The sequence below is a fragment of the Ceratotherium simum genome, chromosome 3 (assembly GCF_057802395.1).
Source record: "Ceratotherium simum simum isolate JZ-2026a chromosome 3, ASM5780239v1, whole genome shotgun sequence".
Taxonomy (NCBI): Eukaryota; Metazoa; Chordata; class Mammalia; order Perissodactyla; family Rhinocerotidae; genus Ceratotherium; species Ceratotherium simum.
Genome location: NC_141902.1, coordinates 5,350,439 through 5,625,189, shown reverse-complemented (window position 1 = coordinate 5,625,189; position 274,751 = coordinate 5,350,439). Strand labels below are relative to the sequence as shown.

At 37.1% G+C, this 274,751-nt stretch overlaps 2 long non-coding RNA genes and 1 other non-coding gene across 7 annotated transcripts; 1 reads left to right on the top strand and 2 right to left on the bottom strand.

The window, feature by feature from the left end:
- Nucleotides 1-63,298: 63,298 nt before the first annotated feature.
- LOC147917401 (U6 spliceosomal RNA) lies at nucleotides 63,299-63,401 on the bottom strand. The gene has a single exon (XR_015551845.1). It is a non-coding gene; the product is annotated as a U6 spliceosomal RNA (small nuclear RNA).
- A 19,930-nt stretch (nucleotides 63,402-83,331) lies between these two features.
- LOC147917400 (uncharacterized) lies at nucleotides 83,332-87,519 on the bottom strand. Its single transcript, XR_015551695.1, has 3 exons — nucleotides 87,192-87,519; nucleotides 86,336-86,642; nucleotides 83,332-83,698 (listed from the first exon to the last, which is right to left on the bottom strand). It is a non-coding gene; the product is annotated as an uncharacterized LOC147917400 (long non-coding RNA).
- Nucleotides 87,520-97,819: 10,300 nt separating this feature from the next.
- Nucleotides 97,820-223,670, top strand: LOC147917399 (uncharacterized). 5 transcript variants are annotated; one of them, XR_015549575.1, is made up of 8 exons: nucleotides 97,823-97,873; nucleotides 177,281-177,320; nucleotides 183,304-183,441; nucleotides 183,552-183,727; nucleotides 185,396-185,569; nucleotides 187,686-187,826; nucleotides 188,582-188,655; nucleotides 223,081-223,670. It is a non-coding gene; the product is annotated as an uncharacterized LOC147917399 (long non-coding RNA). The 5 variants fall into 5 exon arrangements; XR_015549578.1 differs by lacking the exon at nucleotides 97,823-97,873 and adding an exon at nucleotides 176,026-177,157 and having other exon boundaries at nucleotides 183,571-183,727; XR_015549574.1 differs by lacking the exon at nucleotides 97,823-97,873 and adding an exon at nucleotides 176,026-177,157.
- Nucleotides 223,671-274,751: the final 51,081 nt, after the last annotated feature.

Here is a 274,751-nt window from a genome sequence, read left to right as displayed (position 1 = left end):
GTGCTTCTAAAATTTCTAGTGTGCTTTTACTGGAGGAAAGTAGGTTTTGACAAGAGTTCTTTTAGTTTGCACACCCTCCTCAATTCTTGACTATTCATGTGCACCATTTACTTTAATGTACAAGCAGGTTTCATGGTTTAGCAGGAGCAGTGGTGGGAATAGTTGGTTGTAGGATAGACGTCTTCCGCACCCCCTGGTCAACAACAAAATCACTACTAATTTAGGGAGAAAATGTTTGCAAAGAAGCTTTCACAGAACTTGTCTCTAGAAAGGTAGAATTACATTTACATCAATGCTGGACTATTGACAAAGTGCTGGTGATCCATGAAGATTGAGAAGGAAAAAGGGTTTTATTTTTTTAAAGAAAGTGGCTAAGATTTCCCCAGTGTATTTTTTTTTTTTTTTTTTTTTAAGGTGAGGAAGATGGGCCCTGAGCTAACACCTGTTGCGAAACTTCCTCTTCTTGCTTGAGGAACACTGGCCCTGAGCTAACACCTGTTGCCAACCTTCCTCTTTTTGCTTGAGGATGATTGGCCCTGAGCTAACATCTGTGCCCATCTTCGTCTATTTTGTGTGTGAGTTGCCACCACAACATGGCTTGATAAGTGGTGTAGGTCTGTGCCTGGGATCTGAACCCTTGAACCTGGGCTACTGAAGCAGAGTGCACTGAACCTAACCCCCATGCTAGTGGGCCAACCCCTCACCAGTGCTTTTATGCAATGGGTCGAGGTGGAGGAAGCTATAGAGAACAAAACGCACACAACAAACAATTTTTGTTTATTGTAAAAATAATGGTAAAGAGTTAGAGTGTGAAAACAAAACTGAGAGTTTATTAGTAAATATTTATTCAGTAACCACTATGGGAAAGGCACTGTGCTGAGCACTGCAGGGCATACAAAAATGACCATGACTGCTGATCCTTGCCTGCCAGGAGGTTCAGCCACTGGGTGGAGGACTATGACAGATATGTACAACTGTAGTGCACATGATAAGGGGTTAAAGGTTTCCATGACAAAGGTAGAAATAAAAGGTTAAAAGGTTCAGGAAAAGAGAGAACATCTGGTTGAGTATGTGTTTGAGGCTTAAGGGCCCTGTTGAGATTAGTGAAATGGGATTTCTGCTGAGTCTAGGGATGGATGACATTTAAATCTGCAGAAGTGGGCAGAGGTGCAGAGGCAGGAAAGCGCAGTTGAGGAGATGGCCGATAACCCTGCGTCAGTGAATGCTGGCAGCCTTTGGGGAGAAATGGCTGATGAAGCTAGAAAGTATGGGAAAGGTTACAGACATTTCTTATTTATGTCTTTCTTTTCTCTTATTTTTTTAAATCTGAATCTTTCCTCCTATCTTATCTTCTTTTTTCTTGTACTTACAGAGAAAAATCTGTCCTCCAAACAATCATTTTAATTGTAAGGTCATTAAATGTGTTTTAAGTGTCCAAGCGTCTGTTATATGTGATTTTCAAAAGTCACTGAAATGAAATAGTACTCACAAGTCTCTACTGTAACAAGTCTTAGAGGATGAAAAAAGAGAAAAAAGAATAAATGTGAGGCTTTAAGTATGTGGATGTGAGACCAGGTGGTTCTCCATAGCAGCATTTCCCCCAGGCATGCAGTTTTGATGTGTTACCTTTTAACTTCTAGTGGATTAACGATAAAACCTGCGAGTTGACACAGATCAGTAATTAGATTTTTCCCAGTGTCTTTATTTTAAGGAAGAAAGGAGGCTACTCGCTGTCTTGAGTTGCTTTATTTTTGGCTCACCTTATAGTTGTTCAGCTTTGAGACATTTCATGTTTGGATTAGGCATGCCTTTGGGCAAATTTGATTTTTATCAAAGTAATTTCAGACCGTGCTGCATTCACAAAGTTAGAAGTATAAAAGCTCGTTTCTGATCACCTTTAATAGGATAATATTGGTGCTTTCGTTAATTTTTAAAAGTAGGCTCTTGGATAACATAATTATTATTGTTCTGTCATAGATTAGTTATGTTCAAGTGCTTGCTAGTTAGAATTATAAAAAGCCATAAGTGATTGGAATTGTCAAAGCTTGGTTAATTTTTGTGGTTACTAGTAAACCTCTTTTCAAGTCCAGATTATGTTTACTTTACATGTGAGTTTAATTTCTTAATTTTAAAATGATTATGAAAATACTAGATTAGATGAATTTTGTTGATGGCATATGTTTTTTTAAACACATTTTTTTGCATGAAAATAAATTGTCAATGTGTTTCTAATTCTCAGTTTCCAAAATCAATCATCTGCCTTAATTGTGTTCTGTTCATTTATATTAATTGTAAAATAGCATGCTGGAAATTGTTTTATTCGTTCCATTCATAGCCAGGACAGGATGCTGTTGCATGTCAATATGCTCTTAAATTTAAAGTTCCTCCAAACTCAAAAGAGCAATTATAATTTTGTATAATTTTAATATACTTATTTTGTGGCTCTTATTACTAAAATGAGACTTTGCTTTTATAATATTAATAAATTTATTAAATTTTTATTTAGTGATTTCTTTTAGCTCTTCTTAGGGTACTCAAAAAGTGTTTCTCTTTTTGTTACTGTATTTACTAGTTAGGTTAGATTTTACAATATTTGGTTTAAACTTGAAATAAGAACTTTGACTTGTAATCCACATTTTCCTTTTTTTGGTTCAGTGAAGAAATTCTTAAATTATTAAGATGTCACTTCACAATCATGTTGAAACAGAAAATTTTTCATGAATTGTTCATTGTGATTATTAAGCCTGATAATGTCTTTACAAAAAGATGTCCCTGCCCAAATGACTGTTACTGACATAGGTAATGTGAAGTGCACTCAGCCCGTCTCCAGGCGAGGACTGAACAGGGTATGCCTTGAAATTACCTGAAAAATAATTTAATGGCTAATGTACTTGTCTATACCAAGAAATAGACTCACCCGTCTACAGTATCTGTCTTGGGGGGGCGGTCAATGGGATGTCTCTTTAATAAAAGTGTAAAAAAAAAACTATTTTGTCCCCTCGGATGAAATGATCTCCTCTCTTTGACAAAAATAAAATGGAAGTTCCCTGCAAGACGAGTCAACCAATCTTTCACAATTAATACTCCTGCCTAAAAAATGGAAGCAATTCATCGTGATTGGGTTCCTAAATTACATTCCTTTTTCTTGCCAGACTTTACATCTGTTTCTAAGGATGGAGAAGTGCTCAGGTTTAGTGTATGTAGTTGCTAAACTATATACTCAAAGATATCAGTAGCCTCTTTTTTTGTTCCTATGCTGAAACTGGAGTGCTTAAAATTTATTAAAAATGACTTAAATTTAAAAATTAAGCATAAAAAGGGATGGTTGGAGATCTGGGCAGGTACCCAGTCCATAGATAAGGAATAACATTTTCTGTTGGCAGAATTTTCTTATTCCATTAACACTCTTGGGTGATTCAGTTCCCTGAGGCTATCTTAAGGATGTACTTTGTGGAAAGACTGGCATTCTTAGAATTTCAACCACACAGTGTAACTGGTGTTGATGGAAAATTACACAAAACAGCAGTCCTGTTCTATATGGCTAAGCTTTGGTAGACAAATATTTTGTGAGTTTCAAGCAATACCAGTCATTAGTATGTACTATCACTGGTATAGGAAATAGCTAAATATAGCTGAATATAGCTGAGTGTTTTTTTTTTTTTTTTGTGAGGAGGACCAGCCCTGAGCTAAAATTCAATGCCAATCCTCCTTTTTTGCTGAGGAAGACTGGCCCCGGGCTAACATCTGTGCCCACCTTCCTCTACTTTATATGGAACGCCACCACAGCATGGCTTAACAAGCGGTGCGTCGGTGCACACCTGGGATCCGAACCAGCGAACCCTGGGCCCCCCCAGCGGAGCGTGCACACTTAACAGCTTGTGCCACGGGGCCGGCCCCTAGCTGTGTATTTTTGACAGAACATAATGGGAAAAATAAATTTTAGGGTGCTTTATTTTCTCCTGATTGATTTAAATTCAAAGATATAGCTCTCTTGTCTGTATCAACATTCCACTGAATACAAAGATTGTTCAGCAGAAGTGCACATGACCAGCATGTCTAGCATTCCCTGCTCAGTTGAGAAAATCATGATGCAGAGAGTTGAACAGACTTTTGCCCCTAATTTGTACCTTTGGCTTTTGCCAAATTCTTATTCCTAAGAATTTTCAGGGCCTATGGGATAAAGTTGCATTTAATATTCCTATTTGATATAGATGTTCTAACTGTGACAATAATTTCTAATTGAAAGAATCCACTGTACATGTACTATGGGGCAAATATATTGTTAAATCTTATCACAAAGATTCTAGAAGCATTTTGTTTGGACTTAAAAATCTCCATCAAATGGACTCAGTGACCTTACCAACTGGTTTAGACATTTCATGAAGTGAGTCTTCATTGCACTTCTAAATAAGGGTGGTTTGAAGAATTTATCTAATTTCGCACATACGGTAACTACCTTTCTCCACTTTTCATTCAGAGAATACTTTTTTATTTATAAGTGAAAAATATAATAAAGAAGTGATGAGATTTTAGAACTCATCATATCATGAATTCTTTAATTTACTATGTCATTGTTTACTGAAAATAATTTAAGTTGAATCCTTTATCATTTGCCTTCTGGTTGAGTACACTCTGGCCTTTCACTCTAGCTTTTAAAGATGGTGTTTTATTTTTAATATTGCATAGTGTCTAGCACAGGGCACCGTATATAAAATAAATACTGTTGAATAGAATTAGTGTGAAGGAATCATGTTCAGCTGAAGCTTTTGTTACTCTTTTGATAGCAGATACATTTAGAGGAGAACAATGGGCTCAGTTTGGATCATCATACTTGGCTATTCCAGCAAAATTTCCAATACTGCCATTCGGCCTCTTATTTGAAGTTAACAGCTGAAGGTACTTCATCCCAGAGTACATATTGTCTCCAATGTGGGAGATCATCTAGTATTTTATGCAAAAAGAAAGGAATGCATGCTTTGGACATATGATGTTCTGGGCTGCACTGGTGTTTCTGTCATATTAGCATAGGAACAAGTCCAGGGAGTAGTCTGATAACATAGCAAATCACCAAAAGCCTATTTTTAATGGGTGCATTGATTTAGAAATTGCAGCTAAAATGACTTACATGTGGTTAGATAATTATCCTGCTAGTATCCTGTTTACTAGCCTGTGTAGAGCATGGATCTCTTGGATATTATAGCAATTTTCAATATGGAATATGACAAGACTAAATAGTAATGCTTTAAACAAAGATAGGACTTGGTGTCTGAGCACTTACAATACTTAGTGTGGCAAATAATGTCTTTGCTTTATCCTATTTAATAAGGCTTTCAAATTTGGTGTATCTTCCACATCACTGTTAGAAGAGTTTTCATGATATTTTCTCTCTCTCTCTCCCCCTTCTCTCTTTCTCTCTCTCTTTCTGCTTTTTTTCTTGGTAGTTTAGGAAACTCGGCTTAAAAATAATAAATAACAAAATCATTTAGCTTATTAAAATATGGGGAAAGGGAACTTGTCAATTTTAATTTCAATGACTGCTAAATCAATAATAAAAAAACACTGAAATTAGAGGAGAAAGTTATTTAAATTATGAGCCTACTTCTTTCCTGAACAAGATGAGCCCTCTAAATATGGTAATTGGTTGTGTCAGTGTTTTTTAACTTCAAAAAAGTAACTTTTTGCTCCTTTATTTCCATGCTGTATATTTGTTGTGGGTACTGAATATTGTCATGAACTCAAAAGTAGATTTATAAAGAAAAATCTGTTCCAGATAATAGTCAGCCAATTGAATTCTGTCCTATTAGTACAGTGGGAAGAACAGGATTATATTTGTTTGGTCTTTCACATAAAAATGCTTTGTTTCTTCAAGCACTGTAGAGGCAATGAGATTCAGCTTTTGCAGACAGGTGGCTTAACCACAATGCCCAGCTGAAAAGAGCTTTCTCAGGCTGCTGTCAAGACTTGCAGCCAATATAAATGCGTTACAGCCAGATATAAACGCAGCCCATGCATTAAAAAAATATTAAAACACTTAATGGCCAAGCTTATAGATGGTACTCGAGTTTTATTCAGGCTCTGGTATCTGAAAGTCTCTTATGACTTTTCTATTTCCTTTTGCTTCAGGACATTGAAATAAGCCTGACTCAGAGACAAGATATGCATATTTATACGTGCTTTATAAGAACAACTTACCTTGAAAAAAATGCAGAATAACTTGGAGAGGACTGAATTATGCTTACTTTTCAAATTCCCAATAGTCCTTTATTTTCTGAACAGTGATTTAAAGTCCTTGTGAGAGAAGAGCTTTCGAAAGGGGTACTTATTAATGTGCTCAATATATTTATTTATGACCAAATATATTTTAAAAACAGCGTGTGTCCTAGATTTGGAAAATGTTGTTAGGCTTTTTTAGTGTCATTTTACTTCCTTTGGAAGACTTATATACTCAGTAAATATTTTAATTTTGACTGGCGAAAAAGGAGGAAAGATGAAAAAAGGAAGCCCACTAAAGCATTTCTAGTGTACAGTTGTTTATTCAGAATTCTCTTTACCAGAGCCTCAAATAGCATTTCTGCAAATCACACATGCAGTGATAATTGATTTTTATAATGATGAGTTGCAGTTATTGTTATGTATTGAAAAGCCTCTGAATCATTAAAGAAACATTATGATTAGATTAGTTTTAGTGTTAACTGTTTAACATTCTGTCTCTTTTCAGGGTACAGTGTATCATTCACAGAGATGCCTTTCAAATTTGCTCATGCCTGGGAAAGCTGGGCAGGGCTGGATAAATATCCCTTATGTTAGCCTATGCCGGATTGAAAGATACCCTCTTCTCTCTCTCTCTAATGGCTTCATCTGTGTCATAATAGTTTAGAAACATGGATCTAGCTAGTAGCTGAGACCATCTTGGTCATGTCTAGTTTTGGGAAACCAGGTTGTTGGCCCAGTTTGGACTATCCTCTGTGTTGCTCTCCCTATGCAGCTGCCTCCTTGCCTCTTTCCTTCCCCAATGCATCTTTCACAACTTTAGAGAGAATATTTCTGAAATATACTTTCATTCATGCCACACTTCTGCTCATGAACCTGCCATGTGTTCCTCCTCTGTGCTCCCCCCGCCATTTCAGTCTCTTTTCTGGCTGGCATCCACATTTAGGGTGGTGGTCAACGGAGCACAGAAAAGAGTGCGTCAAGGAGAAAAAGACTGAGATGGGAAAAGAGAACATGAAACAATTAAAAGAGATAAATTTGGATTCTTGGACCCTCAGGACAAATGATTTGCAATTTAGTTATTTTGTATCATGCTGCAGCTTGGAAATATTGTTTTAAGATTCTCAAGAGGGGGCCAGCCCCATGGCTTAGCGGTTACGTGCGCGCGCTCTGCTACTGGCGGCCCGGGTTCAGATCAGAAGCGGGCCCTCACCGACGCACTGCTTCTCCAGCCATGCTGAGGCCGCGTCCCACATACAGCAACTAGAAGGATGTGCAGCTATGACATACAACTGTCTACTGGGGCTTTGGGGAAAAAAAGGAGGAGGATTGGCAGTGGATGTTAGCTCAGAGCTGGTCTTCCTCAGCAAAAAGAAGGATTAGCATGAATGTTAGCTCAGGGCTGACCTTCCTCACAAAAAAAAAAAAAAAAAAAAAGAAGAAATAGTGGGTAGTAGAAAGACACAAAATGCAGCAGACATACAGAGCACCTACCATGTGCTGCTCACTGTTCTAGCTGCTTGGGACACATCAGTGAATAAAACAAAGAGCTCTGCTTGGAGCACACGTCCTAGAGGAGTGGGACAGTAAGCAATCAACATCTTAGCTGAGCAACACAGCATACGGGAGTGCTGTGGAGAGAAGGAAAGGGAGAGCAGGAGAAGGGCTGGGAGCACAGGGTGTGGGGTGGATAATGTGCTCTTGCGAGACGGACGGAGAAGCCACTGCCTTGGTTCTGGCAACTTTCCAGTTAGCAGCTCCAGCTCGGGTGAATCCTGCCCAAACAGGCATGTTTATAGGGCTTGGCTTTTGTGACATGTAGCTATCCTTCAAAGAGTCTGCTTTGTTATTTGAACTAGTTTCAATCTGTTTCTATTCTGTACAACTTGGATGAAAACATTCTTATATGTTAACTTTTGGACACTTATCCACTTATTTTTGTGGGATAATTTCCTTAAGTTGATTATTGGATTAGTGAGTATGCACATTCAAATTTCTCAGGTACCTTTCAGGTGAGTTTGTGTTTTAGTTTCCTAACTCCCAGTAATATTGAGGGAGAGGATAAATATCCATGTGGCATATTGCCAAACACGTAGGATATCAAACAGGGTCTGGTCAGGGGCCAGAAACTATGCCATCACTGGAGCAGGGGAAATCTGATACAAAGAACTTTTTGTAAGATGAAAGGTGGTTAACTATTAAAAAGGATAAAAGAGAACACCAAAATCTACAGAGGAGGCATCTGTAGAGAAAGGTTACTACCCCGAGAGCTAAGGGAAAAGTCAGCAAGGAAGAAACTGAGCGGAAGGTTCTGCAGGGCTGAGAGTCAGACCTCTGTAAGAGACGGTGTGGTTGCCACAGGACCACACTGTTCGTCGCTGGGCTGATGAAGGAGCTTGATGGGGACATCTTGCCTTGAAAACTTGAGAGCCACCGCTTTTGTGGTGACTCCTGCTATCGGGGGCCCACTGCTGAACTGCCAGGAGTGCCCCAGCTGCTGGGACCCCTGCACGTCCCTTCTTCCTTCTCCAGCCTGGCAGTGTCCCTCCAGGACTCTGGAAGGGCTGTCCTAACAGTGAGCCAGCTGGCAAAGGAGAAGAAGAGTCTGCAGGGAAAACAAGGTGGGTGTGGAGTTGAGAGGCACTATGTTAATACCTGCAAATGTGAGCAGTGTGTTCTTTAAATCCATAAACAGAACAGTTTTGATAAAATAAGGCAAAAAATAATGGATCTTTTTCCTTTTCTCTGTATAAAATAGTGTATTTGAGTACAATGCTATTTGATCTGAAGCATTTTGAGCATGAGAAAAGTTTCTAATATTTTAAAAATTCCATCTTAGGGCTATAATTCTGTACCACTATGTGCAAAGTGATGGAATGGTTTGTTTCATCGTTCAGTTTTACCAACCAGGTGAAGACTAGATAGTGCTTGAGTCCAGAGAGAATTTTATTGATTTAAGTTTAATACTATGTATTAATCTTGCTGTGAACAGCTGTTCCTACTCATCAGATTCCCTATATCCTGCTCACAATTATTTTCCATGTATAACCCGCAAGCTTTTTCAAATGCATTTGTCTCATGGGAATCCAAAAGCTCTAGAAACATTTTTTAGTGTGTATTTCAGTGGTTGCAATTTCAAGGTGCAGTAGCACGTGGTGAGACCATCACAATTCGTCTGCTGTCTCTTAGGGAAGTAGTAAATTGTCCGATGAACTAGATATTTTTCTGTATTTATTTCTCTTCTTTTTTTTCCATATTGTGTCTGCTCAACAAATTATACTAACATAAAGAAAGAAAATTATTCTAAAATGATATTTTAACTACAAGTGCTATTTATATAAAATTGTCATCACGGCTGAATTTTTTATGAGTAAAAGCCATCCTCTTCTTCACATGCCGTATTACACAGCCTGAGGTCAAACTCCCATTATGTCTCACTTAGACTAGTAGGCTAGCCTACTAAGTTGTCTCCTGGACTCCATTCTTACCTGCTCCACATCTGTCCTCCATACTTTTTTTTTTTTTTTTTTGCTGAGGAAGACTGGCCCTGGGCTAACATCCGTGCCCATCTTCCTCTACTTTATATGGGATGCCGCCACAGCATATCTTGCCAAGCGGTGAGTCGGTGAGCACCCGGGATCTGAACCGGTGAAGCCCGGGCCACTGCAGCGGAGCGCACGCACTTAACCGCTTGCGCAACCAGGCTGGCCCCTGTCCTCCATACTTTTATCTGTGAGGTCTTTCCAAAAGACCTGATCTTGTTCCATATCAGCTTTCAAAAGCCTCCAATTGCTCTGCAGTGACTAAGTGCGTCTGCAAGGCAAAGCCACATTTCTAACTGCTCACCCCCTTTTTCTCTGTACCTCCGTTTCCTGAGCCACTGGCTATTTTGCACGAGTGCATGCTGTTTTGTGCCTAGTAGGTTTCTACTCATTCTTCCAGACCCAGATTAAGGGTTGCCATGAAGATGTCTCTGATACTTGGGAAGAGTTGTTTAATCTTTGCCACCAGTGTTTTATTGCAGCATTCATTCAGACATTTCAAATAATTGAGCACCTACTATGTTCAAGAGAAGAGAATAGAGAGTAATGGGGTAAAAGTTGGGCAATTTTAGGTAGGATGATTGACTTCTCTGAAGTAATGTTGAGCAGAGAGCTGAATGAACTGATGGATTGAGCCAAGTGGCTCTTTGGGAAAAGAGCATTTCAGGCATAGGGGTACAGTAAGTGCAAAGGCCCTGAGACAGGGATGTGCTTTGGTATAGAAAGAATAACATGGAGGATGATGGGCAGAAGAGAGAGCAGGGGGAGAGTGGTGGACACAAGGTTGGGTACTGAGTGGGAGTGAGGGCAGATCACATAAGGCCTTATAGGCCATGGCAAGGATTTGGGGTGTTCTTCTGAGTGAAATGGGAGGGGAAATATTGTATAAGAGCATACAGGGTAAGTCCCCCTCTCCAATGTGCTTTCACAGTAGGGAATAAATTAATTCTTTAGAACATGGGAACATGACATTTTCTAATTAAAATTATTTTCACTTTTGCAGCAAAACCTGACGTGCAACAATGGGTTAACCTGCTACTTTGCCTTTTGTGTGTAGGAGACATATTTAGGTGAAAGGAAATGATGGTTCTTAGAAAAATCAGTTTCTTCTTATCAAATCTCTGAAAATGAAACATGTTCACAAATTTTGCAATTCCTTGGAAAAGAGCCTTCTAGTCAGTAGTGGTTTTTGATCATGTATTAACCCATATTGCAAATCAAACTGTTGAATGGCCCATTTTTTTTCAATCGCTTTGTGTCTGAATACATGGACTGTATCTGTAATTTAAATTACTCTTTAAAAATTCAAGTAAAATCTTGGTAGAGGCAACAAAAATAGAAAAACAGAAGTATACAATTGTTTTCAGTATGGAAAATACTTTTTTTAAAAATGAGATAAGATCTTTATTATTTTATAGAATGAATTAATGTGTAATATGCATAACTTTTGCAATTTAAGGGGAATTCTAACATTAACATAAATACATGGGATATAATATATCTGGAATTTTAACTGACTTTTAAAAATAAAGTAGATATTTTAAAGTCATGGACATACTTAGGATTATCAAAGTCTATGTTAGAAATTATATGTGACAGTCAGGGAGGTGGGAATCTCAATAGTGCTACAGTTTATCTAATCAAGGTTGGTATAGTTATGTCATTCATTTTTGATATGAATTTCAGAAGTTCAATACCGAAGCTGTGAGACTGAATGGAGTCCCTGAAGAGATACATCAACTTCTTTTTAACACCTGAGGCTGTTGCATGACTAACAATGTTAACCTGCCTCACAAACTGATGAATAAAAAATTCAATTTCAACCACATTAAAACAACAACAAAAAGTTTCAACTACATAAAACTGTCCCAAAGAGATGTGAAGTGCATTAGAATCCAATGGGAGCACAGATTTTCGTTCATACTCATATTTCTACTCCCAACAATCTTACACTCAGTGCAAGACGGTGATGATGAAGTGGGTCTCCCTGTACGCTTAAAAGCAACCACACCAGAAAAGGAGGGAGAGGATGAACCAGAACGAACGTTTCTCAGAAAGTATCTTAAAGAGATGCCCTTCCCTACCGTTATCATATATTAGATGTACATTATTCAGTTTTGGATATTTGGTGATTTGTCAAAAAATGGAATATTTCTTTTCTGTGAAAGTCTCATGTGCACTCTCTAATGCTTCCATTTTCCCCAGAATTTCCTTTAAGTTCCAGAAGATATTAAATATAAAGCTCGACTTCAAAAAAAGTTGCTGAATTAGTGTCCCCTTCATCTGCAAGTTAGACAAAGCCCGCATAATCCAACAAATAGACACCATTTCACTGACAGTCCTTTTCAGGTGTTCTTTGGTATGTATGTGCTTGTGTGTATATTTTCAAACAACCAAAGAACTTCGTATTAAAGAAATAAGAATGATTTGTGTAATGTGACGTAGCCCATCCACATAGAGTAAAAACTTCTGAATAAAGAATAGGGCAGTGAATTTGGCCAGAGAGGACATGACCAGGGGGATCAAGGCCTGTGCTCAGCACACTCTGATATGGCCCAGCTACCTCGTCAAGCTTTGTACGGGGAGTCCCAGGGTTCCAGATCCTTAGTGTCCCAGCTGTCAAAATATCCCCGGGCAAGCCAGCCTGCCTAAATGCCTTTGTTGTGATGTATTCTGATTCTAGTGTGCTACCCTTGGTTTTGGCCTCAAAGTGCCTGGAGAGTCTCAGGAAGAACTTGGGAACAGAAATCACTTTGCTGGGGTGGGGTGAGGGTGTGGGGAGGTGGGGATGAATAGGGCCGGTCTGGTAATTTTTTATCCCGGGGGGCCTATTTTTTCCATGTCCATTTAGTCCCTAATTCCCATCATTATAGGCAAGGAAGACAGAAGATTCAGAAAAATAAAAAATAATGCACAAACAGGTTGTCTAGCAAAGAGGTAGTGAAAGTCAGGATCTGGGGACCAGGAATGGGAAATTCTTGAAAAAGGAAATTCAGATAGTCTTGTAAGAGAACTAGTAAGAAGACACAGGAATAGGATTAATTAAAGAAAGAGAGATAGACAGAAATACTGAAAAAGAAATAGAGAAGGTAGGTGAACAGATATCCCATTTATCTTCACATTAAGTAAAGCTTCCATGGCCATTTTCCACAATTCATTAATGTGATGAATCATTTTCTAACAGAAAAATTTGCCTGTGGTGTTAGAGCCCGTAGCACGGGGAAGGTTCAGACTTGCCTCTGCTGTGTTTTCTGAGCCCCCGTGGCTCCTCTCACCTGGCGTGGGCCTTTGGAGATGTTCTTGGAACTGCGTTTCTCCTGCTCATCAACCCAGCGGGCCTTGGAGGTTATTAACAGCAGCGTACTTTCGACTTCCTGAGCCGAAGCCCAGGGGTATCCACTTGTGCAGAGAAACACAGACGGGGAGATGGCAGCATTCCTGCCTCCTTCCCGGAAAGAAGTCATTCCTGTTAATTAAATGAGGAGTTTGAAAGGTGCTTGGAGAATTGTTTGTAGCTCTCCTGCGGACAGAGTTTTCTTTGTCATGTCTTTGGAAGTCAAGGCTCTAGTTCAAGCTTTTCCTTTGTGAATTAGAATTTGAATTCTTTTCATTAAGGGATATTAAATCTTTGCAGTCAAATCGCTAACTATAAATAAAAGTCATCGATCTCAAATGTAGATTGAACTATCTCCCCCTCTACTCCTTTAATTATAGCTCTGGGGAAATGGTTTGGAGACTCAAAGTGGTGAAATACATCAGAGTCAGAAGCCCAACTTCTATCTGCATTTTTAACTGCCCTTTGGGTGATCTATCCTTTGTTATCTGCTACAAACACTGGGGCTTGAAAGTGGCACCAGCCGTCAGCGAGGGTCCCGACTCCGGCCAGCGCTCCTTCAGTCTGTGTGTTGCTGCGGCATTGCTGGCTGGTTTACCGTGCGCTGTCATTTTGCATGTTAAGGAGCTGGAAGGGCGGCTCTGAGATACCGAAGTAAGTCTTACACCATGGGAAAAGTGGGAAATAATGCGAAAGAGCTTGAATTTTGGAGCCCAAGCCGGGTTCGAATTTCTGCCTGGCCTCTTTCTAGTTGTGTGACCCTAGGAAGGTCACTTATTTCTTCAACCCTAGATAAAAAGGTGAGAACTTTGTACACTGCTTGTGTCGTTGAGACATTGCCAGGCACCTGCTAGGCAATTGATAAATAATAGCTATTTTATTATTCAGGCATTGATTAATAAAATATTGTCACTTTGAATCTTTCTTAGAATTGGAGTCATCTAAAGTTCATACACTTCTCCATTCTCGGCTCAGGTACTGAAGGATTCAGGCACTTGGGAAAGATAGTTTTACTCTGTCTTCAAATTATTGGCATGTGAGTTTTCAGACAGAAGGCATTAAGTTGCATTTGAGCACTCATTGTCTCCAAGGTCATCTTCTCATCACGACCCCCGAACCCCGCCCTGTCCCTTTTATCCACTTTTTACTGGGGAGAACTGCATATTGTTGCACCTGGCTTTTCTCTGCACTGTTGCAGGTGTTGCCTGAAAGGTTGCTGACTTGTTTTTCTTCACCCTCTACCCCAAAACTCAATACAAACATGGATGTGCACCTCCCGTCCTCACTCACACAGTAGACTGACAGCTTCTCTCCATCATAGTCTCTTTTTAACTGAGCTCTCCTTTGCCTTTAAAGTCCTTAAGTTAAACTCGTTCTCCCGTGGTCATTGTCACCTGCATTGTTATAAATAGTAATTGTACAATGTCACTTAAGATTACCTTTTTATTAACTTCTCATTTTTCCAGCTATTTTGTAGCTTGGATCCTGCCAGAGACCTTTAAATGTGTCAGGTTTCTTTTCATCTGAATATTTAAAATATATTAAACAAAAATTTCAGACAGAAATATACTGAAGATCCTTCACCTAACAGTCGTTTGTTTCTGATGTTGCAATCATGTAACATGCTTGTAGTAAGTACTAAATGTGTAAATAAAGATGCCTGTTTCTGCAGTGGTCTAAGAAACAGAATGAAATTAATAAGAAAACCAATTCTGGTTGTTGACCAGACTTGAGAAAGGGTGTATATAAAGCAGGGGTTAGCCAACTATAGCCCGTTGGCCAAATTGGGCCACTGTTTCTGTACGGCTTGTGACCTAGGAATGGCTTTTCCATTTTTTAATGGTTGAAAAAAACATCAAAAGAAGAATAATATTTCATGATACATGAAAATGAAGTAAAACTCAAATTTCAGTGTCCTAAATCAAGTTTTATTGGCACACAGCAGCTCTCATTTGTTGACACTTGGTCTGTGGTTGCTTCTAGGCAAGACCAGGAGAGCTGCATAGCTGTGACAGAGATCGTCTGGGCTGCAAAGCCTGAAATATTTACTCCCCAGCCGTTTACAGAAAAAGCTTGCCGACCTCTGGTCTATAGCGTTCCCTGTAGGGAATGTCATTTATCTAGTTTATGATCTGTGTTATAATTCCTAAGTATTTGAGCTTCTTCTGTGTTATTAAATGATTTGCCTAAGATCACAATATTAGTAGCAGAGCTTGGGTTTCACATATCTTTTCAACAAGACCAACATTTCAAACTTAACTTAATGAAAAAAAAAATTAAAGAATGTTCATGTTGGAAGAAAAACCTGTGTTTTTAAAATATACAATAATTTTTCTCTTTTATTTATTCAATAGGATTTATTTAGATCAAGGGGATTTTCCAAGTAATTTATAAGGACCTTGTCCCTGGATTATTTACAATATAACAGGTTAGGGAGTAAGTACATTCAGGAAACAGCTGGTGAAATACAGAGTACGTCTATGATATTGAGCTACAGAGTTTGTACACACGTGCACAGTGAATGCAGCGAGAGGCAAAGTATCACGAAAGGCAGTTAACCCGGGAAAGAGTTAAAGAGTAGTATTTTTCTTCTAAATTTTGTGACATGTGATTTTAAATTTTGTCATAAAGATTCAAAGTGAAATATGAAACATAAAATGGAAACTGTTAGATAAACTAGAATAAATCAGTTTTATGTCTTGTATTTTGTACTAATTTCTGAACAAATGATATTCAATAAATGGTAGTTGTCATTATTATTGATATTTTTCAGTGAAAAACAGATGGATTAAAAATTCTGTAGTTAGAAAAAGAATATTTGAAGAGTAAACGACTGACTAATTTTATAATAATATATATATGGAGATACATAGATGCATAGATAGATAGCAACCTTTGATCATCTTACAATCAAGCATTGATTATCTTCTTTTGGCTTAAACTTAATCTGATGTGGTATAAAAAACTGTACTGTGATTTAGCAACAAACACTCAAAATCCTTTTCATTAAGGATAATTTCAAACATATACAAAGGAAAGGGAGTACGATGAGCACTTTATGTAGCCGTCATCCAGCATCAACAATTATAATCTAACGGCCAACCTGTTTCATTTTTAAAAAGCCCCCACCCAGTACTGGATTATTTTAAATCAAGTACCTGTAAATAGTGTCTGTATGTATCTCTAAAAGGTAGCTACTTAAAAAAATAGGAACATGATCACATCTAAAAAATAATATGAAGTCAGGATCCAAATACTGTTAACGACATGCATTTGGAATTATTTGCTATGTCTCTTAAATCTATAATTTCCCTGTCCCTCTTTTCCCCCATGCGATATTTGTTGAAGAAACCAAGGTATTTGCCCTGTAGAGTTTCCCACATTGTTAATTTTTGCTGATTGCACCACACTGGTGTCATTTAAAATACCCTTCTGTCTTCTGTATTTAATATAAAGAATATTCGGAAATAGAGGGTTGGTCAAATACACGTTCGATTTTAGGACAAGAACACCTCAAAGGAGGATCCATCAGGAGGCAGGTGAATATTCTGCATGTTTCTCTTTTTTGATTTAGGGGCCTTGATGATCATTGCCTAGATCCATTGTTTCATTGGGGTGACATCATAATTCTGTCATTCCTTCTTCATTTATTAGTTGAAAACTTCTGTGAAGAGAAACTTCCCCTCATCAACTATTTGGTTACCTCAAGTATAGTTTGTATAGGAAAATATTATAAATGTGATTCTTTCACCCGGTATTCTCTAAAAGTGTCCCGGCAAATATATATATATTTATATTTAGTGAACTCGTTGATTTAAACATAATATGAGGCTTCAATCAATTGCAATTACTCTTGTTATTGTTGCTCAAAACGTTCCATCTTTGCCTAGTGGGAGTTTAGCTATAAAATTTTAAACATATTTTTAAAAAGTTCCCTTCGTATACGTCATGAGAGTTTCTACGTGTGATTTTATTTAGAGTTTAATTTAAACAGTTTTAGTGCTTTATCTTTATACCTTCAGCGCTTGTTTGTATTCAGCTAAGGGTTAAACCTTTCAACTTGAGTTCTGCGCCAGAGACGGCCATCGAGCTTCTCCCAAGGGCAGCCCTCCTCGAGTCCCGGCATCAGCTCTCCTGGATGAGGCTCCTTGCTTGTCTCTGCCCCTCACCATTTTCTTCTTATTTAATGTAGCTTGAAGGAGTTTTCTGCAACTGAAAAGGCCTGACACAAACAGCAATGTTCCTGCCAAGAAACACTAGATTGAAAATAAAACCACCTGGTTCTTGTTCTGACTCCGGGGCTAAGTTACAATTTGTCGAATTGGTCTAGATCAGTATTTTCCCCAATAATATCCCTCAAAACAGTAATTCTGTGGGATTCTCTATAAAGGTGTATCTTACTCAAATAAATTTGGGACATACTGCCTATAATTTTCCTGTCTTGGAGTGTCACTAGGCCTGTTATCATAAAAGGCTCTGAGAATTTTACATGAAAGAAATCGATTTAATTTGGTCTAACTGCGCCGTTTCCTAAATCTACCTGGCTACAAAGTCATTAACACTACTATCCTGTGTCTCTAGAGTCCCCAGGAGCACTCTGTGGGAAACACTGGGATAACTAATGTCTAGGTCCCTCTTAATTCTGAAAGTTGAATTGTCATAACAAAATGCACCAGAAATCAGTCATCTTCTCTTCCATGTGGAATGTACTTTCCCTCTTGTGTCTTCCTCTGCTCAGTCATTGGAGCTGACTTCATCTCATCCCAATGGGGAAAAATTTTCCTGGATCCCAGACTTAGATTGAGTGTGAATTTTGGTGGCAATCATTTTCTAAAGAGGCCTAGAATAAAGTAGGGCTGGCTTTGTCAAAGTAGACAAAAGGAAACTCTTAGGAAGATTATTGGTGCGTTGGAGTATGAGATAACTCAGAAAACCAAGAGTTTGAAGTCATCCAAAATAGAGATTAAAACCTAAACCAGAACAGTCATAGTGGAAATAGAAAATGGAAGAATGAAGCTACTCCTTATCAACTGGGAGGATTTTGACCACATTACACACATTTAGCATGACCAAGGCTTTTGGTTTATGGACCTGAGAACCATCTGGGACTAGCTCTGCCACTAACTGGGTCACCTTCAGTAAATCATATGGGCCATAGTTTCTTTATGTGCAAAACGGGAGTGTTTCCCTAGATGGTCCTGCAGTTCTCCTGTTCTAAGTCAGTGATCCCTGTGAAACGTGTTTAAAAGCTTCTGCGTTTTGCATACTGTTGGTGTATGGAGAAGGAGAGTGAAAAAGACTTTCCTTCTTTTTACTGTATTTGTACTCCTGTGAGTCAATTTAGCTTAAAATATGGGGCTGGAATTTTCCCGAAGATATTGGTAATGTGCCTGGCGGAAATACCATGAAATTGGGAAAGGAGTTTAGAATTAAAGGAAAGATATAAGTGGAGTTCTAAAAATCATTTTTTTCTCTCCAATATGCATGGACAAACAATTTGAGGCAATTATTAGCACCAGAGTAATACAGCAAATATTCTGAATGTAAATAATTTTGATTATTTGTGTAGATTGTTAAAAAGAGAAAGCACGAGAATAGGCCGTGCAGGGAAGGAACCTGGGCTCTGGGACAAGGAGAGCATTTGAGATAGCCTTCTGCCTGTGAAAAAGACATATAGGCAGGCTGGGACATCGTTTCAGACTTTTATTTTCAATTCCCAGTATGTTCTTCTCTTAATCTTTTTCTTTTTAATTACATTCTCATTTTATCCAAGCCAACAGCTTCAGAATTACTACTGTGGTTTTCGTTTCATGCAGTCGGTTTGCAAATAGAGCATGTCTGGGTTCCTCTGTGGCAAAGAGAATTTAAAAAAGTTAACTTTGATGCTGTGATAAAAACGTCTGTAAACACAGCAAAACTTAGCCATGGTTCCACACAACGTGGCTTTGTTAAGCTATCTGATCATGACTCTGACCAAAGTGTAGCTTTAAAGCTCCTTAAAATTATTTATTAGCCCGAAGCAGTCAAGGGTAAATGCCGTTAAAGTATACTTCTAGTGAAGAACTAGATTCTCTAGTGAACTTGAGGACACAAAAGCAGTCCAGCTATTCAATGGTACTAAACAGAGCGACCAATGTTTTATTTCTCACCTCAGGCCTGCAAAACTATTGCATAAAACAGTCATGAGCAGTGTCCACTTTTAATATGGTATTTGCAATTCAGATGTTTTTCTCCTTCAATTTTCGTCTGCAGTTGCAAACTCCATATCCCCCTCTTGCTGGTCGTGTCCTCGGGGCTTTGTTCTGCCAAATTTTTGGCTCACCACTTTCCACGGTAATTTTAGAACCCGGTTCACTTTGTGTCACCACAGGTTATAAATGAAAATGGAAACAATTTGCTGTTAAGAAATCTTTCTGAAACAAAATGTAAATAACATATTGAAACAAACTAAGGCTATTTTAAAAGAGCAGTGCAATATAATTACAGGGGTTGTATTACAATAAATTTCTTTTTTCTTTTTTTCTTTTTTTTTTGGTGAAGAAGACCAGCCCTGAGCTAACATCCGATGCCAATCTTTCTCTCTCTTTTTTTTTTTTTTGCTGAGGAAGATTGGCCTGGGCTAACATCTGTGCCCACCTTCCTCTACTTTATGTGGGATGCTGCCATAGCACGGCTTGACAAGCAGTGTCTCAGTGCACACCTGGGATCCGAACCTGCGAACCCCAGGCCATGGAAGCGGAGCGCACGCACTTAACTGCTGCGCCACCGGGCTGGCCCCCAATTTCTTTTTTTTTGATAGTCTCCCTCTCTGCATCAGAGGATATCTTTCTGTATTTAAATTAAAACACTTTCCCTTAGGAACTTTTTATTTATTTCTATTTTTCCCTGTCAGTTAGCTTCAAGCTTCTGGTGTGGTGGGAGTGGGGAGGGGGTCTTGGAGTTATTCCTGTGGGTCTGCAAATCCACTGGTATCCAAACCTTATACTTAAGGTTTAATATGCTTGTATTTTTCTAGCTTCTTAAAGTGGGAACTTAGATCATTGATCTTAAGCTTCCCTCCTTTCAAATATAAAAAGCTATATTTAAATTAATAAAAAAATTTAAAGCTATAAATTTACCTTTAAAACACCAGTTTTGCTGCATCCCATACATTTTTATATATTGTGCTCCTATTATTCAGTTAAAAATGTTTTCTAATTTTCCTGGTGATTTCTTCTTTGACCTAAGATGTTGCTTAATTTACAAATATTTGGAGATTTTTAGATATTTTTATTGATTTAAATTTAGTTACTCTGTTGTCAGAGAACATATTCTGTATAATTTTAACATCTAAAATTCATTAAGAATTTATGATATAATATGGTCTATCATGGTGACCATTATATGTGTACTTGAAAAGAGTGTGTTCTGCAGGCATTGGATATAATTTTCTATACATGTCAATTAGGCCAAATTGGTTGATAGAGTTGTTCAAATCTTCTATATCTTTGCTAGCCTTTTGTTATGCTATTCTATATCCTTGAAGCTAGCCTTTTTAGATGTGCTTTTTATCAGGGGTTATAAGAAAAATGAAATATGATTATAGTAGATTTATATTCCTGTTTAATTTTATTTTACTTAGTCTTTGATAAAACTTTGTGGCAACCTATTTATAAGGCAAGCCCTTTCTTTTCATGGAGGGCAGATGGTATATGAAATACAATATCCTGTAATTCAAGGGACATTGGCTTGAAAATCAGAAGTCCAGGTTATTGTCCTAGCTGTGCTACAAAATCCTTCCTACTGCTTTTCATTTTCAGTGAACTTTTCTTTTGGGGGAGGTATGGGTCAGAGAATCTTACCAATGACTTTTATTTTTGCCTACAGTTTCATTTTAGAGCAATATTTATTAGTTCCAAAAATATTTGTTCATCTTCAACTATTTCCAGGTACTGTTGCAGATGCTTGGATAGATTTACTTATGAAACAGGTCAAATTCCTGTACTTTTGGGCTTTCATTCTCATGAGGGGAAACAGTATATATAATAAATAAGTAAATTATGTAGTATGTTAGAAAGTGCTAAATGCTATGGGAAACATAGAGAAAGGTAACAGAGATCAGGGTGATGGTTTTGAGAGTACCACTGACAAATTGGCATGTGGCACAGACTTGAAGGGAATGAGATAGTTAGCCAATTGGATATCTGGGGAAAGAGCCCTTTAGGAAGAGAGGACAGTCATGGCAAAGGTCCTCAGACCAGAGCATGCCTGGCGTATATGGAGGACAGTAAGGAGGCACTGTTGCTAGATTAGGGTGAACAAGGAAGAGAGCAGTAAGAGATGAGGTCTGGGGGGGTGGGGCAGGTCATAGAGGCCTGTTTGGGACATTTTAAGGACTTCTTTTTTAATTCCAATTGAAATGGCTTTTATGCAGAGGAGTGTCACAATTTGATTTTCATTTTAAAAGGATCTTTGCAGATGTGTTGATAATAGACCATAGGAGGACAAAGAAACAGAAAGATATGTTGGAGGCTATTGCAGTAATGCCGCTGAAAACCTGATTTGGTTCAGACTGAACAGAGGTCATTGGATGATTGAATAGAGGTGATTGGAAATGGTCAGATACTGAATATATATTTTGAATATATCACCAACAGAATTTGCTTATTTATTGTATATGGGGTGTGAAAAAAGGAGATGATTCAAGAATTTTGTGAAGTTTGATAGTTCTAGAAACTGGAAGGACAGAATTAGTATCCAGTGCAATGGGGAAGTGTGCATTTCTTTTGGAGGGAGGTGGGGAAGATCAGATATCCACATTTGGAAATGTTGAGTTTGAAATGATGCGTAGATATCAAGTAGGCCTTTGACTATGTGAATCTGGAGTTTGCCTGCGAGTCTGGACTGGAGATATAAAGTTGGATGTTATAAGCATATATACCACTGTTAGATGGAGAAGGGCAGAAGACCAAGGAGGAATTCTTGGGGAATTTCAAATTTATCGGGTCTGGGAGAACAGGGGAAACTAGCAGAGAACACTGAATAGAAGTGACAGGAAAAGTAGGAAGAAAACCAAAAGAGTGAGATATACTGGAAACCAGTAAAGAAAGCGTATCAAAAGAAGAGCATCTGCTCAAGCCTGAGCCTCTACTAGTAGATTGAGAGAGGTAAAGGCTGGCCAGTGGCTTTAGCAACATGGAGGCCGGGTGACTTTGGGCAACAGCAGCTTTTGGTGCGTGTGTGGCGGGGGCGGGGGCGGGGACGGGGGAGGTGGGAAATCTTATGAGGAGAGTTTTGCTGCAAAGGGAGATTTAGAAATGGGACAGACCCTGGTAGGAAAGTGTAGCAGTAGGATCTTTTCTTTTAAGGTAGGAGAAACTAGAAGCAATCGTAAGATCTGTACCTGTTATTTATGTTTACTTATTATTTGGTCATGCCTGCTTCATTTCCCAAACAAACAAAACTGGTAAAACAAAATAAAAAAGGGAGGGATTCAGTAATTTTACCTCTTTATAAAACCTTGAAATTTATGCTCCCTAGGAAATAGAGTAGGCATCATCCTGTATTTTAGAAGAGGAACAAGCATAGTTATTATTTGTCCAAGTAGACTGAATAACTCACAATGTAATGGCTTGGAGGCTGGTTATTTTACTGTGAGACATATACACCATGGAGCCCTATGCCTGCTTTGTGAATCATTTTTTTTGTTGCTGACATTAGAAGTACATAACTTTGGTATCTGTTTTGCCTGCCTGCTCCCAAAACCTGATTTAAAGCTATATTTCTTGTTGCAGTTAAAACAGCATGATGATATATTGGTTAAATTGCTTTTTCATTTATAAAACGAGTTCTGAAATGTTACCTGTCTACAAGCAGACATACAGTAGCCTTTTCCTGCTCTTATCTTTGTAATTTATTCTTAAGATGATGCTTTATCAAAATGAAAGTTACTTTTGAAATCTTGTAGTCTTTTTTCCCCAGTGTTCTTGAGACATAACTGGTATACAGAACGTACAAGTTTAAGGTATAGAGCATAATGACTTGATTGACATATCATCTGAAAGGATTACCACAATAAGTTTAGTTAACATCCATCATCTCATACGGATACCAACAAAAGAGAAAAAAAAAATCTTCTCCTGTGAGGAGAACTCTTAGGATCTACTCTCTTAACGGTTTTCCTGTATATCATATAGCAGTGTTAGCTATAGTCACCATGCTGTACCTCACATCCCCAGGACTTATTTATCTCCTAACTGGAAGTGTGTACCTTTTGACCCCCTTCCTCCAATTCCCCCAGCCCTTACCCCCTACCTCTGGAACCACAAATCTGGTCTCTTTTTCTAAGTTTGGTTTTTTCTCTTTCCTTCCTTCCTTCCTTCCTTCCTTCCTTCCTTCCTTCCTTCCTTCCTTCCTTCCTTCCTTCCTTCCTTCCTTCCTTCCTTCCTTCCTTTCTTCCCTCCCTCCCTCCCTCCCTCCTTCCTTCCTCCCTCCTTCCTTCCTTTTCTTTCTCTCTTTCTCTTCTCTCACTCTCTTTCTCTCTTTCAATGCCACATGTAAGTGAGATCATACAGTATTTATCTTTTTCTGCCTGACTTATTTCACTTAGTATAATGCCCTCAGGGTCCATCCATGTTGTCACAAATGGCAAGATTTTCTTCTTATGGCTGAATAATATTCCATTGTGTATATATGAATATATCACATTTTCTTTATCCATTCATTTGTCAATGGACACTTAGGCTGTTTCCATGTCTTGGCTATTGTAAAAAATGCTGCAATGAACTTGGGGTTGCAGATATCTCATCAACATAGTGTTTTCATTTCCTTTGGTTATATTCCCAGCAGTGGAATTGCTAGATCCTTAGGTAGCTCATTTTTTAATTCTTTGAGGAACATTTATACTATTTTTCCATAGTTGCTGCACCAATTCACAATCCCTCCAACAGTGCCCTTTTCTTCACATCCTCGCCAGCATTTCTTATCTCTTGTATTTTTAATGACAGCCACTCTAACAGGCATGAGGTGATATCTCATTGTGGTTTTGATTTGCATTTTCTTTAGGATTAGTGAGAGTGAGCACATTTTCATGTACCTGTTGGCCTTTCATACGTCTTCTTCGGAAAATGTCTATTCAGGTCCTTGGCCCATTTTTAATTAGATTGTTTGTTTTTTCACTATTGAGTTGTATGAGTTTTTAATATATTTTGGATATTAACCTCTTATCAGATAAATGATTTGCGAATATTTTTTCCCATTCTCGTAGATTGTCTTTTCATTTTGTTAATAATTTCTTTTGCTGTGCAGAAGCTTTTTAGTTTGATGTAGTCCCACTTGTTTATTTTTGCTTTTGTTGCTTGTGGTTTAGGTGTCATATCCAAAAAATCATTGCTAAGACCCTCGTTGTCAAGAAGTTTTTTTCTATGCTTTCTTCTGGGAGTTTTATGATTTCTGGTCTTACATTTAAGTCTTTAATCCATTTTGAGTTAATTTTTGGTGTGGTGTAAGATAGGGGTCTAGTTTCATTCTTTTACAAGTGAATATCCAATTTTCCCAGCACCATTTATTGAAGAGACTGTCTTTTCTCCATTGAGTGTTCTTGGTTCCCTTGTCAAATATTAGTTGACTGTATATACACGGGTTTATTTTGGGGCTCTTGATTCTGTTCCATTGGTCTATGTCTGTTTTTTATGCTAGTACCGTACTGTTTTGATTACTATGCTCACCATGTAGCTTGAAACCAGGAAGTATAATGCCTTCCCATTTGTTCTTTCTCAGGCTTGCTATGGCTTTTGTGGTTACATATAAATTTTAGGATTTTTTTTGTACTTCTGTAGAAAATGTCACTGGAATCTTGGTATGGATTGCATTGAATATAGATGACTTTGGGTATTATAGACATTTTAACAATATTAATTCTTCAAATCCAAGAACACAGGATACCGTTCCATTTATTTGTGTCTTCTTCAATTTCTTTCATCAATGTCTTATAGTTTTCAGTGTAGACATCTTTCACTTCCTTGGTTAAATTCATTCCTAAGTACTTTATTGGTTTTGCTGCTATTGTAAATGGAATTGTTTTCTTTCTCTTTTTCAGATAATGTGTTGTTGTGTATAGAAATACTTATGATTTTTATATGTTAATTTTGTATCCTGCAACTTGACTGAATTCATGGATTAGATCTTTTTTAGTGTAGTCTTCTTTAGGATTTTCTATATATAAAATCTTGTATCTGCAAATAGAAACAGTTTTATTTCTTCTTTTCCAATTCTGATGACTTTTATTTCTTTTTCTTACTTTATTGCTATGGCTAGGATTCACAGTATTATTTTGCATAGGAGTTGTGAGAGTGGGTGTCTTTGTCTTGTTTCTGGTCTTTCACCATTGAGTATGATGTTAGCTGTGGGCTTGTCATATGTGACCTTTGTTATGTTGAGGTGTATTCCTTCAATACCTCGTTTGTTGTGAGTTTTTATCATGAACAGATGTCAAATTTTGTCAAACAGTTTTTCTGCATCTATTGAGATGATTGTATGATTTTTTTCTTTCATTCTATTAATGTGATGTGTTACATTTACTGATTTGTGTAAGTTGAGCCATCCTTGCATCCCAGGGATAAATCTCACTTGATCATGGTGAATGATCTTTTTATTGCGCTAGTATTTTATTGAGAATTTTTGCATGTATATTCATCGTGGATATTGGCCTGTAGGCTTTTTTTTTTTTTTTTTGGTGTCCTTTTCTGGTTTTGGTATCAGAGTAATGCTGGCGTTGGAAAATGAGTATTGGGAGTGTTCCTTCCTCTTTAAATTTTTGGAAGAGTTTGAGAAGGATTAGAGTTCATTCTTCTTTAAATGTTTGATAAAATTCATCAGTGGAGCCATCTTGTCCTGGGCTTTTCCTTGTTGGGAGATTTTTGATTACCGATTCAATATTCTCATTAGTAATTGGTCTGTTCAGATTTTCTATTTCTTTCTTATTCAGTCTTGGTAGAGTCTACGTTTCCAAGAATTTTTTGATTTCTTCTAGGTTCTCCAGTTTGTTGGCTTCTAGTTGTTCACAGTAGCGTCTTATGATTCCCTGTATTTCTGTGGTATCAGTTGTAATGTCTCCTCTTTCATTTATAATTTTGCTGATTTGGGTCCTCTTTCTTTTTTCCCTTAGTAAGTCTAGCTAAAGGTTCATCAATTTTGTTTATTGTTTCAAATAACCAACTCTTAGTTTTGATATTTTTCTCTATTGGTTTCCTATTCTCTATTTCATTTATTTCTGCTCTAATCTTTATTATTTCCTTCCTTCTGCTAACTTTGGTCTCAGTTTATTCTTCTTTTTCTAGTTCCTTGAGGCATTCAGTTAGGTTGTTTATTTGAGATTTTTGTTGTTTCTTAATGTAGATATTTATTGCCATGAACTTTCCTCTTAGAACTGCTTTAGCTGCATTCCATAAGTTTTGGTATATTGTGTTTCCATTTTTATTTGTCTCAAGAAACTCCTTTATGTCCTTTTTAATTTCTTCTTTGATCCTTTTGTTGTTCAGGAGAGTGTTGTTTAATTTCCATGTGTCCATGAGTTTTCCAGTCTTCTTTCTGCTATTGATTTTTAGTTTTATACTATGGTGGTCAGAGAAGATACTTGATATGATTTCATTTTCTTCAATTTGGTAAGACTTATTTTGTGACCTAACATATGGTCTATCCTAGAAAATGTTCCATGTGCATTAGAGAAGAATGTATATTCTGCTATTGTTGGATATAGTGTTCTGTATATGTCTTTTAGTTTCATTTTGTCTATAGTGTTGTTCCAATCTGCTGTTTCTTTATTGTTTTTCTGTGTGGATAATCTATTGATTGTTGAAAGTGGTTATTCAAGTCCCCAATTATCATTTTATTGCTGTTTATTTCTCTTTTTAGCTCTGTGTTTTTGCTTTATATATTGAGGTGCTCTGAAGTTGGATGCATAAATATTTGCAACTGTTATATATTCTTGATGGATTGATCCCTTTATCTTTATATAATGATCTTATTTGGCTCTTTTTACCATTTTTAGTTTATATATTTTGTCTGATATAACTACACCTGCCTTTTTTCGGTTACCATTTACTTAAAATATATTTTTCCATCACTTCATTCTCAATCTATTTATCTTTAAGGTTAAAGTGAGTTTCTTGTAGACAGCATATTGTTATATCTTGCTTTTTCATCTGTTCAGCCATTCTGTCTTTTGATTGGGGAATTTAATGCATTTTTCATTTAAAGTAATTATTGATAGATAAGAACTTATGTTGCCATTTTGTTAATTGTTTTCTGGTATTTTGTAGATCCATTGTTCCTTGCTTCTTATCTTGCTGTCTTTTTTTGTGTTTTCATATCTTTGGGTATCAGTATGCTTTGACTCCTTTATCATGTTCTTTTGTGTAATTACTACAGGTGCTTCCCTTGTGGTTACCATGAGGCTTACATAAAATATCTTAAAATTATAATGCCCAATTTTAAACTGATAACAACTTAACTTCAATAGCATTCCTAAACTTTACACTTTTACTTCTCTTCCTCTTAGCAGTTTAGGTTATTGATGTTACATTTATGTATTTTTTATATTGTGATTCAATAACAGATTATTGTAGTTATGGTTATTTTTACTACCTTTTTAAAACTCTTAAACTAATGTTGTAAGTAAATTAAGCACCACCATTACCATATTACAGAATCCAGCTTTGACTATATATTTACCATTACCATTGAGTTTGACGCTACCTTCTTATGTTTTTATGATGTTAATTAGTGTCCTTTTATTCCTACTCAAAGAAATCCCTTTAGCACTTCTTGTAAGGCGCGTCTAGTGGTGATGAACTCCCTCAGCTCTTGTTTGTTTGGGAAAGTATTTATCTCTCCATTTCTGAAAAGCAGCTTTGCTGGGTATAGAATTCTTGGTTGACAGTTTTTTTATTTCAATAATTTTGAATATATCATCCCATTCTCTCCCAGACTGAAAACTTTCTGTTGAGAAATCTGTCCATAGTCTTATTGTTATTCCCGTGTATATAACTTATCTCTTTTCTTTTGCTGCTTTCAAAATTCTTTCTTTGTCTTTGACTTTTGACAATTTGATTATAACGTGTCTCAATGTAGCCCGACTTGGGTTCAATCCATTTGAGGTCCTTTGGGCCTCATGGATTTGAATGTCCCTTTATCTTCCTAAGTTTGGGAAGTTTTCCACCATGATTCCTTTGAATATACTTTCTATCTCTTTATCTTTCTGTTCTCCTGCTGGAATTCCCATAATTTAAATATTGTTTCTCTGATTGTGTCCCAACAGTCTCATAGGCTTTCTTCACTCTTTTTCATTCTTTTTTTTTTTGTATGTGAGGAAGACTAGCCCTGAGCTAACATCCATTGCCAATCCTTCTCTTTTTGCTGAGGAAGATTGGCCCTGGGCTAACATCCATCTTCCTCTACTTTGTATGGGATGCCACCACAGCATGGCTTGACAAGTGGTACATTGGTCTGCGCTTGGGATCCAAACCTACAAACCCTGGACTGCCGGAGTGGAATGTGCGAACTTAACTGCTATGCCCCCGGGGCTGCCCCTATTCATTTTTAGTTTACTCCTCTGACTGGATAATTTCAAATGTCCTCTCTTCTAGGTTACTGATTCTTCTGCATGGTCGAGTCTGCTTTTGAAACTCTCTGTTGAATTCTTCAGTTCAGTCATTGTACTTTTCAGTTCTAGGATTGGTATCGCTTCGTTTGTTTGTTTATGAAGGTTTCTATTTCTTTGTTGAACTTGTTTTGATCATGCATTGTTTTCCTAATTTCATTTACTTGTCTATGTCTTCTTATAGTTCACTCAACTTCTTCAAGAGGATTGTTCTGAATTCTTTGTGTCCATAGATTTCCATTTCTTTAGGGTCAGTTATTGCAGCTTTATTAGTTTCCTTTGGTGGTGTCATGTTTACCTGATTTTTCATGTTTCTTGATTACTAATGTTGATATTTACACATTTGAGTAAGTGGTGTCCTCTTTTTGACTTTACAGGTTTGCTTTGGCTGAGACAGTTGACCAGTTAGCTCAGTTTTGGTTTCTGGATGTGTCTGCTGGTAACATCCTTGGGCTGGTAGGGCTTACTATCAGGATCTATTTTGGGGCAAGGCCACTGCCTAAGCTCTGAGGTTAGGGGTTGCTGATGGCTGAGAACAGTTGGATAGCCCTGCTGTCTTGGTTCCCTGCCCAAATGAGGCTGTAGGATAGACTCTGTGGTTGCCTAGGTTCTCTGGTCAGGCTTCCTAGACAGTTGGGACTAGGTACCATACGCAGTAGTAGGTGGGGCTATGAATTAGCTTCTCTTCCCTGGTGAGCAGTAGAATGGCTCCAGAGCCCATATGGCTCATTCTTTGGGGACCTGAATCAAGCAATCCAGTGCCCTGAGTTCCCTGGTCAGACAGGGCCACTGGTTTTGCTCTGCAGACGGTGAAACTCATGGGCAGTGCTCTCTGCCTAGGTGCCACTATAAGCAGAACTATTGGATGGACTACACATGTGTTTCCCATGTGCTCTTGTTAGGTACCTGATTGGACAGGCTGAAGGCTGTATTCAGCAATGGGCGGGGCTATGAATTAGTTTCCCTGCCCCAGCAGAGCAGGAGAACTGGCTTGGCTCTTTGTTTGTGGTTTTGACTCAAGCTGACCTGCACCCCAAGTTGTCAGCTGAACGGTGCTACTGGCTTTGCTCTGTGGATGATCAGCTCTGCCTGCTGTATTCTCTGCTCAAGGATTGCTGGGCTATGCAGCTTCCAGGTGTTCCTGCCAGGCTTTCTGGTCGGGTGGGGCTGAAAGACACACTCAGCAGTGGACAAGACTATGACTTAGCTCCCCTGCTTGAGCGGGAGTTGAGGAGAGGCAGATAAGGCGTTGGAGATGACAAGGCTCTTCATTTGAGGACCCAAATCAGGCAGACCTGTGCCCTGCTGAGTTCCCTGTTCAGATTGTGTCACTGTCTTGGCTTTGCAGATAAGAAAGCCTCTGGTTGGGATCACTACTTAGGTGCTGCAGGTAGGAACTTGGTCTGCCAAGATTCTAGTGCTGGTTGTTGCAAGCCCTCCCCCGTTCCTCATCACAATCAGATTCCCGGTGGTCAATACCTGCAGATTCCCTCGTGATCCCTGTAAGATGAGACTGAATTGGGGGCTCCCAAGACGTGACCCATGATGCTGGGGGAGTTGGATATCCATCTTGAGCTCTCTTTTCCTGCTGGAGGAACTGCAGGCTCGGGGAGACCTCTGGGTGTAGGCTGCTCCAGGCAAGCAGTCAGCGTGTAGCCCCTTATCTTCTAATGTGGTCTGTCTCAGTCTCTGTGGTGCAAGGGGATGCTTCAGTCTCACCTCCTTGTTCCAAGATTTTCTCACTGGTGTCTCATCCATGAACAGTTGTTAGTCGTTCTTGCCGGGGAGAGCGAAGCTGGAACAACTTCTGTTGCCATCTTGGTGATGTCACTTCTTAAAATCTTATTTTCTTTGAATCTATGTTTGAGTCTTATAATCTTCATTGGTCAAGAGCAATAAAATTCTGCTTTTAATTTTTTAAAGTTAAATTGAGAAAGGTTTGCTTCAGAGTAAGTGGGTCGTTTTGGCTGATCAGCTATTATTAACATTGGCAATTCATAGTCGATTTTTAGTTTTCCTGATAGCTGAGGGGATTTAATAAAAACAATTTTCTTATGGATCAGTTACCATCTTATAAGAAAAGTGAAACTATTTTTACCCTCCATTTTTCTGGACTTCTTTTATTTGTAAAAAAGAAGCTTCACTCAATCTCTCCACCGTATATAGATCATCACAAGTTAAGAACCATATTATTTGACTCTATTCTTGGATCATAAGCTCCTTAAAGGGAGGCTCTTTTTATCCTCAGCACTTAGAATGTTGCTGATACATGATAGACACTCAATAAATATTTAAAGGAGCAAATTATTAGTCTTAAAGTTTCTAAATTATATGTCAGTCCTATATTTTAAAACCCATTCTCCAAGGTGCTTCTCTTAAGACATATAGCTATATATTATGAATTTTACTGTAATTTAGATTAATTAGTGGATCTACTCTTGTGAGTAATAAAACCTGTATAGGATTTAGACCCTATATTGTTTTATTTTATTTTCTTATTCTTCAAATTAAATTCAGATTTGAAGAGATGATATTTGAAGAGATTTATAATTTATAATTTTTTGAAGGATTATAAAATGACTTTAAAATGGATTATTTAATATGCTGTAACTTCTCTTAAAATATTATTGCTTCTGTTTCTTTCACTTTTTTCTTTTGTATTTTGCATGCTTCTGTTATAAATGTGTTCTCATTGTCTTAATCTTGACATTTCTTTTTCCTGTGATAATCGCTCCTGAGCGCATCCCTTTGTGGCATTTCTGGTTGTGACTTCTCGTGTTTTTTGAAGTCTGAGGTACTCAGTTGAGATTGGAAGCCAAAAAAGAGGATAAGTCCATTTCATGCCCACACTCCCTTTTGCTCAAATATCCAAGTTTCTTTCTATTTAGATTTAGAATTAATTTCTTTTGAATATTCCTCCTTTGCCCAACGATTGAAAAATATCCACATTTCAGCTAGTTATTTTCTGGAAACATAAAAAATATCTCTTCCTTAGCTTTATCTTCTAGGGTTTACTCATTTATTGCCACTCTTCTTCTAAGAAGACTACTGCGTTAAAATTCTTTGTTCAAAAAACATCATCACAAGAATTCTTCGTAGAGATTTTAAAAAGCACTGAGGAGATAGAATTGTCATGAACAGGAATTCTGCTCCCTATATATTTTCGACTCTTTTGTGGAACCACTTATTTATGTATCAGAAACACAAGCACATCCAACAGAACAAAGAATGCTTTCTGTTAGGCTTGGAATTCATTGGTGTGTTAATCCTGGGGAGCCCTATGAGAGAAATGTGCAGAACCGAAATATAAAGGCAGATTCAGTGCCCAGGGGGAAAAAAGGAGTTATCTGGACCGTGATTTACCTATCTTCATTTTCAGAGTTCAACTCCTAAAAACGTCTAGTGTGGTGGAGAGAATGAATGAGAACAAATTAACTTTCCTTTTCCAGCAGGGGGATGTGGGAGATGCTCAGGAGTGAATCAATCACTCTGCTCCACTGTACTGACAGCATTCATCGGCGTGAGCAACTTCTGTGTGGGCAACACCAGGGAAATTTACTTCTCAGACAAGTGTACTGCTTACATTCAGGGTGTCTCATCTTTCTGGCAATCAGGATAAATTGTATCTCCGCAATAACATTGTAGCAAGCTATTCTTTACCGCTAGGGGCTGGTAATGACTGTGTCTTACATTTGCATTAATTCTGAGAAGATTTACTGGTGGCTTGCTGATCTGTAAATTTCAAAATGGCAAACAGCAGCAAAGGTCAACACAGCAATAATATTAATAGTTTTAGAAAAAGGCTGAGAGACTCAGAGATTCCAGATGATAGCCTGAGTGGGAGGCAAATTCAGTGAATGTTTTTGTCATCTATTACTTCACTTTTTCTTTTATAAGGTAATCATAGTACCCTAGCAAAGGAAGCACGAGGTCACAAAGATCAATAATATGGAATGAACAGGCACACTTTAATTGCCGTTTGGTTTCTTGTGCTTCACAGATGTTGTGTTTTTCACAAATTGAAGGTCTGTGGCAACCCTGCGTCAAGCAAGTCTATTGGCACCATTTTTCCAACAGCATTTGCTCACTTCGTGTCTCTGTGTCACATTTTGGTAATTCTTGCAATATTTTAAACTTTTTCATTATTATATTTGTTATGGTGATCTGTGATCAGTGATTTTTGCTGTTACTGTTGTAATTGTTTTGAGGCGCCATGAACCATGCCCATATGAGATGGCAAACTTAATAGACAGATGTTGTGTGTGTTCTGACTGCTCCACTGACCAGCTGTTCCCCTATCTCTCTCCCTCTCCTCAGGCCTTCCCTGAGACACAAAAATATTGAAATTAGACCAGTTAATAACCCTACAATGGCCTCTAAGTGTTCACGTGAAAGGAAGAGTCACACATCCCTCACTTTAAATCAAAAGCTAGAAATGATTAAGCTTAGTGAGGACGGCACGTTGAAAGCTGAGATGGGCTGAAAGCTAGGCCTCTTGTGCCAAACAGTTAGCCAAGTTGTGAATGCAAAGCAAAAGTTTTTGAAGGAAATTAAAAGTTCTACTCCAGTGAACACACGAATGATAAGAAAGTGAGACAGACAGCCTTATTGCTGATACGGAGAAAGTTTTAGTTGTCTGGGTAGAAGACCAAACCAGCTACAATATTCCCTTAAGCCAAAGCCTAATCCAGAGCAAGGCCTTAACTCTCTTCAATTCTGTGAAGGCTGTGAGAGGTGAGGAAGCTGCAGGAAAAGAGTTTGGAGCTAGCAGAGGTTGTTTCATGGGGTTTAAGGAAAGAAGCTGTCTCCATAACATAAAAGTGCAAGGGGAAGCAGCAAGTGCTGATGTAGAAGCTGCAGCAAGTTATGCAGAAGATCCAGCTGAGGTAATCAATGAAGGCGGCTACACTAAACAACAGATTTTCCATGGAGCCAAAACAGCCTTATATTGGAAAAAGATGCTATCTAGGACTTTCATAGCTAGAGAGAAGAAATCACTGGCTGGCTTCAAAGCTTCAAGTAACAGGCTGATTCTCTTGTTAGGGGCTAATGCAGCTGGTGACTTTAAGTGGAAGCCAATGCTCATTTAACATCCCCCAAATCCTAGGGCCCTTAAGAGTTATGCCAACTCTACTGTGACCTATAAATGGAACAACAAAGCCTGGATGACAGAACATCTATTTACAACATGGTTTACTAAATACTTTAAGCCCACTGTTGATATCTACTGCTCAGAAAAAAAGATTCCTTTCAAAATATTATTGCTCATTGACAACCTACATGGTCACCCAAGAGCTCTGATGGAGATGTACAACAAGATTAGTATTGTTTTCATGCCTGCTAACACAACATCCATTCTGCAGCCCATGGATCAAGGAGTAATTTTGACTTTCAAGACTTATTATTTAAGAAATACATTTTGTAAGGCTGTAGCTGTAGTAGATAGTAATTTCTCTGATGGGCGTGGGCAAAGTAACAATTCTGTAAAGGATTCACCATTCTTTTTCTTTATTTTTTGGTGAGGAAGATTGGCCCTGAGGTAACATCTGTGCCAATCTTCCTCTATTTTGTACGCGGGGCGCTGCCACAGCATGGCTTTGATGAATGGTGTGTAGGTGCACACCTGGGATCCAAACCCACAAACCCTGGGCCACCGAAGTGGAGCATGGGAACATACCTATTACGCCACTGGGCTGGCCCCAGGATTTACCATTCTTGATGCCATTAAGAACATTCATGATTCATGGGAAGAGATCAAAATATCAACATTAACAAGAGTTTAGAACAAGTTGACTCCAACCCAAATGGATGACTTTGAGGGGTTCTAGACGTCAGTGGAGGAAGTAACTGCAGATGTGGTGGAAATAGCAAGAGAACTAGAATTAGAACTGGAGCCTAAAGATGTGACTGAATTGCTGCAATCTCATGATGAAACTTTAACGATAAGGACTTCCTTCTTATGGATGAGCAAAGAAAGTGGTTTCTTGAGATGGAAACTCCTCCTGGTGAAGATGCTGTGAAGATTGTTAAAATAACAACAAAGGATTTAGAATATCACATAAACTTAGTTGATAAAATAGTGGCAAGTTTTGAGAAGATTGACTCCAATTTTGAGAGAAGTTCTACTGTGGGTAAAATGTTATCAAACAACATTGCATTCTACAGAGAGATAGTTCATGAAAGGAAGTGTCAATTGATGTGGCAAACTTCACTGTTGTCTTACTCTAAGAAATTGCCATAGCCCCCCCAGCCTTCAGCAACCACCACCCTGTTCAGTCAGCAGCCATCAACATCAAGGCAAGACCCTCCACCAGCAAAAAGCTTGTGACTCACTGAAGGCTCAGATGATGGTTAGCATTTTTTAGCAATAAAGTATTTTTTAATTAAGGTACATACATTGCTTTTTAGACATAAGACTATTACACACTTAATAGACTATAGTATAGTGTAAACATAACTTTTACATGCACTGGCAAACCAAAAAATTCTTATGACTCACTTTATTGTAACATTCGCTTTACTGCGCTTTGGTCCGGAACCAAACCCAAAATATCTCCAAAGTATGCCCGTACGCGGTGCAGATCTGAGCCCAACCTACAGAGGATGGACAGGCCCAGTGGAATCTGTAGGTTGAAGCAGAGTCACTCAGCCCGGGTCAGCTGTCTTCCTAACGCGTGACCCGCAGTCATGTGCGTGAAAATAAATTGTGGCTGTTTTAAGGTGCAATTTTGCCCTTCCGGGGACATTGGTGATGTCTGGAAACATTTTTGGTTGTCACAAGTCCAGAGATGCTATTGGCATCTAGTGGGTAGAAGCCAGAGATGCTGATAAACATCATATAATGCATAGGACAGTCCCCGACTACAAAGAATTATCTGGCCCCAAAATGTCAACAGTGCTGCTGTAAACAAATCCTATTTTAAGTAATAGCTAATTGATACACCCACCATCTTCCCTCTTCTATCAGATGCTCCCTGGCCTCCACAAAAGAAGAGTCAAAATTGGTCAGAGTGCAGAATCACCCTTGGACCAACGTTTACCAGTGAGCAGAATTTTATGCCTTCAGGGCGTGACTCTATTCTATGTGCTGCCTTGTGTTTTTTGTCACATTACTAAATAAATCTAGGCAGGACCTATGCCCTTTGGGGTAAATTTAACCATTTCCCTCTCTTTTTCTTTCTCTAGGATCTCTTCTGAATTTCTTGCTCACTCATGTTCTCTCTTTTTAGATGATCCTGAACTTGCCTCCAGGCCCCATGATATAGGTTAGTTTTGATTAAGCATGAGGGCTTTCTGCTACTTGCTCAGCTATAAATACAATGGTACTTTGACTTCCATTCTACTGTTTTGCTTAGTGCATAGGGCTCCCCCAGGAACCCACAGGGAAGAAAGTGTTTGACATGACAGGATGCAGACATTTCTTGGTCCCAAGTGGTAATACCATCAAGTAGCACTGAAACCTGTCTCTGAGAGTCTCACAGCTGTTAAATTGTCTGGTAAAAATGTTAAATTCTATAGAATTTCAAAGAAGGAGGTATGAAAATCACTGGGAAAGACTTGACAGAGAAAATAGGAAACATTCAACAACCATTTGTTGAGACAATTTCAAATAAGTACACTTGGCTTTTAAGCATTCAACACCCTTCAAAATGTAGCCTCAACTTTTTTTATGCCCTCGTCTTGTCTACCCTAGTCTCTTTTTTGTACTCCATGCAGTGACCAGACCAGATGACTCACTGCTCTCCAAAGGAGCTTGTGGCTTCACACTTTGTGATGGTGTATGTTCTCTTCCTTCTGCATCTAACTCATTGCCTTGTGTTTATAGACCCCTTCACACTTCTGTGTTTACAACCAATCTCTAAGGCCACCTTTTTGATCTTATCTAACTGTGTTATTTTTTCTTCCTTTGTACTTCTTAAAATTGTGTTCATGTATTTCTCAGTGTTTCCAAATTCCTGGAAGATATTAATCCTTGAAATTCAGGAATAAGAAATGGGAATTCCTAGGCATTCTTGGGAATTCCTGAAGTCATAAGTTATTCTTAAGATACTTCATACTTTTTATAATATTATGGATTTCTTAAAAAGTTGTGCAGTAAATAGGAAATATTAATTTAGGAGTGTTTATAAGGAGAATAGCTATAGTAAATATTTGAGCAGTGAAAAACACCAGCCAACATTATTGGGTAGTGTTCAAATAGTGTGGCATGTGGATCTCCTATCAATATTAACAGCACTGCAGAGACTCACCTGTCAAAATTGCCAATTTAAGGACTTAGTTTTCTTCCATTACCTGTTATTTCTTGGAACTTCACTCATAGGATTTGTTTACGGTATACTATACATATAAACATATTAATATTTATTTTATTTGAATGAATGACTGACCATTAGCGGTAGACAGGGCCACGTTATAACAAGGCAACGGCTACAAGCAAGACCTACTGAGCAGATCATAATCACTTCTCTCCTACTTGATCCTGCCCTGGTTCCTGGAGATGTAGACTTGAACCTTCAACCCTGTGTGCGGTATTTTCTGTCTTGCTATCACCTTGACGCCAGTGATTCCCTCTCACCAGTATACCTCTATGTTAATTGTTGAACTTTAATTTTCACAGGAGGATTATAACACTTTTTCCATTTTTGTGATTTCTTGACTGATTTTTATTGGGATTTGGGGTTTGGCAAAACATAAGTTTCCCGAGAAATATCAGAAAGGAATTCCAGCATGGAAATACTAGAGTCTCTCAATTTACATATCCCGTCTCTTATATGCATATTCAGGCTTCTACATGACACAAGTATGCTGCAGGTTTTGTGAAGAGGAGAAATATGCTAAATCTAGGCCTTTACCAAGATTAATATGAGAACTGAGAAATGTCAAGCTGCAGGTGGCAGGGAACAGGACGGGCATAAACGGATTTAGACAGAGGTAAATTATAGAATGCTAACGCAGTAACCCAGGTAGGAAGAAACCTGGCCTAAAACGGGAGAAGTCGAAACAGGGAAGCGACTTGATAAGGACCACAGAGCAGAGGGGATGGTCTAAGACCTGAAATATTAAGCTTGGGGACTAACAGAGTTGTGGGGTGCTAGTAGAAATCATAGATTTGAGGAAAGAAGGTAACCCTTAAGAAGCAGTGGCTAATAAGCCAGGAACTGTGCTGCTCACTTTCATATACTATTTAATTTAGAAGTAGAGTCAATTCAAAGGGGGAAAGTGATATGTCTGGAAATAGAACCTAAGGTTAGAGGAGGTGGAACAGTCAGTGGTGCTGCCCAGCCAGCAATTGGAAATATAGGACTTGAATACAGGTGAGAGGTCAGGGTTGGTTACTATAAATAGATGTATTTTTGAGGAATAAGAATAGAGACAATGTTTGCAGCTAGGAGAAATGAATGTGGGCCTCTTTGAGCTGGTCTAAGCCTCATCACCATTTAGAATAGAATATGCAGGCATCATAAACTGAAAGGAAGTACAGAAAGTATGCCTGTCCATCACTATGATTGGCATCTGCTAGAAAAATCCCAGAATATGTTTAACTGCTTTCTTTCCACATTTGGATACATAACAGAACTTATTAATTATATAACAAGCTTTTGAAATGTAAGCCTTAATGATTTTGTTAGGATCTGTTAGCCTTGTGACCTACTATACTAATAAAATGATTCAGCTTTAGATTTGAGTGAGCAAGTGACTTTTGGGAATTTTTGGAATGTAATCAAGTTGCTCTTTTAAAAAATCAATACCATGGATGATTTTTTTATTACAATCAAAGAATGGGCAGCAGGTATGGTTTTAGGCTTAGATATCAAGTTCCAGTGTTATTCTCCTTTCTTATGTTGGTTCTATGAGTGATTAAGAATTCACTCTTGGAACTAAAAGAAGTCAGAGGAAGAGCGATGATCTGAACTCATCAGATGAGTGATGACTCCTGACCCCAGGAATTTTCCCCCCAGGCATCGTCTTTGGCTCCAGAAATGTAACATGGTTAGGAAAAAAAGCCTGTGAGGAAGGGAGAGTGCTCTGCTAGTGTGACTCAGTAAGCACGATGTAAGGATGGGCTCGGTCGGAATAGTGTTAGCACATTCGTTATCAAAAACCTCTTCTCCTAAAAGGAAAATTTACAAATGATAAAGGGATTGGGAAAAAAGTAACAAAGTGGTTAGAAAGTGAAAATACAAATACCTCCCTGCTGACCTTTCGTGCCCTGACTTTTCTGATCCCATTTAACTTTCAGTTGGGTGCTTGTGCTCCATCCTTAAGTTCCTTTTTTCCTGACATCTGTATTTACAGCTGTGCTTTTGCATAATAGAATACCCTGCTTGCGTGAGTCTGATGTGTCTCCTTTAAATATATGATGAAAATAGCTTCTCTCTGTGCTGCATAGAGAATATTTTCCTCGCAAGCACAGGGCACAGGGACAATACACTTAAGATGCATTAATGGAATGGGGTTTAGTGAAAGACGTTCTTCATTTCATACATCCAAGCCCTCTTCTTTTAAAGGACAGTCGGTTTATTATTCGAAGCCACATTTAACCAGAAGAATTTTTGCCAGAGTTAGCCACTCAATCACAGAGCAGAAATGAAAACTGTATGCTGCTTATAGCCCCAATGCAACCGCCTTATTGAACATTTTAGCAGACTGTACCAGTGCTATGATTATAGGGACTCTATTATGAGAAGTTTTCTAAGTTACGGGCCCAGAAATGCATTGAATTTCACTCAGATACAGTACGTGTCGAGTTATAATTATTAATGGAGGCTCTCTACCCTTCTTTGAAGGGAGACACAACAACTCAACGGCCCTCTTTGCTTTGTTCTGTATTCCTTCCGACAGCTGAAGTGACCACCACTGAATCTTTTGTTAATTTTTGTCCAAACTTATTTTACTATCAAATAAATGATGCCATTTTGGAATAATTTGTTCAGTCACTGTGATTTTAGGGTTTCCATTTTTATTTGCTGAACAAATCTTAATTATCTCAGGGCAATTGAGACGCTCCACAAATCTTTGTGCAGTCAAAGTTATTTCTGTGAATAATGTACACACTAACCTCTTGGGAGCCCATCTATATTTGAACGGTCTACTAATGGGCTGCTTCTTCCCCTTGCACATATGCTGGTTGATAATTCACGCAGACCTCCAGGAGCTATGTCTAATCCCACACCCCCACCGCACATCGCAGCACAGGCTCTCAGCTGCCACAAATCCCTGGTTGAGCACTTTCTGTTCTCCTCTTTCCCTGCAAGTTTATAGTATTTTGTTTCTACGGTTTTAGTATTTCTAATTATTTAATTGAGCCCAAAACATGTTAAGTTTTATGTCATTAAAATCCTTCAATACTTGCCTTCTTTGAAGAGATAGATTTACATTTTCTATGATATTTTTATTTTTCAGCTCAAGACATATGGATTATCATTTTTTTTTTGTAATCAATTGATTGGCTCAGGAGTCGAAACAATGGGAACGTCCCGAGAGTATTTGTTATGGCTGTTTCTCCCACTGCTGTTCATTATCACTCACCTGTGTGCGGGATCTGCTGCCTTCTCTGCCTTTGCAGATATTTCTTCAAATCAAGGATGAATCTCTTTGGGAATAGCAGCTGTCTTTTGTCTTGTGCTTCTTTTTTTTTTAATAATTTTATTTATTTATTTATTTTCCCCCAAAGCCCCAGTAGATAGTTGTATGTCATAGTTGCACATTTTCTAGTTGCTATATGTGGGACGCGGCCTCAGCATGGCCGGAGAAGCAGTGTGTCTGTGCGCGCCCGGGATCTGAACCCGGGCCGCCTGCATCAGAGCACACGCACTTAACCGCTAAGCCACGGGGCCGGCCCTTGTCTTGTGCTTCTTAGGCGTATGTTCACACTTGGATTTGTGGAATGGGAGGAAGTCAAATTAATTACACTTGACTCTTTCATTTCCTGAGTTTCCAGCAGTCTGCCACCATGTTAGCTTAATGCCTCCTAGGTTAGGGGCCTCTATTAAAGGAACTGAAATGCATTATGCTATTTTTAGTTTTATTTCTAATCAATTTTATTTCCATCCTATATACAACCCAATACTTATTTTGGATTTTTAATCTTTTCTGCTATTTTATTGATTTTTCTAGTTGCTCACTATTTTTCCTTCCTCCTGCTTCCAGTTAGATGCAAACTAGATAGATTAGTTTTGGAGTCTGAAACTGATAAAGCTTTCTGATCTCTTTCTTTCAAGAGGAAATTCCTTTCTTCCTGTTAGTGACGACTATCTTCTGCCTGTCGAATTTAGAGCATATCCTGGAGTCAGGCCATTTCAGTTAATAATGAACCATTTTTCTTCACATTACTTCCAATTCTATTTTGTTTTTCTTGGTGTTGTCCTAAGAATTGCATATTTTAAAGGAGAAAATAATGTGATATCTGTCCTTGCTATTTGGAAAGTTAGTTTTTGCATCAGTGTTTCAATTTATTAAAAGCTGTTTTTACAAAAGAACATATCATTCAGAGCAAGTTGTTTTTTGCACTAGTCATTCTTCCAAATCAAGAAAACTTGAACTTTGTCATATTCTTGGGGCTATCTCAAAACCAGCCGGACACCTGTGGAGAAGGGAGAGTCAAGCTATCTTAAACACAGCAGTGTGGGATCACCATGGAAATATAGTATTAAGGCCATAATGACTAATTTACATTGGTAATGCAACATTCTCCCTTTCCTAGTAAACATTTTGTCAGGAGAAATGATTATTCAAGTGACATTTTCTTTTTCATTACATTCTCTGTGATGAGAATATGAGACTGTGAAATGCCTATTACATTTTATGAATGATGGCTGAGTGCAGTAATTATTTTGTGTGTGTTTTTTTTTTTTTGTCTACACTGTACAGTTGGGCAACTGTCTCATTCAGTTTGACTATGTAGCATTCTGACTTATGGCTCAAATAGTTAGATAACCCAAATGCAGAATACTAAGAACCTATAATTTAAGGGCAACATCAATCTCACAATGCAATTTTCCCATTAAATAGATATATAAGGATTATACAAGGATATACAAGGATACACAAGGCATAAGATATACAAGGATTGCATTTTGAGTTTTAGAATGTTAGTGTTGATTACTGGGCGTAAGGTACTTGCAAATCCTCATGGAGTGGTGTAGCCCTGGGACATAGCATGTGATGCACTTCCAGTTCTGTGGGCAGTCGGCTGGGCTCCCCGGCTATTTTGTCTTTTTTTCGGCTTCCTGCTTTAAGATCTTCCATTTTTATAATCTTGATCATCACTCCCTTCTTGGGTACCATGACAACAATTACTCTGTCTTCCCCGGGAGAAAAATCGAACGTTGGGATCTTGGGAAATCTGAGATGAAAGTGTTCAACAAAATCCCCTAGCTAACGTCAAAGCTCTTGCTCCTCGCTTTGGTTCAATGCTGTGGCAGCTCAGCTCAAATTCCTAAGGTGACTCTGAGATGAACTCTGTTGTCTATAGGTTTCTTGACTTCTTATTAGTCGAGAATGACAACATACTGGTTGATATGCTCTGCCTTTGTACCTCTGTCACGTTCATGAAACAATAATCACCTTAAAAGCAGCAACTCTGTATGAATTTATCCTTGTATTCCTCACAGTTTTAGGTGTGTAGCTCCTTACACTTAATAGGTATTCCATGAATATTTATAGAATTGAATGGAGAACCTAATGAGAGGAAATGAGTTTACATTCCCCAGCAGATAGGATTTTAATTACCTTCACTGTTGAGCTTACCACATGGATATTAAGAACCACTAAATGGCTATTTCTAAATGTCTCTTATTTGTTCAACTAACATTTATTGAATGCCCAGCATTGTGCTGGGAGCTGGGGACGGAGCTCATTAAGAGCCCAGTCCCTCAAGGGGCTCCCAACAGGATATCTTTAGGGATATTTAGCTGAAATAGGTGCTAGATTAGTTCAAAGTTTAGATCACAGTGTTGCTGAGGTCAAGATAATTGGTTTGATTCTTCTCTCAGGCCTGTGTTGCTGGTCACAGTGGGGCTTGGTGATAGACTATGTGTGAATCTGTGTCCAGTCATTACTCCTATAGGGAAAACTGCTTTACAACATGTGACCAAAGTGGTCAGTAGCCTCATCTCCTCTTACAAAGAACATTTTCACTTCTAAGACTTTTTTTTTTTTTTTCTTTTAGGCTTATAGTTACGGAAACTAACCGTTTGAATTTCAAGTCTTATTTTCAAAATTAACCTGGATGCTTGACAAGGAAAAGGCTTGGTCTGTGGAAACTTCCTTGTGTAGTTGTTGCGGACTTTAGTTGTTGTATGAGAGGCTGTAGTGCTGGTGGTACTTGTCCAAGATCTGCCAGCCTATGCAGAATATTTTGGAGAGCTTTTCTAGGAAGAAGAATTAGAAAGAGGCACCCTTTCCCACCAGGGCCTAGGGTTTAGTCAGCAGAGAGCATGGATTGAATTTCAGCCCCATTCATACCGTCTACCACATCTCTTTGTGCTTTAGACAAAATGCACAACTGTAGGCCATAGCCCTGGCATCTGAAAGTGAAATGAAGTTTAATTTAAATTGTGACTGTACAATGATATCTACTTAGTTTTTAACCTCAAAGAGAATGCTGATCCTATTTCCATAAAGATTCTCCATTTAAAAACCTCTGCTAAAGACATGTCTCAGGACTCATGCCAATATGCAAGTTCTCTCAGATAATGCTTAAGAGAACTTGACGTCTTGAGAGAGCAGCTCAGTGCTACTCCATGAGCTCTCTGGGATAGTTGTGAGTGGAAATTGTGGGGAAGTGAAGAGCATTAAACAATCTGAGTGTTTCTTAGTGAGCGACAGGAGTGCAGTACACGTATCATCGTTATGCTATTTGATAAATAATACTTATGCTCTACAGTTTATATTACTTTGCTTGGTTGTGAAGAGCCTAGCAGAATTCTTATACTTTTAACTGCATCACGGTGTATTGTGAGATCTCAGTGTTAAAAGGCGAGGTTTCTCTATGACCTAACTGATGAAGAAGAGCCCTCTTGACACTTGCGAAGCTAAGCAGGTGGGTTTGTAGTCTCAATAACACAGCAGTTGCCCACCTTCACTTGTCACTTAATTTAAATGGACCTAGAATGGCTTAAATTCTCCTCTATTTGGCAGGGCAGAGAAATGGGAACAGCTCAATGCCAACCTTGATTCTTTCTGACTCTTCCCCATTGCAGTGCAAACTCCTCTATTGGGACAAGGATCTTGTTGTCTGGTTTATTCTAATATGCCCAGATCCTGTCACAGTGTCACTACACTGAGTATCTTTTCAATATATATTTTTTCATAAATAATGAATTAATGGTTTTTGATTATGTCACCATTAAATTTTTATTAAATATAAAATGTGTGGATTTTTCACACCTGAACTAGGACTGGTTGGGATATCCACAGGACGATTGGCAATCAAACTTAGGATAGCTAGTGAATTTTGAACTCCTTGCTTGTATGGTTCTTTATTTAGAGAAAGCTTTTAGGAAGCTTAAAGGGAATAGATCAATCTGTGTGATAGATTAAGAGAACACCAGGTACGGATGACTAGAAATAAGAGGGTGTTTATCACCTTTCTCTTATCCTAGCCCTCATCTTTTCCCTGTGGGTGCTTCTGGTCAGAAGAAGACTTAAGAAATGGGAGTGGAGCAATTTTAGAAAAACGTACACTGAATGGAAAGGACATTTTATAAAGGTTGGATTTGTGGTAAAATTATATTATTAATTTTAATAGATATTTTTGCCAATTTTTAGTATCAACAGACTAAATTTTCTGGTAAGCTGATTATGTGGTTTATGGACCTAACCTTCAAAGATATAATGAATTGTGTGTGTGTATATATATATACACACACATATATAAATATATATATTGCTGTATAAATTCTATTTGCCAGAAATATCTCTGGTTTATTTTAAGAATATATGTTTTGAGTTCTAACGTGAATTTTCTATAATTGGGAAAAATAAGAGAGGTCTTGACCTGGATTATCTAAAATCACATATGAATGTAAATCAGGCAATTGTTAGCATTTCCATTTGCACTGCTAATTAATTGGCAGATATTTGAGCTCTACCAGCCAACACTCTTGTAAATTATTGCATTAGGTATTCAAGAAGGCAGAACATATTAGAATAACTCTGTGATAGGATCATAATTTGAAGTGATGTATGTCTTGTTGTTCCATAACGTCCTGAAAATAGACAAAATAGTTCAGTGTAGTAGTTTGATCCACGTGAGACTCTGGAGTAGAGCTGACTTTACTACATGGCATGAAGCAAGAACATATCTTGTTTTAGAGACTCAGGAAAGGGGTCTTTTCTCCAACTCTCTCTCTTACTTAGGAATAATCACACAATGCTTTTCCTCCAGACCGGTCCTGCTTTACATCTGTTTCCCTGGCATAGTTATTAATAATGACCTCCTTTCACTCTCCAAAGTGTTCCTGTTTTTGATGAGAAATTATTTGGACACACTGTTGCTAATCATTTGCCCTGAACACTAGACTTAGTCTCTTATACTTTAGTGTGAATGCAATTTAGAACCTTTCCTAAAAGTAGATTTTTTAAATCAAAAAATCAGATCAGGAGGAAGCATAGAGTCTAGGAAGTTGAAAGAGATCCTTAACTGGAGGGTTAGGGAAATGGACCCCAACTTAATCTATTTCACGTTTTTTCCAGAGAAATATCTTTCAGGAATATACTTTAAATAGATTTACTCAATTTTATGTTTTTTATTCCCCCTTTCCTTTCTCTTTGATGTGGAAACTAAAATAAGAAAGTCTAGAAACAGAAAACCTGGGAAAATTATTGATTATTTTCCCTTAGGTAATCAATAATTGCCTACCTTTGGATAATTTTTACTCATAACACTTCAACTTTATTTTAATGTCAGTGTCCTTCTGCTTCTCTCTTTGTCCCTGGGTCTCCCATCTTTCTTGTTTACTTTCTCTTCCCATGTGTGTCATTCTCTTTCTGTCTCCCTGTGTCTTTCTCTCTCTCATCTCCCTCTCCCTCTCCCTGTGTTCAATGCCATTTTGCCTTTCTGCTCACTCTTCTAAAACAGTGAGTCCACGACCTCAACATACAGAGAGAGAGTACTCTGAAATAGTTGTGCAGCTTGAATTTCAACATATGCTGGTATAGGCGTCGATTTTGGACAGCTGTAATTTATAAGTGTTCCTGTGACCTTATTTATATTTGTAGAACCTCTTTGCTTTTTGATCAGTCAACAGCAGTCCTTTAAGCATATGCTGTAGACTCTGGACTTTGATAAGCATTGTGGAAAGTTAGCAGCATAGAGCAGTAGCTCTCACACCCAAGTGGATGGTTACAGTGTAGTTAGAGAAGATGTGATCTTAGTGAACAAGCTGGAATGTGGACCGCTCCCAATTTATAAATAGGGTGTGTTTCAGGATTATTTGGAAGATTGTCACTTAGAAATCAGAATACTTTTTCCTTACAGAAAAAAATATCGTGTGGCTGTCATAAACCGGTCTAGAAAGCTAGTTATGCTTATAATTAATTGGATTGATGGTACTATAGAACTTAAATGCTCCTAGTTGCAGATAATCCTAAATTTTAACTGAGATAGTAGAAGCACATCTTCCTCCTCTAGCAGAGGGGCTGGATATGTCTCTGGCAGCCGGGGGATAAATGAGAACTGTGGAAGTAGGAGGCATGACCACTTGGATGTGGAGGTGGTTTTCAAAGCCAGGTGTTCACTTTAGGGCAATTCTAGGGCAATGAGATCTCAATCCGTGTGGAAGTGACAGTACACACTATGGAAAGTCCAATGAGAAGGAGATTCATGAAAGCTTGATTAGCCAGGGGAGTCTGAAAGAAGGACATAAGACTCGAACTGGGAATTAAACAACTGATGGCCTCTTATCCACATTTTATATCATTTTCCTACATATTTATCCTAGTTAGTCATTTCTTGGGTTAGTCCCTCCCTTTATCACCAAATGTCTTAATTGGTTTGAAATCTGCTAGTTGACTATTTTCGTCCTATTGCCATGTCCCTGAAGTATCTCTCCAGGTGATAGAGAGCAAAGGTAGCAAGAGAAGAGGATCTTGAAGCTGTGACTTCATACTTCAACCATATGCAGCTGACTTTCAATTATCTGCATTGAGGACCATCTGTGTTTGTGGATTATCTTTTGAGAAATATGAAGGCTGGGAAGATTTTTCTTTGATGCCTGTCATAAACCCAGGACATATTCCTGCACTGTTCAATATCATGTTAAGGATTGTAAACTCAACTCTGCCAAGTAAAGTTGGAAAGGTATGCTTTTCTTGAAAACTAACAGAATGCATTTGAAAATGCAATTTCAGAAATTTGGATACCAGATCTGTGTGAGAAAAAATGCAGTACGGTAGAAAGAGCCTTAGACTTGGAGTCAGAAGGTGCAAGAGTTGATTGTATTGGTTCAATTATTAGGCCTGTGATCTTGGTGAAGGCATTAACCTTTCTGAGGCTCAGTTTCTTTATCTGGCAGAAATAGCTGTTAATACAAGCACATTTATCACCTAGGAGGTTGCAAGGCTCAAATGAGGTAAAGAGAAAATGACCCTGCTGTGGAAATGACTCTACAAGTCTACAGGCACGGTATTTTTCTCTTGGCCCTGGGTTACAATCTCAGGCTCGTATACCAGGACTTCTCAAGTTGGATGGCACCTCCAGATACTGTTTATTCTACCCTGCTGTCTTTACGCAGATAATTAAATGCAGAAATTGAAACCCAGAAAAGTTAAATGACTTGTACATTGTCACACAGACCGTGAACAGTTGAAAACCGAGATAGCGTTTTTTCCACCATGTCAGACCAGCTTTACAAAACATAATGCATCTCTCTGGAGCAAAATACTTTAAAGTGTCCAATTGTTTTTTGCCTTAAAAACAAACAAACATGATTTCTTGAAAGGAGCGATATGGAATGTCTGTAATGGTTAGCATTTTCAGTGTGGGTTCGGGACTCTGGGTACAGAAGGCCCATAATTGTATTTCTTAGAACAATATCCAGTTTACCTTAAAATATTATTAAGATTCAGAAGAGCTTGTGTTTGACCCTTTTTACTTGGGTAACTAAGACCGTTCAACATTGCACAGGTTACTCATTAAGGGCAAATTTGTGGGAATCAGAGAGGGTGTGAGTATCTGGTAAATAAATAGAAGAGTATTTACTATGCTTGCTAATTCAACCAATTGGTATTGTTTAAGTAAAGAGAGGGTAAGCCTTTATCGAGCATTCTTCCGAAGAGATTAAGGAAGATTGGTGGAGCTCAGCCTCAGCTAGCTGAGGGCTGTAAATTAGGAAAAAATATTACTTTTATCCCACATGTACCTCACTTTATCCTTGTGGATTTAGGAAGCTATTAGTGAGGTGCGTGTGCAGAGAAGCAACAGACTACAACACATATTACCCTCCCTATGAGCCGCCGCTCCAGCAGTAATCACAGCAACTTAAAAATAATGAACAAAATAAAAACAAGATCAGTAAACAACCACCAGAATTTCTTTTCAGTTCTAGTTCTAAGGGAGGCTTTATCACCTGTTGCTTATCGCTAATTACTACAAGACGACAAACTCAGAATTTTTCAACCTCGCCTGGCTCTTTTCTTTTCACTCAGCATTCGCTGTGGTCAAGAGCTTTTTGCAATCAGGTACAAACTTTGATTTATGGCTATTTGAATAGGGCAGAGGCTTGAGAAAATTGTCCACAGCGTTATCATTTAATTGGCTTATTACTATGCTTGATCTGAGGCGGCAGAGTACAGTTCTCCATTATAAAGTCTCAAAGAAACAAGTACAAGTTTGGCTATTTACTCGAACTTTCCCAGTTACAGAAATTGAGTTATAAATGTTGAATACCCGCGCTTTCTCAGGAGTCTTCCAGCACTTCTGCTCAAACAGAAAATACACGGGAAGAGCATTGCAGTGGTGTTCAGTTACTTCTGGTCTGAAATCAACTCAGAATAGCCGCACGGCAGATTAATAACATAACAGTTACATTGTAACACGGTGAGACCTCCAACTTTCCTTAGTCTTCTCAGGACTCTACATTTTCCAGTCAAATTTCTTACTTATCCTATTTAACCAGAGACTTTGTCATTATGTATAATGATCAATTTTACAGTTTTTTTAGGTCTATAAAATGATTTGACAAATGTATAAGTTGGAGAAAAGAACATGGCTGATGTGGTCACAAAAATTTATTACTGATCTCTGAACTAAGAAATAAAGTAAAAGAACTCTGGTCAACTCTTTCACACACTTAAAAAGTAGGCCCTTGTGTTCACAGCACATTTCTAACTCCCTGAAAGTTTGGGGCATTAAGTCTTTGGTGCTGGAAATTTATAAAGGAAGTAAAGTCATCAAAATGTATGTATCTTTTACTTATTTGATTTTTATTGATAAAAGTATTTAAAAAAATGATGATTTGAGAACATTTTTGGGAAAGTAGACAAAGAAAATATGTATAACAGAAAAATACATTGAATGTTATTGGGTTTATATGAATGAAGTATAGTGAAATTGTAGAGGGAATCTTTTGAATAAAATTTAAAATGTAAATGGGTAAATAAGTAATAGGATTATAAAAGTAATCCATGTTCATTATTGAAAACTTGGAAAATATAGAGGGCACAAAGTAGATCTCACCACTTGGTAACCATTATTTGCCTTTTTAGTTATTTTTCTATTTCCCTTTTTTTGCGCAGGAAGATTCACCCTGAGCTAACATCTGTGCCAATCTTCCTCTATTTTACATGTGGGTTGCCGCCACAGCATGGCTGCCAATGAGTGGTGTAGCTCTGTGCCTGGGAACCGAACCTGGGCCGCTGAAGCAGAGCATGCTGAACTTAACCACTAAGCCAGGGGGCCGGCCCCTCACATTCATCTTTAAATGGAATTGTTCCCTTCATACTATTGGATAACATTAGTCATCACTTGAAAATATAATGTAGATAGATTCTAAAATAAATAACCTTTAAAAATTTATTTTTTAATGGGTGCATATTATTCCATTGAATGAGCATAATTTGTAATTTGTAAACAAGCCTTATTGGTATTCTTTTAGGGTCTTGAGTATTTTTCACTACTGCAGGATGGATATTTTATGTTTGTGTGTGTGTATGAATTATATATGTACATATAATGTATATTATATATTTTATATATAATATATGCATTTAAAATTTTTTTTGGTATATTATCTAATTGCTGTCCTGCAAAGAGGAGTGACTGGTCCTGTCTGGCCATATGCCACTAAAAGATAAAAGAGCAGAAGCTTTGATAGAGCACTGTGCACTCATCAGAGTGGGAGTTGACATCTGTCACCAGTTTCCAGTGAACCAGACTCTGTCCTCAGCACTTTGCATCAAGTTAATCCTCCAGCAACCTGATGAGGCCAACAATATGATTTTATGATCATTTACCCTTTTTACAGATTATTGCTTTGAGGCTTGGGATAAACAACATGTCCAAGGTCATACAACTAGTAAGTGGCAGTGTGAGGAGTTTAAACCCAACTCCAGGTTCTCATGCCTGTTTTCTCTCAAATATCTGTGTAATTTGGGTTCAAATATTTTGTATGTGACAAAACTTTATAACATATTTCCTTGAAAAATGGAGACAGGTCCGCCTTTGTGAGAGTGTGTGAGGGAGAGGACAGAGGTCTGGGAAGTGAACTGCAAGAGAGTGGGAACATTAGTGCTCTCTTGAGGGAGTCTGTGCATCTCAGAACAGGGGACCTTCTATCAGCCATGTTTAGTGTCTCATTAGCAGAGTATTTAGGCCATGATCCTCTTTCATTTGCTACAGACTTAAAATCTCAAACCTGTCTTAAAATTGAGCAAACCCCAGGGCTGGCCTGGTGGTGCAGCGGTTAAGTGCACGCACTCTGCTTCGGCGGCCCAGGGTTCGCAGGATTGGATCCGGGTGCAGAGCTTCGCACTGCTTATCAAGCCAGGCTGTGGCAGGCGTCCCACATATAAAGTAGAGGAAGATGGGCACTAATGTTAGCCCAGGGCCAATCTTCCTCAGCAAAAAGAGGAGGATTGGCAATGAATGTTAGCTCAGGGCTAATCTAACTTACACACAAACACACACACAAAATTGAACAAACCGCAAAGTATAAGATACATAGGAGGAATAAATATCAAAACATAATGGTGACTCTGAAATCCATCTGAAGTATACCAAGCAACTTTACAATGTCAAAGAAAAAACAAAGCCATTTTGAAACACAAAGTGCCAAAAAAATACCTAAAAAAACAGAAAGGTAAGAACTGACTCTGTTATAAACGGCATATTAATTTTGTTCTTCTTTAGTGTTTATTTCACATGTCTGTTTATTAATAAGTGTGGGCCATTATTCCTTATTAAAAAAAGACAAAGACTGCCTTTCTTTTCTCAAAACAAAATTAAGATGGGATACGCTTTATGGATGAAAGATTATTTTCAGAAGAAACTTCGAGTTGAATGTGTTTAAAGGTTATCTACCACTGCAGTAATCTCAGGTAACAAACACCCACGAAGCCTCAGTGGCACACAACAAGCTTTTGTTGCTTCACAGTGTGTGGGGTGGTTGGCTAGGCAGCTTTGGTGGTCTTGGTTGGGCTTCCACACTGGGGTGTCAGCTGCCTTAGGCTGATCTAGACTGGCCTGGCTGTGACAACAGGTGGAAATCAACTCTTATTGTGTGTTTCTCATCCTTCTGTAGGTTAACTGAGTCATATTTTTATAACTATGGCAGAGGCACAAACAAATAAGTGCTTTTACAAGCCTCATTTACATAATGTCTTCTAGAATTTCATTTGCCAAAGGGAGTCTCATGATCATGCTCAGAATCAAAGGATGGGAAAATATACCTTTTGATAGGAAGAGGTCAAAAGTCATATGACAAAGGCTGTGACTGTAGGGAGGGGTGAAGAATTGGGACTGTCTTCTTAAGTACTCACATGTGCTGTCTTCTTAAGTACTCACATGTGCTTATGGCTATTAGCCAGAGAGGATTTCTTTTGTGGTCAAATGGAATCCTAATGATGCAATTGCAAATTTACCTTTAATTTTGACACAGAGATGAACTAAATGATTATTGAAGAAAAATCCAAGATTCTGATGGCATCTCTGAAGAATAGCTATCCATAAATTGTGTCTTTACCCAATAAGCTCACTATGCAAGATATTGTTGCAATATGGGTATTTCTAGGAAACCTCAGGTGATTATGTGACCCCAGAGGGGATAATGTCGAGTGCTTTGTAATAGTGCTTCCCATAAGACTCACGAGACCATAGCATGAAGTATGCCTTACAGATGATGAAAGCAAGGATCAGAGAGTAGTCTGATCAAAAATAGAGCAGAGGAACTGTGTTTTGTTCCCAGATGTCTCTGGGTTAAAAAACCTGATCTTGTTCCACTACAGGGCACTGCTTGATACATGTTTTATGTATGTTCGTATTAGAGTAAAATAACTTGAATGTGTTGCCATGTTTACTGGAGGATAAAAGCATCTTTTACCTAATTCTGAGTATTTTAGAATATGACACTATTTTTTAAACAGATTTATTGAAGTATAATTTATGTACAATAGAATGTACTCATTTTAAGTTCAATGAGCTTTGGTAAATGTCTACAGTATTGCAGCCGCCACCCCAATCAAGATTTAGAACCTCCATCACCCAGAAAGTTTCCCCATGCCCCTTTGCAGTCATTCTCCACCCCACCTCTGGCTTCAGACAACCATTGATCTGCTTTCTGTCACCATAGTTTTGCCTTTTCTAGAACTTCAAATAAATGGCATCATAAAATATGTAGTCTTTTTTATTTTTGGCTTCTTTTGCTTAGCACTTTTTAAAGATTCATGTAAGTTGTTTGTGTATCATCAGTTTACTCCTTTTTATCACTGAGTAGTATTTCATTGTCAACATACCACACATTTTGTTTACAATTTACCTGTCGATGGACATTTGGATTGTTTCCAGGGTAATGCATCTATGAGACAAGGAATGCCAAAGATTTCCAGAACCGTCAGAAGCTAGGGGAGAGGCGTGGAACAGATTCTCTCTCCCATACCTCAGAAGCAACCAACCCTGCTGACGCCTTGATCTCAGGCCTCGAGTCAGCCTCCAGCACTGTGAGACAATAAATTTCTGTTGCTTAAGCCACCCGGTTTGTGGTACTTGGTTATGGCAGCCCTAGCAAACTAATATACTCCACATTCCCATCAACTCTTAGAATGATAGGTTTTTAAAATTTTAGCCATTCTAGTGTGCGTGTGATTGTATCTCATTGTAGTTTCAATTTGCATTTCTCTAATGAGCAGTGATGTTGAGCATCTTGTGCTTACAAAAATATACTTTTTGTGTATTTTCTTTTGCCCGTTTTTAATTAGATTGCTTGCCTTATCTTGGAGTTTGAATTCTTTATTCTGGATACAAATATTTTTTTTGGTATATAGTTTGCAACTATTTTCTCCCAGTCTATGGCTTGTGTTTTCATTTTCAAAATGGTGTCTTCAAAAGTTTTTAATTTTGATGAAGTCAAATATACCATTTTTTTCTTATGTTTTGTGTTTTGTTGTCCTGTCTAAGAAATTTTTGTCTAAGCTGAGATCAAAAAGATTTTCTCCTATATTTTCTTCTAGAAGTTTTATAGTTTAGCTTTTACATTTATGTTTACCATCCACTTTGAATTTTTTTTGAATGGTATTAGATAAGGGTCAAGGTTTTTATTTTTTCCATATAGGTATTCAGTTATTCCAGTATCATTTGTTGGAAAGATGATATTTCCACACTGAATTACTGTAACTGTCAAAAGTCAATTGGCCATATAAGTGTGGGTCTATTTCTGGAGTCACCATTCTGTTCTTTGATATTTATGTCTTCCTTATGCCAATATCATACTTTCTTGATTTACTAGCTTTGTGATAAGTTTTATAGTAAATCCTTATAGACTGACTAGCTTTATAGAAACTCTTAAAATCAGGTAGTATAAGTCTTCTTTGTTCTTCTTTTAAAAATTATTTTTGCTATTCTAGTGCTTTGCTTTTCCATATTTTAAAATTCTCATCAATTTTTGCAAAAAATTCTGCTCAGATTTTGATTGAGATTGCATTGAATCTGCTGATCAATTTGGAGATATTTGACATCTTTTTCATTTTAAGATGTTATGCATCTCCATTTGTTTGTCTTCTTCAGTATTTCTCAGCAATGTTTTGTGGTTTTCAGTGTGCAGATCTTCCACATCTCTTAAATTTACTCCAAATTATATTTTTATTCTATTATAAGTGAAAATTTTAAATTTCATTTTCATATTGCTAATAGTAAGTAGAAATAAAATAGATTTTTTTATATTGCTGTTGCATCATGCTATCTTGCTTTATTCGCTTGTTAGTTGTAATAGCTTATTTGTAGATTTCTCAAGATTTTCTACATCAGAGTTAGGAAACATTTTTTTCTGTAAAGATCCAAAGAGTAAATATCTTAGACTTATAGGCCATCTGGTCTCTGTCACAACTACTCAAATAAAAGAGCCGTAGACAATGTATAAGTGAACGTTCTATATATATAATCATGTTTTATCTGTAAATGAAGAGCTGTGTTTAATCCTGTGCAATCTGTATACCTTTTCCCCCATGTCTTACTGCGCTGGCTCAGACTTCCTGTATTACGTTGAATAGAAATGCTGAATGGGCATCCTTACGTATGTAACCCAATTACCATTTTAGAGAGTCTATTTTGCGTCAGTCTTATTTTTCTTCTGTATGCTTTGGTTTGGATAATTTCTATTTTTCTGTAGTCCAATTCACGAATTCTTTTTTTTATGCCATCTCTAATCTTCTGTTCAGCTCCTTGAATTGAAAGAAATTGTTCACGTGTAGCTTGTGTGGAGCCCTTGCTGTGTGGTGCCATTACCAAACACCGTTCTCAGAAGATGGCCAGTTCACCTAGTGGTCATATACCTTTTTGGGTCTCCTGATATCTTCCTTTAGTTAGTTCCAGCTGTTGTGAAATAACAAATTTTTTGTGTCTTACTCAAAGAGGCTCGAAGTCTCTTGATCTTCTAGTGTGATATAGATCAGTAGGCTTCCATGTCGTCTTGCAGCATCTTCCAAGGAGTTACTTTCCAGCAGGATGTGTCATTCATCTGGGGCAACTCGCAGGAGCTAGATATGATACGTGAGGTTGGGAGGTGGGTGTGGAGTTGGTGGGGATGTTAAGAAGGAAAGAACTGAGATATTTGGAATTTCTCTTAGGTTTAAGCTTATATCTAGATTGCCACCGCACCTTAGCAATAGCTGTTTTAGTTAGCCCTTTGAGGGCCAGTTAAAATGTCATCTCTGGAAAGTGAACTTAAGTCTTCAGGCAGAGTTAGTAGATATGCTCAAACCTGTATTATAGCCCTTTTCGTGCTGCATTGTAATTATTTGTGTATTTTTATTCTCACTAGAATTTGTCCTAAGCTGCTTTGTATCTTTAGTGACCAGCACAGTGCCTAAGCTCATAATGGATCTTTGTTGAGTGAATAAAGGAGAACTGGGCTGCAAACTATTTCATCTGACAGCTCTTCCCCTTCTTGCTTTCCTTCCTTTATTGCTTCTTTCCTTCCTTCCTTCTTTCCTTCTTTCCTCCCTTCCTTCCTTTCTCCAACCCCCTCCCCTCTCTCCCCCCTCTTTCTTTCTCCCTCTCTCCTTCCCTCTTTACCTCCCTCTCTCCCTCCCTTTCTCCTTTCCTTCCTTCCTTTCATCTTCGCCGCTGGCATTCCAAAATTAATACTCTCATAGTAAAGTAAAACAGTGCTTTAAGCCTATTTTTGGTTTTCCTGGTTTAAAATTTGGAGTTTAGATATAATTCGGGTTTGTTTTTCATGTCGCTACGTTGTTAAAAATGGTGTTTTGTGTGGGAAAGAAATAGATATGACCTCCTGTTTTGTATTTATGTATATGCACATATCCATAAGGTTTTTGCAGTGTGCCAAAGGATTTGTTTCTTTGGTTGCACACTTTCATCTTTGTGGTGCTAGTATAATTCCAGGTTGTCCTGAGGTGCAGATTCCAATGGTACTTTCATAGATGTACAGCAATCTGTTAATGAACAAATTCACAATTAGAGAACTACTGTAATTTTAGAAACAGTTTTTGTGTTTCTAATCAATTATCCTGTGGAATCTAGACCTGTTAACAACCCTGGTTTTCAGTGAGAACAGCATTGATCTTAGTGAATGAAATAGCTTCAAAACGTTCTTCGCTACATGTGCTCCCAGCAGCAATTCACGTCTGTAATCTATCTGCTGAGTATCAGTATTTCAGCTTCTGAAACGGCAAATAAATTGCTTGTATCTGAAGGACTACCTTCTTCTAAATTTTCAGTTATAAAATATTTTCATATTTGACAGAATTCAGACTATAAGTCTATTTCTCATACTACTAGAAAATAATGCCTTCATTTCTTCAGTCTTGTTTCTTAAAACTATCATCTAAATAAGAATGTATATATGAAGGGTGGGTTGGGGAGAGAAAGAATGAGGGTAGAACAAAACGTGTTTCTCAACACCTCTTAATGATATATTTTTAACATTAAAAACATGGTTGGTAAGGCAATATGGGCTCCAGGGATATAAAGCTGAATAGGATCTAATTTTTCTGGCTTCGTTACCCAATCACCATGCAATTTCCCTATCTCCAATCCTGACATTGCAATATGAGAAAGGCAGAGAAAATAAGTCCTTGCAAACTTGTGACAAGTCAGAGTGAATGAAGTCTCAGTACTAAGGGGAAAGAATAGGCAGGCTTGAGTTCTAGTCTTTATATAGTTCTCAAGACAGAGACTTAATCCTTTAGAAATCTGAGGTTCACAGTGTCAAGAGAGAGACAAGAGTAATATATATGGTGGAAGGATACAGATTTGCTATAAGAACTGTTGAAGTTATTTATATTTGACCTCTGCTGTTTCCCCACATTGTTTCAATCTTGAGGCATAGTCTTTTTATTGCATTGGTGAAAATGCAAAACAATAAAAATCTCAGATTATGTAAGACGTGTTCAGAGGTGTTTGCTTTTCTATGTGTCTGGTTTGCTCTGGATTACCTGAGGGCAATGGGCTCTGTGTTTTGTGGGGTACCAGTGTCAGAGGCCAGTGTTTTTCACGTGTTCAGCATGTGTGGGTCACATCCCTGCCTCAGTGTATTAGTTTTCTATTGCTATATAACAAATTCCCACAAATATAGTAGCTTAAAACAGTGTTTATCTGTTTATTATCTTACAGTTCTGTAGGTCAGAAGCCTGGGCACAGTGTGGCTGGGTTTTTTGCTCAGGGTCTCAAAAGGCTACAGTCAAGGTGTGGGGCTGTGTCCTCATTTGAGGCCCCGTCCTTTCCAAGGTCACATGGTTGTTGGCTGAATTCAGTTCCTTGCAGCTGTAGGACCGAGGTCCCCACTTTCTTGCTAGCTCTTGTCCAGGGACCAAGTATTCTAAGTATTTAAGGGATGCTCACAGGTCCTAGCCATGTGGCTCTTTCACAACCTGCTGCTTACCACTTCGAAGTCTTCAGGAGAGTTTATCATGCTTTAAATCTCTTCCTTCTGGAAGGCCTCAGTCCCTTGAAAGGGCTCACTTGATTAGTTCAGGCCCATCCAAGAGAATCCCCCTTTTTTTTAACCCAAAATGAACTAATTTGTGATCTTAATTACACCTGCAAAATCCTTTCATCTTTATCATAACAGGTCCCTTAACCAAGAGAGTAAAGTGCACCATATTCACAGTCCAGCACACACTCAAGGGGAGAGGATTATACAGAGTATGCATATCTGGGGTGGGGATCACGAGGTGAGCATCTTAGAATTCTGCCTACTACACTTTGTATATTCTTAGATACTGCAAATTCATTTTCATATTAATCTAAACAGGGGCTAACTAGGGATCCAAATCTGCTGAGAAAAAAAAAGGCTGTTTCCTTTGTCCCATTTTCCTCATTTATTGATTTTATCTTGTTGCATAAAATTTTGTAAATTTCAAAACCTTGATTTTGGAACCAGTGAGGTATAAATAAATACTAAGAAAAATTTATTCTTCTCTTAAACTAATGTGAATATTTGAATGTTCACTATTTTAGATTATCTGGGTCATATTTCCTCTCATTCGTTCTACTAGCTCAGCCAGTATCTTTTTTGTGGATAAACTTTGTGTGGTAGTGTGATTCAGTGATCAGTTCTGTAATATCAAAAGGGAACATTTTTGAGATTTTATCACTATACAGCTTACTGATTTTTTTGTTATGAATGAACATAGTTAGTAAATGAGCAACTTTTTTCTAATTACACAATTAATGCTGGAAAATTTAGAAAAAACATATTACCTTGGCATCTCAGGTTTTATCAGCCACAAAACAGATGTAGCCCCATCTTCTTTAATACCAAAATACTTGAGGCAATGTCCATCTTGTCATTTCTGATGCCCCATATAGGATGGTGGGTAAGTGTATCAGTGTCTGATACCCCTGGATTTGAGGCTGAACTCAGCTGTTTACTTGGTGTGTGAGCTTGGGCAGGTTATGAAACTTCCCTAAATCTTTTCCTTCCTTTGTAAAATGGTGACAATAATCATCACTATAATTGTATGATTATTGTGTGGATTAAATGAAATAGTGTATATAAAATGCTTAACATAGTGTATGGCACTTAGGCACGCTCAGTAGATGTTAGCTGTTAATATCATCATTGTTATCTGTGATTTTATCAGATCAATGTACTTTTCTTAATCTCAAACCTGTTTAGTTTGTTTTACAATCTGATAATTGCAGGGGCATGAAAGGTGTCATTGAAGGTACACAGCACTGGAAGGGTAATAGAGGGCAGGTATTGGTCTTGGGGGGCAAGGATGGGGATGAATCTGACAGTAAACTTTGAAACATGGAGAGAGGATTAAATGGTCACCAGACCTGCTAGGAAATCTGGAAGAGGAATGATTGCATTTCCTAACACTAGTCTTGCCTCCTGCAATTTGTTCACCTCGCTGGGGTCAGATGGTCTTTCTAATAAAGCAGATCTGCATTCCTCTCTTCCTCCAGATCTTTCATTGGTGGCCTGCAGCCCAACTGGTGGAATCTAAAGCGGTGCACAGTGTGCGATGTTGGTTCTCCTCTTGTCTGTCCATCGTTCCTATTGTCTTCCACTTCTTCTCCCCTAATTTGTGCCCTACTTCACTTTTTCCCCACTTGTACTTTCTCAAATGATGAACTGCGTGTAATTTCCCAAACACATCACAGATTCCCATGCCACTGTGTTTGGCAGGAGTGATTCCCTCTGCCTGGAATGCCCTCTCTTCCCTTTGGATCTGCTAGATTCTTACTACAAGTCTCACTTCAAAGGTGCTGCTCCTCTTAAGTCTCAGAGACCCAAAGACGGATGTAGACACTTTGTTCCGCTGTGCTTTGCAGAGTCCTCCATCATGGTGATTATCATGATTCATTTCTGTTTTTCCCACTAGATTATAAGGAGGGACTGGGTACTGTCAACTCTACCACACCCTTGCCCCAGCACATGCTCGTATATTTCAGCCCCACAGTTTCACAAAAATCTCATTAGGTAGGTAGAGGGGAACCGTCATCCTATTCTACAATTGGAGAACTAGAGACACACAACTGTTAAATGGCTTTCCTAAAGTCACATAACTAGAAAGTAGCAGATCTAGGATTGAGATAAAGGACTTCTGGATCCAAGATTATTTTTTCTGTTGCAGAAATATTAAATTGTAGTAAATACACAGATATTTATTGAGTAGCAACTATGTTCAAATCTCAGTGTTGTGTTCTATAGATGATAAAGATTTTAAAAAGAATATCTTTATAAAGATGCTCTTGATCTCTTGACTAATACTAGGATAATGTCCTGTTCACCTGCTGGTAATTGATATATAGTAGGCATTAAAATGTATTTATCAAAGATGGGTGGATGGATGAATACATGGTGATTATCAAGGTAACTCTTTGAATTGATCTGCAGATAAAGACTGATCAGTTAGTGACTCCTTTCTTTTACTATTTTGGGTTGGAGGAATGTTTATTTCTTATGGATAATTTATTTATTATTTTGCAGACAGTTCAGGAAGGTGAATTGATAGTTTGTAATATTATACAATGGCATAAATAAGATAAAATGGCATAATTCAGGTTAAAAAAACAAAACAGAGGTAGCATAAAAGGAATTAATAAGAACAGACATTTGAGATAAACTAATTGGACTTATATTCATAAGAAAGACTAGGAGCCAAGGTGAAAAGGGGATGCATGTTAAGGTATATAGTTTTTTGAAAAAAGAAGGCAAATAAATTCATCTGTTGAGACTAGTTCCCTAGGACTGTAAGGTTGAGGTAATAAATGAGTTTGACTAGACATGGTCTGTTAAGTTCCAAGCCATTGTCCTTGGGGGGGGATCCCACAGATAAAATAACATCTCAGTCCATCTCAGTCCCCCTCCATATTTGAAACCAAAGTCAAACCGTCACTTTCAAATGTCCCAGAATCACAGCCAAATGCTCCAGGTTTTGTGAGTCCTGAAGTTTATTCAGTTTTAGGGGCTTCCTCTAACAAAAATAATTTGGAATTATGAATATATAAACTTGAGTACAAGAGTATATATTTATTTACAATAAAAAATCATAAATTGCAGATTTGTAAAAGCTGACATATTTCACTAATGTTTCTTTCAGTTTGATTTTGGCTTCCACAAGGATATTTCCTTTCTTATGTTAAAGAAAAAAATGGAAGATTCTTGGACCAAAAATGGAGAGTTAAGCAGAGAATCTAATCCAACACGAAGGCTCAGCTCTAGGGGTGGGGCTCTGGGGGGGATGTAGTCCCCGCCCCAGGTCAGGAAGTCAGAGTTTCCCATGCTGCTGATTGGCTGGGGCTGTCGGGGGCGCCAATCAAACCAAGTACGCACTGGGTAAGTGTTGAGCGGCCTATTTTCGGATTTTTTAGGAAGTGATTTGCTGTTGATGTGTACAGGAGGTACTCGCTTCCAGACTGTGGTGCTTTGCTGTTTGCTGTGCAAGTGAGGTGCCCATTTCAGGATAACAGCGCCTCTAGTCCTGGTTTTAATAACACTGGGGTCTGTACTACTGTCAGGGGGCTGGGTGGCCATGTCAGGGTTGAGCATCCCTCCTTTTAATCATCCTGCTTATCCAGAGAAGGGCTGACCATGAGATGTTCTATCTCCTGGCACAGAATCGTCACTCGAATGTCCGTTCTACATAGCAGCTGCATGATAGCATGACAGCACCTGCTCATGCCTTAAATCAGAGCAAAAATAATTATTACAGAAAAACAAAAGCCCATTATTATAGCTTGGCAAATTTCATGTAAACCAGCTTCCTATTTGACCTAGCCAAAGCTAAGTGAATAAATCTCAAGGTTTAATTTGTCTATTCTTTGAGACCCAATCATGTTTTTTAAAGAGATTTTTTTTTTCCTATTTGCCCTGAAGTATTAACCAGAAACAGCAGAAGGTATTAGCCAGAGAACAGATATCCTCTTGTGAGGCCAGTAAATGCATTAAAGTTTAGTGATCTCCGTTACCATGGTAGCAAATGACTCTTTGGCTAGGCCCATTTGGCATTTACAGTCTCCTTTGTAATTTCAGCCGTGGTACTGTGCAATCTCTGTTCCTTCTAGGTAACCTTCAGAATTTTTCTGCATTCATTCTACTGCTTACACACTCTTCCTACTTTTTGCTTCTCATATCACAATTCAACACTGTTCAAATCTTATTCCTTCCACATGAAGGGAAAGGACATAAGTGTTTAGCTGTAACTGGGGAGGTATGTCCAGGACTGCTCTTACAGATACTCTTTTCATGAACCCTTATTCAATATTGTTTATAGATGGCTTTGTCTTTAAAATGACAAGGATATATCCTGTGCAGGGCCAAGATATAATCATCATGGAGTATGCAACCATCAAATCAACTCCACTGCCTAATGCTCTGTTTTCCCAAGTGCCTAAGCTAACAGCTTTGAATTGAGCCTGCATTCTGGTCAAATGAAAATGGTGAACATGTAACATATAGTAGACACATGATTCAAGATTTGAGGGTGCTATGAAAGCAATGGAGATTTGAGATACATTCAAGTAACCTGATAGAAAAATGACAAAGTGATCAATGACATATTAGAAGTTATTAAATACCCAAGAAATATCAGTTATTAAAGTATAAGCCCATATTTCTGATATCACCACAGAAGCCAAAGACAATGCTCTTGCTGATTTATTTGCTAAACAAGTAGCTCTTGTTATCCTACCATATGGGTGCCACTAATTTGGCATCTATCCTCATTGAGCTTACAGAAGGACAATTGGCTAAGTTTAGACAGACTATACTTGCCAAATGGTAATTTCATAACTTCATTATTCTCTCTCCATTTACTAGTTATAACATAAGGAAACATTTTTCCTTCTCTCATTAAATTACCTATGCATTTCTTTAAATGCAAGTATCGACGGATGGGTTTCTTTTTATCCCATGAATATTCTGTTGCTATTGTTATTTTAATGCTCAACTTGTTTCATATTTAGCCAGTGGGAAACCATTAAAACTGGGTCCTATGTCCTTTTGGCATTTTTTTGAGCACTGTCTTACTTTCTGGAACTCCAAGATGTTCCAGGCTCACCTTTTACTTTCCCTGCCCCAACACTAAGAGTCAACTATATTTAAAAGGAGACCAGTTCCTTCTAATGAGGGACGGTATTTAGAAACCAAGATCAGGATTTAGGGTGTGCTCATTGCTGCTGGGGTGTCTTTGCTTTTAGGCCCTTTCAATGGGCAGAGCTAAGAAATATAAATATATCTACAACTTTTATTTTTTTCTCTCTCATCTATGTATCTATGTATCTATCCATCCATTCATCCATCCATCCATCCATCCATCCATCCATCCATCCATCCATCCATCCATCTGTTGAAACCCATGAGTTATACTGATAGCTTTCATTTCAATTCAGCACCACAGGATTCACTCTAGTCTTCCGCTTTCCATATTTGTAACTACCTTCTCCAACAGTGAAAAATCTGGCTTCTTTAATCCTCTACATACTTAATCATTTGCTCAGTCCTACAATACACAGAAGGTAGTTTCAGAATTGCTAACTCACACTGCCATCAAAAACAGACCCTCTAACTAGATTTTCATATTTGTTTACAGTTCTTTTAGGCTTTAGACTCAGTGTATATAGTCAAAGTAGTGTGTTCCAAAGTTACTCAGGTTAGTTCTATTTTTCCCCTTCAGTGCAATTATGTTTTTTTTTTTAATTTGGGATATAGTTGAGTTATATCATTTATATTATTTGAGGTTTTATTCTCTTAGTGTTTTTAATTTTATTTTTTGAGTGCATATAACAACATGATTAAAAAAAAATCACTATCCAAATTATATCTAAGTGTATATTCAGAAAAGACTGCCCTCTCCACAATCTCTTCCACTCTGTTCCTGTTAACCCCTATATGTAACTAATCTCACTGGTTTCTGATTCATCCTTCCTGCATTTCTTTTTGGAAAAAATGAGAAAACTTGAAACGCTTTAAGAATTTTCATGTCATCTTTGCCCAGGGGTTGCAGTAATCTTTTCTGGATTGCTTCAGTGTACATGTACTGACCAAGCACTAGTGGCTCCATTTTTATTGCCTGTGATAGCAGTAGATATGATAAAGTGATAATTAGAGTTTTGGAGGTTTGTCATTGTTGGATCTCCAAATTGTCCCACTGGGCTCTATTCTTAGCTTTTTCAGTGTCTTACCTGTTTACACTATCAGCATTAATTATGGTTTATATTTGAGGATGGCTTAAACTGATAGGCTGCCCCTGCACAGCTCTACCCTTCTCAGCCTTAGGAGAATTTGCTATTGTGAATAGGCTATTCAATTTGAACTGACGTAAGATTTTTACCTTTTCCTTCATATTCTTGTTATTTTTTTCTGATGATATTCTGCTAATTGTTTTAATTTCTTTAAACTGAACTTTTGCCATTTACTTGGGTTCTCTTTTCTATTTGGCTACTTCTGTTTTTAACAAATAGGGCTTAAGGAACTGGCTTTGCTCAGCTGCTATGTCTATGCTGGAATATTGTTGACAGCTTTTAATGAGTCTGCTCTGAAAATCTTTTACTGATTCTCAATACGTTTTTTTTTTTTAATTTTGGAATTTGGTTCAAATTAGTTTGAGAGGAAAGACTTCTAAAATACCTGAAGTAAGTGTTCCTTATTTCTTTAAATTTTCCTTTATTCCTATCATATACCATGTATATTGGAATCCCAGCCAGCCCTTTTTGGATCATCTCTGACTTATTAATGGAGAAACTAGAAACCTAAGTTGGTGAAGATGTGGCAGGCCTGGTCTCTACGTGTTTATGATTGAAAGCTCCCAGAGGAAAGGCCTGGAGTTGGGGCCTCTAGGCAGAGGATTTCCTAGTTTATACCTGTGAGGGGGTAGAACAAGGTCAGACTATGTTAAGTTTTAGCATCTACTGGCTGTGGACGAAGATCTTATAAGGTTTCTCCCTTTAATTCTGTGTGTGTGTGGTGTGTTTTGGAGAGATGACATGTCACAGAAAGGCAGTGTGGTATAGTATAGTTTTTTGACTGTGACCCATACCAACAATATATTTTGGCTTATATGGCCTCAATAAATATATATTTATGTATAAGTTATATACTTGTTCTACTATACTAATATAATTTGTAAGTCACAAAACAAAAATAAGACACCTGTAACTAATATAATGTCAATTATATCTGAATAAAAAATAATCTAATAATAAAGTCATTACATGTTAATATTAATAAAATGAAAACAAAAACCAGCAACTTATTCCCTCCTCCCTAAAAAAAAAAATTTACTGAGAACAGTGGCATTGTTTTACATTTTGCAAAATTTCTTTAATGTCCAACTTAATATAAGATAGTGGGAGCCTCATATCTGTCTCTGTATTCAATCTGTTACATGTCACATGACCTCAGGAAAACTCCTCTGTGTATCCACAAGAGGAAAAAGTGAAAAAGAAAAATAGCATATCAGTAGTATCATGAATATAGTTTTGACCTGACAGGCCACCTGAAGTGGTCCCAGGGAAACCACGGGTCTCAAGACCACACTTAGAGAACTACTGCTCTGAGACTTGCTCTCTTCCCCACATCCAATTTCCCCACAATCATTCCAGAGAGGTAAGGACCTGGCAGAGTCATTTCTGCTGTGTGAATCTCTCCATGTGTCCATAGTTGACTGGTTGTGTGGTAGAGAAGGAACCCAGGGAGACTTAATCCAACTCTCTCCCTAAAGAATTTATAATTACGATGGAAAGATAATAAGTTTGTCCCTTGACTGGCTGGACGTGTGGTCTATAAACATGAAACTGTGTGGCAGCTACTTTCAGCACACTGTGTAGATTGTACAGGAGAAGAAGCCATTCTGTAGCAAGAAAACAATAAAGCAAAGGATCGAATGAGGTAGAGGCCGGAATCCTATGGCCTTCCTGCTCTTTTGCTGTAATCAACACCTTGGCGTTCTAATAATGAAGTTCCATTTTCTGTTGGTTTCCTTACCTTGGTTTCTGATATCAAGCAGAGTCCTACTTAATACACAATCATTTGCTTTATGGTTATAATTCCTTTGAAACAAAAAATATAACCCCAAAAAGGGCACTTAGAAGTCCTGTGAAGCAGCTCTAATTTGCAGTTTTTAAAAAATATATTATTTCCTTCCATGTTGGATTTCCTCTTGAAACCCTCACAGGCAAAAAGCTGAACACACAAGTGCAACCCTCGTTGCTTTGGAAATATCTAAATTATGTCCTAAAAAAAAATAACAAAATCAACAAATTCTTTTCTAAAACGTAAAAGTTCACCTGGTATATGAGAAATGGTAATATAAGATTAAAACTCAATATAGGATTAAAACTCAGAAGCAGTTACAGAAGGGATTAGATGCAGCCACGTTAATATGAATGTAGCTCTGATCTGAGGGCAAGGGCATGAATTAAATAACTTATAGAACTGGGATGTAGATACTTATTTTTATGGTCAACAAGGTCTTTTCAAAATATTTTCTAAATATAACTAATATTTGTTGAACATAACTTTACTTGCCTAGAATTGTGCAAGTGCTTCACAAACATTATCATTTAATCCTCAACAACAAGCCAACGATGAAGATAATTATCTTTATTTTACAGATATGAGAGGCAAAGTTCAGGAATATTGCCTGACATTGCATAGTTTACAAATCATAGAGATGGAATTTGAACCTGTATATTTAACTTCAAAGTTTGTACTTTCTCCTGTAAACCACATCAAATTCATGGTTTGTATAGCTTAAATATTAAACTCAGTTGAGGAAAATCAATCAAATAAAAACAAAGCACACATAATCTCAAGTAAATAATAAACCATATGCTTGTCTTTCCAACCATTCTGTGTCCTTGCACAGCGCCTGGCTCATGGCAAACATTCAATAAATATTGTTAAATTTATTAATACAGAAAGTGGATTTGACTTATTGCTGAGAAACCGTAAATGTGATCAGGTAAAAAGGGAGCATATTGAAAGTTTCAGACAACTTTTTTCCATCGGGTAAACTTTTGCTCCCCTCGTCAAATAATATAAATGATCATAATAAAAGTCCTTCACTCTTCATTAGCATTTATGTCTTATATGTTATATCATATGTCTTGTGTGTCTTATATTGTTATATCTTATCTTTTTGATGATAACCATTCTAACGGGTGTGAAGTGATATCTCATTGTGGTTTTGATTTTCATTTCCCTGAGGATTAGTGGTGTTGAGCACCTTTTCATGTAACTGTTGGCCATCTGTATTTCTTCTTTGGAAAAATGTCTTTTCAGATCCTCTGCCTGTTTTTTAGTCAAATTGTTTGATTTTTGCTATTGAGTTTATGAGTTCTTTATATATTTTAGATATCAACCCCTTATCAGATAGATGATTTGCAAACATTCTCTCCCATTCAGTAGGCTGCTTTTTCATTTTGTTGATAGTTTCCTTTGCTGTGCAGAAGGTTTTTAGTTTGTTGTAGTCCCATTTGTTTATTTTTGCTTTTGTTGCTCTTGCTTTTGGGGTCAAATCCAAAAAAATCATCAGCAATACTGATGTCAACGAGCTTACTGCCTAGATTTTCTTCGAGAAGTTTTATGCTTTCAGGTCTTACATTCAAGTCTTTAATCCCTTTTGAGTTAATTTTTGTGTATGGTGTGAGACAGGGGTCCAGTTTCATTCTTTTGCATGTGGCTGTCCAGTTTTCCCATCACCTTTTATTAAAGAGACTCCTTTCCCCATTGTATATCCTTGGCCCCTTTGTTGTAAATTAATTGACCAAATGTGTGTGGGTTTGTTTCTGGGCTCTCTATTCTGTTCGATTGATCTATGTGTTTGTTTTTATGCCGATACCATACTGTTTTGACTACTATGGCTTTGTAATACAGTTTGAAATCAGAAAGTGTGATGCCTCTAGCTTTGTTCTTCTTTCTCAAGATTACTTTGGCTATTTGAGGTCTTTTGTGGTTCCATACAAATTTTAGTGTTGTTTGTTCTATTTCTTTGAAAAATGCCATTGGAATTTTGATAGGGATTGCATTGAGTCCATAGATTGCTTTGGGTAGTATGGACATTTTAACAATATTAATTCTTCCAATCCATGAGCATGGAGCATCTTTCCACTTATTTGTCATCTTCAATTTCTTTCATTAATGTCTTATAGTTTTCAATGTACAGCTCTTTACCTCCTTGGTTAAATTTATTCCTAGGTATTTTATTCTTTTTGATGCAGTTATAAATGTGATTGTTTTCTTAATTTCTCTTTCTTATAGTTTGTCCACAGTGTATAGAAATGCAACCATTTTTTGTGTATTGATGTTTGTATCCTGCAACTTTACAGAATTCATTTTTTGTTATAAAGTATTTTGGTGGAGTCTTTAGGATTTTCTATGTATAATATCATGTTGTCTGCAAATAGTGACAGTTTTACTTCTTCATTTCTGATTTGGATACCTTTTATTTCTTTTTCTTGCCTAATTGCTCTAGCTAGGACTTCCAACACTATGTTGAATAAAAGCAGCAAGAGTGAGCATCCTTGTCTTCTTTCTGATTTTGAGGAAAAACTTTCTCAGCTTTTCACTGTTGAGTATGATGTTAGCTGTGGGCTTGTCATATATGGTCTTTATTATATTGAGTCATATTCCCTCTATATCTGCTTTGTTGAGAGCTTGTTTTCTTTTTTATCATAAATGTATGTTGAGTTTTGTCAAATGCCTTTTTTGAATCTATTGAGATGATCATATGATTTTTACCCTTCATTTTGTTAATGTGGTATATCACATTGATTGATTTGTGGATGTTGAATTATCCCTGCATCCTGAAATAAATCCCACTTGAAAATGGTGTATGATTCTTTTAATGTATTGTTCAATTTGGTTTGCTGATACTTTGTTGAGGATTTTTGTGTTTATGTTCATCAGGGCTATTGGCCTGTAGTTTTCCTTTCTTATTGTGTCCTTGTCTGGTTTTGGTATCAGGGTAATGTTGGCCTCATAAAATCTAAGCACAGTTTTCAGAATACAGAGGTTGATATTTATTATTTAAATCTACTTCATTCATCATTACTTATTCATTTACTGTTTAAATCTACTTCATTCATTATTATTTTGATCTATTAAAGACTGTCCATTTGCTCTATGATGGGCTGAGAAAGGTGAATTGAAGCTTGCTATTATTATTAATAGCTTGCTCTCTATTTTTTCTCGTATATTTGTAGCTTTTGCTTTATGTATGTTGATGCTACTTTATTTGATGCACAGATGTTCATAAGTGTTATATACATTGCAAATTGTGTTCTTTAAGAGTAAAACTGCCTTTTAAATTTCATTTAATGGTTTTTTTTGCTCTGAATTAAACTTTAATATTAAAATATTTGTATTTACCTTTGCCCAGCCTTTTGTTTTCAGCCGTTCTGAGTCACTGTTTTTAAAATATGTCTTATATATAGCACAAATTTTTTCCTGATCCTTTTTTTTTTATAATTTTTATTTATTTATTTATTTTCCCCAAAGCCCCAGTAGATAGTTGTATGTCATAGCTGCACATCCTTCTAGTTGCTGTATGTGGGACGCGGCCTCAGCATGGCCGGAGAAGCAGTGCGTCAGTGCGCGCCCAGGATCCGAACCTGGGCCGCCAGCGGCGGAGCGCGCACACTTAACCACTAAGCCACGGGGCCGGCCCATCCTGATCCTTTCTTAAAGTACTTTTCTTGTAATAGATAAACTTCGCCTTTCACATTTATAGCTATGGAAAATATGTTTGGCATTATGCCTTTATTTTATTATAATTTATATATTTTAGCCTTAATTTTTGAGATCTTTCACTATATGATCTGCATTTTCATTATCTTGAGGATGTGTTTATTTTGTCAATTTGAAGATTTATATTTTTGTTTTAGTGGCTGTCTTTAAAACCACACTTTGATATGGTTCTTTCACTCTTCTGTTTTTTAGACAGTTCCTATTGGTTTCTAACCTTGATCAATACGATTAATGTACTTTTTTCCATCTCCTTCATTTCTTTCTCTGTCACCATATTTATTTATTTTTATAACTGTTATACTTTTTATCAGCTTTAAATTGTATATTTTATCCTAGACATAAATGGCATGAACAGTATTTTTTCTTTATTTTCCTTTCATCCTGATATATTTTTCTTTTACGCGTACTCTATTTCCCTTATTGTTATTTCAGCATGTCTATGGTTTCTGTTTGTATATGAGTGTTACTTGCGATTTCACCTTCATTTCTGTGATACTTTAATTTTTTTCCTTTTTCTTTCTTAAACATTGTCAATGACATTTCCTTTCTTTTTGTTGTTATGGTATCTTAGCGCCATGTTTGGTCATAATTTTTATTTGCTTCATGGAAACATTTTTCTCATGAGTTTTTTTTTTTTTCCTTCCCTTCACCCTCCCCCCATTCTTTTTCTCATGTACTGTCTTTGTAAATATCCTATGCTGCATCCTTTTTGACTATTAATCTTTAAATGAAGAGAGTTCTTCCTGGACCAGCTATTTGCAGGATTTTTCTGTAGGGAAGATGCCAGAGCTGGGATGCAGGCTAGCAGGAATCTTCTCTGTTGCCTAGGGATTTGTACGTGGGTTTGTTTAACCTCAACTTCTTCCCAACAAAGAGAGAGATGAAGCTGTGGGGGCTGTTAATGCTGTTTCTCCTTTCCCTTGCTGCTCACTGACAGATAAACTCCTGCAAATGTGCCTTATCTATGTGATTCCTCTCCCATAACTGTCTCTTCTTGTTCTCAAAACCAAATTACTTCCTTGAAAGCTGATAGTGCCAGTCTGTTCAGCCCTTTCCATTGTTGGAAATAAGGTATTTTAGTTTTTAACTGAAAAGAGAGGCCTTTAGTCTTGGATATCTTGCTTTTCTGAGATCAATAGCACCATGTATTCTTTCTCTACATTTTTATGAACTTCTATTTGATCTTTAATGCTTTTAATAGATTTCATCTATTTTTTGATTTGTGATTTTAGTTGTCTATGACTTTTGTTGAATATGGATATGCATTTCTATTTCTTGTTCTTCTTGTTGCTTTTAAGTGACTTCTAAGAGGTAAAGAGTGAAGTTCTAAATTCACTCTGCCTTTTGAAATTGGAAGGGTCTCATGCCTTCTTATGAATGAACTGGCTCTGTTTACAGCTTTTGATAGTGAAAAGCTAGGTGGTCATGTTTGTACCACATGTTTCCTCTGCCCATAACTGGTTGGTCCTGGAACAAACAACTTTCCCAAGGCAAACTAGTCAGTTAGAACGGGTTGAGCCAATCAGATTTTCCAATAATTTGAACTAAGACTCTGCAGTTAGTTTGTCGCAGGCACTTGAGATGAAAGGTCACACAGATTCAGGTGAGGTGGCCATACTGAGCTATAACTCAGATAAGTGAGTTCAGAGAAGGGAAGATTGGCGCATAGGTGTAGAGCAAAGCAGAGAAGCAGTGAAACAGAGAAGCAGAGATCAAAGAACCACTGTGATTTCTAAGAGATGGAAAAGCATCCTCTCTCTGGTTCCTTTTCTGTTCCCATGAGGCCTTGCTGCAGTATGTCTTACTCTTCAGTTCTGTTAGATCTGTTTTTCTATGATACCATCTCTGATCACATAGTAGGTTCAGTATGTCTTTGTTTCTTGCAACCAAAAAAATACTACAAGTGAAAAAGAAAAGTTCCAAACGTAGGACTGATAGCACTTGAATTAGTTGTGCTGAAATTAAAACAAAATGATATCATACACATTGGAATAATGGTTCATATAATGGAAATTTTTGCATCATGGACAAATTCTTGGAAATATCTGTCTGTATATTGAGGAACATTTATAAACATCTAAGGCAGGTCATACATAGTCTATGTTAATATGAGTTCATCCCAGAAAGGGCATGTTGATTTGGTGTGAGACAGTAAGTTAATTTGTGCAGTAAATTAATATAGCACACAAGTGACAGTACTGTATCCAAAGCAATTTATTGGTGTTAATTTCTTCATTTGCAAATGCACAAAGTTTACCTGTTGAAATAGATGTTTTAATATACACTATAAATTGTTTCTGAACTTGCACATTTTTTTGATTAGCAGTAGTTTAGTTAAATTTGTGTGAGAGTGCTGGAGAGGACCGTTCCCTCTTAACCCTGCATAATTACGTATTTGTATTTGATATCTAGGGAAACAGGCACTGCCAGGGCCACAGGCAGAATTGTGAAGGATTGCTTGTCTTCTGGTGTCTTCAGACTCCTCTTTCCTTGCATTTTCTTTACTGCAGAGCTTACTCTCCTTTTCCCTTAACTGTTCAGGGCCCAGGCTCTTTCTTCTTTCAAAAGCTGTTCTTGTTATAGGATCTGAAACCTGTTTGTACAAAGATTTAAAGAACTGATAAAATGTTTTATTCTTAACCTTATTATCAGTAATATGCCTGCTATTTATTTAGAATTTTATACCTTGAAAACACTTTCACATACTCTCTATCCTTTAATCACCACTTCAACTCTGTAAAGTAGACAGCATCTCAACCTCATGAATGATGAAACCAAGACCCAGATACTAAAACTGAGCTTTGAGTTCAGATCTCTATATTCTGACTTTCCATAGTAATAGATCTGTCTTATGAGACTATGACATGTTTGCAGAGATAAAAAACTTAAGCTGATAAAATGAGTCCATGATTGTGGCACTTCCGGTGTTTCTTGTTGTCTACAGTGAATGGACTTTCTCTGTTTAACCATTTCATTCTCTCCATGGCCACAGCTCAGGGACAGTAACAGGAACTGACAGATTACCAGGCTGAAGACTTGAAAAATCCAATGTAAGGAGGACAAGGGGAATGTCATTTAATTTAGGGACAATAACTCGTTGTACTTCAGTAGCCTCTGAAGACTATGACAAGGACTTGTGTAGTAATTAAGGCAATGTAGTATGATGGAAAGAGGACAGGCTTTGAAATCCTGCAGACGTGGGATTTGAACCACGTCCCAGATCTGCCACTTACAAGCTGAGTGACTTTGGGCAAAGTCACTGAACCTATTTGAGCTTCAATTTCTTTATCTATAATTAGAGCTATTAATACCTATTTCATAGGACTATTATGAGAGTTTATTGAAAAACATGAAATTAAAATGATAGCAACCATTTACTGGGCGCTAACTAAATGTTCCCTTAATTTGTACCAATAACTATGGGCGAGGTACTATTGTTATCAGAGTTTAATAGATGAAGAAACTAAGCTTAAAGAAGTTTATCAACATGCCCAAAGTTGCACAGCTAACAATCTGTGGAACCAGGGTTTGTACCCAAGTCCACCTGGACTAGCAAAGGTTGCTATAGTGGGACAATATAAGCTGGAAGCCAAATGATAACTGAATAACTGATAACGTAAGCAATGTTGTTCTCCCTTCACAGACTTGGAGAAAGTCATCTGAAATAAGAGAAATGAGTTCAGTGCAGAGAGAAACTAACTGAGGAGTGAAGAAAAAATCTTGATGATAGAGAGAAAAATTTCCTGAATCAAGATTTTGTATGGTCCAGTGAGCCAATACAGCTCCATCACTTGTATAAACTCGTTTGAGTTGGATTCCTGTTACTTACAACTGAAAGTGATAGAGAAACTATAAAATGTCATTAGTTATTTCTTTTGGAAATCTGGAAAAAAATGTGTTCTCTGTTGTAATGAGCTTCTACTATAAGGGTTTAAAATAAAATAATTTTGTGCTTAAAGAGGAAAACATTAATTGTATGAAAAACTTCAGTTATAATTTCTCAGGCTGAAAAAGGAATTATCATTTTATTTTAAAGATTTCTTGAAAACAAGACATAGTAGGTAACGATAGACATGATTCACTATTTATTAGACTTACCTAAAACACAAGGGAAAACCTTTTTTGACTGAGAAATTTGACACCTTTATAAAACATATTATTTTTATGCCTTCTGCTCGGAAAGCTGTTCCTCCACATATCAGACAGCTCCCCCTCGGGCTTCCTTCACGCTTCTGCTCCCATACCCCAGTGAGGCTCTCCCTGACTCTTCCATCTAAAAGAATCCAACTTGGGGCCGGCCTGGTGGCGCCAGCAGTTAAGTGCGTGCGCTCTACTGCGGTGGCCTGGGGTTTGCAGGTTCGGATCCCGGTCGTGCACTGACGCACCACTTGGCAAGCCATGTCGTAGCGGCGTCCCATATAAAGTAGAGGAAGATGGGCATGGATGTTAGCCCAGGGCCAGTCTTCCTCGGCAAAAAGAGGAGGATTGGCAGATGTTAGCTCAGGGCCGATCTTCTTCACAAAATAAATAAAAGGGTCCGACTTACTTTTCATCCTCTTCCTGACTCACTTTTTACCTCGTGGAATGTATAGCTACCTGACGCGTTACTCTAATCTAGTGGTTTATGTGTTTATCACTATTTCTCACACTAGAACATAAGCACCATGAGAACAGGGATTTTGTATCAATTTTATGAAATGAGTATGTCTTTTTTGGTAGAATGTTTGCTGTGGAACTTAGGTGGGGCAAACATAAGAACAGCAAAGACAGGCTGGCTGACTAGCTTTGATCAAACCTACATCCTTCCTTCCTGGGGACCTGCCGAGCCCGCGTTTCTAGTCCAGCTCGCAGTTGGGCATGGTCATGTGATAAATTGGGGTGTGAGCGGGAGTGAAGCACACCACTCCCAGGCCTGGTCCATAAAACCTCCCCTGCATGGGGTTACCATCGTTTCAGTGTGTCGAGGACAGTTATGGATTACACTTCTTGTTGTGAAGTCTGCTTAGTGGCCCCTCTACTCCCTAAAGTATCCCAGTTTTGACGGATTTTATAGACACTGTAGCTATGCATGACACTCTGGGCCTTTTCCTCTTCCACAGCATGTTGCAGACAAGTCACATCCCTGTGACTCTGGAAACCATACGTTATAGATTATGTAGCCACAAGAAGGGAAGATCCTGGGTCCTGGAGCCACCACTGGGGAGAGAGCTGCCCATCACCCACTTTGGACTTTGAGCAAGAAAAAAATTTATTTTGTGCTTGAGCTATTAAACATTTTTGTATTTGTTTATTATAGTAATTAGCCTACCTTAACTAATACAGGAATCTAAAATTCAAGTTGTTCATATTCAGAATATATAAATTAGGAAATGTAGATGCTTATTTTTAACTAATACAAACACAATTTAACTTTCCAATTATAAATTATGTTAAAAGGCGTACTGAATCAAATCAGGTATAATATTCCAATATTTCATGATTTGTTTTATAACGGCAATGTTGTTAGTAAAAATCAACTCAGAGTCATAATAAATTGAGCCTGGGCTGCCTGTTCCCCCAGGGATGGTTAATCTGGCTATTCTACTGTAGAATATTCCATGCGCATGTAGGAAAATATTATATGATTGGTTGGGATAATTTGATTACTATATGTTCACCAACTGGAAGGTCTGGTCATAATATCATTTTTGTCTTCATTTTGTCCCTTGATAACCAATTCATGAAGCCAATCAAGCTGAATAAAATCTTTCTGGAAGGCAGAAGTCTTGCAAACTGTCTCTGACACCATCTGCTGCACAAAGAAAGAAAATGTGGTGCACTAATTGGTATGTTATAAAACAGCCGAAGGACTGAATGGTGGTGGTTTTGGAGTCAGTGGACATCTGTGAGATCTCAAATTCTGACAGATCAAGAGAGTGATCAGTCTGGCCCTAGAAATATGGGGAGAACTTCTTTCCTGAAGCTTGACCTGCCTCTCTCTGCCATTGTGGTCACCCAGATGAGAGAGCAAAAGTAGATTTCTTTTAGGCAACTATATGCATCTTAAATTTTAATCTAAATGTACATATGCTTATTGAAACCATATCCAAAGAATATAGAGTTACATATTGAAGGACAAAGTAAGTATCTTTTATCCTCCTTCTGATTCTTTGCAGGTAGCCACTACTAATTTTTTCTTTTTTTGGAAGATTTTCACAAAGGTCTAGTGACCCTTGTTCTTTGTTCAGCTTTAAGAATAAGTCACTAAAATGTTGGTTGGGATCTCTATGTGGGGAAGCTGGTCCTTTTGACAAGTGAGTTTAACCATGCAGTGATTGCATCTGGCAATCTGGAATTTCCACTGTGGTGACCTCCAGTATTAACATATGGAGAATGTTTCCCTCCTGAGGTCATCTGCGCCCCTGCCTAAAGAGCGTCATTCTGTGCAACAGCCTTCTTGAAATTGGACAGGGGGAGGGGCTGGGGTTCCAACATTCAGTATGCAGATTTCTCTTTAATCCCCAGATTTCCAGTCTTGAGTCTCAGCCCGTCTCCCAAGCTAAACACTCTTGAGGTCCCAAGTTTAGATTTTCTCAGTTCAATTTATCCAGCATAAGCCACCCATCCCTGAGGTGGAGTTGGGCATTCTGACTGTGGGGTGGTTGCTGGGCTCTGTGGGAAGAGGGAGAGTTCTGGAACTTTGACCTTTTTCCCCCTGTGCCTCATCCTCGCTTGTGGTACCCTCTGGCTCCATGACCCTTCAAATGGAGTGGGATAAGGAGTTTTCCCCCAAATTTCTCTGAATAATCATGTTTTGTGGATTTACGAGTTCGCAAATTGTTTTACATGATGTAACAAATATGGACAAACATACAAACAAAAATGAAAAAAACTTTTTTGGTTAAAGTGTAACCTTTGTCATGTATTAGTGACAGGCTTATTAATATCAGCCTCTGAATTCATCAAACGGGCATTTTAAAGAAATATGTTCACTTAATGATGATAGCCAGTAGTCAGGTGTCTTGGCTGTCCATGTAACTCCTTCTTCAGCAGAAATGTTCTTTAATTTGAGTAGAAAATTGCATAACACGTGATACTTTCTTATTCAACTTGAAATATACTGCTCAGGTTTTTCTTATGGTGACAGTTATGAGAAGAAGGTAATTACTAGGCAGAACTTTTATGGTACATTATTCTGATGAACAGAATATTAGAATATTGTTTGGGAACTTGATATTAGTAGGACAATGGAACAATCACTTTTCTAGGCTAATCATAAAGTTGACATACTAGATCAGAGTTTTCACAAGAGTAGGGTGAGACTGCATACCACGTTGATGTTGTGTCTAAATCAGCCCGCTTCCAGCAAGGGATGAAAGGAGGAACTGGGAAATTCTCATGTGAACCAGGGTGATGGAGAAGTTGTATTTCTTTATGCATATTAGTAGTATGTATCATCTGCACTAAAAACAACAGAAATACCACATAGTTCATAGAAGAAGGAAGATGGATCAATATACTGTATATCCTGCTAAATCTCTGAGCAAAGCTTAAACAATTTGATTATTTTTTCAGTCTGAATATATCTCCCTCTAGAGTAAGTAGGATGAGCAGATATAAGTAAAGATATCTTATTCTGAAGGAAAGTCTTTAGTTGTTCTTTGAATTTATTAATATACCAAGATGTTTACCAAAATGAGGAATCGTACCTATATTGATTTGCTTATTTTGGTTGTTTTATTAAAAAATTTTGGGGGTCTTTTTATTATGAGCAACACCAGATGTGTCTAGGGATGCAGCCTGTGAGAAGGCAGGCTCGGGTTCTGGATTAGTTTCCTATTGCTGCCGTAACAAATTATTTCAAATTTAGAGGCTTAAAACAACACAAATTTGTTTTCTTACAGTTCTGTAAAAGTCCTACACTGATCTCACTGGGTTAAAATCTAGGTGTCTGCAGGGCTGCATTCTTTGCTTAAGGCTATAGGTGAGAATCCATTTCTCTGTCTTTTCCATCTTCTCGAGGCTGCCCAAATTCCTTGGTTTGGAACCCCTACCTTCATCTTTAAAGCCACCAGTCTAGGGTCTCTCAGATCCTTCTTCCGTTGTTAGCATCTCTTTGTGATAGGAAAGATTTTCTCCTTTTAGAGGTTATGTAATTAGATTGGGTCAACCTGGATAATCCAGGATAATATCCCTTTCTCAGAGTCCTTAAACTTAATTACATCTCGAAAGCCCTCTTCGCCATGTAGAGTAGCATAGTCAAAACTCCTGGGGATTAAGGTGTGAACATCTTTAGGGACCATTAGTCTCCCTACTACAGGCTCTAACCTTGAGTTCTCTGGCAAAGCTGGGATACCGACCCAGGTCCAAATCTAATCTCATTTCTGCAGTGTAGTTCCTATACTGTTTTCCTGGGGGCTTTGTCACCATACCATAAGAACTACTGTATTTCTTTTTTCATGAATTTGGCAAATATAGAATTTCTATTGTGTTCCAGACACTGTGCTAGGTATTGAGGAAATCAAAGTGAGAGACTGAGGCTCTCTTCTCAAGGATCTTACAGTGAAGTAAAAGATGGTTACACAATGTCATAAGGGTGACCGTGTCACTGGAGGCAGTGAGATCTCATAGGAGTACCAACCACAGTCTCGAAATTTTAGGCAAGAAGTCCCAGAGAGGATGACATCTAAGCTGCTATAAGTCCTTTGCAAAAAAAAGGACCATGTGTGTAGAATTGTAGAGGTTATAGGACCGTTACATTTCTATTTATTTTACTGCTACATTCTGGAGATAATGGGGGTATAAGAAACAGACAAGACTTCTACCTTCATGGAGCTCAAAAGAAATGGATAGTCCAAGACCCAAGGAGTTTAGTGTCCTCATCTAGCAGACTTAGCAGGAGTGAGAACTTTTAGACATCAAAGGAAGGACATGTAAGGACAGAGGATGGGAAAGAACTGAGGTAGTTAAGAGGGCTGACAGTCAAGAATGTAAGAGGTTGTTCAGAAGTGCCCACTTGAAAGTCTTATTTTAGATTACAAGCACACTGAAGAGAGCAAAGGTGTTCTACACTTGAGGAAGTTTACCTTGTAGGGGTGATTTTTTTTAAATCTCAGGGAAAATGTTCTGTTGTTAATCATTCTGAGTGTTTTTACCCTTTAGTTGACCTTTTAAGATGGACTTAGTTTCCAGTAAAGAAGTTACTTTGTTCAGACAAATGGAGTGGAAATGGCCCTAAGCAGAACAAAATCATTTTTACTGAACCTAGTTATCACTTACTTGGGGGAAAGGACTAATTTACAAAGCTGATTCATCAGCCTGGTCTTATTTTTTGGATTATGGTGCTAAGCAGTTTCTGACCTGACTGCAAGGATCACTTACCCCTGCAGCTCTCAGCAAACTTTTGCAGAATGCTGTCAGTTGTCCCCTGAAGCCCCTTCCCACCCTCCCCCTCCTTAAAAACCTGGCCAGTTTGGAAGGTACCACTGTCCTGCGAACTCTAAAGGGACTTTGTGAATTCTGGGCAAGTTAGGAGAATGTTACCAAAATTCCTGTGGGATGAAGAAGAGCATAACAGCATCCGTGAAGTGCCACCTGGGAAGAGAACCTGTCTTTTCAGTCCCACTGTTCCCTGTCCTGCTACACTGCATTCGCACTTTGTATTTCTCTCAAGTGTGGACTTCTGACTTGACTTATTTGTACTAAAACATCTTTTTCTGGTAAAGGTGGATTGGGTCAAAGAATCTCGCTTAACATCAGAGTGTTACTGCTTCATCTCATCACAAGATGTTCATCACTTTCAGATAAAAACCTCAGTCCTTTTGTATGTTGTGTTAATTGTCTAAATTAATCTATAATATCACATTGACAAAAATAAACAGATGAGTAAGTACACTTGAACTTAGAGTGGTAGGAGGCGAAATAACAGACAGATGTGCTCCTTAATGGTTTGTCATAAGAACTTGGAATTCTTAAATCTTATTCTCATGTTGCAATTTAAGAGGGTAAGAACTCCAGAATTTTCAAGTGGAACGAGAGTTCTTGTAATAAAATGTGAATAACATGCATGTTATTATATTATAAAGATTTGCAATTATGCCTTGATCACAGCTAAGGGATTACATGTTTTTAATGAAGTATGCATTGTCTGTGTGTAAAGCAATAAAATGGAAAAAGTTACAGAACTGAAAATTTAATATATATGATAATACACATAAATCTATTAGAGAAGGAAATGCAGAATTAATTATAATTCAGTACCCAGGGGGTGAATAAAAATGGTAAAGAATTATGAAATAAAAAACTCATTTTGTAATTAGTTTAGCATAGTAAAATTAGAAAAGAAGTAAGTTTTTTAAAGATGCTGATAACTTATAAAATATTTCTTGAGAGGGAATCAGGAAAAATGTTAATTATAAGCAGTTACCTAAAAAAGGAAAAAATCCATTCTATCTTGAAATAACAATGATTAAATTTCTAATTAATTCATGGTTTCATTTTGAAAACTAATCACAACAATGTTTTGAATATTCTAAATATTCAAGTGAAATGCAAAGATGTGCTTAAAGCATTTGTGAGGCTCAAGAATTTGAGCACCAAGAATTCTCTCCAAGACTTTTTGGAAAAGCAACATGAAGTTAAATTTTTTCTTTTTCTCTTTCGGGTTGTTTAACAGAGTTACTAGTATTTCTGAGAGTTCTGATGGGCTATTCGTCTATGTATGGATTTGGTTGTTCTTAATTCATCAGGAAATACATTTTTTATTATATAGTGTTGCTGTTTTCACAGCAGGGTTACTGTGATGAAAAAAATATCGTAAGGAAATGAAGTAAAGATACAACAGTCAGAACCTATTCTTCTAGTCTTTCTATGTACTGAGTACCTACAGCAGCCTTAAAGCCGCCTAGCTGATAGCTCAGGTTTGATAGATGCACATGGTTTCTTAACTATCATGGAATGGTGGAACACACAACTTTGGGTGAGCTACAACCTTAGCCAGTGCAGGGTTCAGAGAGAACAAAAGTTGTTTTCTATGAATGAGCGTGGTTGATAGATTTTACCAAAAGTAATTCTTAGACTGTTTAGTAACTGTTCTGTCCTTGAGGGAGTAGGTGTATCTCAAACGGACTCTTAGGGACAATTATTTTAGTATATAGTATTATATTTCAAGGAAGTTGATACTGACATTTGCTTGACTAGTTCAACTGATATTGTCAACTAAAAGTTCTGATTCAATTCACCAATTCATTACATAGAAGGCCAATGAGCTTGGTTAGTATTTTTAGATGCCCCTCAAAGGCTCCCTGGCTTCTTGTTTGCCAGATACTGACATTTACTATATTATTTTTATACAACTGAAATTCCTTGTTCATGTGGAATTGGGTACTTGTTATGGACTGAATTGTGTCCCTCTAAAATTCATATGTTGAAGGCCTAACTGCACACCCCCCCCCCCATCCCCTATGTGACTGTATTTGGAGAAGGACTTTAGGCAAGTAACTAAGGTTAAATGAGGTCATAAGAGTGGGACCCTAATCCCGTAAGACTAGCGTCTTTATAAGAAAAGAAAGAGAAGCCAGAAATCTCTCTTTCTCTTTGCATGCACACTGAGAACAGGCCATGTGAGGACACAATGAGAAGGCGAGCATCTACAAGCCAGGAAGAGAGGTCTCACTAGAAACCAACCCCAAAGACACCTTGATCTTGGACTTCCAGCCTCCAAAACTGTGAGAAAGCACATTTCTGTTGTTTAAGCCACCCAGTTGTTGGTATACTGTTATGGCAGCTGGAGCAGACTAATACAGTACCCAAGTTGGGGGGTTGACTGGATTAAATACTTTGTGACTATATGTTTTGCTGTCCTTGTGTGGGGATCCTGGAGATCAGATTGTAAATGCCTTGGAGACCCAGGCCATGTTCCTTGTTTGTGGTTTTGGAGCTTGCTTTATTATGGACACCATGTAAATACTCAGGGAAAATAATGCAGTGATCAACTGAACAGCCTCTTGTTCTTCTAAACTTTGGTTTTGTATGAATTATTATGTTTTTAATATATATTGATTCTTAAATATTGTGATTATTTCAATGGAATGTTCACTATTTTATATCCCATTCTCTTAGGCTTGTGTTTCTAATGGTTTCAGAGCAGTGCGACCTGACACTAATCTCAGTGCAAACCTGCCTCTTCGTTCAGATTTTTATGCCTTTTTCGTCTTTGAAGAGAGTTCACAATGGGTAAAGATATTTTAATGTATATAATTCTATGGGGAGTGTATGGGGAGGATACTAACTCCTTCTCCATATGAAATATATTTATTTGACTATTTATTTTTGTTAAGAGAAAACAAAACTTCATACATTCTATTTTCCAGTACTTTTATGGTTAACAGCTAAACAGTCATCATGTTTTCATAAATTAAAAACACAACTCTTATCTCCTCTTCTCCATTTCATTGGAATGTATTTTTTTTTTTGAGGAAGATTGGCCCTGTGCTAACATCTGTTGCCAATCTTCCTCTTTTTCTTTTTTTCTCCCCAAAGCCCCAATACATAGTTGTGTAACATAGTTATAGAGTTGTAGCTCTTCTACGTGGGACACTGCCTCAGCATGGCTTGATGAGCAGTGAGTAGGTCCGCACCCAGGATCCAAACCGGTGAACCCCAGGCCACTGAAGTGGAAGGTGCGAACTTAACCTCTACCAGGCCGGCCCCTGGAATGTATATTTTTTCCTTCTGCCACATAAGTCAGCAGAGGTGGAATAGTTTTTAATTTGAGTGGCATGCTCTCAAAAAGAAAAAAATGTTTTCGGTACACATACCATTCCAAAAAATACTGCTGTTTTCCAACTTTGCAAAAAAATGAAAACATTTCTTTTTCCATCTTGTGACTTTGAAAATAAATACTACTATTTTACAGCATTACACCTTTTATTTGTAGTACTGTGGTATTACGGAAATATATGGACAGACTGGGGCTTGAGTCCTGGATCTGCCACTTGACCTTATTAAAGTCATTTTACTTTTTGGCTTTGGTTTTCTTATCTGTAAAATGTGGATAACGATTCTCGTCTTAATGGGATTCTTGTAAAGACTGAGTGAAAATTGTATGTGTTATACTTAGCATAGTGACAGACACATAGGCAATGAAAGTTATTTCTCTAAAGAATGAAATTTTGAAGAGCTTCTGTTCATTCACTGCACCCAAGGCTGCCAGGTGCTGGGTCTGAGGTCAGTGTGGATGTTTTTCCAGAGTGTCCTGTGTTCTAGGTGCTGCTGAGGTCACTATACAGGCGTGGAGCAATCTCCTATTTTGCACTTGCTTTTCAGGGTTTGAGAAAGGGTGCACTGAGGTGATGCATATCTGCAGAGCATCTTTCATAGCCCATGAGACGCAGTAGGTGGCCACTGCACAGTGAGGGGTAGCCAGGGACACTGTGATCGTTAACCATCCTTCAGGGATCGTGCTGCTCGTTTCCTGGTCTGCTATCTGGGTGGTGGTTCTGGGCAATGACACAGTGGTTTGGGGATTGGCTGCATCTGTAATTCTAGGCTTTTATTTGTAGGAGAGTCTACACTGAATCAAGCAGTAGTAACAGAGAGAGAAACTGTGAGGGCTCCTTGTATACTCTGTCTCTATTCCATCTAATTTTTGACATGATTTAAAAGGTGAACACAGACAAATTATTTGAAGATAGGTAAGTGAAAAGTGCAAGTCTCTTACACGGACTTCTGCTTTTTTTTTAGCGTGCTTGTTTGGAACTAGGGGAAAATTTCATTGATATATAAAAGTGACAGGATATCCTCCTTTTATCCTCTATTGGGTAATGATTGATAAGCTATGTGAGAATGTTTGAAAAATAAGAAGTACTTTGGAACTAGTCCAAGTGGTGACAGCAATTAGAAACAGAACTCATTCATATAGCATGAGAAATAGAAATAAATTATCTTGTTGAGTTTTTCATGACCCTGTGAGTGTTATTTAGATGTCACTAGATGTCTGATGCATTTCTAGATGCATGTATACATGTTATAAAGGGCAATCAATGTTTTCCTTCAACGACTATTTTTTAGTAAAGATATGAGTAAATTACACACATAGAAAGAACCCCAGCGTCAGACAATATCACATGTGGCTGGTGATTGTGATAAAAATACTGAATCATCATAATGATCACATTTGGTATTAGAAGGAAACAAACATTATCGTAGGACATAGACACTAAATATATATTTATTAAATGAATAATTCCATGGTGGATCAAAGCTTATGTATCTTAGACTTCTTAGGTGTGACATGCTTCTATTTCATATGTATATTACTATATGCATGTATTTTTTGTATTAATTAGTCTATGATGTGATATAAATAATAGGAAGGAGACTGAAAAAAATCTTTTTTTAATCCAGAGAAAATAAGGGACTATTAAATGGATCAGACTTCTCTTTGATGCCTTATTACCAGACTCTACAGTTCTCTCCTGTCCTTTAACATGCCTCATCCAGGCCTCTGTGTCCACTCATCCCCAGGAGCAGGCCCATCTTCCTCAGACAGCGTCTCCACTCTCCTCTTGCTCTGCCTCAGCGTCTTGGATGTCTCGATTGTCAGGACCATACACTTGGCCTTCTGTCGAAAGGGTGAAAGAGTCTGAGAACTCCTTAGCATATAATTACACCAGTATTGACTTCTGTATTACTCTTTGGCTTGGCAATACTCTTGGCATTCATTGAGTAACAATGAATAGTTACTGAATTAATTTGTGGACAGAGGTTATCTAGGTGAAGAAACAGAGGCAGGGAAAGGGGAAGGGTGTTTCTGCATCTGAAATAGCATGGAAGGGGTGTAGAACAGGCCATGTGTGGAGTATTTTTCGTGGTGTTCTGAGTGAGAATGGCTGTATAGCAGAGTGGAGGGGACTCTGCGTGGGAAGAACTGAGCCTAGAGATCATGCCTGGATTACCAAGACTTGGGCAAGACATTTCCTCTCCTGTCCTCCCATTGATTCATTTCCAGCGTGAGTGGTTTGGATCTGGTTGCCTCTAAAGGTCTATTTCATGTCTCAGCTTTTATAATTTGATAGATGATGTAATTGATGTTGTTTCTATTTAATTATAGGTGGTGCTATTTTGATTAGGTTTCTAATACCTTGGAAAAGAGGTATAGATTTCCATGTGTCACATGATAAATCAAAGAAATGTTTCACCAAATTTAAACTAATTTTTAAGAGAGTAGTATGATTTAATGGATTAGAGATATTTGTAATTTATGCTTATATAAAATGTTAAAAAAAAAAAAACAGATAGAAGAGTGACTTAACCAGAACTGTAAGTTCAAAATGAGTAATTAACAGTATTGATTTTTTTATTTTTATTTTTTCGCTGAGGAAGATTAGCCCTGAGCTGACATCTGTGCCAGTCTTCCTCTACTTTATGTGTGGGTCACCACCACAGCATGGCTGATGAATGGTGTAGGTCCACACCTGGGATCCATGGACCTGGGCCACTGAAGCGGAACACACCAAACTTAACCATTACGCCACGGGGCTGGCCCCAACAGTATTGATTTTTGAAAGCTATCAGGGATAGTTGATATTAAAGAGCTAGAAGTAACTATTCTAGGAGATTTATTATTATTCAAACTTTCCTTCGGGAATTGCTCTAATTTTGATCTTTGGATTTTAGTAAATTTCTGGAGAAGTGGGAGAAAGTCAGGAAGATAAAAGACAGCAACGCAGGTTTTGAAAAGAAATTCTGAAAGAGTCAATATATTGAGGGTTTTTTAAATTAGGATGGAGAGATTCATAACTGTTTTCAAACATTTGAAAGAGAATTATGAAAAGGATTATGTTCAGTTATCCTCCATCTCCACTGGGGATTGACAGAAAAGCAGGAGGCTCAATTTGCAGCAAGAAGAGTTCATTCAGCTAGAGATATTTTTTTTTTTTGCCCAAATTGTGATTAAACATTGTAAGAGTCGCCTGAGAACTATTAGAAGTCCCTACAAAAAATAACAGAAAAAAGTGAATAGAGATGAACTGAAATCCTTGTTCATGATTCTTTGATGATCTTGTATGGACACTGACATTGCTACAGAGTTAAAAGCATTAATGGGAGATATATTTGCTGGAAGATTTTTTTCCCTCCAAACATATTATTTTTGTTTTATCCTTCAAGATAAAACCCAGCACACGCTGTCTGCTTTGATATCTAAACAAACTTATGAACATTCATGCTAAAAAGCAATGCGAGAGGCCAGGTAAGGGATGTTGCATTCCTTTGGCCTGTCTTCTTTCTCTCTGGTCCCGGGGTAGATGTCAGCTTCGCTCGAGGAGCTGCTGTGGAGTGTGCGGGCGGCTGCGTCTCTGCCAGCACGGTGTGTGGCCGGCCAGTCCCTCCGAAGGGACACAGGCTGGACTTGTGACCCTTTTCAGGTTTGTTCCTTAAACTCACTTCGCAGATAAACAGCTTCCGTCAGCTTTTCGAGTGACCCCAGGAGGTGGAGCACCTCCCTACGGTTCTACACTAGAGTAAAATTTAGCGGACACCTAAACAGATTTTACAGCCTCAGAATGGAAGCATAAAGTAAATTCAAGTATTTGGATTTTTGCCAAGTCTTTCAGAGAAAACTCAAAATGACTCTCCTTTTCCAGTGGGCATATCTTGAAATTTCCCTTTAGGTTATGTTTAAATAGAGAGATCCATGGCTGACATCTTCCCAAGTTCAGAAATAGGAAATGATTGCTCTCCTGGGGTGTTTACCTTGTATCAATAGAGCCCAGGGTTGGGAACTGGTTAATAGTTGCATGGGGTGTGTGTGTGTGTGTGTGTGTGTGTGTGTGTGTGTATGATGTTCTATCCTTGTAGCAATCAGAGAGATGTAGCAGCCTAAAGGGAAGGACAAGAAGACAATAATAAAATATTTGGAAATGAACAGGAGGTCACAGAAAAATCTGGGAGCCATCACGATTTTGAAGGTAAGTTCTAGAGATGCGAGATGCTAATTCTGGCTTTGTGGCTTCCTTTCCACCTTGCAAGTCCTCGGGCAAGTTACTTAATCTCTCCAGTCTCAGCTACTTCATCCATAAACAAGGAGTAACAAAAATAACTATCTCACAGAATTGTCATGGGAATGAAATCAGACAATGAATGCAAGATGACTATTACATGACACGCATTCAATATGTGAGCTGTGATTGTCAACACTGAGGAAAAAAGGGCAAAAAATATCACAAATGACAAAAATCTGTGGCCAGTCATGAATTACCTGTTTTCACAAGAAGTTTGTGACCCTTTGGCAGTCTGCAGAACAATCCCGGATAAGTGCGACTCCCCAGCAGGCTGGATCTCACTGTTTGCTGCTGTGCACTTTGCTCCCGGTCGGCTCTTGTTCTAGCCTTGCTGCTTTGCAGTGCACCTGGGCTCCTGTTGGCAGTCTCGTGAGGATGCAGGGTCTGGGGCCAGGGCTTTGCCTCAGGCTTGCCAGATCAAGCAGGACAGTCTCCTGTCCCCATGAATATGCAACACTCAAGGGTTTCCAGCTGTTTCCTTGTCGTTTACTCCCGGCTCTATCTCTGTGAGGTAGAAGGGTAATTAGCATGGATTTTATAGCCGCCTTAGGAGAGAACAGGAGCTAACCAAGCAAATACGAAGGTGGTGGAGAATTTAATTGTCTGCTGCTTCCTTCTCAGCAACCTGTGTGCATTGTGCAAATATTGTTCAGCTCCTAAAGTTCACCTGTGATGGAATTCAAGTTCTTTCTCTTTGAAATAATCATTTATCCCAAAGGAATTTTCTCATTAACAACAAAAATACACAAACTTGTCAGTTGTCTATGATGATATTTATTCTCTTTCATTTATTTAAATAATTGTAGTTGGAGAAGAAAACAGGAACTATCAAATCTTGGGTTTCTGTGTATCAAGCTGCATAAAGGATTCTCTGCCACCTTTTGGGAAAGTTAATATAAGGTGCAAGTATTCAAATAATTACACTGTTAAATGTGCTCCCACCCCTTTCTCTCTCTGTCCCCTCCATTCCTGTGCATTTACAGAATCTGAATTTTTGAATCACGTGCACTCTGAAGAAATAATAATAATAAACAACATCTATTGGAGACTTACTATTTGCCAAGCTCTGTCTAAGCCCATGTACGTGGAGGCTTGTAGAAGACGTCAGGAGAAGCAAGAAGTAAAGCGACGTGCTTTTTGATATCTCCTAGAGTGAAGCTCCGTGACCCACTCTCTCTTTTTGGTGGAGGGATCCAGACTTGTGAGTTCACTCCTGGTGAAGTGAGAGTACTTGGGGTCTGGATGTGTGCTGATTTTGCTTTGAAAACAAGGTACTGGTTTATCACATCAGTCAGTCGTTTGTTTAAGTGCCTGGGTCCTCAGTAGCTAATTTCAAATCTTGCTCAAGTTTCTCTTTGCTTCCACATTGGGGCTCCTATTTCAGGTTGAGATCACATAGGCTAATAGGATTATTAGTTTAATTAATATACACTTTGAAATTTTATCTCATTAAATAGCTAAAATGTATTCCAAAGGCAAATGGAAATTGACTTGAGGATTGTCTGAAGTTTCCTTTAAGAAGGAGGACAGCTGACTACAGCCCTACAATGAAGGAAAAAAAGACACTATATTCAGCAAACATATATATTTTTAATTCTTAAACTTTATTTTTGGCAGCTAGTATAAACAAAACACCATTCTAGAATCTGAAAGAGGGTATAGGCAGTTCTCCTCATCACTAATCCCCTTTAAAAATTCTGTTGTTCAGCCCCTTTTAAAGATCTCTCTTTAAGGACCTGTGTTCCATCCTTCATCACCTTCATGCCCTCGTTGGACAGTTTATGCTCATTTCGAGCTGCTGCCCTTACAAACTAAATTAAGACTCGAAAATGATTTTATCCAAGACCTAGTTTCATGGCAACACTGCGCTGTAAACTGCTTGTATAGGAGACCACAAATAGCCATATTTTAATTTGAGTAGGCTCACCAAATTCCTCTTCTCACATACCACTTAGAGCGTCATCCTGTCCTAGAGAGTAAGCTGAGTTTACAGGGTTCACACTCGGTGCTTCCCTTCCCTGCGGTGACGTAAACAGGCAACCTGTAGGCTATGCTCAACGTCCCGTCTTCAGTGCACCCTCTGGGAAGACGTCCGGAGTGACCTCGTTATGTTCACGATAAGCAGATGCTTCATTTTCACTGTGTTCTATCCCCAAACATACCAAGTGGCTCTCAAATAATTCTCAGCTAGGAAAAAAATAGATTTATATAAAGTACAATACGTAGGTAAGAAGATAAGAATAATAGGCTGATGATTATTTAAATTCATTAAAGTATAAGGAGAGAGGAACAGAGTGAAAAAGAATAAAATGTTCAAATAACTAAGTGATATAAAAAAAGTAACATTTCTTTGAGTTTTGTATTATATAAAAACTAAAAAATCTGATTAGTAAACGGAACACTTTAAAATAAGCCTTCATTGTTTTGTGTATGAGAAAAATAGAAAGTGTTACAGTTTATTTAAAGTTTCTACCAGGTCTAAATTATTTCAAATTATGGATTTTCTTGGTCCAGATCAATGAGGTTAAATGTTACTTACATTTGTTTTTATACGAAATATAGAATAAAAGGAAAATAAAATTGTCTTTACCATCTTAGATGCTGTTATAGACACTGTGTCTAATCATGCTTCCAATTGCATGAGCATTTTAAATTATGTAAAACATGAAACTTGGAACCTAGTCATTTGATATATTTCCAAATTCCCACAAGATGGCAGAATTTCAGAGCATTTTAGAGTATGTGCCTGCATAGGTAGCTAGAAGTATTTTAAATCTTGTAACTAGGTTAAGCACAAATCCTGTTAGTGATGCAAATAGTACTCACGCAGAGCAGGGTCCAATTCTTCCTCTTGTTATTTACAGATTCTTCTAAATTGAAGTAATGAAACAATGGATTGTGTGGGGTTTACAATGCTCCTCAGTTAGAGAACGCTTTCTTGTTTTACAACTCTAATCACCCAGGAATGTACCGCCTCATCTGTGTGTTTCATTTAGCTTATTCAGGAGGGTCAGAGATGAGCTAGGCTGCAGGCTTTAACAGATGGAACTCCAAGTCTGGTATTTCAGAGGTTCTGGCCACATGGCAGTGTGGTTCTGCAGAGAGGAACAGCCAGTCCTGTCCATCACCAGGCTTCTGCCTATAAATATTTAAGTGATTAAGTTTTACTCGACAAGGTTTGATACGCTCTGGGTGATACAGGCTTATGGTTGGATTCCTTGGGGAAGTAAACTCCTGTTCTTTTTTTCCTTCTCTTTTTTACGCTAGTGGTGATATTGCAGCTGTTAGTGACTCACGAAAGACAAGTCTCTAAGCAGCCATTAATATTGCCATAGCCTAAGGAAGGAGAGGGGCTTCCCGGAACCAAATTGGAGTAAGCCACTCTGAGTGGCAGCCTAAGACCTAGAGGTTTGAAGTTAGCACCTCTTCCAAATTTTGCCTGAGTTTAATTTGGCTTCCTTTTGTCTTCATAGATGGGGCTTTGATATGCTTTAATGCTTTGCATTTCTTTATCTATGAATAGGGTCATCTGGGGATAAATGACATTTCCTGGCTGAAGTCACCTTTCTAAATTAGAGTGTTTGTTAGCTGAATTAGACGGCTAGACAATTCCTTCATTTGATAAGTAGGATACATGTAATTTTGAATTATTTTATCTAAGTGATAATCTTGGTGCTAAGATTGTAATTCTGCCTGACTCCACCTGGAATTTACCCAGTGCTAATGGCAAATTGTTTATGTTATAAGATGCCAAAACTCTTGAGAAGAAAAAAAAAACTATTGAATTACTGATGGCAAGCATCTCTAAACTGACGATGAAGAACTTGTTATCTTATCTCTTAATGTTGGAGCTGTTAATTATGGGATTTGGTTTTTATGGTGTTAGGTGGGGATATCTGACCTCAGAAAGCGATTGTGTTAGGTGGTTAGGTGGAGGCTTGTGTTTATAACTAATATACAGTTGGGGGGAAATTTATTTATATGAGCTGAATTTGAGTTGCTGCACAAACTGCTCCCAAAATACTTATGGGCACCATGAGGGCAATATTTTTTAAGATTCTGCAAACCAAATTGTTTTGGCTCCCCAATGACTACATGGAGGGCATAGCCACTAAAAGGGACACTTCAGTAGCAATAATAAATAGCAACTTTGAGATCTGCCTATTTGTTTACTCATAATGCCAGACACCACCTTGAGGGGATACAAGATTCTTCTGCTTTCTACTTTCCCACCTCTGGTGTGCAGACTGGATGGCACCTCTCCTGTTCTGTCTCAGCATGCACTTGAAAAAAATTCAAGGTGATTCTGTTTATAAGAGAGAACTCTCAGTGTGAAATGAATATCTTCTGGGAAGGGGAAAAAAAAGCTCCTGAATGTAGAAGATTTCTGTCAGTTTTTTCCATTTTGAGTTTTGGAAAAACGGCTAGCAACATAGAAAACTAACCACATTTAAAAATATTTCAGAGATGATCTTTATATCTTTATATCCTACTCTAATGATAAATATGCATAAAAATATTCAGTTGCAGAGAACTGAATCCACTCTAGCTAGTTTAAATACAGAAGGATTTGTTACCGAATAGTATTAAATAGCTTATAGAGTTATTGGCGGGAACAGACTCCCAAAGTCTCACCACGGAAATGGGCGGCACAGTCGCTGCTGCTTCTGCCTCAATCGAGTGGTTCCCTGTGGAATAAGGAAGTCGTAGCAATGAAAGAATTAGGAAAGATCATCAAGTGTAAGGAAGTGTCATCAGAGACTAGGGTCAAGATTGTCCACACCCTCCTGTTCCCAGTGACTGTGTACGGGTGCGAAAGCTGGACAGGGAAGAGGCTGACGGGAAAAAAGTGGATTCATTAGAAATATGGTGCTGGAGGAGAGCCCTACGGATCCCCCGGACTGCCAGAAAGATGGACAAGTGGGTCCTGGAGCAAATTAAGCCTGAACTATCGCTGGAGACAAAAATGGTACAACTGAGGCTGTCCTACTTTGGGCACATCATGAGAAGGCAGGATTCTTTGGAAAAGATGATAATGCTGGGAAAAGTAGAAGACAGCAGAAAAGAGGAAGACTAAATATGAGATGGATTGACCCCATAAAGGAAGCCATAGACATGAGTCTACAGGAGCTGAGTAGGGCTGTTGGAGACAGGACGTTGTGGACATGACTCATTCCTAGGGTCTCCAGGAGTCAGAGCCGACTTGACTGCACGTTACAACAAGAGAAAAAGGGAAGTTGCTGCAGCAGCTACTGGCTTTAGAACAATGTTGCCTCTGCTACAATCCACCCCAGCAGATGAGAGTGTTGTGCCTGCCTTTCTCCAGCTTACCTCAGTTCAGAAGTCAAGTCTTTCCTGTGTGTGTCTAATTGGAAAAAACAAAATCGTATCTGGAACAGTAGCTACAAGGGAGTTAGGCATATTTTTCACAAAGCAAATTATGGCAAGAGAGATAATAACTGGATTTTTATGATTAATTTTATTTATTTTTTATTTATTTATTTTTTTTTTTAAAATTTTTTGTTTATTGCAGTAACATTGGTTTATAACATTGTAAAAATTTCAGGTGTACATCATTGTACTTCTATTTCTGCATAGATTACATCAAGTTCACCACCAAAATACTAATTACAACCCATCACCACACACATGTACCCAATTATCCCTTTCACCCTCCTCCCTCCCCCCTTCCCCTCTGGTAACCACCAATCCAATCTCTGTCCCTATGTGTTTGTTTATTGTTGTTATTATCTACTACTTAATGAAGGGAATCATATGGTATTTGACCTTCTCCCTCTGACTTATTTCACTTTGCATCATGCCCTCAATGTCCATCCATGTTGTCACAAATGGCTGGATTTCGTCGTTTCTTATGGCTGAGTAGTATTCCATTGTGTATATATACCACAGCTTTTTTATCCATTCGTCCCTTGATGGGCACTTAGGTTGCTTCCAAGTCTTGGCTATCGTGAATAAGGCTGCAATGAACACAGGGGTGCATGTACCTTTGCAAATTGGTGTTTTCAAGTTCTTTGGATAAATACCCAACAGTGGAATAGCTGGATCATATGGTAGTTCTATCGTTGATTTTTTGAGGAATCTCCATACTGTTTTCCATAGTGGCTGCACCAGTTTGCACTCCCACCAGCAGTGTATGAGAGTTCCCTTCTCTCCACAACCTCTCCAACACATGTTGTTTCCTGTCTTGTTAATTATAGCCATTCTGACGGGCGTGAGGTGATATCTCATTGTAGTTTTGATTTGCATTTCCCTGATAGTTAGTGATTTTGAACATCTTTTCATGTGTCTGTTGGCCATCTGTATATCTTCTTTGGAGAAATGTCTGTTCAGGTCTTTTGCCCATTTTTTAATTGGGTTGGTAGTTTTTTTGTTGTTGAGATGCATGAGTTCTTTATATATTTTGGAGATTAAGCCCTTATCAGATGTATGGTTTGCAAATATCTTCTCCCAATTGTTAGGTTGTCTTTTCGTTTTGTTGATGGTTTCCTTTGCTGTGCAGAAGCTTTTTAGTTTGATGTAGTCCCGTTTGTTTATTTTTTCTATTGTTTCTCTTGCCCGGTCAGATGTGGTGCTTGAAAAGATGTTGCTAAGACTGATGTCGAAGAGCGTACTGCCTATGTTTTCTTCTAGAACTTTCACAGTTTCAGGTCTTACATTCAAGTCTTTAATCCATTTGGAGTTAATTTTTGTGTATGGTGTAAGGTAAGGGTCTACTTTCATTTTTTTGCATATGGCTATCCAGTTTTCCCAACACCATTTGTTGAAGAGACTTTCTTTTCCCCATTGTATGTTCTTGGCTCCTTTGTCAAAGATTAGCTGTCCATAGATGTGTGGGTTTATTTCTGGGCTTTCGATTCTATTCCATTGATCTGTGTGTCTGTTTTTGTGCCAGTACCATGCTGTTTTGGTTACTATAGCTTTGTAGTATATTTTGAAATCAGGGAGTGTGATACCTCCAGCTTTGTTCTTTTTCTCAGGATTCCTTTAGCTATTCGGGTCTTTTGTTGTTCCATATAAATTTTAGGATTCTTTGTTCTATTTCTGTGAAAAATGTTGTTGGAACTTTGATAGGGATTGCATTGAATCTATAGATGGCTTTAGGAAGTATGGACATCTTAACTATGTTAATTCTTCCAATCCAAGAGCACGGAATATCTTTCCATTTCTTTGTGTCTTCTTCAATTTCTTTCAGAAATGTTTTATAGTTTTCGGTGTACAGATCTTTCACCTCTTTGGTTAAATTTATTCCTAGGTATTTTATTCTTTTTGTTGCAATTGTAAATGGGATGGTATTCTTAATTTCTCTTTCTGCTACTTCGTTGTTAGTGTACAGAAATGCAACTGATTTTTGTATGTTGATTTTGTATCCTGCAACTTTCCCATATTCGTTTATTACTTCTAAAAAGTTTTCTGGTGGATTCTTTAGGGTTTTCTATATATAAAATCATGTCATCTGCAAATAGTGACAGTTTCACTTCTTCCTTTCCAATTTGGATCCCTTTTATTTCTTTCTCTTGCCTGATTGCTCTGGCTAGGACTTCCAATACTATGTTAAATAGGAGTGGTGAGAGTGGGCATCCTTGTCTGGTTCCTGTTCTTAGAGGGATAGCTTTCAGTTTTTCACCATTGAGGATGATATTAGCTGTGGGTTTCTCATATATGGTCTTTATTATGTTGAGGTACTTTCCTTCTATACCCATTTTATTCAGAGTTTTTATCATAAATGGATGCTGGATCTTGTCAAATGCTTTCTCTGCATCTATTGAGATGATCATGTGATTTTTGTTCTTCATTTTATTAATGTGGTGTATTACGTTGATTGATTTGCGAATGTTAAACCATCCCTGCATACCTGGAATAAATCCCACTTGATCATGGTGTATAATCTTTTAACGTATTGTTGTATGCGATTTGCTAGTATTTTGTTGAGGATTTTCGCATCGATGTTCATCAGTGATATTGGCCTGTAATTTTCTTTTTTGTGTTGTCCTTGTCTGGTTTTGGTATCAGGGTAATGTCAGCTTCGTAGAATGAGTTAGGAGCTTCCCCCTCCTCAATTTTTGGAAGAGTTTGAGAAGGATAGGTATTAAGTCTTCTTTGAATGTTTGGTAGAATTCACCAGGGAAGCCGTCTGGTCCTGGACTTTTATTTTTGGGGAGGTTTTTGATTACTGTTTCGATCTCCTTACTGGTGATTGGTCTATTCAAATTCTCTACTTCTTCTTGATCCAGTTTTGGAAGGTTGTATGATTCTAAGAATTTATCCATTTCTTCCAGATTGTCGAATTGGTTGGCATATAGTTTTTCATAGTATTCTCTTATAATCTTTTGTATTTCTGAGGTGTCTGTTGTAACCACTCCTCTTTCATTTCTGATTTTACTTATTTGTGCCTTCTCTCTTTTTTCTTGGTGACTCTACCTAAAGGTTTGTCTATTTTGTTGATCTTTTCAAAGAACCAGCTCTTGGTTTTATTAATTTTTTCTATTGTTTTTTTGGTCTCTATTTCATTTATTTCTGCTCTGATTTTTATTATTTCCCTTCTTCTACTGATTTTGGGCTTTGTTTGTTCTTCTTTTTCCAGTTCCTTTAGGTGCATTGTTAGATTGTTTATTTGAGATTTTTCTTGTTTGTTGAGATAGGCCTGTATTGCTATAAACTTCCCTCTTAGAACCGCTTTTGCTGTATCCCATAAATTCTGGCATGTCGTATTTTCATTTTCATTTGTCTCCAGGTATTTTTGATTTCTTCTTTGATTTCTTCATTAACCCAGTCGTTGTTCAGTAGCATTTTGTTTAATCTCCATGTATTTGTGGCTTTTCTGATTTTCTTCCTATAGTTGATTTCTAGTTTCATACCTTTGTGGTCAGAAAAGATGCTTGGTATTATTTCAATCTTCTTAAATTTATGGAGACTTGTTTTGTGGCCTAATATGTGATCAATCCTGGAGAACGTTCCATGTGCATTTGAAAAGAACGTGTATTCTTCGGTTTTGGATGGAATGCTCTGTATATATCTACTAGGTCCATCTGTTCTAGTGTGTCGTTTAAGGCCAATGTTTCCTTATTGATCTTCTGTTTGGATGATCTATCCGTTGGTGTAAGTGGAGTGTTAAAGTCCCCTACTATTATTGTGTTACTGTCTATTTCTGTTTTTATGTCTGTTAATAATTGCTTTATATATTTAGGTGCACCTACATTGGGTGCGTAGATATTTACAAGTGTTATATCCTCTTGTTGGATTGTTCCCTTGATCATTATGTAATGCCCTTCTTTGTCTCGTTTTACAGTTTTTGTTTTAAAGTCTATTTTGTCTGATATGAGTACTGCTACCCCAGCTTTCTTTTCATTGCCATTTGCGTGGAGTATCTTTTTCCATCCCTTCACTTTCCGTTTGTGAGTGTCTTTAGGTCTGAAGTGTGTCTCTTGTATGCAGCATATATATGGGTCTTGTTTTTTTATCCAGTCAGCCACCCTATGCCTTTTAATTGGATCATTTAGTCCATTGACGTTTAAAGTAGCTATTGATAAGTATGTACTTACTGCCATTTTTTAACTTTTCTTTTTTTTTTTTTCCTCAGTGTTTTAGTAGTCCTTCTCTGTTCCTTACTTCTTCTATACAGAATTGATGGTCACTTTAGTTTGACCTCTGTCTGAAAGCTGTACTCTTTAACTACCCTCCTCCCTCCTTTTATGTTTTTGATATCATATCCAACCTCTTTTTTGTGCATTTGTATCCATTACGTTCTAATCGTGGAAATAGATAATTTTTCCTATTTGTGGTCTTCTCTTTTCCCCTTAAATCAGTCCCTTTAACATTTCTTGTAACACTGGTTTCTTGGTGACAAACTCCTTTAATTTTTGCTTATCTGGGAAAATTTTGATCTCTCCTTCCATTTTGAGCGATAACCTTGCTGGGTAGAGTATTCTTGGCTGTAAGTTTTTCCTTTTAGCACTTTAAATATATCATGCCATTCTCTTCTAGCCTGTAAGGTTTCTGCTGAGAAGTCAGCTGATAGCCTTATGGGGTTTCCTTTGTATGTAACTTGACATTCTCTTGCGGCTTTTAGGATTCTCTCTTTATCTTTAATTCTGGACATTTTGATTATGATGTGTCTTGGTGTGGGCCTCTTTGGGTTTATCTTGTTTGGGGCTCTCTGTGCCTCCTGTACCTGGATGTCTGTTTCCTTCCTTAGGTTAGGGAAGTTTTCATCTATTATTTCTTGAAATAGATTCTCTGCCCCCTTGTCTCGCTCTTCTCCTTCCGGGACACCTATAACACGGATGTTAGTGCGCTTGATGTTGTCCCAGAGGTCCCTTAGACTGTCCTCACTCTTTTTAATTCTTTTCTCTTTTACCTGTTCACCTTGGGTAATTTCTTCTAGTCTTTCTTCCAGCTCACAGATCCGTTCTTCTGTATCCTCTACTCTGCTTTTGAGTCCCTCTAATGAGTTTTTCATTTCCAGTATTGTATTCTTCATTTCTGATTGGTTCTTTTATATCTTCCATTTCTTTGTTGACATTCTCACTGAGTCCATCTATTCTTCTCCCCAGATCAGTGAGCATCCTTAACACTCTTAGTTTGAACTCTCTGTCGGGTAGGTTGCTCATTTCTGTTTCACTAAGTTCCTTTTCTGGGGTTTTGTCCTGTTCCCTTACTTGGAATGTATTCTTTTGCCTCTTCATTTTGCCTCTTTCCCTGTGCTTGTGTCTCACGTATTAGGTAGGTCAGCTACGTCTCCTGCTCTTGGATAGGTGACCTTATGTAAGTGATGGCTTAGGAGGCTTCCAGTGTGCTTCCCTCAGTTCTCAATGTTCCAGGGGTGACCCCTATGTGGGCTACGTGTATCCTTCTGCTGTGGCCTGTTTGCTCTCCCTGTAGGCGCCCAGGGAGGCTGAGTTATGCTCCTGGCCAGCTGTTGTAATGCTCAGCTGCTTGTAGTTGTTGTGGGCCCTTCAGTCTCTTTATCAGGTGTGGGGAGCCCCAGCACAGTTGGCTGTAAGTTCTAATACCACATTTGTGTTGCAGTATTTCTTTTAAGTGAGTAGGCCCCCACCGTGGCAGGTTGTTAGGCTCAGGGCCTTACAATTGCTGTAAACCTCTAGCCTATTAGGTCTCTTGTCAGCTCTCTGAGGATTGCAGCTGGGTGGGGCTGGCCTCAGGCACAGGAGCACCCAATTGTTTCAGGTTTTGGAAGGTGGAGCAAACCTCCTATGTGGGTCTTTGAGAAGTACAAGTCTTCTGTGGCTGAGAAGCCCTGCCGCCCACAGGTCCACACACACAGTCAACACAGTCCTGCCCCGTGTGAGCGCCCCGACCTCCCCAAGTGGACCCAGTCTCTCCAGGGCGGGAGCCCCACACACTCTGCCACCGCCCGACACTCTCCACCCGCTCCTTGTGCACACCCTGCCCCGCTCAAGTCAGCTCAGTTGCCAGGCTGCAGAGAATCCAGTCACCAATCTATGCAGGCCCACACGTTGCCTGAGGGCTTGTTGTTGGGTGGGGCTAGTCTCTAGGGTGGGCTGCCTGCCCTGGCTGAGCTGGATTAGATCGGCGCTCTAGCGGGTGGGGCAGACCCTGGGCTAGCAGGCCTCAGGGAAAACTCCAATGGCGTCTGTGTCAGCACGCTCACACCAGGCCACAACAATGGCCGCCGCCAATGTCCCAGTCCCTGGAGAGGTCTCACCCCTCACCGAGATGCACTCAGGGCCTATTAGGTGAGTCTCTTGTCACCGAAGCACTGTGCACCTTTCTTTCTGGTGATTTTAGGATGCTTTCTGGAACGGGTGAGTTTGTGCGCGGGCCCTTTAAGAGCCAGTTTTAGTTTCTTTGTGAACCGGGTTTTCTGGGGGTGCTACCCAATGCTTTAGTAGCAGGCACAGTCAGATATTATGCTGCTGGTCTCAATTGTGCTGGGTCCACAAAATGCCCACAGCGGGGGCGCTCCCTGGCTCAGGGCCCCGCGCCTCCAGGGAGGCTGCGTACCTGTGAGCTGCTCCCGGTGGCCGTGAAGCTGGCGGCTTGTGAAGGCGGCGTTTTTCCTCTCCGGGAGGGAGTCTCTGCCTCTTCCACCTCAGTTAGGATTGTCTGTTGTTGCAGGAGTTCCTCTCATCCAGTTTTCAGTTCTGTCTCAGAGGTAATTTTTCCACGAGTAGTTGTAAATTGGCTGTGTCCACGGGAGGAGGTGAGTTCAGAGTCTGCCTACGCCGCCATCTTGACCTTTATGATTAATTTTATAATTATCTGGATAAAATTTAACACTTGGGATGCTAAATTATATTGTCTCAAATATTTACTCAAAACGGTTTTATGAATTTTCTTACACCTGCCTTCTTTGAGGTTTGTCATATAAATGTGACAGAACACTGTATGCAGTTCTGGTCCCAGAGTATAATAAAAGGCAAGCAAGATTTATGAAGGAAAATGCACTGGAAAGAATTAAAATAACAGAACAGTTTCAGATCAGGCTGCATTGAAAATCTAGGACTCCTCAGTCTGGGAAAGGTGAGAAGACAGTGTTTTTGGCAACTGTACACTTGAAGGAATAGACAGGAAGAAAAGGCAAAACTGGGATTTTGTCTGAATCTCGAGTAGGTGATTTTAAGGTAAATGCAAGGAGGTACTACTCGGCCAACCAGCATGTGCCATTTCATTCTTACTGTGTATGCGGAACTGGCTAGACCCGTGGGAATTTTTACCAGTGAAAAGTGAATTTGAGTACTCTGCGGAACCTGAGCAGTGTATGTGCTCGAATATTTCTTCAACATGAATACATTGATGAAATTATAAAATAAAAAATAGTTCGAGACTTGTTACATTAATTCATGAAAGGTAGATTATCAAAGGAAGTCAGATCAATGTCTCTAATCCTTTGGACCAGGTCATGGGAAGGAAATGCTGCACAAGGCAAAAGCTTTGGGTTTGAGCCAGGATTTTAATCCAACTTTGCCTTTTGTTAGTTGTGTGTCTTGAGCAAATAACTTAACCTCTAGTAGCTTCAACTTCTTTCTCTGTAAATTGGGGATAGTATACCCAGTGTTTAAGGTTGTTGTGAAGATTAGAGATGGAAAAGATGAAATGTCTAGCCTCTTGCTCTGGTACATAGCAGACACAAGAAAGTTTTTATTGCTACTTTATTAGAGACAGAATGGCAGTGGGGTGGACACAATACAGCCCGTGTGGCAGTGTTCCCTCCTCATGTGTGTGTAATTCTTTGTGGTATTCCTCGTATCCTTACGCATGTGGACCACACACAGACTTTGAACTCTTGTCTGGCCTGCATTCTTCATGTTACCTTATGCTGAGCTGATTGCAGTAGCCTCATGACGGATCTTTGGTTCCCTCACACTACTACTCCCGTCCTCATTCTAGCCCACATACTGCTCACACACTAATTTTTATCATGATAGTCCTCTCCCAGATATCTGCAATGGCTTCAGAGTGTGCTGCTAATTGTTTTTAAAAAGTATAATTCCATTTCACCAAAATCTTAAAGTCTTACTTTGTGGAGGGTAGGAGGATGGAAGAGGGCTAGGAAGCAATGAAGATGGGCGGGAAAGGTACATAGTTGGAATATAGGTAAAAAGCCAGGTAGATAGTGGGTAGGTAGATAAGTAGGTATTTAGATGATAGACACATGATAGACAGATGATAGATGAAATGAATTAGGGAGAATAGGAGCTGGGAAGGTGGGACAGTAGTGTGGTGAAGTAGAGTCTGTGTGGTATAGAGTGGGCGGATCTTTCCATGAGAGTTGGGAGACCCAGGTTCTGAATCTTGTAACCTGACATAAGTCTCTCTCTGCTGTGATATGAACTGTTTGGTTCATGTGATCTGATATCATATGATTCCAAATGAAGAAGGGCTATACATTTTTGAAGGCACATTTACAAATATTCTGCTTTGGTAACAAATCTAAGATCTGAAGAACTTGTGCAAGATGGTTTTTGTCTTTGTTTTTTTTTCTCTCTCTTTCTTTCATTCTGTTTTCTTTTGTTGTAATTTTTGCATTACTACTATATTTCCCTCATACTTTCCCAAAGAAATCAACATTTATTTATTTTTTTCTGGGTAGGAAAATAACACATGCTTGTTTTAAAAATAAACGCTAAGAATAAAAAGAAGCTCCTGTTTTCACATTGGGCATTTATGTTGTTTCTTGTTTTTTTGCTATTATAAACAATCTTATAACGTTAGACATTTGGACATGCGAATGATCATTTCCTTTAGATAAGATCCTAGAAATGAAATTCTTGAGGAAGAGTGCACATATTTTCAAGAGTTTTGACATGTATTTCCCATTTCTGCCCCCTCCCCAGGGCACATACAGGATATGAGAACACTTGTTTCCCCACATCCTCACCAACACTACATGTTATTGATCTTTTAAATGTTTTCCTATCTATTGGGTGAAAACAGCATCTAAGGGATGCTTTAGTTTGCATTCCATTGGTTAAGAGTCAACCTGAAAATATTTTCTTGTGGTAATTGGCCATTTGTAGCAAGCAATATTATACCATAGCTTATCATCACATTCTTTTTTCAAGAAATGCCATTATCAACTCTACTGTAACAAAAGTAGTGAGTCCATGCGAAGCAAGTTTCTGTGCGAGTGTTATTTTGCATGAAGAAGAAAAAATTTAAAATTATGTTATTTGGTAGTGGCCTGATATATGATATCTAAGATAAAAAGGATTCAAAATCTATGCTTTATATCCTTATGCAAAATTGGTCTAATTTTGGATTTTCTGTTTTATTCTGTTTTGCTGGTAGAGGTACTATGAAAGAAATATGTGTGGCATGTGATATTTCTAGTGATCTGACCATCTTCACTTTGCCATAGCTGTGTGTCCCAGCATAAGTTAAACTTGGAACAACTTAATATTCAGTGTTTGCTGAATTGGGGCCCCGTCTGCTTTAACACGACCACCTGTATGAGGAAGTTCTCTGTGGATGTTGTTAGACAGTGACATGGGCCATTGCCCAAATAACAGTGATGCTCACTTTAGAATGGTCTTTCAATAAACTCCTCACAGCGCTTCCATGGCATTAACTGGTAGGTGTCTTCATTATCCTAGTTTATAGAGCTGGGCTCCTAAAGTCTGAAATGAACTGGCAAGGGCAAGTCAAACATTTTCTGTAATAATGTTCAAGTGAGTGAGGAAAGAATCTAGGACCTTATCAATGTTTCCATTTTTGCTCTCAGATTTCTGATTTTCATTTAAAGCCGTCTTTTCTTTACTGATGAGTTCTGCATGTGCAGTCGGCTAATGTGTGGCTAATACAGTAAGTGCTTCTTCCCCAGTGCGGAGAACAAGATCATTTGGAAGAGATTCAATTCTAGACCTCCTCTTATCAGGTTTGCTTTATGAGCTCTGGTGTCTGGATATACACAGTACGCCTTATTCCTGCTGCAAGTGGAATTGTTTGCTGAGAGAGGAAAACATTCTTTGCCCTTGAGAAACCTTCAAAGTGAGTGAAAATGGCTGTGATGCAAACTCTGGGAAGCAATTGGTAAAACTCTGGGCCACCGGGATCACTATTTCACATCTTAGTGTCTGTCTTTCCTATTTCATTACATTTTTTCTCTGCCTTGTTATGTCAGAAGAATTATTTTGTTTGATATAGTAGGCGCAGGGGTATGACCTGGAGAATGTCAAAATGCCGAAGCGATGTAATCCAGCGAGTGAGGACAGTGTTGGAATTTAAGGAAAATTCCACAGCAATGAAATTTCATTGGCTAAGCTTGTCATTTTTGCCCCCTTTTCCTTCAGTCTTTTCTCTAGCAACCTATCGGCTAATGTCCTTTTTACTTCTACACTTCAAGTGACCACCACCCCACACTGTTATTCTACTAAGGACCTCTTGCTCCGTCTTCAAAAGCATATGTGGCTTAAGGAGCACATTCTGTGTCTGTTCAGTCTATTGAGTAAATGTTCAGAGACTTCGACCAAGGGAAGAAATCCCTCAAGATCGCTGGGCGCAGACGGCTGAGCCTTGGAGTTCCCAGGCGGTTCCCTAGTACAAACGTTCTGTCCAAATTCCCCACCTCAGGGTGGAGTCTTCTTTATTTTATTGGGGAAGAGGGGAGGTAAATAGCCACTGCATTGATTTAAAGAATGCAAATATTCTACCTTACATAGTATTCTAAGACATAAAGCAAAGTAGCACATTTCAAGGGATAAGAGAATAAAACTAGGAAGTCAGAGTCGTCTTTCCAAATATAAGTGAGAAGGGAAAGGAAGTTGCATAAAACACACAAAAAACCTAGATTTTCCTATCTCTCCACACTGTTAGAAGGAAAAGGGAGCACTGATATTGCCAAATATCAGCCAATGGGTAAAGTCGAATTTTTGGGACAATGAGGAGTGAACTCTGTCCTGGCAGTGTCTGTCAGCTTGACTGTGGGTGAGACAAGCGAGGGGAGCCGTGAGAGGCAGTGTGGAGAATGAACGCACGGCTGGCAGTGACTGAGCAGAGAGGAGGGCGTGAAGGAGACACGCATGCCCACCAAAACACGTGAAGACCTACCCGGGACTAGGACAGCCACAAGCTGCCGCAGCCCTGTCCTCAACCCTGACTGCTAAGGTCCTGTGGCTTTTTGACTGGAAGAATCTTCAGAGACTTTACTGGACGTCTGTTGCATCCCATGAATGCGAGTCAGGCAACATCCCAATGCCAGGCTGAGTTAGAGGAGGTTTCCACAAAAATTTATAAGCTCCAGAGCTGTAGGTCTCGCACAGGCTCCATCCCCCTTCTAACACATCTGTATGATGGAAAATGGTGCAGTGAAGTGAAACTTAATGGGAAAAATTTGAACCCTCAACTCTTTCTCCTTGGATATTCCAATAGGTCAAGACCTTACTTAATATCTGGTTATTCTCTCTTTGTCCATCCCCACCTCTTGATCCATTTCACTTTTTTCTCAAGCTCCGTGCCTCACAAGCATGACCTCTGTGTGGACTGCTTCCCTTCCTGGGTTTCCTTGTTGGTTGCTTCCAGTTGTATTTCACCAACAAGAGGCATTGGCAGGAGACTGGAGAGCAGAGGGAGAGAGGCTAGGACATTTGTTTCCTGCTCCTCCCTGACCATCTCTGGCAATTGCTGTGTTTCCGTCCCAACTGCTTCCTCAGGTGGCCCCTCCTCTATGGTTCCAGCTCCCATGGGTTTAGGTAATGCTTTTCCTTCAGGCCCTTCAGACCTGTGGTAGTGATGACTTTCCACTACGGCTGACCTCTGTGTGCCTCTCCATGCCTTGTTTATTCTCTTCTCTCTGCCCATACTCTCACCTTTTTAAGGAGTCTCTTCACCCAAGTCTCTTTATTTGAATCACTTGGAAGTGAATTGTTTCCTACTGGGGGACCTGACTGATACAATATCTAACCTCAAAGGCCTTTTATTCTTTAGTTTCTATATGAAGAGAAAACAGGAGTTTTTCGATGTTCTAATTGTTTATAGGAGCCTGCATTGTGGAAGTATATTTCTGATTCAATTAAGTGAGTAGAAAAGGAAAAAATGACGAATTGGACAGATTTGAGGTGCTGCCTTAATGTGGTGTGTTCAGCGGTAAATGGGCTGGGAAACAAAATTGGAATGTTTTTGCCTCTACTGAGTTCACAAATATTTAGTATTGGGCCTTTTATTATTAATAATCATTATTAAACCAAGAGAGTGGCCGGGCCTGCTGGTCTAGTGGTGAAGATCTGGCACTCTCACTGTGACCCAGGTTCCTTTCCTGGTCAGGGACCCACACCACCCATGTGTCAGTTGTCATGCTGTGGTGGCTGTGTGTTGCTGTGATGCTGAAAGCTATGCCATGGGGATTTCAAATACCAGCAGAGTCACCCATGGTGGACAGGTTTCAGCAGAGCTTCTAGACTAGACAGACTAGGAAGAAGGACCTGGCCATGCACTTCTGAAAAATGGGCCATGAAAACCCTGTGAATAGCAGCAGAGCATTGTCTGATAGAGCGCCGGAAGTTGAGAGGATGGTGGGAAAAACCGGGCTGGATTCTGCTCTGCTGTCCAGAGGGTCGTTAGGAGTCAGAATCCGCTGGACAGGCACAACAGCAAGAGAAAATATGAGAGCAGAGTCACAGAAGTAAACACTTTTTGATCATGACACAGAGATGAGAGGTGAACTATAAATACTGCTGTTGGACACATGCTTTTAGAGACACGGAGAAAGCTTGTCATGTGACACTGGTGATTGTGCTGTAATTACTGCTGGCTAGTTTAGTTTTGTGAGTTTGAAACATTTTGCTCGTGTCAAGAAGAATTGTAATATTTGAACACAAAAGCTGAAAACCTCTGAAGAGCTACTACGGGAATGGAAGCCAGATCTGTCTAGTTCTTTGTATGATACTTTGCCTGGGATAGTGTACCCTTAAGAACTTTGGAGGAAAGTAATTAAATATGGCCATAAAACTGAAAGAAATAGATGACTGTGGATTTTTATTATACTTGTGAATTAATTTGTTGACTTTCCCTCCAAATTTCCCTTTAATGAATTGTAATGTTTTGTTGGAACTATAGGAATTAAAAATGAAATCAATGACACAATATCTTTTCCTGAAAGGTGTTACTGTTTAGTCAGAAGGAATGTGTGCATGAAAAAACTAGAGAGCATTTGTAAGGTGACGTGCAAGTGCTGACCACATGTGTTACTCAGGACTCTTAGCTGCAAATGACAAAAACCCTACCCTGGTTAGTTCAGGAAAATGGATTTATCGGCCCACGTAACTGAGAAGTATAGGAGATAGAGCTACCTTTTGGCTAAATGGATGCCATTAGGTCACTGATTCTCTCTCCGTCCATCATCTCTTCCTTCTTCTGTGATGGCTTTAGTCTTCCTGATTGGTGGTAGAGGTGGCTATTGGAGGCAAGTTATAAACTCATGTTTTCTTTATAGCTAGTAATTCCAATCAAAAGACTATGCCTCTTTTCTGTCCTGGGGAAGGTTGTGATTGGTCTGAACTAGATCATGTGCCATTCCTGAATATCCTTGTGACTGGGTTTTAGGATGCTCTGACTGGCCCATCTTAGGTCATGTGCTCATCCCTGTGGAAAGTGAGGACGGGATGTAGGGGGTCATAAAGTGGGGTTTCCATGAAAAAGACGGGCTGTATAACAGGAAGAGGATGAGAAAAAGCAGGATAAACAGACAAAAGCTATGGTTATCACAGTCCACTACTATTTATTTCTTGGCTGCTCATCAACAAGAATGGCTGCTTTCTTCCTATGTGTATCATTTCAAAATGCTGCTGCCTAACAATGGAAGTATTAGACTTACAACCGATAATGTACTCATCCCCAAAGCAAAGAGAGGTAAGTCAATGTCTCATCGAGGTGCTACATTCACCTTCCATGTCCTCACCTAGGTTAACTCAATCTTTTCATAGTTTAAATGCTGTCACTTGCAACATCTCACCCCCTGATATTTCTGTGTCAGTCAGGACTCTCTTGTATAAAAGTGACAGAAAAATAGTGGAAACTCTGTTAACACAAAAGAAGTTCATTGACATCTATAAACGAAAAGTTTATATAGTTGGGTTTCAGGCATGATGGATTCCAGGATAAAAATGATGCTATCAGGACATCACTTTTCCCCACTTGAGTCCCATTTTCCTCTTAGTTGGTTTAATTTGGGGGCAGATTTTCTAACATGGTAGCAAAGCTGACCACTAGCATCTCTAGGCTTACCTCAATGGCACAGCCAGCAATTCCAATGATTAGTGTCCACTTCCTCAGGGTCCAGCAAAATTTCCAGGGATTGATCTGATTGACTTGGGGAAAATGCCCATCTCTGAGCCAGGTGCTGCAGTTTGGCGTGCAGGCGTGTGTGAGTGGGGGCAGGTGGACGGAGGACTCGGATTTGCTGGGCTTGTGTCATAGGGCCATCCCAGTGATGGTGATATTAGGGAGAGGTCAGCTCCACCTGGACCACATGGAATGGGTTTCCCATGAAAATGGGAGCCTACTTCTGGCAGAAATAGGTTACATAGAAAAATAATACGCAGACAAAGACCATAACTACCACACTGCACAATAGATGATAGAGTGAAGAAAAGAAATTTTTATTGAGTTCCCATAATGTACCAGGTATCTGGTACATTGTTTCAGATAAATTTGCTCCAGATCACATAGTAGTGAGCGGTACTGCTAGGATTTTTTGAATCTGTCTAGGAACTCATGGCGTTATATTCCCTATCACTTTAAAGAAAGTGATTCTGAATTTCCTTCTGGGAAGAATTATCAGATTTTGGAAAACTAGGGAGAGCCTCAGGGCATATGAAGAGAAAGATGGATGATCTGGAGACGGAAAAGAGGAGACCATGCAAGAAATAAGGTGGAGTCCAGTCTGATCCGAACTATCAGAGGGCCTCCGGAGTGGAGCCGTGAGAAACCTCAGTGGACCAGACGCCCTGGGACCTTCACAGACGTCCTCCAGTGTTCCAGCGGGAAGTTTGGATTTGTCCCAATGGTAAATTAAGAATTTTGAGCAGAAAGGATTTGTGATGAAAAGGATGTTGAGACTTTTACACAGGGGTATGCCAGAGGAACTGGAGAACTAGAGGCAAAGAGATAAAATGCCAGACTGTTACCAGCTTCTTGATGTGTGGGGATAAGAATCCAGACTAGGGAAGTGGCAGGAGGAATGGAAAAGCAAGATTCAGATGGACGATTTTGAAACTGGGGTACAGAAGAGTACCTGGTGGCATGTTCTAAAATGCAAATTCCAGGGGTCCTCTCCCAGATGTTCAGATTTGATAGGTCTGGAGGCAGGCACAGCAGTACGTATTTTAACAAGGGCTCAAGGTGATTCCGATGCAGGTCATTCACAGACCACAATTTCTTTCAGAAGAGAGACAGACGGGTGTTGGATTAACTATGAAGGGCAAGCAAGCTGGGCGGAGAGGGGAGTCCGCTGCCGATGGTAACTGGAAGGTTGGGGAAGGACCTTGATTATAGGGAGACTTGATGAATTCTGTTTAAATAATTCTTATTTGTGTTTATGCTTGAACCTTTGGTGTGTAAATTTCAGTGGGCGTTTTCTGTGTACAGAAAGCTGTTGATAAAAAGACGTCCTGGAATGAACATTTTTAGGTGCTTGTCCTTCATCAACAATACTAGAATTGCACGAAGAGCTCACTGGCTTTGGCTGGTTTGGGGCAGACTTTGAGGTGGACTAGGGATGTGAATATAATAATACGCCACGCTGAAGCTGTTGCATTTTTCAAAATGTCTGGTTGGACATTCTTTTCCTTGTCTAGAAATTATAACTGTCAAAACTAATCTAATGATACTTGAAAAATCAAGATGAGAGGATATTTGCCAGGACGACACACGGATCCTAAAATTCTCTTAGCATATCTCACAGTGGCCGAGACATTAATAATGTTACTAATGAATTTTTACCCTATTGAGGCAATAGTACCTCATGGGACAAATTATTTCTTTTAAGCTAAGCTTTTCTTTCAAGTTATAGTACTCTTTTAACTTGCCTAAATAGTTTTAAGATAAGCCCACTACTCTGAGAAAATGCAAGGTTGGCAGTTTTTCTTTTCTCTTTTATTTTTAGATCTGGTCTATCCCTTCCTGCAGCTCTGTGAATCATGCCAGGCAGCCAAGATATATTTGCCACATGATCACTGACTAACCTCTCATAGCTCCCTGCTACAATTCTGGTTATTTCAGTGAGGGAGGGAAAAGTTTTCTTCGCAAGTTATCCAACATTTCTAAGTATCATATACTAAGAAAGCCCTTCACCCAAAGTGTTTTCTCTCCATAATATTCTGGGTGGTTTCCTGAAATCTGATTTATATAGGTTTACTCACAGAAGAAATGCTTTTTACTCAGCTTTTCTTTCTTGATGTTCACTCAGCCAAGATATCTGTCTGACCTAGTGTGGTTATGAATCCGTTTCTCTCATCCCGGTGCATGGGGACCCAGGTCAATGTATTTATTTGAACAGGAGTAAAGCGGGATTAAATAAAAACTTATCTCCCCACTCCCTCCAGTGTTTATTAGCCTGATATATTCAGTCATAGTCTACTTTTCTCTATTTCTTTTTACTATAAGTGCATATAATTTTAATCCTGTGAGAATTTCTCTCTAATTCTGCTACATTTTACTGTATGAAAATCCATACTGCTATTATATGCCTTTCACGAAAGAAAAAAACCCATTAAAATAATAGTGGTTCAAGTATTTGTAGCAGCTATTGATTTATTCACAGATGCTTTCCACTACCCTCTCCTCCTCTTTGTTAAGGAGTTTGTTCTGTGCGAAAAGATACATTACTTCAGTGCAAGCATCAAGACCAAGGGAATAATAACTTAGAAGTTACATGATTTGTTCCCTTCTCCGTTAATGTGCTCTCGCTCTCTCTTTCTCTCTCTCATGTAATCTCTTGTGCTATCTTTCTAGGACATCAGGATGGTATGTTAGATTATGGTTTTCATATGGCATACACGGACTAAAATCCCTTCCCACAAAATCCATGAGTACTTAACTCATATAACATGTATGCAGTTATCACTCTCATGGGTTGACTCTTTCTGTCCATCTTTCAGTTGTCTGGGGAGGGGGAAGCTAAACTTTGTGCATTCCGGAAGAAAGCAGCCATGATAAAGTGTTCATGTTGTTTCCTCTGTGCTTTGTTCAGATCCCATGGATAACTTTTGAGACTAATTAGGAGAGTTACTGAAGTCTCAAGCAGGACCATAAAGATATTCATAATTATGACTTGACAGATAATGCTGCCCTCCTGAATTGTTATCATAGGCAGGTTGGCTCCCCTTGGTGTCATCTTCTGTTTATAGCCCTGGACTAGAGTGCATTTGGCTATGTCTCTAATCTCTTTACTATGGCGTCAAAGAGTGGATGGTTGAAACTTTAAAATGAATCAACACACGCGCACACACACACACACAAGAAAAAAACGGAGGGTAACAAAGCTATCAGAATAGAATGTGATTTAATTTCCTTTTCATATAGGTGGGTATATTGTTTTTTTCACGAACAGGGAGAGGATGGACAATGTTTGCATTTTATAATTTGTATCTGAAATGAAAATATATCCACAATTCAGCAGCAGAAAGGCAATGTGCCCAAGGGATGTTGGTTTTGATATTCTTAATTAAGAAATCCACCAGAGTCATGTTTGGAAAATTTGTTCCACTTCTCTGAGCTTTAGTTTCCCTTTTCTAAAACAAAAATGCTAGAACTCTTTGTCTATCATTAGACTTTGTGAAGACTAATGAGGTAAAACTAAGGTAGAGGACAACATGAATAAAATTGAGGAAATGGTTTTAGGAGCCTAGAACCAAGATTTTAGGAGTAATTTCAATGAACAATGACCATCCAGGAGATGGGAATATCTTCTAACATAGTGTTTAAATACAGTACATGAAAGTTTTCATACTTTGGGGGAAAATTATTAGAAAAATTTTTACCAATTTACACACACTATTTGTTTGGGTAGAATATTGTGATCCAGATTTCTTTGGGTATAGGGTTTTCCAGGTATATTTTCTCCTATGATTTTACTTTCAACCATTTTGTTCCCTCAGTTTCTCCACAGCTTTATTGAGGTATTAATTTTCACACTATAAAATTCATCCGTTATAAGTATATAAGTCAATGAATTTTGGTCAATTTGTAGAGTTCTGCAACCATCAATCCAATTTTAGAGCATTTTGATCACTCTCAAAAGTTCCCTCAAGCAGGTGATTTCTGGCCCCATCATTGTTTTACTTTTTGTCTCTATAAATTTTCCTTTTATGGACATTTCTATAAATGGCATCAATATGTAGTCTTTATGCCTGGCTGTTTTCACTTAGCGTGATGTTCTTGAGATTTGTCCCTGTTGCTGCCTGTGTCAGTGATCCACTCCTCTTTACTGCTGAATAGTATTCCATGGTATAGATATACCATATTTTGTTCACATATTCACCTGTTCATAGACCTTTGGATTGTTTCCAGTTTTGGGCTGTCATGAATAATGCTCCTATGAACATTTGCGTACTTGTCTTTGTGTGGACATCCTTCTGGGTAGATTCCTAGGAGTGTAGTGGGCCATGTGGTAAGTATATTTTCAGCTCCTTAAGATACCACCATGCTATTTTCAATAGTGGCTGTGCTACTTTACATTCCCACCTGCAGTTCTCAAGGGCTTCAGTTTCTCTACATCCTTGTTAACACTTGGTATTGTCTGTCTTTTTGATTATAGACATGCTTATGGGTGTGAAGTGGTATTTCACTGGGATTTTAATTTATATTTCCCTGATGACTAATCATGTTGAGCATCTTTTAATGGTACAAATTTGTTCATGATATCCTCTTATTATCTTTTATCAGTTTTTGGGTTGTGTAGTGATATGTCTTATTTCTTTCTTGATATTGATAGTTTGTGTCCTCTTTTTGTTCTTATCATTCTCGCTAGAGCTTTATAATATCTCTTGATTATTTTCAGAGAAGAAGCTTTGGAATTTATTGTATTTCTATTGTATTATTTTATATTTAATTAATTTCTTTTTTATCTTATCTTTACTATTTTCCTCCTTCTACTTATTTTGAGTTTAATTTTCCTATTAAAAATTTTTTTAAAGTAGAAGATTAGGTAATAGATTTTGGATATTCCTTTTTCACTAATATAAGCAATTATAGCTATAAATTCATCTCTAAACACAACCTTAGTTGCATCTCATAAATTTCGTTATGTTTTGTCTTCATTTTCATTTAGTTGAAAATATTTTCCACGCACACGTGGAAGAATTTGCATCTTGCTTTTGATGAGTGGTGTGCTCTGTAAACATCAGTAGGTCAATTGGTACGGTAGTATTTTTCAAGTCCTCTACGTCTTTATTGGTTTTCTGTGTACTTTCCTTCATTACTGAGAGAAGAGTATGAAAATTCTAACTGTAATTTTGAATTTTTCTATTTCTTCTTTCATTTGAACTACGCATTGTGCTTAGTAATGGAGTTGATTTTCGTTCTGGTGCAAGCTCCTTATCCTAACATAGTAACAATCAGTTATCAGAGCAGCGCCAGTACATGGGTCACATTTTGGGTATCTGTTTTGGAATCACTAGTAAATTGTGATGGACATGCAGAAAGCCTTCAAAGAACTATGCATTTGAGACTTCAAAATGAACAGGAGGAAATTTTTATATGAAAATGAGACTGGTTAAATAACTAAAAGTGACTGAAAGTTATTTGAGATGCCACTAAGGGAGCCTAATGTCTAATGAGAAAGAGGGGATCCGACAGATCATAGGTGGTTGCAGTTATTAAAAAAATAACCATTTTATTTTTACAGCCTAATGAGTTAACATTCCCTACTAAAATAATTACACTTGGTATAGAAAATCCTCAGCTTAAGTGGTTTAAATTTAAGCCACCTCAGTTATGACTTAAATGCTCAACTTACAGAAAACTGAGGCTTAGAGAGTTCAAGTTCACATAGAGAGAATGTGGTGAAACGGGGATCTGAAATCACTTTGCCTTTCTCCAGAGACCTTGCTCTTAACCACTTCACTACGCCTCACTCTTTCTCTAAAATTAGGAGATCCTTGGCAAGGCCATCTATTTCTTACAGTGTATAAGAATACCTAAAGGTACCTTAACTGAGAGCCATTCCTTAATATTAAAAGTACCCTTTTTTCTGATTCCATGACACCAAGCAACCTTCTGATAATTTGGCTTCCTCTGTAATTTTCCCACAAGAAGGAGGTCGGCTGGTCATGTCAACATGGACATTTGGTATAGATGACAGATTTATTTCTTACTGTGAACTACTGCCAATCTGCTTTACATTGGTCTCTGGGAACTGGTCCTAGAGACACTAATAAAAATCATCTTTATGAACCGGCAAGGCTGAGGATCAGACTAAACCGTGTTGGATTCACCAAGATAAATGCTGACCAAGTGGTGCCCTGTTGGAGCTGGTACCTAGCCTTCCCTCAACCACACTGTTGGTAAAATGCCATGGATATTTAAAACCACAGCACTTATACAAGCATAAAAAAGATAAGAAAATAAAAATGAGTGAAGGAACCAGGACAAAGACAAAATAATATGTAAAGAGAGGAAGAATAGGTTAGTATACAAAATACACACCATTGGATCTGATATGTTGCTAGTGACAGGCTTTAAATTTGATTCTGTGCTTCTTACAAGGCAAATCAAAGTGGGGAATCATGATAAGCTAAGGATTCATAACAGTTCTTTTCTTTTTATTTATCCCTTTCTGAAATAACACAAGTAATATATGAATATTCTAGAAAAATTAAAAAATGGTTAACAATTCTTTTTGAATCATATGTAATTCCACCACCCTGAGCTAATCATTTTTAACATTTCAATGTGATTCAATGTTGGAAAATATTTATTTTTCCAACTTCCATTTATTTATACATATATTAAAAATGGAGCCAGCCCTGATGGCCTAGGGGTTAAAGTTCCATGCGCTGTGCTTCGGCGGCCCAGGTTCGGTTCCTGGGCGTGGAACCACACCACTTGTCTATCAGTAGACATGCTGTGGTGGCAGCTTGCATAGAAAGACTTACGACTAGAATATACAACTATGTACTGGGGCTTTGGGGAGGAAAAAAAAAAGAGGGGAAGATTGACAACAGATGTTAGCTCAGGACGAATCTTTCCCAGCGAAAAAATAAAAAAGGACTCATATTTCCCATACTCTTTTTACTTGCCAATATTTTGTGACTATTTTTCCAGTAGATATTAATCATTAGTTTTACTGACTACACAGTAGTCATGAATGGATAAATCACAATTTGTTTAACATAATTCTGTTTGACTCAGGTAACATCTTTTTTTTTTCTATTGTAGACAATGCTGTGATGAACATCCTTGTACATCTCTAAACACTTGCCCAATTATTTCCTTGGGATAAAATTCAAAAAGTGGAATTGCTGTATCTAGATAAGATTTGATAGTTGCGTTTTTGAGCGGGGTTTTGAAGAATGAGTTAAATTTCATCAGGTGAAGATTCAGAAGTGAGCAGCAATAATACATTTTCCAAAACCTAAATTAAGTGTGATATTAGGGTCTTTGAAATATAAGGAACATTAAAAAATTTACAAGGCCCAATCTGTGAACCTCTTTTGGCAAATAATAGTTACACCTGTTCAAATCGTGTTAGTGTGAATGTGCAGGGCTAGGTCATTTTCCCAGGATGTGATAGCTCAGCCTGGTTAAAACCCAAATGATGTAATTCATTCATTTCTTCATTTATGCGTCAATTTCCTTAATAGATATTTACTAAATAATTAGTAAGTACAAGTCCTGTGCTGAGCCAGTGGATACACCAAGAAGATAGACAAGGCTAGAAGTACGCTGGGGGAGGCTATGCTGCAAACTTCCACAAATCTTTGGTTTACGTTTGCTATGTTTTGTTGCTGCAGATTTTCTAAATCAGAATATTTTGATATAAGCCAGGTATATTTGAAAACGTGCCAGTATGATCCTTTTGAAAGCCAGTGATCTAAGAGACTGCTTTCTGTACTATCTCATTCAATCTCTGTGAAAATATTTTTGCCCTTAGTTTGGGTTTTAATTATAAAGTTGGCGTAGAGTTTTCACACTTATTTTATTCCCAAGGCTGTGATCCAGGGTTTTTATAGGCAGCAATAAAAGGTTATCTAGAGCCTTAATTCTTAAGGGGGATTCAGACTTGTTTTTTGAACTTTTCCAAGTACGAGTCCACCGGGGAAAAACAAGCAAGCTGCTGTGGCTGGAGCAGGGAGCACGGCAGGGTCTGAGGACTGAGAGGGAGGAGGGAGCCAGATTACAGACGGCCTCTAAGCTGTGAATTTATGTCTTTATATTTAAACAGTTAGCTCCAAATACCTATTCTTCCATAATTCTACCCCAGACTATTCCAGTTTATATGGAAATTGGAAATTCTATTACACTTTTCATCATGGCATACACTCTATCCCTTAATAATTTTTTCAACACTTCTGTTATGTTACTCGTTTCAACAACAAGATGTCCTTTGAGGGCAGATTTGGTGTTATAGATAACTTTGCCTAGCATAATTCTGGACCCATAGTAGATATCCCATAAATATTGGCTGATTGTTTATGGTTCCTGACAGGTTGGGAAGAGAACAAAGCAAAAAAAAAAATTGATGGGTAACATGAATATATGTTATTACCATTGTGAAAATGAAGTCATTCACATGAAGACTGGAGAATCAAACTATTTCAAAATTATTTTCTGGTAATTTATGTCTCCCCTTTCAAGCCATGTTTTAATTATTTATCAATTTTTATTTTTAAATGCATCTCTCATTAATTTGTTATTTCAGTAAGAAAGGTCTATATTATCTTTCTTCCCCATGTCCTGATTTAATATTCATTCTTGTCAAATAGTTTGTCACGGCTCAGATGTTACAGTGAAAATGGGAAGAGTACAGCATTGTTCTGCTATGCTTTTGAGAAACTGCCATATCTTTTATATTAGGTAAATAGACACAGTTTCAAAAAGGGAGATACATTTCCATTCCAATGCTTTTCATGCTGATGTTACATAAAGCACATCCTGAGAGCCAAGAATGAATGGGAACTGCTTCTTAAAGAAGAAAGGGTAAAGCAAGGTAAAGACATCAAAGCTGTTGCTATTACATTTTATCCTAAAAGAAACAGGAAAGTACCAGGAAGGATCAGAACTTAATGGAAAAGGGTTACTGTTACAGATCCTCCTGAGCATTTCAGAAGGGAGCAGGAAATTTCCAGGGGAGGAGAGACATTTATCCAACTGACAATGGGTCTGTGAAATTTTCTAGTTAATGCAAACAAAGGCAGGGGCTTTAATACCTCTACGGTATCTGATGTTTCAAATATCAGGGAAACACATCTAACAATGCATGGAGTGAAAAATGTCTAGGGCCAGATTTTGAAAACTTTTAAAGACACTTTCAAGATTTCTTGAAGTATGGCTTAGAGTTCAATTCGAACTCATTGAAAACTGGTTTCACTAAGAACCAGCATCAGCATCAACCAGCATCAGTAGATTGTTAGGTCTGGGGTTTCCCGTGGTGCCAGGTATGAAGAAGTGCTTTTCGTTATTTTGTAATATTTCATTTGTTCAACAAGTATTTTAAAGCTCCCACTTTCTGCAAGACACTGGGCTAGGGAATGTGGAGGATTCAAAGATGTTTGAGGTAATTATTATGCCCTTAAGGAGAAAACAGTAGTAAAAGGTAACAATTGCTGACATCTTTAAGAAAGCTTACCAAAAAATTAATTTAAACAAAATCAATGACTTATGATGAGAACTAAAATATCCCACAGTTTTAGTTTTAAGAACTATTTGATTCTAGCTGTACCCCTGTGAAAATTCTCCCTTCCTCCTTTGGCCCAGCACCATTGAGGAGTGTGAGCCCAGTATCTGGAACGGGGACCTGAATACTTCTCCCAGCACCGGGCAGTTTCATGATTTGAGCAAGTCCCATAATCCCCCTCTACCTCAGTTTTCTATTCTGAAATGAGGATAATCAGATTGACTTTACAGGGTTGGTATATGATTAAATAACATTTGCCAAGCATTTAGCAAATTGCCTAGCAATAGTAAACACACATTAAGTGGTGGTTTGTTATTTTTTAAAAAATAAATCAACTACCATTACGCCTCTGTTTGGAGTGCTCTAACTGCTTTCCACTGCACTTAGAATCAGAACTGCCCCTCACCACTCAAGATGGCCCACAGCGCCTTACGGAGTCTGGCCTCCACTTGTCTTAGCGCCTCTCCCATGACTCTTTCCCTATACTCCATGCTTCTCAGCCACCCTGGGCTGCTTGCTGTAATTGAATGATGCTAAGCATCCTCCCTCCAGGGATCTCACAACTTGTTTTCTCTTTTAACTACAAAAACTCTTCAACGAGATTGGTGAGGGGCTAGCTCACGTGCATTTTCACACGGAGCATTTTCAATGAGGTTCAGCGTCAGCACATTTCTTCAAACATGCCTATCAAGCAGTAGTGTCCCAGTCACTCTTTATCCTCCTTGTGCCACTTGGCACTTAAATTCTTTGTTTACTTACTTATCTTTGTCATCCCTTCCTCGAGTATGAGTTACAGAAAGGGACTTGAAAGGAAGGACTTTTCTCTCTGCTTAACTGACTATCCCCAGTCCCTATGACAGTGTCTCACACATAGAGACGGCTGACACAGTTTGAATGACTGAAAGCATTTATTTCTATGGATAACAATCCTGTGCTGCCAAACTCTATTTCTAGAAAGAAAGGATAATATTCAAAATTAAGTTCTTTATTGACGGCTTCCGGAATCAACATATTCTCTTTCAATGTGTAAAATAAAAGATTGAATTTTGAAGAGTACAGAAATTGTGGATAAGAGCAATTAGCAAATTCAGGTAAGATCTGCTTGCCCTCCTTTGCTGTCCCTCAATTACAAACTTTAATTGTTAATTCTAATTTTGCACCTTAATTATGACTTAGTGACTATTAAAAATAAAAATGCATTTGGAGTTTTAAAATCATGAATCTTGCACTTCATGTTAACAAACATGATGGATCACTACTCATCCAAATATTACTTACTCTTAAAGTCCAAAGAGTAAGTCATAGCTTTATAGTCATTAGCCCACGGTTTCACAAGAAGTCTGTGCTGTCGTGTCTTGTTTCCTAACTGCTTGCTGTGCACACATCTTGGTGAATTCCTCCAGGATGAGGACACATTTTTCTGATACCCCTAGCAGTTGGCGCAGTGTACGACAGTAGAAAGTTTTCCTAAATAAATTCAGTAGAATTGGATTACAGGGTTTAAAAAAACAGTCATCTGTTGGCATTTAGCTGGCAGTTAGACTTGAGATAGAAGATACATACAACTCTTTACTTTTCAAGGTTGAATATTTCACTAATGGAGTCTTTCAGCCTGACTTTTTAGCTTTTTACTGTAAATTAGCCACTCTGCACCAAAGAACATATGTGGGAGGAGTTTATTTTTTTTTAATTTTGTTTATTTATTTTTTCACCCCAAAGCCCCAGTAGATAGTTGTATGTCATAGCTGCACATCCTTCTAGTTGCTGTATGTGGGACGCGGCCTCAGCATGGCCGGAGAAGCGGTGCGTCAGTGCATGCCCGGGATCCGAACCCGGGCCACCCGCAGCGGAGTGCACGCACTTAACCGCTAAGCCACGGAGCCGGCCCATGTGGGAGGAGTTTAAAAGGTGTAGAAGGTGTTTGTAAATTTAAGACAGCAAAACCATTCCCGTTTCCTGTTACCGTGGGTAAGAAGTTCCGTGAGGTCAGGAACAGGTGAGAAGATTTTTACACAGGACAGTTTAACTAAATACACGTTTGTAGTACATGGTGTTTGCAATATAAATCACATTATTAAGGTGTCCCCATTAATTATAACAAAACTATTAGATCATTCATTCAGCAAATATTTGTGAACTTATAATGTACCAGGCACTGGAGATAAATGAAAGAACAAACGGACAAAAATCTCTGACCAAAGTAATTATTAGTTACTATTTTAGGTATCGTTTAACTTCAGCAAACTTAGTTTCTTCAATGACCTCTGCCAAATTTCCCACTTTGTAAATCTACCATGGGCGAATTTAAACACATTGCTTTTTTTTCAATTTGTATTTTGCAAGGATCTGTTGCTTTTAAAGAATTTATAGAACTGGCTACTTGAATAACTAAAGAAATTGAACACCTTACTCTTAAAGAACTGGTACTAATTGAAGGGAAGGGTGCCTACCCATGGAAAAAAACTAAGTAAACATATACATATGCATATCAAAATAGGGATGCAAGATACTGATAAACACCCATGATGTTTAGAGGCAGGCCACTGGACATGAAATCATCAAGTGGGCTATAGGCTACTGAGAAAGTCAGATGCTCATTAGCGCTTCCTATGACTGTATAGTTTAATTTATCTTGCCATTTCGTCGGAGGCGAAGCTTTAGACAGCATTTTTACGTGATCTCAGGCAAAGGATTCATTTATAAAATAGTTGAAGCTTCTATAATGATGGTAGCCTTCTCTGCATAACAAAATAAATATAGTAGATTCTAGACATTTACAGATTTAAGATACATGGTTTCAACTGTTTGCTAGTGATGTGGAAATTCTTAATATTTTTACTGAAAGAAATTTGAGTGGGTTTCCCTGTAACACTAGGAGCTGAAGAGAATCACTCCGCTAAGTGAGTTTGTCTGGCAGGCACTCAGAATATTCCAGTGTTTTGTTGCTCTAACTCTCCTAACATGATACCAAATTGCCAATTTTGTGAATATTTTCCATTAACTAAGAGAAAAAATTATATCAAAATTTGAACAAATTATGATGTGAGATATACCCAGGAACTACAGGACTGGTTGAAAACAAGATTCAAAAGAAAGAAGGAGGCTGCATTAACATTATATTATCAAAATTGGAGATTTCCTAAGGAATAGGCATATTTTTATAACAATACCAGAAATCTATTATTTGGGGCCCATTTTTTTTACCATTTTTTAATTTTTACCATTTTAATATTATATCCTCAGTGATTTGGATTTAGATAAATATTTTTGTATTTTAATTTTTAAGCGTATTTATACCATGTTTACTGTGAGGGTGGCTACTACAACTATTAAACTCTTACAATGATTTGCTTGTTAGTTATTTTATTTATGTAACTTCTTTGAAGTGCAGGAACGTGATGAAATTTTATTACAAGCATTTTGGCTGTGTTTACATTTCAGTCACTGAAACTATTTCAAAACCTTTCCATTTCTATTTCTGGTCACATCGATAGTGTCAGGATTCACAGCTGTGTTAGCCTTTGCAGCAATAGACTGCACTGATAGTTTAGAAAGAAAAGTTCAAATAACCAGGTATTTGTCGAGTTCTCACTAGACTGCCTCTCAGCGTGCTGCACATGGGGTGTTTTATAATTGCCTCTAGTATCTTACGATCTTGTTAGAGAGGGAGCATTTGTGCACATTGGATAATTAGGATATAGTCCAAGGAGGACGACCAGTTGAATATTAGCAAGCACCAACACGCGTGGCAAGGCTAATACAAGCCCTGTGTTCAGGGAAGGATTAGTGGAGGAAGGGAATCTGAGAGCAGATCTGGAAGGCCTGGCTCTTCCTAGAACTTGATAAAGTAGAAAAGAGCAAATGGTCCATAAAATCGGGAGTGGAGCTGTGAGGACAGCACAAGTGGGGTCACTGTGAGAAGCGGAGTGGTCAGCCGGCTGGAGAGGAGGCAGAGGGGAGGGCAGCGTCAGCAATGACCTGGGGCCCGAAGACGCCTGACCTGCCAGGCTATCCTCGTCCAGAAAGGAGCTTGGACTCCTTCCATCATGCAGTGGGAGGTCATTAAGGCTCGTGAGCACAGGACAGTTACAGACCTGTGGATTTTTTCCCATGGGATGTGTGCAAATAACTTGAAATAAATCCATGTGCATATTTACCCGATCCAAACAAATATTTAGAGAAGGACAAGAAATTCTGAGTTTGGATACTATGTTACTGGATTTTCTTCTTAGTCTAACATTTTATAAAACTTTTTAGGTGAGGTATAGCTTTTATCTAAGTCTTATAATTTTTTCTTTTCTAAAGACTATGTGCTAAAATTAGAACTTTTGACTGTTTAGAATTTGGTTTAAAAAATGCAGTTCTCCAGAATAATTGAAGATCACAGGATGTTGACCTCAGAGCTATAAAATGTAATCCTGAGATAGTCTCTGTATTGAGAATGGGGAATCTGTTTTCTTTTCAGTGTGAATATAGATATCCAAGCAATAGCACACACGCTGTGGCTAGAGCTCTAAAAGTAAAAATGAACTGGAGGTTCTGACCAATATCTACACAATTAATAAAGGATGTTAAAAAATCTGGTAAACTTTAGAAAACCCTGGTAATTGACTGTCTTTGTTTAATTTATGAAATTCTTATTTTTCTAGAATCACAGAGGGAACTCTCTGAAGACAGTAATGTTAAATAACAGAATTCTGCATAGGTAGTGTGACATTTACTCAGAAAAAAATAAATCTAGGACAAAAGCTGAGAAAAACAGTTAGTTGGCAAGATTATATAAAGACTGGGGAAGTATTTTAGAGGACAAAGTCTTTGTCCCTACTGCCTGCAGGGAATCCCTTATGTTCTAAAACCTGTGTATGATGGAAAGTCATTTGAATATTGAGCTATAATACTTCCTAAATATTCCCTAAAGGATTTTTTTTATTTTAATATGTCTACAGGATGTTTCAAGGAATGTTTAATGACATAAGAAAATGAATACAATGTGAATGGAAAGTGGAAAAAAATTGTAAATACAGTATTGTTTCCATTCTGTAATTAAATTAATTAAACAAAAACATAAAAATGAACTTTAGGAACTATATCACAGTGCTTTTTGGGAATTCTTAAGTTATAAGTTATTGAAATTTTTTCCCTGCATATATATATGTATGTATTTTTCAAGTTCTTAGCATTGAACATTTACTCTTTTATACGTGTAGGAGAGGGGACAGTCTAGAGATAGTCACGGCTCTTGTTTTTTTATTGAAGCTTCAGTATTTTTCTCACAGATTGGTATGAATTTTCTGTACATCAAGAAAAATAATCCCTGAATGTTATATTAGTTTCATAAATTAATTTTGCATTATAGTGTTATGGATAGTTTTAAATCACCCTGAATGATGAATCTTTTTCAAGTTCAGGAGTCTGTTGTTCCCATTCTGATTGTGATATACAAGGTGACAAATTTTCACTCATATTTGATCTTAATGAAAATGTAGATTGTTTTAGTTCAAGTTTATGATTTATATCTGAAAGTACAATATAATGAATGAGTCAAAATTATGAGGCAACAGAGATCTGCCAACTCAGCAATATGTACTGGGTAGGGATGCAGAGAAGTGCATGTTGCTTCCTTAAGCTACAAATGCTGTTATCATTCAGTATGTAATCATCAGTGTTCAGTGAAAGGATGGAAAAAGTTTGCAATCCAGGTTGCTGCTTGCTTTATCAAAAAGTTAAAGACCCTGTTATGGTGCATTTTAATAGGCAAATGCTAGAAGCTGGCTAGCTAGGTAATTTCATTTCTCTTGAAGGTCTAGATATTTACTCCCTGAGGATTAGCTGGCTCTGAGTATAGTCTATACGTGTAAGAGGCTGTTCACAGAAAAAGAGCTTAAAGATGTGAACTCTGTGTACATTGCTGAACAATTCTGTGTTGTTTTTTTTAAAGACCCCAAGAGTGAAAATGAGTAGCTCATTGTTTAAAATAGAAAATAAAACAGAACAACACTTATGGTAGAGTAACTGCTGAATTTTTATAGTGAACTTAAGATGGCTTCAAATGCATTTTTAATGTCTTTACGATTTATATTTGCTCTTGGGGATAGTGGAGAAACATCTAAAAAACACAGTAACCTAATTAATATCCTTTAAATACTCTCTTGGGAGTAGGGATGGAAAATTGGACCCATTGGGAGTTCCAGTGTATCTAATTTATGAGAATGGATGTGCCTTGTAGAAAAACTTGGTGCTATTGTGTAATTCAGGTAAAGTCAAAAAAGCAAGGGGATATGAGTTCAGATTATGGTTCTACAGTTAACGTTTTACATGATCCTAGAAAAGCTTTAGCAGAACAGTATGATGGAAAGAACTTTGAATTTTATCTTTTCAGCATATATGACACTGCCTGTGTGATTTACTCTCTCGACTTTATTTTTGTTATCTGTAAAGTGGTGATACTATTGTGTAATTTACAGGGGTTATTGTGAGATTTAAATAAAACATAGAAAGTGCCCAGGACTGTAACTGGTATTTTTTGCAGATTCAGTTAATGGTATTTTATACAGATGTTTGTATGTTTTCTTTCTGTTTAACTCGGGGTCCATGGACATCAAGGGGATAATTGAGGTTCTCCATTTACAGAACTCCCTAAATTCTATGCAAAATTTTGTGTATGTGCTTATTTCTGGAGAGGGTAGATAGCTTTCAACAGATTTAAAACCTCTCAAAGTCCTTGATTACAAACATTCATGTTAAACTCTGTTCAATTTAAAAGCAGTTTATCAGGGCCAGCCCCATGGCGTAGCGGTTAAGTGTGCATGCTCCACTGCTGGCAGTCTGGGTTCGGATCCCAGGCGTGCACCGATGCACCACTTGTCAGGCCACGCTGTGGCGGCATCCCATATAAAGTAGAGGAAGATGGGCGCAGATGTTAGCCCAGGGCCAGTCTTCCTCAGCAAAAAGAGTAGGATTGGCATGGATGTTAGCTCAGGGCTGATCTTCCTCACAAAAGAAAAAAAAAAAAGCAATTGATCTTCTAGTCTGGATTAACAATTTATTTGTAGCCAACTTAGAAGTGAAACATTTAGTCCGTAGATAATTTTTTTTTTTTTTTTGGTGAGGAAGATTAGCCCTGAGCTAACACCTGCCACCAATCCTCCTCTTTTTGCTGAGGAAGATTGGCCCTGGGCTAAAATCCATGCCTATCTTCCTTTACTTTATATGTGGGACACCTGCTACAGCATGGCTTGATAAGCGAGGCGTAGGTCCCCTTATCCGAACCTGCGAACCCCAGGCTGCTGAAGTGGACTGCACAAACTTAGCCACTACATCACTGGGCCGGCCCCAATAAATTTTTTTAATATGAAGAGTAAAATGTATTTTCATAAATTTTCTCAGCTTTGAATTGAATTGATTAGTTGTTTTGTACAAAATGAGACCTTTGCTATGGCTATGAGAACAATAAGAATCTCAAACGTTTCATTTTAAATGCATAATGTAAAATTTATTTACAAAACATTTTAATATAAATGTTAATGCCTGATGTTAATATAAAAGGAAAGGCTTTTATTTTCTTAAACTCTTTAAATTGTGGTTTTTGAGTCTTTGAATTTTAGATATAATATTTAAGTATTTGCAATATTTAAGGCCTCTATAATTTTGAAACCCAAGTGTATGCTAAATATTTGATGTTTTACTGTTTTCCCGCTTTATTGAGATATAATTGACATTTAACATTTGTGTAAGTTTAAGGTGTACAATGTGATTATTTGATATATGTATATATTGCGAAATGGTTACCACAATACAGTTAGTTCACATGTCCATTACCTCAATAGTTACCTTTTTTGTGTATTTGGGGGGGGGGGAGAAAATTTAAGATATAGTCTCTTAGCAACTTTCAAGTATATAATACAGTGTTGTTAAGTATAATCACCATGCTGTACATTAGATCCCCAGAACTTATTCTTCCTGTAACTGAAAGTTTGTACCTTTTGATCAACATCTCCCTGTTACTCCCACCCCCTGGACCCTGGCAACCACCATTCTACTCTGTGTTTTTATGAGTTCAGCTTTTTCAGATTCCACATGTAAGTGTGATCATGCAATATTTGTCTTTCTCTGTCTGACTTATGTCACTTGGCATAATGCTTTCAAGGTCCATCCATGTTGTTGCAAATGGTGGATTTCCTTCTTTCTCACGGCTGAATAATATTCCAATATATATGTGTGTACATATCACATCTTCTATGTCCATTAATCCACAGATAAACTCTTAGGTTGTTTCCGTATCTTTTGTTGTTAGACTGTTGAGTATATTCTTAGTCCCAGCGATCCTGTGTTCAGCAGAATGGAACCCTGCCTCATCTTTTTTTGTCATCCTCTCACCTTCTGGAGCTATGTCAGACAGTGTTCTGCTGCTATTCATAGGATTTTCATGGCCATTTTTTTTGGAAGTGGGTGGCCAGATCCTTCTTCCTAGTCTAAGTCTGGAAGCTCTGCTAAAACCCATTCACCATGGGTGACCCTGCTGGTATTTGAAATCCCAGTGGTATAACTTTCAGCATCACACCAACACACAGGCGCCACAGTATGACAATCAACAGACAGGTGGTGTGGTTCCCTGACCAGGAAACCAACCCAGTGGTTTGGTGCTTTCGCAACCACCAGCTCTCACAGTGGTGAGAGCACTGAATCTTAACCGCTGGAGCACCAGGGCTGGCCTTCCGTATCTTAGCTATTGTGAATAATGCTGCAGTGAAGAAGGGAGTGCAGATATCTCTTTGAGATCCTGATTTTGTTTCTTTCGGATATATACCTTTGGATCTAGCAAGTGGAATTGCAGGTAGCTCTATTTTTAATTTTTTGAGGAATCTCCATACTGTTTTCCATCGTGCCTGCACCAATTTACATTCCCACCAACACTGCACAAGGGTTCCCTTATCTCCACACCCTCGCTAACACTTATCTCTTGTCTTTTGAGGACAGCCATTCTAGCAGGTGTGAGCGATATCTCACTGTAGTTTTGATTTGCACTTCCCTGATTAGTGATGTTGAACATCTTTTCAGGTACCTGTTGGCCATCTGTATGTCTTCTTGGAAAAATGTCTATTCAGGTCCTCTGCCCATTTTATTTGGATTGTTTGTTTTTTGCTACTGAGTTGTAGGATTTTCTTATATATTTTGGATATTAACTCCTTATCAGATGTATGATTTGCAAATATTTTCTCCCAATTCATAGGTCGCATTTTCATTTTGCTGATGGTTTCTTTTGCTTTTCCTTTCCTTTTTAGTTTGATGTAGTTCCACTTGTTTATTTTTGTTACTTGTGTTACTTGGCTTTTCGTGTTGTTTCCAAAAAATTGTTGCCAAGATCAATATCAAGGAGTTTTTCTCTATGTTTTCTTCTAGCCATTTTGTAGTTTCAGTTCTTATGTTTAAGTCTTTAATCCATTTCAACTTAGTTTTTGTGTATAGTGTAAGATAGGGGCCAATTTCATTCTTTTGCATGTGATTATCCAGTTTTCCCTATGCCATTTATTGAAGAGACAATTTTTTCCCATTGAGTATGCTTGGCTCCCTTGTCAAATATTAGTTAATCATACATGCAATCATTTATTTCTGAGCTCTTGATTCTATTTCATTGGTCTGTGTCTATTTTTATGCCAGTATCATGCTGTTTTGAGTACTATAGCTTTGTAATACAGTTTGAAATCAGGAATGTGTGGTGCTTCCAGTTTAATACTTTCTCAGGATTGCTTTCACTCTTTGGGGCCTTCTGTGGTTCCACATGAATTTAGGATTGTTTTTTCTATTTCTGTGAAAAATACCCTTGTAATTTTGATAGGGACTGCATTGAATATATAGCTAGCTTTGGTTAATATGGACATTTTAAACAATATTGCTTCTTCCAATCTATGAACCCAGGATATCTTTCCATATATTTGTGTCATCTTTTTTTCATCATAGTCTTATAGTTTTCAGTGTACAGGCCTTTCACCTACTTAGTTAGATTTATTCCTAAATATTTTATTGTATTTGATGCTATTGTAAATGGGATTGTTTTCTTTATTTCTTTTTCGGATATTTCGTTGTTAATGTATAAAAACACAACTAATTTTTGTATATTGATTTTGTAACCAACAACTGTACTGAATTCATTTATTAGTTCTAACAGTTTTTTGAGGAAGTCTTTAGGATTTTCTATATGTAAGATTATGTCACCTGCAACAGACACTATTTTACTTCTTCCTTTCTTGTTTGGATGCTTTTTATATATTTCTCTTATCTGATGGCTCTGGCTGGGACTTCCAGTACTTTGTTGAATAGATGTGGAGAGAGTGGGAACCCGTCTTGTTCCTGATCTTTGAGGAAAAGCTTTCAACCTTTCACCATAGTATGATACTAGCGTGGGTTTGTCATATATGGCATTTATTATGATGAAGTATGTTCTTTTTATAGCCAGTTGGTTGAGTTTTTATCATGAAGAGATGTTGAATTTTGTCAAATTCTTTTTCTACATCTATTGAGATTCTTATATGATTTTTATCTTTCATTCTCTTGATGTGCTGTATTACATGTATTGATTTATGTCTATTGACCCATCCTTGCATCTCAGGGATAACTCCCCCTTGATCCTTTTAATGTGCTCTTCAATTCCGTTAGCTAGTATTCTTTTTGAGAATTTTTTTCATCTATATTCATCAAGGACATTGGCATATAGCTTTCTTTTCTTGTAGTGTCTTTATCTGGCTCTGGTAGTAGGGTAATTCTGGCCTTGTAAAATGACTTTGCACATGTTTCCTCCTCTTCAATTTTGGAAGAATTTGAGAAGAATTGGTGTTAATTTTTCTTTAAATGTTTGGTAGAATTCACCAAGGAAACCATCCGGTCCTGGGCTTTTCTTTGTTGGGAGGTTTTAGATACTAATTCAATCTCCTTAAAAGTAATTGATCTATTCAGATTTTCTATTTCTTCATGATACAGTCTTGGTAGGTTCTGTTTCTAGGAATTTATCCATTTCTTCTATGTTATTCTATCTGTTGGCGTATAATTGTTCACATTAGTCTCATGATTTTTTGTATTTATGTGGTATCATTTGTAATGTCTTCTCTTTCATTTCTGATTTTATTTGAGTCTTCTCTCTTTTTCTTTTGGTTAGGCTAGCTAAAGGTTTATCAAATCTGTTTATTTTTTTCAAAAAACCAGATCTTTGTTTCATTGATCTTTTCTATTAATTTTCTGGTCTCTAATTTATTTCTCCTCTGATCTTTGTTATTTCCTTCCTTCTGCTAAGACTGGGCTTCATTTGTCTTCCTTTTCCAGTTCCTCAAGGTATAAGGTTGGGTTGTTTATTTGAGAGCTTTCTTTTTTTCTTAATGTAAACGTTTATTGTGATAAACTTTCTCTTAGAACTGCTCCTGTTGCATCCCATAAATTTTGAGTTTTGCATTTTGGTTTGCCTCAAGATATTTTTTGATTTCTCTTTTTATTTCTTCCTTGACCTATTTGTTGTTCAGGAGTGTTGTTTAATTTCCACATATTTGTGAATTATCCATTTTTCTTCCTGTTACTGATTTCTAGTTTCACACCATTGTGGTCGGAAAAGGTACTTGGTATGATTTCAATCTTCTTAAATTTTCTAAGACTTGTTGTGTGACCTATCATATGGACTATCCTGGAGAATGTTCCGTGTGTGCTTGAGAAGAATGTGTATTCTGCTGCTGATAGATACAATGTTCTGTGTATGTCTGTTAGGTCTTATTGGTCTAGGGGACAAATCTTCCTTGACTTATGATGGGGTTATATCCCAATAAACTGTCATAAGTTGAAAATATGGTAAATCAAAAATGCATTTAATACACTTAGTTTACTGAACATCATAGTCTAGCCAAGCCTACCTTAAACGTGCTCAGAACACTTACATTGGCCTACAGTTGGGCAAAATCATCTAACACAAAGCCTATTTTATATTAAAGTGCTGAATATGTTATGTAATTTATTGACTACTGTACTGAAAGTGAAAAACAGAATGGTTGTCAGGGTACAGAATGGTTGTAAGTGTTTCAGTTGTTTACCCTCGTGATCACATGGCTGACTGGGAGCTGGGGCTTGTTGCGACTGCCTGGCATTGCAAGAGAGTATCATATCGTATATTGCTAGCCCAGGAAAAGATCCAAATTCAAAGTTTGAAGTACAGTTTCTACTGAATACATTTTGCTTTCACTCTCACACCATCATAAAGTTGAAAAATCGTAAGTGGAATCATGGAAAATCGAAGACTGTATAGTTCAAGTCCAATGTTTCCCTATTGATTTTATGTCTGGATTATCTATCCATCGTTGAAAGTGAGGTATTGAGGTCCCCTATTATTATTGTATTGTTGTGTTTTTTTCTCTTCAGATCTGTTAGTATTTGCTTAACATATGTAGGTGTTCTGATGTTGGGTACGTATATATTTATGATATATTCTTTTGATAAATAGACCCCTTTGTCTTTACGTAATGACTTTCTTTATCTCTTTTTACAAGCTTTTGATTTAAAGTTCATTTGTCTGATATAAGTATAGCCACCCCTGCTCTCTTTTATTTCCACTTGCCTGTAATATCCTTTTCCATCCCTTCACTTTGAGCCTATGTGTGTCTTTAAAGCAAAAGTGAATCTCTTGTAGGCAACTTATAGTTGGGTCTTGTTTTTTTAATCCATTCAGCCACTCTGCCTTTTGATTGGGGATTTAATCCATTTACATTTAAAGAAATTATTAATAATTATTAATAGGTAAGGACTTACTAATGCCATCTTACTCATTTCTTTTTCTGTTTTGTAGTTCCCTTTTCCCTTTTTCCTTTCTTGCTCTCTTTATTTGTGAATAGATGATTTTCTGTAGTGGTATGCTGTGATTCCCCCCCCCCCTTTTGTTTTATCTTTTGTGTATCTACTGTAAGTTTTTGCTTTGTGGTTACCCTGAGGCTTACATAAAACATCTTATGGATATAACAGTGTATTTTATGCTGATAACCACTTAACTTTGATCACATACAAAGCTCTACCTTTTTACTCTCCCCATGATGTTTTTGATGTTACAATTTACCTCTTTTGCTATTGGTATACATTAGCAAATTATTGTAACTATAGTTGCTTTTAATACTTTTGTCCTTTAACCTTTATACTAGAGTTAAGTGGTTAACACACCATCATATTACAGTATTTGACTTGTACTTACCTTTACCAGTGTGTTGTATATTTTCTCATGTTTTCGTGTTCCTAATTAGTGTTGTTTTATTTCAGCTTGAAGATCTCCTTTAAGCCCTCTTTGTAAGGCAGTTCTAGTGGTGCTGAACTCCTTGAGCTTTTGTTTGGGAAAGTCTGTATCTCTTTTTCATTTCTGAAGGATTTTACCCTTTTCTGGGTAAAATATTCTTGGTTTGCAGTTTTTTTCTTTCAGCACTTTGAATATATCATCTCACTTTCTCATGGCCTGTAAGGATTCTGCTGAGAAATCTACTGATAGCCTTGTGGGGGTTCCCTGTATGAGAGAATTTTTTTTCTCTTGCTGCTTTTAAAATTCTATCCTTGCTTTGATTTTAGACAGTTTTATTATAATGTGTCTTGGAGAAGATTGTTTTGGATTGAAATTTTGAGGTGACCTATTAACTTCATGAACTTCGATATGCAAATCTCTCCCCAGATTTGGTTAGTTCTCCGTCATTGTTTCTTTAAATAAGCTTTCTGTCCCCTTCTCCCTCTCTTCTTCTCTTGGGACTCCAGTAATTCACAGATTGCTTCTCTTAGTGGGATACCACTAAGAGAAGCCTATTCATGTAGGCTTTCTTCACTCTTTTTCATTGTTCTCTGACTATACAATTTCAAATGTCCTGTCTTCTATTTCACAGATTCTTTCTTCTGCTTATTCATTCTTATGTTCATGCTGTCTATTGCATTTTTCTTTTCATTCGGCATATTCTTTAGCTTTAGAATTTCTGTTTGTTTCTTTTTTATGATTTCTATTTTTGTTTTGTTAAGCTTCTCATTTTGTGCATGTATGTTTTTCTGATTTCATTGAATTGTCTTTCTGTGATTTTTTGTAGCCCATTGAGCTTCCTTAAAACACCTAGTTTGAATTATTTATTGGGTAAATCACAGATCATGTCTTCAGGGTTGGTGCTGGTGACATAACCAAAGCCAAATGGGTCCATAGCTGATTTCTCAGGGGTACAGAGCTGTTTCTGGGACTATAGCTGGGACCATGGTTGACAATTCAACTGACTTGGTGAGGACTTGTCTTCTCAAAATGACTCCCCTTGTTCTTGGACTGCAGTAGGGTTTCACAGTCTCTTACTTGGATCCCATGGCTCCTCCAAAGACACTTTAGTCTATGATGGATGCCAAGTTATCGGTGTTGAGGTGGGGATACGAGCAAGGGATGTCTTATTTGGTTATCGTGGTGATGTCACTCAAATATTTGCTATTGTAAATGTGTGAATTTGGTAATTTAAAATGTTCTGTTAGTCTCATTTGTATTTATAAATAGTTTCTGAGATACTCATGAGGGGGAATTATCAACCCAAACAGATGATGCTGAAGTGCATGGCAGGAATTCAACTGCAGACTGAAGTTGCGTCAAACTCCATAGGATAATTTGTTACTCTAAAAGTAAAAACTAATAATATTAGTTATATTTGTTAAAATTGGCATATTCCTGGCCATATTTTTATTTTTTACTTTTATCAAGGGCTTATTATATGCCAAGTATTTTGCATACATAAATGTATTTAATCTTCATAATAATCAGGTATTATTTTCCATTTTATAAATGAGGAAACTGAAAGATATTTAGTCTTCTGTTATTTAATATTTTTAAGAACATACTATGATCTAGGCACTGTTTTTGGCTCTGAGGATAAAATAATGACTATAACACAATATCCTGTTATCACAGAGCTTATATTAAATTGAGGGGAGATAGGAAATAAATATATATGGTTTTAGGGCTAGAAAACAATATGGAGCAGGGTAAGGAGGTAGAGAGTGGTGAGACTGGGAACAGAAGTCTTGGGATTCCTTTAGATAGTATAATTGAAGAAGATTCTCTGGTTATGTGGCATTTCAACCTGAATGAAAAGAGCACGAGAGCCAGGATGATATTTGGGATAAGAGTATTCTAGGAAGAGGGAATAAAATAAATTCAAAGGTCCTAAAAGTCCTGAAGTAGTAGTTTTCTTGGGGTAGGAAGAACAGTCTGAACAGAACAATCTGTGGGTGAGAGGGACAGGAAACACGTCCAAGAGGGAACAGAGTGTTAGTAAGGTACACGAGGGGGTTAATTATGTCAGGTCTCTGTAGGCTCTGGTGAAGATTCTGAACGGGATGGAAGCCACTAGAGGATTTTGAGCAGAGTAGTAAAATGTTCTTATTTACATTTTAAAAATATCATTCTCATTGACTGTAGTAGGGCAATTATGGAAATAGGCAGTCTGCTAAGAAGAATCTCAATAGTATAGGTATGAGACCAGGTTGATAATGTTGATGATATGAAAGAAAGTTGGTTTCTAGGTTTATTTTGAATATAGAAAGCAAGATAGGAGATAGAGAGGAGTCCAATGTCTTCGATCTGGACATTTCAAAAAATGAAAGTGCCATTTTGTTAAGAAGATTAGGGAAAGAGCAGGTTTTGGGGTATAATTCGATCAAGACTTTTGTTTACAGTGTGTTAAGGATGGAATTTGTGTTAGATATTTAAGTGGAGATGTCAAGCAAGCAGTTGGAAATAGAGTCTAGAGTTCAGGGAAGAAGTCATTCTTAAAGCCATGGGATTGTATAAAATCACCTGGCAAGTGTGTGTAGATACACAAGAGAAGAGGGCTGGAGAAGATGGGAAAAATCCAACAAGATGCTGAGAAATGGCAGCTAATGAGGTAGTAGGAGCTGAGAGAGAGACAGAGAGACAGAGAGAAAGAGACAGAGAGATAGAGAGAAGGAAAGAGAGAGATTTTCTAGATGTCAAATGAAGAAAGTGTTTCAGGAAGGAGTTTCAGGAAGGAGGAAGTGATTCAGAGCTGGAGTCCTAAGAAAACTGAGCATTGACATCAAGATTTGCAATGTGGAGGTTATTTGGTATTCCTGTTTTCCCTATAGAATTAAGAGGAAAGAAATTAGGTGAGAGTTAGAAGAAAAGATGGGATTTTGAATATTATCAGAGAAAAGTGAGACATTGTCACCTTGGAGAGTGGCAGAATAATTTTGCTATGGCACTTTCATGGAACTTCAGGCAACATCACCTCTCTGCTTGAGGTCTGTGGTTACACATTTAAGATGAGAGCAGCATGGCTCTGAGATTTCCTTTAGCAGTGCTGAGGCGCTCAGGTGAAGGTAGGAAGCAGGAGAGTACCTGAAGTTAACCGGAATTGGGGTCTTGCCAAGTTAGTATACTGGAGGGAGAGATGGAGGAAGAAGTGAGTATCGTGATGGAGCATAGAATAGGGTACAGATGAAAAAAATCGTGAAGGAGATGATGGAGCCAAAAAAAAAAAAGACATCAATAGATTAGAGGTTCCAGTGAGGGAAAGGATTGTTGGAGTTGGGACAAAGAGGATCCAACAATATCTTAGTTGTGGAGAATGGGATATTAGAAACTGAGACTGGAATGAGTGTAGTTATTGGTAATAACAAATTGCAGTAAGTGAGTCAGGTGATCTTGCTGATGCCAGACTGTTTCCCAGGGCAAAGTGGAAGGGTGTGTGGAGATGAGAGGGTGGGAAAATGTGTTAGATGAGGGTTTGTATGGAAATGTACCACAGGGATCACAGTTCAGAGGGGCTTAGAATCATAGGCTTCTTGTGTTTTCTGAAGGCAACCAGGGCCTGAGGAACTAGTCCCAATAGTGTCTGAGGTGGCGATAATGGGATCTAATTAGAGCCTCTTTCTTAGTCAGTTGTTCTCAGCGCTGGCTGCACATTAGAATCAGCTGGGGACCTTCAAACTCTCCAATGCCCAAGCTTCACCCCAGACTAATTAATTCAAAATCTCTGGGGGTGGGAGCCAGACACCAACATTTTTTAAAGCTCCGCGGGTGATTCCAACGTGCAGCCAAGGCTGAGAGCCAGTTTTCTAATTTGTGAAGCCAGAAGAAGCAGCAAGAAATTTTGACTCTGGATCCTGGGCTCTGCCTGCTGAAACAGACCACCTCTAGCACTGTCCGCATCTGAGGTAGGAGTCAGATTTGCCCTCCTCCTGGGCCTGATCATCTAACGAGCTGAAGTTTATGAGAGAAGCAAACCGAATGACTCAAAACAGTCCACCGGATGTGTTTGTGTGCATTAGCCAATAAAAAGTAAAAAAAAAGTTTCCTCCTCAATAATTGAACATGCACAGTTTGAGGTTCTGTTCTGCAGGACAGCAGGTCACTGCTGAAATGGCAATTGACTATATACACATGGCTCCGAGCGCTCCTCAAGAACTTGGACTCTTTGGAAGACCGTCAGGTGAAAGGTTCACAGCACAACTTGTCAGCGATCATTAGCAGTTACAATCCCTTCACGACATCAAATAGGGAGGAGCAGATGGACTCACGGCTCACCTCGAGGCAGTAATTTTATGTCCCAGCCATTGGTCTTGGTTGCTAACAACATCATCTAGGGGTAACGTGATCTTATATTTTTGCTTATTTTCCATTTGGCTGCTAAGCAATTTAACACCAAGATCTAATTTCTGTTAAAAAAGAAAAATCAAATGAAATGTTTGTATCAGAGCTATTTAATTTGTAACGTGTCGCCATCATAGTCTCCTGGTGTTGATGTAACGCCATAAAACACACCTGGCTGCTCAGACAACACTGACATGCTCTGGGAAGTGAAGAATTCCTGCTTGCAGATTACAAAGAACACATTATATTTTACTGGCATCTCAATAAAATAAGTTACAGAGGAGTAAAGTTTTGCTTTTGGCTTAAAAAAAAACTTTTATTTTAAAATGTCTCTTAAAATGGTCCTGTTTTTTGAAAAAAACTGGTTGTAATATTTTAGAAAGCCAGTATTTTTTTGTTGTGGGAATGGTTAGTTTTGCCATATTTTTAAAATAAATTTTTACTCCACAGGCATTTATAGCACTCTGAAAAGGTTTTAAATCTCATTTACTAGTGCCATAGCTTTTGAAATTGGGGTATAGAAGTGGGGTCTGCCATAAACTCTTTTGCATTTTGTTAAATCCATGGGTCTGAGTGGCAACATTGACCTAGGAGAGAGTGGTGATTTTGCCACCTTCCTCCACTTGGAAATGTGTGTTAGTTCTCTTTGAAAAGAAGGCATTACTTAAGTTTAACTTATTATTTTCCCAGTTGGAGTGACAGAGAGTGCTGGGTGACCTATGTAGGGTTACTTAGTGTCTCCATGAAAATTTCTTCCATCTGAAGTAGAGAAAATACCTGCTGAGCTAAGGACTATGGGGAAGACAATGCTTGTCAAACATTAATGTGCCACTTCTCAGAAAGAATTCAACCGTGATAAATAGACTTTCAGGACAAGTTTTCTAAAATTCACCTTATGCTAAACTTGCCAAGTCCATGTCTCTTCATCAGATGTTTGCACTCTCATTAAGCCATGATGATGAGTGAGAATTGGTTCTAGGGAGAATACTGCAGTGAACAGTTTAAAGGTCTACCTTGTCTTTTTGTGCCTTGTTCCTCCATACCTCTACAATGTGCCTATGGGGTTCACTTTCTTTTTACTGTAACATACAATTTCACGTTCCTACATAAGGACTGCGTGTGCCAAAATCAGCCCCATTTCAAGTATTTTTTTGTCACTCAAAAAAAATCTTGTTTGGACTCTACCCCAAGCCAATTAAATCAGAGACTCTGAGAGAGTCGCTTGGAGAGTATTGAGGTCTAAAAGCTCCCTGGATGATGGTAATGTACAGCCTTGGCTAAATATCACTGTCTAAGCCAAAAACCATGGATTCTTAAGGGTCTAATTCTAAAGAGTTAGCAGGTATATAAAGATATTTGTAGGGCTGGCCCCGTGGCTTAGCGGTTAAGTGCACACGCTCCGCTACTGGTGGCCCTGGTTCGGATCCCAGGTGCGCACTGATGCACTGCTTGTCCGGCCATGCTGAGGCCGCGTCCCACATACAGCAACTAGAACGATGTGCAACTATGACATACAACTATCTACTGGGGCTTTGGGGGTAAAAAAAAAAGAGGAGGAGGATTGGCAATGGATGTTAGCGCAGAGCTGGTCTTCCTCAGCAAAAAGAGGAGGATTGGCATGGATGTTAGCTCAGGGCTGATCTTCCTCACAAAAAAAAAAAAAAAAAGAAGATATTTGTAGACTAGAAATCGTTGCAGGCTATTTATGAGACCAAAACTAATGAGAGGACAGTGTCTCTTCAGTCTACAGGATGACAGCAACTAAGCTAACAACGATATTTTGTATTCCTATGAAATTCCTCAGTGGCCATGACTCTTATTTTTTTTTCATCTCAGGCACTGGCTTACTTGTAATTGTCTACCACACACTGCATGTACTGTTCTTCTCCTTGTGTCTGATAGCATAATGTCCACTAACAGGGGACTAACTTCCTAATTTTGTGGAGGTGGGGAGAACTCCAAACTCGTTTGACATTATGTCACAGTGAATCTCTGGTTCTAAGAAACGTCTACAATCACCACAATGACAGTAGAGTTATCTGTTCTCCTTACATGCTTTAGTTAACTAAGTGAATCTCGACTTGCTTGGAGGTGGCTGCCTCTATGTTCAGAATGATGAGGAGGGGGCTGGCCCCGTGGCTTAGTGGTTAAGTGCTCAAGCTCCGCTGCTGGTGGCCTGGATTCGGATCCCTGGCGCACCAACACACTGCTTCTCCGGCCATGCTGAGGCCACGTCCCACATACAGCAACTAGAAGGATGTGCAGCTATGACATACAACTGTCTACTGGGACTTTGGGGAGAAAAAAGGAGCAGGATTGGCAATAGATGTTAGCTCAGAGCCAGTCTTCCTCAGCAAAAAGAGGAGGATTAGCATGGATGTTAGCTCAGGGCTGGTCTTCCTCAAAAAAAAAAAATAAATAAAATAAAGAATGATGAAGAGGATGTCCTCAGAATTGAAAGAATACTGGGATGTTAACCATGGTCATGGAAACTTTGGGTTCAAAACCATAGTTTCCTAAGCAGATTGCTTTTTGAATTTTGGACAGGGTAGTAGATAATAAATAACTGAAATTGGCAGCTTCTTGTATTCTTGAAGTAAGAATTTACCTTTACATATATGGTGAAGATAGAAGCATTAGGTGGAAAGTTATATATGGTAAGGATCAATATGCTCATTTTAATTTCAGTTTTTGAGTGCTTTTGAACTCATACACTGAACCTGATTATCGCAAATAAAACCTAATTTGCTGTTTAATCAATTTGGTAAAATGGAGAAAGCTGCAAAATGTGGCTTTTGTTCAAGCCCTTATCTCTTCCACTGAGCTGTGGTTTAGAAGACATGCCTTTTAAATACATTTTAGGGGCATTTATCCTGCCTCACTCTCACTGTAACCTTTGAGAGGAGTGCTAACGGGTCAAAGTCAAGGCAACTATTGATTAACAGTATTAGGAGTTAAGTTTCTTGTATAATGATGGAAGAGATGAAAATCTACTTTAAGGCTTCTGGTCTCTGGTTCACGTAATAGGAGCTTGGAAGTCGCCACTGTGTCCTAACAACAAGTGAGAAAATCAGCAACTCTCCTTGGGTCCGTACGGGACTAAAAAGCCAATAACTCTTCTTGGATCTGTATGAGAGGGGAGACACAGGGCAAACCACTGCCCCCAAGATTGAGGAGTCAGGCAAATACAGAGAGTAGGGAAACTCAGGAGTGGAATCCACCATGGGAACAAGTGCCGGGTAGGAAACTTGACTGTAATTGATGAATTGTGACAACTCAGAGTTAAAAACTCTAGGGGGACCCAATCATGAGGGGGCCCCACAATATTGTGAGGTTTACCTCCAGGAGCTTGACCTGGTTCCCATAGTAAATATGGGAGAAAAATCCCCTCGGACTTCTGGCAGGGGGAAGGGGAAAGGAATGTTTTGAAATACTCAGAGCGTTCTGTTCTTCTTAGTAAGGCCTGCCCTCAGGGGAAACCAGTTAACTAACCAGAGCCTCACTTGCTGGGGTATTGTCAGAGCCTAACTGGCCTGGAGAAAGAGAAATACTCAACTCCAGCCCACTCTAGCCATCCTGTCCCACCTAAAAGGATAGAAAATAACTGAGAAACACTTGTGAAGTTCATGGGCAGAGGCATAGGCTCACTAAAAGACTAAGACCTACTCATAGGGCTGACTATGCTTCACCCTCTACTCCAACACCTCACCACCACATTACTAAGGTCTATTTAGAGAAGTTCCTTTTACCCAGTACCTCATATCTGGTTATCAGGAAAAAATTGCAAGGGATGTTAAAAGGCAAAAAAAAAAAAAAAATTTGAGAGACAGAACAAGCATCAGAACCAGACATGGCAGTGATGATGCAATTAAAATATATTTTATCCATTCAGTGACCCTTTGGTTCTTCTATGATGTACTTTTTTGGAATATTATTTCCCAATTAACTGTTTCAATAAGACTGTCTTGTGGATGTTTCCTAAGAACGTGGGCATTGTAGATTATAGGGGAGGAAGACAAATCCTCTACCCTCTGGGTCCTTCTGCCTGGCCTAAGAATTAAATTGACATGAGACAGACTAACAGTAGAAAATCAAATGAAATTTACAACATGCATACATGGGAGAAACCCAGGAAAACTAAGCAACTCGCCAGAATGGCCAAAGCTGCCGCCTTAAATACCATCTTCAGCTAAAGACAAAGGAGGATGTTGGGGGCAGTGGTTTGGGGCTTCAAAGCGGAGGAAGGCAATTCACATGGTGAAGGAAAAGCAAATGTCTGGTAGACAGAACTTTGATAAGAATGGGCTTAGCAAGGACCCTCACAGTCTACCAATGCCCAGAGTTAGCTTTGACGATGGTCTGTCCTGGGAACAGGCCTTCTATCTTAAATTCTTTTAGGCAGTTAGCAGAAAGGTCAAGGTTTCTTTCAGAGTCTTTTTTTTTTTTTAAAATAATTTTATTTATTTATTTTTTCCCCCAAAGCCCCAGTAGATAGTTGTATGTCATAGCTGCACATCCTTCTAGTTGCTGTACGTGGGACGCGGCCTCTGCATGGCCAGAGAAGCTGTGCGTCTGTACGCGCCCGGGATCCGAACTCGGGCCGCCAGCAGCAGAGCGCGTGCACTTAACCGCTAAGCCATGGGGCCGGCTCATCTTTCAGAGTCTTTTGTTCTTAAAAATAATCAAGGTGAAGAGACACATTTTGGGGTGGCCAAATCTGATCCCCTGCAGGATGTTTCTTACCTGTTCTGGGCTTGAAAAGCTTTAACCAAATGCTTTATGCTTTTGGGGGAAGTTGATTTTCTCCTTGATGTGTTATTACCATTAGCAAGATGGAATACTGACAACCAAAGAACACTGTGGCTTTAGGGACTTACTTGTCTGCTTTGGCCTGCCTATTGTAAACAAGAAGATGTATCGTACTTGGGAGATATCTGGTGATGTCATAAATTGACTTCAAGCTTTTGGGGCCTGGTAGACGTTACAGGGTGATTTTTTTCTTATGGGTGCTTGTACGTGTTGTGTGTGTGTGTGTGTGTGTCTCCTGAAGATTCCCTCACGGAGTCTTCCTTTAGCCCCTGGTTCTCTGGTAGTCCGCTCCACAAAGCAGCTATTGGCGGTCCCCACATTTCCCAGGAGGAATGCTAGGAACTTGGACTCAAACTGGCTCCAGCCTTGCTTTTTGTCTTTCTGCCATGGCTCACCATCTTGAGCCTGGAGTTCTCGGGGTGTGACGGCCAGTCCCAGCACAGCCACATTTATCCTGCTGCCACAGCCTCTTTAAGACCCTGAGGCATTCTCTGTAACTTCAAATTTTAGGGTATTGACATTCTGGGATCTGAGAGTAATGCAATGGAAATGCCCATTCTAAGGCTTTAGGTGGCGGAGTTAACACCTCTCACACTTATCCCATCCCTCTTGCGGGAGGGTGGGGATTTCCACCAATGAGTCTTTTCAGAAATCCACTTTCTCCATACCTTGACCCAGTTTGTCATCTCTGATTTGCTTGAGGAGTCCAAGAACCGTTGCTATTGACATTTTCTTTGTAAAGTTTGCATCTGGTCATCTGTCTTGCACTCATTTCTATACTTGATGGGTATCATATTTTTTGTCTCAACTGAAATTGAAGCAGAAAAACTTGTGTTTTAACGTCCTGTTACTTGTGCGTTTGACTAGAGTGTCTCCTCTTAATCTCTCCTTCGAGAACCAGAGATACTAACGAGCTGGTGAAAGCAATTCAGATACAGTATTTGGAATCATCCCATTTCATTATGACCAACACTCTTCTGGTTAATTAGAAGACTGTGGCTTAGCTTGCCAGATGCAGTTTCTCATAGATTTTGGATTATTTACTAAAGCAAGGAAAAAGCTGCCTGAAATAACTGCTATAAAAAGATGAAAGTCTAGTGGGAATTGTTGAGCCCTCCTATAGGAATAGTTTTCTATGAATTGAGTCACAAAAGTTGCATTTTTTTTTATAGGGTCTCCAGTAGGTTGGATGATTTAGATAAGCTTTAGGAACCAAATGGCAATAGAATGCACTGGGTCTATACTAATTCATGAAGCTGGAAAAATACTTCCTAACTCATCTTTAATTGGCCTTCTGTACCCAAGCATCATAGCTCACTTTAAATGGGCCACGTGAGTTATAGTATTACTGTGCTATCTGGACATTCATATTAGTGTATCAGACTGTACTAGCTTTGTAGGATTTAGAAAGCTAGGACATTTGAGGCATTAATAACTGTGATTATATTTTATACAGTTAATTATTTTTAGCCTCCATAATATGGGGAAATAAAGTATTCTTTCTTTCCTGCAAGGTGTGCAAGTTTTTGAGCTATAGATTGTAGCCCTCTATATTTTATCGCTTAAAGGTGAATTACCATCAAAATTTAAGCTATAGTTTTATACATTTACACCTCTGTTTACCATATTTGCATGCTGGGAAATTACTCTATAAAGAGGTTTTCTATTAAAGTTTCTCCAGTTTATTTCAATTCAATGATTTTCTTTTTTAGAAAAATGTAATCTTAATGCTTTATATGGTATGGAATTAGAGTCTGAGGGCTTTAGGGAACCATTTAAAGAAATATAATACATATACCGTTTTAATAAAAAGAGACTCCTAGAAGATGGTTGAACCACTAGGTGGAAGGCTCTTGGGTCCCTAAATGACTATGTGAAGCAGATCAGCACCACACCTCCCCCTAACGTGCTGTTAACTATGATGTGTGACATGGCATCTGACATGTGTGTGTCTGTCAACTATGACATGGGGAGAAAGAAACTACTAATATATTAAGCTACTGATATTTTGGGGTTGTTTATTTTAATTTTATTTAACCTAGTGAATCTCTGCTTATTTAAAATTTGTTGCCTCTGTGTTCAGAATGACTAGAAGAGATTTTCTCAGAATTGAGAACATGTTGTAGTTTAATTATAATGTAACTACTATCACTTATAATCTATAACTTGAGTTAAAAGGCCAGAGATTTTAAACATGTAGGAATAGATGGACACTGTTGCACTATCCATTGTAATACAGTTCAGTGAGTTGGTGTGTTTGGAGATAGTATGACCACGTGTTACCAGAGCATTCTATTCGAATGAATGGAAGAAGCTGAAAAACCTTGCTCATTAGAAACTACAGAATTTTAACAGTGGGGAAGGACTGGAGTTGTAACGAAAAATAGAAATATATATATATATATATATATATATATATATATAGAGAGAGAGAGAGAGAGAGAGAGAGAGAGAGAGAATTGAGTCATGAATTAACATAGTGATGCCAGGAATTGAAAGTTAGTGGCATGTTAAAGACAGATTCTATAAAACAGTGAATCTAATGCCTATGTGCATCAGAAACATTTGAATATTTGTTAAAAATATAGATTCTTGGGCCTCAAACCAGAAGTGACTATATCAAAATCTCATTTTTAACATGCTTACATGAGAATAATTTTATCTTTGTGATGCTTAAATGAAATAACTATAAAAAGTTCTTATAATAGTGCCTAGCTTATAGTAAGCATTCAATAAATATTAATCATCAGTATTATTGAAATTCCTGTGCACACTAAAGCTTGAGAAACACTGCTATGGAAATGGATCACGTGGTGTGATTACCATTTTTGTAAAAATCAATATTATTATATTAAAAGAACAGTTGATTAGCCTAATAGAGGATTAAAACACTTGAAAAATGATGGTCTTATTTATCCTTGGAAAAGATGAGATGGACAAAAGAATGATGTAAAATTCACCTCTGCCTTTTCATTTGCATGTACAGCTTAAGTTGACTATGGACCAATTGGCCTGATATTAATCAGTATAAGGAATACAAGAAGAACAACATGTTTTGTTGATAAGTTAAATTTTGGTTTTATTTAAAACTTGAGTGGTTAATAAACTGTCTCTCCAGACATATTTGAAGGTATTAATCTGGAGCTCATAGCTATATAGGCAGGCAGATTTGAAACCACCTAGAAGTGGTGGTTTCTACAGTTTCTACAGTATAGGAATGACTGTAGACATATGGTACTTGAAAAAACAGCCAGAGAGAATGTGTAAAATTGTAAAGTTGAGGAACAGAGTCTAAGATTAAACATTGGGGGACACCTATTTTTACGGTGAAGGGGAAGAATTGGATAAAATGACAGAAAAGCTAAGTCTGAGACTGAAGAATGGAACAGTTAGAGTATAGTGTCCTAGAATCCAAGAAAGTAAGTTTCTAAAGGATTGGCTAGTGGTAAGAAATTTTACAGATGTTGAGCATGAGAGTACTAATATTTTCACTCTAGCTGAAAAGTTCTCTTCTTGGACTTGTACAGTCTCTTTCCTGTGCATAAGACCATGAATTAAGTTATTTGGCATTTCCCGTGCCCAGAACAATATACTGTATTATTTAATTCCTTCAAGATTCATTGAGGCTCTATTATGGGCTGGAAACTATAAGTCTTAGGGAACTGGGATACTCATAGTATTTCTTTTCACAGAATTTCCTGTTATGTCCCTCAATATCTGCAATGTTCATGTTAATTGGGGAAGAAACTGTACATTTTAATCTGGTACATAGTAAGTAAATAGGGAAAAAGTTAGTTGTTGAATGATGGACCCATCTAATATCTAACAGTTGATTGGTCATGCCAGATATCTCCTTCATCTGTAGTCTTCAGCTTTCATATTTGAATAACTTCCCTTTTGAGACCTTAGACTTGACATTGCTCTCTGTGTTCATAGCCTTCTTAATTCCCAACATCTTCATACTCTTGGTTCCACTTACAGAAACTTTTCCTTTTTGTATCCTTTCTATTCACTCAGTTCCAATGTATTTGTGTGTTAATCATCCTCCTGGTTTTTCTGTCATCTACCTGACCTGGGTTGTTAGTAGGTGTCTCCCTTGGTACTCACAACAGTACTCAGCGCTGTGGTAACATGCTATTCTGGATCACTCTCACTTTTTCTCCTATTTTGTATGTAGACTGCTAGACATTACTGAAGAAAGCTGTGTAATTGTGCTGCTCTTTGTTTACTGCTGAGTCATGCTTTCTAATGTCAACTTGTTTCCTATCCTATTTTGAAATCATTTTATTCATCTCTTACTGACTAGTCATTATAGCAAAAGTTTCAAAGCCTTTTCACTCTCAAGAGGGATCCAGGAGATAGCTTTATATTTGACTTTTTTTGAGAATGTATCGGCCACTTGATGCAAAAGTTCTCAATTTCCATTCTTTACATCTCAAATTTTCTTTCCTACTCATCCTCTACTTCTATTTCAAAGAAGCACCTCTCTTCCTCTATACAACTAATTACTTGCGTCTGCTTGTGCTTTCAATCATCCGGTCACTTCTCATCGAGCAGCAAACATTGTTTTATTAAGAATCCTTTTTCTTTTGAATTTTCAGTCATTCTCATAAACTCATTACTTCTCCTCAGCCAGCTAGTATGCTCAGTACACTTATAAACAACAAATACTCAAATTTTCTATCTTCCCTGTGACCTTAAATTATCTACATCTCACCTATTTTCATCTAGAGACTTCTTCATACTCTATTTGCTGCCTTTGCTCTCTTACTAGTTCACTGTCTTAAAGTATTCCCACTTTTTACCTTTTTATCTCCTTTGTTCTACCTACTCAAATGTCATCAATGTCTTCCTTATTTCTAGAACCAACATTAATTTTTATCATTAGTAAAAATCACCCTCTTTTTTTTTCTTACTTGTCAAGAGCTTTCTTTTTCTTGACGCCTTCTCCTTCCTTAGCTTACGTGATGCTTTGTTTTATCTGATTTGCCTCCTGTTTCTTTGCTTGATTCTTTCATCTCTTTTCTCTCTCTAGATGTTTTTATAAAGAGAATTCCCCAAGATTCTGTTCTCTCTTCTCATCATTTTCTTTTCTCTTTCTGGGAGCTCATTTAGTCATATAGTTTACAGAATTGCCTTAATGTAGAAAGCCTTTAAATATTCCTCTCTCACTTCTCATCAACCTGCTGACCTCTGTGTCTTTCCAACATACTGTTAGTTATGTCTTTTCCTGTTTTTTTTTTAATTTAACTACGCATCTTTCAAAACTATTATCCACTTCTTTTGATATTGTTTCTGCCAATGTTTACCATTTCCCCATTTTAATTTATTCAGCTATTTTTATCTTTCATTCCATTTTCACTCTGTTCTTCAGATTGGACAATTTATATTGATCTATATTTAAGTTTCTTTCTTGTGATTGTTCAAGCCCATTCAGTGAATTTTTAATTTAAATTATGATTTTCAGTTACATAATTTTTGTTTGGTGTTTTTAAATAATTTCCATTTCTCTGCTGAGAGTCCTTGTCTCCTTATTCATTAAGATCATATTTTCATTTAATTCTTTGAACATAACTTTAATAGCTGTTTAAAATCCTTGAGTGCTAAGCCCAACACCTGGCTCATGACATATTTGTGTTCTATTAACTGTTTTTTGATTTTTGTTTTTTTTTTTCCTTTACTCTGGGGCGCATTTATTGTTTTTCTACAAGTGTAGTAATTTTTTATTTTATACTTGATATTGTGAATGATACGTTGGAGATTCTTGACTTATCTTCCTCTAAAAAGTGTTGATTTTTTTCTATTAGGCAATTTAATTCCTGGATAATCACTTTAAACTTGTGCAGGATTTATTTCATGCTTCATTAGTGCAAGTTTATGAAAAGCCCAAGGTGTGTCCCAAGTCTCTATATCTTGGAAGAACTGCCTTCTAAACTCTCTGCTGCAGATCTTTCATGGCTTGGTTTTAAGATTTGTTATGGTGTGGTTCTTACTCTTGAGGCACTAGCTTTCTGATATCTCATCTGTACGTTCAAGGTGTCAATGAAGTATTAAGCTGGTCTCTCAATTACAGCTGGCTTAAACTCCAATGTCCTCTTGCACTGCTAGATCTCCCATATCTCTCTTCCATTCTAATTGATAGCAGAAGCTCTCTGATAAACTCTAGTCTTGCTGTGTGTATGTGCAGCCCAGTCCTCAGCCAAGGACTATGTGGGAGCTTCACATGAAATTCTGTGTCCCATGCTATGCCTAGGTCACTCCTCTCAGGTGCCCTGTCCCACAAATTCTAGCCACTCCCCGACTGCCATGAACTCTGATCTTTGCTTCCTCAGCTCGATGGGATTGCTGTACTCTGCTTGGCCTCCAGCTCATTGTGTTGTGATTGGGAAATTGTCCCCAGACACAAAGAAAGGGCAATTGTAGGGCTCGCTTCATGAGTTTCCCATGTCTCAGGGATCATAGGATTGCACTGATTGTTGGCCAGTGTCCGAAAAGTTACTGTATATATTTTTTAAATTTTATGGTAGTTTACATGAGGAGGGCTGGTTTGGTGATAGTTATTACATCAAAGTCAGAAGCAAAAATACTTCAATTCATTACATCTTGAAAGCTTAAAATCTTCTTTGGTTCCTTTCTTGTCTTCAAATTCCCACCCCAAACTTGCTTGTGATAGGAGCTACCGCAGAGAAGCACACTGTGTCCTAAGTGTATTTACCCTACAGCCCTATCCTAGATTTAGATTGCATTTCCCTGGGGAGTTAGATTTGCGTGCTTAAGCAGTAGTAGAAGTTAGCTGGATGAAATACAGGTGGAGGGCAGCTGTCTAGGCAGAAGGAATAGTTTGAGAGAAAGCCCAAAGAAGGGAGGAACATGGTTCTGGAGGAACTGAAAGCAGCCAGTGAGCCTACAATAGAGTGACTGGTGAGTGGTGAGTGACGGGACTGGTAAATTACCATAGAGTCAGGTGATGCAGGCCCTGTCGGTTATAATGACACTTGGATGTTGTCCTAAGAGCAAAGAGAAGCCTGCAGGTCACCTCAAAGCTGTCACCCAACTTGCTAGCAGGCCCTGGGACTGTTAGACAACCCCTCTTTCAACTCTTCAAACAGTTAATCCTGGAGGTGGCAGATTGCAGTAAAGACAGATGTGCCCTTTGGAGGCGGATAACTCAATTTACTAGACACAGTAGCAGCTGTCATTTTGGGACTACGCAGCCTAGTACTATGGTCCAGACCCACCAAGGAATTAATCTATTCTTCATCCACATCACTTCTCACTACTTGGAAGCTCAGTCTTTGTTTACTGCATTGTTCTTTAGTCTATATTACATTATATTCTTCCTCATAAAAGTGGAGTTTGTGTTGGGGTTGTCATTTTCATGCGGATAAAGTGGACATTTTCCTCTATGACATTTTATTTACTTGAAGAGCTAGTTAAGGCTTGTTGGAGTACAGGAACTCTAATGGTACAACAAAGCTGGAAGGGGTCATAAATTCTGCTGCTATTGTGCTTGTTCTTGTAATTGAGAGAGTGCCAGCGTTCGTGAAGATGAGCATATAACAGTGTGAGAGTATGGGACTCTGTTAATCTTTCTTTTAATTTGTACGTACTTAACATTGTCATACAAACTTATTCACCTCCTAGTCTACAAAGCTGTTAGTTGTTTTAAGTGGGAAGGTGACATTAGAATCAGATTTTATTAAGATCTCCTTTAGTGAACTTTGGGGAAAATTTTGAAGGGGTAAGAGGCAAGAATGGAAGATAGAACATTAGTTAAGATGCTTGAATCCAGGCTAGAAATGCTTGTAGCTTTGGATAGAGTGGTTGCTGTGAGAAGAACTAGGACAATGGACCAGTTAAATTGCACCATTTCCCACCCTTGGTCACAAGTAAAAATTTTCTATTTTTCTATTTTCTTCTCCTATCTCCACTTACAAATACTCTCTGCTTTGTGTTTCAGTGGTGTATATTTACTTATTTCACTATAAGGTAAAATTACCTTATGGAAAGACTATATTTTTTTTACCTTCTTATCTGATACATTATCTATAACAGTGACACATTCATTTGTTTATTCATTCATTTGTTCATTCACAAATGCTCTTAACATGTTTTAGTTGCTATTCAAGCGCCATAGAGATAAATGCCAAGAAAAAAATACATAATCCCTGCCTTTGTAGAGTGTCTCATCCCCATAAAGGCATTTATCTGACAATAATACAAATTATTGCCAATGACAAGCGTAACAGGCTCCATGTCATAGAGCATCCATAGTGCTATAAGAGCATATAACAAGAGAGGCTTCCTATTGAGCTGAGATACAGAGGAAGAGTTAGATTTAAACAGGAAAAGGGGGAGAAGACATTTTAGGCAGAGAGAAGATGTATTGATCTTGTGACAGGAGCCATTAGATGCATCTGAGCAATGCAAAGAAGGCCAACATAGTTGGAGTTCAGAGAAACAAATAAAAGGTGGAGCGGGGACAGTAGGCAAGGAGTAGGCAATTCAGGACCATATGGGTCGTGTTAAGACTTTAGTCTTTATCCTGTCAGTATGTAATGTTTCTAATAAGGATTTATTTAAAGAAAGAACAAATCTGTGTATTTTAGTATGCAATGAGGATAGAACTAACAGACAGTAAAAAAGATTAATTAGATGAGATTTAAGGAATGAGATTTGAGTAAATTAGAAATGGGATCCATGATGTAAAATGGTAAAAAGGTAGGCAGTGGTTGAAGTGCAGAGTTTGAAAATAGACCAGACATTTTTAATGAGAAAAGTGAAGACTGTCAGAAGCTCTAAGTGTGTTAAACATTGATGGATACTTGTGCTATTGGGCAGCAAAGTTGAAGGATATTTTCGTGAACCAAACACAGTGCCTAGCTTTTCTCCATAGTTATTTTATACCTTGTGACTGAACAGCATGTCAAGGCTCCCCAAGACTATTCCCTGGTTTGGTGATTCTATAGGAGGACTTATAGAAATCGACATACAGTCATACTCACAGCTATGTTTTATTACGGTAAAAGTATTCAAAACAAAATCAGCAAAGGGAAAGGTGCATAGGTCAAAGTCGCAATGAAACCAGGTATAAACTTCTAAAGAGTCCTTTCCTAGTGGAGTCACAAAGGATGCATTTAATTCCCCAGCAATGTGTTGTGACAGCATATATGAAATGTTGTTTACCAGGGAAACTCATTAGAGACTCCATGTCCGAAGTTTTTATTGGGGGTTGGTCATTTTGGCACCCTCTGCCTAGACTGTATCAAATTTTTAGACTCCCAGAAGGAAAGTAGGTGTTCAGCATAAACCACATTGTTTTTACAGAGGTTAGGCACAGTGAGTGACTCTTGTCAGTTCCAGGAATTGTGAAAAAATTTCCCCTTTAAATCCAAGTTCCCAGATACCAGCCAAGGGCCAACCTTGCAAGCAGGCCTTTCTAAGGTTATATTAACTCTCTTCACAGTGGCACTAACAGAACTTGTAGATCATCCTTTGTTTCCTAGTTCTTTGTGCTGTTATACTTTATGCAATATATTCTGAAGCAACCTATCATCTGTATAGGTGTGATTTGTACATGATGCCACAGGCTGCTGACTTGTTTACTCCTGGGTCATCATATTTCTTCACTCTTTTTCAAATGGTGCTCTTGTTGCGCTACGTATTTGGCCAAGCTTGTGTGCTGTGGGATTCTATCTCATGCTCCCTTCTTTCTTCTAATCTTTCTCTAGTCACTACATATTGGTCTCATGCCATACCTAAGTTGCTGTGAAGGTTAATGGGAAAAACATCTTTCACTTTGAAATGCCTTTTTCTAGCAGGTTGTAATCTACCTTCCTAACAACTCACAAATCTACCTAGGGTCTACAATATTTCTGACTGGTGTTAAGGTAATATTGGTGGGGAATTGTAAAATTGAACAAAAGCTCATAAAGATTTAGTATTAGTTAAAATAATTCTAGTTTGGAAATCTGTTGTCCAATAATGATTTACCTTATAGAGGAATGTGCACAGATTTTTTTTTTTGTGAGGAAGATCGGCCCTGAGGTAAAAATCTGCCAATCCTCCTCTGAGGAAGACTGAGGAAGACTGAGGGCTGAGGAAGACTGGCCCTGAGCTAACATCTGTGCCAATCTTCCTCTACTTTTTTTTTATGTGGGATGCTGCCACAGTGTGGCCTGACAAGCGGTGCGTTGGTGCACGCCTGGGATCCGAACCCAGGCCGCCAGCAGCAGAGCGTGAGCACTTAACAGCTATACCACGGGGCCGGCCCCTAGATTTTTTTTTTTTTTACTAGAACAGTGTTGCATTTGCTGGGTGTTGGGCTGCCCATACTAGTAGGAATTGCTAAGAAGATTGTGGCGGGCATAATTGTGATGAACCAGACTGTTGTTTGGCTGTGGTCTTGCTGTATTTTAACACAAAACAGTTTGTATATTGCATTCTCTTTTGTATTACTGCATACCCAATGCCAAGGATTTTTTTACCTATTTTAATTCCTGGAAATTGTTCACATTCTCTAATTCCTTGTTATTCAAAGAGTGTTCCACGGACCAGTAACATTGGGATCACCTGGGAGTTTGTTAGAAACACAGAATCTCAGGCCTATCCCCAGACCTACTGAGTAAGAATCTGCATTTTAACAAGATTCCCTATTGATTCATATGCATATTAAAGTTTGGGAGCTACTGCTGTAAATCCTGCCGCTATCCTTGCCTCCTCATGCTTCATTATCAACGTGTGTTTCTTTCATGTTATACATCTGGTCATCCTGGGAATTACTAGCGTCTTAAGAGTTCAGAGGATTAAAAGAGGTCTGTGAAGTAATGAATTGATTATGCCTGAAATCTGTGGGGAGCAGTCATAACCAACAAAAATTCCCTAAATTGCATTAATTTGGGGAGTGCTGCTACAGCCTCAACTATTAATAAATCAATTGTTTCTCCCATGATGCTGTTTGCTTTCTTAGCTTCTAGCCAGTCCCCTAGTTGGGGTCCACTTTCATGAATGCTCCAGGCAACTGCCTGAAGGATGCCTTTAGCACAGTATCATCAACCCCAACACTGCTGCCCCTAGCTGAAAATCTGCCGCTTCACCTCTTCAATACTGTTTCTAGGCGAGCAGCCGCTGAGCTGGGCCACGGCTTAAGCCGGAGTTAGTCCACTTTCTCTTTTTGTAATATTTTCCCTTTCCTATTCTTCATTAGTAGCTTCTTGTGCCCAGATTCTAGGACAGACCAAAGAGGGCCCATAGCCTTAGGCAATTTTTTTTTTTAAAGATTTTATTTATTTATTTTTTCCCCCCAAAGCCCCAGTAGATAGTTGTATGTCATAGCTGCACATCCTTCTAGTTGCTGTATGTGGGACTCGGCCTCAGGATGGACGGAGAAGTGGTGCCTGGGTGCACGCCTGGGATCCAAACCCGGGCCACCAGCTTCGGAGCGCGAGCACTTAACCACCAAGCCACGGGGCCGGCCCACCTTAGGCAATTTAATGATGCTCTTGGCTTTGTCCAAAGAGTATATCTTGATCAGGAAGAAAGAGTTTAATATTTTTTCCCGTCTCCCAGCCCCACAGTTGGGCAACCTGCCTGCATCTCTGTTTCTTTTGACCTCTTTCCAAACCTCTTCCTCTTTCTCTTTCAATTTATTCCTTTTACTTCTAGCACCTCGTCTCTTTCCTTAGTTAATTCAACTTAAGCCTTGAACTTCTCTCTTACGTTTTAAGTTTTATTGGCTCAAATGTTCCACAACTAAAAATTTGGGTTACATAGAATCATTACTCTTCCAATTAAAATGCAAGTTACTATGAGAAAATAATTTATCAAAATGGAAATCAATGTTCACATAAATTATAATTTAAACTCTGTTTGAATTTTATTACTCAGGATTTTCTAGAAAGATGTTAATTAACATTGGAATTTTATCTGCATATTGAACAAATTTACTTATTAAAATGGAGTTCATAAGTATTGAGCTGTTTTATACTGGAGGGAAGTACTCTGTTTAGTAATTTGAATTCTATTTCTAAGATAAATACTTTTACAGTTCTCTAAGACTAGGTGAATATGCAAAGTGATAGAATTAAACTAAATGAAAGAATGGATGGATCTGATTTTTTTTCCATTATGAAGCTACACTGTTCTCTAAATAGCAGGGTACGTTTTGTTACTTCTTTCCCTTAAAATGCTGTTTTCATAAGTAAACTGGATCTACTCAATTTAATTTTGCTGAAGTCATTAGTCCTAGCCCTAGACTTATTATTGTTATTATTTATAACTTATTATGCATGTTTGGTGAAATTGGACAGAAATATGTTTAACTATTTAATTGTGGATTTATCTTCAACTCCTTATGAGAAGAAATTTTGTCAAAAGTAACTGAATTCATCTGGGATTTGTCAAAATAATTTTTAAAAACTTTGAAACACACCATACTCTAAATTTCTTAGTATGATCATTTATACCTGTTCTTGCTATTCTAACCACTCTAAAGTTCACGCTATAGGTTTAGATGTGCAATGTGATGAAATCGTTAGATATGGCAAATGTATGTCTAAAAAGAAAAGAAGAAGGAAAGAAAAGTTTTCTTTTTAAAAAAAATCTTTCTCCTGGAGTCCGGTTTTGATGGAGTGCTCCACTAAGCCTGGCTCGAAATCTCAGGTCAGATGGAAGATGACTCCCATGGATGGAAGATGACTAGGAATTGCAAACTCAAATGCCTTCAGGGTTGGGAAGCACCCTAGATCAGATGGGGACTCTGAGCTGGAGGATGCGCGTGACCCATGTGACATGCCTAATGATGAGAATCAGGACATGCCTAAAGTTGTGGCTTTCTACACACATTTATAGTTCATACAGTCCAGCTGCAATCTATCACTCAGAGATCATTTTTACTACAAGTAAAGTTGCCTAATAACAAAGATGATAGTCTATCTTTATTAGTTTTTTGAGAAAACTGAGCTAGAAAGGTAGCTAAAGGTCAAATGCTCATGCAGAAGGAGGATGGGTTTTGTTAATCCTTACTCACAGAGCTTAATCAAAAGTAATCTTAATGACAATAAAATAGTAATTGCAGCAGATGTAGAAGCTTTTCTTTGTAAGAATTGCAAACCTTACTCTTTAATAATCTGACGGTGAGCAACTGCACAGGAGATCTGAAAGCTCCTGTTGATTATCATCAAAAGTTAGCATGTGGCCCAATAAGTAGACAGTGCGAGTCAGAGACAGAACGAAAAGGTAGATTGAGAGAGGGTGGGGTTCAGCACCTTGGACAGGAGCTCCACTTCTCACCACACTGACTAGATGTGTTTCTTCATCCTTAGGGGGGATTTGCTTTGTGATGAAACAAGACTGCTTCTGAGTTGTACATAGTAAAATTAATTGCCTCTATGCCCCAGTTAATTGTTAGGTATGTAACATTGTTGATAAGTGTGTATATAAATTGAGGCAGCATCTTCTTATGAGTATGAGCCCTGGTGTCAGACTGGCTGGCCCTACCATATCTTAGCTATGCGATCTTGGGAGAGTTAACCTTCATGCCTCAGTTTTCTATCTGTAACATAAAGATAATAAATATGTCTTAGTCATAGGGTTGTGTGAAAATTAAATAAACTGGTATAAGTAAAGCTCTTAATAAAGGGCCCTGAATATAATAAAATCATTAAACAAATGAAAGAAATTATTAGTATTTAGGCAAATGTAGCTATTCATAATACTGTTTAAATTATTTTAACTTTATTCTCATTTATAATGTGCAGAGTTAATGAGTTCTGTGAAATAATAAGAAAATATATATTGGTTTCTGCCCCCAGTTCCTCACATAGAGCTCCTAAAACCTTGTGAATAGCAGTACTAGGAGAATCTTTTGTTCTAATATTTGATCTTTGACCCCAGTTCCTGACATAAAGCTCCTAAGACCCTTGTAATTTCCTAAGTGATAGGGGCATCTGACACAGAGCTCCTAAACCCCTTGGAATTTCCTGAGTGATAGGAACATCTTTTGGTTTAATGAGGCAACTCTTAGTGGGCTGTTGGATGGGGGCTGGTCACCAGAAAGATCAAGTCAAGATTAAGCTTCATTTGGGAAGTTTAAACCAAGTAAAAGTGAATGAAGCAAATCCAAATGACCACGGTGATTTCCTAGGCCAGCAATATGCAAGCATTGCTACACATTTGAATCACTTAGAAAATTTCTACAAACATAGAACCCTAGGCCCCACTCCACACTTACCCAAACTGTATGTAGGAGTGGTTTTCTTAGAGACTGCCAGGCATGAACCTACAGATCTAGTAATTGAGAACTGATAGTCAAGGTCACCACTTAGCACCCACTATATCACGGGTTCTCTAACTGAAACTGCACAAAGTTAGCTTTTGACATATAACTATTGTTACCATTGAATATGTACCACTATTTATTTCTTCTAGGCATTATTTCATAAATCAGAATAGAAGTAGCAAGGTTACAAATGTCCAGACTTCCCCAAAGGGTAGATAACTGAGTCACTAACTATAGATTAGGTCTCCACATCCGTTTAAAACATTTCTCCATGCTTTAAAATAAGCAGGCAGGGGCTGGCCTGGTGGCATAGGGGTTAAATTTGCGTGTTCCACTTTGGCGGCCCGGGGTTCACAGGTTCGAATCCTGGGCGCAGACCAACCCACAGCTCATCAAGCCATGCTGTGGTGGCATCCCACATACAAAATAGAGGAAGATTGACACAGATGTTAGCTCAGAGCCGGTTTTCCTCACCAAAAAAAAAAAAAAGCAGGCAAAATGCTATCAATTTCCAATGTGTGCTGGCGTGGTGTTCTATGTATGAATGCACACATGGTATTTATTATATTTATTGTATCCGATGTGTATTGATTGTATCAGATATGTCAACAGCGCTCAGTAACTTTTCCTCATGAACTGTCTCTCTGATCAGAGAAGCAGTCCTACACTATAATTTGGACAGTGGTGGTCACTGGCTGGACTGGGAATAGGCACTTCACCTTAAGGCAGACCACACTCTGGACAGTGATTTGTGAGGAAGCCTAGTATGACAGGTTCTGGACACATGACATTGGTTGAGAACTTTCCAGATGTGAGGAAAAAAATGGTTTTTAAACAGAATCATTATAAGAAAAATGTAGTCAAAAAATATTTCTTTATTTTAGAAATACCAACTAACCTATCTAGAATTTGTGTTCCTTCAAATAGTGTGGGAAATATTTAGTTCAATCAATCAGTCTATTTTCCTCTGGAATTAGGACTGGGAAATGCAGAGAAGACAGGCTGGTTGGTGGTGAGAAGTGAACGATGGAGCAGAGTGTAGAGACATTCAGGAGCATAATGGAATCAGTTAATGGTAAAGTCAAAGGTCGCAGCATAGCTCTCCTTACCCCACTGACTGGCCAGTCAGTCCAAAGAAACGCAAGACCCGATAGCATCTGAATCACCAGTGAAGAAACCCAGCAACCTCAGCATCAACAGATATTGAAAGGAGAGAGACAACACTGCTAGCAGGGTCACTGACCGCAGCACCACAAAAGACATGGATGGAAAGGGAGATACCAGGATGGCCAAGCGTTAGTGCAAAGCTGCTGTTTTTCCCTTTCAATAAACTCCTACTATTTAGCCAGTCTTTCTTTTCCTTACAACTCAAAGGATTTAATAAACACATGCGCTCTTTCCAATGTAAAGCAAGATTTAAAAAACATAAAGCCTTCAGCTAAGATTGTACTTTTTCCACTAACATTAAACCATTATCAATCTGCATCCTATTTACTTGGGGTCAAGATCAGGGGAGGTGTTGACTCAAAGGGGCAGAGGAAATGTTTTAGGGTGATGGACCTGTTCTGTAACTTGGTGGTAGTGATGGTTACATAACTGTGTACAATTTCCCAAATCCATCAATTTATACACTTATAATGGGTGAACTTTATCTCATGTAAATTATACCTCAATAAAGCTGTAAACAAATCCAGCAAAAAAAAAAAAAAAAAAAAAGGTGGAGAGGGAGACTCCTGCTGTAGGAAGGAAAAGTTTGGGTCAAATGTTCATGTCTCGGTGGAAGGGCTAATCATGCCTTAAGTCTTGAACTAGAGGGACTCTTCACATTATTGGTTGAAGAAATTGGATTCAACATAATAGCCGAAGTATCTTATAGAGTTAATAACTAATACCACAGGAAATTTGTGAGACTGAAATTCTTTATGGAGTACTTTGAGAAATTAACTCAGAGAGTGACTAAGCAATCTGCTTGAGTTTATAGAAAGAGACAATGAGATAAAAAAGCAACAACAAAAATTCTTTGAACGTTAGGAGTAATTTGGGAAAAATATAACTTTTTTCTTGTTCTCTGGTAGATTAGACAGAATGAAAGCTGTTTACCTTCTCGTTAACTGGAGATGAGTAGAGTTTCCAAACGGTAATATTTCAAAACCACTCAGCACATTACACTTGTTATGGACTATCCATTTCACAGGTTAACTTACAGTTTCTGTTTCATGATTCCTTCCTTTCTCACCAGCACTCAAAATTAGTTGTATAGTTACTGCAAATTTCAGGCTAGCTGATAGATATGCCCAGTAAGTGCATTTAAAAATAGCAAATGGTCAAATCTGACCTTTGGATTCTGACAGCTGAGGGGTAATTGCATTGAAATCATTACACTTCCAGGGAGGAAAAGCTTGCCGAACACTGACCCCCTGCTTAAAGAAAATGGGGTTATTTTTTCCTTATCAGGTGAATCTTTTGACACTCTGTCTGGCCTGTGGCTTGCTGAATTCTCTGTAAGCGTGATTTAATAGCCTGAATCTGTCATAAAATATTTATAACTTTTTTTGTTTTGAAGATTTCAAATTTTACTTATAACCATATTATTAATGAAATGGCCTATATAGAAGATACCACAATGTATCACATTTATCTTGTGCAAGTATAATTATTCTGATACAAGTGTGTATTTTGGATCTTTTTATGGAACTTAGGTAATATTCAGTGAAAAGTCAAATATTTGGTCAACCATGTGAGCATCATCTTTTATAAGCTTTAAAAGGATGATTCAACAGAAAGAAGTAATTTTGTCAGTTAAACTAACATTTTTAATAAAGTTTTTAAACTAAAATTTAAAAACAGAACTGAGTTAGGTTCTGAGAAATATATACAAATAATAAGTTAAAATATTTATAGAGTAATAACAATATGCCAGGCACTATGCTAAGTGCATATACATTAATGAAATAGTACTCTCTAATCCAAAGGAGTTTTCCTTCATTCTTATTACTTATGTATCTTCTGAATATATATATATATTCACACACACATACATATATTATGTATATGCTATGGGCTGAATGTTTGTCCCCGCCAAATTCATATGTTGAAGCCCTAATTACCAATGTAATGGTCTTTGGAGATGGGGCCTTTAGGAAGTAGTAAGGTTAGATTAGGTAATGGAGGTGGAGCCCTCATGATAGGATTAATGCCCTTATAAAAAGGGAAAGAGACAGGTGATCTCTCTCTTCCCTCACATGTGCACCAAGGAGAGGCCATGTGATGATGTAAGGAAAAGACAGGTGTCCGCAAACCGGGAAGAGAGCCCTTACCAGACACCAAATCTGCCAGCACCGTGATCTTGGACTTCCCAGCCTCTGGAACTGTGAGAGAGAAATACTGTGTTGAAGCCAGCCAGTCTATGGTATTTTGTTACAGCAGCACGAGCTAACTAAGACAGTGTGTGTGTATATTTGATAGCTACTTTTATCGAGTATTTACCATGTGCTCAGGCATGAAGCTAAGTGTTTTACATGTATTTACGTATTTCGTCTTCACCACAAATGGATGCAGTAGGTGCTATTATCCTTCAATGTTCATGAGAAGGAAACCAAGATCTAGAGAATTTAAGCAGCTTCTCCACTCCCCCAAGCTGGTTGATCTTGGGCTACTCCCAAACTTATGCTTTTTACCATTAGAGTCACCTCTCATATTTGGTAAGAACAACAAAATCCAATGCTTATGTCATTGAAAGGAAATGTCAAAGTAATGGCCTAAATTATTTAAATTTTAAAAATCCAGTGTCTTATTCTAATTCCTTTTAAACTTGGACTACTTTTGTCTGCATTTGTTAAGGAAGCATTTCTCTTTTTAGGTTATACACTCATTTTTTAGAATGATATATTTTACTGTTTATCTAAATGTGCATTCCAATGAAAGTAATACGTTCTTTCTTTTGAATAGAGTAGCACTGTCCCTGCTCAATATTCTCTTAATACTGTTACCTCAGTTCACTACAAAAAGCACACAGCAATTTCTTCACTCTTCACACGTATCCGAGGGGTGCCATGCTATTTCCATATTCAGCAGAAACTGGTGATATCTGATCATTATTCTGTGATAAATAATAATCATTTCTTAGCTTAAGTCTTAACACCTTGATTATAGCTAGTCAAAATATGAACACTCCTTGTTCTCAGTTGTGGAATGTAAGATGTGGTCATTTCAATTGCACAATGTTTAATTAATTATAAAAGCAAAATATTCAAGCAAATATTCATGTTCAGAATTGATAGCAGGTATATAAATAAAATTATTAAAATGTTTAATAATTTTCCTTTGAGAGAATGCTTAGCTGTCAGTCACTTATGACACTTATTTTATGTCACAACTTATTTTGCTGAAAGCATTTCCTTTCCTGTAACAAAAAATCTTTTTGACTGAATACCAGAAGTGACAGAAGGAAAATTAGTGAATCAATAGGTTCAATCAATGAACCTATTCCTTTAGATTTTTAGCTGCCAAGGTTGTTTGTTTAAGTAAACTTTTAGCAAATGGGATTGTAATTACTGAGATTATTTTCCTGGTGTTTACATGGAAACTTAAAATCAAGACATGCTTGTCAAATACAAATATAACTTACGAACAAAAGCTCTCAGAGCAAAGACTTTAACTTAAACTATACAAATTACATGAAAATTCAAATTGATCTTAAGACGTTGCATCTTAATATTGCATAGTGTAAAACATGTATGTACGTGTATTTTAAGTCTGGTCATGCTAGTAAAAATTAATAAAAGAAGATGTATTGGAAAATATTTATTTTCAGTTTTGCTAAGAAAATAATAAAATGAGTAGAAAACTACATGAAACTAGTTGTACTAAAATTATTTCTACAATATGGAACTAAAATAGAGCAATTAGTAATGAAACAAAATTTAACAATGTTCTTTGAGATTTGGTTTTACATATTGCTTCAATCTGTTTCCCAGTAGCAAATTTAAAATATTTTCAAATAATTATTAAGCAAATAATCTGATTAGTGTAAAGTAATTATAATGAGAAGTACCCCAAATGGAAAATATGCTGCAATTTTAAGAAATTTGGCATAAAACAGTCAAGAGCAAGGGAACTGACTCATGCCACAGCAATGTTGCAATCAGGAACAGAGTGACATCTGTTTTTTTTTCAAACCAGACAAGACCCTCTTGAATCAGCGGAATATTTACTAATATGAATGTTAAATTTGTAGACTTTAAGTCCCCCAATGGCTGGAACCATGTCTTACTTATCTCTGCGTTTAGTGCTTCAGACAGTCTCTGACAGTCAATAACTTTCTGTGGGATAGTTGAAATAAAACTTTGTCATAGTACTATGCTAACCCTTACTTTAAAAAGAAAATTACATAATAATGGAAAAATACTATTGGAAAATTTCTTACTTTTGAAAAGTACGTTAACTCTTGTATTCCACTAAGAGTTTGACTCAACTGGCAACAAGAGACAGAGTTAATGAATTTAAGAAGCATTTAAAAATACATCTTACTTACCCCTGAATACATGTTTTCCTTGCTCACACATCTGTGGGCTTTTGAAATGGCTATGGCTCTTTATTTCTACATATTTTAAAGCTCATGTTAACCATTCATTTACTCGTTTTGTTGGGCATGTAACCCTGACTTAAATACATTTACTAATTGGGTCAGCAGTTACCACAGAAATTCAGTAAATCTTTTTATGAGGAACAATTTAGTGGGAAGATAGTCCTAAAAGAGAGTGAATCAGGTGTCTGCATTTCTTGTAATTCATGCCATTTTTTCCCCTAAAATGTTTTGTAAAATGAAGTAAATCTGCTATGACAAGAAAGGAACAAATAAAATTTTTTGTGATATATTAAGTTCAAGAGTTTACTTCCAGAGTCTTCAAGAAGAAAGCAACACAGGGGGGCCGGCCCCGTGGTGTAGCAGTTAAGTGCGCACGCTCCGCTGCAGCGGCCTGGGTTCTGATCCCGGGCATGCACCGAGGCACCCCTTGTCAGGCCATACTGTGGTGGTGTCCCATATAAAGTGGAGGAAGATGGGCATGGATGTTAGCTCAGGGCCAGTCTTTTTCAGCAAAAAGAGGAGGATTGGCATTGGATGTTAGCTCAGGGTTGATCTTCCTCACAAAAAAGAAAAAAAGAAGAAAGCAACAATTTAACTGTGCTTTGAAGGGCAGCTGTGGAGAGGTTAGCAGCTAAGAGGGATTTTATGCTTGCTTCCAGCCCTACTATTCATGCATTTAATTGTCTTTCTGTGTATTCAGAATTTTAAACAAAAGATGTCCCTAAAATTCTAGGTCACAGAATTAAACGGTCGAGAGGTAAAACTTGAAAGTTTTTTGAATTGTCGTCAGAGCAAAACTGGCTTAGCTAGATCATCAAAATTCTACCATATCGTAATTAAAGAAATGCTAATTTAAAAATGAATAACTTTTAAATTGTCAAAGATTTTTTAAAAACCCATAATATTTAGGAGAAATGAGTACTTTAATTAATTTCTGGTGGGAATATAAATTGATAAAACCTTTCTATCTATCATCTATCATCTGTCTTTCATCTATCGATCTAGTATAACAGGCTGACCGTATGTATGAAAAACTGCAAATATTCACACTCTTCAAACTAGAAATTCCACTTTTGGAAATGAAATCAGAGTGTGCTATGTCATTATACAACTATTAAAAATAAGATTTAAAGCATGTTTAAAGACATGGAGAAAATGCTTACAATATGACGTTAAGGATAAAAAGACAACAGCATTAAATTTGGTTATAATAGTATCAAGTTTTATTCAAAATATAGAAAATGGAAGGAAATACTGCTTTTTGGAGTGATGATATTACAAAAAATTTTTTAAAAAATACTTTCAATTTTTAAAAATATGTCCTATAGTAGATAGAAATTAGTAAAACAATAAATGCTATTTTTAAACCTAAAAACTGTCTTTTATTTAAATATCATATTCTTTTGGGCAAATAACTGAACATATTGACTTATTTTTTTAATCTTATACCTATTAACACTGTTAATGGGAGTTTCAAGTAAAATGATTATAAATAACTTCATGAATGTAAAGTGGCCATGTCTGCCATATAACATTAAGTTGAATTTTAAAGAATCTTCATTAGTGGTATTACATCAAAATGTATAGTAGACAATGGTGTTCTGCATTCTGTCTCTATAGATTTGCCTTTTCTAGACATTTCATATGAAAGGAATTATATAAAACATAATCTTTTGCATTTGGCATCTTTGGATGGGCTTACTGTTCACCCATGATGAAACATGTATCAGTAGTTTGTACCTTTATATTGCTGAACAGTATTTTAGCTTGTTTATCCATTTGCCGGTTGATGGACACTTAGGTTGTTTCCAGTTTCGAACTATTATGAATAATGCTGCTCTGAACATTCATGTACTTGTCTTTGCACAGACATATGTTTTTAATTCTCTTGGATGGATTCCTAAGAGTGGAATCGCTGGATCATATGATGTATTAGTTTATTTTTTATAACTCTCTAAGGTACTGCTATACTGATTTCCAGAGTGCCTGTACCACTTTGCATTCCTAACATTTTACAGTCCTACCAGCAATGAGCAAGGATGCCAGTTTCTCTGTATGCTCTCCAGCACTCGTTATTGTCTGTCTTTATGGTTATAACCACTATTGTGTATGTGTAGTGGTATTTCATTGTGGTTTTAATTTGTATTTCTCTAATGACTAATGATGATGAGCATCTTTTCGTATGCTTACTAGCCATTCCTATGTCTTCTTTTGGTGAAATACCTATTCATATCATTTGCTCATTTAAAAAGTTGGGTTGTTTGTTTCCTTAGTCTTGAGTAATAATAGTTCTTTATAAATTTTTGATACAAGTTCTTGATCAAATACATGATTTGTGAGTATTTTCTCCCAGTCTTTAGCTATCTTGTCATTTTCTTCATGTAGTCTTTTGAAGAGTAGAAGTTTTTAATTCTTATGAAAGCCAATTTATCAATTTTTCCTTTATGAATTGTGCTTTTCATGTCTTATCTAAGAACTTTTTCTCAGCCAGAGTTCACAAAGCTTTTCTCTTGTGTTTTCTTCTCGAAGTTTTTTTGTTTTAGGTGTTACATTTAGGAAATTATCCATTTTGAATTATCTTGTATATATTGTGTAAGGCATAAGAGTCTAAGTTCAGATTTTTGCATATGGACATCCAATTGTTTCAGCACTGTTTGTTGAAAAGATTATCATTTCCCCCACTGAACTGACTTGGCATCTTTGTTGAATCAATTGATCATAAATATAAGGATTTATTTCTGGGTTCTCATTTCTATGCCCTCCTTTCTGTTCTATTGATTTATATACCTATTCTTGTGCCAATACCACATTGTGATTTCTGTGGCTTCATAGTAAATTTTGAAATTAGGTAGTTTAAGTCTTCCAACTTTGTTATTCTTTTTCAAAATTGTTTTGGCTGTTCTATCCATTGCATTTCTACATAAATTTTAGAATCAGCTTGTCAGTTTCTGCAAAAAGGCCTGGTATTTTGATAGGGATTGTATTGATTTTTGTGGATCAATTTTGGGAGAATTGCTAATTTATCAAAATAGTCCCCTCTTATCAATGGGGGATACACTCCAAGACCTCCCAGTTGATGCCTGAAAACATGCGTAGTACCAAACCATGTATATACTATGTTTTTTCCTATACATACATACCAATGATCAAGTTTAATTTGTAAATTAGCTACAGTAAGAGATTAACAACAATAACTACTAATAAAATAGAACAATTATAACAATATGCTGTAATAAAAGTTACCTAGCAATCTTAGCAATCTCAGCACATGAATTTTTTTCTTTCCTTAAGTTGAGAACTTTTACCTTTTCACTTAAAGTAAGCACTTTATGGTTTCTCTTTGGTATATCCAAATTGGCAGCATCACCACTCTTGCACTTTGGGGCCATTATTAAGTAAAATAAGGGTGACTTGAACACAAGCATTGTGATACCCAGCAGTCGATCTGATAACCAGGACAGCTACTAAGTGACTAACAGGTGGGTGGCATGTAGAGCATGCATACGCTGGGCAAAGGGGATGGTTTTCATCCTGGGTGCCAAATTTCATCATGCTACTCAGAATGGCATGCAATTTAAAACTTAAGAATTGTTATTTCCGGAATTTTCCATGTAATATTTTTAGACCGTGGTTGAGTGTGGGTAACTAAAATGGTGGAAAGTGAAACTGCGGATAAGGGAGGACTACTGTACTGAGTTTTCCAATCTATCAACATGAAATGTGTGTATTTGTATAGATATTCTTTAATTTCTTTCAGCAATATTTTATAGTTTTAGTGTTCAAACCTATACTTGTTTTTAAATTTTTTCTAAGTACATTTTTCAGTCTTATTGGGAATGGAATTGCTTTCCTAATTTCAATTTCTGGTTTTTTGTTTCTAGAATATAGAAATACAATTAACTTTTGTATATTGTTCTTGTACCCTGAGATCTGCTAAATGCTTGATTAGTTCTAGTAGTGTTTTATGGATTCCTCGGGATTTTCTATGTAGACAATCGTGTCATCTGTGAATAAAGACAGTTTTACTTATTCCGCTCCCAATTTTTGTTGTATTGCACTAGCTAGAGCTTTCAGTAAAACACTAAAAAGCAATGATGAGAGCAGACATCCTTGCTTTGTTTCTGATCTTATGGGAGAGAGAATTCAATCGTTCACAATTAAATATGATGTTAGTTGCAGATTTTTTTTCTATTAGAAACAAATCTTTTATCAGGTTGAGAATGTTCTACTATTCCTTGACTTTGGGGAGTTTTTATTATGAATGAGCGTTGGATTTTGTCAAATGCTTTTTCTGTATCTTTTGATATCATCATGCAATTTTTGCCCTTTATTCTATTAACACAATGTATTACACTAGTTGATTTTCAGTTGTTAACCAACCTTGCTCTTTGGGGATAAATCTCACATGGTTAGGTTATATAATAATTTTTATATGTTGCTGGATTTTATTTGCTAATATTTTGTTAAAGATGTTTGCATCTATGTTCATGAGGAATATTTTTCTCTAGTTTTCTTGTGAAGTCTTTGGCTTTGATACTGGCTTGATACCAGTATCAAGGTAATACTGGACTATTGGAATGATTTGTGAAGTGTTCCCTTCTTCTCTATTTTTTGGAAGAATCTGTGAAAAATTGGTAATATTTCTTCTTTAAATACTTGATAGAATTCACCAGTAAAGCCATTTGGGCCTGGGCTTTTCTTTATGGGAAGTTTTAGAATTACTAATTCAATTTATTTACTTATTATAGGTTTATTCACATTTCTAGTTTTTCTTAAGCTAGTTTTGGTAACTATTGTTTTTCTAGGAGTTTGTCCATTTCATCCAAGTTGTCTAATTTGTTGGGATAAAGTTATTCATAATAGTTCCTTTTTATTTCTGTGCAGTCAGTAGTAATATCCCTTCATTCACTCCCAGTTTTGGTAATTTGTGTCTTCTTTCTTTTTTTTTCAGTCTAGCTAAAGTTTTGTCAACTTTGTTAATATTTGCAAGAGACAACTTTTGGTTTCATTGATATTCTCTATTGTTTTTGTGTTTTCTCTATCATTACTTTTTTCTCTACTGTTTATTATTTTCTTTTTTCTACTTATTTTGGGTTTATTTGCTCATCTTATTCAATTTTTTAAGGTGGAAACTTAGGCTATTGATTTGAGATTCTCTTTTTCTGATATAGGTATTAAAAGCTACAAATTTTTCACTAAGTACTGCATTAGTCTGAAGTCAATAAATTTTGATGTTTGTGTTTTTATTTAGTCCAAAATATTTTCTAATTTTCTTTGTGATTTCTTCTTTGATATATGGGTTATTTGGAAGTGTTTTGCTTAATTTTCAAATATTTGGTGATCATTAATGCTGCTAGAAGGATAGAAGTCACAGTCTTGTGTAACATAATCACAGACGTGACCTCCTCTCAACTTAGTTATATTATGTTCATTAGAATCAAGTGGCAGTTCCCACCCACTCTCAAAGGGAAGAGATTACACGAAGGTATGAGACTACCAGGAGGCTACGATCATTGGGGGCCATCTTGCAGTCTCTTTGCTATAGTCATTGTTTTTGTCATTGTTTTTCATATTTGAGGAGCTTTCTCTATGGCAAAAGTTACTGATTATGGTGTGACATACCACATCAAGTTGAGAAGGAAGAGCCCAATTGCATCAATATTTTAAACTATTTTTGCTCTCTTCAATTCTCCTTTCCCATCTTTATTTTTCTTGACTTCACAGATTCCATGCCCTTCTTTCTCAGAGAAGACAGAAATCCCCAGCCTTGAACTACTGGAGCTGAGTTTCCCTCCGTGCCAGATGTGCTGGTCTCTTTGTTTTATCTTTCATTTCTCTGGCTTAGATGGAAAGGAATATCTCTTTCCTTTCCAAGCGACAAGGCCTATCATCTATCCACTTTTCTTTGTACTGTTCAGCTTGCTCTCCACTAGCCTGCCAACATGATCATATGTCTATATCCAGAAATTTCTCTACCTTCCAGATAATCTCCTATTTCTCATTTTTATTTAATTTTTGGAATGCCTTGAACAGTATTCCAGAGTGACTGATTTCATTTTCGCACTTACCATCCACTCCCAACCTAGTGCCCTGTGGCTTCTGCTCCTAACACTTTGAGGAATCCTTTCTTTGGAATGTTATTTCTTATTTGCCAGATCCAGTGATTTATCAGTTCCTAAACTAATTCACCATAATTTTGACCCTTATTATCTTTTTTTCTGGACTACTGTAATATCCTCCCCATTGTTTTTCTATTTCCCATCTGTCCTCATTCCAATCTACCCTATACACTGAAGCTCAATAAATCATATACAGCTTCATTTGTGTCACATGACTCCCCCAAATATTTTAAGTTCAATGTTAGAAATATTGAATATCAGGTTTTAATGGCATCCCACAAATTGTTAAATGTTAAATATTTCAAAAATAATAACCAAAATTACTCCATAATTGTAGGTATGGTATTGTTTGTTCTTTGGTGGCCATTGGCCATTTTGGATGTTCTAAAATAAACAAAATTATTCACTAGTATATAGTCAAAGTTTTTCTTTTTCTGACTCTGAAATTAACTATCTATATGACTTCAGATGACTCTCATTACTTCTCACTCCTCATCTAGTCTCTTATCTATAAAATAAAGCAATTGCTTTATTTGATCTTAAAGGGTCTTTGCTATTCTTAAAAACTACATTTTTATGACTGAAACTACACTTTTACGACTGAAACTTCTATTTTATTGTATCTTGTCCAACTCAGTTATGAGTTTATAAGGTAAAAACTATGTAAGTACGTAAACTGTAACCTGGTTTTATCAGATAGCCCTAGTGCTATATTTGACCGCTCTGTACCTTTTTTCCCCCTCAAATTAGAGGTAAAGCTGACTTTTCTCAAAGAAACACATTTGAGATTCAAAAGCTCAGTCTTAAATACAGGACATTCTTCCATTCTTTAGACTAATGTTGAGAGTTTACAGTAGTGTACAGACATGATCTTCTGTCAGTTTGAACAGAATCTGACTAATCCACCTGACATTAATTCATTTAAGTCCCCTCCTTATGAGCAATAGAGAGGAAAGCTGTCAGCAAGTTCCTATCAGAGCTGAAATGCAGCTGCCAAGGTTTATTTTTCATACTGTCGGATGGAGAGAGAGGCTTATTCTTAGTGTGCCAAATATACTTTGATTATTCTTGACTTTACAAGAATGGAATGGTATTTGCTTTAATGAAAGTGGAGTAGATTCTTGTGGTCGACAAAAGTGTTGCTGCACGGTAGGCTCAGAATTGGGAGCATTTGTAATTTCAATGTTCACCAATCTTTGATATTTCTCTTTGTAGATAATAAAAGTTAATTTTTAGATAATTAGTATGAAAATAATGCCCTCAGAGGAACACAGTGTATTCTTAGCCTTGTGAGAGTCAGACAGAATTCTTAAGCCCATTTCACAACATCAATCACCTACTTACTTGAGTTCTTTTTACTGAGTTAATTAAGTGATGTAGTGGTTTATGTCTCCTATTTATAGTATCAGAAATACATGGTGTTCCATCCAATCTTTTTATATGTCAAATTACTGACCTTGAGCCAAGCGCCACAAAGATTCTGTGATTGTGCTTCCTGTGCTCATTTTGTGTGGTAAACATCAGGGCAACATGGAATTCTGGGAAACTGTAGAGAGAAGACACGAAAAACATTGGTGTTAGAGATAACCGATGAGTTATGAATTCACTCATTCATTCAATAGCTACTTATTGAGTATCTCAAAGCTAACGTCGAGTGAAATATGAAAAGGGACCCCTTCCTCAAGATACTTTATGCCCACTGCTATGACACTATTGTAACAAATATACAAATCTGTGATAACTATAATATGAATGTTCCTCCTACAACTGTGCAGTGCACAACCTGTCCAACACTGAAGTTGATCAAGAATGATCATGTCCTTGCCATCATGGAGAAAGATACAGAAATAAAGATATATCAAGAAATAGTTACATGGTCTGATAAATATTATATGGGGGAAGAAAAAAGCACCTGAAAAAGAGAATAATAATTTAGAAAGAGCTATTAGAGAATGTCTCTTTTGTCGGGGGATATTGACATTGAGATCTCAAAGATGAGAAGAAATTGGCCATGTGAACAGTATGGGAAAGAGCAGAGTATATGTACAAAGGCTGTGATGCGTGAAAGAAGCAGTTATACGCGAGGAGCTGAAAGAAAGTGAGATTGGCTAGAGTACAGGAGAGAGAAGAGAATAATTGGAAACAGCTACATGTCTGAAATGAGAAATGGCTTTATAAATTATGGTCCATCTGTACAAAAGAACACCACGTAACCACTGGTGAACGTGCTTCTAAAGGCTATTTTATGGTATGGGAAATTATTTACCATAAGTAGAAAGCAGGGTACAAAACCACCGTGTGTGTGTGTATATATATGTGTTATACAATTTCCCAATTTCATTGCGTCTGAAAAAAATAGGCTATATGAAGTTATTTGAAGCAGTTATCTCTAATGGTGAGATTGAGTGGTTTAAATTTTATTTTAGTGTTGTCTTTTTTTTTTTTTAATTCTTGAGATAGTTTAACATGTGTGCCAGAGATATATGTAACAAATATTTGATGCTACATTCTTTGGCATAGCAAACAAGTAGAATAAAACTAATTGTTCCTCAATAAGGGAAAGATTAATAGACTGTGTTTATTGGCATAGTAGTTAAAATGGAAAAATGAAACTAGAACGTTCATCAACATAGAAAAATATCAAAAGCATAATTTTGAAGCAAACAAAAGTTAGTTGTAAAAATGTAGTTGCGATGTGATATAGTTTATATAAATTTTAAAACCATTTTTCTATACCATTTATAGTTACAATTATACATATAAATGAATTTAAAAAATACATGCCAATGATGCTCTCTAATTTCAGAAAAATGAAAAATGGTTACCTCAGGGGAGGGAGGGAAAAGAAATGGATAAGAGACTAGCTTTAGCTACATTTATAATTTTTATTTTTTTAAATAGATCAATCAGAAGCAAATATGTCAACAAGTTTAACTCTATTCCTGTATCCATTATATTATTCTGTATGTTAAAATACTAAGAAAAAAAAGTACATTTAAAAATCCCTATATTAGGGGCCGGCCCTGTGGCATAGTGGTAAAGTGCCTGTGCTCCGCTGCTGGCGGCCCAGGTTCGGATCCCGGGCACTTACTGACACACTGGTTGTCAGGCCATGCTGTGGCGGCGACCCACATAAAGTGGAGGAAGATGGGCACAGATGTTAGCTCAGGGCCAGTCTTCCTCAGTAAAAAGAGGAGGATTGGCATGGATGTTAGCTCAGGGCTGATCTTCCTCACACACACACACACACAAAAATCCTTATATTAAAAATGTTGACTCATAACTGCATATGGATATTATTACTTAAGGAACAACAAGGAAAGACATATATTTGAGTATCTGAGGTCAACTTAATTTAAAAGTTTTACTGTGAAATAAAATATGCATACTGAAGAGAGCGTAATGTACCAGTACACAGTTTAACAAGTAATTAAGTAAATGGCCACGTAATCACTGGTCAGGTCAAGAAACAGAACGTTACAGCAGCTGAAACTAAAATGAGCTTAGTTTTCCTATGTTTGAACTTTGTATTAATGAAATTATACTAGATGTATTCTTTTGTTTGTTGTTGCTTTAGCTCAATATTGAGTTTGTAAGATTATCCATGATGTTGCATTTGGGTATTGTTATCTCATTTTTATTGCCATATAGTGTTTATTCCTTTACCTGTTAATGGACATTTGGGTTGTTTCCATTTTTGGCTGTATGAGGAATGCTGCTCAGCACGTTTATACAGCATATACACATATAGATATGTATATATACACGCAACCTAGTGCACATGTGTACACGTTTCTTTAAGGCAAATGCTTAAGAGTGAAGTTAAAAGGGTAGATAGAATGCTTGTCTTTAACTCTGCTATTATACTACACCATCTTCCAAGCTGGGAGGACCAGTTGGCACTCCCACCAGGAGGTTATCAAAGTCCCAGTTGCTCTCCATTTTCACCACTGTGTTATTATCATATTTTAAAATTTTTACCAGTTGAATGAGCATGTAGTAGTATCTCTTTGCAGACAAAATTATTGTTTCCCTGATTAGTAATGAGTTTGAGCCCAATTTCAAATGCTTGTGGGTCACTAGGATTTCCACTTTTTTTGTTTTTTTGTGAGGAAGATCAGCCCTGAGCTAACATCCATGCCAATTCTTTTTTTTCCCCTGTTTTCTCCCCAAAGCCCCAGTAGATAGTTGTATGTCATAGTTGCATGTCCTTCTAGTTGCTGTATGTGGGATGTGGCCTCAGCATGGCTGGAAAAGTGGTGCGTCGGTAGGCGCCAGGGATCAGAACCCGGGCCGCCAGTAGCGGAGCGCGGGCACTTAACCGCTAAGCCACGGGGCCGGCCCCTCCACTTTTTAAATATTCCTGTGCATGTCTTTTGCCCACTTTTCTTTTGGGTTGTTTGGATTTTTTTCTACTGATGAAATGTTTTTACATTTTCTGAGTCCTAGGGTCTTTGTTAGATACATATCCCCCAACATTCTTTTCCCATTGTGGTGCCTGTTTTTAACTTTTCTTTCAAGTGTCTTTTAATAAGAAGTTAATGAAGTAATTTTTATTTGGCCAAATTTATTATTCTTTTTGTTTGTGGTTCATAACTCTCGTGTCTTGTCTAGAAATCCTTCCTTACACTGATGTTATGAAGATCCTGTCCTGGATCATCTTTTAAATTCTTTGAAGTTTTGACGCCCTTAATGATTCTACCTTTGATCCATCTGGAATTGATCCATTTCAAATTTAAATTTTCCTTCTTCTATTTCTTATATGCCTAAGAATTTGATTAAAAAGCCTAGCATTTCTGAGAAATGATCTTTGAGGAAATGTTGAAACTAGTCTTCTTAATGGGGATTTAATATGGGATGGACCAGGAAGCTAGATTTACAATGAATTATAAATTCCAGTTCATTTCATTTGATATTAATTGTGTTGACCTACATAGTTCAGAGAGAAATAAATGAAGAAATCCAAGACAACTTAGAAATCAATAAGAAAGGCACGTGTCTGATTATTGAGGATTTAGGCATGTTTTAATGGTTAACTGATATTTAACCAAAATTTGGGGCTGCACGTAAGAGCATCTCAAGACAGAATAGATAGATAAGAATGTGAAGGAGCTGGGAAAGGAAAAAGCGTACACACAGAGAGTTTAGTTAATTTTTCTATTTTCTTTGATCATAAATAGGAACAGAAATATGGTTAATGATAAAAGGTGGATAAATTTAAAATATTCATAGTTAGCTTTGAAAGAGTGTGTGTGCTGGAAGTTGGATGTGGATCTTAATTTTAGATGGCTGTGCTTAGCGTCTGGAATTTAAATCAAGTAAAAATGTAAACATTATAAAGATCTGATTTGGTAATTTATTCCACTTTCCTCTCTTCAATCTTTGTCGGTCTTTCCTTGAGTTTACATTGTAACTGAGTAGGTTCTATTCAGTTACATATACTTAGGACTGATGCAAATTACAGGCTAAACATTCTTACCCCGCTCATATCCCTCTGAAAGGACAAATGCTGTGTAAAAGTTTAGATTTTCAAGGATTTTTTTCATTAGGATTCTGACTACATTCAAAATAAGCAGAAAATAATAGGTGAATTGCCAGCAATTCAACTGGGATAGAATATTCCAGTTTCTCTAGTAAACTGGAAAGCAAAATTTATCATCAATGTGGTTTATTTTAACTTTTACTTATGAGTGAAATGATACACCTGAGATTTGCTCTATTTTAATTTAAAAATGATGATGATAGATAAAATAAACAATGACAGCAAGTTAATGCTTTTGAGTTGGGTGATGGATATGTGGGCATTCCATGTACTCTTCTCTTTTTTTCTCTGTGTTTGAAAATTCTCATAATAAAAAGTTAAAAAAATAAGGCTGTATTTAAGGAAGTTATGTATCAAGGGATAAAAAATAAAGGCTAGGCTAATATGAATTTCTTCTGAATGAGAAAACTACCCTGTAAATAAATATATGTATACATCTCTCCATCCATCTCTATTCATCTATTTTTGCATCCAAACATATGTGTATTCACAATGCAGCATATAGTGAGCCCCCCCGACTCTAAGATGGTGTGCAGATCACTGGAGAATATAAGTGGTCAAGGCAAGGTCAGAAAAACACAGAATTGGGGAACCTGAAGAAATCTGAGGCTCATTTATCCTAACCTACTTTTTATAAATAATTACCCCGAGTCTCAAGAGATTAGGCAGTTTACCTGAGATCACACAAAGCTTTTAGTGACAGAGAAACATATCCAAGATTGTAAGCTTTTCTCATGTTAAAAGTATTTGTTGAGTTCCATCTGCTGCAGTTGTGAGGGCTGCTGTGTGAGTGATAATGGAATTGTGCTTCCCTATGTTCTCTTCTAAAACTCGTTTTCTAGCCACAGCGGATTGAATCCATTGAGTTTTTCAGTAACATCCAATTCTGCTACATTCAGGCCCATCTTCAAGAGCTGTGGAAACGGTTTCACAGAAGCGGGAGTGGTGAGAAAGCATGCACTGCAGACCTACGTAACTCGGGCAGATGCACCGTGGGGACTTGGCTAGAAAAGGCAGTTTCTGTGGCATAAAAAGTGTATTGGGATGGAAATATCTTAATAACTCTGTAAGGTTGTCAGTTTTTCTTAGGGGAATTTTCTCTATCAAGATAAATTACACTTTTGCCTTTTTGAGGTTTCAGAATGAAGGTGTTAAGGCAGGCAATAGCTAGTGAGTAGAAAAGCAATAAACTTGCTCTGCTTTAGTTATAACTGTATGAAAAACACTCAAAACTTCTGGAGTGCCTGTTATAAGAAAAATATATGTAATTTGGAAATAAAATGAGAGAAGCTGTGTAGTTTGATGCCTATCTGATTTCCTGACCTCTACCAATTACTAGCTGTGTGATCTGGATCAAGTTACTAAACTTCTCTGTGTGTTTCTTCATCAGATAAATAAGACTCATAATAGAATCTACTTCATAGGGTTTGGGTGAGGATTAAACGACATATCACGTAAAGTTCTTAGGCTAGTACCGACAAACTGTTAAGAGTTCAATACTAGTTAGTATTAGTATTGTTTGATTCAACTGTATAATGATTTATGGTAGAAAATCCGTTGGCTAATCACTATTAGCTAAGTGGACTAGAGCACTAATTTTCTTTTTTTTTCAGCTTTATTGAGATGTAATTGACAAATACAATTGTAAGAGTGTACATTGTGATGATTTGATATATGTGTACATTGAGAAAGGATTCCTCACATCTAATTAATTAATGCATCTATCACCTCACATATTAATCTTTTTTTGCTGAGTTCTACTCTACCAAAAAATTTCAGTTATACAATACAGTGCCATCAACTATAGTCACCATGTTATACATTAGATCCTCAGACCTTATTTATCTTATAGCTGAAAGTTTGTACCCTTTTACCAACTTTGCCCTAATTCTCCCACCTCCCAGCCCCTGGTAACCACCAATCTACTCTCTGTTTCTATGAGTTTGACTTTTTTCCCCTAGATTCTACATAAGTGATACCATGCAGTATTTGTCTTTCTCTGTCTGCTCACTTCACACAGTGCCCTGAAGTTCCGTCTACGTTGTCACTATGGCAGGATTTTCTTTTTTCTCATGGCTAAATGATATTCCATTGTATATATATACCACATCTTCTTTATCCGTTCATCTGTTGATAGACACTTAGGTTGTTTCCATATCTTGTATTTTGTGAACAATGCTGCAATGAACATGTGAGTGCAGATATCTTTTTGATATCTTATTTTTATTTCCTTTTAATATATACCCAGGAGTGGGATTGCTGGATCACATGGTAGTTCTATTTTTAATTTTTTAAGGAACCTCTGTACCATTTTCCATAGTGGCTGCACCAATTTACATCCTTACCAAGAGTGCACAAGGGTTCCGTTTTCTCCACATCCTTGCCAACACTGGTTATTTCTTGTCTTTTTGATGACAGCCATTCTAACAAGTGTGAGGTGATATCTCATCATGGTTTTGATTTGCATTTCCCTGATGATTAGTGATGTTGAATAACTTTTCATGTACCTATTGGCCATTTGTATGTCTTATTTGGAAAAATATCTATTCAGTCCCTCTGGAAACAAACCCGCAATATCTCCAAGGTATGCCTGTATTATAGCTTTTTATTATAGTTTGAAATCAGGAAGCATGACGCCTCCAGCTTTGTTCTTCTTTCTCAAGATTGCTTTAGCTATTTGGGGTCTTTTGTGGTTCCATACAAGTTTTAGGATTGTTCTATTTCTGTGAAAAATGTCATTGGAATTTTGATAGGGATTGCATTGAATCTGTAGATTGCTTTGGATAGTATGGATATTTTAACAATATTAAGTCTTCCAATCCATTAACATGGAATATCTTTTCATTTATCTGTATCTTCTTCAATTTCTTTCATCAATGTCTTATAGTTTTCAGTGTACAGATCTTTCAACTCCTTGGTTAAATTTATTGGTTATTATTTATGTCTTATGTCCTTAATTTCTCTAATAGTTTGTTAGTGAACAGAAACACAAATTGATTTTTGTATATTGATTTTGTATTCTGCAACTTTACTGAATTTGTTTATTCTAACAGTTTTTTGATGGAATCTTTAGGGTTTTCTATACATAATATTTCAACTACAAATAGAGAAAATTTTACTTCTTTTCCAATTTAGATGCTTTTTATTTTTTTTTCTTGCCTGATTTGCTCTGTCTAGGACTTCCAATACTATGTCAAATAAAATTGGTGAGAGTGGGCATCCTTGTCTTGTTCCTGATCTTAGAGGAAAAGCTTTCCACTTTTCCCCACTGAGTGTGATGTTAGGTGTGGGCTTGTCATATATGGCCTTTATTATATTGAGGTATGTTCCTCTATATGCAGTTTCTTGTGTATTTTTATCATAAATGGTGTTAAATTTTGTCAAATGCTTTTTCTGTGTCTATTGAGATGATCATTATGATTTTTATCCTTCATTTTGTTAATGTGGTATGTCACATTGATTGATTTGTGGATATTGAACCATCCTTGCATCCCTGGAATAAATTCCATTTGATAGTGGTGTATGATCTTTGTAATGTACTATTGAATTTGTTTTGCTAATATTTTGTTTAGGATTTTTGCATCTATGTTCATCAGGGATATTGGCCTGTAATTTTCTTTTCTTGTATCATCCTTATCTGGTTTTGGTATCAGGTAATGTTGGCCCTATAAAATGAGTTAGGGAGTGTTCCTTCCTCTTCTGTTTTTTAGAACAGTTAGAAGAATTGGTATTAATTATTCTTTAAATTTTTGTAGAATTCTCTAGGTAAGCCATCTGGTCTTGGCTTTTGTCTGTCAGGAGTTTTTGATTACTGATTACATCTCCTTACTCATAATTGTTCTGTTCAGATTTCCTATTTCTTCATGATTCAACCTTGGTAGGTTGTATGTTTTGGGAATTATCCATTTCTTCTAGGTTGTCCAATTTATTGGCTCGTGATTGTTCATAGTATTCTCTTACAATCCTTTATATTTCTATGATATCAGTTGTAATATCTCCTCTTTCATTTCTAATTCTATTTATTTGAGTCCTTTCTCTTTTTCTCTGGTAAATCTGTGTAAAAGTTTGTCTATTTTGTTTATCTTTTCAACAAACCATCTCTCATAGTTTCATTGGTCTTTTCCATTATCTTTTCAATCTCTATTTCATTTATTTATTTTTGCTCTGATCTTTGTTATTTCCTTCCTTCTGCTAACTTTGTGCTTAGTTTGTTTTTCTTTTTCTAGTTCCTTGAAGTATAAAGCTAGGTTCCTTATTTGAGATTTCTTGTTTCTTAATGTAATTGGTTATCACTGTAAATTTCCCTCTTAGAACTGCTTTTGTTGCATCCCAGAGTTTTCATATGTTGTATTTCTATTTTCACTTGTCTCAAGATATATTTTGGTTGCTCCTTTGACCCATTGCTTGTTGAGTAGCATGTGGTTTAATCTCCACATATCTGTGAATTTTTCAGGTTTCTTCTTGCAACTGATTTCTAGTTTCATACCATTGTGATCGGAAAAGATGCTTGATATGATTTCAGTCATCTTAAATTTATTAAGACTTGTTTTATGGCATAATATATGATCTCTATCTTGGAGAAGAAGAATGTGTATTCTGCTGCTGATGGATGAGATGTTCTGCAGATGTCTGTTAGTTCTATCTGATTTAACATGTCATTTAAGGCAAATGTTTCCTTATTGATTTTCTGTCTGAGTAATCTATTCCTTGTTGAAAGTGGGGTATTGAAGTTCCCTATTATTTTTGTATTGCTGTCTATTTCTCCCTTCAGGTCTGTTAATATTTGCTTTATATATTTAGGTGCTCCTGTGTTGGGTGCATAAATATTTACAAATGTTATATTTTCTGTTGGATTAACCCTTTTATAATGATCTTCTTTTTCTCTTATTACAGTCTTTGGCTTAAAGTCTATTTTGTCTGATATAAGTATAGCTAGCCCTTCTTTCTTTTGGTTTCCATTTACATAAAATATCTTTCTCCGTCCCTTCATTTTCAGTCTGTGTGTATTCTGGCATCTGAAGTGAGTGTCTTGTAGGCAGCATATAGTTGGATTTTTTTTTTTTGAAGCTATTCATCCGCTTTATGCCTTTTGACTGGAGAATTTAATCCATTTACATTTAAGATAATTATCGATAGGTAAGAACTTATTAACGCCATTTTCTTAGTTGTTTTCTGTCTGTTTTATAGTTCCCTTGTTCCTTTCTTCCTCTCTTGCTGTCTTGCTTTGTGAATTAACAGTTTTCTGTAATAGTATGCTGTTTCTCATCTCTTTATCTTTTGTGAGTATCTACAAATAGGTTTTTGTAGGTTTTTGCTTTATGGTTACCATGAAGCATGCATAAAACATATATAACTGTCTATTTTAAGCTAATAACTTAACTTCTATTACATGCAAAAACTCTACCCTTTTACCTCCACTCCCCACATTTTGTGTTCTTTGAAGTCATGATTTATGTCTTTTTATTTTTTTGTGTATCCATTACAAATTATTTTAGTTTTAATTATTTTTTATACTTTTGTCTTTTAATCTTCATACTAGAGTTTTAAGTGATTTACCCACCACCATTACAATATTGGAATATTATGAATTTAACTATATATTACCTTTATTAGTAAGTTTTACGCTTGGATATGTTTTTCTGTTGCTAATTAGCATCCTTTTGTTTCAGCTCTAGAAGTCCCTTTAACATCTTCTAAGACTGAGCTAGTGGTGATGAAGTCTTCAGCTTTTGCTTGTCTGGAAGACTCTTTATTTTCTTTCAGTTCTTAAGGACAACTTTGCCAGTTAGAGTATTCTTAGTTGGCAGTTTTTGTCTTTCAGCACTTTGAGTATATCATACCACTCCCTTCTGGCTTGCAAAGTTTCTGCTAAAAAATCTGCTAACAGTCTTATGGGGCATTCCCTTGTATGCAGCAAGGTGTTTTTCTCTTGCTGATTTTAAGATTTTCTCCTGGTCTTTAACTTTTGACAATTTAATTATAACATGTCTATGTGTGGGTCTTCTTGGATTCATTTTATTTGGAGCTTTTTGGGCTGCCTTTATCTGGATGTTTATTTCTTTCTGAAGGTTAGGCGAGTTCTCAGCCATTATTTTTTATTTTTTTGACAAGCTTTGTGCCCTTTTCTCCCTCTCTTTTCCTTCTGGGACCCCTATAATGCAAACATTGGTCTACTTGACGTTGTCTCGTACATCCCTTAAGCTATCTTCACTCTATTTCATTCTTTTTTCTTTTTGCTCCTCTGATTGAATGAATTCCACTGTCCTGTCTTTGAGTTTGCTGATACTTTCTTCTGCTTGATCTAGTGTGCTTTGAACCTCTCTATTGAGTTTTTCAGTGCAGTTATTCTATTCCTCAGCTCTTTGTTTTCATTTGGTACTTTTTTTATATTTTCTATCTTTTTGTTGAAATTCTCACTTTGTTTATGCATTGTTCTCCTGACTTCAATGAGTATCTTTATGACCATTATTTTGAACTCCTATTAGGTAAATAGCTTTTCTCCATTTCATTAATGTGTGTTTCTGAACTTTTATCTTGTATTTTTTGTTGTTCGTTTGGAACATATTCCTCTGTTTCTTCATTTTCGTTGACTCTGTGTGTGGTTTCTGTGCATTAGATAACACAGCCACCTCTCCCAGTGTTGATAGAGTGGTCTTGTGGAGGAGATGAAACTTATTGATTAGTCTGGCCCAAACATTTTGTTGTCTCTCAAACCCCTGTGGTTGTCCAAGCTGCCTTCTTTGTTCTGAGAGGCTCCCAGCAGCTGAAGGTATGCTAAGACCTGTTGGTGTCCCAAAGGGGGGGATTTCAGTCAGCCTTTGATGTAGGCTGATTGAAAGCTAGAACCTCAGGCGGCAGCAGGGAAAGGATGTAGTTAGTGCCCTTTCTGAGAGAAACTGGAAGAAGGGCTTTTCTGCCTATTCACTCTGTGCTGGGCCCAGGTGTATAGCCACAGAGGGGTGCTCCTGTGTCAGTTAATCTCTGCTTCTCTGTGTGTTACACTCCTATGGGTCTCAGGAATGCAAGCCCCTTTGGCTATCAGAACCAAGTGATTTAGGTGCTCATCCCTGGATGGCAGCCACAAAAGCTTGGGTGCCAGATGTGTATACAAGGTCCTTTCAGGGAGATACTGGCAATTTGTAGTGGGCTTAAGTGAGAAGGCAAAGGTGGTGTCTGCTGCCTTCCATAGTCTTTGGGGAGGATCGCTGTCAGCCTGTAGATGTCCGCTGAGTTAGAAACTTGGCCCTCAGGCAGCAGCTTTTAAAGTATGCAAATAGGACTCTTAGGGAAAGACTGAGAGGTGGACGTTTTTTTTTGCCTGCTTCCTCCCTGCCACAAGGGAGGGGATAGCCATGGTGAGTCATGAGACTGCTTTTTTGTTTGCCATAATCTTGTGAGTCTCATGGATACAAGCTCCATTGGCTTTCAGAGCTAGATGTTTGGGGGCTCATCCCTCAGGTGGGAGTCTTAAAAGTTGGAGTGCTGGATGTGGGGTCCAAACCCTTTGCTCCTCAGGGAGCAGCTGGGAGTTCCCTCCTGATTGTATGGCACTATGCTGGGGGTGGTGTTTATGGTGAGAGTGTCTCAGCCTTTCCAACCCATTTAGATGTGGGTGATGTGTGTATTTTCTCATTTGCCCAGTGTATAGGAGTCACTCAGTTTCTAATTTCTTTCAGAGGGAATTGCTCCATGTATAGCTGTAGATTCAGTGAGTCTGTGGGAGGAGGTGAGTTCAGGAGGCTCCTATGTCACCATCTGGGACCAGAGCCTCCTCTAATTTTCATATATGTTGATAATTTAGAGGAATGATTACTAATTGCCTAACCAGTATCCATTCTTGCTTCCCTAGAAACAGGACCCAATTTTATCTGGAATGTCAAGGTGTCCAGGTATGAGACAACATGTCTTAGATAAAGTGCCTTGTATAAACTCTTTGTTGTGAGATGTATGCATAAGTATCGTCTGGGATACTGGGGAGGCTGCTTAAAGGGAAATCCCTGCGCTTGGAAGTGCTTCCTTGTCCTCTCCTCTCTTCCTCTCTGTTTCTTGCCTGCAATGGGAAAAAGACAGCGAGCTGCTCTTTTGGAACTCTAAGTGACATTGAGGACAGAAGCCGTGATTACAGGTGACAGAGCAGAACGAAGGAGCCCAGGACTCCACTGACTTGGTGATGCTTCTGTTCCAGCTTGGCCTTGCCTATCTCCTAATCTCTAAAAGAAAAACAGAAAAAAGTAAACTTTCACTGTGTTTGAACACATTTATTTCAAGTTTTTGTTACTAGCAACTGTATATAAATTTTAACTGATAGATCACCCCTTATGGAGAGTTTTGAAGACACAGGTGCCCAGCTCCAGAGATTTTCATTCAGTAGGTCTTGGGTGAGGCCCTGAGTCAACTGGGTTTGGAACAACTATACCAAAGTATAATGCTATAGATTTCTGGGTCATGGGGATTTTATTCCCAGGATGCAAATTAGCTTTTGTTGGTTCCAGAAGACAAATTCCTGTCAAGTGTCAGAAGGGAAAGTGAAAAGAGCTAGTGCATGAAACATCACGTATGCATTACTCAGAGAGGAAAACTACGCCTGTTCCACTACCAATGGGTTGATAGTTACATTTTTATAAAATTTATCTTTGGAGGAAAAATAATCATTGGATGGACTTTTAAAAGTTTTATGAGATGAGGGTTGGGCAGGGAAGAAAAATAAGGTATCATTTTGCCACAATAATGGAATATTTTCCTGAAATTTTGAAACCCACTGGGAAAAGTCAAGCCTTCACAAAGAAATCCATTTAATATGGTTAGTTTGTTGTTATTAACATAGCCAGAGGGCAAACTGGCTACGTCATTTTGATAGTAAGTTATGTACTAAATCAAAGTAATTTCAGATCAGATTTGCCAATAGATAACTCAAAAATCAGTACTTAAGGCATGTTTATGTTAAGGAGAAGAAAATAACTACTCATGCCTTAAGAAAAGCATACTCTTGACAGTCATTTGCACACAAACGTTTCTCGGTATGTATCAAGAGAAAACGTCCTCATAGCCAGTATTGTACATGAATGTAATAAAGGAACCTAAGAAGTCAGCCAGCCCCAGCTATGGCAATTTCATTCAGCAAGATGAAAAACCCCTTTGCCAGCATAATGGAACCTTTTCTGTGAAAGAAATGGTCAGAATCGCCCGGTAATTCTACCTTCATCACCTCTCTTTTTTAAAAGTAGAAACCCGCTTGGCTCCTATTTTAACAGTAAGTGTCTGTAATAGGATGGCTACTTGGATATCCCGGGTGGTCAAAAGTATGCCACGGTGATTTGGATCCATTCTGATACCTTGTGAGCCTGAGCTCCATGGCTACAAGGTCAGTTTTCCTTACCTCTCAATAGTCGCTACCTAGAGTAGGACACAAAAGCCTAGTTTTCATGTATTGGCACCTTCTGAAGAGATGAAAATCCAAGGTTATATCACTGCATGTGGAAAATAAAAAGCTATGACATCTCTTTTAGATGAGAGCTTGTGCCGTTCTCCTCGCTGATCACTCTCTGAGCTTTCATTACTGCGCTGAGTGCTGTCACCCTTCTTAGAGTTGACTGTATTTGAGTCTGAAGCACTTGTGGGAATTTTGGGACGAAAAACACTTTCCTTGCTAAGTGCTAACCATCTTTATTGTTATTATTGTTATTAAGTCAATTCCCAAAGTCATATCCAGTAACATGGCATTTTCAAAAATGACATATTGCTGCAGTGCAGTGGGAAATGCTGTTCAGTGGGCTTTCTGATGCCAGCCTCTTAAGTACTGCTTTTGTGGTGGCACATTTGGGGATGACACTTCTCTTCAGTGGCTCAGGTGCCCACAGGTAGGAAGCTATTAAGGGAATAATGATGGGCCAGAACAGGTGGTAGATACTTTCTGATGGGCTCCTCCTCCACCTAAGGCATCTGTTGTTTAAAGTGTATGTCTTCACTGTACGTAAAGACTGGCTCTTGAGGATAATGCAGAAGGGTGATGTTCAAATATATTCTTTGAGAACCATTAGAGTAATTGGTTTAAAAGTCAGTGTGTTCAATTTCATGAAATATGCCAAGTATGTGGAAGCCTGGCTTTTCTATTTCATTTCTAGAGGCAATTTGTGTAATGCCTTTTCATTACATGATGGAGAAAACCACAGTGCACATAGATCAGAAACTAGGCAACTGTACAGAATGAGAATCCAGGGGACAGAGTTATCATCCAGATTTTCATAGCACGAAGATAAATCACGGGTACACATCACTCGCAAAATATTCACTTGATGGTAATGATTACTAACGTAAAGAAGTAGGAAAGTACTTTTGGGAAAGATTTCTGAGGATCTACATCTATGCATTGGCTCTAGTAGGATGTAGTTTAGAGTTCTAGTAGGAAGTAACTTAGAAGAGGCTGGTTTTTATTTTTTTCCCCATTGCACCTGGTAAATGCTGCCTATCCTGGAAAAGGGCCTAAAAGGAAGCAGTAGGTGAATTATGGGCAGCGTGCTTAGTCTCAGTGCAGGCTTTGTTTTATAAGCAATTAGCATGTACCCCCAGCAGCATTGCTCCAGCCATGCCTTACACATCAGAAATCATAGAGGTGGCCAGACACTCCACTCTACCATTCAACCAGTACACGTTTTCAGGGCCCCAAGTGGACAGCTGTGATGGTCTTCACAAAACTAGATGGTGAGCACCTGAACAACCCACCCTGTACAACCCATCCTGCCTCTGAGAGTGACTTGAACAAAGATTCAAAGCGTATCTCCCGAGTTTGATCTTGGTTGAGCCTAGAAATTTTAGTGTTGCATTCAGGTGTTTGTGTATACTGAAAATTGATGAAAATAGCTCTTTAAAAAAAAAATACAAAGTAGTTGTTTATATTATTTCATTTTCTTTTCTTCTTCTATCTTTGAATACAAGTAGGCCTAGCCCAGGTGTTCTTTCCCAAGAGAAAAACTGAAAAGGAGAGAGCATTTTATCACAAATTCCATAAGGAAAATCTGAGTCTCTGTTCCTAAAAGAATTCTGGGCTTACTATTTGTTCCTAGTAGGGCCTAGAGATAACTACAAGTCTTAAGAAATCATCTCCTGAAATTCTTGAATAACTAATTGCTTAGACACTGTTTTCGAAAAGTTGCCCTCTGCAGAAAAGAGAAACGAAAGCTATGTAGTATTTGACTTTAAAAAAGGAGTGAAGGACACCACCACATTTTATGTAACATAAAGGAAGGAAAGGACTACATTTATACCCTCAAGATTCGTCTCATTTTGAAGATTATCTAGTTCGGAATAATTATCAAACTCAGGATGACATGTCTGAATGTTGATGAAGGACGACCCGTGCCACCTCTCCCATCCTCGAGCTGTCCTGTCTCCCCTTCTCATGACCCAGGCCAGAGGCCTCAGGACAGAACTCTGCCTCCAACGTCCTCCTCTGGACAGTCTATAAATGTGACACCGGACTCGTCAAAAGGGACAGTCTGTACACAACTTCACTTAATTAGCTATGCTTTTGAGAAGCCAAAATCCTTTGAAGTCTCTTCCTTACCTCTCATCTTAGGATAATTGAGAGTATTCTCTATATTCAACCACAAGATTAAACTGAAACCAAAAGTTGTGACTATAGCTGATGAATCCTGCCAGCCTGCAAAGTTCTAGATTGGCCGAACTGTCACTTTCATCTCTCCACAATGGGCAAGAATCCAGAAATTAATTGGAAATACTGATTGTGTCAAATTTGGACCTGTGCAGACTATTCAATGAACAACAAAAGTTGGAATTCCTATAATAGTGTAGTAACAACATGTGGGAATAACCGTAGCTTTTTTATCAGTAAGTTAAATGTGATTTATTTGTATTTCTGTTTAGGTTTAATAAAAATGAGTCAAGTACATGTTTTATAGAGGTTGTATTATTATAAACCCTAAATTTTAAAAATTTTATTAGATTATTATTTTTTTTTTGTGAGGAAGATCAGCCCTGAGCTAACATCCATGCCAATCCTCCTCTTTTTGCTGAGGAAGACCGGCTCTGAGCTAACATCTATTGCCAATCCTCCTCCTTTTTTTTCCCCAAAGCCCCAGTAGATAGTTGTATGTCATAGTTGCACATCCTTCTAGTTGCTGTATGTGGGATGCGGCCTCAGCATGGCCGGAGAAGTGGTGCATCCGTGTGCACCGGGGATCCGAACCCAGGCCGCCAGTAACGGAGCGCGTGCACTTAACTGCTAAGCCACGGGGCCAGCCCCTATTACATTATTTTTGATAATGATTTTTATTTCCAATTCTTCAATGTTAATATTCCATAGAATCTAATGAGAAGCCAAATGCTTATATATATAGTTGTAATTTGTTTTTCTTCGTTATATGTTTGTCACTTTATTGTAATGGATGAGTAAAATATTTCTTTTATTTTTAAATATTTCTGTGATAAAAAGATGGTTTCTTCTATTATTCCATATAATACATTTATTCATCTCTTTCGACAGATAGCCTGCCTATACAATTCAATTTCCTTTTATCTAAATTTATTTTAAAAACAAAATTAACTACCTCTTTATTTCTGGACCATCAATTACTACTCTAAGGTTTTTGTCTTGTTATTGCTTTCTCTATGGTAACTTACTTCTAATTTTCTTTCCTGCTTTGGCTGAATCATTTTGCAAATTCAAAGCTTACACTTGATTTGTACCATTGCTATGGAATACTTTATTATCTTTCATAAATTGCCCTTGACACTATTAATGGACACATTAAATATCAGTAAAAATTAGATGAAAGAAGCAGATGAAACTAGTTAGCTAAAACAGTACTATTTTTATGTTGAGCACTTAAATTATATTATGGTAATCCATATATTTCAGAAATATATTATACCAAAAGAGATAAGGAAGGAATACATAGATAGATTGCTATCTTTTTGTAAAGTTGTAGCTGTGCAACTTTTAAATGATCTTTCTAGGTGTGTTTTAAATTTTTTATTTACAAAAGCTCATATTTCTCTGAGAAAGAGTTGATTCACAGTAGGTTTTGAACATTTGAAAACAGGACTAGTCTATCATGCTGGAATGTAGAAGATACTGTTACTAGTGCATAAAGGAGAATCATGAAGTTCCAGTGTGCCCAGAATTACATAATTAAAGGCTTATGGTGATTTATTTAAATTGGTAGTTTACAAGTCATTTGAGTACATATTTTAAGGTAAGAAGGAGGATGCGAACTTGAGTGGAGAGAGTATTTAGGCTTTGAAGAAAAGTCTGGGGATATGAATCTCTGTTTTGTCCCTTACTAATGATGCTATTTTAGGTAGGTCACTTAATCTTTCTGAGTCTCAGCTCCATTTTGTATTAAATGGATATAATAATGTGTACCTGATAGAGTTGTTATAATGAATGTGATAGCATGTGTAGGCACCCAGTACAAGGTTCTCTTGTATGTTTTATCCTGACAAATCAAGAATCAATATCAAGACAGAAAGAGGTCCAATTCCCATGATGCTAACCCATTGGGCAGACGCTCAAGAGTGCTTCTTTGGTCTTTAGTGAACCATACATTTGGTCTCAACTCCTGTCTTCAAGGGCTATTTTAATTAGTTTTAGTTTTTTGTTTTTTTTTTAAAGACACCAAGTTAGTATCTTGGCCTATATTTAAATGGAATGTTTTGAGAAGGATTTTCACTATATTTAGTGGGCAATATAACCCTGTTGACTGGAGGTGAACGGGGGGGCCCCTAAGTAGCACATTTTTCTAAAGAGATTTCATTTAGGAATCTTCCTTCTGATGGTAAATTGTCTCAAATGATGGAAGTCCTCCACATATTTATGTGAATTAATTTAAACATTGTGTGTGTGTTTCTTAACAGCTTGTAAAACTAAAGAAATGAGCATTTTTGGAGGTCAGCCTATGGGGAGAAAGAAAGATCATTTAGAGAACTGCTGTGGAATCAGAAGAAGCTGCAGTGGGATTTGTGGAGGCAGAAGGCACCTGTGCTTTGCTTCTGGTGAGAAAGGAGAACGCTCAAATACATGTAGAAAGTGTTCAAGATAGTTTTCCCAATTATAAGTTTTCATTTAAAGTATCGAATTGAAAAATTCATTCTTCTTTCCTCAGCTTTGGGTCTGTTTCACAGGCTAGGACCCCCACCTCCTAACCCCGCTGCGGGACTGCGGCTGTGTTAGACACGCTGAAGGGAACTGAAGAGATCAAATTCTACATTACAATTAAATTCATCCGGCTGTGGTATCCAATAACCCTCCTTTTAATTTTTGTCTGTTGGGGAAATATAGGTTTGTATTTAATTTTATTCTCATATGTCTAGAGGCACTGTAATGGATGGATTTCACAGTGAGAAAATAAAATAACTAGGCTATAAATAAACACATTCGTCACTGCTGGGAAGTGAATTCTACACATACGTTGTTAAAGTAATGGCTTTGAATGAATATATTAAGTCTAGTGAAAAATCAGACTACAGTTCTACTAAAGTTAAATTTATTGTGCTTTTAGGTAGGTCTTTTAAATAGCTGTGATCTTCCATTTAATTTGTATTGTGTAGTGGACAGTGGTGCTATTTTTTGTTTTTAAATGACAACGTGCTATCAGTTGGCATTTTCATCCTGTTGGTTTAATATGCATAAATCCCATTATACCCCGTAGCTGATGCTTTTAAGATGAGATGATGGCTTTCCTGACCTCTTTGTTGATTTATTTTAGCAACTGAGAAAGTATCAAACAATTGAAGTTGGATCCTGTTAATCTTTGCTTGTGTTCTATCGTTTTTCTCTGTAATTTTTATTCTCAAAGCTGAAAAAGAAAGAGTGCTACCAAGTATGCATATAACAGAAAAATGTTTTAAATTGGATGTGAATCACAGTTTGGAAATTGGTTGTGTTTCATGGCACTGGTATAATGAAGAACTGTTTTAAAACACATTTATCTGCCTTGCTTGAAAGATTCTATGTGATATTAATATGAAAGTTTTTGAGGTCTAAGTTTTTCTTTGTTTAGAAAAATAAGGGTTTATACACCTGATAAATAGCATGCAGTGTTGCTCTGGGGAGAAGTAAACTGATATATGTTTCAATAAATAGATTTTAATTTCCCAAGAATATAACTGGTTAAGTGTAAAGACCTGTGTTACTATTATTATTTTTTTTTGTGAGGGAGATCAGCCCTGAGCTAACATCCTACGCTGATCCTCCTCTTTTTGCCGAGGATTGGCCCTGGGCTAACTTCTGTGCCCATCTTCCTCTACTTTATATGGGACGCCGCCACAGCATGGCATGACAAGTAGCGCATCGGCGCGTGCCCCAGATTTGAACCTGCGAACCCCAGGCCGCCAAAGCGGAGGGCGCGCACTTAACCGCTTGCGCCACTGGGCTGGCCCCAAGACCTCTGTTATTTTAAGTTGAAACATACTGACCGCAGGGAAAATGTTGTTCTAAACGTGCTCTCCAGCTTAGGTTCCCCTTGCCCACATTTTTTTGAGAAAACTTTTACAATAAGAAATACAAACAAGGGTTGAAATTTGCACTTAAAATCTCGTACTCTTCATTAGACTAGAAACTCTGATGGGAAGCAGATGGTGATTCATATGCTGATATCCTGTAAAAAGTAAAAGTACCTTTTAGATATTTGAAAATAAGAAAATTAAGACTTTTAAAAAACTACTGATTAGAATTAAAATAGAAGTACTACCACAGCTTAGTTTGTCTACCCTGTCTGAAAATGTGTAAGCATGAATTAGGATTTTTAGTGGCCCTGGCATTATTCAAACTTTTTAAAAATTAATCAAGCATTGAAAATTATAATTTATTCTAAAATATTTATTTATTCATTTATTTGTTTAATCAACAAACATTGATCAATCATCTACTGTTGTAGTTACCTGTTGCTGTGTAACAAACTACCTCCAAATATAGCAAATTAAACAACAAATATTTATTGTTTTACAGTTTTTGAGAGTCAGGAATCTGAAAGAAGCTTAGATGGTTCTGGCTTGAGATCTCTCATAAGGTTCCAGTCAGGATGTCAGCTAGGGCTGCAGTCATCTGAAGACATGGCTGGGCTGGAGGACCCCTTTCCAAGCTTATTCACCTGGCTATTGGTAGGAGACATCATTTTCTCAGGTGGGGCTGTTCATGACGTGACAGTTGCCTTTTCCCAGATCAAATGATCCAAAAGAGAGTATACCCCAAACAGAAGCTACAGTGTCTCTTATAACCTATTCTTGGAAGTGGTATACATCACTTCTGCATTATTCTATTGATTACACAGATCACCCTTGGCACAGTGTAGGGTGTGGATAGCAGGAGGTGTGGGGCTCATTGGAAGCCCTACCCAAGGCTCATCTCCACATCTGTGCTCCACATGCTGCTAAGCACTAGACACAAATATGCATATTACTCACACTCCCATCCTTAACATTATATCTGTATCAGACAAGAAATGCAGGGTCAGATTACTTTTTTCTTGTTTTTCTGATGATACTTCTAGTTACAGCACAAAAGTACTCAGATAAAAATCAATATCCTTTATAAAATTTTACATCTAAAGGAATACTTCAGCATAATTTAGGATATATATCCTCAGAGAATAATTTAGGACAAAACATTCCTAGTTTTGTCTTTTCCTATCCGAAAACTCTTAAGTGAGACAAGTCAGTTATTAAGTGAGCGGTTCACTACAGAATGCAAGAAGCAGTTTCGGTTGGTCACACACCTGTGGTCAACCACAGTCCAAAAATATTAAATGGAAAACTCAAGAAATAAGCAATTCATAAGTTTTAAATTGCATGCTATTCTTATAGCGAGATGAAATCTTACCCAGGCCATGAATCATCCCTTTGTCCAATGTATCCATGCTGTATACATTACCCACCCATTAGTCATTTAGTAGCTGTCTCGATTGTCAGATCAATTGTGGCATCGCAGTGCTTGTGTCCGAGTAACCATCGACATTGTCTGCTCCTGACATCCAACCATCATCATCATCATGGCTCGATGATCCTCCTTCTGACCGATCATCAGAAGGTCAATAGTAGCCTAACACTGTGTCACAATGCCTACGTCATTCACCACACTTCATCTCATTACGTAGGCATTGTATCATCAGACATCATCACAAGAAGAAGGGTGGGTATCGTACAAGAAGACATTTTGAGAGAGAGAGACCACAGTCACATAACTTTTATTACAGTGTATTGTTATAATTGTTCTATTTTATTATTAGTTATTGTTGTTAATCTCATACTGTGCATAATTTGTAAATTAAACTTTATTATAGGTATGTATGTATAGGAAAAAACAATGTGTATAGGGTTCAGTGCTCTCTGTGGTTTCAGGCGCCTACTGGGGGTCTTGGAACATATCTCCCGTGGATAAGGGGGGACTACTATAATACACTATTGTTAATTATGGTCACCATGCCGTACATTAGATCCCCCAAACTTAATCATCTTGTAACTGGAAGTTTGAACCCTTTGACCAGCATCTCCCTAGCCTCTGGCAACCACCATTCTACTCTTTATTTCTACGAGTTTGACATTCTTAGGTTCCATATATAAGTGAGAACATACAATATTTTTCTTTCTTTGTCTGACTTATTTCACTTAGCGTAATGTCCTCAAGGTCCAACCATGTTGTTGCAAAAGGCAGGATTTCTCTCTTTTTTTATGGCTGAATAATATTCCATTGTAAAAATATACCACATTTTCTTTATCAGTTTATCCATTGATGGACACTTAGGTTGTTTCCATGTCTAGCTATTGTGAACAATCAGACGTTAATTTTTCAAATATTTTTCTACACCTCTCCCCCATTTCTCTCTTTCAGGATCTTCAATTATGAGCATATAAAGTTTCTTGAGGTTGTCCCACAGCTCACTGTTCCTCTTTATATATTTTAAATTCTATTTTTTAAATTTCATTTTGAATAGTTTCTATTGCTATTGAAGCTGGGTATCTGAGGGGTACTGTAGATATTAAACCAGTTTGCTGTTTTTCTTGTTTACCTTGAGGGTAGACTCAGGGGTCTCTAGGATTTGTGAGCTTGTTCTGCAGGAGAAAGAGAATGTCTTCGGGGAGGTTGCGATCACCGATGGCTGATCACCAGTCGGATGGCCGGCCCTCAGCAGCTGTTGAAGCCCAGAAGTCAGATTGCCCAGAGGCTTATCGGGAGTGACCCCTTTGTTTCCCTGAAGCCTCTCCTGCTAAGCTCTATAAAACCCCCCTGCTTTCTGTTCTAGGGGAGGTGGATTTGAGCAAACCCCGGCTCCCACCTACTCGTTTTGGCCGACTCGAATAAACCTTTCTCATCTCCAAGCACTCATGTCTCCGTATTTGGCTTGCTGGGCATCGGGCACACGAACTTGAGATTAAGAAATTCGGTAACATTATCTTCAAATTTATTAATATTTTCTTCTGCAATGTCTGATCTGCCATTAATCCCATCCAGTGTATTTATCTTACATATTGTAATGTTCATCTGTAGAATTTTGATTTGTCTTATTTGTTAATATCGTCCGTGTCTCTCCTTGACTTTGTGAACATATGGCATATGATTTTAATAACTTGTATTGTCCAATAACTTGTATTGTCTACTAATACCAACATCTATGTCAGTTCTCACTTGATTTTAATTGGATTGACTTTTCCCCCTCATTATGGGTAATATTTTCCTGCTTCTTTGAATGCCTGGTAAATTCTTGACCTTTGTTCTTGGCTATAGTTAAGATATTTGGAAACAGTAGATCCTTTTGGGTCTTACTTTTAGGATTTTTTTTTAGGTGGGACTGGAGCAGTGCTCAGTTTAGAGCTAATAATTCCCCATTGCTAGAGCAAAACCTTTCTATACTCTTCCCAATGTCGCATGAATCACAATGTTTTCTAATCTGGCTTGTGGGAACAGGCACTGTCTCCAGACCTGTGTGAGCACTGGGCACTGTTCCTCTGATCCTTTCAGATGATTCTGTTCCTGGCCTCACACGCACACACTATGCATACACTTATACTGTACACATATATACCTGAGCACTCAGCTGAATGCTTGAAGAGACCTTCTGTAGCTCTCAGTGTTCTCTCTGCTGTATGTTACTGGTCCAAAAGCCACTCCCACTTTCCTTTTCCCTTTGTTTTCCTCCAGTATTGAAGATGGAGAGCTAAAAAGCTCCCTGACTTTCTTGTAGCCAAAGATGATCCAGTTCAAAACAATGAAAGGTAAGTAGAAACCCTGGTGGGCATTCTGGGGCAAGTTAGGCTGGCATGCCCCACTAGTCTTGTGCTATCCCCTTCAAGCCTGAGACAATAAAGTGGTGCCTAGAAATGCAGTGGCCATCAAATGACCACGAGTAAAAGCTAAGAGAGGCAGATCAGGGAGATAAACGTCCTTGTGCAGCTGTATCACCCTGTAGTATTGACCTCCAAACTTCTAAATTTTTACGAGCCAAAATAAACTACTAAAGTTAAAGTCACTATTCATGAGGGTTTCTACTGCTTCCAGCCTAATATTATCCTGATTGATATAATCCATTTTTTATGGCCAAATCAAAAGATCATGTAGGAATGTCCCTGTGGAAATGTGGACTGTCTTCATCCATTTCAGTCCAGTGACTGACTCTGTCATGGGCTATGGAAGCAGACTGCTATGATTGACAGGCAAGGTCCTCACTCTCCATATACAGAGAGTGATAATGAGCAATGCAAAAGTCATTATCTTTGAAGGAAAATGAGAATAAAGAAAATATTTTATTAGTTTTATACATTTTTTGTGTGTTTTATTCTGCATGCTATAAATTTCACATTATTCAAAATTGTTAAATACTAACTAGAAATTTTTCCGTAGAAGTACAAGAGCACCAGTAATAAAAATGTTCTATTTCATTAAACATAATAGTTTCACATGTTTCTACAAAATACCAATATAATACTTTTATTTCATTCTTTATTATTGCTGGGATTGTATTTCATGAAAAATTCAAACAGAATTATTCTCAATACCACCGAGATAAAAGCATCATGAAAAATAAGCTACCTAGACGATTGCATATTGCTGTCTAAATTAGGTGTCAATGGATTTCATTTCACATAGAAAAAAACCTTTATTTTAAAAAAATCTCTTTAGAGTCATTAATTTTAAGCACCTGAAAAACAGCATAAAGGGAATCAAAATACTGTATCTTTTATTTCTTCTTTGCTAAAGTGACAGGGTCATCAATATCCAGACGTTTTGAAATATTCATTTTGTCTGAAATTTTAGCTTCTTTTGAATAAGAATACATTGATATTCATGTTCATACTCCACAGAACAAATACCCTCTAATTCTAATTTATATTTAATCATTCATGGTGACTTGTACATTAGTGACTAATTCCAAAATCAAAATTTCAGAATATCAAGCTATTTTTAAATAAGCTCTCTTCTTACCCTGCCAAGGAAGTTGTTGAAAAGGATTGCAAGAAGGAACCAACTAAAATATAATTTTTTTAGGTCTGATTTGAGGTTTTGAGTAAGTTGAAAAGAGCAAGACATATTGCTTCCAGGAATACCTGAATTTATAAGGTAGTTGATTTGAATTAGCCATTTTTAAAAAGCAGGATGTGACTTTATAATGCAAATTGATCAGTTCCAGCCCTGACCTTGCTCTTGCATTCCATTAGCATCTTTCTTCAGGCTACTGAATTTATTCATTGCCATCACTTGAATTACACATGTCTCAAACTGAAGACGTTGTTGTACTCCTAGTTCCTCTACCAGGCTTCTTTGATTTGGTCAAATTGTATTATTATTTTTCTTATCACTCAGGTTTAACGTTTTTCAGTTAATTGACTCCATCTAATTTCTTTGCTTCCACTCCCAGTAAGTCTTTAAATTCCATGCTGACTGCAATTACTACATAAAATATCCTCCCTCTGCCTCTTCTCCATTTACAGTTCAGCTATTCTTCAAGCTCAACTCAGGTCTACCTCCTCCATAAAGTCTAGACCCTGACCATTCCAGCACAAAGGAATCAATTTGGGGGACATATTATCTTTCTCATTGATTTGGTATTTATTTGAAATGTTTTGTAATATATTTGGAAGGCTATTATAATAATACTTAGCATTATTTCTCCACTCTTCTGTAATTAATGGCTAGGGCTCAAAGCTGAGGCCAGAGAGACGTGAAGGACCTCACATTTTAAAGAAACCTACCAATAATTCAGATCAGATTTAGGAACAGGAAAAACAATAGTCAATATTAATTTATATTTACTGTATAGTTACTCTTTTTGGTGTTCTTTATTCCTTTATGCATTCCATATTGACATCTGTGATCATTTTTGTCTGACCTAAAGTGTAGAATTTCTGTTCCATCGGCTTTTGATTTCTGAAAACATCCTTACTTTGCCTTCATTTTCAAAAGGTATTTTTGCTGGATATGGAATTATAGATGGGCAATTGTTTTCTTCTAGCAATTTAAAGATGTCATTCCTTCCTCTTCTGCCTTCAGCATTTGTGTTGGGAAGTCAGCTGTCAATCTCAGTTCCTATAAAGGTAACATGTTGCTTTCTTTCTGCTGCTTTTGAGATTTTCTCTTTGTTTCTGGTTCAGCTCTTTTAATATGATATGCCGGCTGTAATTTTCTTTGTACTTATTTTCCTTGGGGTTTACTGAATTTTTTAGTCTGTAGGTTGATTATTTTTCATCAGCTTTGGAAAATTCACAGCCATTATCTCTTCAAATATTACTCCTGTTCCATTATTTCTGTCTTCTCTCTTTTTAGGACTCCAGTTACGTACATGTTGAGCCTTTCAGCATGCCCACATTTTTCTTATACTTTATCTGTCTTGTTCTTTTTTTCTCTGTGCTTCATTTTGGATATTCTATATTGACATGTCTTCCACTTTGCCAGTCTTGTGTCTGCTGTTAAAAATATCCATTGAGTTCCTATTTCCAGAAAACATATTTTCAGTTCGAAATGATTCAGTTGATTCATATTTTAGTTGAAATTCTCTAAATTTTACACATCTTTTCCACTATTTTCTTTAACACATTAGTATTATTTTAAAGTTTTGTCTGTTAACTCAAATATCTGGATTATTTTAGTTTGCTTTTATTATTTATTTTTACGCTTTATCAGTCATATGGCTTCTCTTCTCAAGTGTAGTAGCTTTTTTTTTTTTTTTGTATGCTGATTATTTTGTATCAAAGAACTATAGGGACTCTTGACGATATCTTCTATGAGAAAGTGTTTTTCCCTTTTTATGATAGATAATAGAGTAAGAGGGTGATTATATCATTTCAGTCACAGATTGAGTTGGGTTAGGATTGAGTTGCAGTTTTAATAAGATTCAATTTCTCTCTGGATTGTACCTATTCCTACATTGTGTGGGAGATCAAAATTTGGCCACCCTGAAATATATCTCTTTACCTTGATTGTTTTCTCTGAAGGACAAATGACCTCCCCCACTAACTGCCTAAAGAATTTGACATGGTGGCTCCTTCCTGGAACAGATCTTCTATCATGATGGCTGTAATGATAATGTAAAATAGATGTTACAATGGGAGGGGCACCAAGCCCCTTTTATCAAAAAACTCTCTCTCTCCCTGACCACATTATCTATAGATGACCCTGAAAAGAATTGTCCTCCTGCCCTCTGAAGTCCCAGGCCACTACCCACCCCCAACACACTCCTCGCCTTTAGCTGCAGTACTTAAGCAAGCAGCTTAGACAGAGGGACGAGTTGCTCATTTCTGAGTTTCTCCCATGTATACATGTTATTAAACTTGGTATTATTTTCTCCTGCTAACCTGTTTTGTTGATTATTTGGCCAGCTATAAGAACCTTAAGGAAAAGGGCAGAGGGAGATTCTCCCTCTTCCCCTGACAGTTGCAACCTTCATGGGCTGTTGATTAAGAACCTATTAAGTATTTGTCTCTTCATCTCTAAAAGATTGTGGATGATTCAGTTTTTCCTACCTGGGGTTTTCAACCTATCATTTCAACCTTTTAAACCTCTGCCTCATGCAGCTTCAAACTTTGCCAAATGGAAGATGGCAAGTGTCTTCCCCTCATAGGAGAAAGACCCATCCTAGCCAATGGGTTTTGCTTCCTAAGCACTGTGAGACCTTAATCTACTTTTTAGAGTCTTTTGGCATCTCTTGCCAGCCTCCTATCCAGCTCTATAAATTAGCAAATATTGTGTGTGTATGTGTAATGTGTTTGAGCCTCCTCAATTTTCTAATTTGTCACTCCAGCCCTGGGTGAATTCTTTGTTGATTTTTCTTTCCCTAATAGAAGACTTCTGTCTGGAACAACCGAGATCTTCAGGCTTTGTCTAGAATAGCAAATGTCTTCGGGAAAAGATAGAGCTGGCAATCACCAGCTCACTTCAGCACACCATTCTACGCTTTATTGAGATTTATTACATCTAGTCCTTGTTTCTATGACTCTGATAAATCTGCAATATGATTTTTATAAATTGTCTAGCTTTTCCTCTTTGTTGTAGCAGAAATAGCAGTCTGCTAAAAAACTGCTACATCCTACCTAGAAGCAGATGTTCTTGAGAATATCATTATTATTCCCTCATATTTGACTGCCAGATTGACTTGATATAAAATTCTAGTTTAAGTATTATTTTCCTTCAATATTAAAAAAATAACTTCATTGTTGTAATACAGTGATATTTTTATTGAAAATTTGAATATAAACCTAATTTTTTCATTCTTGGTTATTTTCTCTTTCTCTTTGGAGACTTTCAGAATCTTCCCTTGTCTTTGATACTCTTAAATTTCATGCTGTCATGTTCACATGTGGTTTTTCCATTCTCTTTCCTTATGGGAACATTATTAGACCTTTCAATCTGAGATATTTACCTTTCTTTAATCTGTAAAGTTTATCTTCATTAATTCTTTAATTTCTTTCCTCTTCACTTTTACTCCTCTTTCTTGTATCTCTTATTATTGAGATATTGGCATTTTCATTTCTATCATCCATGTTTCTTTATTTTCTTTTCCATATGCTATTTCTTTGTAGGGAAATGACTACCATGGCACCCTAACAACCTTGCCATATCTACATGGGTCATGTAGGAGAGGCTTAAACCATAACTCATCTGAGTCTTGGCAGAAGGCCCTGTAATCCTTCCAGAACATGAGACCATAAGAGGCTTGTGAAGAATTTTTAAAAGGCCAATTCCCACTCGTTTCTCTATCTACCAAGAAGGCTGTCATGAGACAGTTTTTCATTACCTCCCTGGTTCGATGACGTATGAGAATATCTGCTTCAGCCATTCTAAGGTGTATGAGACGACATAAAACTAATTAGCTGTATGGCATTGGCTCCTTAGCAACAGTATGTCCATCATCCGTGTTACAGTCACATACCCTTTTTTTCCAGAGCTGTCCTGTGGGATAGATGACACAGGGAGCTAGCTCCTCTGGCCACTCTTACTTTCACTGTGTGTATAAGTTAATAGACTATCTGAATCTTAAGAGGGCTTGTTGTTTCTTTACCAGGCAAATCTGCCAGGCTGTATCTACCACTTTATCCCATCTATAGTGTTCTCTTTGTTCAACTGTTATTTTTATACCTAAGAAATCTTGATTTTTAATAATTTCTTATTCTTTTTATTGCTGATATCTTTCCTTATCCCCTTACGTATGTTCATCATTCTTATTTCAATTCTTGGTCCATCTCTTCTAATAATTCTACTTCAGGCTGAATTTTTCAAATGTCAAACATTTCAAAGTTGCTGTTTTACTTTTGAGGTGCATACTCATCTGTTGTTTAGTTATTTTGCCTGTGAGCTCATGTTTCTTTGGGTATATCAGCCAGTCTTTCCGGTAATCCAAACCGTGAAAGGACCAAGACCAGGCCCCAGTTCTTATCAGTCCTCTTGAGTTTAAGGAGAGTGAGGTTATGAACATCTGGAATAGGTGGCTCCAACCCAGGAAACTACTGTTAGTGGCTTCTATTTGCTACCAACCTGCCAGATAATTCCTCTTTTCAGGGTTATACCTCTAAACCCTCAAGTAGATGCAGCACTTGAAGGAAAATATTGTCTTCGTTTGTTATTCCCAGGCCTGGGAGTTTGAAGTAGAAAGAATGGATGGATAAATGCCTGAGGGTAGCTAGTGAGACCTGCCCTCTTCCCTCAGAACTTTTGTTTTGCCTTGATAGGACCTCTGTGTACACCCTCACTAGTATTCTGGGCTGTTGCTAGTAATACCTGTGGTGATGTTTTAGATAATAAATAAAGGAGAGGCAAGAACAGAACTTCAATTACTTTTCTCCAATCAGTTTTTCAACTCCTCTGACCACCTTATCTCCATTCCCCACAAAATTGTTCAAGAAGTTTTTCTTCCTAACTGGTGTCTGTCTGTCTCTGTCTCTCTTTCTCTTTATAGTTCTTTGAATTTATATTTCCTTCTAGAATTTATAGTTTCTCCAAGATTGATTTTGAAGAGGGAGCCAGTCGGCCATGTTAGTTTGCCATCTTGCCAAGAATCATATATTACAGAATTTTAGAACTCAATCAAACCTTAAAGATTACATATACTTTTTTTCCCCATAGAATAGTTCAGAAACAGTAGACTTTGAGTAGGTAAACGGCTTCTCTGTAGTCATACAGTCAGTCAGAGTAGAAAGGATAATCCAGCTCTCTAGATGCCTACACCACAGTACCCCATTAAACAGTGTACATTACCTTGAGGCTGGGCCTTAACTGTAGTAATTGACTGTACACTCATATGGGCTGTGCATAGGCAAGCTCTTCTTGACTTTCTTTGCCTAAACAGCTATTCCTGATATCTTATTGAGATCCAGGTTTCTAGAAGCCTCTAATGTGAGGACCATCAAATTTACAAAGAATTCACTGAGACTGCTAGAATTAGCATGATTAGAAGAGAGGTTGGACCATAGTCGTTTCAAAGAAGTGCAATAGGCTGGTGCTATGGTCTGAATGTTTGTGTCCCCTCAAAATTCATATGTTGAAATCCCAATGCCCAGTGTGATGGTATTAGGAGGTGGGGGCCTATGGGATGTGCTTTGGTAATGAGGGTGGAGCCCTCATGAATGGGATTAGTGTTCTTAAAAAAACAATCCCTCACCCCTTCCACCATGTGAGTGAGGACACAGTGAGAAGTGGGCAGTATGCCACCCAGAATACTTCACCAGAACCCAACCATGCTGGCCCATGACCCTGGAATTCCAGCCTCCAGAACTGTGAGAAATAAATTTCTCTTATTTATAAACTACTCAGTCTCTGGTGTTTTGTTATAGTAGCCCAAATGGACTAAGAGAGGTAGCATGTCCATAAGAATGTGAAAGAAATGACCAAATCAGTTTGAACAATGTCTCCTACTATTCCTACCATGAACTCTTTTACATATTTCAGTGTAAGTTTTACAATGGACATTGAAATGCTTTAAACCGGATACTTTAAATGCCAGTACCTATCTGTAATAACAGATTTTAGGCAGCACAGTTGTGTTTCTATAGCATTGCAGCGATGCACTCTTGACACACAGCTACTTACGGTTCATTATTTTCAGGCTGGAACATCAGTACTTTAAGAACAGAGAGGACACCTGACTCATATTTTACAAAACAAGCAGATGTGAGTCTATTGATGCACCAGCTGGAAGCTCTACACATTTAGGTGAATTTACAAAATCATATGCCTATTAGTGTGAAGGGTCAGTTTAATATTTAAAACTTAGTTGGTATAGTTTCTGTGGATTTTTTTTTTAAAATAGAAAGTCACATAAGTTCAGATGAGTGGCATGAGAGTAAATTTTGGCTGTCACTGTATCCCTTGGCACACAAAGTGTTGTTTAATTCTTTATTGGTCATGAAGCATTTTTATTTTCATGAATTTGTTTAGGCGCTTTTAGAGATTCCTCTTTCTCTCTGTGTGCTGGAGTTCCACGTACTCAAGCTTAAAGAGATAAGTATAGGCTAAAAGTTGGGATAGGCAACAGAAAACTACATTCTTTAGACAGTTTAAGACTGTTCAAACATAATCATGTAAATAATACTAAAAGTATGCTTTCAGGCACTCCCAAAGTAAGTATGCTCTCTTTGAATAAGGCTGAGTGAAGAGACTGCGGCGTCAGGTGGCTCTCCTCTGAAGCCCTGGTTCTCTTACTTATTAGCTGCAGATCTTGAATAAATTATTCTGGGTTTCATTTTCTTTCTCTGTAAAATGGAGATAATGCTATGTCATGGAATTGTTGTGAGGAAGAAATAAAAGCATATTTGTAAAGTACCTAGTACAATACCTGGGCATGGTAAATAATAAATGGCTTTAATAATACGTAAAGTTGCTAAGAACTGACATGTAGTAGATGCTCATGTTATTTTTCTAATTTTTTTGAGTTGGGGATTTAGTTCATTTTCATACTACTTTTCAATTTTATTGATATAAGGCCCTAAGGCTAAGAACTTGTGTCTGATCACTGATGGGAAATATATCATTATCATCATATTTTAGAAATGCTGTAATTTGAGTTCTTACTTTAACCCAAGAGTTGTTTAATGTAAATTTTCTTTTTTCATGAGGAAGATTGGCCCTGAGCTAACATCCATTGCCAATTCTCCTCTTTTTGCTGAGGAAGATTGTGGCTGAGCTAATATCTTTGCCAATCTTCCTCTACTTCATATGTGGGCCACCTGCCACACCATGGCTTGATAAGTGGTGGGTAGGTCCACGCTCGGGATCTGAACCTGCAAACCCTGGGTCACCAGAGTGGAGCATGCAAACTTAACCACTACGCCACTGGGCTGGCCCCCTAATGTAAAAGTTTTAATATTTCCAGATGTGAGGACTTTTTGTGTTTTGCTTTTGTTATTAGTTTCTAATTTTGTTGTGTGCTGAACAGAAAATGTTTGCATTATTTCTGCTTTATCAAACTTTTTGAGATTTTTTTTTTTAAATGACCTAACATATAATCAATTTTAATGGTCCTTGAGGACATAATCTCATATGACTTTGAGAAGAAGATACATTCCCTATTCTTTCCCTCCCTCCCTCTCTCTCTCTCTCTCTGTGTTTGGTATGCTGTTTTTTCTCTTTAGTCCAAAAATTACAGTGAGAATTGTTGAAATCAAACTGAGTTTCCTGAATTCTATGTGGATGATGGTATCTCTGCAAGTGGTAGGACTTTATCGCCAAATACAAGGTGTTTATGAGTATTATAATGGACAGCAACTATAAAAAATATTATAATTGAAGCAGTAATCAAAATATTCTGAACTGCAATAATCTTTAGCATTGAGTAATTATCATGATATTCCAAGAACTGAAATAGATGGGCAGCGTTCTAAGGCTTACTTACTCTGTATGAGTGGAAAAGCCCTAAGTATGATAAAAAGAAGTCAGACCTGAATCACTGAAATTGGGAGTCAAGGCTTCTCAACTGATTACCAGACCCAAGACCTGTTTAAGGAAGAAAGGCGAAGTCCTCTCATCTTCCTTCCAGCCTTCCCAAATGGACCTGTTACCATTTATTAGGGGGCTATGCTTTAGAGAAAGGGTAATAATCAGACTGTTTGGCGGTTAGTGGACAATGGCTTTGAGCTGACACAAATTCCTAGAGACACAAAACTCTCCCTGGGTCTGCTAGAGAGAGTAGGGACTCATGAAGAATGGGTAATCAATGGGGTTTTGTCTCAGGCTTGTCTCACAGCGGACACTTTCTGTCCCTGACCCCATCCTACTATTGTCCCCAAGGTTCTAGATGGAATAATTGGAATTGATATGCTCAGTACTTGGCAGCATTCCCACATTAGGAATTCTGACACTTGGAAAAACGGCTATTATGGTAGGCAAGGTCAACTCGAAACTGGTAGAACAATCTGTGACAGTTCATACATACATTTATGTACACACACATCCTGTTGATTCTGTTTCTCTGGAGAACCCTAATATACGACCTCTACTTTCCAAAATAGTAAAATGAAAGCAATACCGCATTCCTGAAGGTATTTCAGAGATTAGTGCCTGCTTGGCACTAGTGGGCCTGCCTGGATTTTGGTGGCGGCATATACCTCATTTAGGTGAGCTACTCTGACTTTTTTACAAAGTAACTGAAAAACTGATGGTTTTGAGTGGCACCCAGAATGAGAGAAGACTATGTCACAGGTCCAGGCTTCTACGCCAGCTGCTCTGCAACTTGGGATGTGGGTCCCAGTAAATGCAATGATGTTTGAAATGTATGTGGCAGATAGGAATGCTGTATAGAGCCTTTAGCACAACTCTCAAAGTGAATCACAGCACGGACCTGTAGGATTTTGAAGCAAAGTATGCTATTCTTTGCAGATAACTATTCTCCTTTTGAGAAACAGCTGCCAACCTTAGTAAGTACGGAATACTTGATGCTTATCCATTCAGTTACCCCATCATGAACTAGCCATGAATTTAGGGATGCACAGCAGCACTCCATCATCAAATAGAAGTAGCCTACACAAGACCAGGCTCGAGCAAGTCCTGAAGGCACCAGTAAATTGCATGAGTTAGTGGCCCAAATGCCATAATCCTACAGTTTGGCTACATTGTCTCCTACATCTCAATCTCCACCTGTGACTGTATGGAAAGTTCTCTGTGACAAGTTGACTGAAGAAAAAAATATTTGGGCCTGGTTAACAGATGGTTCAGCTGTTTCACTCTTAGACCTCTCTGAGGTCTTCCTGAAGGACAGTGTTATAGGAAACTCTTCCAGTGGACAGAAGCTTGACAACTGTACCAGGTTGTTTATTTTGACTGGAGGGATAAATAGCCAGAGATCTGAATCTACACAAATAAAGCTAATTATTTAGTTTATGATTCCAGACTAATCTCCAGAGTGGTTGTAGCATTTGACATCTGTACTATCAGTGTATAAGAGACTGAGTTTCTGTGCATCCTCACCAGAATTTAGGGCTGTTAATATTTTTTATTTTAGTCATTCTAATAGGTGTCTTATAGGATCTCACAGTGTTTTACTTTGCATTTCCCTACATTCTACATCTTTTCATGTGCTTATTGCCATTGCGTTTGATGAAGTGTCTGTTAAATTCCTTTTCTAATTGGTTTATTTATTTTCTTACTGTTGAGTGTAGAGAGTTCTTTATATATTCTGGATACAAGTCCTTTGTTAGATATGAGATTTGCAAACATTTTCTCCTAGTTGGTGGTTTGTCTTCATTCTCCTAACAGGAACTTTCACAGAGCAAAAGTTTTTAATTTTGTTAAAATTGAATTTATCAATTTTTTCTTTCATGGATTGTACTTTTGATGTCATGTCTAACACTTCACCTAACTCTAGGTTGTGAAGATTTTCTCCTATCTCCTCATAAAAGTTTTCTAGTTTTATATGTAGATGTATGATCCATTTGATATAAAGTGTAAGGTTTAGTTTAATGTTTATTTTCTGCCTATGGATGTCTAATTGCTCCAGCATTATTTGTTGTAAAGACTGTCCTTCCTGCATTGAATTACTTTTGAAAATTTGTCAGAAATCAGTTGGTCATATTTATGTGGATCTATTTCTGGGTTCTCTATTTGTTCTATTGAACTATGCATCTATCCCTCCACTAATCCCGCACCGTCTTTATTATTGTCTTGGTTTTCTTCATCAGGACTCCATCTATAAACATGTTGGATATTCTTCACCTGTCTTCTAGATCTATCACTTTCTCTCTGATACTTTTTACTTCTTTGTTTTCTGTTTTTTTGACTATTTTCATTACTCTCCTCGATGACTCTCATTAAACTTTCAGTCAAATCTTTTCTCCCTTTCTTGACACCTTCTAATTTGTTTTTCATTTTTCAATTCTGAGATAGTTTTGTTTTTTCCTTCAGTTTTCTTCTTGAATTCCAATCTTATAATTTCACAGGTTCTGGTTTTACCCATTTCTCTTTTGAGATTTTTTTTGAAGTTTTTTTTTTCATATTTATAAATGCTTGTTTAATGACATTTAATTTGAGTTGCAGGGTTGTATTAAGTTTACTCTTTAGTTTTGTGGTTGATGTTGAGGGGAGAATTTTTATCCATTAAAATATTTTGATTCTGGTTTTTATTTTCTTTTTACAGTGACTTTATATGGATATTACCTGCCATTTTTTGCTCTTTTGCAATGTCCTATATCCTGGACCAACAGTAACAGGTGTTGCTATGTAGGCAGAAGTGAGGAGTCAGAGGGTCTTTCTATGTCTTTTTGTTCAGGACTGTCCTCTTCTGTTAGTATTATGTTCAGGTTCTTCAACATATGGTGCTTTTTGGGTGTCTTCTGATTTTCTTTTGTTTTTGTAGGATCTTTAAATTCTAGTCCCTGCTTCTTTCTTTTGCTTCACCATTAAATATCTAAAGTACACTTCTAGGTCTCTTCCGTCGCCTTCTAAGGAAGCAGTGCCTTCCCAATTCTGCTGTTCCCATGAACTTTTTTTTTTTTTTGTGAGGAAGACCAGCCCTGAGCAAACATCCATGCCAATCCTCCTCTTTTTTTGCTGAGGAAAACTGGCCCTGGGCTAACATCTGTGCCCATCTCCCTCCACTTTTTATGGGACACCTCCACAGCATGGCCTAACAAGCGGTGCATCGGTGCACGCCCGGGATCCAAACCCCGGGCCGCCAGCAGCGGAGAGTGCACACTTAACCGCTAAGCCATGGGGCCGGCTCCTACATGAACTTTTAACTCCTCTGCCTTCAGTTCTTCTGTAGCCGGTTCTCTGAATCAAAGTTCTCAGATTCTTTTCAGCATTTTTTCCCAAAGAGGGCAGTCCTCTTTTTTGATGATGATGATTTTATTTACCTTCTTTACCCCCTAGGTGCACAGAGCTCTCTATTTTCTGCATAGTGTTTGCCTGACTTTCTAGTCCAGCTTCTGGAGCTGGCTCTGCTGCTCTGGGGATGTTTACTTCCACATATACACGCAAATTAAGTTTTCTAGTATGTTCCGTCTTCTCGCTACACTGTGGGCATGGATTGCAGGTGGTTCTGTTTGCTCTCTTTATTGAGTGATACGGTTTTTAGATGGTATATGAAGAGATGCAGATTCAGGTGGCCACTCTTATTCACCAGAAATTCACTAGAGTTCCTTTCCCCACATACTTTTTTATAAGGAACACTAAAGCATGGAGATTTGTGGCATTAAGGAAGTAAGCAAGATGGGTCACAGAGAAACATGGCTAATAGTGCCTAACCACCAGAAGCAACTGCAGCTTTCATTGTCAAATTCAAGAACATACAACTTTTTAAAATATATATACAAAAAAGGGGATGGACTATCTTCAAATAGAAGGATTTGGCATCTCAAGCACATCACAGGAAACTTCATTTAGCGCATATACTATTCTCTGAGAAGACCACCAACATAAATCAAGATTCAGAATTATTGAGTACATAAAACATTAACGAAAGATCAATCTTGTAATATGTCTCTGGATCTGAGGCAGCCTACAAAGTGGAGCTGGGTTGTGACGCAGGGAGAAATAACGAGGAGGTAATTTGTCTTTGTTAACAATGGGAGAATAGTGTATGCACATGTGAGCTTGGTGTCCCTGTGGATAATAGTTTGTACTGCTCTGTTAAGAAGGAAGAACATGTTCTCCTGGGTTCAATCAAGCTAGGAAGAATAAAGTTTTAAATTCTCTCAGTTCTGAGCAGCCCAGTAGGGAAAAACTAAGGATTCTGTCTTATTAACATGCATTTTAATTTGAGGGTAAAAATGTCAGAGGAAATTGAAATGCTTAAGAATGGAACGGGATAAATGATGTGGCTTTTCTTGAAAGAATAATGTACCTTGTGGTTCACATAATAATTCCACAGACTAAAATAAAAGCACTGTATTTTTCAGCATCTTAAGTGACTTTTAAAATATCACTAAACTTTAACCTGTAATTTTACTTTCTTGGTTATATCTCTTGAAAATACAACGTTGTAACTTGTGTAACTATAAGATTTGAGGGATGGGGATGGTTTAAGATATTGAGAGAGTTCCTGTTTCATATGTCCCTGATATTCCATAAAAATCCTATAGCTAACATTATACTCAACGGTAATATTGAACACTTTCCCCCTACAAAGATGGCCAAGGTGAGTGTGTCCAAACTCGTCACTTCTGTAGCAACATTCTACTGCAACTTCCATCCACTGCAAAAGGCAAGTGAAAATAATTCAAATGTGAAGAATTTTAGAAAAATGAAGCTTAGTAAAGTTAAACAACTTATTAGTGGTCACACAAGTAGTAAATAACTTGTAAAGCAGTATTTGAATAGGTTTTTATCTTGGGAGATATTTTACCTCTAGACTGTTGGGACCACCAGGAGAGAGAAAACTTCTTATTAATTTATGCCTAATAGCTGGATGATTTGAATTGCCAGTAATAATAATCTGTGTTTCTAACTAAAAACTAAAATTGTTTTCTAGAATGCTTGGTGAATCTCACCTTAACTAGCATTTTTTTTTTGCATAATTTCTATACTCAGTGAACTTACTGAAAATTTAGTGTTAGATTTTAGGATACATGGAGAGTCCATAGCATTCATAGGAGTGCAATGAGTCACCAGAAGACAAGGGGTGACTACTAGCAAACATTAAATAGAGGCTAAGAAAGAGTTAGGTACCTTACATACAAATGACTAATCTAGAATGCCTCTAAATTATTTACACATGGACAGCCAATCAAAGGAAAGTGCCCTGTTCTGCAACTAACTAAACATTGAAAGTGATGACTATGGACCTGATTCTTCCAAGCACATAAAAATCATGGAGAGGCAGCCATAATTTTACCCCTGTGAAAACTCTCATAGGTGAGTGTGAACTGCCTTTATGAGCAGGAACCTGTGCTGCGTTCCATGAAAGACAAAGCTAGGCCGACTATATACCCTCCACCCCTAGGAACAAGAGTGTAGCTTCCCAATGGTAGGTGCTACAACTTCATTCCTCCCTCTGGTGGGGACTTAATGTTTACACAGGTGGTGAGGCTTCACAATGGGTAGAAACCCACTTGGTTCTTTTAAATGGTTTTTTTTTTTTGTTTAACCTGAGAAAGGCTAGATGGTCACATTAGGCAAAGCACTGTTCACAATAATTTTATCATATTTCTAGGTCTAGGTGATATGAGTGAATAGAGATGGAACATGAAAGCTTCATGTGTATTTTCTCACTTTTTAAGTTAGCCTGATATTTTACTCCCAGAATTACTATTAGGGAAAGATATAAAATTGCTGAGAGACACTCCCTTTTAAAAAGCTTTTTTATAAACTTTGCAAGTGGTTTTTTTTTTAGGAGAAAATTCTGATACTCTGTTTATCTTACTTAAATATAAAAAATCAAGGATACTTTTTTACAGGGTGTGGGATTAAATTCATATTTTTGAAAAGATGCAAGAAAAGATTGTTGGGAGAATACAAGAGTAAAAAGGATATTATTTTTGTGCCATAGAATTTTCTGTATTTTGAAAGATTATGAGGTATTTACACTGTGATCACAAAAATACATCTATCCAGTTAAGATTGGGACTATTTTCTCTAGCGAGAACAGTAACAATTTTGAAAAGATCTATAGCCTTTAGTGTAGCAGTGGTTGCCACTTTAAAGTGATTAATTTCTTCAAAGATGGAATAAAAACAAACATGCTCTACACTGGCCTTGGCTTTGACGGGACTGTTAGTGCCATCACAGGATGGAATTACGTGAAATTTTCATTCTTTCTGTCCTTCATTTGTTTATTTAGTCTTTTTGCTGGATACTTGATAATTGGTAAGGCCAATATTTTATTTTAATTGCTATTAGGTTTATGTGTCTGTGATTTACATCACACTTTATTTTTTCCTTTGGGGGGAAAATATATGTAAAGGTCTTTGAACAAAATCTACTTAAGTCTTTGAAACTATCTAAGAATATTGTGTAACTTGTTATTCAAAATATAATAGAGGCAAGTATTTTGTGTCTCCAAAGAGAAAAAGACACTGTTGGTGGGTGGGGACACTGGTTTCTATGAAGTATTTAAAAATTCATTTAATTCAGGAGAAATTTGCTTTTAAAAAAAAATGAAATCAGATCACAAAGAAGTTGAAAACCTGAAATGCAAGACGTTAAATAAACACCCAAAATCATGACCTTACTTATTAGTTCAATTTTTGATAATGAAATTAATTTTGGACCTCAAGCACGTTGGCCATCAGTGTATGCTCTCTCTCTATTTAACAGGCATTTCTGTCACAGTGCACAGGAGACCCACTTCTTGGGTTGGGGTTATCCCTTTTGGGCTGATTTGAAATTCCACACTAGCCCATGGGAAGATGGACTCTGAGTCCTCAGCATTATAGCAGAGCACACAGATGTCACATGACTCAGCACATGCTGTTGAAAGGGGCTCTGCGTTACCATTTTAGGATAAAGTGGAACATACTCACAAGAGTTATCTCAAGACAGACCTTCCACACTATAAAATAGTTTCTAGGGACCAGCCCGGTGGCGTAGTGGTTAGGTTCATGCTCTGCTTAGGCAGCCCGGGGTTCGCTGGTTCGAATCCTGGGCACAGACCTACTCACCGCTCATCAAGCCGTGCGGAGGCAGCATTCCATACAGAAGAACTAGAAGGACCTACAATTAGAATATGTAACTATGTACTGGGGCTTTGGGGAGAAAAAAGAAAAAGAGGAAGATTGGCAGGAGATGTTAGCTCAGGGCCAATCTTGCTCAAAAACAAAAACAAAAACTTAGGACCCCTAAGAATGGCAAGCCATGAAACTCCTACTAATGCACGTTAAAAAAAAAAAAAGTTTCTATGTTTACTTGTTTGGAGGGAGAAAAACTTTTTATCTCTATATTAAAAAGAATCAAACTCTTTCTACTTATTCTTATTACTCTCTTCTGAATAGCTGTATGTGTCGAGAACAGCCCTATTCAATTAAAAATCAATCAACCAACAAGATGATGGAGCAAAATCAAGGAAGACTGAACTCCATTCCAAATCAAATAAATATATGTATCTACTGATGCAAATAGCACTGTTAATATATCTCATAATTAATTTTTAAATTATATGTAATACATATATATGAAAAAATCACTACGTTGTTGTTATTAGTACACGCTAATTTTTACCGGAAAATTTTTCTCAACATGCAAGAAATAAAACAATTCTAATCTTGCATAGAGTCCTCTGGAGAATAGAAAGAGAAATACTCTCAAATTCATTTCAAGAGCTTAGCATTAACTCAGGTTCCAAAACCTGAGAGAGATGTTGCTACACACAAGAGCATGGATAAATCTCTCAAACATACTAGTGAACAATTATGCAATTCTCAGAAGAATGTATGGAATAGATTCCGTTTATATGAAACAAAAAAAGCAGGCAAAATGAAATTATATGTTTTAGGGAGTTGTAACAATGGTAAAATCATAATGAAAACCAAGGAAATGTTTATCACAGAAGTCAAGCCAGTGGTGAACGCTGGGCTAAGAGAGGGAATTGTGACTGGGAAGGACAAAGGAGTGCGCTCCGGCAGTGCAAAAATGGTCTAGTTCTTAACCTCAGACGTGGTTATAGGTATATTGTCTTAATTATTTTTAAATGAGCATATACACTTTATCCATTCTTCTCTGTGTATATCTCATAATGAAAAATATTTATAAAGCTTGAAAAAAAAGGACACAATGGAATAAAAATTAATTTTCCAAAGGAGGAAAACCATACTTCTAAATTATAGTGCAAAGAAACATATGTTTTAAACTAACATCTAGCATAAAGAAACTCATCAGCAATATCTTGGTTGCATGGGTAGTATTTCCTAGTAACAGCTGTTTATTAATTTCCAGTATGTGTGTCTAGCTATAACTTTTTTCTAGAATAGCAATATATAAAGTAGTTATGCTGTGCCCTTAATTCATGTGGTTAAAATAAACCTTATCACAGTGCAGAAGCAAAACATTAGTGTTGGAAATATCGTTCCTGCTGTTTTTAACAGCATTGTCTATTTGACCTTGAAACAAACCTCATTTGGATTAGAAATGTAAACTGCAGCTTGCTGTTAGAAAAGTGAGTGTATTATCCAAGACTCATGGAATTTCGAACTCACACATCTTTGGTGGGTTGTCTAAGCTGAATTTTTCTTTTTGCTTTAGTTTATTCAAGAGAGGATGCATTTCAGATGGCTGATGGGTCTACTTTTAAAGACCTTCAGATAAGGAAATGAAAGTCTTTTAAAACTTCCCATGATTAAAATCTATGTGTCTTACCATCTCTATGCTTCTAATTTAAATAGTTACTACCCACAGTTTTAATTTGGAAAAGATTCAGGGAAGTAGTGATCATTGGTTTTATTTTGCATAATAAAATTTCTATATGGCTTTCATAGTTTGCAAATTATATTGTCTTTGAAAATCAAGAAAGGGTTATAATTAAAGAAAATAGATATACTTGTCCAATTGCTCTAGTGTTGATGAAGCTCTTTTTTGACTTAAGAATATTTGTCTCTGTGGTATAGGTGGAGATACATTGAATCCATATCTGTGATATGGATTGCGCTATGAAATCTTTATTTCCAGTCCATGTATTCATGTTATTTGGACAGATTTGTATTTCGTACATATACTTTTCTCCTAAATGAGAGGTGGTGATGATTTGTTGGTTTATAAATCTGTTTCATGTAGTTACTCCTCTAACACCTTTTCTCAACTCACGACAAATGAATGTTAACCTTTGACACAACACGAGTGGAGGAAAACAGCAATGATTTACTTTTTCGTTAAGTTACAAGTAAAGAAAAAAATCTCAAAAAAGACTTAGTTTGAAGGGGCAAAGAAAAGAGCACTGAGAGAAAGACAAATATCATTTCCATCCACCCTTCCCCTGACATTGCTAGTCCCCAAAACGGGTCCTAAACCCTTATGTCATTTGGCAGCTGAGCCATGATGTGCATATCCAAATCAATGGCATCTACACACATAGAACCACCTTCGATTTATCTTCCCAAGGAAATAGTGTTCACCAGACACACTTCCTTACGTGCTCCTTTGGGAGAGACAGCCTTAGAATGAACCACCATACCTGTATAAAGAACCGCATTTGCCAAACCTTAGTTTTAACCTTGGTATGAGAAGGCTTACTGTGTGTTAGGCATTGTGATAGATACTATAAAATGCATTCCCTCATTGAATTTTCATGACATCTCTATGAGATTAAATATTATTACTCCCATTTTACAGACAGCTGGTGAAGGCTCAGTGTGATTCAATTACTGACAGAAGGATACACAGCTAGTAAATCAAAGATCTGGGGGAGAACCCTGGTCTACCTGATCCTCAGTGTTTTCTTTATCTCCGTGAAGGTTTGAGGTCATGTTACAGACCTGACTTAAGCTGAATTTTGTGGAACTATTTTATTAATATCCTTAAATCCATGAACTGGCTTTTAATCTCTTTCCTTTGAATCCTCACCCCCCGCCCACATTCCTTTTCCACTTAGAATCGCAGCATCTCAATCGCTGTGAGAGCTTGCTAATTGCTGACAATCCAGTCCAACTCTCTCTCCCGAGCACTGCGTACACTGATGCCATCTTTCTAAAATGCAATGCAATATAGCATAATGGTTAAGACATGAGTTCTGGAATCAGACTAGCATTGAAATCCTCACTCGCTTTTCATCTGTCATGTGGTCTTGGACAGATTACTTTCAGGATAACGATACTCTTTAACTTGCTACACAGACCCTTCATGATGTGATTCCTGCCTGTTATTCTAACCTCATTTCTTGACACTTGACCACATGAAATCACTCTCCTGTCTTAAGGAAGGATTTGCAGTCCTCTTGATATTTTAGAGTAAGGCTTATACAAAAGCTGGGAATCATACTTAAACATCATCTGAGGGATCAGAAAGATTTGAGATTTGTGCCTAGTCATATGCCATTCTTACTGGCTGACCTCCTCCCTTCTCCCTTAGTTGATTAGTTACTCCCCACTCCCTCCCCTCCACACACACATTTGCTAAACATCTTGCCCAGAGGTAACCTGTCCTGAGAAGACCTTAAATTGGGGGTTAGTGTTTTCCTTTGTGCTCGGATCAGCACACCAAAATGCTGTGCGTGTTTCTTCCAGATCTCTTCCACTTCACTGTAGTTGTTGATTTATTTGTCTTGCCCCTAATAGAATGAAAATTCACTGTGAGACATCATTTCTTATTTAACTTTGTATCATTGGAACCTACTTCAGTGCCCGCCATATGGTAACCTCTCCATAATTGTGTTTTAAATTAATTCTCTCAATGAGTGTGTTTTAAATTAATTCTATATATTGAGTGCAAATGAAGGCCAACACCAGTATACACTTAGGAATCGTACTTGTTTATCACTTCACAGGAAATATAATGCTAGAGATATTTTCTTTTCTATTGGCTGTAACACATCCCTAACAGCAGAAGGTAAGGTATAATATTGTAATTTATTTTTTTCTTCAAATGTGGAGGTTTACTAAACAGTTTGATATCTTTTAGTTAATTTAAATTAGTATAAGCAGTATGGCAAATTTGCTTGGTAATGAGCAAAAACGAATTGAACAAATTGAAAGTAATAGAATTGAGTATCTGCTGGGTTACCACTGACTGTACGTTTAGGTATAGGTATGTGTGGTTTTGCATATGTATGATGGACATTTTGAGGATATGCTAGAATAAATGTGTTGATAGAGGATGGTAAATATCAAATTTGGTAATGCCAATGTTTTCCTTGGCCTGCTGAAATTTCACAAATTTATCCTTATATCAAGCCAAGCACTTTGAAAGTGACATTTATTCCGTGAGCCCTAGGGACTATGACTGAATATATGGATGAAGTCTTTTTGTTTAATGTAATTCTTTTTGATATATAACATCTACCCCCCAAAATACGTGTAAGTGTACATCTCAAAGTATTTATAGAAAAGTGAACTCACCTATGTAACCAGCATCCAGATAAAGAAGAAACAGAATATTACCAGAACAGGAAGCCCCTCGTCTCTACAGTCACTCCCCTCACCAATCCTCTTTCTACCCTGTGCCCAGGAGAAACTCTATCTCGAATTCTAACACCATGGATTAAGTTGACCTCTCTTTGAGCTCTGCATAAATGGAGTCATATACTTTTTTTTCGATCAGGGTTCTTTAATTCAAGGTTGTGTTTGTGAGATTTATCCCTGTTGTTGCATTTACTTCTAGTTCATTCATTCTTGTTGCTGCATAGTATTTTATTGTATGAATACATTAAATGTTTTGTGCTTTCTACTATACGTGAAAATTTGGACTGTTTTGCATTTGAGACCATTACAAATACTGATGCTCTAAACGTTTGTGTTCATGTCTTTCGTGAACATATGTTCACATTTCTATTGGATATATACCTGAAAGCAGGATTTTCTGGGTCTTAGAGTTTGCATATGTTCATCTTTAATAGTCTTTACCAAAGAATTTTCCAAAGTGGTCATACCAATTTGTACTCCATCTAGACGCGAGTTAATTAAGCTAGCTTTTGCTTCCTCTTAGCAATAGGTGTTTCAGAGGGAAATTTCAAATCTAATACTCTTAACTAATGAATATTGGCAAACCTGTTAATTATTTTCTATAGTTTTAGAAACTAACTATAAAATATCTTAGTACATTTTTCTTGTGAGATATATGATACAAATCTGTGATGCTTATTATCAGTTTGAATGTAGACATATTGTAAAATTTTCAAAAACTATTAAATACAATTATAGAGGAATAACTTTCTTCAAATATGACTAAGCTAATCATAATTCTAATGATCTTAATTTGTTTTGCCACAAGTTTCTGCTATAGACCAATGCTGTCATTTGTTGCAAATGGATACTACTTAGCACAGTTTTTAAACTTAGTCTCCTTTTAAATCTTGGAAGCTATAATCTCTGAGGTTCTTTATTCCACATTGAATAGAACAGTCAGTTTACACTAATGCTGGATTCCTGGCTGCCTGATTCTTTTGCTGGGTCACACATAAAACCTTTAAGAAGCTTCTCCTGTACAACTAAGAAAAGCTTGAACAATTCTTATAAAATGATTTTCCTGGAAAGAAATGAAACAGACATTCAAATAGACACTGAAGGAATGAATTCCATGCAGAAAAATACAGCTAGGTGAGAAGAATTAGTTTCTTCGAGTCTTACGTCTGAGGAGGATGTCTAAAACTAGTTATTTCTCTGTTGCTTCTGTCTAGTTTTCAGGTGTAGAATACATTGACCTTTCTAACCACGGTATCATCCATGAACAGCTGATGTAGGTTCCTTTATGATTCATGAGCTCAAAGCCAATAAAACAATCCAGTGAGTCAAGGGTGAGTAAGAAGACCAAAGTTACAAAAAAGGAAAAAAATAGGGGGTTTTAAAATAGACTTTTGCTTATGACAAGGACAAATTTAGTATTAATTCCTGCCATCCTGCATCCATAAAAAAAATCTTATCCATTGATGACTCATGTTGTTAATCATGCATTTAGCCCTTATCTTTTTTAAATGATATTCCTTAAAATTCTTGTGTAGAGAGATACCCGAGGAAGAGGTGAAACATGGGTATGAGTTATGACATCTCATTTATCATCTTTTAAATTTTATTCCAAATCCTACTTTCCTTGCATATATTGGAGGCAAATAGAAAGTGAGTGTATAGATTGAGACAACGTTTTAACAATTGAGGAGTCAGAGGGCGGAGTCAAGATGGCGGCGTAGGCAGACTCTGAACTCACCTCCTCCCGTGGACACAGCCAATTTACAACTACTCGTGGAAAAATTACCCCTGAGACAGAACTGAAAACTGGATAAGAGGAACTCCTGCAACAACGGACAATCCTAACTGGGGTAGAAGAGGCAGAGACTCCCTTCTGGAGAGGAAAAACGCCGCCTTCACAAGCCGCCAGCTTCACGGCCGCCGGGAGCAGCTCACAGGTACGCAGCCTCCCTGGAGGCGCGGGGCCCTGAGCCGGGGAGCGCCCCCGCTGTGGGCATTTTGTGGACCCAGCACAATCGACACCAGTGGCATAATATCTGACTTTGCCTGCTACTAAAGCATTGGGGAGCACCCCCAGAACCCGGTTCACAAAGAAACTAAAACTGGCTCTTAAAGGGCCCGTGCACAAACTCACCCGTTCCAGAAAGCATCCTAAAATCACCAGAAAGAAAGGTACACAGTGCTTCGGTGACAAGAGACTCACCTAATAGGCCCTGAGTGCATCACGGTGAGGGGTGAGACCTCTCCAGGGACTGGGACATTGGCGGCGGCCATTGTTGTGGCCTGGTGTGAGCGTGCTGACACAGACGCCATTGGAGTTCTCCCTGCGACCTGCTAGCCCAGGGTCTGCTCCACCCGCTAGAGCACCGATTTAATCCAGCTCAGCCAGGGCAGGCAGCCCACCCTAGAGACTGGCCCCACCCAACAACAAGCCCTCAGGCAACGTGTGGGCCTGCATAGATTGGTGACTGGATTCTCTGCAGCCTGGCAACTGAGCTGACTTGAGCGGGGCAGGGTGTGCACAAGGAGCGGGTGGAGAGTGTGGGGTGGTGGTGGAGTGTGTGGGGCTCCCGCCGTGGAGAGACTGGGTCCGCTTGGGGAGGTCGGGGCGCTCACATGGGGCAGGACTGTGTTGACTGTGTGTGTGGACCTGTGGGCAACAGGGCTTGTCAGCTGCAGAAGACTTGTGCTTCTCAAAGACCCACATAGGAGGTTTGCCCCACCTTCCAAAGCCTGAAACAATTAGGTGCTCCTGTGCCTGAGGCCAGCCCCACCCAGCTGCAATCCCCAGAGAGCTGACAAGAGACCTAATAGGCTAGAGGTTTACAGCAATTGTAAGGCCCTGAGCCTAACAACCTGCCACACTGGGGGCCTACTCACTTAAAGGAAATACTGCAACACAAATGTGGTATTAGAACTTACAGCCAACTGTGCTGGGACTCCCCACACCTGATAAAGAGACTGAAGGGCCCACAACAACTACAAGCAGCTGAGCATTACAACAGCTGACCAGGAGCATAACTCAGCCTCCCTGGGCGCCTATAGGGAGAGCTAATAGGCCACAATAGAAGGACACATGTAGCCCACATAGGGGCCACCCCTGGAACATTGAGAACTGAGGGAAGCATACTGGAAGCCTCCTAAGGCATCACTTACATAAGGTCACCTATCCAAGAGCAGGAGACGTAGCTGACCTACCTAATACGTAGACACAAGCACAGGGAAAGAGGCAAAATGAGGAGGCAAAAGAATACATTCCAAGTAAGGGAACAGGACAAAACCCCAGAAAAGGAACTAAGTGAAACAGAAATGAGCAACCTACCCGACAGAGAGTTCAAACTAAGAGTGTTAACGATGCTCACTGATCTGGGGAGAAGAATAGATGAACTCAGTGAGAATGTCAACAAAGAAATGGAAGATATAAAAAAGAACCAATCAGAAATGACGAATACAATACTGGAAATGAAAAATTCATTAGAGGGACTCAAAAGCAGAGTAGAGGATACAGAAGAACGGACCTGTGAGCTGGAAGAAAGACTAGAAGAAATTACCCAAGGTGAACAGGTAAAAGAGAAAAGAATTAAAAAGAGTGAGGACAGTCTAAGGGACCTCTGGGACAACATCAAGAGCACTAACATCCGTGTTATAGGTGTCCCGGAAGGAGAAGAGTGAGACAAGGGGGCAGAGAATCTATTTCAAGAAATAATAGATGAAAATTTCCCTAACCTAAGGAAGGAAACAGACATCCAGGTACAGGAGGCACAGAGAGCCCCAAACAAGATAAACCCAAAGAAGCCCACACCAAGACACATCATAATCAAAATGTCCAGAATTAAAGATAAAGAGAGAATCCTAAAAGCCGCAAGAGAATGTCAAGTTACATACAAAGGAAACCCCATAAGGCTATCAGCTGACTTCTCAGCAGAAACCTTACAGGCTAGAAGAGAATGGCATGATATATTTAAAGTGCTAAAAGGAAAAAACTTACAGCCAAGAATACTCTACCCAGCAAGGTTATCGTTCAAAATGGAAGGAGAGATCAAAATTTTCCCAGATAAGCAAAAATTAAAGGAGTTTGTCACCAAGAAACCAGTGCTACAAGAAATGTTAAAGGGACTGATTTAAGGGGAAAAGAGAAGACCACAAATAGGAAAAATTATCTATTTCCACGATTAGAACGTAATGGATACAAATGCACAAAAAAGAGGTTAGATATGATATCAAAAACATAAAAGGAGGGAGGAGGGTAGTTAAAGAGTACAGCTTTCAGACAGAGGTCAAACTAAAGTGACCATCAATTCTGTATAGAAGAAGTAAGGAACAGAGAAGGACTACTAAAACACTGAGGGAAAAAAAAAAAAATAAAGTTAAAAAATGGCAGTAAGTACATACTTATCAATAGCTACTTTAAACGTCAATGGACTAAATGCCCCAATTAAAAGGCATAGGGTGGCTGACTGGATAAAAAAACAAGACCCATATATATGCTGCATACAAGAGACACACTTCAGACCTAAAGACACTCACAAACTGAAAGTGAAGGGATGGAAAAAGATACTCCATGCAAATGGCAATGAAAAGAAAGCTGGGGTAGCAGTACTCATATCAGACAAAATAGACTTTAAAACAAAAACTGTAAAAAGAGACAAAGAAGGGCATTACATAATGATCAAGGGAACAATCCAACAAGAGGATATAACACTTGTAAATATCTACGCACCCAATGTAGGTGCACCTAAATATATAAAGCAATTATTAACAGACATAAAAACAGAAATAGACAGTAACACAATAATAGTAGGGGACTTTAACACTCCACTTACACCAATGGATAGATCATCCAAACAGAAGACCAATAAGGAAACATTGGCCTTAAACGACACACTAGAACAGATGGACCTAGTAGATATATACAGAGCATTCCATCCAAAAACCGAAGAATACACGTTCTTTTCAAACGCACATGGAACATTCTCCAGGATTGATCACATATTAGGCCACAAAACAAGTCTCCATAAATTTAAGAAGATTGAAATAATACCAAGCATCTTTTCTGACCACAACGGTATGAAACTAGAAATCAACTATAGGAAGAAAATCAGAAAAGCCACAAATGCATGGAGATTAAACAAAATGCTACTGAACAATGACTGGGTTAACGAAGAAATCAAAGAAGAAATCAAAAAATACCTGGAGACAAATGAAAATGAAAATACGACATGCCAGAATTTATGGGATACAGCAAAAACGGTTCTAAGAGGGAAGTTTATAGCAATACAGGCCTATCTCAACAAACAAGAAAAATCTCAAATAAACAATCTAACAATGCACCTAAAGGAACTGCAAAAAGAAGAACAAACAAAGCCCAAAATCAGTAGAAGAAGGGAAATAATAAAAATCAGAGCAGAAATAAATGAAATGGAGACCAAAAAACAATAGAAAAAATTAATAAAACCAAGAGCTGGTTCTTTGAAAAGATCAACAAAATAGACAAACCTTTAGCTAGACTCACCAAGAAAAAAGAGAGAAGGCACAAATAAGTAAAATCAGAAATGAAAGAGGAGAGGTTACAACAGACACCTCAGAAATACAAAAGATTATAAGAGAATACTATGAAAAACTATATGCCAACCAATTCGACAATCTGGAAGAAATGGATAAATTCTTAGAATCATACAACCTTCCAAAACTGGATCAAGAAGAAGTAGAGAATTTGAATAGACCAATCACCAGTAAGGAGATCGAAACAGTAATCAAAAACCTCCCCAAAAATAAAAGTCCAGGACCAGACGGCTTCCCTGGTGAATTCTACCAAACATTCAAAGAAGACTTAATACCTATCCTTCTGAAACTCTTCCAAAAAATTGAGGAGGGGAAGCTCCTAACTCATTCTACGAAGCTGACATTACCCTGATACCAAAACCAGACAAGGACAACACAAAAAAGAAAATTACAGGCCAATATCACTGATGAACATCGATGCGAAAATCCTCAACAAAATACTAGCAAATCGCATACAACAATATGTTAAAAAGATTATACACCATGATCAAGTGGGATTTATTCCAGGTATGCAGGGATGGTTTACATTCGCAAATCAATCAACGTAATACACCACATTAATAAAATGAAGAACAAAAATCACATGATCATCTCAATAGATGCAGAGAAAGCATTCGACAAGATCCAGCATCCATTTATGATAAAAACTCTGAATAAAATGGGTATAGAAGGAAAGTACCTCAACATAATAAAGACCATATATGAGAAACCCACAGCTAATATTATCCTCAATGGTGAAAAACTGAAAGCCATCCCTCTAAGAACAGGAACCAGACAAGGATGCCCACTGTCACCACTCCTATTTAACATAGTATTGGAAGTGCTAGCCAGAGCAATCAGGCAAGAGAAAGAAATAAAAGGGATCCAAATTGGAAAGGAAGAAGTGAAACTGTCACTATTTGCAGATGACATGATTTTATATATAGAAAACCCTAAAGAATCCACCAGAAAACTTTTAGAAGTAATAAACGAATATGGTAAAGTTGCAGGATACAAAATCAACACACAAAAATCAGTTGCATTTCTGTACACTAACAACGAAGTAGCAGAAAGAGAAATTAAGAATACCATCCCATTTACAATTGCAACAAAAAGAATTAAATACCTAGGAATAAACATAACCAAAGAGGTGAAAGATCTGTACACCGAAAACTATAAAACATTTCTGAAAGAAATTGAAGAAGACACAAAGAAATGGAAAGATATTCCGTGCTCTTGGACTGGAAGAATTAACATAGTTAAGATGTCCATACTTCCTAAAGCCATCTATAGATTCAATGCAATCCCTATCAAAGTTCCAACAACATTTTTCACAGAAATAGAACAAAGAATTCTAAAATTTATATGGAACAACAAAAGACCCTGAATAGCTAAAGGAATCCTGAGAAAAAAGAACAAAGCTGGAGGTATCACACTCCCTGACTTCAAAATATACTACAAAGCTATAGTAACCAAAACAGCATGGTACTGGCACAAAAACAGACACACAGATCAGTGGAATAGAATCGAAAGCCCAGAAATAAACCCACACATCTATGGACAGCTAATCTTTGACAAAGGAGCCAAGAACATACAATGGGGAAAAGAAAGTCTCTTCAACAAATGGTGTTGGGAAAACTGGACAGCCATATGCAAAAAAATGAAAGTAGATCCTTACCTTACACCATACACAAAAACTAACTCCAAATGGATTAAAGACTTGAATGTAAGACCTGAAACTGTGAAAGTTCTAGAAGAAAACATAGGCAGTACGCTCTTCGACATGGGTCTTAGCAACATCTTTTCAAACACCACATCTGACCGGGCAAGAGAAACAATAGAAAAAATAAACAAATGGGACTACATCAAACTAAAAAGCTTCTGCACAGCAAATGAAACCATCAACAAAACGAAAAGACAACCTAACAATTGGGAGAAGATATTTGCAAACCATACATCTGATAAGGGCTTAATCTCCAAAATATATAAAGAACTCATGCATCTCAACAACAAAAAAACTACCAACCCAATTAAAAAATGGGCAAAAGACCTGAACAGACATTTCTCCAAAGAAGATATACAGATGGCCAACAGACACATGAAAAGATGTTCAAAATCACTAATTATCAGGGAAATGCAAATCAAAACTACAATGAGATATCACCTCACGCCCGTCAGAATGGCTATAATTAACAAGACCGGAAACAACATGTGTTGGAGAGGTTGTGGAGAGAAGGGAACTCTCATACACTGCTGGTGGGAGTGCAAACTGGTGCAGCCACTATGGAAAACAGTATGGAGATTCCTCAAAAAATCAACGATAGAACTACCATATGATCCAGCTATTCCACTGTTGGGTATTTATCCAAAGAACTTGAAAACACCAATTTGCAAAGGTACATGCACCCCTGTGTTCATTGCAGCCTTATTCACGATAGCCAAGACTTGGAAGCAACCTAAGTGCCCATCAAGGGACGAATGGATAAAGAAGCTGTGGTATATATACACAATGGAATACTACTCAGCCATAAGAAACGACGAAATCCAGCCATTTGTGACAACATGGATGGACATTGAGGGTATAATGCAAAGTGAAATAAGTCAGAGGGAGAAGGTCAAATACCGTATGATTTCCTTCATTAAGTAGTAGATAGTGACAACAATGGACGGATACATAGGGACAGAGATTGGATTGGTGGTTGCCAGAGGGGAGGGGGGAGGGAGGAGGGTGAAAGGGATAATTCGGTGCATGTGTGTGGTGACGGGTTGTAATTAGTATTTTGGTGGTGAACATGATGTGGTCCATGCAGAAATAGAAGTACAATGATGTACACCTGAAATTTTTACAATGTTATAAACCAATGTTACTGCAATAAACAAAAAATTAAAAAAAAAAAAAAAAACAAAAAAAAAAAAACGAGGAGTCAAAAGATCCAGGATATTGCCCAACTTCTGATGGAGACATGGCCACGACAGCTACCAAGTTCTTAAACTTCTCACTGGCCTATTATATTTGCTGTAGTTCCTCGGGAAAGGCAAAGCCATGAAAAGATGTGTGTGAAATCTGTATCCCAGCAAAGCCTGGTGCACTCTAAGACTCGACTCTAGGGACTAGATTTTCATAGCTATCTGTTCTTATGTTTCTCTCGTATCTTAAACACTGAAAAATTCATATTCTAACTCGTACATTCAATGAATACTAATACCTTGCCTTTGAAATTGTGAATTGTGAATATATTAAATTTTCGTCCCTATTAAACTTCCATCAACATTACTCAGTTAAATCTGTATCCATTATGCAGTGTAATTCTCAGGTATAATTAAAAATATTCAGACTCTAGATTATATAAATTATACATGCCAGTTTAGGAAACAACGTATTTTGCATGTTTGTGAGAAAGGGGAACAATTACCAATACAAAACTTTTTCTTTGTTATCTTTTATTTACTTTTATTTTAGAGTTTAGGGCTACTTATTGTTATTTAAGATAATTGGGCTCAAATTTTTATATTATAGTCATATTGGGATACTTAAGAATATCTTTTTTCTCCCTTTTCCCACATGGATTATCATATACTTGGCTTTAGATTGGGTAAGTGTCAGAGGTGATAATTAATTCAAAATAGGAAATATGATTTCCATTTTTCCTTGGAAAAGATTTGTTAAGCAATATCCAGTAAAGAAAGTTGAAAGAGGGTTTTTTGGTGTGTTTTGTAGACTTTTTTCAGGGCAAACTGAGATGTGAAGTAGTGCGAGCCAAATGTTCGCTCTTGGTCCTTGGGTTCCCACTGCTTACACATTGCATACAAATTCTAACCCTAGGGAATCAGACTAATCGCTTCTGGGCTGCCGTGTGTCCTTTTTGCTTCACTAGAAGTGCTTTCTTGTCCCTTTGACACTTTATGTGCATGAAAACCAAAAGCTATGACTGAGTCTAAAGCCAAAAACCCTGAAAAATCCGTCCCCTAAAACCAATAAAAGATCAGAACAACCCCAATTCTCCATTCATTAAAAGATACATCACCCTTTTCATCTTACTCCTTTTTTGTTCTAAGAAAAACCATTTATTTTTTTTAGACTCTTAAGTGAGAACACATTTGGTCTCTGGATAGTGTGGATAGAACCAATTTTCATACATTTCAGTACAATTGCTTTACATGGAAAGGAAGTGTAATGGGGTCATATTTTTATAAACACTAATATCGAGAAAGAAAATGCAGTGCCTCTATTTTCTATATCTGATTTAATTATTAATAGAAATCCCTACTCAACTGGATTGGGGGCAGTGTTGTATGGAGGTGTAGAAATGTACTTTCAACTGAAATTTAAAATTATGTTAGTGTCTTTGGGTTTTAAACACCCTTAATGTGGTTATTCGAGTCTTTTTTGGTGAAATGATCTGACTTTCAGATATTCTCCTCCTCTGTTCTTCACACTGTTGTACCTGGGTGTGTTGAGTGGAGGAGTAATTTGACCTGTGGCCACAAGGGAAAGGGCCACGTGTCTGTGAGCTCTGACCCCCATCCATCTAGGAGGGCTGGACTGGTCAGCTCCATCTCTGAACTTGCTCTTCTGGACTGTGCCTGTCACTTTGCCTTTTGGAATGTAATGGCCCATGATGGCTAATTTGGCCCTTACCTTCAGACATTGGGTCTCTGCCATTGGCTGCTCTTCTTCCTGGCTGCAGGCTTCTAAGTCGCAGTTGGCACCTCTGCATGTTGTCTATGGCATGTGTGAGAACTGATGTCACACCCATGTCATAATGGATGTGGCGCTGAGGTGCCTGGAGGGTGTCTCTTAGGAACTTGTAGACCCCCAGGCCATGTCCAGGCCAGCGTGTCCTAGCTCTCCTGCTCCCCTCTTCCTATCTGGATGTTTCTACAGTTTGCCTCCCCCTGTTCACAGCACATACCAGGTTTGAAGTAGGAATAAGAGATAGGGACAGAGGTAGGCTCTCCTCAATTCTCTACATTTTGCTTTTTCCTTCCAAAGCCGTGGTGTGGAAGGATGAGGGGATCCATTGCTTCCTGCTCCTCTTCACGCCTGGTAGATCTCCCGCTAACTGCCCCCTTCCTGCTTCCTCATTTGCTCTGCCCTGTTGTCTTGGGCTATAACAGTGGATGGAGGTAAAGGGGAGAAACTAGCTTCCTGAAAAGGACAGTTATGTTAGGAGGTGCTCCAGAAAGAGTCTCCATATCAGGCTTGTTCTCTGCTTATGGTTACAAACTTGTCATTTTTTGTCTCTTGATGAATTGCTAAAGTGAGAGACGAGGGGAATATCAAATAAGAATTAGGCGCCTTTAGAATTTTTTTTTTCATTTTATGAGACACTGGGCTATCAGTTTATGTGAACTGTGAATTTCTGATTTACTGCACATTTGGAAGCGGGACCAGAACGGCTCAGAGGTCGTAGGAAAAGCAACATCCCCACGGCCTCTACAGTAACAAACTTATCTTCATGACCTTGGTAAAATCTACTGTAGTCATCTCAATATACCAGCCCTTTAGTGTAAATAATAATCTTCAGTACTTTTATATTTTGCAAATGCCTTTCCCTTCAGACTCTGGATAGATTGCTTGAACCCTTATTATCAAGTAAAAACTTGATGTCATCTTCCAGCCTCAACCAGAATACCGTTGACAGTACTGTCTCATCAGGATATTTTATATTTATCCTGATAGGTAAGCAGTGTTTGCCTTGGGCTACTTGCTGTTCTAAGCATTTTCTATATATATAATCATGTATTCCTCAAAAAAATCCCATTAGCTAGCTACCAATATCCCCACTTGGGAGAGAAAACAGGCATAGAGAAAAAGTAATTTGCTGAAGATCACAGAGCAAGTAAGTGACGAGCTGAGATTTGGGTCCGGGGAGTACGCTTTCTGAGTCCTGACTCCCTCACCACCCCGTCTCCTTCACAAAACTCTCCTGACGGGAGGAGTTGGTGAATTATGGTCGGGTAGATGTGCAGTTGCTCTCTCACCTCTTACTACACGGTCTTGACCAGAATGCCAGCAACTAAGCCTACTCTAAAAGTTTGCCTACCTAATCACAGATGCAGGCGCACACACACACACACACACACACACACACACACACACACACACGTGTTAAATTAATTAAACAAGAAGGCCGTTAGACTGAGGAGGCCTAATGCTGTGGCGGCCCACATAAGCAAACCTAAACCTAAGCCTTTAAATGCCTCAAGGTCATGAAATCAAAACCTAGTAACAACCAGTCACAAACAGCCAACGAGGCTTTAAGCTACGTTTTCTTGCTTTGCTTCTGCCTTTTCCCTGTAAAGGTCTCTCCCCAGCTCCTGTCAGAGGCTTTCTCCTAACCACTTCTGGTTTGGCGCTACACAAAGAGAATGGATTTTTGCTCAAATAAACTCTTAAAATTTTTAATATGCCTTAGTTTATCTTTTAACACATACCAACAACAAAACCTGTTTTGATTTTAAATAACAAAAAATAATTGAACCGATCAGTTTGAATATATAAACACAATCTAAAAAAGAGAGTTTTGTGTCTTAATATTAGCCCTGTCAATAAGTCAAGATTTCCAGAACTCACCCACCCAAACGCAAAGCTTTCTCCCACTCTGGCTGTCATCCCTGTAACAACATCCCAATGAAGGAGCAGACACCATTTGCTAAGTGAAGCTCAGCAACACGAGTCCTGTGTTTTCCTCCTGCACGCCCACCTGCTCCTGCTGATCTTTCCTTTGCTTCTAAGCATCAAGTGCACATTCTCCTTTGTTGAAAATATTCATTATTCACGTTTCCCAGATTGAGCCTGTTAGACAGTTAATGACTGAGAATGCTTCTCCCTTTTCTGTTCGCACATCCATTCTAATTATCCTTAAAGGTGGCATTACATTTTCTTTATTTGAAACTTCAGAGGAGAGGGACTAATGCAGCAATCAGACAAAAGGATACAAGCAGGTAGAAATGAAGGATTGCCTGTCATTAATTTATGACTATGTGAGCTTATTTGTGTATGGTTTCAAGGGGGATTTGCACTGTCTTTCATCTTGTACGAAGCAGACACTAAGTACATGAGAGGAAGACGACAGACAAAATGTGGTAATGGAACTGGCTACACTGTGTTATCATCGTCCCAAAGCCAGCTACTAGGATCCTAATATAAAGGGACCCGGCTGAGGGAAGACAAAAAAAAAAAAAATGAAACTCCTGCTGCTAATAACTTAAAAGATGTGACAAGTTTTGTTGGGTTATGTAATCTCCTTAAAACTTTAAATTAGAGAGAGCACCACGGTTGGATTTATGCATAGACATTCCTAGAATCTTCAAGCAGAGATCGTGGAAACACTGAAACCTATGCATGACTTTCACGCTCCCCCTTCCTAGAGTGTCTTGCGGAGATTGTGAAATGAGTGGCTCCAGAATTCTTCTTGCTCCTCAGAGATGATGATTTCATCAGCTTGAGTTTAATGGATCTAAATAGCAAAATTGGTCACACTTGTGAATAGTGAGTTCAATCAGAACAGTCCAGCCATGTCTGAGACATTATTTAAGCTGTGTGGGTTTTGATCATCCCAAGTAGAGTACCACATCGCTGGTCTCATTCCTCAGTTTTCTTCCTGTTGTAGCTAACATTATCCAAGCCTAATCTCATGGTCTTTAAACAGAAACGGAGGGCAAAAGAAACAAAATCTAGCAAGTCTCTCCACATTACTGAAGGCGTACATAGTGACAAATCTGCCAACACGTAATTAGGGCTGCAAGAGGTGCTAATGTTTTTGATAGTAAGCTCCAGTGGATTTTTGTGATAAAGTGATAGGAATGACTATTTTTAGACCTCATTTTGAAAATCATACCTGAAATTTATCAAAATATGTAATGCATTTATTGCAACATGTTTAGATTTGTTTCTCTAATTCTCCTCTGCCCTAGTATTGTAACAGCTAGATCTTAAGTTAGCATGAGGGAAGCCATCTTAGGGAAAGGAAGCCATATTGTGACTCTGACTCTGACTCCCTCAGTCTCGGTGAATACATTCTAGCCTGCATGTAGCCTAGATGATTAAGCACCTCTCGCTTTTGCAAAATACATGATCTGCTAGTTCTATGACTCTTGCTATGATAAGATGATAACTTTGTTTTCTGAATTCCCCAGGAACATGACAATCTACAGAGAGAAAAACTCTGTGTTGGTACCCATCATGAATGACAGAAGAAAGAGATAATGTGGTGCCTTGAAGTTTGTCACACCGAATGGTCTATATCCCTAAACCCCCTCCTTCCCTGCCCATTTCCCCTATGTAGCTGCCTCAAGATTCTGTATGATTTTAAGACGGCTCTTTAGGACACTAGTCTGCCATCTTCTGGTTCTGCTGGTTAATCGTATAAACTTTCCTTTCTTAACCACTGGCTTATTTGCAATTGATTGGCACTGGATTGTGGGGAGCAGGACAAGCCCCTTTCGCTGGGTTACAGTACTGTGTTTTAAATATGCTTTTTTTCCCCACCTTTGGCATTTCTGAGCCCTTAAATTTTACTTTAGCTTCATTGTTCCCAGCTGAAATAGGCATCATATTTAGCTGGCAAAGAAAATATATGATTGATCGAACTAAGGAATGTTGGGAAATTGCTATGAAATTAGTTTTTTTTTAATATAAATGTTGTTTTGATATATCTGGCTCTAAAATCAGTTTGTAGAATGCCATGTTAAAACTCTACATTTTTGGAAGACTTAAAAAAATAATAAAGAGTCTAATTTCCTTGTATATCTATGTGTATTTCCATTTGTATGTGTTTGTCATCAGGTTTAGTCAGGTACCTCATTACCATCAGAAACTCACTTCTTTTTGAAGGGGTAATATGATGACATTTACAAATTCAGCTCACAATAGTAATGGAAGACAGGATTTCATAGTTTAGAAAGGTTAAAAACATGTGGAATCTTCTCTTATACTCCCCAGCCCCTATTTAGATTCTTTGGCAGGCATCAGCCATCGATGACCTTGTCCCACCTGTAGGAACTCAGGCTGGCTGTGGAAATGGGTAGATGGCAGGGCTCTCATCCAGTACTTGGTTACACTCTTCTTCCAAACCCACCAAACTTTGCAAGACTTTAATAAGAAATAGATATTTCACTAAAGATTTAGTGGGGAAGAGAACTCACATTGCACAATACAACAGCAACTGCATAATTTTCTTCAGGTGTATATGTCCTTCTCTCCAAGGTTTCCCAATTCTCTCCGCTGACTCATTTCTCCGCTTTTTCCTGTTGCATACAGACTCTCTGAATTTCCTTTATTACCCTAAGCAGTTTTGCCTGGCCACTTCATTCAGTAAAACAAAAGCCCCATAATCAACAGAATTGTGAATACTCGTCGCTCCTCAAGCAATCCGGTTTGAAGCGTCTCACCTCAGCCTAGTGACTTATCTAAATAGTAACCCTACAAAGTAATCTCAATATATTAACTAATCATGAGGAAATAGGGGCTCAGATGAATAAACAATTAGATCTGCTCTGGGTAAGTAAGATTTCACACAACTAGTGACTTATGACCTGGATCTTGAAGGATACATAGGGATCTATGCCTGTTGTTAGGTTTCTATAATTTAGGTTTTTATTCATAAAATAATCTTAATTGGTAACAGTGATTGTTTTTTTTTTTTTAGAGGTTTTTTTTTAAAGATTTTATTTATTTATTTTTCCCCCAAAGCCCCAGTACATAGTTGTCTGCCATAGCTGCACATCCTTCTAGTTGCTGTATGTGGGATGCGGCCTCAGCATGGCTGGAGGAGTGGTGCCTCGGTGCGCACCCGGGATCCGAACCCGGGCCGCCGGCAGCGGAGAGCACGCAGTTAACCGCTAAGCCACGGGGCCGGCCCTGATTGAGTGTTTTAAATGTACACTACGGTAATGATGAGCATGAATTGTTTCAAGAATTAATGAGAAAATTGTTAATAGTATTATAAACTCCATTTTATAGCCAAGAAAACCGAGAAGTTGAGGAGCTCGTCCAAGTTCATATAGCTAATAACTGGTACAATATAGAGCTAGAACCAAGATTTGAGTCCAGGGATGTCGACTCCAGTGTCTGAGCTACTGTACTCATCTTTTAAATGAAACAATTTGTTAATTTATTAAAAATGAGTTTAACATATTTTTAATCTGGCATATATTATTAAAGGTTGTGAATAAACCCAATTTGATTTTGTTGTCACCTATCATGCTAAAGGACTGAAAAATAAAGATAGCATTTGTGCTCTTCATTGAAAATTTTAAAATATTTTTTTCTCATAGTGAGAAAAGGCCTTGAGCAAATGTTTGTCATCTTTATAGTTAGTCTTCAAGGTTGTGCGTTCTTTACCCTCGAGGATCGCTAGAACGCTTGTACAACCGCATCGACATCAAGCCACATCTGCCTCCCATCACAAGCTCCTGTTATTCTCAAGCACCCAGAGCCAAGGTTGAATGCATTTAGGAGACTGAACAGGTGCTCAGAGGTACCACCGGTTATTTAGTGTAACTGGATTCGGCCTTATTCAAGCCTGTGAACTAAAAGGTCATCCAACTGAAAATGCCTTCCATCTGTTTTTACTATTCTCCTGTCCAGCATTGTTTTGCCGCTTATACATACAATGAGGCCATGATGAGAAGAAAAATTCATTGGCAACTTGAGGCAAAATGCTGTTGCTGTAAAGGTTTGATAGCATGACATTGATGGTTATTTTAAGATTTAAATATTATAGGCTCCTTAAGTTGTTTCAATATGACACAGTAATGAAAGTAGAAATTAAACTAGAAATCTTCTTCATGATCTTTCCTATCATATAGTGTTTTGTATCATAATATGGATAGAAATACTAAAGTATTTTAAATTATTTCCAAGAAAGAGCAACGGCGATATACTTTGTCTGGAGGTCCTTGGTTATAAACTATATATTATTTATTTGTTGATTCATTCACTTACATTTCTCAATTATTTATTCTACACCTATTATAGTTAATGAAATATAATGGTGATCCAGTAATGTACAAAATAGATGATTTCTCTCGTGAGGCAACAAATATTAACATAACATTTGTACAACTAATGTGAGAATTACAATTATGACATGTGCTTTGAAGAAGTACATGGTACTAAGTGCTTATGTAAATGAATACTTGTACCAATAACACTGGGTTAGTGCAATTATGCCAGCAAGTGCAAATATAAGTTATGAATGCCTACTATACAATAACTGAGAGATCTAATTTAGCAGAGCTCTTATTTATGCTGAGATATAAGTAAGACTGTTCATAACCTCAGGGAGCTTGTGGTCTGAGGTGGAGACAGAGAAGTAAACAGACACTGGTAGTGCAGAGAAGCCTTGGAGGCATATGGGTGTGCCCTCACACATATGGAGGGGGCTGGGGAAGGGACGCTAACTTTGAATCTAGAACTCAAGGAGACTTGGGGTTCCCCACTGTATATTTATGTCATCTTAGTGCTGGGAAGAATGTATTCACAGAAACCATAATGAAATTGATACATATGATTTTAAAAACCCCATATATCAAAAACTACAACAAATAAGCTTAAATGGGAAAAAAAACCTTGAAAAAACATTAGTAATATATATATAGGTAAAAGGTTATCAACATGAACATATTAAAAGCTCTTTATTAAGCAATACAAAGAAAACTACTCAATTGAAAAAATGAGCAAAGGATTTGAAACGGCATCTCATACCATAAAAAAACACGTGACTGACTAAGATATGTGTAAATATCAACCTTAATAGTAATAAAAGATGTGTGATTAAAGCAAGATACTCCATATACAGACAAATTTTTAAACCTTAAAACTCAATATTGGTGAGAATATAGAAAAGAGGCATCCTTCAGTCCTGTTGGTAAGAGTGGAAAAAAAGTGAAACATTTTGGAGGATTTTGTTAAAGTACACTGAAAGCTAAAAAGATATATATCCTTTGACATAAGGAATTATAATGTTAGAAATTTATCTTAAGGGAAATAATTGGATAATTGTTCAAAGATTCAGGTCTATCTATCATAATATTGTTTATATAAAGATAATTAAAGCAATATAAATGTCCAGTTATATTGGATTGGTAAATAAAATTTGGTATATGCGATGGAATACTCTGAAGCCATTATAATTATTGCATACATATATGGTTATTGCCATGAAGAGATGTTTAGCACATATAAGTGAAATAAACTAATCATAAAACTAGGAATAATATGATTCCATTTTTTACTATGGTGTATTCATGTACATAAAATATCATGAAACTTATATTCCAAAATATAAGCAGTGTGGTAGAATTATAGGCGATTCTTTTTAACTTCTCTTTAGTTTCTGCTGTTTTTCAACAATGCATGTGTATTGCTTATATAATAATGAAGTACATACAAGTAAAACTTTTAAAAAATCTCAATATTCCAAAATAAGTTTTTCCTTCTTAAATTTGATTTGGGATTGTCACTATGAGCCCAAATAAGAATTGAGTGCTCAAGAAATCAGGGTTAATAGTTTATTTTTAAAATTTGGAAACAAATGAATGTCAAGAATAATTGAATATCTACCTAATATATTTGCTTCATTTACTAAATTCCAAGAGAAATTTATTTTTTAAAACACTATTACTTGAAACATAGCATAATGAAGAGTCATAATGGAAAGTGAAACATGGTCATTAATAAGAGGAACAAAACAAACACAGATAAATACATACAAACACAAATGAAACACCCACGTAATCAAAATCAGCTATAGTTTTAGATAAATAAGCGAATATGTTTGTTATGTACACACACACACACATACACAAAGGTTGAAAGAACCTATGGAAACTATTGTAGATAGATTGGTGAGTTTTGACTTTTATTTAGATTGTGAATCTTATAGAGTTTTAAATTAGGACATTTTAGTGAGTACAGGGAAAGATATTTTAGTAGTAGAAGAGATCCTATATTAGGTTTATAATAAAACTAATGCACGAGCTTCCCTGATCATGACATCCATCACTCTGGCTTGGTTAATTGCCTGCAATTCCCATGAAAGTCTAAGCTTTGTTTTAAAGTGTTTCTCATTGTTGTACCTTTAATGTGTTTTACTTTCTCCATCATGTGATTGAATGTTGACTTTCTCCTGTGATGCAGGCAGAGTAGTTATTCTTTTACAATGTAGAACCTGATGCTCAGGAATAATGCTGGAGCCAAGACTTAAGTATTATCATTTCAAATCCATGGTTTTTTTGGTTTTGTCATGCTGGAAGAGATAACCAGCAAGTAATTAATATGAAAGAATTCAATGTCTTGAACTACAAGCTAAAGAGATAAACATGATGTAGATAGAGTAATAGTGAAGGATTTTGCAGCTCACATCATGAATATTAATGTGAATCAAGAGCTCTGCATTCCTCTGGGAATAGAAGCTCTTGTATTCCTTAAGCAAGATGCTTCTAGCTACTAAATCATACGTGGAAGCAACAGAAGATTGAAGGTCAAAAAAGAGGCAACCGAGCCTGTTGAGATGTAAGGTTCATATGTAGTCTACTGGAGAAACACTTTTATCTATTTTGAGAAGATACTTGCAGAAGATTTTACAAGACTGGTAGTCCACTTTATTACCTTAATAGTCTTGTAGTCAGAATTTATTTATTTACTTATTTTACTCTCATATACGACTCTAAGCGTGTTGATGGAAGAAAATCTAACATTTATTAAGTGTTTATCTGGGTCAGGCATTTGCTTAACTCCTTACATTTGTGTTTTTTTTTTTTTTTTTTTTGTGAGGAAGATCAGCCCTGAGCTAACATCCATGCTAACCCTCCTCTTTTTGCTGAGGAAGACTGGCCCTGAGATAACATCCACTGCCAGTCCGTCTCCTTTTTTCCCCCAAAGCCCCAGTAGATAGTTGTATGTCATAGTTGCACATCCTTCTAGTTGCTGTATGTGGGACGTGGCCTCAGCATGGCCAGAGAAGTGGTGCGTCAGTGCACGCCCGGGATCCGAACCCGGGCCGCCAGTAGTGGAGCTCGTGCACCTAACCGCTAAGCCACGGGGCCGGCCCTACATTTGTGTTTTTAAATAATCCTCCCAACAATACTGTGAGGTAGGTGTATATTATTCCTACTTTACAGATGGGACATTTATTCTTGAGAAGTGAATAATTTGCCCAAGATTGTTTAGCCAATACACGATAAATGCAGATTTGAACACAGGATTGTCTAATTCCAAAGCCCACTGACACGGGGCCCTTCTTAGTGCTTACACATCTTCTGTGACATTAGAAAATATCTGTGAAACACGTTTTTGATAAGCATTTTTTTAAGATGTTAAAAAATTTAGTGTCTTTTCTTTAAGTGAAAAAATACAGCTCTTTTTAAATTGTATTTATACTTGAAATCAAATAATCTACCACATTTATATCCAGGTAGTTCCTGAGAGGTCTCATTATCTCTAACTGGTTATTATCACTCTTGTAATTTGAACACTGTAGCTGGCTAGCAAAATATACTTTAAGTATTTCTAGATGATTCATATACACTTAATGTTGAACACTCAAAAAAAGTCATTTGGTTGCTTTTCCAGAGTAAATAAAAACTTTGTGTCAAAGAAGGAAAAAAGATTATAAATAGGAGTTGGAAATGGGGAAGAGAATAAACTTTAAAAATACATAGTGTTTGGTTTTCTAATTTACTTGAAAGTTTAAATAAACATACGCCTTCACAGCACTACTGAAATGCTGTGGGTTCACAAAGGAGACTTCAGAGAAATCTGAGTGTGTCCAACACAAATAATATCCACATGATTGAATATCTGTGTCTTTAAACTGGGTGAGAGTGACTATAAAACAAGTCTAATAATGGTTATAACTGTGTACTATATAAAGTTCTTCTCCACAATATATTTTGCAGATATTATAAGCCATGTATTCACAGAAAGCACATTGATTTTCATTTCTAGGACTAGAATTCCATTAAAAGTAAACATTTTGTTAGTCTTATCACGGTGCATTTTGTTGTCTGCATTTGAAAATAAGGCACTGTGAATTTATCACAATTCAGTGAAGGCAGGATTTTTCAAAAGCATGATTTGATGTTACATAATGGTGTACAAGTCCTTTCCCAATTTAAAAAAACCTTGGTTGTTTATCATGTGATACTTTGTGCATCCTTTTTTAGAATATTCTTTTGATGTTGCACAACTTGGTCTTAAAACTTATTTCAGAATTTTTAAAAAGACACATTAGACTTTTCCCCCAAATTATCAAATGTTATGCAGAATGTAACCTGTACCAAAATCTTTTTATGTGTTCCTGTATTACATTCTCAAACAGATTAAGTCCCGACCTCCTTCATAGGCTGATCCCTCATGTAACTACGTTTTCTTGTCCTAAGTATAATAATGATATGTTAACCATAATATTAATTAAATTCCAATTTGATTCAGTAGTTTTTCTCTATACACTGTGTGTACCGGACATTGTATAATGTTGATATAATCTCAGATATCTGTAGGGTCCATGTCATAAATTCACGACTCTGGCTGGAAATGAGAAACTTTCCCTGAATGTGTGAATGGGTAAAAAGGTTAGTATAGAATATACTAAAAGGACTGGAATGTTAGATTAAACAGAAATATTTATTCCAAAAGTGAAACCTGCTCATCTGCAGCAAATCCAGCATTCTTTAAATGACAGACACAAACATGAGAAACACAATCTCAGCTTTTACAGCCTTTACTCCAGTGTTAGTGACTAGGAGTGACCCTCCTCCCTACTGTTTATACCTGCTTTAGAAGTATTTAAACTATTTTAGTGCATTGGTTTTGCGTGACCATGGAAATTGCCATTTACAGAGTAATGACATGACATTGATGAGGGCCTGGGCCTTGCATTGAATAAACAGTATAGTGGTAAACAAGAGTAAGTGAAAAACTGATGGAAGGGATAATTCACAAAAGGAAATGGCACTGTCTGTGGCTATCGCCTAGGAGATACCATCTGATGATAGACAGATTTCCATATTGGGCCTGGAAACATGACCTGATGTTGGCTTTAGTAACTTATCCCTTCATTTCAGCAGCCAAGGTGATGTTTAGTAAGTCACGTTTCTATAACCCCAGTTGTGCTCACAGAGAAACAGGCACAGTTGAGTCAGTCTATGGCATGTCTCCAAGATCCAATAATCATGTGAGATGACAGCACTGATCTCCCTTTACAGTCCCCCGTCTCCTCTCTTTTCCTTGTTGAGAGAGAGTGCAGAGGTGACTGGATGAATTCCAAGAAGGTGGTAGAGGTTTTGGGGAGACCAAAGTATTTTAATTTAGAAAGAGCTAAAATTTCTGGCTACGTTTACCTTAGATAAAAATATCAAGGACATTATAAATGATTTAGAAATTATCAAATGTAATTTGGAAAATATTTGTAGTTTATGCCAAATATTCATTTATATCCATTATGAATAAAGTATTCAAATTTTAATTTTATGAATTATTTGCTTTAAGTTAGAAAGATATCTGTATGTTAGCCTATTACCTAGTTCCCAAAATATACCCAGTCATTGTGTCTTCCTAAACCAAATGTAGAGAGATAAGACAGCTTTGTCATGTTGTCACGTTATAGGCCTCTCTTCCACACCATCAACGCAACTGAAACTTTGGCATATCCAATAGTTCCTATGTTTAGCTCTGAAAATTTAAACACAGACACCGAAAAAATAATCATATTGTAAAAAGTCTGTGTTTGTTAAAAGATTCAAGAACCTTTTAAATAGGACTATTTTGAATTGTATTTATATGAATACTTCTGAATTAAATTTGTATTTAAAATTGATACTTTAAAAAACTACAATATAGATACTGTAACAGAGCCTAAATCTAAAAGGAAAAAAAATAGGAAGAAAAAGAAGACTAGCTAAGATCAATATTTAATGACTATCTCCTGTGTTCCTGGGGCTAACCTTTTTAAACTTCAGTCTCCTCATTTATAGACAGCAGGACTGATCCCTGATTTAGATCCCTACAGTTTAGGGATCACTACACATTGATCCCTTCAGATTGATCAGGGATCCCTGATCTAAACTGTGAACTCATTGAGAGCAAGGGTCCTGCACATAGTAAATATCTGATCTAAATCTATTGAGCAAGAGTGAATAAATAGTAAATGAATAACATTCTGAATTTGCTCATGGTCCTATCTTTTCCATTAAGCAGTCAATAGTAAACAATGAAGTTGGGAAATTATAAGACAACATAATCTTATTCAGTGGTACTTTACTTTCCACTGAATAAGACATGAAGTAACATCCATGATCTAAAATGAAGCATATCAGTGTTTGCACTATTTCCTCATTTACACTTTATATCTTTCTAGTTCTCTATCTAAAGATGATTACTGTAATGACAACTCTGATGTCTGTATATTGCAATTTGTTAAGAAGAGGTGAATGAAGTATCACAAAAAACTTCCCATTATGGCAAGAACCTTATAACAGTGATGCAGGGCTCAAGAAGCCTTGGTGTAATGCAGAGGGTGTCAGTTATTGATTCTGATGAGCCATTTTTTTAACCTATGGTTGGAGAGCTAAAGGGAGACACGTTACCCAGGTTGGCAGGATTTTGGAAATAAAGAGCAAGGGATGCCCTAAATTGTATCAGACTTCTGAGAGGAAAGAGACATTCTGAAGAGCTGTGATAGTGATTTATTGCCTCATCCCTTTACCCTAAATGGCGGAGTCTGCTGGCTGCCATCCCCAACTCCATTCTGCCCTTCCTCTTACTAACAAAGCCACAATTTTGTTGGAAGTGCCAATTTTGCTTTGGTAGAAAACATTTAGCAGCCCCTCTTGCAGATTGGGTGGCCACATAACATAATTAAAATCAATGAGCTGAAGGTTGAAGTTGCTGAGTGGGGTGTTAGTGCTTCAAAAGATACAATCAAGGAAATGAAAAGATAACCTGCAGGATGGAAAAAAATATTTGCAAATTATATACCTGATAAGGGACTTATATCCAGAATATATAAAGATCTCTTACAACTTAACAACAAAAAGACAACCCAATTTAAAAATGGGAAAGGATTTGAATAGACATTTCTTCAAAGAAGGTATACAAATTTCCAGTATGCACATGAAAAGGTACTCAGCAACATTAGCCATTAGGGAAATGCAAATCCAAACCACAATGAGATACCATGCTAGGATGGCTATAATAAAAAAGACAGACAATGTATTGAGAGAAATTGGAACTCTCAGATAGTGCTGGTGGGATTGTGAAACGGTGCAGCCGCTTTGGAAAGCATTTTGGCAGGTCTTCAAAAAGTTAAACACAGAGTTCCTATATGACTCAACAATTCTGCTCTTAAGTATATACTCAGATAATTGAAAACATATCTCTGCACAAAATCTTGTACACAAACGTTCGTACCAGTTTGTTTTTTAACGATCTTGCAGAAACAGATGGACCACCACCCAAAATTTGGCTTGGATTTGAGACTGGTGATGCCACACACATACACACCGAGAGGGTATGAAAAGGTTTATTACTGACATATGAGGCATTTCGGGGAGAGAAGGGTGGCTCCCAAGCAGTCTAAAATGGCTTGAAAGAGCAGGGAAAGGAGACTAGTCGGCTTGGGGTATTTATCGTGGTTAAGGGGTCGAGCTGGGATGAGAGTTTCTGTGAATGGCTTGAACTTCCCATTGGTGCCAAAGGAGGGATTTCTTACCAGCTTTCCCAGATGTGGGGCAGAAGGGGAAAAGGGAGGAGTGAATCTTAAAAGTTGTCGGAAGTCAAAAGTGAAAAAATGGAGTCATAATCTTATTATACAGACTATTCATAATAGCCAAAAAGTTGAAACAGCCCAAATGTTCACCAATTAAATGGATAAACAAAATGTGGTATATTCATAGAATGGAATATTATTTGTCAGTAAAAAGAAAATGAAGTACCGATACATGCTACAACATGAAATCATTCTAAGCAAAAGAAGCCAGTCACAAAAAAACATAATACGGTATGACTTCATTTATGTGAAATGTCTTGGTTAGGGAGGTCTATAGAGATGGAAAGTAGATAAACATTTGCTTAGAGATGGGCGGGGATTGGAAAGAAATGAAGAGTGCGTGATATTGGGTATGGGGTTTCTTTTTGGGGTGTTGAAATTGCTCTAAAAAATACTAAATTTTAATTCTCACTGGAATGTTATCATTGCTCTCAGTTTAGGTAAGCTTTCTGCTGCTCATTGCTCTTCTTGTAAAATGTGAAATTGCTCTGTTTTCATCATTGTACTGTTGTGATGATACATATAAAATTTATCTGGAAAAATGTAAAGGATTTTTATTATTACAGTCATGTGTTTCTTAATGTGGGAACATGTCCTGGGAAATGCATCATTAGGCGAATTTGTCATTGTGCAAACATCATAGAGTGCACTTACACAAACCTAGATGGTATAGCCTACTACACACCTAGACTATATAGTACTAACCTTATGGGACCACTATCATATATGCGGTTCGTTGTTGACAGAATTCGCATTGTTAGATTCCGTAATTTCATGGTTACTTAGAGCTCTCTATTGGCGAGTCTGTTTCCACAACGCACAGGTCACTTGCTGTGCACTTTACCTGTGTTACCTCTTTAAGTCCTCACAACAACCTTGCAAAATTGTTTTTATCTTTTACAGCTAAGAAGATTGGCATTTGAGGAAGTTAAGCATTTAAGATGGTGTTGAAACTCTTACCCATCTACAGTCCATATTTTTTCCATATATCACACTGCTTCTTACACAAAGGTTAATTGAGTATTTTTCAGATTTTCCTTCATCCACGAATAAGCAAATCTCAAAATGTGGCATATGATTGCTCTGAGTAAAACATGAGGTTATAAACAGCTTCGTTAAATGGCACATCAACAAGAGGTTTAGATTTTTATACTGCCGGATTTCATATTTTATCTGTTTTTAATTCACACCAAATGAATATATGACTTTGATGGCCTCTGTAAAACATGTCATTTGCAAAAATAAAATGAGAGAGCAACCTGAAATGAACCTACTTCAGGGGATTTTATGAACCATCAACTCAGCTTTCAGTTCACTCTCCATGAGAGATGGATGTGATAGGTGAAAAAGTAGGATCTTAGAGTGGTTCTTTCTCACATATGATGTAGAGGCAAATACAGGGCTAACGGTGTAGCAAATTTCATAGAAACTCTAACAGTACAGGAAGCAGTTTCCTGATGCGTAGGGCATGACTCCCATAGATGTTTAGCAAATATGGATAATTGTAAAATAATAGGTGCAAACTCTTATAACTGGTTATTAAAGAAAAATTAAGAATATCTGAAAAATTTACCCTAACTCAAAATAATAATAAATCAAAATATCTTTTGATTTCACTCTCAGAAAGTAGGTCAGAAACACATTTGAAATGATACAATATGAATGATCCAATGGTGGTGTTAACCTTGTCTAACAAAAAAAGATGCTTTTTACTTCCTCTGTGAATAAACTATTGAATGAGTTGAAAGCAATAGTAAATAAAGTAAATTCCAGGCGTTTGAAATTTTCTGAAATTTTAGGTAGCAACGTGATGTAATGTTACATGCTCTAGAGTCAGAAGACCTGCACTCGAATCCCAGCTCCAATGCTTTCTTACGGTGCCGTCTTGGACAAGATGCTTAATGTCTCTCAGCCTCAGTCTAAGGGTGAAATGCGAAAAACAATCCACATCTCAGACGGATCTAATGCGACTACATCAGCATTGTAGGTAGAGCATTTGGAGTACCGTCTGGCATAGGCTGAGCACGCGATCAGTGGCAGATCTAGCAGTATAAATTGAATAGTCAAATCTTCATAGTGAAAAACGAAGTTGAAATATTGACAAGTTGATAAATTGGGTCTGTGCAGGTGATCAAATGCGGTCATTTAGAATGAAAATACATTTTGGCTTATGTACAAAATATTTTTTCTCATGTGTTTTCCTGAAGAAATAAATGTAATCCATATATCAGATACATAAAAGTGGGGAATTAACTGCTCTTCATATAAACTGAGGTCAAAGTCCTTTTGTTTCTGAATGATCTGTTTCAGCTGCTGACAGCTGGACTTGACTGGATAATAGCCATGTTTTATCAATTTGTTTAACCAAAGTGTGGTTAAAGAAGAAGATCTCATTTTATACCTCCTCAAGTCTCAATAATTATTTCATATAGTATATTGCACTTGAGTGTGAGAAATTTGGGAAAATTAAATATATGAATAAGCATCCATATTAGAGCCTCCAGCAAAGTAAAAGGAATACTTGAGTTGATACAAAGACCATAACCAGAAAACTAGTGAGAAACGAATAAAAATCATCTTTTATTAATTTAGCTAAAACTGCCTTATGTTATAACTCATTACATTCAAATTCTTAAGAGAAAAAATTTTAACAAGAAATTGAACTTATTTGATTTGTATTATGCAGTTTGAAGGAAGAAAAATATTTAACTATTAAATATTCTTCAAATGGACCAGAGAGTAAGCTTTTGGGTTAATGTGATTATATCCATCCATCAAAATTTTTAAGGTGTGTACCTAGGAATGGCTGATTGAAATTAACAATAATATCTTCACCCAGGCAAGTTCATTAAGAACAGTTACCTTGAATTTCAATTATCAGGACTAAAACAAAAAGAGCAATAGACTTATCAGAAGACATGTGTATAACATAAAATATAACACATTGATAACTTTAATGTTATAGTTTTCCTGAAAGCTGAAAAAATCAATAGAACACATTTCTTCTTTTGTAGGTTTTGTTTATTCTTTTTAGCTTAATTAAGAGTTGAGAATTGAAACAATTTTAAAGCGTAAAATTTTCTCTGAATTTGAGTGGCTTCTATTTAGCTTAGCAGAAGTCTGTCTATAATCCATTTTATAACCAAACCAATTTCAGTTGGTTAATTCCTCTTTTTTTTTTTTTTGAGAAAGGGAGAGTGTTTATTTTTATTTATTTATTTTCCCCCAAAGCCCCAGTAGATAGTTGTGTGTCGTAGCTGCACATCCTTCTAGTTGCTGTATGTGGGAGGCAGCCACAGCATGGCTGGAGAAGCGGTGCGTCAGTGCGTGCCCGGGATCTGAACCCGGGCCGCCAGCAGCAGAGCTCGTGCACCTAACCGCTAAGCCACGGGGCCGGCCCGGTTAATTCCTTTTTAATGATTGAATTCATTTACTTTACAAATATTTTTCGTCTTAAAAATAAGCCCATCTTCCATAAAGAGATTCTAAAGGAGAGAAAGGGAAAACACCGACCACACCTGCAAGCAGTTGTAGTAGTGCCCATTTTAACAGGGATTAAAGGTACTCACAAAAAGTACTTCTACGTTCTGATGAATTTATCCCTCTCCTTTTTATTGAGATATAATTTAGATACAATAAAATTCTCAGATTTTAAGGTTGCCGTTTAGTGTTTCATTAGTTTTGACAAATCTTCCATGTATAAAACCCACATCTGTATCAAGACACAGACATTTCTGTCACCCAAGAAAGTTCCATTCATGCCTCTTCCCAGTCAATCTCTGCTCATCCCACCTACCACTAAAATAGTGACCAATGATTTTATTTCCTTCATCTAGAATTTCTTATTAATTGAATCATCATATGATATGTACTGTTCTGTGTCTGGCTTTTTTATTCAGCATTATATTTTTGAGACTAATTCACATTGTTGCATATATCAATAGCTTATTGTTTTTTATCATGAGGTAATATTTTATTAAATGGATATACCTAAGTTTAATTATCTAGTCTCCTTTTGATGGACAAGTAGGCTATTTTTAGTTATCAGCTATTTTGAATAAAGCTGCTATGGACATTCTTGTACAAGGCTTTTGGTGGACATTTGTTTCCATTTATCATGGATAAATAACTAGGTGTGGAATTACTGAGTGATAGAGTAGATGTATGTTTTAACTTTTTAAGAAGCCAAAGTGGTTGTACCCTTTTACATTCCCACCATCTGAGAGTTCGGTTGCTTTACATCTTCCACATTTAATGTTGTCAGTTGCATCCATTTTAGCCACTCTAGTGGATATATAGATATATGAAAAAGTGCCAGTTAGAAAAGACTGCATGCTGTATCTCATTATGGATTGAATTTGCATTTCCTTAGTGACTAGTGATGTGTCAGGGGGTTCCCAGGACCCTCAGAGTAGGAGGAAATAGAAACAATAGATAATTTGATATAGGTCTCATATCTGGAGTAATAAAAAGACAATCCAATTAAAACAATGCATAAAGGATTTAAGCTGGCCCTTCAGAGAGAAAGGTATACAAAAGGCCAATAAGCATATGAAAAAAATATTCAACATCTGTACAGAAAGGAGTTAATATAGTATGCAGAGCTTCTATCCTTTGAAAGTCTTGGTTGGCATCTGAGAACTTAGATTTTGAGACGGTTACCCTGTTAACTGGTAAGAGTGGCTCACTGTTCCTATTTGACAAACAAAATGGTTTCACAGTTAACAGCTGCTTTCTTTCTGGGAGTCTAGAATTTGGGTACTTGACAGGCAAGGGTGCCTATGTGACCAGTCCTGAAGTAAAACCTTGGGCGTTGAGTGTGTCATGTGCATCTGTGATTGTCAAAATTTCTTGTGTGTTGTCACAACTCATTGCTGGGGGAATTTAACACATCCTGTGACTCCAGCGGGACAAATCCCTTGGAAGTTTGCATCTGGTTTCCAGCAGAATTTTGCATGTTCCTTTTCCCTTTGCTGATTTTGCTTTGTACCTTTTGCTGTAATAAGTCATGGCTGTGAGTAGAACTATATTCTGAGTCCTGTGAGTACTTGTAGTGAATCATCGAAACTGGGGGTGGCTTGCCTATTTGTTTCTCAATGGTTATTCTTGATGAGTACATGTTTTTAATTTTGATGAAATCGAATTTATGAGTTATCTTTTTCTTCTATGGTTTACGCTTTTTGTGACTTTTCTAAGAGTGCTTTGACTAATGCAAATTATCAAAGACATTCATTTTATGTTTTCTTCTAGGAGCCGTCATCCTCCCTTTTCTTGAAGTTTCTGGAAGGGTGAACAAATTTTCTTCCAGCTGCATAAAATTTCTTTTTGGCTTCAATTAATGGCCATTATAACGAAAAGTAGTGCAATTAACTGGATCAATTTACCCAAACCCATGCTCTAGTCCTTATATGTCCATACATTGTAGAATATTGAGCAAGTTACTCATGCTTTTCATCCTCCAAGCCTTTGAAAACTTAGGTCGTTGTTATTTTTTTATGAATAAATGCTGAACATATCCAGTGTTATCTTACATCTATTTAGTTAATCATATGAGTTTTCTTCATCTTAGTAATGTGCTGATTTTTAATTAAATTTATTGAGGTATGTTTTATCTAAAGTGAAATGAATGTACTTTAAATATATGGTTTGATAAGTGTGGAGAAACCTATGCACCCGTGTAAACAGCGTGATAATCAAGATATCTGTATTTCCATTTTCAAATGTTTTTTTCTGTATCTATTTTGATAATTATATGAGTTTTCTCTTTTACTTTGTTAATGCGGACTACATAAATTTGATTTGAGTGTTTAACTTACCTTGCATACCTTGGATAAACCCATTTAGTCATACTGCATTATTATCTTTTGGATTCTGCTGCTAAAATTTTGTTAAGTGTTTTGCCTTCATTTGTGCAGGATAAGTTCACCACATATAATAGTCTTGGTTGAACTTTTTGTTTCCTCCTGCATTTTAAATATGGTTTTCTATTGCTTTCCTGCTTCTATCCTTTCTAATAAAAGGTCAGGCATCATTATATGTTTTGTTCCCCTGATATAATGTGTCTTTTCTCCTCTAGTTTCTTTCAAGATTTTCTCTTTATCTTGGGATTTCAACAGTATATCTATGATGTGTCTACAGATGGCCTCTTTGTATTTGTATCCTACTTGGTTTTTGCTGCACTTTTAGGATCTGTAATTTAAACTTTTTACTACACTTGTGATGACTTTGAGCCAGCACATTTCTTCAAACATTTTTTCTTCCTTTCCCACTTCATCTGGGATTCTGATTACACATAGGATAGACCACTTAGTCTTGTCCCATAGGCAACAGAGGCTCTGTTCATTTTTTTTTTTTTTTTTTTACTTTCTCAGTTTTTTCTCTGTGTTCTTCAGATTGTAAAATTCTGATTGGTAAACATGATGTAATCTATGCAGAAATAGAAGTATAATGATGTACACCTGAAATTTTTACAATGTTATAAACCAATGTTACTGCAATAAACAAAAAATTTAAAAAAAAATTCTGATTGGTATATCTTCAAATTCACTTACTCTTTCTTCTGCCAACTTCAATTTGCTATTAAGTTCATTCAGTGGATATTTTCAATTTATTTATTGTTCTTTTTCTTCTAGAATTTGTATTTACTCCTTTTAAACTTTATTTTTTACTACATTTCCAATCTGTTTAATCCTTATGGCAATACTTTCCTTCAAATCCTTAACCATACATATGTTTATATATATTCTATATAAAACATCTATGAGTTATATACCTATAATATCAAATACATATGTGTGTTATAAAATATAAAGTACCAAATCATCTGGGTCATCTCAAGGTTGGTTTTTATTGATACTCTTTTTTTCCGATTATTGTCATATTCTCATATTTCTTTGCATATTTAGCAATTTTTTCTTATACAGTTGACAGTTTGAATAATAAATTTCAGAAATCCTGGATTTTAATATATCTCTCTGCAAAGTATTCAAATTTTATGCTAGGCAGTTAGCTTGGCTAGGTTCAAACTGTAACTTTGCCTTCTCTGCAATGGGCAACAACTAAAATATCTACACAGTGCTTTTAGTTTCTAACTGACAAATGTTTCTGGGCCCCCTGGATTCTCTTCTTTGCAAACGTAGTTCAATAATCAGCCCAGGATTTGAATTTATTCATGTATAGATTTTAGAGCTCGTACATTCTACAGCATTCTCTTGTCCACGATTTTCACACTAACTTTTCAGCCACTCTACCAGGACTAAACTCAGTCTTCCCATACTTTCAGCCAATAATACTACAGTTTTATGCCTCTCTTAGTCATGTTCAGATTGGGGAGTGCCTGCAGGCAAAAAGCCAGAAACTTGCAAATGTCACCTGCTTTAGTTTCTTTTTTTCAAAAGTTGATACTTTTCTAACTTCTGGCTGCTTTTGGTTGTTTTGCAAATTGTTTAAATAGTTGTCTTTGTGTGTATGTGTTTATTTTATTATTTTTTTTGTGAGGAAGATCAGCCCTCAGCTAACATCCGTGCTAATCCTCCTCTTTTTGCTGAGGAAGACCGGCTCTGAGCTAACATCATTGCCAGTCCTCCTCCTTTTTTTCCTCAAAGCCCCAGTAGATAGTTGTATGTCATAGTTGCACATCCTTCTAGTTGCTGTATGTGGGACACGGCCTCAGCATGGCTGGGGAAGCGATGTGTCGATGAGCACCCAGGATCTGAACCCGGGCCACCAGTAGCGGAGCGCGCGCACTCAACCGCTAAGCCACGGGGCCGGCCCTGTATGTGATTTTTTAAAGATTTTATCATTGTTTTTGTGGTAGAGTTAGTCCATGCAAGCTACTCGGCCATTACCAGACCTCTTCTGGTAAACTTTTGGTCACCTACCTCAGTTCTACCTGTACTTGATTTTAAATCCGCCATCTTACTAGTTGCTTTCTATTTGACTCACCCATTCTCTTTTTTCCTGTCTTTTCTTGTATTCTTTTTGATTGTTTAATCCTTTACTATTACTTTTTTCCCTTCTATTAGCTCATAGTTATAAACTTTATGGCTATACTTTTGGTAGTTCCTGTAGGAATTATAAAGTACATCTTTGGTTTATCAAGGTCTAATATTACTCGTACTTTTATTGTCTTCTGGGACAATGTAATCATGAATTGTTGGTACTCTTTATACAACAATATTTTCACATTTTTCCATACTTAATTTTTTTTCTTTACATTTCTTCTTACATTCACCTGGGAACATTTCCTTCTGCCAGAAGGAATAACCTCTAGGTTTTCCTTTAGCGGTGTATCATTCTGGTAATTCTTCACTGCCTTATGCATTCTCCAATGCCTCAAGCAAAGTAATGGTATGTATTTGTAAAGCCTCCTTCATTGATCACAACATGAGGGTTTGTCTGTAAAATGTGCTTAAGTTTTAATCACTGGTTTATATTTTTTTCAAATTTCTTAAAAATACTTTTTCTTCAAAATAATTACTTTTTAAATTAAAAAAATTATTTTACTTCATTGTGATAAGAATACAACACGAGATCCATCCTCTTAAATTTTAAGTATACAATACAGTATTGTTGATTGTAGGTACAATGCTGTACAGCAGATCTCTGGAACTTGTTTTCTTGCTTAACTGAGACTCTATACCTGTTGATTAGTAACTCCCGTTTCTTCCTCCCCCAGGCCCTCACAACCACCATTCCACTCTTTGAGTCTAGGAATTTGACTATGTTAGATGTCTCATATAAGTAGAATCACACAATATTTGTCTTTCTGTGACTGGCTTATTTCCCTTAGCGTAATGTCCTTATGGCTCATCCATGTTGTAATATACTGCAGAATTTCTTTCTTTCTAATGGCTGAATAATATTCCATTGTATGTATATGCCACATTTCTTTACCTATTCACCTGTTGATGGGCATTTAGATTGTTTCCACATCTTGGCTATTGTGAAGAGTGCTACAATGAACTTGAGAGTGCTAATATCTCTTTGAGAACCTGATTTCAATTCTTTTGGATAAATACCCAGAAAAGTGAGACTGCTGGATGGTATGGTAGCTCTGTTTTTAGTTTTTTGAAGAACTTCCATACTGTTTTCCATAATGGCCACACCATTTTCTATTTCCACCAACAGTGTTCAGGGTTCCAATTTCTCCACATTTTTGCCAACACCTGTGTGTGTGTGTGTGTGTGTGTGTGTGTGTTTTATAATAACTATCCTGACAGGTGTCAGGTGATTGTGATATTGATTTGCATTTCCCTGATAATTAGTGACCTAATCATCATTTTTTTCATATACCTGCTGGCTGTTTGTATGTATTCTTTGGAGAATTGTCTATTTAAATTCTTAGCCCATTTTTAAATTGGGTTATTAGTTTTTTTGCTATTGAGTTGTGGGAATTTCTTATATATTTTGGATATTGACTCATTGGATATATGGTCTGCAAATATTTTCTCCCCTTCTATTGGTTACATTTTCACTCTATTATTTCCTTTGCAGTGCAGAAGCTTTTTAGTTTGGTGTAATTCCACTTGTCTATTTTTGCTTACGTTGCCTGTGCTTTTGGTGTCATACCCATAAAATCGTTGTCAAGACCAATGTCATCAAGTTTTTCTCCTATATTTTCTTCCAGGAATTTTACAGTTTCAGGTCTTACATGTAAGTCTTTATTCCATTTTGAGTTTATTTTTATATATGGTGTAAGGTAAGGGTCCAATTTCATTCTTTTGCTTGTGAATATCCAGTTTTCCCAGCACCCTTTGTTGAAGAGACTTGTCCCTTCCCCATTGTGTATTCTCAGCACCGTATTGAAGATCAGTTGACTGTATACGCATAGATTTATTTATCAGCTTTCTATTCTGTTCCATTGTTAAAATGTCCACATTACCCAAAGAAATCTACAGATTCAATGCAATCTTTTTCAAAATCACAATCGCATTCTTTTACAGAATTAGAAAAAACAATTCTAAATTTCATATGGACCCACAAAAGACTACAAATAGCCAAAACAATCTTGAGAAAGAAGAACAAAGCTCGAGGCATCACATTTCTTGATTTCAAAATATATTGCAAAGCTACAGTAATCAAAACAGTATGGTACTGGCAAAGATTTTCAGAGGGGTACAATATTCAGTAATCTATTTTTACCAGGATTTTTAAACCAGTTCTTTGTTGGATTATTTACAAATTTCCCTGAAATAAAATATACAGAAAGAAACATTCGTGTTCATAAATCTTCATGATAACATCTTATTTTTCATTAGAATAAATTGTTATAAATTTCTTGCAACGAAATTTGGGCTGTAAATGTTTTTAAGATTTTAAATTATGCTAGCAAGGCAAAAAGAAACTTGCTTTCTCACCTACTGTGTATGAGGTTTTTATACATGCTCACAAAACACCACATTTGATTTTATCTTTCAGTTATATATGACTATTTTACCTCTCAGATATTTGATTAGTAGAGAATTTGAGTATTTTAGATATGTTAATTCTTTATGTATTTTCTGTGTGTGAATTTCCTCTTCACATGTTTTGGCTATTTTCTACTAGGAAATCATTATCTCTTAATATTTTATTAAGAAATAATAATAAATTATTAATAAGTTATTATTTCTTATTAAATTGATTTAGAAAATTGATACACATATATTAAATCCAATAAATATGTTTTCAGTTATGGCCACAGCAAATACTTTCTTTAGTTTATTGCTTTTCTTTTGGGTTATATTTTCCCACAGGTAAAACATCGCATTTCAGACAGTCAAATCTATCAAATTTTTTATTTATGTAATTTAATTTGCTTTTTATGCTTAGACTATGACTATGAATATAAATAAATATTCACATATTTTTCTAGTTTTTTATATTTTATTTTTTTTAAAGAGATTACTTTTATTTATCTAAAATTTATTTTGTTGTTTTTTCCTGGCATCTTTGCATAACTGAATTTTTCTCATTTTTAGGTCTTAGCTCATGAAACAGGTTTTCCTGGACCTGTCCCCTTAGTTCTACTGGTTATTTCTGCCTCATCACCTTGTAGATTTCCTTCTAAATACTTTTTACACCCAGAAATATTCTTGATTGTTTGTCTATTAACTTAAACATTATCTACCTCTCTTCATTAGAATGTAAGTTCAGTGGAGCTAAGGACATTGTATGTTTTACTCTTCTCTGTATTCTTTCAGCCTGGTAACTATGCTGTACATAGTAGAAACTCAAATATATTTGTTGAATGAATAACTTATTATGCCAATTATTGTTGCTTCAAAAAGATTTTCATTATATGGGTGTATCAGATTCTTTTCATTTCCAAAATTTCATCACTTTTATTATGAGGTTATTACTCAAGTCTACTTTATAATCAACTACTTTGTCAATTTACCAAAATAATAAGAACTGTATTCAAATTAACAAAGCCTCTTAAAAACAAAATAAAAAACACATGTCTAACGTGAGACTTAGAGATACGTCAAGCAGAGGAAGGACTGCCATAGATTCTTATCAGGAGGTAGAATATTTTTTACGTGCCAACACTGTTCTAAAATAAGTAACCACACTTAATTTTTCTCATCTGTTAATTCAGTCCTTTTTATTATTTCTTGTCCTGCTGGATCGTGGTTCAGCACTGTCCTTTCTAATATCCGCTTCTGGACTAAAAAGAGTTCTGGGAATTCTGACTCATTCCCTGGTGCCATCTCACTGTGGTCCACTCATGGAAATAATGCCGGCTTGCACTGGAATCTTTTAACACAGTTTAACCAGTTTTTTAACCAAAATATGCAAGATTCTATTCATTGCAGAAAAATTAAGAATATCCAATACCGGCCTTTCTGTCAAGGTTCTATAATGGTCCTTCTTTGTTAAGGACCTAATTTCTTGCCAACTTCTTATAGCAGAGCTTTGAGATAAGCACGGAAGGGATTGCTGATAAAATTGAATGGCTCAGTTTAGTTTATTAGAGTAATCATCAATATCAGAATCAAGAATAGTCAATATTCTCTATTGGGATTTAACATGTCCTATTTCATAAAAATTTGATCAATGTCTCCCCTACGCGTAAGAACATATTATAAAGAGCGGGAGCATTGAAGAATCTCCAGGGTCTTCCAAAACATCCTGTAAATAGTACATATTTATACTAATAAATATTTTCTTGTACAAATTTTTAATAATTAAATAAAAACTTGGAGATACTTATGACACATGAAAAAGGGACTGTTTTCTTGCTATATTGAACCCCATATAAATCAACATGAAAAAGATGAACAACTTCAAAGATAGGTGAACGAAAGACACGCAGGGATATTTACAAAGAAATTAATACCAATAGCATTGCTAAACTTCACTAATAGTTTAAAATGCAAACTAAAACAAAGAAATATAAACGTTTTCATAATATTGGAAAAGAATAGATTGATTTTTAAAAAAATATTGCAGCCAGTTTATGGAACACAGATACTATGACTCACTGATGGGAGTATAAATGGTTTCAGTCTTGAGGATAGGTTTGCGATATGCATTAAAATTTTAAGTGGGTATAACATTTACCCCAGCAATTTCATTCCTAGAAATTCATCTTATACACATTTGTGTAATCACACAGATTTATACACACACACACAGACACACACATATACACATATAAGGATGCTAATTACAACATTGTTTGTAATTAAGAAAAATTATCAGCAATCAAAATAACCATTGCTATGGACTGTTCAATAAAAATAGTGCATTCATACAGTGGAATATTAAGCAGGTATTAAAAAGATTGAGAAAATCTTTGATTTAAGAAGACTTAAATTCTTCCATCATTTAAAACAATATGCAGTTTACAATTTATTTTTGGACAGCTGCAAACATATGCTGTCTTTCATGAAAAAGGAAGGATGCCTCAAAGGGCAGAACCAAGAACCCAGAAGATAGAGCTGAGAAAAGCTAGAAAATTTTCCCGGACCTTGAAACCTAATCCAGAAAAATCCAACATTTGTCCAGATGGATTTCAGAACTGTTATGTCCTTTTTACATTCATTTCCTCCATTTTGAACTGGAATATCTATAACTGTTTCTCTTTGTCTGTCCCCTGAGTGTATTTGGGAGTGTCAGATGACTTGCCAACACATGGAGAGACTTGTTCCCAGTAGCTGTCCTTAATAGATTAAATGGAGAAGCCTCATCTGCACCTGGACCTGATTTAGATTTTGGACTTTGAACTGATGAGATGATGAGATTTTGGACTTTGACCTGATGCTGTAATGAGATGAGACTTTTGTGAACCTTGGGAGGGTTGAATGTATTTTGCATTGGGAAAGGACATGAATTATTGTAGGCCAGAGGACGGACTATATGAGCCTAATGAAAATTGTATCTGTTATGATGGTTGGATTATATAAACCTACTTTAAATCTGTAGAAGAGAGTTTCTATCACTTTTTTGGAAATAACCATGAGTACATACATTAATTTTAATGACTAAATATGTTACTTTGATTTAAGAAGACTTAAATCTTTCAATCATTTAAGACAATATGTGGTTTACAGTTTATTTTCGGACAGGTTGGGCTGTCCTTGACAATACATTACTTATAGAAATGCTTTTCTCACTGTTGTGTGAAAATTCACTGTCAAAGAAAAGAGGAAAAAAAATGTGGGGGCTGTCGGATCTGGCAAAAATATTTTTCAGTCTTTCCTAAGGAAGTTTGAAGAACAGAAAAGCAGGAATTACAAAGTGGGAGATGTAACTTGTCTAAATTTTGCGCACGTATGAATCCATTCTCACTGCAGTGAGCATACTGTGTGTACTACATGGCTTTTTAAAAATCTTTTTACTTGTTCGTACTGCAGAGAACATATTGTGTAAATGACATTGCTTGTTTCAGGGTGCCTAGTTATTAATAAATGTGTCATGATGCTCATGTTATTCAAGAAGTCTCTGTGAAACCTGGCCTCACGCTGTGTATGCTGTAAATGGTTTAGCAATTCAGGCTCTATATTGCTGATAAAAAATGGAATCTATAGTCACATAAAATAGCATGTTGGGGTATACTATTACAGCTAATTTACATTTTCTTCTTTTCAGAGGGTTGACAAGGTCTATTTGAGCATAGATGCCCAATGTATATGCTGACGTGCAGCAGATATGAATAAGAAAGTAAGTGGTGGCTGGTAGAATGGAGCCAACAAAATGATTTGGAATTTGCAGACTAATGGGCTGAGCAAACAAAATATTTTGACATGTGGCACTGCTACTGAAAACTTTAATGCTGTAATTGGAGGGTAAGGAAATAATTCTTCACATAACACTAGAAATGTTCAGTGAAGTATTTCTAAGGGTTAAAAGATTCAGTGTGAAAAGTTATTGCTAAAATATCTTTATAACTAAAAATAGCTTGGGCTGCTTGCCTAACTTGTCTGGAGTTCATCCCCAATGTACAATCCCTGTACAGGTGCTATTGCCTGATGTTCAGTGAACATCTTAGACAATCTAACTTGTCAGTGGGATCTTTTCACCCAGTTAGATTATAGATCAGTAATTTCTTTTTCTAGAAAGCTGGGTTCAGGAGAAATAAAAATATGGTCAGGAAAAAACCCTGAAACAAGCAATAGGTTGTACCCCTCTTCCATCATTTCAATCCTTCCCGTACACATACATTGAAGGGGATTTCATATCAACTCCAACAAAATAGACAATAAGATGTGGGATCAGTTGCTTTGATTTTAAAATATCAAAACTGGAAGAATAGTGACTGGAGAGGAAGCCATTGCAATGTGATACGTGAGCTCATGTGGCCTGTTTTTGATTTGTTGTTGTAGACAAAGAACAAGTAAAATAATAAATTTGAATTCAAGATTGGATATTTCCTCAAAGTCCAGCACTTTTATAATTGGGATTTAAACTGGTTAAAAGAATTTTTAAAAACTTCACTCTGCTTTTCATTGATTTTGATACCAAAAAAAAAAAATCCAAGTTGGCTTAACATGTATATGGAAGGTAGAAAATGAATGATAGTTAAAAATAAAAGCCTGTGTTACTCCAGAAATACTCAAAGTCAGTTGCCTGTTGCCTTTCCCAGGGCATTAGAATGTGGAAATTTGGTTCTGAAACTTACTTCAAAATAAATACTGGAAATCATTTAGAGTAACTTTCATTTTTTTCTCTTATTCTAACAAATGTCTCATCAGAAACCTCTTGCTGTTTTCTGAAGTCGGACCTGGAAAAAAAATCAGCTGACCAAGTCCAAGGCTAAAACAAGTGGAAAACTAAAACTTACCAGATGGCTTAGGTTGTTGGTCAATTGTCAATATGCTGACAAGGGGGAGAAAATGAAGTGAAAAAGTGTTCCATAAATTTGAGACTTATATTTATGCTCAGTAAGAATAGCATTTTATAACATTTGAGAACTATCCATCTTGGTAGAAACTTTCACTATTACTTTACTACCAGGTCAAATGTTCCACTAATAAACGGAATTCGGAGATAATCCTTCAAACATTTTTTTTGCCAATAGCAACAACAAATTTCAACGTTTCCTGAGATGTGCACTCTTTGCTTAATGCAAGTTATTACATCTTGTTCTGTTATTGTATGGAAAACAAAATGGTGAACAGACTGGAAACAGATTGGTGTTGGGAAAAGGGCATAAGAGATAATCTCCAATAAGGCAGCCAGTTCCCAGATAGCTGAAAAAATTGACTGCCTACCGAGTCTGCATCTTGCTGATTTGTAGTCATGATTCTTAAAGGTGGCAGTTACTTTGACATTACCATGTTTTGTTATGTTTTCATGTATCTAATATATGTTATGTCCTGTTCCTCAATTCATATCCTTACATCCGTGATCTTAACTTTTTATTACTCTTCAGGAATTATTAGTCTCACCTCCTTCCTAGTTCTCTTTTCTTTAAAGTCTATTGATAGGTATTTACCAATGGGGCCATAATATTTTATAGGTCTGACTATGTAAGTGATAAATAAAAATTGATATCTTAAAAAGATCTGAAAAGAGGAGAAACAGAAAGAACAAAGCTTAGATAGGTGGCCCTTGCAATGGTGCACATACATGTGAGAGCTGATTTGAGAGAAGTGCTGAGAAAGAAGGAAGGGTACACAATTTGGAGAGACATTTTGGGAAATACTACCATCAGTAGGATGTAGTGGAAAGATATGTGAAATGAATCTAGGATTCCAAAGGTGAATATAAGGAGACAGGACTCAAGAGAAGAAGCTAGTGTGGGGAGGCAAAGATGCTAAATTAGTTGTGGATAAGTTCAGTTTGAAATGAAGCTTTCATAGCCAACTGGCAGGTGGAAATATTTTACTTAAACTCCAATTAGAGGAAAAGCCTAGAGAGAGATTAGTTAAACTCTTGGAGATAGATGAGCAGAGAATAAAGATAATGTTTGAGGGGGAATATAAATAGTTATGATTTTAGGAGTTTACTAGCATATTCATCCAAATTTTACTACAGACTTGGTGTGTATAGGCACTATGTCAGATATTAGAAATAAAAAATAGAAAATGGAATGAATGACCATTTTATGATTCATAGTCTACTTGAAAAGAGAGAAATGCACATAAATTTAATTTAATGTGGTGTATTAGCCTGCTAGGGCTTCCATAACAAAATATAGCAGACTAGGCGGCTTTAACAGCAGAAATTTATTTTCTCACAATTGTGGCCACTAGAATTCTAGTCCAAGATCAAGTTGTCGGCAGGTTTGGTTTCTCTGGATTGTCTCTCCTCAGCTTGCAATGGCTTTGTTCTTGCTGTGTCTTCACATGGCTTTCCCTCTTTTCGTTTGCATCCCTAATGTCTCTTCTTGTAAGGACACCAGTCCTATTGGATTAGGGTCCTACTCTGACGACTTTGTTTAACCTTAATTACCTTTTAAAGTCCTCAGTGCCAAATACAGTCACATTTTAAGGTACTAGGGGTTAGAACTTCAACATATGAATTTTGGGGGGACAGAAGTCAGTCCATAACATGTGGTAAGGCAAATGAAAACTACAATGGCATCCCAGAGAACAACTAAGTCTATATGAGTTAAATGGAAAAAAGACTCACAGAAAAGGTCAAATTTAAGCTGGTGAATCTTGAGCAAAACATAGAGATCATTTTAAGAATAGGAAAAAACAGGTATGTCAGAGGGTACCACGTCCAGGGAATGGTAGGTGGTCCGATGTGAATGGAGCAAAGTTGCAAAAAAGTAGTGGTAGAACATGAAGATGGTCGTAGCTGGGAAACAGTTTTGGAACATCCTCCAGGACGTGCTAAGGAAACTGACCTGTGTCCTATTGGCCCCTCTCCTTCCTTCATCTGTCCATGTCCACTTCACTGAATGAATTTTGTTTGCTTCTCAAATCTGTTCCTTTTTTCTTTCTCTGCCATTCTGGTCTAAAATATCCCAATTTCTTGTGTAGGACTCTGAAATACCTCCTATATCAACCTACTTCAACTTTCATTAAACATAATCTTTTCATAATTTAGATTTAAAATAATCACCCCTCCTTTCTTAAAATCCTCAAAGGCTTTCCATGGCTCTTAGGATGATAGTCTTCAACGTGTCCCTGAAGCTCTGCACCGACTAGGCCCTCTCTACCTCTTCAACCTCATTTCTCTCTGTAGTCACACCAGATTTGTCTCATTCTCATCCATTTGCTATGTCATTTTCATCCCAAAGGCTTTTGCCCGCTTTGTCTCCTCTATTTGGAGTGCTTTTCCCTCCTCTTTCTACCGAATGAAGGTTGACTCATCCTTCTGAACTCAGCTTGTGTCCCCTCCTTGGAGAAGTCTTTCCTCACCTCTCTAACTAGATCAAAGGCACTTGTTATTTATTCTTAAGGTAAGCTTTGTGTACTCTTTTCTGTAGAATATATACAGTGGGAAATTTTTATCATCTAGACTCTAATTTTATTTGTACTTCCTCAGTTAAGTCTGCAAGCTCCATGAAAGTAGAAACCATGTCAGGTTCTGATCACAATGGTATCCACAGTGCCTAATAAAGTTTACAGCATTTAATTAACATTCTTTTAATATTTTTTGAATTATGATTCCACATCCCAAAATATAGTAGAAGTTATTAATCCACAATGAGCATTGATAATATTTCTCACTGTGAATATCAACTGAATGAATCCTAAATAACATGGTCCTCCTTTAAAAATGCATTTCTTCTAGGCAACATAGTACAATAATTGCAAGAATTTAAAGCAATGAAAATGACCCACATTCCCAATTTCACTTAAACTACCCAAGTTCATGCTCTCTTTCAGTATGTCCATTTTCATATATATTTTCCATGGCTGTAATAATAGGGTATATCAATCTTGGGACTTAGGTTTTAGCCTTACTGTGTTGTAAAACATTTCCTCCATTGCTACAGAGCTCATAATCTTTTACATTAGGTTGATGTACAATAATTACCCCTATGCTTGGCAGGTGTCAGATGCTTGGGATGTTTCTTATTTTTTAAAAATAGGCTTTATTTTTTAGAGCAGTTTTAGGTTCACAGAAAAATTGAATAGAAAGTAGGCAGTTTCTGTAGACCCTCTGACGTCCCCGCCTGCCCCAGCCTTCTCGCTTATCAACATCTTGCACTAGAGTGGTACATTTGTTACAATTGATGAACCTCCACTGACACATCATTATCACCCCAAGTCCATAGTTCTCAGTTTACATTAGGGTTCGTTATTGGTGGTGAGCATTTTATGGATTTTGACAAATGTATCATGACATGCATTTACCGTTAGAGTATCATTCAAAATAGTTTTACTGCCTTAAAGTTCCTCAGCACCTATTTATTCATTTCTCCCCAACCGCTGGCAACCATTGATCTTTTTACTGTCTCCATCATTTTGGCTTTTCCAGAATGTCATATAGTTGGACTCATATAGTACGTAGCCTTTTCAGATTGGTTTCTTTCTCTTAGTAATATGGATTTAAGGTTCCTTCATGTCTTTTTATGAATTGATAGCTAATTTCTTTTTAGCATTGAATAATATTTCATTGTATGGATGCATCACAGTTGATCCATTCACCTAATAAAGGACATCTTGGTTGTGTCCAAGTTTTGGCAATTGTGGATAAAGCTGCTATAAACATCCATGTACAAAGTTTTGTGTGGACGTAAGTTTTCAATTCATTTGTGTAAATATGAAGGAGCATGGTCACTGAATTGTATGGTAAGAGTATATTTAATTTTGTCAGAAACTGCCAAACTGCCTTCCAAAGTGGCTGTACCATTTTGCATGCCCACTAGCAATGAATGAGAGTTCCCATTGCTCCACATCCTCACCTGCATTTGGTGTTGTCTCTTATTTATTTATTTACTATTAACATACAGCAGTAAACAACCTTTTTCTTTCTTTGAATTATTTTCTTAGAATAAATTCCTAGTGTAATATAACCAGGTGAGAAGGAGACAAACCTTTTTCTAGGCTCTTGGTCTGCAATGCCAAGTAAGTGCCAGCTTTTTATCATCTACACACAGATGATACCCTGATATGCATCTCTAGGACTGATCTTGCACCCTTTCTCCATTTTTGTGTTTCACTGTGGTTTAGAAATCACCACCATTTCTAAATCCATTTAGAAAAAGGATCTCAGATCTTGTCTATCTATAATATTCCAGTTATAAATATACTTATAACCAAACCCTTCAATCCTACAATTGATAATGTATTATTAATAAAATTTCATGTGTGGTTTTTTCACCCCAGCTAAAAATGGAAAGAAGAAATAGTAGTGTGCACGCAGTACTTGGAGTACATTATTATCTCACATCTTTTTTATTAGTTGGTCACCAAATGTTTGTTGAACACCTACTGTGAACCTTCAGATAAATTAAGTTTTAGAGTTAAAAAGGTGAATAAAATACTGAGTCCTTGCTGTCCTGCTGCTATTGTTGTTGGTATTATTAGTTGTATTTTTACAAGGGAAGTTGGCAGCCGTTTCCATTTCTAGATGTGAAGACATCAAGTTCCCTTGAATAACCATTTATCCGCTTGCTTGGTTCATTTTGAATATGCATATAAAAAGTGAATGGGTACCAGCTGTCCTGGGGTGATGTGTACAGGCTAAAATTCCAGCTCTGTAGCTATATGGAATTATATCTCACACACATCTCACCCAAGAAATGGGAAATTTTGAGATTGTAGTATGCAAATTTTCAGAGAGGCTAAGGACTCTTTCGAGAGGACTGTTGCCGAGACGCTTTTCCCTTTGCAGCTCAATGCTACTATAATATAGCTATGGACTGAGGTGGCCCCAACTGTGGTAAAGTGACATGAAATAATATTAGACTCCCCCCAAGGCCAGGGGAGACTCTTTGCTTGTAAGGGGAGAGTCTAGTCTGCTGATCTCGATGATAAAAGAGTCAACTCAAGGTGTTTTATGAAAGGTGGCTCAGAAAAGAGGTTTGGGGTGATACTGTGGTTCCTTTCCACAGCCAGCCACCCTGGTCGCATGGACACACATTATGACAGCAGCTAGGCAACAACCACTGTTGTAAAGTGAAAGAATATTTCAATAAAGATCTATGATATTGGGAGGCCAGGCTTATTGTGTCATAATACACCTATAAGCCAACTTTATAGTTTGGAATAATATAGAGGAATGTTCCCATATCTTAGGAAAGTATTTTAAGACTGTCCAGCTGAGAACAGGGGTCTTTGTCAGATAAACAAGGTGTTTCTTCCCTTTTTATGAGACAACATATGCAAATGTAGCCATGTTAAACATCCCTGTTTATGTTTGGTTTAGCACAGAAAGAAAGCCTCATCACAGGAAGGGGTCTGGTGCTGGGAGGAAAGATGAGTTTCTATGATTTCATGGATGGGTGCTCTGACCTTGCTCTGTAACTCAAGTTACTAAAGATAATATGTCAGTTACATCAGTACTTCTCTTAAAGGTGGTTGCCACAATGGGACAAAAGTGATTGCCAGACATTGTCTCAAGTGTGAGGAGTGTATGGAATATTGCCTATCTAGATACTATACTTCTGATTATGACTAAAACTGAAGTAGATTCAAATCAACTTTTTTCTTTCTAGCTTTGCTCCATTGTGATTTCATATTGCACATAAGTATAGTCAAATACGCTATTTGTCAAGTGCTACAGTCAAATATTGTGCTGTTACTTCCATTTGGCATTGGCGGTTAGAAATACAGATGCTAAATATCCCCCCATGTGTATATTTTAGAAAGAATTTTCAACTCAGGCATTTATACGATATAATTACAAGAATTTCATTTAATCCACAATTACGTATAGTATTATAATAAGTATGTACAATCACTGGTTTCATTTTTGTTACAATACAGCAATTATTTTAAGCAGTGTCAATGTAATTTTGCTTTCTCAGCATGACAGATATGATATTTCTTCGTGGAAAAAAATTAAAAATTGAAATCTAACTAGAAAATGCCACGACACTCTGAGAATAACAATAACCTATTTTTTCACAATTCCCTTCTTTCAGCATCATGAAGATGAAAATATGGCTAAATTATATTATTTCTGATAGTAATACGGAAAACAAAAGGGTGTTTTATATTCTATTCTAAATCTCTTAATTTTCTATATATAGTATTGATAACTTATTGTTTCTAACTAAATCTCATGTTTTAAAATATTTAGCTTCTTTTTTTTTTTTGTGAGGAAGATCAGCCCTGAGCTAACATCCACGCTAATCCTCCTCTTTTTTGCTGAGGAAGACTGGCTCTGAGCTAACATCTATTGCCAATCCTCCTCCTTTTTATCCCCAAAGCCCCAGTGGATAGTTGTATGTCATAGTTGCACATCCTTCTAGTTGCTGTATGTGCGACGTGGCCTCAGCATGGCCGGAGAAGTGATGTGTCGGTGTGTGCCTGGGATCCGAACCCAGGCCGCCAGTAGCGGAGCACACACACTTAACCGCTAAGCCACGGGGCCGGCCCTAAAATATTTAGCTTCTTAACACAAATAGTTAAAAATTTTTATTATCGTATTGCCCTGTGGATTTATTTTAGGCTCAGAAAAGCAGACAAATTAAATGATTTGTCTCAACTTACATTCAATTCAGTAAAACTCATTGAACCTCCATTTTATATCATGTAGGTGGCAGACGTTGAGATACAAATTTTAATAAGAAAAAGCCTTTTCTTCTGTGGACGTCATAGGTCATTTTAATTTCAGTTTGCTAAGTGAATTTGAAATTCCATATATATCTCTAAATCCATTACTACCACCCTAACCAAGTCTATTCTCATCTCCTGCCTGGACTACTGCAATAGCCTTCTAAGGGGGTTTCTAGCATCTACTTTTGTCTCCCATCTATTTTGCAGCCCAGGTGATATGTACAGAATACAAATCTGATCAAGTCATTTGCTTGCTTAAGACTCATCTGTTGCTTTGGTTGAAATTCCAAAACATCATTCCAGAGTTCTCCATGCTAAGACCTCTGTTGAAGTCACCAGTCTCATTTCCTGTAATCCTCTCCCCTCTCCTTTTCTTCCGGTCCTTCCTGTACTTCCTCCATTTCATCTTATGTAGAAGCTATCTTTTATCTCCACCATTTTCAGCATATGGCTTCCTCATCTAAGTATATTCTTACCTATCTTTTTACCTGGTAAGCTCTCCATACTTAAGTTCTTTTTTCTAAAGAAGAACCTCTTAATTCCCCTAGAAAGTCAATTAGGATCTCTTGTTTTATGTTTCCATAATTATCTTTTATAATGTTTATCAACATAATTTGTTTAATGTATAATTTCCTTTCAGGATGTGTTTCTTGTGACAGAACGAGGTTGAATGTACTATACCCCATCTCTCTATTTATTGACATTATTGTGCAAATGAAACTTGATTCTTCTAAACAACTTCACATTTTCAAGATGTAAAGAATCTGCCTCTGCATTATGTGGGCAGTAGAACAACTTTGAACTGAGAACTTCATGTGACAGCACAATATATAAAATAACATGAAGGAAAATTTTGAAAAAGAGTCTACTGATTGAAGCCTGTGTGTGTGTGTAGACAATTGGAGCCCCAGTATCTTGACCTTGTGTCTTTCCCTATTGTAGTCCCTGAAGCACGTCCCCAGAGCTGCTGCCTTCATAGACATATCTAGGAGAGATTTGGGTGTCATGTAGCCTAGGGATGGTTAATTTCAGACATAGATGTCACCACTGCCCCATCCCATGATTACGCAGATGGTTCTAGTACATTACATTCTTACCTTCTGAGGTTTAAGGTCACGTAGCTTCTGATAAATTTTCAACATGTACTTCATGTAGCCACTTCGGTTAATTCAGAATTGTTCCATAAAGAAAAACTTATTTGCCATCTCTGATTAGTATAAACGCCCTCATTTTACATTAGGTGAAGCAATGGCATATAGGTGTTAAGGTTTTCACAAAATCTTGTTGGAAGGTAGTGGAATTAGAGATAGGAATCTCTCTCTGGTCCTTAGTACTCCTACAGTGAATTCTCCACTCTCATGCTTTTAGGAAGATTTTTCTCAGATATTCTCATTTTAAGGAGATAGTATGATTCACTTTGCAAAAGATGAATTTACTAAGCTTATCTTTTAAGATTATATATATATATATGTATATATATATATGTATATATCTTGAATGTTGATCAATTGGCCAGCTCATAGAAAAGATAATTCAAAACAATAAGATTCGCCCATATTGTTTTCTCCCATTTCATGTAGAAAATATATATCCATTTTAGCATATGCTAGGTAGTGCTTTTCTTAAGGAGTAGAAGGACTTCTATAGCTCAGTGTCATTACTAAATGATGATTAAGAAAATACATTAGCAAATTATAGCATAATCCCTTTTGTCCTCATCTGTGAACTTTTCCTGAGTGAAAGATCTTGCTCTATAAATGTGTTGTTCCAGGATCAATTTGCTGAATTTGATTAGAATTGCAATAATAGACAGAAGCATGTCACATTAGGGTCAGATATAGGAAAGGTGATGGAATTTCAGGGGAATGGTTTGTTCTTGTGAAGGTCTAAACTTGAAAGCATTGAAGGCTTTCATTTTACAAAGTGCTTCCAAGCCGAAACAATACATTTTCTATTTCATTTCCTAAAGACTTTGGAAGAAATTTAAAGACTTAACTGCTCTCACTGAACTTTACCTTGGTCTTTAAATGGAATGTTCTACTGTGGATAATCTTGGGAGCATAAATATGTTGACAGCTTAATGCTCTGACATTCTATTCTCATTGTCTGATTTTATTTTCTTCTTTTCCACTGATGCTTGAGCATAATTACAAGCACGGCCTTAGAAAGACATTATTCAAAACCACAAAAGGCGATTTTGCATTAGGGAATTAAAAAGCCATTCACTTTGGAAAATAGGGAACCAACTTTGATTTTAAAATGATTTTCCCAAAGCCCCCATCACATTTAAGAGAAGAATTTCTGTGGGGAATGTTTGGCAAATTCTCACATAAAATATCTACAGAATCACCAGGCCGCAGCTATTTGCTAGTGCATTCAGTAATATAACAGTTTAGTACAGGCTTTATTTAAAAACTTACACAAGGAGTGAGGTAGATTTTGAGTATTCACAAGGGAGCAGTACAGCATTAATGATTCGGTGGATAACTTGACTATCAGCTCTTGAAATAATTATGTTTTGTAAATGGAATACATAAAGAACTCATCAGTAACTCTGTGATGTAGCAATGCATAGAGAAAAGCTAATACAGTGAGCTTTGGCATAAAAACTTATTTTCTGCAGTGTTATTCAAAAGGACACTATACCATTTGGAAAATTATAACAAATGTATTATACAATCAGTGCATTCTCCTTATAAAGCTTTTCTTAGTAACCATGCATTTTATATCTCTAGTTTCCTGGCTTTATTTGCAGTCAAATAAAAATTGTAAGATTTTTACAAATTTCCAATTGCAATAGTCTCTTTCTAAAGCAGTTTTGTAACATTATCTTTATTATAGAAGTGCTATATAATAAAATTATCTTAGGAGAGTAATATAGGAAATATTCCAAAATTTTCAGGAAAATTACTTGAGGGAAAGTGCTCAGTGTGCTTAAGACCTTCACTTTTTTAAGATCCGTGACAGGGCCTTGGGGAGTAATTCCCATCTCTTTCCTTTGACCAGAACAGTGTCCACCTTGAAGGCAGAACAGAGTCAGGAGAAGAGAAGGAATTGCTCTATAAACTGCTCTTACTTAAACTTCTCTTTTGGGCCAGTTGACTACAGTAATTGAGGACTGCATTACTTCTTTTTTTTCCAAAATGAAAGAATTAATATGTTAATGGTAATTAGGAGATGATTTGACATTTAAACAGGATAACTTCTTCAACCTTTTTAATAAATTTGTTTCATTTGCAACCTCATAAAAGTTATATTGTGTCCTCAGAAATTATTTTTATGAAGAATCTAGACATCATTTGTTGAATGGAATATAACCAGTTTACTTCTAAGAGAAAACCTGCTGCAGTAAGAGATATGTAAAACACAGGTTAGTGCTGTGTTTGTGCCATGAAAGATGAAAAACGGACTTTAGAACCAGACATTCCTGAGTTGGAATTCTAGTTCCATCACTTTTTAATTGTGAAGCCCTGTGTAAACTACTTATTCTTTCTAAATCTGTTTTTATCTCTGTAATTGGGATTAAAACTATATTTAATAGGTTGTTTATATGAGTATTTTATGATAGTAATCTGGTATTTCATCACCTTTTTAGAGAAGACATCCAGTAATAGTAATTCCTGTTGTCATTGCTATTATTATTTATTATTATTATCATAATTACTATGATTACTTATGACTCCTTATTACTAAGGATTACTAAATCCTTTTATTGTCACAAGTCATCTCTATGATGGAATTTGGTCTTACCTAGTTTTGTGTTGCTACATATATTACAATATATAATATACACTAGATGCATATTACTAAACATATATAGAGGTCCATGCCCTATGAATATGTAAATAAGATAAAAAAGGATCTTTATGAGAAGTGGATAGGTGGTGGATACAAAAGTGATGGTAAAGATACACTCATGATAGTCATGGCACTACCCTGCTTAACATTTCATTGGCTCTTAATTATCTGCAAATAAATTCCAGACATCTTCTCAGGACCCAGATAGCCTTTATCAACAAGGTCCTGCATTGTCTTCCTATTCATCTGTTTCTTTATTCAATCATTCATTTATTTAATTATTCATCTGTTCAATTAATAGTTGCACAAATTTTTTTTTATGGTCTCGTGTGTTAGATGCTGAACTAGGTATTGGGAAAAGATCAATGAATAAGACAGAATTGCTGCTATAACTGATCCTGTGGTCTCATATAGGTTGACATTCAGAGAGATAAATGGTAACAAAATGATAAATGCCATAGCAGAGTCATGAAAGTTTATATGGGAAGACTGAAAGAGAATCATTGCATTTATGAAGATAGTGTAATATACAGTCAAAACTGACAGTTGAGCTGGGTGTTCAAAGGTCAGTGGGACATTTTCAGGAGGAAAGTGAGGAAATATGGTCAGAGCAGAGAGAATAGTACAGGCAAAAGTGGTATCTAGAAAGGTAGAATGGTTCTGTAATATTGACTTATAATAGGAAAAAGCCGTACGCCACTCAGATGCCCACCATCAGGAGAATTTTAAAATGAATTTTGGTACATCCATATAACACAATATTTAACAATTGCTAAAGTTATATCAAATTGGGAAATTGATAGTAATGTAATGTTATGTTTAACAAGTAGGAAGTTGAACTGATTATATAGTACAATAAATTTTATTAATATATACACCGAAAAGGCTAGAAGGAAACAGATTATAATTTAATAATATTTATCTTAGATGGTGGAACTGCAGGAAATTTTGAAGACAAATTCAAATGGCCTACAGGTACGTGAAAAGATGCTCAGAGTCACTAATCATCAGGGAAACGCAAATCAGAACCACAATGAGCTACCACCTCACACCTGTTGGAATGGCTGTCATCAAGAAGAGATAAGTGTTGGTGAGTCTGTGGAGGAAAGGGAAGCCTTCTATACTGTTGGTGGGAATGTAAATTGGTGCAGCCACTATGAAAAACAGTATGGAGTTTCTTCAAAAAATTAAAAATAGAACTACCATGTGATTCAGCAATTCCACTTCTGGGTATATACACAAAGGAAATGAAATCAAGATGTCAAAGAGCTATCTGCACTCCTATGTTTATTGCAGCATTATTCACAATAGCCAAGATATGGAAACAACCTAAGTGCTTGTCTATGGATGAATGGATAAAGATGTGTTATATATATAAAATGCAATATTATTTAACTATGAGAAAAAAGGAAATCCTGCCATTTGTGACAACTTGGATGGACCTTGAGGATATTATGCTAAGTGAGATGTCAGACAGAGAAAGACAAATACTGTATGATCTCACATGTGGAATCTAAAAAAGCCAAACTTGTAAAAACAGAGAGTAAAATGGTGGTTACCAGGAGTTGGGGGAGTGGGGGAATAGGAGAGATATTGTTTAAGGGTACACACTTGCAACTAGTAGATAAATAAGTCCTAGAGATCTAATGCACAGTATAGTGAATATAGACAAAAATATTGTACTATAATCATCAAACCGTCTAAGAGACTAGATCTTAACTATTCCCACCAAAAAAAGGAAATTATAATTATGTAATGTGCTGGGATGCCAACTATTGCTATAATGGCAATCAAATTATAGCATATAACCGTATCAAATAAACATGTTATATACCTTGAATTTACATGTTATTTGTCAAATAGATTTCAAGAAAGAAAGGAAATTTTTATCTAATTCTTTAAAATTTACCTATTTTTCAAATTCTCTACATTGACGGTGAATTAGTGTCTAAAATGCCCTATCATTTATGAATTAATTTTATAATTCAGGAGAAAACAATGAACATAAAATTATTAGTATTGAGTTAGGGGAAGATATTGAGCTGGAAATTTAAAGTTTGGTGATTTCAGCTCATAGGGGACTGATGAAATTGAGGAGGTAGTTTTGGACAATAAAAATGACCCTGTTTTATGGCAAGAGGGAAGAATGGTCCTCTGACTTCTAGAGCCCAAGAAGAGAGGCAACAGTTTGGTGTTGCTAGATCTGAAACCTTGGTGCCTGGATTTGAATCCCTTCCCCGGCCCCTGTTGGCTATGTTACCTTGAGCTGGCTGTTTCAGGTCTCTGATGCATCAGACAGTTGTGAAGGTTTAATGAACCGACATTTGTAAAGCACTTGGTGGTGGACAGTAAGTACCATATCAGTGTTTTAAATAAATAATTAAGTAATTTTCTTTATCTTGCACTTCTGTATTTTGTTTGTTTTTTTTTTTTTACAAAAACTAATTAGAAAAAAGACTATCTAATTTTAATAACTATAGCACTACTCTATTACATAACATTTGGTGGATTCCAGTTTTTCACTATTATAAATAAGGTTTATTTTAGAATCTCTTCATGGAATGCAAGGGTGGTGCAATATATAGAAATGTATCTGGATATTTTATAATCTTAATAGGTGAAAAAATAATTATCTCTACAAATGTTGATAAAACATTTGAGAAACAATAAGATTTATTGTTAAAAATTCTTTGTGAAAAGGAACCGATGGATTCAGACTAAATATTGAAATATATCTCAAATTAAAAGCCAACATTTTCACAATAGTGAAAAAGTAGAAGAAGGCCTTTTACAACAAGGATCAGAAAGGATGACTGTTATTTCCACTATCATTTAATATCATTCCAAAATTGCTATGCCATGTAACTAGCTAAGAGAAAAAAAATAGGAATTATAATTAATGGGAAGAAGCAGCAAAATTTTGATTATTTCTAAATGGTATGATTTATACTTGCTACCCCAGGAGAATCAATTGAAAAACCTATAAGAAATGATAAAATGATAAAATAATTATAAGAATGATAAAATAATATACAATTATTATTCAAAAACCTATACCCAATAATAAATAATAGTCAATTAAAATATAATAAAAAGTACTATTTGCAGTAGCAACAGTAACACGTATGTCACAAAGTCCATAAAAGAAAACTACAAAGGAAGGTAATGTATTTAATTACATAAAAATTTTATCTTTCATTTATCAAAAATCATACACAATATGAAGACAAAAGCAGAATATCAATGGAGGGAATATTGCACCATAGGTGATAAGGGAAAAACGTTCTTAATTTTCAAATCATTACAAAAAAGACAAACAGCCAAGCAGAAAAAGGAGAAAGGTATATTAAAAAGAAGTCCCCTGGGGAAAAAATAACCAACGACCAAATGTCCCAGTATGCTAAACCTAACTCATAATTAAATGCATGAATATTAAGACAACATCATGATACCGTATAAACTTACAAGATCGGCATAATTTACCTTTTAAATGATAGTACTCCAAGTTAGCAAGGGGGTAGAAAGATTGGGAGGGAAATTTGACAGTATCCATCAAAATTTCAAATGTACACAATCTGATCCTGTAAGTCCAAATCTAGGAGTTTAACTTAGATACATATACAAGCGTACAGCTGTGTATACAAAAATATCTAAGAGTATGTAAAATGTGGGAAGAGTGTGCACTCTGGATCTGGAATATCTGAATGGGAATCCTAGGGTGAGTTATTTGTCCTCTCTAAGGCTGTTTTCTTATCTGTAAAATGAGAAAAAGAGTGTATGTAAAATAGATATTTGCTTCGAGGATTACAAAGAATACTGAATAAAAATGACAGTAGAAAAACGATCTAGAGAGAATGAAAATAAGTTTAATAATATAAAAATCATGTCTTTCTGTGGATCAAAAGAAACCACAACAAGAGTAAAAAAATCAGCCACAAACTGGGAAAAGACAAAACGTTTATGTCGTGCAAATCAACAAGAAGAAGAACTCAATGAATTGGACAAAAGTCATTGTGTGGAAATCTGTCCCTCCTGGTATAATTCTCTTTCTTCTCCACGGGGTCTCTGTCCCAGGAAGTGGACTTGTGTGACTCTGTCAGTAGGACTCCCAAGGTCTCTGTCTTCATATTGATTTTGGCCAAGTAAGAACTGAAGACGGTTGGAGGAAGAAGAGTATTTATTCCCTGGTTCCCTCCCTGGAGGTCACTTCAGGCTCTGTTTTTGATGGAAGGTCGATGAATTTCTCATATTTGCCAAAATTACATAGCAACTTTGCTGAAAATCTCTTTAGGTAGACGTTGAAACTTTTTGATGTTTTTCTCATTTATCAACTTTAATTTTATGGTATTAATGTGATATTCAGGGATAATTATTTAGGTTGAACTTTAAAGATGTTAATTCTTTAACTGTGTCCATTCTGCGGTTAAAAACCTAAGAAGATTTTTGTTTCAACAATTATATATATATTTTTTACCTTATAGCTTTGTAACTGATGCTCTCCATAACTTTTTTCCTGCTTTACAACACTGTGCTTCCTCAGGAATATGCTCCCTTCTTCATCTTTGTGCATGTGTTGAATGCACTTATTTTACGTTACTGTTAGGATGACTCTACTAAATCTCTTTTTTTAGGTGTAACTTCTGCAAATTGTACTTGTTGGTTCTATTTCAGTGTCTTGGCTTTTCTAAGAATGTTAATTTTGGCCTTATATTCTGCTATAGAATTCTTGAGGCTGCCACTGAAGATTACTGTGATGCCTTCCTTTTACTTTTTACTTTTGGATTTTTTTTTACAGCTTCTTGTTAACAGAGAGTTCTCCATCTGGTTTATAAGCATAATGGTAAATTCAGTTAAAAAATACAGATTTTCTATAAACTTTCATCAGAAGTTCATAACTATGTTTTCCATTTTTTTTCTCATCCGAGAGTCAGTCAGGGAGACGTTTTTGTTCTTATTTTGTTATTTCACACACAATTGAGTCTTAACTGTTTTATTTAATTTTTTTCTCTTAAGTATCATCTGATTTGCATTGTTGTTAGAGTATGTGTTTTGTACTATTTTTTCCCCTCCCAAAGCCCCAGTAGATAGTTGCATGTCATAATTGCACATCCTTCTAGTTGCTGTATGTGGGACGTGGCCTCAGCATGGCCGGAGAATTGGTGCGTCAGTGCGCCCCCGGGGATCCGAACCTGGGCCGCCAGTAGCGGAGCGCGTGCACTTAACTGCTAAGCCACGGGGCCGGCCCTGTACTATTTTTGATTTTTGGAATTTATTGAGATATTTGTGGATTAAAAGTTTTTAAATAAATAGAAATTAATTGAGTTGGTTTATTAATACAATATTTAAAATATTTCAAAATAAATATTTCATGGTGATTAAAAATGACAGTCAAATAATTAGATTAATTTTGAGTTCTCACAGAAAGCATTATTTTTCAGACACAATCACAATATTCTTTTTTTTAAAAAAAATTTATTTATTTATTTATTTATTTATTTTTCCCCCAAAGCCCCAGTAGATAGTTGTATGTCTATTTATATTGCATTAGTATGGAAATGATATAGAAATACAGAGACTTGATTACTATATGTTTTAGGAGTAGGATATTCTGTCCTTCATAGCTGTCTGAGAATGCTTTGGTGGTGACCATAATCCCTGCAAATTTGCAAAACCAATCTCTAGAAGCAAGACCTAAATGAGAAGAATGCAAGACAGTTTCCAGAGTGTCAGTTCATAAGTAATGCTAAAATGTAACTGAAGTAATTAAAAATTGGTCCTATTACTTTTGATATAAATAATGCTTTTGAGAAAAATTAAGTTTTGTTTTGTGGCTTATCTGAGCATATTACATATTAAATTAAAATGGATTTTGCTGTGAAGTTTTACTTTAGGGAACAATATTGTTATTGTGTTAATTTTTTTATGGTAATTAATGGAAGTCTTCTTAATGGCTGAAACATTTACAACCATATTATCTCTATGGTATATATTCCTTTACTAGTCAGACCACAAGCATTAACAAAAAACATCTCACCAGTAGCATTGTATCTTTTTGCTTGTGGTCTAAATTTGAAGCAAAACTTTGTGTGACTCTGTAGAAAGAAGAAGAAAACACACTGAAGAAATCAGTGGAGAGGTTGTTTCAATGGAGATACAAGAAAATTTGGTACTTCATTCTGTATGTTCTTTTTGGAAAATAGACATGTAGGCTATAAGAGAATCGCAGGGCATTATAAAATAGTCTTCAGAAGTCAGCAGAGAAAGTTGCAATGGTAGAGTTGTTAAAAGTCTGTCCGGGTAAACCATTTGGGAATAGAGACCATATAATTAGTAATAATCTTTCAAAATAATGGGAAGGATGACCAAATGAGACATTTCCATTTCCAAAGTCTGTGAACCCTATAGTTTCATTGCACAGAGCAAGAATTTTGTCGGTAGGAGTTACATGGGGAAATCCCATACATTGCTTTGAAATTCATGGGCTAGTGGCCTAGCCAGCAGGGTAATGATGTGTAAAGGCAATTGAAAGCCTGATAAAATTGGGCTTCTGTGTATAATGGAGGCAAAATATAATTTTATTGTCCACTCTAAATTGTACATTGTTAAAGATGGACCAATGTACTGCCCATTTAAATAAAAGTTAATTCCTTTCTGGGATAAATAATTGCTTCATTGATCAATGTTCATCTTCATAATGGTTGTGAATAAAAATAACAGAAATATTAAACCCTAACTGGTGCTAGCAAAATTTAGTTGAGGAAAATAGTTTTTCTTGTTCAAAAATTTCACTTTTAAAATAAATATTTAATTTATCAAAGCCTAAATAGATGAAATTGTTACTTGTATGTTTATTTAATTCTCTATCACATAGACTATAACTTAAATTTCAAATTTATTCCTATGGAACTTGTACTGTCTTTTTATGAATGTATTTTCCTGTAAATTTTTCATCAAGTAGTGTGCTGCTGTACTCTGTCTCAGTGTTTAGAAATTCCCTCAGTTATCTATTTAAATGCCTTTTTTGGTTACCAAATATTTTTTTATATCACATATAAAATTTTTCATAGACACAATTCTTTCACAAAATAAAAATTTTTCTTTGTAATTGTTTTTTTACATAATTTCAAACCTAGTCTGAAATTGCAAGAGCAGTACAATAAAACTCCTAATACTCTTACCCTGATTCAAGCATTCGTTTATATTTTGTTCCATTTCTATTTGCTTTATCAGTCTCTCTCTCTAGACACTCACACGCACACTAACACACACACATGTATACAGCTCTCAATGTAGTTATATGTTTTTCTAGACCACTTGCAAGTAAATTGGAGATACAGTGCCCCTCCACCACTAAGTACTTCAGTATGTATATCCTAAGAAGGATATTCTCTTACATAGACACAGTACAAATTTCAAATAAGAGCTTTTATATTGATATAGTATTATTTAGTCCACATGACATATTAAAAACTTTGTCATGTCTACTTCCTTAACCCCCTTGTCCAGTCCAGGATCAAGCATTGCATTTAGCTGTCACGCCTCTTAAATATCCTTTAATGGACTCGTTCCTCAGCCTTTCTTTGTCTTTCTTGACTTACTTTTTGAAGCATGCAGGCCAAAATTTCCCTCAGTTTGGGTTTGTCCGAGTTTCTGTATGATTAGATCCAGATTATTAACTTTTGGCAAAAATTCCACAAAAGCAATATTCTGCCCTTCTCAGTGAATCCTATCAGGAGGCACACGGCGTCAGTTTGTTCCAATATTAGTGACGTTAACTTTGATCATGTGGTTAAAGACTTTTTAACATAATTTGTGAGTAGATATTTTGAGACTCTATAAATATCCTGTTACTCATCACACTTTTATCCACTATTTATAGTATCCATGAACAAATTTTGTATCTCCATAATTCCTTCTATATTTATTAGTTGGCATTCTACTCTAAGGAAGAAATTTTCCTTCTCCATCCTTTATATACCTATAATACCCATAGTATCATGGAGTCTTATTTTATTGTATGGGTAACAATCCATTGCTATAGTTACTTATTTTGATGCTCAGATTGTTCCAGATTTGGGCAATGGGAACCTCTTCAAGGTGCTTCCTATATCCTTTTGATAGGCTTCCACCACTTCAAGGCTCAAGATATGGTTCAGGCTCATCTTCTACTTTCCCTATCCTAGCCTTGAAATCAGCTATTTTGCCAAAAGAGATCTGCTTCCTTTTAGAGGAAAATGGTATCTTGAAACCAAGGTCTGGACATTAGGTATGCTAACTGTCACTAGTGTACCATTGCTTCTAGGCCCTACTGGTGAAGTAAATCAAGATCTCTGAATTATGCATGTTTGTTGTCCCTGGTGCCATCGCTTTTAGGACCACTCAATGGACAGAGCTGTATGTCTGTGTGTGGGTATGGGTGTGTGTGCACAAACATATCTAATTTCTCTCTCTGTCCATTGATTGATAGAAAGATAGATAGGTACATACATACATACATGCATGCATACTGGCATTTCCTACTCTATTTCAACCACACACGGTAAGTTTTAGTCTGCCTAATTTTCACATATGTAACTCCTTTCTCAAGCAATGACAAACTTGGCTCACATTATCCTCAATGTTTATACTTATTTGTTCAAGCCTGGAATATATAACAAGAATTGCTAACCCACGAAACTGCAAAAAGCAAACTTACTGCCTAAAGTTCACTATTTTTATAGTTATTTTTAGGTACATAGAGAGAAAGTCACAAACCCTAATTATAGAATTCGTTGAATTGGCAAATGCACACACCTGTGTAGCCCACCACCATCAAAACATAGTGCAGTTCTGTCACCAGAGTAACAACCTTTGTGCTGCTTCCCAGTCACCCCACCCCACTGAGAAGCAACCACGTTTCTGATTTTTTTCATCATAAATCAGTCTTGCCTGTTTTGTAATTTCATGTAGATGGAATCCTACAGAAACTGCTCTTTTGTATTTGATTTCTTTTACTCATCCTAAATCTTGGAGATTCTTGCATGTGCTATCAGTACAAATACTATTCTTTTTTTTTTCTCTCTCTCTGAGTGGAATTCCATCGTTATCATTGTATGAATATATCAAAGTTTGTTTATCTCTTCTGTAGATTTGGCTTGCTTTTGTAGTTTGGAGCTGTTCTAAGTACAACTACAAACATTCTTCTATAAACGTTTTCTGTGAACTTATGTTTTAATTTTTCTCTAGTAAATACTTAGGAGTGGAATTGCTAAGTCACAGAGTATGTATATGATGGACAGTATAAGAAACTGAAAAATATTTTTTTTCTAAGTGATTGTATCATTTTGTAGTCCTACCAGCAAGGTATGAGTCTCTGTTGCTCCACATTCTTGTCAACATTTGGAATTGTCAGGCTTTTTAATCAGCCATTCTAAAGTGTGCGTACTGGTATCACATTGTGGTTTTAATTTGCATTTTCACGATGATTGGCGATGTTGAGAACTTTTTCATGTGCTTATTGGCCTTTGTATGTCTTCTTTTGTAAATTGTCCAAGTCTTTTGCCTATTTAAAAAAATTTGTGCTGTCTTTTTATTATTTTTTTAGGTGTTCTTTATATAATCTGTCTACACTTGGGAATGTTTTCTGCAAGTTTCTGTGCTAGCTATTCATTTTCTTAAGCATGTTTTTTGTTGTGTCAGTTTAAAAAAACTTGATAAAGTTCTACACCTTTGCCAATTTAAAAAAAAGTGGATAGAGTTCTATATAGTAAGTTTTTTTTAATGGTGTTACTTCCTGTTTCTTTGTCTACCCCAAAGTAGCAAAGACATTCTTCAGTGTTTTCTACAAAAAGCTTTATACTTTTAATTTCTGTGTTTATTTCTATAATTCATATAAAAGTAAATTTTTTCAAACTTGTGAGATAGGAGGAATCAAGTTAGTTTCTTCCTTCCTTCCTTCCCTCTTTCCTTTCTTTTTTTTTTTGTATGGATATACAGTTGTTCCAGCACTACTTGCTGAAAAGATTTTCTTTTCCCCGTAAAATTGCTTTGATGCCTCTGTTGAAAATTCATTGACTGTATATGGATGAGTCTATTTCTAGACTCGCTATTCTGTTCCCTTGTTCTTCCTTTCTATCCTTATGCTAACACCATACTGTCTTAATTACTGAAGCTTTATAGTGAGTCTCAAAATACATAGCCTTCATTATTGTTCTTTTTAGTCATTTGGAAACTCCAGGTCCTTGGCATTTCCAAATATTTTTAGGTTCAATTTGTTAGTTTCTACTGAGAGAGGCCTGCTGGAATTTTGACTGAGATTATGTTGAATCTATCAACCTACTTGGGGAGAATTGACGTCTTAAGTCTTCTAATACAAGAATATCAAAGACCACTTGTTCAAATCCTCTTTAATTACATTGAGAAATATTCTGCCTTTTTTTTTCCTACTGTTGAGGTCTTATATATATTTGATAAATTATTCATAAGAATTTTATGTTTTTTCACATAATTGCAATTCAATTATTTTTGAAATTTTATTTCTATTTCATGCTGCTAATATATAGAAATACAATTGATTTTATATATCGACTGTCTATTCCTGGATTTTGCTAAATTGAATTAGCAGTTCTGGTAATTGCTTTGTTGATTACTTAGGATTTTATATATACACAATCATGTCATCTGAGATTGGAATTTTTTTTCAATCTTCTTCTTTTGCATTGGGTTAAATATCCAATACAATGTTGAGAAGAAGTGCTTAAGTATGCACATCCTTGCCATGTTACCGATTTAGGAGGAAAGCATTCCGCATTTCACCATTAAGAGTGAGGTTGGCTCTGGTTTTTTCACACATGCCCTTTCTTAGGTTGAGGAATTCTTTTTTTCTCCTTTTTCCTACTGTGCTGGGAAGATTGTAAAAAAAATCATGAATGGATTTTGACTTTTATCCATTTATATTTACGCATGCCTTGAGGTGGCTATATACTTTTTTCCTTTCTTCTTCTTCTAAGATGGACTACGTTGATTCTCAAACGTTGAACCATCATCTTAATTCTGAGCTAAACCCCATTGATCATGACGTGTAATCTTTTTATATATTGTGGCAGCCAGAATAATACTCCAAAGATATCCACATCCTAATCCCTGAAACCTGTGAATATGTTACCTTACATGGCAAAAGAGACTTTGTGGATATGATTAAGTTAAGCATTTTGAGATAGGGAGATTATTTTGAATTATCTGAGTGGGTCCAATGTAATCACAAGGGTCCTTATAAGGGTGAGGCAGGAGGATTAGAGAGGGAATGTGAGCAAGGAAGCAGAAGTCTGAGTGATGTGGGGCCATGATCCAAGGAATGCAGGCAGCCTCTAGTAGCTGGAAAAGATGAGGAAATGGATTCTACCCTAGATCCTCTAAAGGGAATGCAATCCTGCTGAAAACCCATGTCAGACTTCTGACCTCTAGCATTGTAACATACTAAATTTGTGTTCTTTTAAGCTACTGAGTTTTTAGTAATTTGTTACAGCAACAATAGAAAACTAATACATATATTTTTAGATTTGATTTCTTTCTAATATTTTGAAAAGAATTTTTGCAATTATACCCATACTCATAAGGGATGATGTTCTGTACATTTTTACTCTTTATTACGTTGTTAGGTTTTAAGGTTATGATGTCCTCACTAAGCAAATTTAGAAGGTTTCCTGTTCCCTTTATTACCTGAAAAAGTCGGTGTAAAATTGGTCTTTATTTCTTTCTTATATTTTGGTAGAGTTCATCAATGAAACATTTTGGCCTGGATTTTGCTTTATTGGGAGATTTTGAAAATAAATTGAATTTACTTAATAAAGTGGTTTTCTAACTTTAAAAGAAAGTTCTATTGAGGTTTAATTGATACACAAAAAAATTGCACATATTTAATGTACAAATTTTGATGAGTTTGAATATATGCATACACCCTGTATCATTATCGCAATCAAGGTACTAAACATATTGATCATCTCTAAAAACTTCCTTATGTTCCACTGTGTTTTTTTGTTTTTTGTTTTTTTTTTCTTGCTGTTAAGAATGTTTAACTTGAGATCTATCTTCTTAACATATTTTGAAGTGCATAATACTGTATTGTTAATTATAGATACTGTGTTGTACAGCAGATCTCTAGAATTTATTCATCTTGCATAATGGAAACTTTACAGCCGGTGAGCAACAATCCTCATTTACCCCCAACCTCTGACAACTACCATTCTATTCTCTGCTTCTATGAGTATGATTGTTTTAGATAGCCTCATATATGTGGAATCATGCAGTATTTGGCCTTCCGTGAGTGGCTTTTTTCACTTAACATAGTGTTCTCTAGGTTCTTCCATTTCGTCCCAAATAACTTGATCACACATGGGAATCACCTTTAGAACTTGTTAGAACACAGGTAGGTAAATCCCTCTCCTGAGTTAGTAGGTCTGGGGTGGGGCCTGAGAATGTGCATTTCTAACATGTTTTCAGGCGATGCTGCTGCTGGTCCACCACTTCCAGAACCACTGCTTTAAAAATATAGTGCTTTTTGGTAAATTGTATTTTTCAAAGAATTTGTCCTTTCATGATAGTTGTCAAATTTATTGGCATGAAGTAGTTGATTATACTTCCTTATTACTTTTATTGTCCATAGAATCTGTAGTGATAGCCCATCTTTAATTCCTGATAATGGTAATTTTCATTTTCTTTCTTATGTCCTTAATCAGTCTTGCTAGGGGCTTATCAACTTCATTATTCTATTCAAAGAACCCATTTTTGGTCTTGATTTTCTCTATTTTTGTTACATTGATTTTTGCGCTTATTTTTATTATTTCTTCTTGTACTAATTTGGATTTCCTTTCCTTTCTTGTTCTTGCTTCTTAAGGTGGAAGCCTAGACCATTGATTTTAGACTTTCTTCTCCAACATAAGTATTTAAAGCTCTAAATTTCCTCTAAACATAAATTTAGCTGCATCCTACAAATCTTGATATATTGTATTTTCATTATCATTATGCTAAAAATATAATTTTCCATCCTTGTGTTCCTTACAAGTGCTTTGTTTAATTTCCAAATATCTGAAGCTTTTCTGTCTATTGTATTTTTATTGATTTCTACTTTAATTCTGTTCTCAGAGAACATATCAAATAAAATTTCTTACTTAAAATGTATTGAGTAGTATTTTGTATCACAGTATATGGTTTATCTTGATGAATGTTCCATGTACACATGAAAAAGTGTATATTCTGCAGTTGTGTGCAATGTCCTGTAAGTGTCAGTTATACCAAGGGAGTTAATATTGTTGTTGAGATATTCCGTATCATGACTAATGTTTTGTTCAGTTGTATCAATTAGTGAAAGAGGGCACTGAAATATCATATGTGTGGATTTATCTACTTGTTTCTAGTTCTTTTAGTTTTTTGCCATATGTATTTTGAAAATGCATTAATCACATATACGTTCATGATTGTTATGTCTGCCTTATGAATTTACCTTTTAATTATTATATCTCTTTTTATCTTTGCTGACAGTACTTGCCTCAAAGTCTACTTTATCTGATATTAATATGGCAACTCCAGCTTTCTTATGCTTATTGTTTGCACGAAATATCATTTTTCACCCTTTTACTTTCAACCTATATCCATCATTATATTACACATCTATATCATACAGTGTATAGTTGGGTCTTGCTATTTAATCCAGTATGACAATCTGTGCCTTTTAATTAGAATGTTTAATCCACTTATATGTAATACATTTATTGATTTTTTTGGATTTACCATTTTGCTAGTGGCATCTTTCTATGTCTCTCTCTGTCTCTGTCTCTCATTCATTCAGTTTTCCTCTGTTCCTTCTTTCCTCTCTTCTACTGACTTAATTACTTTTCTTTTTAATATTCCATTTTAATTCCTCCAATGACTTTAGCTATACCTCTTTATATTATATAATTTCTTTGAGTGTTTCCCCTAGGGATTACAATTTGCATCCTTAATTTATCACAGTCTAATTAGACTTAATGTTTTACCACTTCAGGTAAGATGTAAGAACCTTGCAACAGTGGAGTTCCATATACCACCCAAACTTTTTGCTATCTTCGCCATACATATATATATATTACATCTACGTATAATATAAACTTTACAATACAGTGGTATGTCTGTGTTGTGTGTGAATGTTGGAATATGTATGTTCCAAAAGTCATATCTTTTTAAAGAAATTAAAAGAAAAATAATATACACTCTTTTATTAATCCTCATGTATTTACAATTTCTGAAGTTTTTCCTTCCTGTACATTCAAATTTACATCTAGCATCACTTCTATTCAGCCATAATTCTAAAATTTCTTTTAGAATTTCTTTTAGTGAAGGTGTTCTGGCAATGAATTACCTTAGTTTTATTTTATCTGAAAATGTCCTAATTTGAGCTCCTTTGCTGGGTTATATTTTTATTGGATATAGAATTCTAGGTTCACAATATTTCCTTTCGGCACATAAATATGATATTCATTGTATTTTGGCTTACCTTATTTCTTACATTTAATCAGCCATCATTCATGTTTCTCTATATGTAATGTGTAGATTTTCCTGTGTGTGTATCTGCTTTCAAGGTTTTCTGTTTATCTTTAGCCTTAGCAGTTTGATTCTGTTGCAGTTAGGTAAGAGGTTCTTTGATTTATCCTGCTTGAGTTTTGTTGAGCTACTTAGATTGGCAAGTTTATGTTTTCACTGCATTTGAGAAGCTTTCAGTCATTATTTCTTAAAAGAAATTCTGCCCCATATAAATTCTATTTCCTCTCTCTCTCTCTCAACCTACAATTGTTCTTATATTAGACTGCTTGATATTGTGCCATAGGTGACTGAGGCCCTCTTCATTTATAGTCAATCTTTTTCTCATTGTTTTTCAGATTGGATGATTTCTACTAAACCATCTTTATGTTCACTTATTTTTTCTTCTGTCATTTCCAATCTGCTGTTAGGCTCATCTGGAATCAGATATTATATAGAAATAATTTTAGAATTTTAATTTTTTTATACAGTTTTCCTGTCTCTGTTGAAATGTCTCACCTTTTCATTCATTATGACTATATTCTTATTTAAGTCTTTTAATATATTTAAATAGCTGCATTATAGCTTTTGTCTGCTA